This window comes from Anser brachyrhynchus (assembly GCF_964034855.1).
Source record: "Anser brachyrhynchus genome assembly, chromosome: 11".
In the NCBI taxonomy this organism is placed as follows: domain Eukaryota; kingdom Metazoa; phylum Chordata; class Aves; order Anseriformes; family Anatidae; genus Anser; species Anser brachyrhynchus.
In genome coordinates, this window is record NC_137706.1 from 21,673,008 (window position 1) to 21,897,913 (window position 224,906).

Sequence of the window (224,906 nt, forward strand, 5' to 3'; positions counted from 1 at the left end):
GTCCCATGCTCTACCGACTGAGCTAGCCGGGCGCTCGGTAACGCTTCTGGCTCCGCTCTACTCGGCAGCGCCGCCCTCGGCCCGCCCGGCCCGGAACGGGGCCCTCAGGGGGCGGCCGCCCCCCGCCACAGCCCCCGGAGCCCGCGGGAGCCGAGCCGCGGGGCAGGCGCCCACCGTCGGGGGCTGCGGCCGGAGCTGCCCGCAGCAGCGTCCCTGGCGCCTCCTGCCCTCATTTCTGCAAGGTTAAAGCTGTGCGTGTGGGCAAACCCCTCGTGTTTGAGCAACTGCGCTCTGTTTGTACATGCAGCCGAAAGTTTATTGTTTTTTTCTGTCAGAATGTTTCCTGTGATTATTCTGCTGTATCTCTGTTTTCATATTTTAACGTTATCACTTCAAAAAAAAAAAAAAAGAAAGAAAAATGCTAGCCAGGCAGGCAGAAGTGGAGCAGCACTAGACATAAATGTCTGGGAAAGCTACGGGATGTTTCAGTGTAGTCTGACAGCGCCAGACAGTCTTCAAACCGTCATTTTTTTTTTTTTGAAGAGATAAGGAAATAAATATTTTGCAATTCCACATACGCTTCCTGTGCAGACTGCACTCGATGCGGTGTGGGGTTAGGAGGGCACCAGAGCCACATTACGCGGTTTGTCTCCTCAGCGTCTCATCGCGCTGTATGCTCGTCTTTCACAAATGTCGTTGTTGCGGTTTTCCACCAGGCGGCCCACGCTCGGGGCAAAGGATGGCACCTTTGGCTGGCAGCAGCGCCCGCGGCAGGACCTTACACCCAGAGCAGCAGGGAGAGCCACCTGAGCGAGCACAAGGCACAGGCCGAGGCGCCAGGAGCCCTCCACGTCCCCAGCCCTGGCTGCAGGGGCCCAGAGGCGAGGCCTGGCTCAGGCCGCGGGAGCAGGAGCACAGCCACACGGCGCGGCCGCCACATGGAGCCCTCACAGCCCCCCGCCTCGGGCGAGGGGCATCGGGCACTGGGCCCAGACGAGCCCTGGGCAGAGGCCGGATCCTTCCCAGCGCAGGAATGTAAGTGCTGCGGGTCAGTGCCCCCTCTCTGGAGATATTTAGCAAGTAGGCCAGAAGTGGCCAGATTCTGTTTCCCTTTGGCAAAACCACCGTGAGTGCGGTAGCACGGCAGTCACTGGGTGAGCGCATTGCCTTGCTGGAAGTTGCCCAGAGCCATTCAAGAGCAATTGGTTTTTAAATGGCAGGATGCTTTCAAAATTGACCTCGTTCTTCTCTGTTGCTTACAGAGGACACAAAATGCCTGATTTTGATGAGTCAGACATGAAAATAATGGCACATCGAGTGCGCTGCACATTATGTGTGCAGACCCAAACTGTCAAACACAGTTTGACACATCCGGCAGACCCAAACTGTTAAACACTCTGACCTGGGCTTCATCCTATATAAAATACATTTTATCATGTCTCATAGCTAAATTACGCTTACAAATGCAGACTTCTGAGCATGAACTGCTCCATTTAAAAAATGTCAGAGAGCTCCCCATAACCGAACCTGGAACACCCTATCCTCATAAACCCATTAAACCTCACCCACAAGTAATCTTTCCAAATGTACGTATCAGAGACTAAACACTCAGTTTGGCTATTTTTTTAAACATTTTAGCCTTCCGGCTTAAATAGGTAGAGCTAGGTAGTGAGATCCTGACATGCAGAGAGAACAAGCAGGGAAAACGATACAAATAATATGCTCAATTAGTAACAGTCATGTATTTCATGAGGAAGGGACTATAATTTCCTGCAGTCTTCATGCCCTGCTAAGGAGTTACTTAAATAGAAAAAAGAAAAAGATGTAAAAAGGGAAAGCCCCTGACCTCATACTGTAGGTATAAGTACTGGGGAAAATGGCAGCCCAAATAAAGCATCAAAGAGGTGCCTTTTTCGTTGACATTTGTGCAGATCCGCAGTGAGATGGAAGAGAGGAGGCAGACTCATGGAGGACCCAAACCCACACACTTGCCAGGTAGGAAGAGATGGTTTTGAGCAAATAAATCTGCGGATCTTCCCCTGAGAGCCAGCGCTCGCCACAGAGCGCATTTTATCGCTTTGCGCCGTGCCCTTATTAAGTAAAGCGCACGCAGCAGGCGGAGACGGCAGCGGTCTGCCCTCAGCTTGTGCTACCCCGGCGTCTGATGAGCCTCGAGGCTCTGCGCGTTCCTTGCAGCCGGGGGCTGCCAGGGCTCCCCGGGCCGGGCGCAGGGCGGCTCCGTGGCGCTTCCAGCCGGGCCCCCGGCCCCGCGGGCTCCCCGCCGCCCCCCTTCCGCGGCGGCACCGGGGCCCCTCGTGCCAGGCACCGGCAGGCTCCCGGCGGTCAGAGCGGGCTGCGGAGGGCCCCCGGGTGCGGCGGGCGCCCCCCGCCAGGCCCCTCTCGGCCGGGCCGCCCCGCACGCAGCGGCCGCCGGGGGGCAGCCCCGGGCCGTGGCGGCCGCCGGGGGGGCAGCGGCGGGGCCGGGACAGCGGCGGGGCGGCCCCGCGGGCCGGGACGCGATCGCTGCCCGGCCCTGCCCGGCCCGGCCCGGCCCGGGGCTGCCCCCGCTTCGGCTCCGAGCTCCGCCCGCCGCGGCCCCGCCGCCGGGCGCCGAGCCGCCGGTGCCGCCGCCCGCACCCATGCCGGGCCCCGGGGGGCTCCTGCTGCTCGCCGCCGCGCTGGCCGCGGGCACCCGGCCGAGAGGCAGCGCCCGGCAGCCAGGTCGGGGTGCGGGGATGTGCAGGGGGTGTGCTGGGGGTGTGCATGGGATGTGCATGGGGACGTGCATGGGGACCTGCTGGGGGTGTGCTGGGGATGCCCGGGGGTGCGGAGCCGCTCGGGGGCTGCGCGGAGGGAGCCGCGGCTGGTCCCGTGCTGCCGGTGCGGGTCCCGCTGGTCCCGGGCTGCCCCCGGACCCTCCCCGGGCTCCGCCGGGGTCCCCGGCCCCGGAGCGCCGCGGCAGGCAGCGGTGGGGGCACTGGGACGGCCCGGCCCCGGGGAGGTGTTCTGCCACCAGGGATCTGCTGCAGGGTCTCCAAGGCTCTGTTTCAAAAGTGGGATCTTTTTCTTTTCCTTTTCCTTTTCCTTTTTCTTTTTCCTTTTCCTTTTCCTTTTCCTTTTCCTTTTCCTTTTCCTTTTCCTTTTTCCTTTTCCTTTTTCCTTTTTCCTTTTTCCTTTTTCCTTTTTCCTTTTTCCTTTTTCCTTTTTCCTTTTTCCTTTTTCCTTTTTCCTTTTTCCTTTTTCCTTTTTCCTTTTCCTTTTCCTTTTCTTTCTTTTCCTTTTCCTTTTTCTTTTTCTTTCTTTTTTCTTTTTTCTTTTTTTATCTTTTTCTTTCTTTCTTTCTCTCTCTCTCTCTCTTTTTTTTTTTTTCCCTGTAGTAGTTAAACAGCAGGACTGTGTGCACTGAAGCCAGGACTGGCCCCAGCTGTGCTGTCGTGGTCTCTGGTCAGAGCAGAGCCCTGCAGCTGCATGCCCCCCTGCCTTACAGACCCCCAGCCCTCCTTGCCCAAACCCCACAGCCGTGGTGTTCCTGCCTTCCTCCCTGCTCCCTGCCCTGCCTTCCTCCCTGCTCCCACACCTGCCCCAGCACACGGACACCCCTCTGTTAGTCGGGGTCCAGTCTTGCTGGGAACCAACCCTGCAACTAACACCACAAAAAACAGGATTCGTTTCTGGTAGGACCAGCTGCGAGCAGCAGTCAGTGGGAAGAGGTGGAGATGCATTGCCGGAGGGCAGAGAATAGAGTGAATGTGCGGACAGTGCTCTTAGCTTCCAGGCACTGGGAACTGGCAGCAGCAGCGGACACAGCTTACAGATCCAACAGATATTCGGGTGCCTGACCCCACTGAGCTGCCTTGGGAGTTAAGCATCCAGCTCAGGGGGTAGGAGGAAAGATGATTAACCCTAAAGCTAACCACAAAAACCCTTTCTTTGCAGACCCTGCTCTGTGGTCACCAAGCAGCGACATCGTTCACCCGATCAAGGTTGACGAGAGTGGGTCCTTCCTGTCCTACGATTTGTCCCACCGAGTACTCCACAGAAGGTCTCTTTCCTCCAAGAGCAAGTTTCTCACCTTCTATGAAATGCATTACAAAGGACAACCCCTGAAATTCAACCTGAGCCTCAACAACAATCTCCTCGCGCCCGGGTTCGTCAGTGAGAGACGGTACGGGGGAATCGCCGACGCCAAGATCCAGTCTCACACTTACAACTCCTGCCACATGATTGGGGAGGTTCAGAGCCGGACCCTGAAGGGAGGCCTGGCCGCGCTCAGCACGTGTGATGGCCTGGTAAGTACTGAGGTTCCTCACCCACAAGGAAACAGCAAAAGCTGTGTGAAATCCTTTTTTTTTATTTTGAAAGTAATGGCAAAAGTCCTCCTGAGAGCAGCAGAGTCAAGATCTCGTTGTGTAGGTCTGATGCTGCTGTGGATGAACTGCCTGTAAATTTCCCATGGATTCCAGCGGTTTGGGAACTCTTGGGACTGTGTTTACTTGTGTTTGTGTCCAAATTCCCAAAGACAGCGATTCTCATATCGCATCTGTCTTCCAGTATATGTAGGATTACGACAAACACATTGGAAACGAGGTTGTTCAGAGCCTGGAGCCTGGTTGTTCTCAGCAGGATAGTGCGGTTCGTGTGTAGTGAAACTTCTTTACGTTCAGCGGATGTCGGCAGTCCTATTCAATACTTTCAAAGGCAGTTGTGGCATGTTAAGAGGGGAAATTTTGCTGAAAGCCACTGTCACTAATAGGAGGTGGCGTGGAGGCGCTCAGCAAGGCACGTTCACGCCGTGTCTGCAGCAGCTCGCACCTGGCTGGCACAGGTATCGGGTCCCCACGGGGTTTAAAATCTCGCAGAGATTTGCAGAAGCGTTGGTGCCAGTGGAGCAGCTGTGGGAGGAAAGGTCAGTGTGTGCGGTGGTCCAGAAGCATTGGCTCTGGCAGGATGGCATGGCAAGGCCCTGCAACATGCTGGGCGCATCCTGCAAGGCGTCGAGGTTGTTCTTTTCCCACCAAATTTAACAGCATCGGAGTGATCAGCACCCCGCACTTCACAGCTCCCTGAGCAGTGGGGTCTGGTTGTTCCCTCTGCACTCTCACCCTCGGTTTGGCAGCTGGGCTTCTGCCAACGAGGGCGTGGGGTCTGGAGGAAGCCTGCCAAAGGGAGGGAGCGGAGCTCAAGAAGGGGCAAGCAGCTCAGCCCGGAGCTGGGAAGCACAGTCTGAGCTCTGTGGCTGTCTTCGCCTTGACTTCCTCCGCGACTTTGGGCAGTTCTGCCTGAGAAGCTGGGCCTGGAGCGACTCCCGTCTTCAGGGGGACAAATGCTGCAGGGAACAGCCAGGCCTTTCATTCTGATACAAAATGGATTCATGCGTCTGGGAGGAACCCACGACCTTTCAATTCATTTTCTGTGAATGTTTGGATGAGAGAAGTCCTGGCGGCTGTAATGTGCACAGGAATAGATGTCGTGAAGCTCCCTGGAGCGTGTTTGCATGTACAGTACATACGTGTGCTCCTAACGTACGATGGCTCTGGAAACGTTTGGCTTTTTGTCAGACAGACGCCAAACCTCGGAAAACCACGCTAACAATATGCTGTGTGTCTCACAGAATTATTTAGCAACGTAAAGCGTGGCCCTGAGCTTCTGCTTCGTTCCCGCGAGTTACCGACATGCCGCTTGCATCGTGCTGGGTGTTCCGGGCTGTAAACAAGGGGCACGCTGCTGCTGCGGGGAGGCGCAGTGCCGTGGGCTGCAGAAGCGTCCTGCCTTGGCCCCCGGTGGGGATGCGTGGTATTTCAAACCATTTTCGGACCCAAAGTATTTCTTGCTTTACTGGAAGCGCTCTGCAGCTCTTAGCCGTGGAGCCCAGGTGGGCTGTCCCAGAATTCCTGCCCGTGGCAGCCTCAGGTGTTGAAATAAATCGCGTTAGCGCCTCAAAGGGCCAAATTCCTCCCCTACCACCGCTGGTGCAGCAGCTGGTCCAGCATTTGTTACGTGCGTAGCACAGGGTAACCGTACCTTTTTTAACACCCGTCCCCACCTTTGAGGTCTGTTTCTCTGAAAGGCTTCACCTTTCTGGGAATGCTGCTTCCAGACTTTAAACTCCTCCTGTCAAGGATTCCAAAATACAATGTAGCGCTGAGCTGGGTTCTGCTCCCTCATGCCTGGCTTTGCCAGAGCATTTTCATCTTCTCCCGGGCTGTCTGCTGCTCTCGTTATGGCCTGTCATGAGCGAGCAGGAGGCAGCGGTGTCAGCGCCGTGTGCTCCGAAGGACCGTGACAAACGAGGTGCAGTAAGGTTAACCGGCGTGTTTTACACAGAGCAAACCAGACGTTCCCCTGGGCAGCAACCCGCTGAGTGCTTCTGCAGAGCCTCCCCAGGGCAAAGCGCAGCCCTTGCAGGGCATCCCCGGCAGGTTTACACGGGGCTGCTCCGGCTGCAGACCCCTGCCCAGGAACTCCTGGTGTCTGGGTGTGAAGCCGCCTGTTCGGAGAGCTTCTCGTGCAGCAAAGGCAAGTGCTTGCAGATAAGTTTGTTCTGGAGAAGCAGTTTGGGGCTCTGGGGTCCCGGGTGAGTCCGTAACAGCATATTTCAGTTGGACCCGGGTCAGGGAACTGTAATTAACCAAAGAAAGTTTTAGGGTGTCGCTTCCTGCCGTAGGAGAGATCCCAGTGACACATCCTTTCCTTATTGCATGGGGACGCGAGGCTCCTCGTCCTGAGACTGAGTTTCCATGACTTGAGTTCCTGCTGTGATCAAGAGCTCCTGCGGGTTCCTCCTCCTCTTCCCCAGAGGTTTGCTGGTGCTCGTCCGCAGGAAGTCTGCAACCTGAGGGTTCAGTTTACAGCGACGGGGCTTAGTGCGAAAGGCCAGAAGCAACTGACTTCATCTCCCGAGGATTTCGTTATGAAAACATCTCCGCTGGTGCAACAGTTGTCAAAACGCTGGTGCTGCACTGTCCTCAAAGCCACGCTTCGGGCTGTGCCCCTGGGCCTGGCAAAGCTTCTCCAGGAAGGTCAGGGAGAGGTGGTGTGAGCATGGAGGAGGAAGCCCAGCATACACACATTCCTGGTGTGCTCTGCTTCTGGTTCTCTGGCGAAGGCATTCCTCTGCCTCAGCAGCCCTGCGGTCCCCGAACTCCTCAGCGCAGCCACCCGTTCAGCTCGCCACCCCCTGCACTTTGTGGCTGGGCTCTCTTTAGCTTTCTGTTTCCTTAATAATCAGTCCCTGCTTGCTTGTTCTCCTTTGGGATTTTAGAGCTCACGATATCCATAGAAGTCTCTTCAGAGGAGACCTGTTTCTTCCCAGAATGTTTTGCAAACCCAGGTTCTTTGGTGTGAGTCTGTGCTCGATGCAGGTGGCTTCACGGTGACGTCTCCTTCTCTCCCCGCTAGAAAGGCGTGTTTCGGCTCATGAACGAGGACTATTTCATCGAACCAGTGGCCGCCAGCTTTCCCGAGGACAGAGTGGCGCAGCCCCACAGGATATACAAACGCCACGCTCCTGAGCGCCGGGGAGAGCAAGGCGAGAGGCAGCCGGCGGCGTGGGCAGCCTGCGGCGTGCAAGGTATTGTCTCCTTTCTCTTGCCTCTCCCCGTGGGCCAGTGGCAGCTGGGTCCTGGGGTTCACGATTTGAGTTCTGCAGTTTGAAGTGCACGGCGACAAGATAAAGGAAGCAGTGCCGACCCCATGTCCCCTAAGGTGCCTCAGCAGACGTGCTTATCTTAAAACCCAGCGTTAAGCTCCTGTGATAAGCTCCCGGTAGCCAGCTTTTACCCGTAAAGGACGCTGATCTGGCTGGGAAGGAAACCCTTCTGTGTCTCAGAGCACTGAGGGGATGGGCCCTGGGTTTTGCGGTGGTTTCTGTGGGCGGGGGGCAGCACGGGGCCGCTCGGTAGGTGTCTGTCCGAGCAGGGGGCTCCTCACTGCAGGACGGCCAAGTTTCCGAAAGCGTAGGCACACAGCAATTTCCAGGAGCTTTTTTATTGTGGGAAGGCTGACCGCTGCTTCAAAACGCGAGTCAGGACAATTTTCTTGCTTAGCAGCAGGCAGAGGTTTTGTGGCATTCATGACTGGAGCCCACAGGTCACAGGAATTATTGCAGGGTTTTTTCCTCCTGCCAGTTTTCCTGTATTTGCTTATGTTTCTCACATACACGACTCCAGTGCATGCTGGACCTCAGGCCTCTCCCTCTCATCTTTTTCTTCCGGCCCTGCTGCAAGCGTCCTGTGATGTGGAGACAGTGTTTGTTTTCGTTCACATGCAAGCATCAGGTTTTGACCTTTCAGAGTCAAACTTGGCTCCCATGATCTGGATTCCAGAATTCCCATGAAGTCCAGCGATCCAGGTTGTCTCCTTGATCCTTCTGCCCTGTAGTGTTACAGCGATGCAGATTAAAACTCGTGTCCGTAGCACCTTGCTTGCAGTAGTGTCTAGGAACTAACTTGATTTCAGCGACCTCCTGCTTCTTGGTGGGGTAGAAAACCAACATTTTTTCCTCAGCGGGCCACCCGCTCCCACCGGACGTTTGTGCGGGCCGCCTGCGGGGCTGGCCCCCACTAAACGACTGTCCTGGGAAAGGCCGGTGGTGGCAGCTCAGGTGGGCAGTGCTGGCACCTGAGAGCAGGTCCGGGAGGGGCTGCAGCCTGTGCTTCTGGCAGGGCTTTGACTTCTGCTGGAGCAGAGCTCAGAGGCTCCATGGCACAAGCCCAGGAGCGCAGGCTGGGGCTCTGGGGCTGGGGGGGAGAGCGTACAACACTTGGAGAAGGGCGTTCAAAGTCCCTTCCACGATGAAGTCCCAGGGCTGGTCATAAATCGGTTGCCGCTGTTCCCAGTGAAGGGGAACAGTCGGTGCTTCGGGCAGCCCAACCGCTGGAGCACAGCCGCACGTCCCCGGGGGCTGGTGCAGCTGCACTGGGGTCTGTGTTGCCCTTGTGATTTCGGAGCTGTTTTAACTCAGCTAAGATGGGTGAGAGTTGGATGTCTGCCTGCAGCAAAATCGTGTAGCAGAGAGGTGTTTGCCTTAGGTGGAAATCCTGGAGGTGAGGGAGGCAGCAGGGGTACGTTTCCAGCCAGCAGTCTAGAGCAGGTTTTAAACGCGAGGGCACTCGCTCGCCTGGGAAGCCGGGCAGCATCCCCGCACCTCAGCGGTGCCTGCCCAGGAGCTGAGAGCTGCCGGCTCTGGCCAAGGGGCCTCTGCAGCTCTCGGTGCAGAGCTGTTGCAGGGCCTGGACGCCTTACTGGTCTGGGGCTTTGAAGCTGCATCTTCCAGACAATGCATCATGATTTGCTTTTTTCCTAGAGCTCTCTGCTTTCAGAAACCTTGTTTTTCTCTATAATCAGGTTGTCTTTAGGCATTCTTCTGTTGATCTAAATGAATACGGGGATAATGGTTAGAATGGCTCCTTCTGGACTTTGAAGCCTCTAAAATCCATTTGTAAATGGATTTCACTGGTCGTAATACGGCCAGTGTGCAGCGCACCCGGACCTCTTCTGGAACACAGACCAGCAACGTGGCCGTGATGCGTGTGCCCTGGAAAGGAAACTGGAAGTCTGCAGGATCTGTATGACTTCAGGTCTTCTATTTTGTACCGATGTATTGCTGACTTTCTTTGCAAAACGCCACGCTGCCAGATGGTGTTAGACCGACCTGGTACTCAGCTTCTGTCAATCCCCTGTGCTGTGCAGCGTGAGCCTCTGTGCACAGCTGGGCAGGCGTGTGAGCGGGTCCCCGGGGGAAATGACGCTCGGAGCCTCCTTGGTAGCCAGGGAGCCGCCAGCAATGAGCTTGCTGAGGTACCTCCATGTCCCGCATGGAAGCTCAGCAGCAAAGGACGCAATGAAAACAAGCTCCAAGGAAGCCGTGGTGATTAAACTGTCACAGCGGTATTGGCAATTCATCAAATTATCCAGATAGTTGGGATTTTTCAGTCTGGGGGATAAAACGCTCTTTCACAGCTCAAGTACAGTATAGTCCATAAAATGTGAAAGTCCATTGTTAACAAAGTGAGGCAGAGCCCTTAGAAACCGGTCATAAAAGCAATTCCCACTGTGTGCAGTGTGGTTTGTAAAGCCTTTACCCAGCTTGGGGCTGACCCTGACCTTGATCTTGGAGCAGCGTCACAGGAAAAGTCTCGGCTTGAGAATTCCCAGTTGCTGGTGCGCGGTAGGAGCAGCAAAGCTCTCCTCTGGCGTCGTGTGTCCTTTCAGCCCAGTGAATGTCCCTGTTGTTTCTCTGGGGACAAGAGGCGCAGGAACCCAAGGTTCTGTCTCCATGTGGCCAAGGAAATCTCTGTGCACCCCGCGGGTATTTCAGTCTTGCCCAGGACAGGGATGATCTCTGGGGTTTGGCTCAAGACATCAGTCCAACTTCAAGGACACAGAGTTTATCCTTTTGGGAAACTCTTTCTCAGCAAAATAGAAATGTGGGATTATACTCACAAATGCCGAGCCACTGGTGTTTCTCAGCGGTGCGTGCTCAAGCATCTCTCCGTGGTTGCCTGTATTCATGTGTCAATACAGACCGTAAGTGCTCCTCTGCTCTGGAGGTTGCACGTTAGTCATGAAATATTCAAACTCTGTTTCAAAGGATTTACTTCAAATGCCTTTTTTTCTCTTCTTTTTTTTCCCTGTCATGCTAATGCTGCTGTGCAACACAGTGCGATCAGAGTCTTCAACGCCTAGTGGTTTTTTGGAGCATACACCACAGCAAAATCGCGAGTAGGTTATGGGTGCTGAGTGTGGGGCTTCCTTGTCGACACCAGAAAGTTCTCTCCTTTATTTCAAAAAAAGGGGCCTTGATGATATTTTACCAATGCTGCTGGCATTTAAAAAAGTAATTAAAAAAATGTCTCTTCTTCCCACTTTAATTCCTCAGAATCTCAGGAAAATCTGGAGAGGTCTGAGAAGCGGAGGGAGAGATGGGAACAGAAACAACACAGGAAGAGAAGAATAAAGCAGCGCTCCATCAGCAAGGAGAAGTGGGTGGAAACGCTGGTGGTGGCAGACACCAAGATGATAGAATACCACGGGAGTGAGAACATCGAGAAGTACGTGCTGACCGTGATGAACATGGTGAGTCCTGGTTTTCTGAACCGCAGAGCTGCCCGGTCCCTGGAGATGCAGCTGTGAGACATAAGGGCCCCTGGGCTTGCCAGGGCTCAGCCCTGGTGGGACCTCAGCAAATCTCTCACCAAACGGTCCGATCCAGCCCGCAGGTTGGCTTTTCTGCGCTGCTTGGTGCTCCATCTGCCTCTGGAGGATAAGGAAACCTCCTCGCAGGAGGAAGGACCCACAGGGACGTGGGAGCTTTGGCTCGGGCTCCCTTGAACTCAGCACTGGCAGTGCCAACGAGAGGCACCCGTGACGGGAGCGCTGCAGGGCAGCTGCCCTCGTGTGTCTCACCTCAACCCCAAATGCTGCAGAGCCGGCGCCAGCCCGCTGGTGGCAGGTGGGAACACGGGCCTGGTTAGCAGGAGAGCTGTGAGCGGCTTTCCTGGTAAAGTGCCCCTGAGGACAGCCAAGGGAAGGAGCTGAGCCCAGAACCAGACCGTAGCTGAGCTGTTTTGCTGGCACCGAACCACGGGAGCATTAAATGTAAAACCTGTAGTCAGGCTTTAAAAGCTAATTGTGATAATTTCATTGAAATTCCTCAACAGCTCATGCTGCTGCTTAAACCCAAGCTTCTCTGGAGACATCCACTCATAACTAGATGGTCTGGTGTGTTAAGGATCTAATCCTGCACATCCGGGGTGCCACTGTTAGCTTTGCCTGGAGTCACAGAATCAGCCTGGCTGAGGTGGGAAGGGACCTCTGGAGGTCACCTCGTCCGACCCCAGGCCACCTTGAGCAGGCTGCCCAGGGCCATGTCCGGAGTCAAAACATGAAGAGAACCTGGTGGTCTTGAAAATCCAGGAGGTTTCGCTAACACCGTAAAACAAGCAGATAATTCAGCGTGAGTTGGTATAGTCTGTCTGCTCTTGTGCTGCTGTGGCAGCAGCCATTTGCATTTCAGAGGAGGGCTTGGTCGTTGGCCAGAAAAGAGGGTGGGAGTGGGTAGAGGACCTCAAAATAACATCCCTGGGTTTCTCCCGGCTGGTGAAGGCACTGCAAGAGCACCGGGATTTGAGATGTTACACATGTCTGTTAGGGGGTGAAAGCAGAGGTTGTCCCCAGGCATTTCTGGTTGAGTTTCAGTGTGCTACACAGACTACAGCAGTTTCCAATGGATGTCGTCACACTATGACTGCTTTAGTCCAGGTCTGCATCTGGTCTTGTCTTTTATTTTTGGGAATTACCCGAGATGTTGTCAACAACCTTCAGTAGCTTCCCTTGGAGCTCATGTTGCCTTGCAGATGTATTTATTTATTTACCAGGAGAACTGTCCCAGGGCAAGGTCTTTCTTCTGAGCTTTGTATATTTGGCCTTTGTGTTTTCCAGGTGGCAGGGCTGTTCCACCATGCCAGCATCGGGAACCCTATCAACATCGCCATAGTGCGACTCATCCTGCTGGAGACCGAAGAGGTAAAAAGAAAACAAAGTGACTCACACTTCCATCCTGGCAGCCAGACTAGGATACACAGAGAGCTGGCCTTGAAAGCCTGTAAGGTCAATCTTGTGCTGTTTGCCTGGATAAATGCAGATTCCCATGCCTTACTTCCTTGTCTTCTGCAAGGGCTGCAGCCCTGGTAAAGTTAGGATGTTTGCATGGTAAGAGGAGCTGTGGAGTCTAATTCTTATAATAATTTCTAACTCAGCCACTTATTCTTCTGCGACAGTATCTTCCCTCCCATCCTGTGATCAGTGGGACATTAGTCGATGCCACTGGTGCTGTTTGCCCATAGCAGCATCCCTCCAAACCTGGAGCAGCGGTGGCCCCCAGACAGCTCTGGGGCCGGGGCCGGGCGGCAGCGGAGCGGCTGGAGCTCGCTGCGTCCCCGAGGAGCGTCCCGCCGGTAGCGCTGGGGGAGGCTGCGAGTCGGCGGTTGTTTGTGCTCCCCAGCTGCAGCGGCTGCTCTCAGGGAGCCTGACGCCGCTCGGGCTGGCTGCCCAGCTGCATCCTTCTCTAAAGCACATCAGCCGGGATGGAATATTTTCCTGCAGTGTTACTTAACCCCCGGTATTGGATGACTTAATGTTTCAGTTGAATCACAGAGGAAAAGAAAGTAGAAAAGGGCTGTATTCCCACCCAAGCTATATCTTATAAAATACGAAGCTATTCCTTCTATATGGCAGTTACTCTTGATCTCGCTCTGATGTGTCAGAGATCAGACCCCTTACCACTGCACCCTGAAAAGCAAATGGGTCTGTCAGCAGTATGACAGCAGACTTTTAATTGTTTTGACAGGAGGATCTGAAAATCTCCCACCATGCGGACAACACCTTGAAAAGCTTTTGCAAGTGGCAGAAGAGCATCAATGTGAAAGGAGATTCCCATCCCTTACATCACGATGTTGCAGTCCTGCTCACAAGGTATTGTGCCTGTGGGCTAATTTTATGCTTTAGGTGCTCCTCTGCCAGCTGGAAATTCCTGCAGTGGCTGCAGGCAGGAGGGACACAGGCAGCCAGGGGCACGTCTCAGTGGCAGCTGAGATACCCTGTGTAAAACCTCACCCTCTGTACCTGAGCCCTGTCTGGAAGCCTGCACATACAGTACAACATATAACAAGAAACCTGAAGGTGACCTGACCCTGATGGCAGGAACTGGTCTCAAACCTCAGGTTTAAACCCGGAGACAGCTCCCAGATGACTAGAAGCTGGGGTTTCCAATCCAGGTTTTCACCATAGCCCTACTGGCAAGCACCAGAGTGGGTGGATCCTTGCAGCAGATGTACACAGGGATTAGCTCTCCTTTTTCCCTTGCAGATGAATGCAGGGATTTGCAAAGGAGCCTCAGAGCAGGCCCCTAACCTCCCATGAAGCTGGGTGGAATTCATGCCTCTGGCCAAGTTTATGTACCTTGCAGTCAAAATGTAGTTTGATGGTTTCAGGCTGCAGCAGCTTGGATGTTGGCAGTATCGTGGTTGTTTGTGCAGTGATTCACAACCCACAACAGAACTGTCTTCTTTAGGAGATTTCCTTTGTAGCAGAAATAAGGCACTTAAGGCCGTGCACTTCGTTGGAGCTGTTCATCCTGGGTGGCTGGAGGTCCCCTGCCCTGGACCACAGCACCCTCGGGATGTACTTCCCCAAGAAATGTAGTAATTGCTTAATTATTCCCAGCATCAGCTTTATTTATACAATGGAATAAACGTAGCCAGCCTGGCTTGCAGTTCACATTAATCAGTCTTTCTAATAAGCTGGGGATACCGAGAGAGTAAAGGGGAAAGGAAAGGTCATAAATCTTTCTGCTGCAGAAAGACGTTTGGATGTCTCCATTCCGGCTTCTGTTTGGCCAGCATCTGCTGGGCTCAGACACATCCCCTTAGACCGGGACGGGGAGGCAGCGGGGGCTTGCTCCGAGGCGGCTGCCTTGGCCTGGCTCTGCGCACGTAGCGACCTGCCCGCGCTCGGTCTCGTGTCGTCCTTTGGTTCCTGCCGTCTTCAACCCCTCTTTGCTGTGTGTGTGTTGTTGTTTCCAATCACCCAAGGAAGGACATCTGCGCAGCGATGAACAGACCCTGCGAGACCCTGGGTCTGTCCCACGTGGCGGGGATGTGCCAGCCCCACAGGAGCTGCAACATCAATGAGGACACGGGGCTGCCCCTGGCCTTCACCGTGGCCCATGAGCTAGGACACAGGTACCCCCGCTTTCCTTCTTCTCCTTTCTGACCCCTGTCCTCTGCATGGTTTAGTCAGGACTTGACAAGGGACAAGTAGAAGTTGGAAGGATGTTGCCGCGCAATTCCCTGAATCCAGGGGAATTTACCCTGGGAACGTCATTCCAGAGTTAAGTTTTTGGTTGCCCCAGGTTCAATGAAAATCATGCCCAAAGAAACATAGATGAATTACACATGTAAGTTATCCTGTGTTGCTGATGCTAAAGGTTGTGGAGAAGAGGGTTGCTCATTACGAAGTTTTAAAATAGAGTCCATGTGTATAGCATCAGTGACAGAATTGGGCTTGTCCTGGTTTCAATTAAACTTGGGAAGGTCATTTGAACATCGTAGTCCATAACAGATATCTTTGTACAGTAAAAGCCTGTAACCAATAAGTTTAATTAAACTGACTTGGTTTAATATTCTCATTACTTTTTTCTTGGCTGAGTTGTCAGTAGGAAAGCTTAAGTAAAAGTCTCCTGTAAAATACGTACATTGGGAAAAGTTCCATGTAATAATTATACATCATATTAAATTTTGGCTTTAATATAGATCTATTCAGCTAAGCGCTTGCTTTGCATGCTCTCTGCGTGAAGCATAGTCTGTTGGCTTTGTCACTTCAAAACAGCAAAAATGTCCCTGGTTTACTCCAGTGCAAGGCGACACAAGCTCCTGGGGCTGTTCCTCTTGCTCGCAGTGTCGCAGGACACAGGGACTGGGCGCAGCCCCGAGCACGGCCAAGTTTCCCCAGCTTACCAAGCAGCCTCCTGTTTGCGCTGCTGGCCACGGCAGCTCATCCAGGGCACGCTCTTGGCATCCTCTTAATTGCAAGGTGAAACAACCCCACTGGAGCCTGTCCCCTACCACATGGGACAGAGCTTGTGGGAGCGTCCCTGGTCCCATTTCCCAGACAGCCAAGTGCTCTACTCCCTGTTCGTTAGCAAGTGCCCACGAAGCTGTGAATGTTTGTAATGTCCGGCGTAGCGTCTCGGAAAGCAGAGAAGCTGCGTGGTTGTAGCGGGCATGCGGCTCACCTCTCCTTTGTGGGACTGTGCTCTTACACAGTTTTGGGATTCAGCATGATGGAAGCAGCAATGACTGTGAGCCAGTTGGGAAAAGACCTTTCATCATGTCTCCACAGCTCCTGTATGACACGTCCCCACTCACCTGGTCCCGCTGCAGCCGGGAGTACATCACACGATTCCTTGAGTAAGTCCTTGCTTCCTCTTCTCTTCCGTTTGCGTCTGTACTTGGGGCCGAGCTGGCTGCCACGAGCTGGGGCTGGGTTGGGCTTTGGGGTCTGCGAAAGACTTTCTGGTCTCAGAAGTCAACCCCGGGGCACTCAGGGGTATTTCTGACTTGCTCGGTTGCCTTGGTCCTTGCTGGGAAGGGTGAGTATTTGAATGCAAAGGCAATAGAGCGTTTGTGCAGCGGCACAGTGATTGTTGCTTGAGCAAATAAAGCCAGAGCACTTTTCTTCGCTGACTTAGCAGTCAGGATTCCCAAAGCATGGTTGCCCCAGCAGCAAAATTCTGGTGCTGGCTCTGCTCCTCTGTGCCCCCGTGTCAGCGACGGGTCGCTTGCACCAGCCTAGCAGAGGGGTGGCCGTCTGGAAGCACGTCTGCACATCCAAGCCGCCGAGCAGAAGGAGCGGTTTCCCATAGCACTTGGGGTTTGTAGCACTCAGTGCACCCCAGAGAGCCTGATCTTGCTTTCTGCTCGTCTCAGGGGCAAGGCTGTGCTTGGGGTGAGTGTGTGATGTTTGCCTATAGGCAGCAGGCACCACGTGAGGAGATGAGACCAGGCCAGATTCTTGCCTGCATTTCTTTATTTTTAGTGCCCCGTGGCTGCTTTTGCAGTCTGTTGTTTTTAAATTCTTAGGGACGTGGCCCAAGTTTTACATTTGTCAGCCAGTGTCTTGCACTGGAGGGACGTTTTTCTTCCTCGTCACGGGAAGGTTGGAAAGCAGCGAGAGCATCTGCCAGAAGCAGCGGCAGAAAGGCTCTGGCTGTGGCTGGTGTGCTCACAAGGGGCTGCGAGCTGCGTGGTAGGAAGGCTGCCTGGTGCTGAGCTCCCATTTCTAAATCCAGCCAAGGGCCCGAGGTAGGGTGAATTATTGTTGAGTTTTGGCTGTCAGTGGAATGGGGCTTTCTTGCATCCACAGAGTTCTTGGCCCTTTGTCTTTAACCTTCGCTTTTGGATGAAGCATTTCCTGCTGGCAATAACCTTGGGTTGCCGTTAGCTGCGGCAGGGAAGAAGCAGACCATCTGTCTGCTTGTCCAGTGGAGTTTTGGTCTCTTTGCTCCCCTCCCAGAAGGGGCAGCTCTTCCTTCAAGAGTGGAGCAGAGTTCAGCAGGCGTCTCTCAGCGTCTGTGACATCCCCGAGGCGAAGGAGAGGCCTGCTGCGAGCACAGACATGAGCTCGTTTTAATACAGTGTTGGCAGGAGAACGGGAAGGAGTGAGCCAAAAAATGAGACCCTGCTGACCTGGGGTTGCTAGATGTGCTTGGAACAGACCTCGCGTTAGGAAAAAAAGCACTCTCAGATGACGGTGATTGTTTTACAGAAGAGGGTGAGCACTGCTGAACAGTTCACACTGGAAACTGGTTCGTGCCTTCGATGGCAGCACGGCCCTGCTGCTGCTGCTGCGAGTTGGGCAGGGGGCTCCGCGACCCTCTGGGAGCACGCAACGGCATGGAGAAGGCTCCCTTTGTCTCACAGCAGCTGCCTGTCACGTCTCCCTTCAGTCTTTCCTCCCCTGGACCAGACAAGCAGTTTTTCAACCTCCTCTTGCCGTGCTGAAGGTCCTCGTCCAGCCTCCTCCCATGGGCTCCTCCTGGCTGACCCACGCCGTCCCCGGGCCTGGCTCGGCTGCAGCACCCGCTGCTGCCCCTGCTCAGCTGCGAGCACCCAGCCCTTCCTGCAGCAGTGCTGCTCTCCAGCCACCCCAGCTCCTCCGTTTGCGCAGCTGATTCTTCCCAAGTTTAAGCCCTTGCCTTTGTTTTTATTGAATTCACTCCTGTCTTCTTGGGCCTTTCTTTGAGTTCTCCAAGAGCTTTTGGAATTTTAATCCCGCTCGCGAGTGTACTTGCGGATCCTCCCAGCCTACTTGCATATGGGGATTTAATCACCCCACCATCCATCCTATCATCTAGCTCATTAAGGAGCAGGCGGAAAGAGGCAGATGCAGTGCAGACCCCTGTGATTTTTTACTGCAGACTGTGGGTTTCAGTATATCCCTTCAAAGCCAGATTAAGCTCATGCCAGTCGTTGCTGGCTCAGTAAAGCTTTTTGGCAAAAGGTGGAGGCCAGTTGAAGGCACCGTAGGATAATTGTAAAATATTTAATGAAGAAATAGATTTTGTTCATACCTCTGGGAAATCAACAACGAATCTAAACCATTCCCCACGCCGGGGCTGCAGAGCTCTCCTGCAAGCCGAGGCAGTGTTGGGCTGTTCCCAGCCAAGCGAGGGGCTCGCAGGTGCCTGGCGGGGACCCCGCAGGTGCAGGAGGGGAGAGGGGCAGCGGGTGCCTGCTGCGCCGGGTGTCGCCCTGCCTGCACCCCACAAAGCGGGTGCTCGCTGTGGCTCCCGACCTCCTGCCAGCCCCGCTCCCTGCTGCTCCCGGGCTGGGCCGTGTTGCCGGCTCGGGTTAGAAAGGAATCCTGTTGCACGTTAATTTAGACCTGTTTCCAATCACAACAAGCTGAAGTAATCTAATCTGCTCAGAAACCCACGCTGGAGAATTTGGGTTGCTGGAAACAAGTTTGTTTAAATCAACACTGTAAGCTAAACTAGTGACAATTCCTTGCGTGTTTGGGAAGTATCATAGCAAAAGCACTCGCAGCAGAGCGAGCCGGCCAGGAGCAGCCACTCAGGCTCCCAGGCAGCCTGGCAGGGGGCCACAAGCCGCCTTGGCAGCGCTCCGGGCTCCGTTTTAATATCTCTTTTCTAAAAACATACTGTCCAGCACAGGCCGAGCACTGTTCGTAGCGGCAGATATGAGGGTGAGTGAGTTTTGCTGCTGACAATCCACTTTATTTTTATTACCAGGGCATTGACACTAGAGCCAGAGCATCCGTAGGGACGTTTCGGGAGCCAGCCTGGTGTATGAACGCAAGGACAGCATCTGCTTCTCTGCAGTGCAATGTTTGCTCAGCGAAACCCTTCACCTTGAGTGGTGAAACTGAGGCCCAGGCCCCCAGCTGAGGACTTTGCTAATGAGCTGGTTGCAAATCTAAGGAGCAGGGAATTACTCCCAGGCAAAGCTGTCCAGTGGGGAGCACCAGGACGTGCTGGGGGGTCAGTGGGTGTCTCAGGACTGGCAAGAGGGAGCAGGGAGGGAGGCTGGCTGGATTTTTAGGTAAGCGCAGTGCCTGGCCCAAGTCTGGTGTATTTTCTTGTGCTGCTGGATCCACAAACAGCATTCAGTGCGGTTGGGACGTTGGTCTTGCAGGTGAAGGGTGGGGAAATCAGGGAGGGGAAGTGTGCAAGGCACCTTCCCAAGAGCTGCCCAGAGAAGCTGGCGCTGCCTTTGCACCTCGGCTTCCTGATAACAATCCTTGGTGCCGTGGGTGCAGACACCGGCGTGCCCAACTCAGAAAGTGCACGTACAGATCCACGTGCTGGAGCAGGCCCGGGATTTACTGGAGAGCCACGGTCGTATCAGCTAGGAAATGAACGTCAGGATGTTAGGAAGAGACTCTAACGAGATGTTTGGTTCCTCTGCTAGCAGCTGCCGGAGCGGTGCCCAGGGCCCGCCTGCAGCGGGCAGGCAGTGACGCTGCCCTGACGTCTCTCTTTCAGCCGGGGCTGGGGGCTGTGCCTGGATGACCCCCCTGCCCGCGAGGTGCTGGACTTCCCCCTGGTGCCCCCGGGCGTCCTCTACGACGTGGGCCATCAGTGTCGCCTGCAGTACGGTGCCTACTCCACCTTCTGTGACGACATGGACGTAAGCTGTGGTCTCTCCCAATGTCGCACGAACTCGTGCAGCTCCGAGGGGGTTTTGGTGGCGGGGGCTTTGCACGGGGCGACCCCGTCCCTGTGAGTTAAATCTGTACCGGCGAGTTAGGCTGTGCAGTAACCGCGTCCTGCGCCAATGTGTTTCCTGCAGAGCGTCTGCAACACGCTGTGGTGCACGGTGGGGACCACGTGCCATTCCAAGCTGGACGCTGCCGTTGATGGCACAGCATGTGGGGAGAACAAGGTAACTGGGAACACTCCTGTCCAGAGCTGGAGAGCCTCCTTGTCCTGCATGCAGGGGAGGCTCTTTGCCAGAGAAGTGTAAAACCTGGAGTTTTGCAGACTGCGGCGCATGGGGAGGGGCTCGCCTCGCTGCCCTCACTCTAGCAAAAATACTGCCAGGGAGGGTGAAGCAGAGGGGTCCTTAACAACGTAACCGTGCAGTTTGCATGGGAGCACAAGCCTTGCCCAGCTCTCGCAGGCACTGCTGGTGCAGGTGCTGCTCTGGGACCTGGCCAAAGCTACCATTGCCCAGTGGAGGGGCTGGCAGCCTGCAGGGACGTGGTGGGTACCCAGAGGCCCTGCTCTGCCATCGCCGGCCACTACAGGGGCTTCTTGACCAAGGTAGCATAGTGCTGTGAAGTTATAAAAATACCTGCACGTGCCTCTGCTCAGCAAGTTAAGGGTCAGCACTGGGGGTCTGTTGCCTCGCTGGACTCTTCAGCCAGCCTGACATCCCTGAATTTCCCATAGCACAGAGGGGAACTTGGCTCTGGCAGATCTTGGCTGACATCCAGGCACCCTGGAGTGAGCGAAGCATGGGTTTGCACAGGGTGCTGGGCTTCAGTGCTCCCCCACGGTAGGGCTCTCTAACTCAAGGACCAACGGCGCATCATTTACCTGGGTTCTCTTCTTCTGGACTGTCCCTTTGCAGTGGTGCTTCAACGGCGAGTGCGTGCCAGTGGGTTACCGTCCCGATGCCATCGACGGCAGCTGGGGGCCCTGGAGCTCGTGGGCTGCCTGCTCACGGAGCTGCGGCGCGGGCGTGCAGAGCGCCGAGAGGCAGTGCAGCAACCCCACGTAAGTGAGCGCGGGCTCCCGGGGTCGCTCGGCTCCTCCAGGCAGGAGAGGAGGCCCAAGAGGCCACGTAAAGCTGGGACCGTCACCTGCCTGGCCTGGTCCTACCCACGTCTGCACTGCACAGCAGAGGAGTGGTGCCAGGATGTGGTTATCCTGCTGAACAAAGTGCTTCTGAAACACCCCAGGCGATTCATTTCATGGGGCTATCTGGCCGTCTGGGCGGGCAGGAGCCTCTGGAGGGGCAGAGCTGGCTCCGTCTGCTCTCACATGCAGCAGCTCCTGCGCTGTGCACGCAGAGCGTGCTGGAATGCGATTCCAACAAAGAGCAAAGACTCGATGCCTGTAGATGTAAAACGTATCCGGTGTCTTTTAATGGCAGAAAAGAAAACCAGGCATTCTCTCATCGTGATTCACCATCATTTTGAAAACTCCCACTGCTGCTTATCAGCCCTGTTCTCCCCGTGAATGATTTCTGAGCGTGCTGCGTGAGCTGCAGCGCTGGGGACGCTCTCTGCTCCCTGGCTGGCAGGGCAGCAGCCGGCTCCAGCCCAAGGGCCGGCCCAGGAGCAGCATTGTCCATGCCGCGACCGCCGCGCTGACCCAGCTGCTCCCCAGATGTCTCCCTCCCGCCCAGCCCCTATTGTATTGAATTTGCACAAAGGCCTCTGGCTCGCCCAGGTGTCAGCGTGCCCTGGAACAGGGAGAGAAAGGGGCTTTGTGAGCAATTTTCCAGTGGCAGTCAGTTTTCAATGGCTTAAGGAGGTTTGAAAACGAAGAATCTCTCTAATGAGCCCAGATGTGCTTTCTGCCTAACTTCTGCCTTGGGTGCATTGTTTTTAGCACATGCTATCGAACTGTTTAAAGAATCACTACGTAATCTCAGTCCTAGGTCAAGAGCTAGGTTTGTGTTTGACATGAGTTTTGTGACAAAAGTGCAATTGTAGTTTATGGAGTGTTTTAAACACAGCTGCAGGCATGTAGGAGAGCAAACACTGTAAAAGCAGCAGAATTTCCCTGGGCAGTTGTTTGCTTTGGCCACTGTAGGTAAATCTTCAGCTTTGCCTTTTGGATGAAGTGAACAAATGTGTGCATTGGGTAGTCCTTCCTGCCGCAGGCATTTCCTTAGGGAAGGGTATGTAAACAACTGTAAAATAATAATTAATTTTACTCCATTCAGCAAAGGGTGCCCAGTCTTAACTGACTGGGGAAAAAGTAATTTTCATAAGGTCATGGGGATGTGGGCCACTGAAATTGCGGTCACCAAACCAAGCTTGTGAAAAGACAAGCACCAAAAACTGGTGGCAGCATTTTGAGAGTCTGTTGGCGTCTAAGAAAAGCCTATTATTGCCTCGTAAGGCCCTCTCACTGTTGGAAAGAATGATATATTTTTTAAACTACTTTCTGAAGTGTCCTTGAAAGTAAGTGAGAATTTATAGCCTCGTGTTTCTGGCTGTTTCTGTCATTTAGGAATCATAAGCATGAAAAATCTAAAGCCTGAAGAAACGTGTTTCCTCTCCATAGATGTATTCTGAGATTTCTCCGTTCTGGCCATGTGTTCATGCTGGACCCGTTTGTCAGCCCTGCGGTTCTTGCCGGGCTGTGTTGCAGTGCAGAAACACTTCTGAGGTCGTCCAGCACGGAAAGCAAAGGGGGTGGGCCAGGGGCGCTTTGTCAGGGGGCCTGGAGCCGTGGCCACGCGCCACTTGGTCGGGAGCTCCCTCCCGCTGGCCATCCGGCCCTGCCAGCCCTGCTTGGATCACCGGCAAAGTCACAAGCAGTCGGGGCTGTGGCGAGCGGAGCGGGTGCAGCACTTGGTCCCCAGGGTGTCACAGTGCCCGGCAGCAGGAGGAGGAGGGATTTGGCCATGAACACTACTGGTTACGCCTGTCTTTACTGTTTTTATAGCTTCATAAACCAGGCCTATAAAATTGGCTATATTTGCAACATGCAGGAAGGATTGTCAGGAGGGACAAGACACAAAAAGTAGCTGTGAACCTCCAGTATCTTCCCAGGGGACTCGCAAAAATGACTGCTTCGCACGTCCCTTTTTCGGTCTGGTTGATCCTTCCGTGAGGCAAATAGGTGTCTGGGTACCAGCAAATCCAACCCCTCTCCTGCAACGCCGCAGCCTGGCCGCTGCAGTGCTGTGCTAACTGCTGACAGCAAGAAAGCCAACCTGCTCAGAAGCAACCCCCAAGCGAATCAGGCACCTTCCCTCGTCCAAGGGAACAGAAACAGAAAACAAAGAGCAGCCGGAGCAAAGTCAGCTGGGCTTGGAATTCTCTGTCACCCTCCAGAGCCCGGGGATCTGCTACCGCCGCATCTCTGTTGTGTGGTGCACCCCAATCTCTGCCGCAGTGACCACGGACTTTGTGCAGAGCATCAGTGTCCTCTGCCCAGAAGGGACCAGGAGAACAAGGGCATGGGCGATGCTTTCTGCGCATTTAAAAATGTCCTCTCTATGTTAGGGATTTCTGTTATTGTAAGGGAGTTGCCCCTCGTGTGCACTGGGTGTTTATTTCTGCTTTTCCCTCCCACGAACAGGCCGAAGTACGGGGGCAGGTACTGCCTGGGAGAACGGAAGAGGTTCCGGATCTGCAACATCAGGCCGTGTCCCCCCGACAAGCCGTCCTTCCGCCAGGTCCAGTGCAGCCAGTTCAACCCCATGCTCTACAAGGGGAAGCTCTACAAATGGACGCCGGTGCCCAACAACAGTGAGTGCGCACAGCCTGCTGCCAGGTTTCTCCCGAAGCCCTAGCGGAGAGCCTTAGACAGATTCTTGCAATGGCTTGATCTTGCTGGAGCTGCCTGTAAAAGATTTGCCTTCCTTTTCCACCGGTCTCGCAGTGTATTTATGCCGTATTTTGAATTATGGCTGGGTTTGCAGGATTAATTTGTGTTGTCGGAGATGGTTACATGGAGAGAAGGTGGCGCCTGTCCGTGTGAGCCCAGGGCAGCGCTGCTGCAGAAAGCAGGCGGACGAAGGCGTGCAGACCCCGGCTCCTCGGGTTCAGTTTCTGTCTGTTCGGCTCCCCAGTTAACCCCTGCGAGCTGCACTGCCGTCCAGAGGACGAATACTTCGCAGAAAAGCTGCGGGACGCTGTCATCGATGGGACTCCGTGCTACGAAATGAACGCCAGCCGGGACATGTGCATCAACGGCATCTGCAAGGTACGTCCCGCACCGCGGTGGGCCGGGGGGCGCCAGCAGCACCCCCGTGCACCAGGAGCTGAGGAAGGGCTGGTGGTCGGGGCTCTGCCCGCTGTCCCCACGCAGACGTTCCCTGACCTGTTTTGTTACCGTTTTTCTGTACAGAAACGAGGGTGAGCTCTCGATATTCACAAGATATTTGGTGCGGTGGTATTTAAGCCTCTTTGCTGCCTTCAGGGAAATAGAGCACAAAAGCAAGGAAATCCACGAAGTACAGTTCACTTGAAAATAAGGGGAGATAGAAAGGGCGGACACTGGCAGACACTGCCCTGACCCACAGCCGGCAGCAATGGAGGTGGCTTCCCCAGCCCTAGCAGCCTCTCCCAGTGCTGGGGTTTCTTCTTCCTCCCGGGCTGTTGTTGTTCTTTCTTGGAAGCTCCGTACGAGCCGCAGCATGTGGCAGAGCTGCCTGGCTGCCGGCTGGGGAGGGCATCCCCTGCTCGGGAGGGACAGGACAAGGCTCAGAGAGAGCTGCAAGGAGAAGGCAAGTCCTCACCTCCTTGTCACTTCCGTGGAATTCTGGGTGCTGTTGAGGGCTGTCATGCAATGGACGGCGCAAAGAGCAGCAGGGAAAATAATCAGTAAGCAAGTTTCAGCCTGTTACATAAAAACCATTCGTGGAAACTTCCTCCTCTTCCTGGCTGCGCTGCCAGTGGCACCAGGCAGAGGCTGATGGCAATTGCTCTGCACAGCAGGAGACTCAGAGAAGGTCACGTTTCCTCCTTTAACAGTCTATAAGTTACTTCAAAGGCTGCAGCGCACAGATGCACAGGCGCGGGCTCGGGGGAGAGCTCAGAGGTCATGGTTTTTACTTGGCACATACGAAAGAGTGGGATCCAGCAGCTCTCCTCAGCTGACGGCACACTCACTCGGAGCTGACTGCACACGTACGGTTGTCACTGACTGCAGGCCTGCTGCTGGCTTCAACACCAGAATTAAACCTGGCTCAGTACAGAGCACTGCAGTAGCTAAAATAGTGTTCCTTCCAGCACGTGTGTGCAACTGGCTCCCTGGACACATCCTCATGGAGCTCAGACTAAAGGCTTCTCGGTGGCACGGGGCCCAGCAGGGCCCTTGGGGAATTGGCTGCAGTTTTTATTGTGCGGAGTCAGACGGAGGCTCCATTTGATCGAGCAATTTGGCAGCTGCCTAGGTCCGAGGTGTGGAGAGCTCCAGCAGAACGTAGGAAAGGTTTTTGGGAAGCGTTTTGAAACAGGATTGGCAAGGCCAAGGATCAGGAGGCTGGCCCAGCTAGGCACAGCTCTTAGCACGTGCCGACGGGCTCTGGGGACTCAGGGCTGCAGAGCAGGGCAGGGGAAGGTGACGAGATGTGCCTCTGGCTTCTCAGAGCTGGATGAACAGGATAGGGGGCTGCAGGCAAACACTAGAGTAAGAAACCCGCATTGCAGCCACCCTGGGTGTGCCACCCATCTTGCAAAAGGATTCCAGCTCGCTCCACTCTGCAATCTGTGTTCCTTTTTTCCTGCCGTCTCTCTGCTGAGGCTGGTCCTCATAACCGCGGGTGTTTCCCCACATTTGGCTGCTGGTGCCAATTCCAGCGAATTCCTGGGTGGGCGCGGGCGCGGGGCCAGCGCTGATGGGGCTGTGTTGCAGAACGTGGGCTGTGACTACGAGATCGACTCCAACGCGGTGGAGGACCGGTGCGGCGTCTGCCACGGGGACGGCTCCACCTGCCACACCGTCAAGAAGATGTTCGAGGACAGCGAGGGGCTGGGTAAGGGTGCTTGGCGCTGTCCCCAGAGCGGGACACCCCTAAGGGATAAAGACAAGCAGCATGCGCCGAGCTTTCGGCAGCCGCAGCCTCCCCAGGGACCAAATGTTTTGGTGGAAAGCGGTGGGGTGAGCAGAGCGGGCTTAGGGCAAACACACAGCTCCCAACCACCGGAGAGCAGAAAAATGCGTTGTTGTTTTAAATGGTTTCCTTAAAACAACCCCCCAGGTCTGCGGAGCTCATTTTTCCCTTGATCAGCAGTGCACGGGGAGGGGGCGGTTTGCAAACAAAACCCCAGCGCTGCAGGGAGGCAGCACCCCGGGAGGAGGGATGGCTCCGCAAGCACCGTCAGTGCCCCAGGCTGCAGGAACCCAAGGGACACGGGACTTCGTTTCTGTGTGTTCAGCTCGAGACCGGCACCAAGAGCCAGGCTCCCTCACGCTGCTCATTTGCAGTGTTTCCTTAACCCAGGCTTGTTGATTTGGATGAGATAAGGTCCAAGCAGTAGCACAGGGAGGAGGGGAGTTGCCTTTCCACTTCTTGCCCCTCAGAAGAAAAATATTTCCTTACTGCTATTTGTATTTAATGACCTCAGAACAAATCTCTGCACCCTAAAGCTCGTTTGGAAAGGCTTAAGATGATTTTGTGGGTTGACAAGGACATGATCAAGGTGTGGTAAAGCCCTTGCCAGCACTCAGGTAGGAGACGTCTTTCTCTGATGTCTCCGAGAGACACCAGCACCCTGTCCCAAGGGGCACTTAGCTACCTACCCCAGGGAGCAGGTCATGTTCTTGATTCCCCCGGGGCAAATGTTTGGTTGCATCCCCAGGTTACGTTGATATTGGGATTATCCCCGTTGGAGCCCGAGAGATCCGCATCGAAGAAGTCGCAGAAGCCGGCAATTTTCTGGCACTGCGCAGTGAGGACCCAGAGAAGTATTTCCTGAACGGCGGCTGGACCATCCAGTGGAACGGGGATTACAGGGTGGCAGGCACCACCTTCACCTATGAGAGGACAGGCAACTGGGAGAACCTCACGTCTCCGGGGCCCACTGTGGAGCCCGTGTGGATCCAGGTACGGGCTGGGCTCTGCCTGCAGTCAGGGCCTGCAGCTGGGGAGGATGCGGGGGCAGAGCCGGGGGCTCTGCAGCCTTCCTGCGCGGGGCTGCGGTGAAGGGGTCTCTCACGGCACTTCGGGGCCACCTCCGGGAAGGGGCCGTGTCCCCTCCCCAGCGCGTTTCCCCAGGAGCCGATGCCACCAGCAGCCGAACACACGCTGCTGGCCCAGGGAGTGCGTTTCTGAGCTCGGGGTGGGTCGGGTCCGCACTGCTTCCAGCTGAGCCTCATCCAGCTTGCAGCATTCCTCAAAATATTTACACAGGAGAGAGAGTATGAAAAGAAATAGCTGGTTTCCGGAGGCTTTTTCCATATCTTATCAAGAGCAAGGGAAGAGCCCGTGGTGTTTCTGGCAGGGCCGGAGCAGCCTGTGGGTCCAAGTGGGCTCCAGCGGTGGTGGAGGCACCAGGGAGCTGGGTCACAGCATCGCCCCTTGGCAGTGCCATGTCCCTGCCGGCATCGGGCCCCCGGCACTGCCCGGGGTCTGGGCGAGGGTTCACGCTCCTCGGGGGTGCTCAGGCAGGTCCAAAGCCCGGGCGGTGCCTTTGTGGTTGTTGCCGGTCAGGCTCTGCTGGCTCGCAACACTGCTGGGGGCAGAAAGTAAAAATCCAAGAGGATCATTTGAAATCCTCCGAAACAACAAGAATTTTCGAGTTTTACTCATTTTTCCACATGGGAATTCCAGCTCCCCTAAAGTAAGCCCTGACACCCCCGCGGCCCTGAGGAGGCGAGCCCGTCGTGGGGCAATGCTGCGTATGGCCAGACAGGAGAGGTTATGGTTACAGACGTAGTCCTAAAAAAAGCAACACATTCAAAACAAATCGTGTTGCACAAGCATGTTTCCAGCATGGTGGAAGTGCCGGGGAGGAGAGCATCTGCTGGTCCCCAGGGGCTGCTCCCCGTGGATCCACGTCCCCAATTCACCTGATGTGTCCTGGGGACGCTTTTAATAAGAGCAACTTCGCCAGGCACCGCACCCCTCCTCGGCTGCAGCAGTGGCAGCTCCGGCTCTTAGCTTAAAATTGCCTGGTTTTGCTAACCGATCCCACTCCGTTAATTTTCACCTTGTCTCCATAGAAAAGCGTTGCCCAAGGGATTGCTTTCCGGCATAGCCTTACATTTAACTGAGCTTTGCCCAGCTGTGTGCAGGTTGTAGCACCCCGCGCCGAGGACGGCTGAAAGGCAGCGCGGGACCTGAGGATCCGGGGCCGTTGCTGCTGGGCAGCTCTCTGGGAAGCTGCTCGCTGCTGACGTGTGTTTGTGCACAGATCCTTGCCCCAGCGAAGTGCTCTGGGCTGGGTCAGTGGTGAGGGGTCCGCCAGGTCATGCAAAGCTTTCAAGAGCTGACGTCCCTGTCCCCAGAGGCCAAGTTTTCCTCTGGAGCAACCAGTGGGAACTGTCCCCCTGACTGTGGTCCAGCTGCTGTCAGGCTGAAGTTTCGGTTGGTGCAAAGCCGGCTCAGTTTTGACCGGCACAGTTAAAATCCGAGCAGTGTCCTGAAGGGTTGTGCACCGCGGAATGTGAAGATGCCTCCTCGAAATCACGCCCCGCAGGATATAGGGATGAGTAATGCGTGCGCCCCAGAGGTGCGCTTCATGGTTGTGGTTTAACCTTGTTTTTTCCCTTTTAACCACCCCCTGAGAAATGAAGAAAGAGAACGTCTCTCCTTGGGTGTGCTGCCTTCATCAGCACAGCAGCAGGAGGAAACGGGGGGGTTCCCGCCGTGTGCTGCAGCCTGGGCTCGCGGAGCTGGGCAGGGAGGAGGATCAGGTCTGCTGGGAGCCTGGGGCTTGGGGCTTTGCGGAGCCCAGGTCTGATTTCTTTTGTGTGTGCATTCCCGGCCTCGGTGCCCTGCTTGGTGCAGAGATGGGGTGGGCAGGGAGCTGCGTCCCTGCAACCCCAGCTCGCCGAGCAGCCCGAGCCAGCCAAAGGCTCGGGTTTGTGTTTTTGCAGAGGTTCAACATGAGAGGGATCCTCGGCTCCTCTGCCTCCAAGCCTTGCTTTCCCCTGCTAATAAGGACACTGGCGTGCTCAGCACCAGCAAATTGCTGGGATGCTTTCTGGGCTTCATAACCTAATTAAAACCTTTTGACAAAAATGTTTCAATATTCATGAAGAGGTTTTGGAAAGACGCCTTTGCTCCTGCAAAAGCTCCAAGAACAACAAAGCTTTGGCAGTAATGGGAGCGCTTAGGCTAAAAAAAACACATTTAAACTCACAGCCTTTTGTGAGCTCTGACTGGTGCTGGGGGCGCTTTGGGCAGGGGTGACGTTAGCCATAGGAGCTGCCGCGCTCGTTTTGAGAGCAGCGAGAGCCACATTTCAAGCGGGGAGAACCTAATGGCATTCCTTCCAGCGCGTGTTGCCAGCCAGCCACTGCGCGGGTGTTTGCTGCCGGGGGGCTCCTTGCTGAGCGTGGTGGCACACACAGAGCGTCCTCACCCGGCGCTGCCTGGGGCAGGGACATCGGGGCCCTTCGCGGGGAAGGACCCAGCCGTGCTGAACCTTGAGGAGCTCCTCGGATTGAGCTGCATTTGGCAGCGGGACCGGGGGGAATTAACAAGGAAATCCTGCCAGGCTCTTTGGCAGAGCAGACGTAAAGCCCAACTCCTGGAAGCTCTCAGTGCTCTTGCTGCTATTTTTTGTTATTACCTGACGTTTCCATGAGCCCAGCGCTCTCAGCAGGGCCAGCTGGGGCACTTCTGCTCTCACACTGCTTTGAGCACTTGTTGAGTGCGTTTTCCGACAGGGTCGGGTGCTGCTGCTGGGGTACAGCAGCCAGACCAGCACCGTCCCTGGCCGACAGGGAGAGAGGGAGGACAAATGCTGCTCTGGTACGGAGCTGGGTAGAGCGTGACATCTGTATGGCTGTGCTGGGCGGGTTGTTATCTCCTGGAAACCTCTGCCATGGCCATCCCGGCTGCCCTGCGCTGACCACATCTCTCACCACCTGCTGTCTCCCCACAGCTGCTGTTCCAGGAGACCAACCCCGGCGTGCGCTACCAGTACACCATCCAGCGGCCGGCTGACAGCGAGAACGAGATCGAGCAGGCCGAGTTCCTCTGGCGCTTCGGCTCCTGGACCACGTGCACCGCCACGTGCGGCACCGGTGAGTCCAGCAGAGCGTCCCTGCACCATGGGGCACGCAACAGGCCGGAGGCAAGGCTCAGCCCATCAAACGTCACTTCTCCTCCATTAGTCCCCGGTCTCTTTCTCACTCTAGGCAACGTAAATGCTGATGGGACTTTGTGGTGCAGGGAGGCAGCAGGACCTCTGTGCTGTCCCTGTGCTGCGCCGTGCGCCACAGCAGGCACCGGAGAGGCAGCTGGTGGCAAGAGCTGCACGTCCTCCGTGCCACGCTCCCCATTGCAGCCGTATCAGAGCACTGCTGGCATTTGGCTTAGAAATTCCTGGGGCTTTGGTTTCTGTAGGTCTTGAGGATGACAAAAAAAGGCAGCGTGTGCTGAGGTCGTAACTCCCTAGCGGCCCCTGCCATGCTCAGCCACGGGGGCCCGCGCTTTATCAGCGCTTTCCTCAGTTTGGTGTCCTGTTACCGCGCCGGGTGTCCCTGGGCCATCAGGCTGATTGGGACAAAAAGCTTTAGAGAAACCAGAGTGTCAAATGGCCGGGCTGCAGCCTGGCCGGGCCGCGGGAGGGGAGATTGTTTCAGGAGCTTGGTGGGGGCAGAACATCATGGTCCTGTGTGGGCACCATGTCCTGTCTTCCCCTCCTCTTCACTGTGTCCCGAGCGCCCTGGGCTCCAAGGGATGGGAAGCTTTCGAGGGATGTGTGTGTGAGCATGTGTGGCCGTTCGGTCTCACAGCACTCCGCGGAGCTGACAGCAGTGAGTGTTTTCACTTTACTCCATAAACAGACGTCAGAAGGATCAGATCTCTCTCTCTTTCTCTCTCTCTCTCCCGGCTTTTTGGCTTTCTCCCCAGCTGAACGTTCCCCAGCAGCAGAGCAGGGCTGAGCATGGCACTGGGCTGCGCTCAGACCACAGCTGCGGGCACCCACGGGCAGGGAGCAGATCCTGCACGTGGCATGGGGTGAGGCTGGGGGCAGAGAGTGCTTCCTTGAGAGCAGCCATGCACTGGCTCCGGGTAAAAGTTAAAGGGAAAAAAGAAGGATCCCTTTGTGTGAAAAGCAAAGGGAGTTCACTGACACCTGTCCCTTTTAGGCAGCACGGAAGGCCAGGAGATGTTTCCTGCCTGCTCCTGGTAGGTGTGGGTTGATTCCTGCCGTGAAGCAGGAGGGATGTGGTGCTGCATGACTTTGCTGAGCTTTTTACCTATTCTTGCTATGAGCTCTCTGCTGTGGATTTGCGTGGGTGCCCATGACACTGCCCTGCGGCACGTGCAGTCAAACAGGACGGGAAGCAAGCTCTCTTGCCTTTATTTAAAACCAACTTTCCATCGCATCGTTGGGTTGACAGCTTCCAGAACAGAAGGGAAATGAAGGAGCACATCAGGCACGAGCTGGCCAGCGAGACTGGTCACCCCGTGGCTGTTCCCAGAGCTGAGATATTTGGGATTTGGGGGAGCTGGGCACAGGGGCCCCATCTCTGCCAGCTTCGTGCTCAGAAACCTCGGAGCTCCAGGGCCGCAGCGCCCGGGCGCTCTCCCCAGCAGAGCTCAGCAGCTCCGGGCCCGTCTGCGCTCAGCTGGCCGGCGTTATTTACAGCTCTCCCGAGTCACGGGTCAAGTATGTGTTGCAAAAAGCAGGACAAAAGCCGACAGCGAGGCAGTGTGTTGGAAGTGAGGTCATCCTGAAAAACGTCACCCCTGAGTGCTGCACAACGGGGGCAGGAGGCTTCGGGGTGATTTATCCACGAGCTGCAGCAGGGCAGGAGGCTGCCAAAAGGAGCTGTGCTGCTGCCAGTGCGCTTCTCATCGGAAAGCCCCCCCTGAGCGGCCGGGTGTGAGCGTGCACACGCAGGCACGTGCACACACGCGCAGCGGCCGTCCCCAGGCACGCTCCTGCACCTGGTTTTGGCAGCCCCCAACGCCCAGCGCCCAAGATGACAGGTTTTACTCAGGAGCTCTTCGCTCAGCCATTGTCCCAGCCTAACTTGCCCAGAGATGCCCCGCTGCGTGTCCGGGGCTGCAAAGGGCTCAGCCACCAGGACCGGGCTGGGATCGCTGTGGAAATTGGGCAGTGGGAAGCGGCAGGAGGGTGCGTGTGTGTGCTTTTAGCCTCTCTTGTCCCTGAGAAGCGCTTGTTGGTAAAGAGACCAGGAGGAGGAGTGGGGAAGACCCGTGGAAATTCTTGGCATTTCTTAGGTATTTCCTGACAGCCCTAAGCCCTGAAAGAGCAGGTAGGATCTGACACCTTTTTTTTTTTTTAAGGGAGTACAAGATTTGCCAAATCTTTCTGCGTTCTGTTTCTAGCTTTCTGCTTGAGCAGCCCTGGCCTCCATCCCGGGGCGGGATCCGTGGTTTACCTCATGCTGGGCACCCCAGGGGGGCGCTTCGGCTGTCACCCGCTACTGGCACCCCGGGGCCACTGCCTGGGCTGCACCAGCGGCAGTTACACCCCAGCCTAGGCTGTCCCCACCTGTGGAGCTGGGTGCGCAGGGTCATTTTCCAGCACAGTTCCATTCCCCAGCTCTAACCACAGAGGGATCGTACCACATTTCGGGTGTCCAGCTCTTCTTTTGCCACCTGGGTACGATGGGAGTGTTGGTGCCATTGGCAGCATGCGAGGGGCACGTGCAGTGGCACCAGAGCTCAGCAGAGGTGGGCTCTCAGATTTCAGTTTCGGTTTCGGTGAAGGTTTCAGGTTCTTTCTTCTGGTTTTGGTACCTGAGGGTTACGGCGAGGCGTCCTGCTGCTTGCTGACAGGACGCGCAGTGATCTGCTTGGGGTCGCGTGTAGAGCCAAGCCTTGTCTGTGTCCCCAGGGGTGCAGAGGCAGATCGTGCACTGCGTGGAAAAGCTGGCCGGCATTGTGGAGGAGCGCTACTGCGACGCGCTGACCCGGCCCGACGACCAGCAAAGGACGTGCAACGAGGAGCCCTGCCCCGCCAGGTCTGCTCTTTTCTCCTCTGCTCCTTCTCAGCACAACTTCGATGCCCGAACCACCCCGGCAGGGGCCTGGGGATGGCACAGGGCAGGTGCTGGCTGCAGCACACACGTTTTCACCGCTCATCTTCCCCCAGGTGGTGGGTCGGCGAGTGGCAAAAGTGCTCGGCCACGTGCGGGACGTTGGGGCTGATGAAGAGGACGGTGCTCTGCATCCAGAGCGTGGGGCTGGACGAGCAGAGGGCCTTGCAGCAAGCTGACTGCCAGCACCTCTCCAAGCCGGAGTCCACCGCTCCCTGCCACCGGGATGTCCTCTGTCCCTCTCAGTGGGCCGTGGGGAACTGGTCAGAGGTGAGACAGAGAGCTGGGGTGGTCGCGGTTCCCTGCAAAGTTGGCCAGAGCGGGGACGAGGTGCCACCAAGATGTCCTCAGCCCGGAGCAGGCAAGAGCTCTCCTGGCTACTGAAGGGAATCTGGGGCTTGCATTATAGTACCTGCTCACACAGAAAGGAATTTCATGGCTCAGAGAGGTCTCGGTAAGGAACAAGCACCGGTATTTTTACCGTTTTCTCTTCCTCTCCGAGTTTTGCTGCTTTCTCAATCAGGCAAGGCCGTGCTCCGTGCTCGATGCAGAGAGGGCAGAAACAGGACGTGTTAAAGCCGTCAATGTGTTTTCCAGCCCCGCAAGTCTTTCCCCTTTGTTCTGGCAGGAACCTTATGACTATTTCCTGCTTGCAGAGGCAAGGTGCTGCGGGCCAGCCAGGGTCTAGCTGTGCTGTGCACGTGCGTGGCGGCGGGTGGGCGTCTGCTCCGCACCCGCACGAGCTGGCACGGGGCTGCGCTGCCTTGCTGCCGCTGCCAGGCGTGGGGCTTGTCCTCAGGGAGTCCTCCCGCAGTGTGCTTAAGGGAGAGAGAGAGATGTACAAAATGCCACGTTCGGTGGAGACCCTGTGTAGCCTTTTTTATTTTTGCATTTTTGTGGCCGAGGTTTTTAACCGAAGAGTCGTAACTCCTAATTTGAGCAGTGGTTTCAGAAAGTGTTCAGCGTGAAGAAAAGTACCAGGAGACAAATCAGAGCCTGGGAGCAGAGCTCGTTGCTAAGAAACAAAGAGAATAAAAATGTGAACAGAAAATTCGAAGGCTAAATGAGAGCTAGTTGGAAATATTTTTCTAGAGGCCCACAAAAGCCACAATTGCACGGTTGAGAAAGAAGGCTGCAATAGTTTAAAGGAAAACCCCTGAATCCCAAGTTGCCCCGGGGTCCGTGCTCCGCATGGAGCCAGCGCGGGCTGTCACAGTGCTCCTCTTCGGCTTTGCCATCTCCACGTCTGCGAAACCATGAAAAGCGCGCCTGAGATTTTAAGATGTCTGTGACTTTTCTGTTCTTCCTTCACTTAAAGTGAGAGTCCTCTTTCTTCTCCATTGCCACCACCACCAATAAGGGGAGAAATTTGAGGGGCTGAGAAGCTTTCCGGAAACGTGGTCCATCGACCCAGCGACAATAGGAGGGGTCCTTTGCTGTTGTGTACTTGCAGACCCTCGGGCAGGGCAGCACGTGTGTCTCACGGGGAGCCCACCGGAGCTGAAGGGGGGATTTGCAAGTCTGCTGAGCCTGGGTGGTTAAGCACCTCGGTGGGTCCGGGAGGTGGTGCCTTCAGAAGGACCCCGCAGCAACGCTCAGCCAGCTTTACGGGCTCCCTGGAGAAGCTGCGATGCTCTTGGACACAGGTTGTTGGCTGCTAACACACGAGGGTCTGCCCGCGGAGCATCTGCCTCCTGCTCACAGAGGCACGTCCCGCTGTGCAGCTTGGCACAGCGATGCCTCCTGCAGCAATGCCTCCTGCAGCGATGCCTCCTGCGGCGATGCCTCCTGCAGTCCCGTGCGTGGTGCTGAGCTCCCCCCACCAGCGCTGCTCCTTCCTCCTGTGAAGCTTTTAACGGCAGCAGTTTCTTATCTGTGCCTTGGGGGCTCTCCTGATAACCGAGGCTTGGCAAATAACCCTCCTCCTCCTCCCGTGAGAGCCGTGCTACCTGGAGCTTATCTCCTGGATGGAGCTGGAGCCATTTGCTAAGAAATTCTGGCTGCGTGGTGGAAGCTGAGCTCTGAGCTTCCCCCTGCTCCGGCAGCACCGTCCCGGTGGGGCGAGGCCGCTTGCCGGCACCTCGCTGCAGAGGCGGATCAATGGAGATGTTGGATTTCAGTGGCGTTGTGTGGTGGGTGGGAATGCCCGGCCGTGATGTTCTGAACCCTGCCTGGTGCCAGACACATTTCTGGGGGGCGCTTCCGCTCCTCGTCATTTCCCAGGAGACTCGGAGCCAGGAGATTGCAGCTGGCACGGGGGCAGCACCTCGCTGGGCAGCCCGGGGACAGCCCCCGCCTGGGGGCACGTGTCCCGCAGCGGGGGGCATGTCCCGCAGAGGGGCAGCTGCAGGTCCCATCCAGGCACTGGGCCCTTGCAAGGACTGAGCAAACCCAAGAAAGGCTCAAAGGACACGAGTCTGGATTATCTGAGGACCACATCTCCAGGCCAGCCCAGCGTAGAGGCGCTGCAGACACCCCGAGGGCTCTGTCTGCCCACCTTGCACTCTTACCTTCCAGCGCTGCTGGCCGTGCACCAAAGCCCTGCCCCAGCCCATCCGTTTTCATCCAGAGAACAGCGATTTTTGCAGAACCCCCCTCTGCTGGGTTTGTTTGACTTGGTGATTATTTATTCTTGCCGGCCGGGCTGTGCGAGCGTGTTGCTGTACGTGACTAATGCTCTGCGCAGCTGCCACGGCAAACTGCAGCAGCCCGTGGCTTCTGCAACCCACGTGTGGTGTTCGTAGCGCCATGGTTTACTTATCTTGCAGAAAACATTGCCGTCCCTCGCTGCAGTTTGTGGGTTTCTTCTGTACGGAGCAACCTCAAAGAGACCGTTATGGTGGAGGAGAGGGTGTCTGCCACAAAGCCACTCATTGATCCTCGCTTTTTTCCTTTGCTTGCTAGGACAACACCCCCGTTATTATCTCCTTCTTTAAAACGTTCTCTTCCAGAAGAAGAGATGCGATTCATGGAGATAGGTCACTTGGAGAAGACCGATTAGATCATCTTATCCAAAGCCCTTTACAATGCTCATCTCCCGGGAAAATCACTTCTGGCTGCAGTGCAGGCCGGGGATCACCCTGAGCAAAACGCCCTGCAGTACGTGCCCCTGCCGAGGCGGTCCTGAAGGGGGAGGCGGCCCCGGAGCTCGGCAGGCACGCCGGCTGCCCCGCGCCACGACGGGGCCTGCACAGCCCGGGGACCCGGGGGGGTGCTGGCAGAGGCAGAGCCACGGGAAGCCCCTCGCCCGCTGCCCAGACCGACGCTTCCGCCTGGCGTCCTACGTCTCCCGTGCTCTCCCCTCTGAAATGTTCGTTTCTCTTCCTTCCCTAGTGCTCAGCAACATGTGGCAATGGGACACAAAGGCGCCCTGTGTACTGCAGCAATAATACCCAAGCGACTTGTGACCCCGAACAAAGACCCAGCTCGGAAACTATTTGCTCCTTGCCACAGTGCCAGATGAAATTAGACAACGACAACGCCGACTGGTCTGGCAGTGGCTCTTCCAGCAGAGAAATGTTTAATGAGATAGATTACATCGGCAATAACCACATCACTGAATTCAACCCCCTAATTCCAAACATCCCAGAGTCCAACGACGTCAATATCATAACTGAGGAGGACTTCTCATCCAGAAAAGGAAACGTCTTCGTTGATGATTTTTACTACGATTATAATTTTATCAACTTCCATGAGGATCTGTCGTATTACCCCTTCGCTGAGAAAGAAACCACAAGCGAGGGCCCTAAGCCCGAGCTGAGCAGCAACGATGTGGAGGAGCCTCCTGAGCTGCCCGCAGATGTCCTGCACGCCGGGGAGCCAGGAGGAGGAGCGAATGGGGACGAGCTGGTGAAGCAAAGCGAAGCAAAGGTTTCTGCTCCTGGGCACAGCGAAGGGGAGGCAGAGTCAGGGGGTTTGGTCGTCAATGACCTCCTTGGCACGGCCCCTGAGCACAGGGGAACCAGCACAACCGCTCCCAGCGCGGCCACAGCTGCTCCCACAAGTGATGGGGAGGGAGAAGTGCTCGTGCCCCGCTCCGAGGAGCTGCTGCCCACCCAGCCTGCGGCAGGTCGTGGCTCTCCCAGCAGCCTGGGTACCCCGCTCCCCGATCAGCCCGCAGGTGCCGTGCTGGCAGGCACCGTTCCCGCGTGGGATGCTGCAGCCCGCGGCCTCGCCCCCTGGGCTCCGGCTGCTCCCTCCGCGCCGCTGCCTGTTGACAGGGGCAGTGCCGGTGCAGACAGCACGTCCCGCAGCCCGCAGCGCGTGGGAGAGCCTGGGAACAGAGGCCGTGCAAGCACGGCGGCTCCTGACAACACTGCCAGCGCTGGGAAGGGCCGGGAAAACTCAGGGGAAATGGGTTTTGTCATCACCAGTGATGATAACGGTGCTGCCTCCAAGACCGAAGAGCAGGAAGAGCCGGCAGAAGTACCGGCACCAGAGGGGACTGTGCACATGCACGCAACAGAAGAGGGGACACGCAGCGTGGCAGAGGGGACAGGTCCGACCTTCCCCACTGCCCGCAGACCGCAGCAGGAGGTGGGCAGGCACGCTGAAGGCGCTGGTCCGGTTGCAAGCCCCCATCCTGCAGGTGCTACGAGGAGCCCCCCGGGGGAGGCAGGGCAGCAGGCGGGGTACCGCACCCCCCCGTCCTTCACCTCGGCCCCCTTCGTGGCCACAACCGCCCTGCCAGCACCCGTGTCCGTGTCCCCCGCCACGCCTGGGTCGCCCACCCGCCTCACCTCCAGCGGCCTCACCCAGAGAGCTGCCCTGGCGCCAGCCCCCCCGGCGTCCCCAGCTCGCAGCCCTCCCGCAGGAACATCGCCCCCTGAGCCCCCACCGGCGGCGTGGACCGAGGGGAGGCTGGGGGAGACGTGGGTGCTGCGCCACCCGGAGCCAGCCCCCCCCAACACCCCCCAGACCTCCAGCGTGGCCCAGATCGGCAGCACCACTCCGGGGCAGCGCTTCCCATCGGCAGCCCCAAGGACATCTGCTTACGGTGACGGGGAGCAGGAGGGATCCCAGCCCGCTCCCACCCCCCCGGGGCTCTGGGGGCAGGACGAGGCTTTGCTGCCACCATCCACCGCTGAAACAGCCACTGCGACGCCCAGCTGGGAGGTCGGCAACTGGAGCGAGGTAGGCGCTGTGCCCCATTATTGTGTCCCACCAGAGGTGTAACGGGGCTGGGCTGGAGGTAGCAGACCTGTCCCTTCCCCAGGAGTGCTCTGTGGGGCACCGCTCCCTGCACGCGGCTAACGCAGGCATTTTTGCGTTTGGGTCAAATGCTGACAGCACCGAGTGCCATGGGGTGAAGGCAGCGTGAGTCGGGTGCCTGTGGCCCTCTCCGCGGCCAGAACTCTGCCGGGCACCGGCCGTGGCAGCTCCGCGCCCTCTGCAGTGGCGCTGCCAGCTCAGGAGGAGCTGAGAGCACCGAGCCCCTGCTCCGTGGCTGGGCACGTGGCGAGAGCAGAGTCTGGCCCAGGAGCAAACTGCCGTCATTTTATAGGCGAGAGTGGTTTAAAATACGCCACAAAATGACAGAAGTTTAAATGTCAAGGCTAAGGCGCATTAAGGCTGCAAATTACCGCGGGGAAGGGGCTGTGCTTAACGTAGTGAATGGGGGATTATCTGTAATTATCGGCTATCGCTTTACTGCATAGCTGTCCCGTGGCTGCACTTGCAGTGACAGACAAATGGCTTCTGCAACCCGTGGTAATGGGCTTTTATCAGAAAGCACAAAAATAAGAAGCCTTCTGTGCCACAAACCACTGGAGGCCGAGCACCGGGGAACTCTTTTAAGAAGGTTGCACAAAGGAGCCAGTTGGAGGGAGGACAATAGTTGGTGTCAGTAAAATACAGTCACACATGTGGGCTTTGTGAAAGGGCACCGAGCATCTCCGAGTGCTCCCCACAGAGCCGGCGGGACGTCCGCAGCATTGGAGGGAGCCCTGCTCTCGGTTTCGGCACCGGGGCAGGGCCTGGCACGGGGTTACGCCGGTCTCACTAAGCCAGTCTGTTCTGAAAGCCCCGCGCAGGCTTTTGAGATGGAAAGGCTGCTACAAAATAATTCAGAGCAGTCTAGAAAGTGAGGGGTGAATCCAAAAGAGGAGATGATGGCACTGCCTGTCAAGAGGGAATGAGCCGGAGAGGAAAATTCACTCGAGCTTGGAGCAGTCAGGAAGCAGAGGACAGGCAGCGCATGGGGAAGGCAGGCAGGCACAAAGGGTGTGAAATGGATCGCTGTAAGAACAGCAAACCACTGGAGCCGTTAGTGCTAGCTAATGGAGATCCAGCAATGAAAAAACCTACAGCCACCACCCCAAGGAAAGGACATCTCAGACTAGAAGCACCTACACAGCTCTGCAGGAGAAGGTTTTCCTCCTTCACCCCCCAGACGGGGCTGCCCGCCTCTCGCAGCGGGGTTTTAGCCCAGGCAGGGCGAGGCGCAGGCTCTGGCGGAGCTCCTTCATCCCCCGGCCGTGCCTCACCGCGGCCCGGTCCCGTTCCTCCGGCACCCTCCTGATCCCCGGGGGGAGGCCGTGAGCCGAGCGCCTGCTGCTGCCCCCAGGTGCGTTAGGGGCTGCCTTTTTTTTTGCAGTGCTCGGCCACCTGCGGCGTGGGCGCGATCTGGCGGAGCGTGCGCTGCAGCACCGGCACCGAGCGGCACTGCGCTGCTGCCAGCAAGCCCGTCCCCGCTCGGAGGTGCTCCCTGAGGCCGTGCTCGTCCTGGCGCGTGGGGAACTGGAGTAAGGTAAGCAGGCGTGCACCCGGGCCCTGCCTCTCCTTCCACAACATTTCCCTTCGTTACACACAGACAGGGAAGCAGCAGGTGCCTGCCATGCGGGCGGTTACTTGCTGTCAGTGCGTGCTCTTGCCCCACGGATTGCAGAGGCGGGGGATCAGGTTTTGCACTCACCACAGAGTTTAAACTGCTTTATCCCACAATAGTGGGGTGGTTTAAAAGCCAGCACTGTGGAAGCTAATTGAAGGAAGGTTTGAAAGTCTCTGAAAAGAGCTGTTGAGAATCCACAGTAGCAGGATGCGTTTGCAGTTAGGTTGGAGGGATCTGCTGGGCTAAACAGCGGTGAATGGCCCTTGTTATTCTGCGTGGCCTCGATCTCCGAGATACGTGGATGGGAGATCAGCAGCTGTCTGATGCAAAAAGGCTTTGTTCTGTTACAGCTGGGAGCTCCACAGGCTTTTAGGTGTAAAGAGGTTGAGCATTATCCCAAGCCAGCCTAAGGCAGAGCGTGTCAGTTCGTTATTTTATTCCACGGGTCGCGTCCCAGAGGGACTGCCCTGCACCAGCCCCTTGCTGCAGCGTGACGTGCCTCTCCTTTGCCCAGTGCTCCAGGAACTGCGGTGGAGGGGTGAAGGTTCGGGACGTGCACTGCATCAACACCAGAGACCAGAGGCTCCTGCGGCCCTTCCACTGCCAGGCTGTCCTCTACAAACCGCCGGCGCAGATGCCCTGCCAGGGCACGCCGTGCCTGGACTGGTACACGTCCTCCTGGAGAGAGGTAGGAGCTGCTGGCCGGGGCTGAGCGGTGCCCGCGCACCCCAGCACCTCGCGGCAGGGCGTCGTGCCTGGCTTGGCCGTGGTGCATGAGGAGGTGTGTCAGCTGGGTTGTTTTCAAAAGTTTTGAGAGCTCTTTGCAGATAAATGCAAGAGGAGGCAGTTGTTTGTTGTCTTTTACCAAAAAGCGAGCTGTAAGGTCATGGTGAGCAGCGAGGTCATCTCAGAAGCAGTGAACAGCATGCGTGCTTGTGATGCGATGTTTCACACATGCAGTTATTTTTTATATCTCCCCCTGGAAGCGTGCGGGGCTGGCACCTCCTGTTTGCCCACGGCACGAGGCGCACGGCAGCTGCTGCAGGGGAGGTGTGCGGGCGGGCGGGGTGAGCATCGCCTGAGCCCGGGCCATTGTCCTGGGCAGGGAGGCAGAGGGCTGAGGCTGACTGTTAAATGTAGGAGCAGATGCTTGCAGCACATCTCCTGTATCTGCCTGCCTCTGGAAAACTTGAAGCTAGTTTAGAGCACCCAGCTCCAAAAGGGAAACCACACGCCGATAGCAGCTGTAGCTGCGAAGTTGGTATTTGACCCTGGAAGCAGTTTGTGTTTGTGTATGTGTCGGTAGGGGCATTTTTCATATTTTTCTCCTTAAGAGTCCAACGCACGGAGTGTGTCTGCTGTTCCGTTACACCGTCGGCTTCCCCTTTTGACGAGTTTTGTCTCTGCAGTGCTCAGAGCCCTGCGGCGGAGGGGAGCAGGAGCGCCTGGTGACGTGCCCGGAGCTGAGCCGCTGCGATGAGGCACTACGGCCCAACAACACCCGGCCCTGCAACACCCACCCCTGCACCAGCTGGGTGGTGGGCTCCTGGGGGCAGGTGAGCAGATGCGAGCGGCGAGGCACGGTTCTCTCGTGAGCTCCGCGCTGGATCAGCATCCTCCTCGCTGTGCTGGTGCAGCTCCTCCACGGAGCTCTGGGTTGAGAGGTGCTGTGTGCCCCTCCCATGGTTTCTTTACAAAAGCAATCGATAAAAACGTCCCTGGTGCTGTCATTGCCATGGCCCCTGAAGTCAACAAGCTTGGTCAGTGCCGTCTGCCCCACGCCCGAGTTGGCCGGGCGCCCTCATCTGCAGCGCGTGGCAGCGGCAGAATGGGAACAGCTCTCTTGCACAAATGCAAGGAGCAGGGGTAAAAAGCCAGCCTTCCAAAGCAAACCGGGGAGCGGTGCAATAACAGCATAAAAACTCCCCAGGGCCTGGTGCTGCCGGCCCAGCTGACAGCTCTGCCTGCTCCCGCAGTGCTCGGCGCCCTGCGGCGGGGGCATCCAGCGGCGCCAGGTGAAGTGCATCAACACGCAGACGGGGCAGGTGGAGGAGGACAGCAGCCTCTGCGACCACGAGCCCTGGCCCGAGAGCACGCAGAAGTGCAACCCGCAGGACTGCGAAGGCACCGATGCGGGTGAGTGAGTGATGCCCCCTGGGCCGTTCTACTCCTGACGACTAAATACTCTCTCTTGAATGTGATCGTGCTCCCCAAGAGCTTGTGTGAGCTGGTTGGCATCACCCCTTCCCAGGCAGCACACACAGCCGGTGCCGCTCTGCCATTCAGGCAGTTGCCAACAGAAAGCCCCGCTTGGTTTCGAGGAGATGGGTGTAAACGTGTGTCTGCGTCGTGCTGCAGTGCCTGGATGTTCAGGGTTGAGGCTGGGGTTGATGTTTTACTTTACATAAGATTGGCAGAAGTCATAATGGAGAAAGGCAAGAGGTACAGGAGATTACGCGCTGTTGCTGGGCGTGAAAGCTTCTAGCTTCACACGAGGGAGCTGCACTTTCAGTGCAAGCACAGAGTGCTCCCGAGCACCCATGCAGGTGTGACCACACGTGCAGCGCTTTGCCCTCCATCATCCTCTGTGGTGGCTGGAGACACTCCACCTCTGTCCAGCACCGTGGATGTGTTTTCTAGCCAGGCTCAGAGCCATTCTTTATTTTTCTCCTCCCCGTCTTTCACTTGTCAGCCCCCCGGGCTGTGCAGTTGTGTGGTTGGGGACTGGGTGCGGGGCCGGAGAGCTGGGCGGCGTACCAAGAGCAGCGCTGATCTCCAGGGCTGGCGCGTGCTGGTGGCGCTGCTGCTGCTGCTGAGCAGGAGGAAAAATCAGAGCGAGGGTCAGCCTGCCGAAAATCAGCGTGGCTGTGAGAGGGTGAGCTGGATGGGGCCACTCGGGGGATGCCGAGACCTGGAGAGCAGGACAGGGGGAGGGAGCTGGGTGTGAACACAGGAGGGTCGGCAGGAGCTGGCGGGCAGGGGGCCGGGAAGGAAGGGAGGTCTGTGCTCGTGCCGGAGTGGGGTGAGCGGAGGGGCAGCACGCCGAAGGGCGGGCTTTGTCCTGGGATCAGCGATGCTGCACGGTTGGAAGAAGCTCAAAAAAAGCACTCGACGTTAATTGCAAGCTGGAGGGAGGGTTTTGTACGTTACTTGTATAAGGCTAGTTTGGCTAACCAGTAATTAAGTGGGAATATTCAAACCGTCTATAAACGTCCAGAGCATTCAGCTGTCAAGGGGCTGGGGGTGTTTGTAGGGCCATGAGTGGGAGCTGGGATTTACGTGCCCGGGGCAGCAGCGCCACCCAGCCGAGGGACCGCCAGCGCTCACCCGAGCGAGCAACTGGGCTGCTGTGGAGGGACCTGGGGCAGAAGTGACGCGTTCCTCGGAAAGAGGAAGGCAGAACTAAAGACCAAGAGGTGAAGCTTTCTGACCATTATAAAACTTTTGAGACCAGCGTGGGCTCACCGTGAGAAAAATCAGGTAACGCCAGGTCTGCAGCATCTCTGGATAGTCCCACCGGGGTGATGCTGACCGTCTGCCACCTTGGTTCGCCTGCTCGGGCTGCAGACAGCGCTCAGCTGTGGGGCAGGCACACGGTTTGCTTCCTCACTTCCCCACTCACCCAGAGAAGCGTGTCCCGTGGCAGCGGGCAGGTCCCTGTTAGCCAGAAATGTGCACGCCGCAGGGGTTGAGAGCTCCTAAGAGAAAAGCAATATAATGGGGGGTTAGATGTCACCGATATTGGCACCCTAATCGTTAATCAGCCTTATCTTCTCAATGTGTCTGGGGAAAAAAGCTTTTTGTCTGCCCAGCAAGAAACATTTCACCCACGGGAGCTGGCCGGGGGGCTGGAGCTGGCCCCGCAGGAGCGGCACCCCGCAGCCCCCTACCCACCCGTGCCGCCGCGTGTCCGTGGCGCAGGCGGCCCTGCTCCTCCCGCAGCCTGCGCTGCTGCCCCGGCTCGGCGTGGAGGTGGCGGCCGGTCGCGCTTCTCTGGGAGGTGCCGTGCGGTTCCGGCCGTTTTTGTCAGGGGAAAATTCCCATCAGCACGGGCCGGTGACGAGAGCCGCGTGGATGCTCGGCACGGCCAAGGCTGTACCAGAATAACCGTTGGGATGTGTAGGAAGCACACAAATAAATGTTACGGTTCTGGATTAGAAATGACATAAATGCTCTGGCCGCGGCCCAGGGCAGGAAACGCCTCTTGGAAATACAAACATTTCCTGCCAAACTATGAGGAGGAACAAAACTTTCACATGGCAGGAAATCACAGATGTGTAAATGCACAGGCAGAGGCTCCCAGAAAAGGCATGAACGTAAACTCTAGCCCTTTCCTGTGTTTTAAAGGATCTTTATTGCACAAGATTAATGAAGGCTGCGGGGATTCAGTGTTTACGTTAGGAGGACAAGGAGTCTCCATCTCCCGTAACACGAAGTGCACTGGTACCAGCCAGCTCGTGTGTTGGTCTCGGGGAGCAATTATGTGCTCGTTGGACACAAAAATGCGAGTAACCTCAGCAGAGCTTAAATGTTAAAACATAATCAGATGGATTTTTAAAGGAGATGGAACAGAGCAAACATAAGCAAACATCTCACCGGCAATTGGCCCTCTCCAATTAAAGGAGGTTGGAATTAATTAAAACCAGAATCCTGTTCTGTCGCTACGTTATAAATTAATTGATGATTACACAGAAGTTATTTTTAAACGCGCCTGTAGTTTTACGGCTGAATCCAGCTGTGAGCGGAGCAGATAAGGTTGGCTGTGTCCTCAGATGGCTCCCAGGCAGCACCCGAGCCCACCAGGCACTCAGATGTGTCCTCGTGGCGTCCCAGCAAGGCCAGGGACAGTTTTCTTACCCCATATGAAGACAAGGGAGTCAAACTACCACGACCCCACGGTGAGAGAATCCGTGTTGGGGCCGGGCGCAGGGCGGCGTGGGCCTGGAGGAGGACCCACAGCCTGTGGCTGGTCGCCCTGTGCCCAGGAGAAGCTCAGAACAAGGCCACCCGTGGAGGAGCCATTGGTGGGTGCGCGGGGACGGACGCTGCCCTGCTCAGCTGCCCCCAGGTGAAGCTCCTGCCCCCAGCGCGGGTCCCAGGGGCTGCGCGGGGTCTCCCGGTGCTGTGCCAGGAAGGCCCTGCTGCCGCTTGCTCCGGAGGGGCGCGAGGGACGCCTGTGCTCTTGGCAGCCCTTGCGAGGTGATAGGAGTGGGAGCGGATTTGCTGGACTGCGGACACGCTGCCAGAGAGATAAGAGCAGCGCTCGTCTCAGGGAGGCTTGTTGTGCTGATCCCAGCCGTGCCTGCGCCCGGAGCCCAAGCAGAGCTTTTACGCCCACATCAGCCACGCCTGTTCCCAGAGCATTCCTCGTAGCTCAGAAAACTGGGGGGGGAAAAAAAAAAAAAAACAAAACGCAAAGGATGTTGATTTGTGCATCTAAATGTTACATTTAGTTTTGTGTCCACCTTGGAGAGGAGCTGAGAGCAGCTTTCCTGTGAGAGCTCACACACAGGCACCTTTCATCTAGCAGGTAGAGGAGTTTGGGGAGCACTGCTGCCCTGCTCGGGAACATGAACGCTGGGGAGCGAGGAGCAGCGCGCACCGCACGCCGATAACGTGCCTGATAACGGGGCGTCGCTGAACCCAAACCCCTGCTCCCCGGCCGGGTGCTGCCAGGGCCGCCCCCTCTCTCCCCCACCAAACGGAGCCGAGGCCGGGGCTGTGCTGCGGGGTGCGTTAGCAGGCGGTCGTTGCCCATCAGGAGCCTTCAGATACCGGAGAGGGAAAGGAATTAAAGGGTACAGCTGGCCCCAGAACAAGCATGCACAAACGGGCCATACATGTGGTTTCTCTAGGAATTAGACAGATGTTCCTAGCCAGCGGGAAGGGGGGGCTCAGCCGCGTGTCCCGGGAGCAGCGCCAAGGTCGGCTGGTTTGGGGCAGCCTGGGCGAGGGGCAGACCCCGGGCTCCTCTCCTCCTCCCGCGCGTGCGTTCGGCTCCCCACCCAGTGTCTGGCTGTGTTTCCAGCCACCTCGAGATTAATTGGCAATTAGACATTGTATTCCTTCTTGCTTTCAGTAGGGAAATGAAATTATTCATGGTTCTGCATACAGCTAAGTTTGTCCACGAGGGATCCCTGCTAGAAATAATTGCAGCGAATTCCAATTTACTCTCCTCTGAGCATGGAAGTCTTCATCCTCGTGGCAAGACAGGGAGACACTGCTGGCCGAGTCATTAAGTGCCCTTTACTTACTGCTAATTAACAGCAGCAGTCAATAGAGAGCGGGAGCTTGGGAAAGGATTTTTCTGGCTTTTATGCAATGTAGGCGCAATGGCTGTTGCGCATTTTGGCCTTACCTACAACCATGCCTTCCACAGCAGGGGCCGTGCGACACCCCTGGCCAGCGCCGCTCTCCTCCAGCCGGGGCAGGACCCGGCGGCCGCCTGCAGGGCCCAGCTCTTGTGCCCCAGCCCCAGCCCCGGGGCCGGGCAGCCCCAGCCCAGCGCAGCTCCCGCTGAAACCTGCGCGCCGCAAGAGAAAACACAGCAATTGTCATATGGCTGGAACAGGAACGGCACGTTTCCTCTCCCGGCTGAGAACGGCGGGGTTTTGCTTAGTGCAATGCCTGCACGCTTTATGTGAATGACCTTGGGTTGAGTAACGGCAGGGAAGACGCTTCTCCCCCCTCCTTGGCGATCTGTAGATTTAGGTTTCTGAAAGCGTAAATTGTGATGGGCTTCAGTGTCCAGTGCGAACAGTTAGGGTGAAAAAATCGGCTCACCTCCCGCGCTGGGTGCTGGGTGCACGGCATGGGGCACCCTGTGTGGGCACGGGGCAGCCGGCTCAGGCTGTAAGTGCTAAAAACAAGGAAAGCAAGGGCAAAACTGACAAAGGAGAGCTTTCCCCACGGCCCGCAGGGTCAGCGCCCTCAGCCGCGTGTTAACGCTCGCTTGCAGTCGCTCCCCGCGCTCGCCCCCAGGCTCTGGAAGCAGAGGGCTCGGGGCTGCTGCCCAGCACCGTTCCCCTGCCCGATCTCGTACAAAAACAGAAGTGAAGGAATCAGGGAGCCCATCGACACGAAACGGCTGCGTGCTGCGACCTCCGTGCCCGCCGCAGGGTGCCCGCGGGTGCTGCGGGACGCTCTGGGCACGGCGCGTTAGAAGTGGTTTCCAGTTCTGGAGAGGAAGCTCGGGGTCGTGTTCAGAGGCTTGTTTCAGCGGAGTTGGCTTTTTCTACTCCTCCCTTTGTTCGTAAGAATGAAGTGAAAGACAGCACAGTTGTTTATCATGAGTGCAGGGAAGATCCTCCAGTTCTGGCTCTGCATCAGCTCTTCGGAAATGAGAATTTCTCTGTTGGATCCAGACTCCAACTCCTCGCCCCTGAGAGCGCTGCCGTTGGCCCCTTCTGTCTGCGATCCCCTGGGGGGGTGCTGGTCGCCCTTCCTCAGTGACGCGTGGAGCCCCAGGGCTCAGACTGAGCAGCAGAGCCTGAAAAAGGGGCGCTTTCTGCTTTTCCCTCTCGTTTTCCAAGCTTTCAGAATTTTACAGGCTTTGGCGTGCGCAGCACGAGCCGGATGGGAGTGCTGGGTGCTCGGTGCCAGCAGCACAGCTTTGCTTTGCAGTGCCCGGGGGAGCCGAGGCCGGGCGCATCGCGCAGCACCGGGGATGTTCACGCCGCGTGTGGTGCACCAAGAAATGACTCGCTGGCCAGGAGCACGGTGCTGCCAGCGGGGCTCGGAGGGCAGGGACTGCGCCGTGCCAGCGCCGCGGCCGGGGAAATGAGCTGGAAATGGGCTGCGGGGGTGAGACGGACAAACGGCATCCGAGCACACGTCGCTCGCATGCTCGCCAGTGGCCGGTCTCTAGTGCTGCCTACGACGAAGCTGCTCAGTGCGGTGCCTCCTCCAGCGCTCGGTCCCAGCGCAGGGCACCGCAGGCCCAGCAGCAGCAGCCGGGGCCAACGCTGGTTAAACTGAGAGCTGGCTCCGAGGGCGCCCCGCAGGTCAGAGGTCAGTGGCTCAGTGCTCTCGTCTTGCTGGCTCAGCTCTCAGCCCAACCTTCCCTTGTTTTTACAAAACCTGTACCAGGAAGTTTATTTTTCCCCAGTATGAAAGTAAATGCTTAGGTCTGTAAGGCAGAAGCTTAAATGAAATTTAAAACGACTTCCACACCAACTTAAAAAAAACAACCACAGAAGCGTGGGTTTTCGGTTTCTGATGTGCTGACTTAGCCTGGATTTGGGAAGCCCTGCTTTAAGCCGTTTCTGCAGAGTGAAATTTGGCACCAACTCGAAGATTGGAGCGTGTGCTCAGATGAAGTGTTAGGATTATAAAAAAAAATTGTTAATAGAAAAAAATAACAATAAAAGGATTACATGAAAATTGGGTCAAACCTATGGGGACCTTCTGTGAAGAGCTGAAAAATGAAGTGCTTCTTACAGCTTCCTCTGCCCAAGCCCGAGTTCCAGGGAGGAACCGTGGGCGCAGCCAAGATTTTCCGCGCTGAGTCTGACCCCGCGTGCATCCACCCCAAGGCTCTGCGCTGGGCCTGGGTCCGGCCGCCCTGGGAAGCCCCCGGCGCTCAGCAGCTCCCGGTGACTTCATTTTATAAAAATGCTTTTGAGAAGCGGAGCCCTGCCCCGGGCTGCGACGTGGGGCCAGTGAAGGAGCGGCGGCCACCTCCGGCGCGGGGGCGGGCGGCTCTTCCCCACCCTCCCAGCCCATCCCGGCTTTTATCCCGCAGCAGGGGCACCTGGGCTGTCAGCGTGGCGTGCAGAGGGAGCTCTCGCTGGCGGGGCAGACGGGCTTCTGCCTGCGTGCGGGGCCTGCCGATGCAGCTATGGGGATTTCCATTGCAGCGCCAGGGCGCTGACCCGCTGGAAAGGGATCGGACGAGAGCCCAACCGTCCGCGCCAGCCCAGGGAGGTTGCCCTGCAGTGAGAGGCTCCAGCCGCAAACCCCCCCAGCTCTTGCAAGGGAGGGCGGGAGGCAGCCTGGGCGCGATCCACGAATAACTTTCTAGGAAGGCCGCTTGGGTGAGCGTGAGCTTTTTGCTTGTGCGCAGCACCAAGCACAGCAAGGTGCGCGGCTGCCTGCTAAAAAAATCTCAGCGTGCTCTGCGGGGCCATCCCAGCACGGCGCCGCTCCCGCAGCAGTGCTGAGCCTCCGAAATGCCGCCGGCGTTCCCAGCGCCCCGGGTGGCGGTGCTGAGTTCTTCTGAGCCCCCGAGTGTTTACGTGCGGTGCGGGGCTGGCTCCGGTGCTCGCTCCCGGTCGGCTGCGGCCACAGCAGAGTTGGCGTGAGGTGATTTCTTCAGGGCACAGAGACACCAGGGCTTTGCAGAAGTAGCTGTTGTTAGCGAGGAAGAGAGGAAATACCTCGACCGAAATAGAAAATTAATTTTAGAACAGGATAGTGACCTCCGTGCTGACGGGGTGGGGGCGCAGAGGGCTGCGACTGAACTCCAGAGAGGGAGGAAAGGTCTCTCTTCTGCATCTGCTGCTCCCTTGCGCTCACCACAGAGGACCAGATTGTCCTTCATGGGAACGGGGGCATCAGCCTTTCCCTAAACAAAGCCCTTTGTTCACCGAAAGGAGCCGGCGTGGGGCAGTGCTCGGAGAGAGCTCCCTGGTTCCCTCCCCACCGCCGGTGTTTCCCCAGCCCAAAAGCGCCCTGAGAAGGGGAAAAGCCTTTTGTGGAGCCGTCCCGTGGGGGCTGTTTCGTGGGGGGCCACAGGGATGCCAGCTGCAGGAGCAGCCGCTTTGCCCTTTTCCACAGAGAAGCTGTCATGTTGGTTAATCACTTCTACAGGAGGTGAAATTGGACAGCAGTGACGTAATTTAAATGTTTTGCACAGCTGTGTGGGACTCGGTGAGGCACATGCCTGTTTTTGTGTAAACCGAAAACGGAGGAAATGAAGAATCCAAGCAAACCAACAACGCGTGCCTGCAAACAAGGCGTGCTTGGCGTGGGGGCTGTGCCGCGCTGCAGCCCCTTCGAGCCCGGCCAGGCTCTGGTGGAGCGAGCAGCTGGGCAGATCGGGGCAGGGGGAGCGGGGCCGATTCCTGCAGCCTCTGCTGGTGGTGGGGGCGAGGCTGCTCCCTCCTCACCCACGTCCCACGGGATGCTCAGCACCAGGGTTTGTACCTGGCGACGAGGGAGGGCGTTCTGTGGGGGGCAAGGTCTCTTCGGGCAGCACCCAAGGAGGTGGACGAAGTGCCTGAGTGGCACTGCCAGTCCCGGAGAGGGCTCCTGCAGCTGCCGGGCACTTGTGGAGAAAGCGGCAGCTGCGGGCGCTTTGCTCAGATGAAGGTGGGCTCTGCATTTTCTGAGGTCTCTGCCAGCTGCGCTGTCAAATGCCTGGTAACTGTACCGGTGCCGCGGCAGTAACACTGTCCTTGTGCTCTCGCATCTCCTCCAGGCTTCGTCTGCGAGCGCGACCGCTTGACGTTCGGCTTCTGCCAGACCCTGCGGGTGCTGGGAAGGTGCCACCTCCCGACGGTCCACGTCCAGTGCTGCCAGAGCTGCCGCCAGCACGGGCACCACGCGCCCGGCCGGGACCGCGGGGACGAGCGGGCCTCCAGGAGGTGACAGGACCGTCCCCGAGGGCAGAAAGCACCAGGACCCGCGGCGGCTCCGGGAGCAGCCCTGCGGCACGGCGGGGAGCTGGGGACCAGCCGGGTGTGCTGCTCTGTCGCCACACGGTGCTCTTGCAAAACACAGGGAAGGCTTGATTTGTTGTATTTGTGCTCCACGTAACGGTGCTCGAACCTTCAGTCTGAAAAACAGCGTCTGGCTCGGGCTGGGTGCGCGGGTCCCACGGGGAACGTGCCGGGGCGGGCGCAGCTCTCCCTTGGGGTTGCAGCCAGCACTGAGCGATCAAAGAGAAAGCATTTTAGGGAAGGGAAACTTAAAGCAGCAATAATTTGGGGGAGACTTCTCAGAAATGCTTATGGTGCTATCATTTGACATTTTAAGCCTCTTGATGGTGTTGGCAGGCCAGCACGAAACTCTTGACTTTTATTGTTATTTTTATACATGTAAGTGAGTATCTGTCATTCCACCACCACAGCTGACCATTTGGAGTCATTTTTTTTTCCCTTAAGGGACTGGAAGCTGGCAACCCATTTCTGTAATTTTCATTGAATTGTTTACGCACTGAAGCTAAATAACCATAATTTAAGAAATGGAGAGAGATCAGAGGCAGAAAGCTTTCGGCTTCAGTTCCCACCGAAAGTCCCAGGCTCACAGTGCACGCAAGGGCTCTGCCCTCTTCATCCCACTGCTGGCTTCTGCTGCAAAGCCGCTGCCCACGCTCGTGGGCGGTGTGGAGGCACTGGTTAGGGACATCAAGGCATGAATGAAATGAGTCTTGCTCTGGAGTCGGACAGCGTAGGCCCTTGCATGTACTGATGACAGAGATGGGAAGCGGCTCTGGCCCCAGCTGTGAGCCTCTGCCCGGCAAACACCGCGCTCTCACCTCGGCTGCGTGGTTCCTCGCAAAAGCCCGACTGGCAAAGTGAATTGTACTCACACAACTGGATTTCTGTACGCAGTTATGGCATAGAAGTGTAATGGTTGGTTAAGGTGTTTTTCTGTGCTCTTGCCAAGCTAAAACCCTTCTTTCTGCTTATAGTCACTTCTGTTAAGGTTAGTCGATTCTTTTATCTAGAGTATCTGCTATTGTACGAGCGGCACCTCGGCTTGCGCAGCCCTCGCAGCCGGTGCTCGTGTGTTAATCCTCGGTGTCCTGGGGAGGTTTTGCTCTTAGGTTGGTTCCTGGAGGGTGTCAGGTGCGTCTCGGTGGCGCGTCCTTTCTGTGTTACTCTTCAGGCTATAGAAGATGAAACTGGGGAGACCGTGAACACAACCCTGCTTGCGCTAAACTGAACGGAAAAAGGACTGAGCGAAGCACGAGCTGCATTGTGTTGTGCAATGTGGTCACAGAGCCCAGGATGGATTTTTTTCTTAATTTGTACTGTCTGGGACAACGTGCAGTACTGCCGCGTAACAAGGGAAATTCCGGTGTGTAATTTGTATGTAAAACACGAGCCCAGACTTCACTGTTTGTGTTGTACTCCTTTCCAATGTGGTGTAAATTTGTATGTTTAAAGAGCCTGCGTTCACTCCTGTTTTCCTTTGCGTCGGCACCATCCGTCCTCTGCTTCTGTCAGCGCTCCTAGGTTTTGCTGAGGAACAGCCTCTAAATGTGTTGGGTTTTAATGGCTATAGCTCATAAGTGTGTTAAATTAAACAGTTACTGAAGGAAATGGAAGGGTTTCATATTTTCTCTTCCCCTTGGGGAATTTTAAAGGGCTTTTCACTGAAAACTCAGTTAAGTGGAGGCTCTTTAGGTACTGACAACAGCAGGGGTTTGATTACTCTCATCTTAGCTGCAGCAGAATGGAGCAATCAGTTTGCATCTGAAAATCATTTAAGGCAGCCGATTGAAACTGGGATTTGTGTGATTACAATCTGAGCTCTATAGAGTTGGGTAAAGTACTGGCACTCACAAATCTAAAGGCTTCAGCTTCTGGATTGCGGTGCTGCTGACTCCAGGTTTGCAAATTAATTCATTTCAGTGCTAACTGTGACGATGAAGCAGCCCGAGTCAAAACGCTGATGCTCCATGTGTGACACCACAGCCAGTGCAGGCAGCTCACACTGAAATGCAGACGTTCATCAAAAGATTTAAATTCGCCCTGATTTATCTGCACTTTGATACATCAGAGGTGAAACACCTCTGAGAGCGGGACCTGCTCTAAACCAGAGGGTACGCAGGGGGGTGCAGAGCTCATCGCTTCCTCTCACAGCAAATCCAGACCTAGCCCAGGAGCAGACCGGGATATTTCCTTGCTCTGCTTTGTCAATATTGGCTTTTGGACCTGCTGCTTGTAACCAAGGAGCTAAACAGAAATGCCTTTTTTTATAAAAAAAAAAACCTGTTTCATTAATGTGTCAATACTAGAAGGTCATTACCTTAGAAATAACCTCAGCAGTAGTCTGCACATGAATGCAGAAAAGTGATTATAGATCAGATGTTTGGATTAGAAACTGCTTTTCTCTGCAGTATCTAAGGGCGTGGTTTACCAGGAAAGCAAGTTTATCCTTTTTGCTACATTAATTAGAGCAGAGTATGAAAGAGAAAAGCAAGAACACGTCAGGTTCCGGCTTCTGGACATTTAAAAAAAAAAAGAAAACTGAATTTCATTCTGCCAAGCAGATCCTACACGCAGCAGCGGAGCAGGGGGCCGCTGGCTGTCTGTCTCCCCCGGCGCTGCACCAGGCTGGGCACCTGGGGGCTGCAGCTGCACCGGGCGTCATTTCTTCCCAGAACTCACGCCGGCTCTCCATAGTCACGATTCCGTTTTCTCCTTAGCGCGTCTTACAAGGCTTACTCATTTTCCTGGCGCTGTTCGTGCTCCGGTGTCACCAGGAAAGGTGCGGTCTGCTCGCTCTTCAGAGGCCGCGGCCGCGGTCCCCGAGCTTGGTGGCCTCGCACGCTGCCCACTCCCACGCTGCCCACTGCGCGCCAGGACGGTGCCGCACACCCTGGGGCATTCCCCTCCCAGCCCTCGCTGGCAACAGCCCGTGCAGAAGAAAAGCCCAAAGCAATGCTTTTCATCACAGATACAGGATATGTGGCTACCGGGATGCATTCAATTTGTCATTATAAGATACTTTTGGTTCATTACTTCAGAAAGACCCCATTGAAGACCAACTGTGCAAAACACGCATGCTTCATTTGCCACACAGCAAAGGCGGGTTTTCCCACTAATTGTGAACCTTCGCAGCGCCGGAGTCTCTCTGACCTTTGTCCGCTCGGTTTTACTTGGCCTGTTTGAAAAACAGTTGGTTTCCCTGCTAAGCTGCCGGGCTGCCGGAAACGTTGTTCTTGCAGCCAGTTCACCTCCCTGTGCCACCCAGCGGTGCGCTGGGTCAATTTAACGGGCGTTGTGGGCTGGGTTTTAGGGCAGGAATGCACGTTTAAACAAACCTAGGCGAGCTTAACCACAGCAGCCACTGACAGCAGAGCAAGGCAAGGCTGGAAAATGTCTCCCGTTTCGAATGAGTTGGTCGTAAAATGTTGTGTCATCAAGGACTTCTGTGTGTGTGGCACAGACTGCGCCGGCCCCTGCCCGCAGCACGGACACTGGGGGCTGCTGGCGTCTGCGCTTGCCGACCTGCTCACAGCTGTGTACGTTTATCGTCGCATACGAGCACGTATTCAACAGGACCCCTCGCTGTGCCACCGCTGCACTAATCGGGGGAAGCACGTGCGTGGTGCGATGGAACTGATGTTCTGCAAGGTTTTGCAGGGCACTCCTTCTGATGTTTTAAACAAAACCCGAGGCAGCAAAGCTCCCCCTGCGCAGCCTCCAGCCGCTGATGGCTACAACAAGGTGCTGGGGGGCGGCAGTCGGGCACAGCGCAGCAGCAGCGCCCCTTCGAGTGGAAGAACACAAACCCGGATGGGCAGAAATGGAGAGAGCTGTGCCGGTGCTTTTGGCTGAGGCTTTCCTGACACTGGGCATCGGGGGTTCACCAAGAGCTGCGGCAACGCGCAGCATTCGTGCCCCAACACCTCGCCAGGGAGCGGCACTGCCGGCTGGGGGCCGCGCTGCTCCTCAGCCCCCGGCCTCCCCCAGCCCCTGACCTCCGGCCGCCCCAGCGCACCCGACGTGGGCTCAGAGCAGATGCTCACAAGTAGTTTTTTCCTGTATTTTCCACAAAGGAAATAGAGCAAACAATGTTTTTTGAAGAGGCTTTCGGTTAAGTTTCCTGACATCTATTGTAAACTTCAGCTGCTAATTACAGAGCAGGGAAAGATTTGCTCACAGGTTTCACTTGCCGTTTTTCAGCGTAACACGTCACCAACCTGCAGACGGCGGATCTGGCACGAGGGAAAACCATCACGTCATGCAGCTCCGTTCTTGACAAGCTGTTGACGAAACAAATTTGAAAAATGATTTGACCCTGAAGGCGGTCTGCCCCGAAGTGCAGCTTTGAAGTGATTTGCTCAGGTGTGGTGTGGGAGCAGGAGCTGGCTGGGCAGCGCGGGGTGCGCCGGGGCCGCACGGGCAGCTCAGGCCCCGACGGGAGTTAAAGTTCATCCGACGCTCAGTGCCAACACCGGGGGAACTAAGCCCTTAGCCAGGCCACTTCTCCCACTCACTGTTAAACCTTGCCTGCTGTTTTCATTACGATTACAGAAATATTGACTTAAATTACTTCTCCTCCCAGATTTTGCTACTTCCCATCCAGCCTGCAGCTGCAGCCCCTCTTTAAACTGTCCTGACACCCACGACACCAAACGTCCCTAATGCCGAAGGACTTGGCTTGTCTTTTTTCAGGGCCAGTTGTAAATACAAAACCTGTTTCTCCACAGGCTTTCCATTTACGTTTATGAAGACTTTCAAGTATAAACAGATGATTTCACTGCAGTGCCACCACACAGACCACCAAGGCAGGACACCATCGCAGCTGGCATTCCCTCGTGTCGAGGAGGTGGCAGCTCCCAGCAGTGCTGGCGTGGGCACATGGCATGTCCCGAGGTCACTGGGAACCCCCAAAACCTCCACTGCCTCTCCTTCCAGCCTCCTCTTAACATCCTCCTCTCAGCCTCCCTCACACTGCAGACAGGATTAGATCCACTGTCCCCACATGGCCTCTGGCTCTCTGAAGACAGGAGGCAGGCACGATTTAAGAAAAAATGTTGAAAAATGCAAGAACTCTCTTTTAGGGGACAGTGACCGATACGGGAAAGAACAGGGCGAGGATCTGGTGGCAAGTTTGTGAAGAGGGCTCGTGGCTATAGAAGGCGGCCAGAGCTGGTGCTGCCAAACCCCCGGCAGGTAGGGGCAGGGAAAGGAGGCGGCCGGGCTGAAGCCCTGCCCTGCCCCTGCAGGTTACACCTGTACTGGCCCAGTGATCTGAGCTGCTTGGGCAAAGCTCGTCCCCATGTGACGACGGTGGGACAGGGGACAGGAATGACTTAGGAAGGTGGGTGCCAAGCAGAAGTATCAGACGTTACCAAAGTAATGAGTTTTCTAGAAGGAGCCAAGCCCAACGTCTTGGTTTCGTCACAGCTCAGTCAAAGGAAGCAGCTCGTGCGTGTCCATCAGGGGAAATTTGTGCTGAGCTCAGCCAACTCTGCTGGGGAGGTTTCCCCAGCAAGGAAGGACCTGGAAAACGAGCAGAGACATGGACCTGGTGAGACGAAGCTCTGGGGACGAGCAGATAAGCCCAGGGGCTTCTGCCCAGGGGAAGGATGGCGGGGAGAAGCTGCTCAGCTGGTGGCATCAGCTGTGCGGCTCTGGGTCTGCCCTGCTGGGCTCCGTAGCCAGGGGGAAGGGAGGACGGAGCTTTTTACAGAGCCACCTCCATGGGGCGCGGGGACATGGACGGCTGAGGCTGCGCCCCCGCAGCGTGCTGCAGGGTGGAGATGGCCAGCACTTCGAGACTCCTCCTGACGGCAGCTTCACAGGACAACCTCCAAAAGGAAGGCACCGGGGCACAACCCGTAGCCTGTGTTTTGTTGCTGCTTCTATTTATTTGTCGGGATCTCCTGAAGGCTCTCTGAGAAGAACCAGAGGTTTTTGGCTTCGGATTAGACATCAGACCTTGTGTTCCCCCCGGTTGCCTCCAGACATTTCCAGAGCTGGAGACAGGAAGGAACTGAGAGCTCATTAATTGGGAAGCAACAGGAATTTTATGGAGCAGGTTCTTTGTCACTTATTAACAATAACTCTTAAAACACTTCCGTATCTCAAGCCGTCGGATTGCCCTGTCAGAGCACCTGTGTTCTGCAGACTGTCAGATCCCCCCCCCCAAGTGCTTCTGTCCGGACCAGACAAACTCAGACGGAGTATTTTAATCCCCAAAGGGCCAGGGAGGTCACCAGTCCTCCGGCCCAGCACCAGCTGCCCAGACAGCAAGGGATCCCCTCCCGCAGGTGCCTGAGCACGCGAGGAGGCCAAGCGGGAGGCAGCGAAGCACAGAGCAGGAATAGCTCGCAGCCAGCCCCTGGTGGCAGCCCTATCCTCTCCACAGTTTGCTTTTACCCAGGGAACTATTGCATTTTTGGCACCAGCGCTGATGTGGTCCTGCTGCAGGCACTGTGCCTGGAGACCCCCTGGGTGCAGGGGGGCTCATAAATCTGTAATCTGTTGGCCACAGATTTTATTCACGTTTGTGATCCCACCAAATAACCCCTTAGAAGTCGCTAATGGAGGTTCACAAGTTGATTTTTAAGGACTCAAGGAGTGATTTTAGCCCATACAGGATCTCTGTCATTGTAGTATTTTTCCAGTATTTTTACTCGTGGACCTCACCAAGAAGGCTCTCCTTGAAGTTACTTCACTGTGGGAAAATCCCCAAAGCTGCAGGAGCCTCAGCATGGGCCGCTCCTCCTGCAGGGGATGCTCTGCCCTGTTCCAGGCCTGAGGCTGCAGCAGGCAGGGCCACGCGCCTCCTGCAGTGAGGGAGAACATCTGGAGCGCAAGGGATCGACAGGCTGATGTTGTCCCTTCTCAAGGATTTACTGCCTGGCATGACGTGACTTCTGAGACAAGTAAAAATAGCTAGACTTCATTAGACGGTAATGGGGTGGCTTAAAGATACAAGTAATTCTAGACCGACATGCCTGATGGCGTAATTACAGCCTCAGCTGAACATCATTAAAGCAAGGTGCGTTTGCAGAACTCCCAACGAGCCAACCCTGCCGTGCGGTCCCTCAGCCCCAGGATCTGGGGACATGGCTCAGGGGACAGCCAGCATCCATCCCGCAGGAACCAGCCCAGCTTCCTGGATCACAGCAAGCACACGGCCCCTTCTGCATCGAAGTCCTGTCCACGCTTCACAGAGCAAATTTCATCATTTATATTTATTTCTGTCCCCTTGGTGCGGGGTTGATGCAGCTACCAGCAAAGCCACGTTTTGGGAAAAGCTGGAAAAGTGAAGGTAGGACAGGAGGAGAAGGATTTGAAGAACTTCGTTGCTTTATCAGTTTTGGCTGGCGTGTGGCAGCTCCTCAGGGCAGCGAGCTCTGGAAGGGGGGCAGTGACACCCGACAGCCTCAGGTGCCGAATCCAAACCCCGCATCACCATCGAGCCAGCAGGGTCATCCCGGGTGGGAAGCACAGCAGCAGGAGGCGGGAGGAGGAGAGAAGGGGGAGAGAAATCAGCTGCCTTGGCCACACGGCTGGCACCAAGGCACTGCATGCTTTGCTCACCCAGAGCAATTGGTTTTGTCATGAAATGAAAGAAAGCTGCTTCACACGTGTTGAGGGAGGGGAAAAGAGCAGGAGGATCTGTGAAGCCCAGGACAGCGTTAGCAGAGCCACTGCTCTCCTCTCTGGGGCTCTCGGCTTCCGACCAGTGTTTGTGCTTTAAGGAAAGCTCAGCAAGGCTGGATGTAAATATTTAGAAATATCTATATGCTGCAAGTAGTTCTATCTCTATATGCAACTGCTCTGTTGCCGTCTAACAGCTTAAGCATGGCTAAAAAGTTCTTCTACCCCTTCTGTTCCCAGTCCTGTGGCCCCACTAGAGCTTCTGAATTCCCTCATCTCCAGCTTTCTTTTTCCTCGCACTTCTCCAGCTCAGCTCCTACATGTTTCCCCAAGCTGCATTACCGCAGTCCTACACCCCACCATCAAGCTTTTGCAAACAAGCCCTGCGATCCACTTACACAGCCCGGCTGCCATCAAGGCAGGGGTGAGAGCTCACGGGAGAATTAACCGGTGGGAGAGGAAGCAAACAGTCCCTTTACCTAACTTTGCAAGGGCTTGCAGCCCAGGGAACTGGGCTTTCCAACCTGTTATTTTCTGCCTAGAGAAACAGGAGTTGCTAAAAAAGCCCCGCACGTGCACCTAGAGCTCAGCAAAGGGAAGATCCTTCTGGAGGAATGGGAGAAGAGGAACAGCCTACCTCTGTGCTGAGGCTGTGGTGTGATGCTGCGCTGGGAGCCCGGGCAGGGTGCTGGGAGCGGGGCACGGCAGGCAGGGGCTCACGGCTTCGTGTGGCTCCAGCTTCGTGTGGCTCCACGGCTTCTGGTGCCCTCTGCAGTTGTTCCTCCTCACTGTAAATGCAAAAATCTCACTGTAAATGCAAAAATTTGCTTGATCATCTGTCAAGCAAAATATAATTATGAAAAATCCACTTCAGTCATTTTAGTAATTTGACAGAGACCTGCTCTTCTTTAGGTGCCGACCAAGCTGCAGACATCCCGCTTTTCGCTTTACCCGGGTGTCGTTAACACCTACAAACTCCCTTGCATAAGGCTTTGAAAACAGCTGGCTCTTCAGCTCTGAAGAGCTCCTCCGGGCAAGAGTTCTGTCCTACAAAAGTAAAGGTGTTTTTAAAAACTCAGCTCCCAAACTCCATCAATCGCTGTGACTACACACAAGTAAGCAATTGCAACTGAAACACCAGGTGGTTCCCGCTTCCGTGCATAACTCCCTAAAACCAGTACAACTTCCTCGGGGAAGAAGCAGCAGGGCTTTGCTGGGCTCGTCCGGAGGCAATCGCCAGCGGGGCAGGCAGCGCGCTGCATTTTAAAATATTTCAGCCATTGCCGGCCTGTTCCCGTTAGCAGCGTGGAGGCTGCGGGCTGCAGCTGGGTGCCAAGCACCCGTGTGCAGGGAGTAAAGCATCACCTGCTGCCCTCGGCACTTTAATGCCATTTATGTGCAAATCCCACACGCGCTTATCTGATTACAGTCCAGAAGCTTTAATTTAAATTAAAGGCTTTCTGAAACAGGCTGGGACTCTGAGAGCACGACTTGGAGCATTTTTGTGTTGAATCAGGAAATGAAATAAGATAGCTCTTTGGGGATTACATTTCTAGAGGAATAAAGCAAGTCAGTGCCATTTCCCTCCCCAAGAAAAGCCTTTTCCTCTTCCCAGGGTACTTTGGGCCTTTCCCATGGTGTTTTGAAGGATACACTTACATTTAAATCCGCATAGAGCTGGTGTAACTTGAGCAGAATTACTCTCCCAAAGTCTGCTGACCTTTGCAGGAGGCTTTGCTTGCAGCTGGTAGCCCACAACACACGCAGTGATTCTGAGACGCACACTGCGCTGGGTGCAGGCAGAGCTCTCCCTCCTACACACACTTTCACCCCCTGAAAACTTGTTTAGCAGAGGCTTCCTCTGGGTCACATCATTCACATCCAGACTGATCTATCAAACAGCTCTCTCTGGACTGTGGCAAAATTCAGTACGGAACAGGAAAAGCAGGCGGACATCTCAGGGCTGCGATTAATCCCTTCCCAGAAATTAATAACCCAACCGCAGGCTCCGCCATCAGGCAATGTCTTTATGGCTTTCCCTCCGACATTAAGACACCGTTTCCCTTTGCTACATGATTTAGGTTCTCAAGGGACTGGTCAGGGGCCTGCTGATGATTTTGCAGGGAAGCCCTAAGATGGGTCTTTACAAATAGCAGTGAGATGGCCCTGGTACAAAGCTGGGACGGGACAGAGCCCCCGTGCCTGCTGCAGTCGCAGCCCCATGCACGTGCAGGCTGCGTGTGGTGCCACTCTCCCACACAAGCATGAACAAGCACACCAAAATATCAGCATGAAAGACCAAATGCAGGAGATCTGGTATGGCAACAAAGAGGGAAAATGCGTGTAAGTGCTATTTTGGGATGTGTGGTAGCAACAAGCAAGTTTTTTCAAGGGATGGGGGTTTTCCAAGAAAGTTTCTGCTTTAAAGGCAGAAAATGTAAAATGTGGAATTAGAAGATAAAGTGACGGCTCTGAGGGACAACTCCCCGGTCTCTAATGGTGGCTTTAAACCCGTGTAACCTGGAACTCGATAAAGAAAATTATCTTTGCCCCATAGACTTACATCTGGGACCATTACTAAGCAGCCCAGAAAAGCCAGGACAAACAGCAAATAACAGCCCTCGAGCTGTGGTTGGCCCCGCGCTCACCAGCAGCCTGCGTGCTCTCAGCCAGCGCTGGGGCACGAGTTGGACTCCATGATCCTTGTGGGTCCCTTCCAACTCGGGATATCCTGTGATTCTGTGGGACACAGCCCCGGCTTCGGCTGCTGGTGTCTGGGCTGGGCTTCCCTTCGAGGCGAGAAGAACTGCTTTTAAGGAACAGGGGAGGGAAAATAAAAAAGAGGGAACACGAGCACAGGTTTTGAAAAGCTCCCGATCACGGAGGTCTTTTCTCAATGCTCCCCCTGGTGGGGAAAATGCTTCCAGAACATTTTTCTCTGCATGATTCCTACTCTCCAGGAACTATTAAAAGTTTAAAAAATAATCCTTTGCTTTTGTTTTTCTCCTTATGAAAAGGAGCAAAGTGACAGGTTGCTTCTATTAAGTAAAACAAAGTCAGCATTGCTTTAATTTTAAAATGGAAATAGAGACTCTTCTGTATGAAGTATTACTCTCCTTTAAACTGACTTTGTGAAGACTTCCAGATACTGCCTCGAAGCCATTTCGGGTATGATGCATGACAGCAAGTCTTATGGAGCAAGGAACGAAAACAGAAGTAGCAAGAATCAGTACAAGCGCCACAGTACGTCACAGTTTAGCAATTCAGAAATTTCAGGAAGAAGTGTTGCGTAAGTTAATTGTCATCATCAGCCTACATTTCTGAACAGAGTAAGTCCTTTATATTTATTAAAGACTGTTATTTGGCCTCAAAAATATATAGAACACTTTCCATTTGTGTTACACGTTTTATGGATTTACTGTGCCATTGTGCTGCTCATTCTTCTTAGAGCATCCTTAACAGAGTTTTGAAATGACAGATTGCCCCCTACTGTTTTTTTCTTGATAGGTTAGAAAAACAGAGCCCCGGTCTAGCTGGAGCCTTCAGGCTCCATCATACTAAAATAATTAACAAGCTTCCTTTGTTGTCAACTGTTACTGGAAATTCTCAGAGCAAGGTGACTACTTGCCACTGAATTTCACAGCTTTCAGAACAGTCTCAGAAACTCTTAATGAGTTCATTATAGGTTATTGTTCATTCTCTTCTAAGACCGCTATAAGAGTTGAATTGATTAAATCTAAAATTGTGACATCCTGGAAACAAATTCCCAGCAAAGGAATGCATAATTTTCAAAAACTGTTCCAGATGAAATAAAATATATTGTCATGGCATCAAAGTATTTGCAGAACTTAATGCCTTTTCTTTATTGTTATTTGGTGATGATGCATTTCAACATCTAACCACATAAGTTCATCAGAGGAAACCCCAGACCCTCCAAGAGAATCACAGCGAATACTGAAAATGTAATTCTTTCACAGCTAACATTGCCAAACAAGTGGCCAGCTACGAAGTGTAATGTAGTAGTTTTAAGTGACCCCTTGTAAAAAACACCCCAGTACTCCCACGTTAGGGGTGACTGAGGCTGCAAAGAGCAAAGAATTTGCTTCAGAGCCATCAGTAAACAGATTCATTACTGGTAGAAAAAGTTAGCCATACACAATATCAAAACTTACTGTGTTTAAACTACACGTTATTATTTATTGTCCATTGTACAAAGCTGGGGAAGCAAAGGGACTGACCCACTACCTGCATGTACTGAAACTGCAATTTGCAATTGCATCTAACTCATTTTATTAAAGAATAAACCACGGGGAGGAAAAACATTGGTCTGGTTCTATACCTCTCTTCTAACAGTATGGCACAGCAAAACCGAGCACCTTATCACAGGAAAATATCTCCCTCTGCTTTTCATAGAGAAGAAGTTACTTTATAGAAGTAGTTGTCATTTAGCAAGCCTGTTGAAAAAAACAACACCACAAAACCTCACAAAATGCTTCTGTTAGGATACTTTGTGATAAACTATCCCAGCAGGAGTCTAAATACACAGATTGTTGGTTTTGACCAAAATCGGACATTACTAATAAAATGTCCACAGGTTATTCATTTTGGAACCACCACCACAATTTTAGTTTCCCATGTAAATACCAAGCAGTTAGTTCCCTTCACATCCTGATGAATACCTGAAGTAATGGACATAGCACTGCCCCACATTTAAGGTTACACCTAATTACACTTCACAGAAGCATCTGTACAAAGTTCTGCCTGTGGACGTACACACTTCCCTCAAGCTAAACTCAAGGTGAGCATTGAGGATACAAAGGCTTTTGAACTATAGATCAAATTTAACTTTGGGGATTCAGCTTCAATTAAGACAGTAATTTCGCAGATACTTTCTCGTCCGACCCCCTAGCTGGAACTGCCAGCTCTGCAGACATGAAGTAACCCAAAGAAGAAAGGAGACTGTTGTCCACCCTTTCCCCTCTCCTCATTTTTTACTTATTTTTTTTATTACTAACTTGGGCACTGACCGTAAGGAGATTACAAGCTCTTATTGGCACAGCTGTGACATTTGTCAGCACACAACTTCACAAAAGGAAAATTTCCCCTGCCGTTTATTATGTGCAACCTAGCTGGAACCCATTCAATCATTTCTTGCCTTCAGGAAAGCTTTATGGGGCTTACTATTAAAATGGTTACAAATCCCTGAAATCTCAACAGATGTTTGCATGGAACTCCAGGGATTTTTTCAGTGTTTAACCAAATACAAACTCACTAGAGTAATCACTGTTTCAGTGAGGAACGGCTCCCTGCATCTCATACAAACCACTGCAGGGGATAACTGTTATGCATAGACCAGGTAACATCCCCTGAGATACTGGAATAGCTTGTCAGGTGCTATGGGGCACGCGGGGATGGCAGTAGCCTCTCTTACCACAGACATGCCCACCACTGAGGCCCTCCTGTGGCTGTACAGCAGATACTGAAGGTCACTTCCATTGCGAGGACAGCTGAGTGAGAAATACCTGCTTAATTCTTCAGGCAAAGTAAATTGCATGGTCGAATCCACAGCTGCAGTAGGAACCTAGCCCTAGGGAACGTCTTCAGAGAGAAAACATATGACAGCTGGCAACGTTACAGACGCCCCAGATAAGATTAGTGAGGGAGCAGCAGAAAGAAACAGGACAGTGGCAACCACTGGCTGTGGGATTCTCTCACTTTCCATGCTGCCGTTCAGTTGTAAGGAAGAGCAGGATCAAACTGGCAACACATTGCCCATAGGAAAACTTTGCCTTCAAGATAATTGTAAAGCAAAGCTTCCAGAATCAGAAACGTGTATTTACAGGGAAAACGAAATATTTAGCAGGAATAGCATCCTAGTAAAGATCTACCTTGCTGCAGTCCAATCGCTTGTTTCCAAATTCTTTTTCTGAATTCATTTCAATTTTAATGTGTTCATCAGCAACGATGTAGTTGAATGACATGTTTATTTCTCTAACAGAAATCAAACCTAGGCTTAAAGAAAAAAAAGAAAAATGTTTCTGAACTCAGAAAGCAACATTTCAGTATAAGAATCTGTTTTATTTTTATGGTTCAGTGATTGAAACAATATAGAAATTTAACCTGCAAAACTGAATTTATATCACAATGTCTATCAGAAGGCAGGACATACGGTGCTGTTTCATTTTTTAATCAGATAAAATATTTCTCTGGACACCGGGTATTACAAACTCTTAACACTATACACTTCACTTTATTTCACAGACTAATTCGTCATAATTTAAATCTATCTTATAAACAATTTCTTTTAAAAAAACATATGGAAGATAAAAAGAACTCAAGTATTAAACTCAAGGCCTTGATTATTTTCTTTTTTTTTTTTTAAACAAAGATATTTTAAGAAATGTATCAAAATGATAACTCTGTGGGTATTATAGCTACTAGTCAGGCTCTGTAACACACTGCTCCACAATTTCTCGCAAGTTTGGATTCTCCATCGCAGCTGCTACTCTCTCTTTATCGTTGATTTGCTTGTTGACTGCAAAACATCAGACGAAAAGTAAAGTCAGAAACAGTTTTCAGTGGTACTGTATAATGTGTACCGTATCAGTAACATGACAAATGTAAGCCACCATATTGCAGTGAAGTTTCTCCAAACCTAGTTAATGGCCAGCTCAGAGGAGGAGAAAATGCTGTGTACAGTAACAGCACATTGCAGCAACTTTCACTGCAAACTGCTATTTAGGCAGAGGATTGAAATTTGCATAATAACCAAAATTGAAATTTGCACAATAGCTGATAAAGTACTGTACAGGCAGACATTTAAGGTATATAGCCTAGAAAAAAAAGGCAGGCCAGACATAATAGAGGGGTCACAAAACAGGAAAAACATGAGGGTGCTCAAAAGCAAAGAGCAAAAGGAGAGGACATTAACAGGAAATTGGGAACAAAAGCAAATGAAAGCTCAGTCACAAAAAAAAAAAACATCCAACAGAAACCAAGTTTTTTTTTTTTTTTTTTTAACTTTTCTTGTTATAATAAAGAATATAAGGTGTGCTGATTGCAAGCGCGAAGCTTGTGACAAATGAGGAATCCAAGCTCTCCAGGTTCAATTTCTAGCCCATTTAATCAAAAGAACTGATTTTCCCCCGTACAAAGGTTTCCAGTGCTTAACAATAAAAAAAGCCAGGGACATTGCCCTAAGGAAGGCTTTAACAGTCATTTAAGACAGTAATTGACTAAAGCTTTGAAAGAATTTCAGTGTCCTACAAGTTTTATTTTAAACACTGACGGAGAAACATATTTTTGTTATCATGATTTTAAGATAGCAAGATCAATCAGTCAGGAAGTTCATGTTAATAATCCAGCAGCACAGTAGCAACTTATTTTGTTATAAGCACAACTCAACACCTGCAAGAAACTGTTTTTTGTTTGTTTTAAAGCAACAAGAAGCATATATTTGCAATACCAATATAGATTTTGAAATAGCCTCAATTACATGTTTCATTTTAAAGCTTTAAGAAAGCATTTGTTTCTGAAAAGGATAGTAATGTAGGGGAAGAAAAGCACTTCTTGAAGAACAGTCTAAAGCTGCTCTCATTTATAAGCTGTACTTACTGTCTTCTTCAGTGGAATGTGTACCTTCAGATATGTAGATTTCCAGCTAGAAGGGAGATTATTAATGTTAGATTCATACTTTAATAGTGAAATATATTCATTACTGGAAGAAAAAAATTGTACCATACACACACAATGCATGTAATCCGTACCTTTAAAAATATTCACAATGGAAGGGCATCAGTGACAATAACTGATCTTAGGCTTCATTACCATATAATCAGAAGACAATCTCCACCACTTTTCAAAGAGGCACCAATACTACTTCTTCAAAATTGTGGAGGCATTCATTCCTCTCTAATATTAATGGTTCATGTGAAAATGTAATTGCAGTTAGGCTACTGGAAACATAAGAGAGAATTGGCTCTACCTTTCTACCAAGTTCTCTGCTGGTCACAATTCAGGGACAATTTGTCTGAAAGCCACTAGAATTGCAAGTGTCACTTTCACAAGCTAAAAACTCTTGAAAAGACATGAAAATTTTGCTCAGTGAGAATGAACTGTATGACTAAACTATATGACTAAAAACTAAATAGACACAAATCACCTTCATGAATTTAATTTAACAGGCCTAGGAGGAAAAAAAAAACCACGTCAAACCACAACTGATGTACTAAAGGAAAAGCAAGTAAACAAGTCCAATGCCTTTTATCTTATCTCACTGAAGCTAAACTTACTTGTTATCATGTGTCCAGCGTAACAAATCACCATCTACCTAATTATCTAGAAACGCAAGTCTTGCTTTACACCATTTAACTGGAATGATGAAGCTAGCAACTAAAAAAAAATAAATAATAATCAACACCATAAATTCTAAGCTAAAGAATTTATACTTTATATTATTTTGGGCAAGTTTATAAAGGTCTATAAAGATTTCATGTTTGTCACTAAAGGTCTGCTCTTAGATCCTGCTAAAACCTAAATAGCTTTCTCTACGGTTATATTAACCCCCTTTTCCTCCACACACACTTACATTCTGGCAGCACAGCCAGGGCTGGCCTTTCAAGGCGGTATAATGACCAGGGTCAGGCCCATATATCATCTATACAACAGTTCCTACAGCAGGTCATAAAGAAGAGATTTCCTCAGCCCAGCTCCAGTTCTGAATTCTGCAGTCCTTCTGAACCCTAATAAACCTATTCTGAAGTTTTTCCTTCACAGACGATGCCTGGTAGAACTCCCCTGAACTGATTTCTAACTGACAGTAGTTACCTTGCTTTCAGGGCTCGCTCACATAGGGTCCACTGGAGACAGCTATCAGGTATCCCAAACGGTACAGGAGATTTAGCAACTACTAACATTTTATTTTTACGATGCTTCGATATGTAGAAATATCACAGAAGGCTAAATTCATTTTCCCCCAAGGCAAGAGCCTGACTTAGATTCATTGTAATATTGGCTTTGAAAACACCCTCTCCTCCACCTGAATGTCAGCTGGCCAGAAAAGCCCTTGAAATGCGGTGTATTTCAGAAGGTCAGTGACAAACTGTATTTTGTAAAGGAAAGGAACAACCACAGTTATTCAGAGATCCTTTCAGGTACTGCACTGACAGTACCTCGACCTTACAGAGGCAAATGACAAGCTTTTAGGAAAAAAAACATCCTCTATCACAGTTTGCAAATTACTTGATCCAGCAGCATTCCCTTTTTTAAAGAGAAGTTGGCATACATTCATTCAGGTAGTTTAAAGCAAGTTCCAGAACAGATAGCTTACCTTATGTCTAAAAGGCAAACATCTCTGAAGTTTTATTCTTAAGCAAAGGCCTGTTTGAAGAAAACAAGAGAATTTCTTGTCAAATTCAAGGTTTGAGGTGCATTTCTAGAGCACGACCACTAGCCAGCTGCAGTTTGCTCACAAGATCTGACTTCGCGGTGAGCTACACGTGGACAAACGCAGCCAAACTGCAGCCCCAGTTTGTCCTCAGGCTGAGCCAGCCGTAACAGCAGTAGCAAATGCACCCCAAAAGAAACACCAGCTTAGAGCAATCTGTGCAGCTGAGGAAGTTTGGAGAAGGAAATAAAATAAAGAAGCTGTTTACTGCCTACGTTCTTACCCACACTAACCAACTATTTCAAACAGCTGCCATAACCCTTTCCCGTACCAGAACGAGGAACTGTGCTTCAAAGGTCACACAGCGCTGAAGGATTGCACAATCTCTGATGAACAAAGACCTGGCCGACATTAGGTGCCGAGGACATGATTAACGCCGAGTTTAAGATGACACGTACGTAATCGATCCTCAGGTCTCAGCGTTAACCCACTGACACTCCTAACAGGGCCAAACTATAAATTATTAGCGTTCGGCATGCTAACGCTTACTATCTACACTTCAATTTCTACATAAAGCAGCAAGGTCTATCTCAGCACAAATACATAACCGCAGTTAAATCAAAGGTTTATTTTCTTTTAAATTTTAAAACAGACTGTGAAATCTTAGCATTGATATACAATGGTAAGATTTGCTGATCTTGGTACATTTAAAGAAGTTATTTCAGGGAGTAGATGTGATCTCTTCACAAATAAGAAAAAAAGCAAAATAAGCGAGTGTAGATTCTCATTCAGTGTAACTGCTTTCAAATTCCTAACGGTTCGTAACTTTTTTTTTGATTGCACATAATTTATTTTTTTTTACATGCACAGGCACAGGGAACAACCCAAAAGGGAAGGGAGAATATAATTTGGAGAATATAAAGAAAGAAGTCTGTACCACTTCTGAGTAGATTTTTGAGAGCCACTCTTTGAAGAGTCTCCCTAACTTGAAAAAAAAAACAAGACCTTGAATGACTCCACATTCCTTCTATTTCTTGTTTGTTTGTATGGGAATTTCATCTTGAGAACCCTCCTAGCCAAACTCCTGGCAAAGCAATACTGCCTTTAAACCAAGTAATATGTTATTCAGAAAACCTAAAATTAACTCTACATTCATTGTTACAGATTTAATGAAACGAATATCTTACCAATGAGAGTCGCCAAAGAGCAATGAGGTACTGTTGGTGTAAACCTGATGATAACCAGATACTCATCTTCACCGATCTCATTTACTTCAACGCAGCTTTCCGTTACCACTTCCAGTTCTTCTAAAGTATTAGGTTTCTCCGGGTCCCGGATAGTACGGATTATATCTAAAGCAGGAGACAACCCACCAACAATAAAGTTGCTTTTCTAAATTTAATACAAGATACTTTTTATTAGAAGCAGTCTTCCCAGCACTGTTGATATTGATCCCGTTCAGAAAAGGCAGAGCTGTAACTATCGGCGATGTGTTATCTCATGAGTTGCTTCAGGGCACGTTAAGGCATTTCTTGTTCACTGTGCACATACTTTTCACACTCTGGTTCTAAACTTGTTACTGTTTTTACAATCCCATTTTAATAAATAGGAATCAGATCATGCCTATTAAAGGATAAATATTACCTTCAGAACTACAGGTGACTTAAAATTAGCCTACCCAAAAGATAAGCAGAGATGCAATATTTCAGCTAGACTTTGAAAAACCTGTAAGGCAAGCAAACCGAACCTTTTACCAAGACAGGTCAATTTTCCTTCCCATCTTCTCCCCCTCCACTCCCCAGCCAGGGCCTCACAGATAAGATTTTGAAGCCATCTTAAGGAAAGCCAGTACAGAAATAATGCACTAATCCATATTTATCTGTATCAGTGGCCATCTCCTTAGCTTGTAAAATGTGGGGATCAACTAGGTTTAATAAACCTGTACAGAAAATAACCGAGTTGCTTTTCACAGAGGTAATGTGTTCTGGATTAGCTTATGGAAGTTTCACCACACGATGGAACAGAATTAGCCTTAGTCAGCCACAGAAGCCTAGCCAAACAAGGAATTACTTCGTACACACGTAGAACAGAATTATCTTCACATTGACATTTCCTTGTAATTTCTGATACATTCTTCCCTCTATCTTTAAATTGCATTCTCCTTCTGTGTGAAAGTCTGACTTATACAAGAGCATTATCAGTTACTTTGCCAAGCAGCAGGAGGAACACTAGAGCAGATTTTGTTGAACAGTACTTCACGGATGCCTGTCTTTTAAACTGAAATTTTACATTAAGATGTTTTAGTTCTGCAAAGATCGTGCACAAGCATAAGGATATGGATGAACTGAAATCAGCGGGACTACTTACGTGCTTAAGGTTCATAACCTAAGTCACTAGAACTGCTGGTGTTTTCACGTACCTCTATTTAAACATCACTCAAGTTTCAAAGTTGAGTTTGACGTTTCCTCTTTTGTTTTTTTTAAAGTCTTTTCTGTGTACAGCATTGCATAAAATCCTCACGCTGCCTCTAACTGCCTACACAACAGCAGTGCCTTCGAGCACAGCGCTTGGAATACTGCAGGATCCTACGGGGAGCGTTTCCAGAGGTGAAACCTCTCCGTATCTCACGGACTGACCACCAAGAAGCCAGTCGCTCGGGAACCGAAATCCCCGTTTCGCCGGACTCCCCCGCAGCCCTTTCTGGAATTACCGGCCCTTCCAGGTGCGCCCAGTCCCTGCTAACGCCAGGTGATGAAACACGGCGGTAACTCCCGCAGCGCTCGGCCAGGCAGGCCCGCAGCTGCCCCGTTCCCTTCCCACAGCCGGGAGCAGCGGTTCCGTTACCGCCCCGCCGGCCGAGCCCACGCAGGGCCGGGTCCCTCAGCGCACCCCTGGCTCCGGGACCACCCCACGCACCCCACCCAGGTCGCGGCGCCCACCCGTCCCCAGGCAGCCCGGGGACAGCGAGGAGGTGCCCGGGGCAGGCCCCGGCCCCTCACAGGGCTGCGGGCACCCATGGAGCCGCGCCCGGCCTGCCCCACAGCCCTTCTCTCTCCCCCACAGGGGGATCCCCCACGCCTCCTGCACCCTGACAAGGGCCCGGGACCACGGCCCCCCCAGACCCTCACAGGCCCCTCACAGACCACCCCAAGGCCCCTCACAGCCTCCCACAGGACCCCCCAGAACCCTCCTAGGCCCCCCATAGACCTTCACAGGCCCCCCACAGGCCCCTCACGGCCCCCCCCAGACCTCCACAGGCCCCTCACGCCCCCCCCCAGGCCCTCACAGGCCTCTCACGGCCCCTCACAGACCCCCCCACAGACCCCTGACGGCCCCTCACAGATCGCCCCCAGGCCCCTCGCGCCAACCCCCCAGACCCCCCCAGGCCCCCCCCCAGGCATCCCCCAAGCCCTCACAGACCCTCACGGCCCCCCACGACCCCCCCCAGGCCCCTCACAGGCCCCAGCCCCTCCCGGTCCCGTCCCCCCACCCCCCGCCGCTCCCCGGCAGTCACCGTAGACCTCGAGCGCCTTGTCCTGCTCCATGGCCCGGCCCCGGGGCGCATGGCCGGCCCTAGGCGGCGCGGAGTACCGCAGCGCCCTGCCCAGCGCCTGCGCCAGCAGCCCCAGCACCAGCGACATGGTCCCGCGGCGCCATGGGCAGCGCGGAGCGGCCCCGCGCGGCCACCGTCCGCCAGCCCCGGGGGGGAGCTCCGGGGGCGGGGCGTCGCTATCTGGGACACGCCCCCCCGATGGGGGGCGGGGCTTCCGCTCGTGCTCCGCCCACGGGGCGTGGCCACCCGTCCCCTGAAGGAACCGTGAGGGGGATGTTGCGCGCCGTGCCCTTGGTTCCCAGGTTTTGGCAGCTGTGGAGGCTGGGAGCAGCGTTTGGTGGCACGTATTCCGCTGCCCGTGGAAATAGCGAGCTATTTAATAATATATATTTAACATATTTAACAATAATCTCGGTCTCACCCGCCCGCCGCAGCCGGCGCTAACTGACGGAGACTACAGCTCCCAGCGCGCAACGCGGCTCCCCCCACCGCCCCTCAGGCGGCGCCGGGCAGCGGTGCCTGCTGGGAGTTGTAGTCGCGGCGCGGGGCACCGCTCTCAGCTGACCGGAAGGGGGGCAGCCCCGCAAGATGGCGGCGGGCGGCGCCCCCTGAGGAGGGGCCGCGGCCGCGGGAGGATGGCGGCGGGCGGCGGGCGGGAGCTGCGGGTGCTGCTGGCGCCCCGCTCGGGGCAGGCGTGGGGCTCCCCGCGGGACGCGGCCCGGGTGCGGCTGAGCAGGGGCCAGGACGTCCTGGGCGCCCTCCTGGCCCCCGGCGGCATCCACCTGGAGGCCCTGGCGCCGGGCGGGGGCGGCCGGGCCCGGGGCTGCGCCCTCCCGGGAGCCTGGGCTGAGTAAGTGAGGGGCGGGCAGGGGGAGGGCCGGCCCCGGGGGGGGGCCCGAAAGCCGTAGGAGAGCGAGGGGGGGGGGGGGTTCAAAACCCTGCCCTGAAATGCCCTCCGCTCTGTTTCAGTCCCTGTGCCTCGGGGCGCTGAGCGGTATTTCTGAAAGGGCTGCTGGGCATTGGGGTGGGCTGCCCGGGGAAGTGGTTGAGTCACCAGCCCTGGAGGTCTTTAAAGGGCGTTTAGATGTAGAGCTTAGTGATGTGGTTTAGTGGGGGACTTGTTAGTGCGAGGTCAGAGGTTGGACTCGGTGATCTTGGAGGTCTCTTCCAACCTAGGTGATTCCGTGATTACAAAGATTTAAAAAATAAAAGGTGGGGAGGGAGGTTGCCCGGCCTCGTAGATTTGCGGGTGTAGAACCGAGGGCTTGACTTCCTTGCCTGGTGGCCGGGGCGAGCGCTCGCGCGTGACATGGGGCGGTCACAAGACGTCTTCAGGCTGCTGTGGTGGCTTCCAGTGCTGAGGCAACCCCACGGGCACGCGGCGGGGCCCAGCAAGCGCGGCGCTGAGCGATGGCAACGCCTGTGCGGTGCTCTGGCCCACCCTCTGCGCCCACCCTCTGCGGCCCTGTAGCTGTTTCCTCGTTGCCTGCTCCCATGTGAGAGCACGTACGGGTGGAGACAGGCACCTGGAGAGTTTGTCAGCCCAAGCAGCAGGGGGGCAAAACGGGTGTTAGGGTCTCTTCTCCCTAACAATGCTGCTCCTCCTTCTAAAAGAAGTCCTAAAGCAGAGTGTAACGTGGCATGGGTGACTAAAGAAAAGAAACACAAAGACAGAGGAATCTGTTCTCTTTAGAAGAGAAGCAGGGATTCCTCAAGCACTGTCTTGCATTGCAGTCTCCTTTAGGGAACAAACATGTTATGGTGCGGGAAGGGGCAACGGCAGAATCTTTACTTCAGAAGATTAAAATTAAACTGTGCATCATTAGCATGCTTCCAGAACTGTTCAGTGTATGAAATGTGGAAAGTAAGGTCAATAAACACACTGAATATTGTATCTTCAGCTTCATGTGGGAGAATACAGAAGATTATGATCTACAAACAGACAAGACAAAAATACTGGCTCTTAGTAAAAATCACGAACTGTTTGTCTATGAATTCACTGTAGAAGATGGAAAATATAACCCGATTTCCCTGCACAGTTGTAAGGAAGATACGCTTAAAAAGCTCCTCGAAGTTAAAAATATTAGTGAGTAAATCTCAACGTGTATTCCATATTTGTAATTGTTACAGGTCCAATTCTGCTTCATTAGGTGAAACAAATAGAACACAAGGGAAGTGTGAAATATTTTTGCACTGATTTAGCGTGATCAGAAGCAGTATTCATGAACTTGAAAAATAACTGACATTTCTATAATTAAAGGTGATATTGTTAAAAGGAATTAACCTGTTGAGGGTAAGACATTTGGATGACACAAAGTCAAAAATGAGTATGTTCATGCAGCTGTGCTATCTCAAATTTTCACTGTCATATTAGAACAGATGGGGCTCTTCGCTGATCTTGCAAAGACTAATTATGTGTTGAACCTTGTGCTCCGTGATTGGCAAATGTAGTGTACAGTCACAGTGCAGTCTTTGCAGGACCTAGGGCTTTGATGTTTTACATATTATTTAAAAGTTTCCATTGCTAAAATACCTTTATTTCCAAAGATGGTAGCTTTCAGTGCTGACTGAAAAAATGGTTTTCTGATTTTTTTGCATTCTTCAAAGTAGTGTCCATTTAAAAAGCTTGTACTGTTGGACACTGTTCTACAATTAACACTCCTGACAAAATATGAGATTTAAACAAAAACAAGCCCCAAATCACAACTTTTATCAAAGTAGCAGCTGAGGCAATGTATTTGAGGTGTGATTTCGTTGAGATACCTTTACAGTCAAAAGTACCAGATTGCCATAATCCTAAGATATCTTTAAATTTACAGGTCTTTCTTCAATATTGTCCTTGAGGATACTGTCTTTTAAAGACAACAGATGCCTACTTCTGCTCAATAACTTTATTGTTGTGCATCTTACCTTTCCTGGAGAAGATTCATCATTAGAGACATGTGACTGCATTACCCTTGATTTGCCACCACAAGTTTTGGAAAGAATAACAGATATAAACTTCTGCAGGGGAATTCTGTTTTTTTTAGACAGTTCTGGCTGGATTTGTATCCTTTGCAGTAGACGCTAGCTTGCGGTGTAAATGATCTGGAAGAACAAGGTCAGTTTTCTGTCAGGATTACACACAAGTTTCTTTTAACAGTCTTCTTTTTTTGAAGGTGCTTTCAGCAGAGGGGTTGTGTAGCGAAGTGCTGGTCATTTCATAAAAAATGTCTGAGTCATGGGTCAAGTCTAGGTTCTCAGCATAATAGTGGAAATTTGTTCCACACTGGAGTGTTGGTTTTCAGCACTTTTGGTATGTAGATCTGTGTAAAACGTGCTTAAGTTTACTGTCCCTAAGCTTTCTTTTCTTAATTAGATGCTTTAGAAATAGTCTAGCTGGGTTTAAAATGCTGTTGTAAAACAAGCAGTTCTGAGTGTTTTGCTGTGCCAAGATTGACTTGGGCTAGAAAATTAACAGCAATTCACTGTCTTCCTCTTCTGTGTAATTTCTTGTTTGTTGGACTATCTGAATCCTGGCATTTTCTTTGACACCTTTTAAAGACATATTTGATTCTTTTGATGGTGCAAATCTAGCAAACATTGACGTAGCACTCTGCCAGGGAGGTGTGCAGGATGAGAACAGGAGTTCAGCCATCACATCGCCACTCACTGCAGTGAAAGTATCATATGATCTCAGTGTTGCTGTGATCGTCAATTCTTCCAACAGTGCCATTTCTGTGGATCTGAACAAGTACTTCAGGTATGTTTGCAGTAGAATTGCTATATGAAAGTTAAGTGCAACTAACATTAAAAAGTGCCTAATCTTAGTCCTGTAACAGCTGAGATGCTGTCAGCTTTTTATTCCAAGTACTGGCTATAGGGTAGAGCAGAAATTTCACATTTGTTTAAAGATTGCCCATTAATATTTGCTCTACTTTATGCCCCGTCACTTAAAGAAGTAGAAATGTTTTATACTGGATTTTGTTTTTTTCTAGGAAGACAGGGATATGTGCTCTCAGTTACTGCCAGTGGAGGTTGACAACACCTTTTAGAAGTACTGCGGAGCATATAGGATTGTTAAACTTTTCTGATACAGCCTTACTGATTTTGCTTGATAAATTAGGACAAGGTTGTAATTTAAAGGCATTGTCTATCTCAGAGGAAATAGCATCAGGTTTTGATGGCTTACCTAGATACATTTATGTAGATACTGTTAATCAGAGAGAAAACTGCTTCTCTGATAGCTCCCATTTTTTCTGATTTTACTCCTGATGGAGTTAAATATGATGGGAAAAAAATAAATAATCTATCATGGAGGTAAAAATTAATTCTAATAATGATTTCTTTTCAGACAGTTCCCTGGGCATTTGATCTGTAAAAGAGATTCTGAAAGTCTTCCAGTGAAGCCACCTGAAGGTCTTGATGAGGATGACCTTTCTAGTTCTGACTACAGTATGGAGCTTATGTCATCGTCTTTCCGTGTGGACAGGTACATAATGAAAATGCTAATGTGTAAACCAAAAAGCATATTGTTTGACTGAGGAAATGTTAAAAGTTGATTTATCTGCATTGTTCCTTCCATAATATGTGGTGTTATGGATAACTTCTTTCTTCATCCCAGGTCCTGGAAGGCACACTTATCCTCACTACGCAATACAATCAGGAAAAGAAGACCACGTTCTCCAAATTTGGCGTATGACACGAATTTACCGTGGTATCAGTATTTTACCCATCTTGAAGATCATGATCCCTTAATCTATGAAACTCCTGAGAAGGTGCTGGCTGTTGTTCCAAAGGCTGTTTGGTGCATCCCTTCCAAACCCTTACAAAGCAGTGGTACAAATCTCAGTGATTCAAGGCAGCACTGGAAACAAATCTGTGTAGAAGTACCACAAGAAGTGGTGAAACTGGAGTGTAAATCTGTAACTGGAGCTAAAGCACTGTTTGTAATATTAACAAATGATGAAAGATTGACTCTTGCTCTCTGGGATTTCGAGTCACAAGATGTGACTTATTACCACTTCAGCAAAGATACTGTTTATGTGGATTGTAACGAAGACGTGCCGTTATGTCTACTTCTGACAGGTGAAGGGCTTTTTTTATGTAATTGTTCTGCTACAGGCTTTGGATAAAGAGGCTTATTGTTTGTAGTCTTCTTCTTTCCTGCCTGTCTGGCTGCTGTTGGCTAATTATTAATGTGTTCTTGCTGAGGTGAAATCCAAATGGAGCCACTACAACTTTGTGTTTTTATTTGCTATGTAGCAACTTGCTTATGTGTTTCTAATTACGATTTGATTCTTTTATTTAGAGCATGGTCTTTCCTTAATTCTGTTTGGTTTAACTCAAGAAGAGTTTTTGAATAGATTGATGATCTATGGCAGTGCTGGAGTCGTAGATTCTGTTTGTCATCTCAATGGATGGGGACGATGTTCAATTCCAATACATGCGCTAGAGGTAAGTCCGATTCATGTCCTACAGCTATAATTTCTTCTTTTGAGAGAAACCATCTTTAAAAAACACTAGCAATCCAGAAGTCTGGGACTCTGCAACAATCTGTCCACACTGTAATTCTGTACATTGTCAGTGTATGTTCAATCGTGTTTGGAGGGAGGGAGCTTAGATGGAGATGTTTGGTAGGGTTCTTTTAATTTGTTTGAAGGGTGTGATAGAAAGTGAACTGATGGAGAAGGGGGGAAGGTTCACAGCAGTTTTCAGTTGCTGTAAGCTTATTCAAAGTCCTGATTCTCACGCTTTTTTGTATCCCCCATCAAACTCTAATAAATTGCTTAACTAACGTTTTATCTCCAAAGATACTGGGGCAGAGTTTCTGTAAAACTAATTAAAAGAGCATGGCAGGTACTCAGCAGGTCATCTTGTTACTCCGGGTTACAGGTGTTGCACATGTAGTTTAAATTTCTTCTTTTCTTCTGCATGCATACTTTGTTACTGCATATGAAGTAAAAGTGCTAGCAATAAGTGTACCGTATATTTTTAGAATACATGCATAACGGTGCTACTGTGTGTCTGCCTAGGCTGGTTTGGAAAATCGTCAACTAGACACAGTAGACTTGTTTTTAAAAAGCAAAGAAAGTCTTTTTAATCTTTCTGCACCCTGCTCTGGACCTGAACAGTCTACTGATAGTGCGTCTCAGTCTTTTCTGAAAAGTGAGTAACATACTTTAATACTTCAATACACTGAGGTTGAGATTGAATTGCCTTTCAGTTTATGGTTTTGCATTTGTAAAACTACATCAAATTGCCTATTCTTTTGTATGTTGGGATGTTGCTATATCGCAGCAGCTTTACTTCTGGAAAACGAGAGAGAATTGGTGTATAAAATGTGGCTTTTTGATTGAGTTCTAGCAATGACTTGTTCTAAGCATTTTGATGTGAAAGCAAAGCATGTTACAGAAGTTGTTTGACACGCTTTAGAAGATTTTAGTAGCATACCTTTATTCTAATTTATATTTTATGTGATCACTCATGATAGAATGCAGATGTAACTTTTTATGTAAATGTTGCAGATTTGGAAGAGCTGAAGCCAGCTTTAAACTTACTTGGCTCAGCAATCAGAGAAAATGATATGGAGCCTCAGAGTAAACACTTTTCTGAGCAGCTGCTAAACCTCACGTTGACTTTCCTTAGCAAGCAGCTTGAAGAAATTTTTGTCCACACAGAGGGTAAGATTACTCATTTTGAATCTTGCATAGTAATGTAATATGTGATTGTTTAGATAAATAAGAACTCAAATTTTGAATTAGAAGCCTAAATTTACTTAGAATTAACAAAAAAAGGCTTGCACTAGAGTTAAGTGAAAAGTATTATTTAAGGGAAAGCCTGAGAAATTAGTATGAATACAGTATAAGCGTGAACAACTATGATCAGGCTGTCACATCAGGCAGGGTACAGTCAGCTGGATCATATTGGGACGTCAGGATGTGTAAGAATGGCAAAATCAGACTAAGATGATGCTGGATACTTGATGGCAGTGCGGTTAAATGGCTTGACTGTAGCCTTCCGCTGCTCATCCTTTTCTCAGAGCCACCACCTGAAATACGCTGGCACAAATATTTCTTTGGATGTGGAATGGAGCAGACTAGTTTAAGAAACGAGTTCAGCTGAAAAATAGCCTACCAGGGTATTTCTTGTCAGGAGCACCTCCAGCTTGATTTACTGTGTGGCAACAGTCATACATCCCAGTATAACCCGAGGGCTGGTACAGGAAAAAGAACGGGTGTCTGATGGGGGTGCAGGCTGTTTGTAGGAGTGCATGGCTGCTTAAGGTGGCACTGTTGCTGAAATGTTGCTCTTTGAACTACAGCCTAAAAGGTGTAAGAATCAAGTAATAGCTGGTATATGCTATGTTAAAATGTCCCTGCATTTTAAATGGGGCTTATCTGACTAATATTTGGTTAAAAATTGTAGTTGTCATTTACTTGTCCCTGAAGGGCAAACACATCCATCAATGAAGTCAGGAGGACCTCTCTGGAGCAGTGGTAGGATTGTGAGTGTAGCTGGATAGTGACAGTCAGTATCAGTACCCGTACAGGTCAAATAGCAATATAGAGATGATGTGCTCTTTTCTCTGAGGTGTGTTTTATTTAGTGAAGTCAGGAGAATGCATTCAACAGTGATAAGCACTAAAAATGTTGTATGGTTAGTTTCATTTAACTGATATCTTGGATGTTCTTGACAGAACCTGATGAATACTTGCAGAAGGCTGCAGATACTTTAACTGATTACGTTATTGAACTTAGGACATTTATGAAAAATTACCCTCGGACAGAAATAAACATTGCAGATGTAGGAAGTGATCTTGATGAAGAGCTGCCTGCAGTAGAAGAAAGCCAAATGTGGGAAAAACTGACACCAGAGGTAAGAATGAATAGTCAGTTTTTGAGTACTCAACACAGGAATCACAGAGGTGATAACATTGAAGTTTAATGGCACTAGTTTGTTCCAGATTTTTTTCTTCCCTTTCAGGAAGTCATTGCTGAGGCCATCTTAAGCAACAAAATGCCAGAGGCCCAGACCTTCTTCCGAAGGCATCAGCATCCTGCTCAAAGTCTTCAGGAATTTATTCAGACGGGTTTGAATCTGGTCTATGACCGTCTTCTGAAGAACAATACCAGAGAGGCCACGGAACTTTTAAGAAATATGGTGAGAGGTGTTCAGTAAGCATACTGATAAACACTTCTTTATGACTAATGAAACAAATTAGTGGTAAGAGTACGGGCAGGGGGCTAAGCTTTCATGTGGATGTAATTATTCTATGACATTAAATCATAGAATAGAATCATAGAATGGTTTTAATTGGAAGGGACCTTAGAGACCATCTAATACCAACTCCCCCCTGCCATGGGCAGGGACACCTACCCCTAGACCAGGTTGCTCAAAGCCCCATCTAACATACCTTTCATGCAATTAAAATTACCGTGTTTTAAAGTACTGCTTTGATCACTAATGTACATTCAGAATGCTGAGGGAGCGTTACTCATGAAAGCGTATTGATTAACGTCATGCTCGGGGAAGTGTAAAGGTGATCCTGAAAGGAGTAGGTGGTAAAGGTACAAATCTTCTGTGCAAACATGCTAGAGAGATCACACAGATCACCGGGTGATTACAACATCTCAGTAGCTGGTGAAGTGAATATCACGAGCATGCTTGTAAAAGGTTGTGTGCTTTGGAAAGAAAGCTGACGCGTTTATTCTGTCAATGTACAGCTGCATCCATACAGTTTGCATACAATGAATATCTTCTTTTTTGTTAGGGCTTTGATGTGAAGCAGCAATTGCATAAGATATGTTTCTACACAGTTGATAAACATGTACGAGATTTGTTGGTAAGTGTAGAAAAGGCTTTTTTTTTGGTCTAGCTGATGTTCTCAGCTCTAAAGACTGATACTTACTTATGCTGAGAGAAAGCATTGTATTGAACACACTTTCAGAATGGGAACTGTTTCTGTTCCTGCATCCTTGCAATGTGGTTGCTGAAACATGTCACATGTCAATGTCTATGTTCTTTTGTATTTGCAGTTAAAGTAAAAATTGGCTAAAATGTAATTTCTTTGTTCTGGGTCTGATCTAGTGCTCATCTTTTTGCACACAGTATGAAGTCATGTCTCTCTTGAAATTTGGGTAAAAGTATATTTACCTCGGTGAAGCTAGCATTTTTTTCCTACAGCTGGCTAACTCTCTACACTTGCAGGATCATTTGCAGCTTAGATATATTATAAGTAGAGAAAATATATAATTGGAGGTAATACTTTAATTTGAATTAAAGGTGAAAGTTTTACAAGAAGAAAATTATTTTTCTGAAAAAGAGAAGAAAATGATAGACTTTGTGCATCAGGTTGAAAGCTTTTACTCGGAGTCCTTCCAAGACAATAAAGAGATTCAGTCTCTTTCCAGGTAATGTGGGTTATCAGTTTTAATTAGTAATTAATAATGTTAATAGTATTTTAAATATACTGGCTTCTACATCACATGTGATTTACTGCACTAACAAATATGATCTTCTGTCATCACCATAAATGAAGTATGTAGTCGTAGAATCATTAAGGTTGGAAAAGCCCTCCAGGATCATCTGGCCCAACCATCCCCCTACCACCAATGTCACCCACTAAACCACGTCCGCAGGCACCACGTCCAACCTTTCCTTAAACACCCCCAGGGACAGTGACTCCTCCACCTCCCTGGGCAACCCATTCCAATGCCTCACCACTCTTTCTGAGAAGAAATGTCTCCTCATTTCCAACCTGAACCTCTCGTGGCACAACTTGAGGCCATTTCTTCTTGTCCTATTGTTAGTTGTCTGCCGGAAGAGGCCAACCCCCAGTTCACCGCAACTACTGTACAAGTTTTTTAATAATGAAGGATATTACTGGAGATATTAATCAAGCAAAACATGTTCAGATGGATTGTTTGTTATATTTTTATATATCTATAATATTACAAACAAAATAACCCAGAAAAATAATTTTAGAATTAAATAGTTGTGAAAATGTTACATATTATTTGCTATATTATTTGCTATGTCAGTTTTGGAAAAATGTGTTAATTCTTTGCCTGTTGGTCTCCTATGCGTTCTCAAACTTTTAGCTAAATAAGTCCTGATATGACTTTTAGCACTGTCATCAAAAATTAAATAGTAAAATTCATTAATTCTCATCTTTCATCTTTTCATTATCTCCTCTTTGTTAGATTGCATACTGTTTTTTTTTTTTTTTTTTTAAGTACTAGAAAATGTACTAATGGAAAACTTCATTGCAGTTTAAAGAATTGGAGGAAGGAGCAAGACTTTTCCAGACATACAGCCGCTCTAGACTTGTTGAATTGTGAAGGACATCGGGTTCACAATAGGGAAGTCAGAGTGATGTTTAACTGGGCTCAGTGGTGGGATGAGCCCATTCAGGAAATGATTCTTCTACCTAAAAAAGCATGCCAAGGCAAGTATCCTGGTATTGAGATTTAGAAGAAATTTTGAATTAAAAATCTGACTGTCTTTGAAGTAGCGTATTGCGATTGTATGAGTAGCATTGATACAACCAAAGCTGCGTGCTACCACAGTAGGTCACTTACTTTTTTGACAATTGAAATTCTGTTGGGATCTGTGTTGTTGTGTTATGACAGGTATCCTGTAGAGAAAAATTTGGAATTATCTGAAAGGGAATTGTCTGATGAATTGCCAGTTGCTGTAAATGTCATACTCTGCTATGGTCTACAAAGCTTATTATACCATAGTATTTTATTTAGCTTTTCCAACATAAAGCTCTAATGAGGTGCAACAGTATATTTATCTCAGTGTTGTGCTTGTAAAAGAAGATATCTGTTCATTAAAAATACATAAATGTATAAAATGTCAGTATTTTGCTAAAATACTTTTTTCCGTTGGTTTCATCATTTTGCTTTTTTTCAATACAGAACTTTCCACCTGTAATCCTGAGGTTCTTTGGATGCACTTGACAGCCCAGCATGACTGGCTTAATATTTGTTCATGGATTGAAGAATCTGAGCCCAACCAGACGTTGTGTGGACAGGCTAACTGGCCCACTCTGACTGCAGACATTGTTGACCGAAATATGTTGTGTAGTGGCTACATGAGAAATGATATATTAAACAAGCTGGCTAGGTATGTGCCTTTAACGTCTTATACTTGCTTTCTATCTTATGTGAAGCCAAAATAAGATAGTTATAGAAGTACACATTAATAAAACCTTTGATACATATTCATTTTATATTGTTTGGTGCCCTTGTTTAAAACGGCACAAATCCATTAGTAAATTTATTTTTAGTCTTGTACTTGCACTTTTCAGTACTCTGAAAACAGGAAGAAACATGGGAGCAACAGAAATCCTCTGCCAGCATTTTGATCTTTCAAAAAGATTATATACCTGCTGTCCATTTTACTGCAAGAGAAAAAAATTCTGAATGTAGTATTTCGCTCCTTATGTCTCATTCTCTGCAATGAATTGTAACTGAGATATTGTTAAAACACTATCAGAGGTATTTTGTCAGGTTATGTTTGCTTCAGTAGTGAAGTAACTTCTTAGAAGGAAAGTTCTGTTTTGTAAGTTTGAAAATAGCCTCCAGAACTTTTTAAAGGGACTAATCAGTGTGTATGTATGTTTTCTTCTCTCTCTCTCTCTCTCTCTCTCTCTCTCTCTTTAAGAAATGGCATTTTTGTCCTTTCTGAGTTGGAAGATTTTGAGCTTCTGCTCCAAAGACTGGTTTACCTAGGGGGCGTACTGCAAAATCCTCACCCTGTTCCGAAATACTGTGCTGCAAGTGGTTTGGACTTCCACGCTCGTTTTGTCCTTCACTGTTTAGAACATAATTTGCAGTATATGTTGTACACTTACCTAGATTACTACAGGTATGAATACTTTTTTTCATCCATTGGATTACATGCAGATTTAAATAATGGAAGACAACTTTCTTTAACTGTTGCCAGTAGGAGTTTTCTTATGCTCTTGCTGTTTGTCCAGTAAGACTTCTTGGGTCACAGCAGTGTCATTTAATGAAAAACTGTGAGGCAGTGTGTTAGGTTTCATTCTGTATTGTGAAGCTTTATCCAGGTTATCTCGTCATGGTTATTTGTGTGTCAGCCAGTGAAGAAAACGGTTATGGTTGTAATTAGTGTAATATTATAAGCAGTGCAATCTTAAATGAGCCAAGGCAACTTGTTCTTCAGAAACTGTCACCTGAGCACAGGTACGAGTTCATTCTGTATACATCGACAAATAAATTGCTGGTTTCCATCAAAATTAGTATTAGATGGGATTTGAAAGAGAAAGAAATATTAATTATTGGAACTATACGAATAATTTCCAGTTGGTGACTACTTTGCTATTAAAATTTCTTAGCTACAACTCCAATCTAACCATGTAGTTAGTAAGAAGGTAAAAGTGGAGTAGAGAAAAGCCAACAAAATGTTTTTTTTCAGTGTGTAATCAATTTTAATTTCATAAAATATTCAGACTATGGAGAATGGTGTTTGCGAATCAAGTCTCCTCTTTGGAAAATGTATGGGGTTGTCAGTTCTGGAAGCTATTACTTTGATTTACAGCAGCAAGCAAGCACAGAAGTGTAAACTTAAACTGCCAGAGACACCTTATCAGCTAAAGATGTACATCTTGTAGTGATGAGTGATATGATTCAACTCTGTCATGATAATGGATGAAATAAGTCACTGTAACACCAAGTCAGATGCTCTTAACTTTTAATGCAGTTTTATGTTGGGGCAGAGGATGCTTATAAATACTGTATTTTCACTGTGCTGCTACTGTTCTCTTTTCCAGTTTGACCCCTTCAAATTGCCCTATTTTGGATAACAAGGAATTGCATGAAGCACATCCCTGGTTTGAATTTCTCGTGCAGTGTCGAGGGGTTGCCAGTAACCCACGAGGTAGGAGTCTGGTCTTGCTCGGCAGGTGGTCTGAGGTTTAAGTTGCTAGCCAAGTATTTGGGACATCTGGGTTTAATTCTCTGCTCTGCTGTAGACTTTTTTTTCATCATGGCAAATCATTTATATGTGCATCGATCGGTTCCATATCTCTAAAATACAGATCATAATTTCTATTTAAAATGTGCATAAAGATCTGGAGATATGTCAGAATTGGTTTGTGTATGATCATCATTGCATCCAATTTGACTTTATTCCTAAAAGGTTGAGCAGAAGGAGAATAGACACAAAAATGCGTGTACGGTTAATATTAAAGCTTCACATAGTTCTTGTGCTGCATTATGACTTCTGTGTGCCTTGAGCTCTGTGTTTGCTTGGACCAAGACATTTTGTTAGTTATTGTCATTGAAAATCCATGGAGTTTGTGTGCTTACTTCGTTTCGCCTTTTTTTTTTTAAACCTTTCATCTTTTTTAGAGGCATACATTAACAAATGATAAAAATGTTCAAGTGATGCATGCTTTTTTTTAGAAAAGTTTTAGCAGTACGTAAGGTAAAGAATTGAACTAATAAAATGGAAAAATGCAGGACTATCTAAACCAATCCGTGCAAGTAAAATTGTGGCATAAAATTAGGGAAGGTTTAGTGAAAATGGGAAGGTCTTACCTGTATTTTGTAAGTTATGAAAAAGTCACTATTAACAAGAAAAAAATAAAAATATATTTTTTTTATATTTGTAGAAGTTATAATGTACAATTTATTAATTTAATGCTGTTTTTTTATAGTAAATTACTTCTCACTTTTTTTCCCTTTCTAGATCCAAAGATGATTTTTCAAGCTAGTCTTGCAAATGCTCAGATCTTGATTCCTAGTAATCAGGCCAGTGTGAGCAGCATGCTACTGGAAGGACGTACACTATTAGCACTTGCTACCACAATGTATGCACCTGGAGGTATTGATCAGGTACCGTGTGGAACAAATTATTGACAGGTTTTTGAAGAAATTCTCGCATGGTGTTGAAAATTCAAAGGAATAAATTGATAGAAATAAAACACACTAACAACAACAAACACTGTCTTCCCATATGAAAATCTGGTTTTGGTATTGCATGTTTCAATTTCTTGACCAAATGTTAACTCTCAAGGGTAGAGCGTTTGATCTTATGTGGCTTAGAAATAGCAAGACACAGTGGCTGTGACTTGGAATCTTTAGCTTCTTCATAAGAGTTACAGCTGAGAGTGTTTATAGACACTTGTGTTCCTAAAATAGTTCAAGTTTGAAAAAAAAAAAAACAATAAATTTTTAAAATGCTGAGCATACATAGAGTAACTTAAAACATTATGTGTCTAATATAGCTTACAAGATTTTTTTGGGGAAAAATGATGCTCTTTGTGTTGTTACTATTTGTCAAATTTCCACAAATGAGAGTTTATAAATCTTAATGCAATTTCTTCTTCCTAATTCAATAATTTTGCTTCCCTTTCAATTTAGGTTCTTCGGAATGAAGATATGGAAAAACCTCTAAAGAAAGTTGATCCACAGCTCTTAAAAATGGCATTGAGTCCTTACCCCAAGCTCAAAGCTGCTCTCTTTCCCCCATGTACTTCTCGTGGAGTTTTGCCACCTGACATCTCTCTTTACCATCTTGTTCAGGTGTGCAAAATGTTTCTCAATAGAGCTGTTTGTTAGAACAAAGAGAAGTTTGTTTTCAGCTAAAGCCTGGAGCGTAGGGACTGTATCTTGTGTTCTCGGAATCCTTAATTTGGACCTAAAGTTTATAGCTTCATTAAAAACATGTTTTAAATGGTAGCTAAATATTGGTCATATTGAATCTGGCTGATTTTTTTTTTAAACATCTGCAGTGTTTAACTTCAGCAGAGGTGGCGTGTGGCAGTTCTAGAATGTCAGAGAAGTAATATTCTTGCTGCATTCAGTAGACAGGTTGTTTAGTATTACAAAAAGTAAAATGTTTTAAATTGTCTAAGGGAAATTGAAGTTTAGAATTAAAGAATAATGTCTCGTGGAGTGTTATGACATCTTTCTGGGCAAATGTCTTTTACTGTATGAAATAAACTGCAAGTTGGAAGAAATGACAGAAATTACTCATTATCAGGAAAGTGGTAGCTTTGCTAAAATGAGAGCTTAGCAGAATGCTTAAACATGTTCTTTCCCTGTTTTGTTAGACTAAAATCTAAGCATTTTCTTGCATTTGTTTGCATTCTGATCCTACAGAGTAGATAAATATGTACCTTTGAGAGAGGCCTGCACCAGATAAATCCCTGATTGATAGCAGCATAGGCAGTTCTTGACAATCTGCTACTATAGGTCCCTAAAATATTCTCTAGACTGGTCAGATGTGAAAAGCTTAAGCTGTCTTAATATGTTTTGTGTCTAATCTTTCAGACATTAGTGCCTTTTGATCCAACTAAATTATTTGGCTGGCAGTCAACAAATACTCTTGCTCTATCAGGTAAGTTAATTTCAAGATTTATGTGCTTTTTTAGACAGATCCTAGGATGAAATAGCTTCCAGTGGAGTGATCTGAAGGATAAATATAAAAGGCCATTCCTTTTACAAAAAAAAAAAGTGTATTTTACTAAAATTTTGTTTTGAAATTAAATTATGGTTAGATAGGTTACCTTTTTTTCCACTAAGCTCTTTACAGATACAATTTTTTTCTAAATGTATTATGAAGTAGAAAAGCAGTATTTTGTTCTTCAACCAAGTTGAGGGCCTATGATTTGCCCATGGCTATTAGAAAAAGTTACTGCTAGAGTTCTGATTTTACAACAAAAATTGGAATTTCAGTGGGATTTGGGAATGCTGAAATTTGAATTAGAACAAGCGTTAGAGGTATTTGATTGTCATCTCATGTTTAGTAGCTGAAAGCCATTTTCTATGTTTAATTCAATTGTTTATCAGCTTATAAAAATGATAATATTCTTTCTAGATACATCAAGTGACTTTCCTCATTTTTCATCCCCTGAACTGGTGAACAAATATGCCATAATGGAACGACTGGATTTTTTGTACTATTTGCAGCACGGACGTCCAGCATTTGCTTTTGGTACATTTTTGGTCCAGCAGTTAGTAAAAAGCAAATCTCCCAAACAGCTGTAAGTTTTCTCTGAAATGTTAGTTGGATGGTTCTGTGGGAGTTACAATCTAGCACATGGAGTAGCTTTAATACTTCCCAGCAGTGTGGAAAAAAGTGGTGTTCACTATATCACTTAAAATTTTAGGTGTCCTGGGAATCCATTCAGTTTAACGTCAGGTAGGATGGAAATAAAATAATCACCTAAAAGGTGGTGAGCTTTATTATTAAATCTTCATTTTAAATCTGAATAAAGTTTGTATAATGAAAGCAAGGAATAAAGAATGTTCCAGTCATATTGAACACAGGTAGCGTTTTCTTCTAGGGAGCTTAGCCTCTAGATCACTTTGTAGAAAAAAGGTGCCCCTTTGCTTTGACAGTTCCTAAAGATGACACTTCTTCAGTTAAACAAGAAAAATAATATATTAGAGATTGAAAGAGTTAACTTTTCTGTCTGAAGCTTCAAAATCATGTGCTCAAAAGAATGCAGTCAGATTATGCATACTTCATAAATACATTAAATTTACAATTCCTATTCAGTAGTGATATCAGGGGAAATCACTAATTGTTTCTAGAAGGTCTTGTTTGTGTATTAGTCACTATTTGTTTCCTTTCATGATTTTGATATACATGATATACAAATCAGTTTCTCGTATCTGAACAGCTAAGATTTGGGCAAAAAGGAAAGCATACCTTAATGAAGGCTGAAGTGCTTAATACTTTGGAAAATCGATTTAATGTAAGACCTGAGCGTGCATGAATTTTTCAGTTACCATTATGGAAAAATTTCAGACATCTGGTGAGCCAACCACTGTTGAAGCCTTTAGGTTGTCTTTTTCACTTAGCACAGTCTGCAAATAAGGTTCTTGATGCTGCAATGCTTGGATTGTAAATTCTACAATGGGACATTTTATAATTAAAAAAAACCAAAACTGCTCTCAGGCATTTTTTGTTAATTTTAATATCGATTGTGTTGCCTTCAGTTTTTTAAAAGTTTATTAAATTGTAAACTCTGCTTGTCTTTTGATCATTTATTATATATGGGACTTTGTTTTTATAACTACATTTTTCTAAATGTGCAACTTGGTTTGTAAATATTTCCCGTGCTAATAAAGTCTTCGTGTTTAGTAAACCATACATAGGGAATATTTGTGTTTGAAAATTGGTTAAAAATCATGCATATTGACTTCTTTTTTGTTTCAGGATTCAGCAAGCAGGAAATGAAGCCTATATTTTAGGCCTTTCTTTCTTCAACATACCTTCAGTAGGAGCAGCCTGTGTTTGTTTTCTGGAACTGCTTGGTCTCAACAGCCTGAAACTGAGAGTCGACATTAAAGTTGCAAACATGATATTCAGTTACAAAACCAGAAATGAAGAATCTCAGCACAACGAAATAAGAGAATCTTTGGGTAAGCACGTCTTTTGTTTACTTTAAAATAGGGTACTATTTATTTATTAGGAAGAGATAAAGAGAGATTGAAAGATGGTGCTTAACTTCTTAGGGATGCAATGAGAGCATTTCTGTCCTTTGAAGAGTTAAGACTTTTGCTGTTCTTATATTCCTGCTTCTTACTAGTTCTGGAGGTGCATTTTGAACCTGGCATGCTAAATAAGGCAGGAAGACTAATGCTCACTTTTAAACAGCTGCCCGAGGCTCAATTTAATTGCTTAGTAAGGTTCCACCTAATGTTGTAATATAACTAGATTAAACAAAGGGACATTACCAAATCTCTTTAGTACTTGAAATCTGTCTTACAGCTACAGTACAATCAGATGTTCAAAGCTGTAAGGAAATTAAATTTATCCTAGGAATAATTTTAGAAAGTTGGATTACTGAGTAGACATCTGCAGGTGTCTTTTTATCCAAACTGCTGGCAGTTATTGAAGCATTTACATTAATAGGATTTGTGCTTCTTGTTAATTCCGGTACTTTTGAAAATATTACCCTTATTCTAATCTCAGAAATAATAATATATTCTTTTAAACAGTTGAAAAGTTAACAAAGTTGGCTGATGGTGAAAAAGCAGCAACAGAGGAAGTTCTTATCTCCTTAGAAGAAGCCTTTTGGGATGAAATGAAACATCAAGGAATAAAGAAGTAAGGAAAATATAACTTAAAGGATTATGCTGACAAATTGAAATTGAGCATTGAATTTTACCATCTGTGTATTTAGACATTATGAAAGAGATCTGAGTCTTATTACAGTAAAATGAACATCAATATTTGAGTTTAGCATACAATCTTGGTATTTCAAATAGCAGGGGTAGTAGATGTATATTGGCAAGAGTAAGGAAGTTCTGTCAGCATGTTTGGCTAACAGCTCCTCAGGGCATGCTTAAGAGAAAAGATTGTTGAATTATTTTGCTGGTAGAAATATCAGTTTATTACAGTTGAGGCTTAAAATTTTGTTCTTATGTATTTTTCACTTTTTTTTTGTTTTTGTTGTTTTGTTTGGTTTGTTTCTGCTTTTAGATAAAGTACACAGAGGCAAAATTAGAAATGCTGATTTAATGTTATCTTTAAATTGGATGCAGGACGTCTAGTGACTCTAGAAGGCAGTGGTCTTTGGTAATGCAGTTCTGCAAACTCCATAACACGAGGCTGAGTACATCGTACCTAAAGGAATGTGCTAAATCTGACGACTGGCTGCAGTTCATCATCCAAACCCAGCTGTACAGCTACAAGCCAGATGAGGTAAGCTATCTGTGTATGGGTTTAAATGAAGATGAGATTTTCAAGAAAGCTCATTGTGAAGCACTAAAAAAAAAAAATACAAAAATTTGGAAAGTAAAAAAGTAGAAGGAAAAAGGGATCCTTTTAACAAGAGAATATTGCATTGTGTAGACAGCAAAAAATTGAAGCCTCATCAGTTTCCAGGGAGTTAGAATTTGTCTCAGGATGCTCAGTAATCCTCTGTTTATGATAGCCCTTCCTTTACAGCTGGATTTCCTGACTTTTTTACTTTTCTCTGCCTCTTGGTATGTGAAAAGCTAACACAAAATAAAGGAAATTGACTCCAGAAGGAACTGAATCTTCAGCAGATATAATAATGTGCTTCCAAGGGCATGAAAGCTAACTATTAAAGGAGAAGATTAGGAAGAAACTTCCCGTTTCAGTAATAGAGAAAACATTTTTCAGAGAGAAGTGATTTGAGTGTCTCTTTTGAAGTGGATTGGGCATAAGAGTATTTGCCAAAAAAGAGACTTCACTTTCTTGTTAAATTTAGTTGAAATTATGACACATTCATACAGCTTAATTTTTTTTAATCATTTATTAATGTTTTTTTTTTTTAATTGGAGAGATGGTTACCATATGTTCAATTTAAGTTTTAATAAAGCTACTCATCTTTCCTTCCAAAAGTTACATTGTTTTCATGTAAATATATTTTAACTTTTGAGACTCCAGCTCTTCCGTTTTTGTTTTTAAGCATAATTTAAGCTAAATAAAATACTACTGGTAGTTAAAAATTGTATGCAATTTAGGAAGGGTAATAGGAAGAAGCTAACTGGAAAATTGCAGCTTAGGTGATACTTAGCAGATCTGTTTTTTTTTTTTTTACTTGGATCTTTTCATTACTTTCACAAAATTACATAATTACACAAAAGCATCTAACTAGACATGAGTTCTTTTTCATCATATGAGATGAGAAAAATGAGTTTTTTCAAAAGGCATTTTAGATTCAAGTAAGAGGAGGAGTTTCAATATTTTATTAGAATAATTCACACCTACAGAACATGCTCTCTTCTCTAGCTCTCCAGAAATGTTCTAAAAATCAAATTTAAAGAATGTTTTGCTTGTCTTTTCTGCATATTTAAAGCTTCAGTCATCCTTCCCTCATTGTCTTTGGATCTTGCTCTGTATAGATGCTCTTGGTTTTGTTTTCCTAGGTCATTTCTATCCTTCACGGATTCACTCCCATTTTACAAGATCACTTGATGTTGGCATTGGAGAAGTTACCGTTTTCATGTGCTGATACAGGGAGTCTTGAAAACAGTGCTGCCAGTATGTTCAAGAGCAAACATGTGGGTAGTCTCTTTCAAATCCTTTTTCGATGTCAAGAGAACTCCAACCCTTCACGTTACCTTTTGACTGAAGGATTGAGAGAGCATGCTCCCATTCTGAGTGTTTTAGCAGCATGTTTCCAAGTAAGTATTGATCAAGTTGCTTATCTTTTAGAGGAATAAATTATAAACAATTAAGACATTTTTATTGTGCATAGCTACTTTAAATAGTAGATATGCAGGTTGCATTCATCAGTTTTTTCTCAGTTGTTGTAGTAATTGTTGTGATTAGTATGACACATTTAGACAACTTATACGCAATGAAGTGACACGTGTCATCTGGCTTTTAAAAAAAGCATAATTTTTATTTGACAGGACGCCAACATTATTCATTGTCTTTGTGTCTGGATAATTACTACTGTGGATAATGTTACCAGATCTGAAGCAACAAACCATATTCAGACATCAGTAGAAAATCACATATGGGATCTCCATGACCTATCACTTATCTGGAAAGTGTTTTTAAGGAATCAAAAAAGTAAAACACTTATAAAGGGCTTCCAGCTATTTTTAAAGGTAAGGTCATGTAATTTTTAGTGATTGTAGATATTTGAGTGTATCTTAAATGTTCTTGGAGAGGAGAACACATATAGATTCCCCTTCCGTCTTGGCATTTGTGGCCTAGGTAGCCTGGGTGTAATGTACTGAAAATCCCGTCCAAGGAAGAATATCGTTGAAAGGAAGTTCTTCCAACAGTTACAAACTTGCAGGTCATATCTCAAGCTTGAAAGCAATTTTAATAAATGTGAACTTTATTGTTCTGGTACTGAGGAACACAAATTGTTCCTTTATTGAGGTACTTATAGGAAAGAGTTATAATTTATTTTTGTGTCTTAAAGGATTCCCCTTTACTGCATATACTGGAGATGTATGAACTGTGTATGAACTGTAAAAAATACAATGAAGCTAAAAGCAAACTGGACAAGTTTCAGGAACAGCTCACAAAAGTAAGATTTAATTTTCTGTAAAACTCTTTGCATGTGGTTTTCTCCCTATTACAATGTGATAGCCATCTAATGTCATATATGAAAATAATGAAAAAGACGCTTAGAATAATCGTAGAATTGTTTGGGATGGAAGAGACCTTAAAGATCATCTAGTTTCAACCCCCCTGCCATGGGCAGGGACAAAGGGGTCTAGGAGCTGACTTGTGAAGTAACAGGTTTCAGCAGATTCTTTTCATTGCTGGTAGTTGATGGAGAATTGTTTTGGATAATTTGTTCAAAACCTGCAGTGCATTTTTGTAAATCATTTTGTTCCAAGTTGATACGGGCAGATTGAAATACAATTGCAACTTCCTTGAATGAACAGTTTGCTGTTTGAGAGTTGGCATTTACTAAGGTAGAATCACTATTGGTAAATTGCATTATTTGTGTTGAGTAAATATACGTTATTCTTTATTGTGCTGATAAACCAGTGACTAGGGAATACCTATTCAAGAAAGAAAGCTATTTTTAAATATGTTACAAGGTTTCTGAAATATCTGTGATAGTGCTTTAGCTCTAGCAGTTGTTGGAAATTGTATGGACTTTTCTTTGAAAATGACACAGTGAACTGAATTACTGTTCTACAGTCCATTTAGACCACTAATTTAGCAGTCAGTTTTAAGAGGACCAAAGTAGTTTTATTCTGTATCCTTGGTTGTCACATACAGATATTTTTGCAAATTATTTCAGTTCTTTCCTTTCTGTCATGATTTTCTAGTTCCACGAATATCTTGGTGACTAACATTGTACGCCATTTTCAAATGGTTGTTTTCCTTCCTGCAATTCAAGCTCGGGCTAGATCAGTTTCCTTTTCCTATGTACTGCTTGCAGAGTGGATATGCTTATGAAGTGTACAGCTGTATGACAGGAGCCATTAAGCTAACAATTTATTTTATCTACCCATGAAACCTTCTCGCACCTTTTATCTCCTCAATGGTTATCAGGAGCAATTGCTGGTCACCCTGTAATAAAATTTACTATCTTCAAATCAAATTCAAGCATATATTGGCAATGGAGCAAGTGCCCACTTGGGGAAGGCAGTTCATCGTTTCCTAAAGAAGGAGTTAGATCTGGCACACCTCTGATAACCAGTGTGATTCCCAACAAAATACAGAATATACTTGCCAAAAAAAAAAACAAAACCAACACTTACAATTCTTTTTGTATACACAGCTTAAAACTTCAGACGAACCAGCAGCTTCAGAATTACCTGTGCAATGGCTGGAATCACAAGCATTGTTTCTTCTTGAATTGATGATGCAGCAATGTAGAACAGAATATGAATTAGGAAAGCTCTTACAGCTGTTTGCTGCAACAGATAATCTACTCGATGGTAAATACAGCTTCTTCTGTCAGGTGATAGTACTGCTTTAACCTAAAGACCACATAGAATGTTTTCTTAGTGACTGAAAATGTTTACCTGAAGTGTATTCATATTTCATTTTTGTATAAGAATTTATGTAACCAGAATTGGTTCTGACGGTGAACTGCAGCAATGAAAATGTCATTCTATGCAAGTCTGTTTGGGAGCATGATTAAGTGCAAGTGTATGTTGATGAGGAGTACACAAATGACCTACAGAAGTATTTTAGTTATGGGTTCAGAATATATTTTTGGCTCCATGAAAACTTTAGAGTGTAAGATCTGTTCTCCTTCTCCAGCAGGGTCACATGCTAGAATAAGCAGCAGAGCTTCCTCACGTTTAAAAACCAACTGCCTTTAATTGTTTATACTCCTTTGAAACAGGCCCTTATGTGAAGAAACTCTGCGCACTCATTGAAACCCTGAAGGATTCCTCCGTATCAATTAATCGCTCCATCCTAACCAGTTACGATACAGAGACATTTCAGAATGAGTGCAGATCAATTTTGGAGCAGCTACAAGAGAAAGGAATGTTCTCACTGGCTCGGGAGGTAGCAGAATTAGCTGAATTGCCTGTGGATCATGTAGTTACCCAAGAGGTATAACGTAGTTAAATAATGATAGTCACCTCTTAATAATTCTGTTATTGGCAGTACTGAGAACGTAGCTTCTCAGCCTTCCTGAAACTGTTTCTTATTGAAATCACTTTCTATTTTAAATGCAAGTACACTGAACAAGTTGGCTACAAGTGCTGTGCTGAAAAGGACAGCACATCTTTTCTTATTCTGTTATTATTTTTACTGCTATATAATCAGTTTCATTGGTTCTTTTTAGATGGATTTTTTTTTTGTATATTGAGACATGTTATCTTAATTCAATTTTTCAGCATTCTAGCTTTGCGGTGTGTCTGTGTTGTTTTTTCTTCTCTTGAAAGACAGCTGTTTAAAACCGTTCTGAATTTTTGCAGGTTCTAAGAGATCTACATCTTTTAAGAGACATTGGAGAGTGGCAACTAAAACAGACAAGAATTAAATTCTGGAAAAAATGTAATGACAACTTCATGAAAAATTCAATCTCCAGCAAAGCTGCATCAGATTTTTTTTTGAATCAGGCAAACACAGTGTTTGAATCATCAGTTCATGAGAAGATAAACAGCATTATGGAGAGACATCTGTTGCTTACCTTAGCTGGCCATTGGCTAGCCAAGAATGACTCAGTGTCACTGGACAAATTGGAAGAAATAGAGAAGCAGATCTGGATTTGTCGCATCACACAACAAACATTATCCGCAGGTGAAGGGTCAGGCAAGTCAAGACTTTCCTTCCATGGCATGGTGAACATGGATCTTACCTTTGATAACTTAGCTAAGGAGTTTTCTTTTTCAAAGCTACCTGCTCTGAACACACCAAACTACTTAAAACCAGAGGGTCTTGAATTCAGAGAGTCTGAACAGACCTTGACTAATGATGAGAAAGAATCACTCAAGTTTTTGATTGGATGCCTTCTTGATGAAGGAAGTGTACATGAAGCCAGCCGTGTTTGTCGATATTTCCATTTCTATGACAGAGATGTTTCACTGGTATTGCATTGCAGAGCTCTGGCCTCAGGGGAGACTGGTCTAGACAAATTACACGCAGATATTCAGACGCTCCTTGTAGCAATAGAGAAGATGTATGAAAACAGTGCATCGCAGCAAACCAGAATCCCAAGCAGTAAGTAACACTAACCAATTCGGCCACTTGACAAGTAATACCATTGTTGGAGTTCTACTGGACGTGTCTTCTTTTGTTTCTGTGTTTCCCAAGAATTTCTGCAGGAAATAAGGTCTTTGTGACAGTGTCTTATTTATTTGGTTCCTAAATTCTCTGTTGAAAGGAATTTGAAGTCTTGAAATAGACATTGATTGTATGTGCTTCAAGCAGAGTCGCTTAACCATTCACTTTTTATAGTTCGCAATTCAGTTCAGGTAAAGTAGCACTGAACATTATCTATGTTCCTGCTTTTGGAACACACACTCCAGTAAATTTTGAGTGTGTTTCTGGAGCTGAAACAAGGAAACACTTTCATCATGTCTCTCTCTGAATACTTTGTACACTATAATGGGTTTAGTGTCTTAGTAGTAGTAAGGCTAAGGATAATAGTGTTTATATATAAAGTATTGTGTGCATGTTTAAGATATATGAAAGAAAAAGCTGTCAGCTGGAAAATTACTTTCTAATGCTAACATGTATAAAGCTTAATAGGAATACAATAGGACAGAATAGAAGAGAACAAGTGAGGACTAAGCCATCAGGAAGATTGCTGAACCTGTTTCTGTGCTCTCTTATGCTTACAGATTTTACATCTGAGATAGTGTGAATGTTTTGGATCATTTGTGTCCTGCTGTATTGTTTGTATACTGATTAAAAAAAAAATTGCTGGTATCAAGAATTCAGTTTTCAAAGCCTGAGGAAGTATTTCTATATATAAATACAGCAATCTATGAATACAGCAAGTTGTATTTGCTAAAGATTTCTGAAGTCTTGCTCCAAGTGTAAGGCTTGTTGTTGTCTGTCTTCATGAGAAAGGAATTCAGAGGGTTTTTGTTTCCAGCATCAAGCTTAGAAGACTGGACACACATTGTTGCTCCAGATGATCAGGTTGTTGTCAGTCTGAAGGCTCTCATAGATGAATGTGTTCATGGGAGAAACTACTGCAGACAGGTTCTCTGCTTATATGAACTTTCTAAGGTATGTATCTAATAATGTTACTGAAGAAATACATGGTTTGTAGTAAGCTGTGCTATGGAAGTTTATATGGAGAAAAGCATAAGGAGTTTTGAAAGTACTCGTTAGGTGCCTGAAATAAGCTTCAGAGAGGGAAATTACCAGTCCTTTTTGTGGAAAAATGGCCAGATGTTTCTTAGACATGAAGTGTTGAAGTGAACTCAACTCCTAGACTCCCCCTACCTCACTCCAGTAAGCTATATTTCAGCCTGTGTCTCTTTTGATGTGCCTCTTTTGTAATCTTTCAAGCATATGTCGTTCATCTGGCACTTTGCTTTAGGCCTTTGTTGTGGCATGCCTTCGTAATCACCACCGACCCAGAAGCAGACAAACAGATAGCAGCTGCGTTAGAAGTTCTAGCACAGAAGTGCTCTGCGGGCTCCACACAGCGGCAGCTCTTACCCAGAGGCTGCTCAAAGGAGTGGCTAGTAAGTTCCAAGTGATTTGACCTAGGCAGTGATAGGAGAAGTAGCAGACTGTGTTGTTAGCTGCCTCTCTGCTCCTCAGCCTTCGTGACTGCCAGCAGCCAACCTCTGCTTTTTGCCAGAGCCTGCTGCTGAACACTTCTTTCAGAGTACCTCTAGAGGGTACAGACCCCTTTGCATAGTACTTGGTCTGTAGTTTTGGAATGTAGCATTAATTTACTCTGAATAGAACCAGCAGTATGTGTGCCAAAAATATTAGTGTCATCTTTGTCGTAGAGGTTCTTAGTTTTTTTCTACAGAATTTTTCATGTCTCGAACATTTGGGGTGAATCCTTTAGGTTTGAGCTAGGGAGGAAGTAGTCATATGACTGGCTTCTTCCCTTTTCTACCATCCATGTTGCCTGAAGCTGGCTGTCCATACTTTTGAATAGGTCACTGAGATGATCATTGTCAATGAGTTACATATTTAGATTAATTTCTGAAGTTGTAACATGTTACAGCTGACTCTAAAGAGCCTCATGGGCTCCTCTTTCAAATGTAGCAAGTGCAAAAACTGGGGTATCTTTTGCACTGAGGGTCTGTGGTGTATAGAGATGAGGAAAAGTAACCCCATAAGTAAAACTGTTACGCATTGAAAAAAAAAAAAAATCATGGTCTGTGAGGATACGTAGATTCCTCTCTTTCTTTTAGCAATTTTCAGTGTTAAGATTTGTATTTGCTTCAGGAATGCATCTCTGTCCATTGGCACCAGCTCTGTGAGTGTAAAACTTCAAACACAAGGTACGTACGTGCTCTCCTGATCTGGAGAAACATTAATACTGAAGATACACAGATGAAGACACTGTTAACTGATAAAAGGACAGGTTATGTTTGTGTTTTGAAGCTAGGTTTTATCTTCTCCTTCAGCACTTCCCTCTTGCATCAGCTAATTAGGATGATGTACTGCAGGTCAATATATGTTCTGTGACTGGATTTTTTGCTGTGTACCTTTTTCTAAGTGTATGTGTATTTCTTAGGAATTGAACTGCTCCTACAGTGAAATGTCAGCCCATGACCCTGAAGAAGTGCTTCGAGCAATTCTGTCATCCCACCAGCCGGACAGATGCAGGAAAGCTCAGGCATTCATCACCACGCAGGGTCTCCAGCCTGAAATTGTGGCGGAGTTAGTGGCTGAAGAAATCACAAAAGAATTACTGGCAACTTCAGAAGGCAAAGGTAGTAAAGGGGCTCAGTCTTGGTTTTCAGCTTAGCATTTTTGGTTTGTAAATATTGTATCTTTGCATCTGAAAAACAATCCTTGGTCTCAAGATACTTGAGTGCTAATAACAGTCAGAAATGTTTAGGCAGCTCTGAAAGGTTTTATACAGATATTAAATTTAGTTGCCTGTTTTGTGTCCAGTGTGGTGTTGCAATACTTAAAGTTTTTTTGATATATTTTTTATGGATGTAAATTTCATGGTTAAAAAAAAAAAGGCATAAAGTTTTTTAATCATAATCTTTGAAGCCCCACATCATCTGACTTGGAAAGACTTATGTTAATTTTTATGTGAAAAGCATGGCCAGATTCTCCTTTTTTTCTTTTTTTTCTTTTTTTTTTTTCTACCCCTTTGAGAAATGAGAGATGTTCCTTGAAACAGAATTTATCTGGAGGGCTTTTGTATTTGAGGAACTTTTACTTTGCCACAGCATTAACAACAAAGTTACGTAAGAAACAGTGATGGAGATTTGAGAGTCCAGGTGTGCTTTCCTCTGTCCCTACTTTCTTCCACTCTGCTGCCCCTCCGTTGCAGACTTGCACCCTAACTGCTCCCCTTGTGTCAGTTCACTTGGATTAGATGATTTGTTTCACATCCATCGGAAGAGTCAACTTACTAGCCCAGCAGAAAACAAAAATAAAGAAGAGTTTTCTGTTGAGTTTGTGAGTTGAACTGGTTTGTGGAAGAGTATGAGTCGGGGTCACTGCCAGTCACTTGTTGGATTTGTGAAATTCTAGGTTTCATTACAGTAGCAGTATGGGTGTTCTGTAGGATTTCAGTGGATCAAACTGGCAAAGTAGAACTATCAGATATTCAGCAGTAAGGTCAAAACCATCTTTAGAATTGTAGTTCCAAGTCATAGGTCAGTGTGGATGAGGTTATTTTATTCTTATTGTTTTTCTACTAATGCAGCCAATCTCTCCTGAACAGGTAGCACTTTTGGCATAACTCACTCTCTCTCTGCGTACAGGGCAGAAACAAGTTTTGAACCCCGCAGCTGAGAGTCAGGCATTCCTACAGCTTGCTAAGCTCTGCCAGGATCACACGCTGGTTGGCATGAAGTTACTGGATAAAATTTCCTCTGTACCTCGTGGGGAACTGTCATGCAGTAAGTAGATGGCAAAAAATACTTGATGGTAACTAGTGCATCACTAAGCATTGCATTGTTTAGTTTAAAGTCACATCACAAAGAATAAAAACAATGCTGATGGAAGCATCTATTACTGATCTCAAATTTGATGTTAATAGATATGAATATATGCACAACAAATAAACATATTGCTTAAGTATCACCTGAATTTATTTTCCAAACAAAACCCATTTTTTTTTATGCTGATAGCTGGGAAATACAGTCAGTGAATTACCTGAACTTCTGTAGTTACATTTTACAGAAGATGGTTATGGTGGCTTTCTTCCTATTAGTCACAATTAGAAATAGCTTTTTCTTTTTTTTTTAGTCTATTTATTAAAGTGACTTTTTGATCTTTTGTTACTGGAATTGGTTTTAAACATTGCAGCTTTATGGAGATCTTGTCATTGAGTTTGTAACAAAAGGTGCTTTGGCAGCTAACCAGCAGAGGCAAATTGAGATCTCCTACTTACATACTTTGACTGTTTTTGTTTAATTTGTTATGGGCAGTTCATCTCTGAGGAAAACGAGAGAGGATATGGTTGTAGTGTGAGTTGTCTCATGAGTATTAGCACTGGCAGAACTGGAGAACTTCCAACAATATTTTGTCCAGAGTGGTGAGGAGAGAGTGTCTTCTAGAACACTTCTGCAGAAAGCGAAGCAGGGTTGAAGTTGGTGCTGATTCTGTTCCATTAGAATCCATCTGTAATACCGGAAATTTGGAATACCTTTGTGAGAAAACAGATAGTTAAAAGTACCACGTTCCATGTAGCCTTTATGTCCGTAACACCTTAGTCCTGTTGTCAGATCTTAACTTATTCCTTGATTTGTCTGGTTAAGTAGCATAGGGGTGAATATTAGTGTTTTTATGTATGACTGACTAAAAGTAAGGAAAAGACTAAGAGGTAACAATGTTGGGAATCACCGAATTGTGCTGGAGCACTATACCTCTTAGAATGAAGCCTCTGCTAGAGTACAACATTTTTACAGATGGAGCTGTAATTAGTTTCAAAATACGTTGTATAGGTTTATGACATTAGCTATATTCTTTTCAAAAATCTGCATTTTTATGGAATTGATGAATGACTTTTTTCAAACCCAGATGCGAAAGTTGTGGCTTTCTTCTTTCAAATGGAGAGCTGATTGCCAAAAGTGGGATGCTGATACATTCATTGTATGTTTGTCAATCAGCTTTTGTTGGAGGAGGTTGGAAATTTTGTATTTGGAGAAAATAGCATTTCAGAAAATGATCTAAAGCCCCAGACTTCAGCACAGGCTGGGAAGCCAAACTGAGTGCATATTGCTGCAGGAGCTATAACTTAAAGTTGCATAGGCCAGAGCCATAATAGCTCAACTTTCTATCCAATTCTGCTGTTTATAACAGGAAAGGTTGTGTATCCTCTGCAGAGATGGTATCAGTTTTGTAGACACACATTGTTATCCCCAGGTTAAGACTACAACATAGGAATTAATTTCCTCAGTTTATGAACCAAAGTACCAGAGTTTTTGTATTCTTCAGTTACAGAATTGCTGATTTTGGCCCATAATTGCTTTAGTTTGACTTGCCACATGGAAGGAATCACTAGAGTCCTCCAAGCAGCACGGCTTCTCACAGATGAACATTTAGCCCCTAATGATGAGTATGGACTTGTGGTATGTATCTTTGATGCCATATGTGTATCTAGAGGCTGTATGAACATCTTCTTGCGTATGTCAGCAAATAACTTTGCTCTGAGCAGTGCGTGGGGAGCAGGTGGGTAGCAGAATGTAATACAGTCTTTCACTTCTGGTTGACTGGTCTTGTCCTGCCTGTCTCTGGAAGCTAGAGGTGAAAGCTAAAGCTGGGTTTTTGGTCTGATGTGTGCATGTCCTAATGGACAGATTTTTTTGTCACAGAATCTATTAGAAGACTTCACTGGAAAAATAGAAGTGGAAGAGTGAGATGGCAACAGTGTAGTAAATCAAACAGAATTTCGAAGTGATTCAACAACTAGTGAAATGTGACCGTTTTTATTACCATGCTGTCACACATCTTTTAAACCTGTCTTGAAAAGAATCCTGGATTCTGAGCCATGCTCAATACAGTGGTGTTACTGCAAGAGGGAATGTACTGAGGAGCCTAGAAAGTCCACTGCATATTTATATTTGGTAAAATGATACCCTTTCACCTTACAGTAAAAAAGGTGCAGTGGGTTAGATTAAAAATAAAACCTCTTGGCTCTAAGGGGTTGTCTGCCTGCCTAATGCAATACAATTAGCTTTACCATGTAGCTGTATCGGCTGGTACAGCACTCTTGCCTCGTGCGGCCTTTTTCCTGCCACAGCACTAACAGCTTTGTGAGAAAGGACTTTTCTGCTTTACTTTGAGCTGCATACTTACACTGTTATTTCCACAGGTTCGTCTTCTTACTGGAATTGGCAGATACAATGAAATGACCTACATATTTGAACTGCTGCATGAGAAACATTACTTTGAAGTGCTCATGAGAAAGAAATTAGACCCAGTAGGTGGAGGGGAATAAAGCTGGGAAAAGAGAACTGTGTGTCTGTGTCATAAACTGATACTTATACAGCAAGGTGGAATTATTACTGGAGTCTAGGAAGTGTTATTCTAGTTCCACAGTGGTAAATTAATTCTGGGTTTTATCTGGTTTTTAGTTGAACAAGTTTGTTCTAATTAGTTCAGTGCTGCAACGAGAACAGCATTGAAGCTGTTTTTTTCTTCTAGTTTGCTGTTTCATGAGTTCTTAGAAATCATAAAATAGTAAATATTTATAGCTTTATTGTAATATAAATAATTCAGTTTTAACATTTATTTATAAATAGGTGCATAGCTACTGGATTTTAATGCCTGACATAACCCAAGTGTAATATTCCCATTATGTCTTAAAATATTGTGGAGAACCCTCAAAGACTGTTCTGATACAATTTTACAAAAAGTGATCATTATAGATTTGCTTGTGAGTACTAAAATGTGAATGAAAAAATAAGCTCTTCAAATCTTAATCTGTTATTCCTTCATTTGACCAGAGTGGGACACTGAAGACAGCTCTGCTGGATTACATCAAGCGTTGCCGCCCAGGGGACAGTGAAAAGCACAACATGATCGCCCTTTGCTTCAGTATGTGTCGAGAAATTGGAGAGAATCATGAGGCTGCTGCTGGCATACAGCTTAAACTCATTGAATCACAGCCATGGGGTGAGTGGAAGCTGCAAAAACAAGAAATATGAGTTTGCATATCGTTCGGTACGTCAGGTTGCTGCTGTCTGCACCACACAACTGACTGAAGGTGGAATACTTCTGAAGAGTTAAAATGTACCTTAATGTTGCATATGCTATTACTGTTTTAGAAGGAAGACATCGTGGGCAATTGTAGTTTGGATTGCCTGTGTTGTTCTGGTAACATCCATTAAAATTCCACTGGCTGGAAGGAAGGCACTATTCTTGCACTCAGTGCTTTATCTGGCCACTCTGTTACTTTTCAAAGAGTTGAGATTTTGGGCTCTTACTGTAAGGTAATCTTCCAGTACTGCTGTGCATGGGAGGAGGAGGTAAGGACACATGCATGTTTTCTTCACTTTACTAGATGTGATACAATGTAGGTTTTAACAAAAAGTGTATATATGAAGTGTTGACTTTTTGTGCAAAGTAACTCGTTTACATCTGACCTTAGTGAGTTCCGTACAGCTGGGAGAGTGCTGTGGAGCATACAGAGATCTCGGTGCGGAGCAGTTAGTCAGTACTGTAACAGCAACTAAAATAGAAGCTATGTCAAATGCTTTTCTGAATTTATCTGATAATAGTTAGAGGTTGTATCTACCACAAATGTATGATTTGGATTTCTTTTTGGTCGTCAATCACATGACTAGGTTCCTGCAATGCCTTTGGCTCATAGTCAAACAGATACCACTACTCCTTTGCAATTTTTCAACTTTTTTTTTTTTAATATAAGAAATCTTTTTTGCTGCTTTCTGAAACTATAGGAGACACAGACTTGGTACCAGGAAGTATTTTATAGCTTATTTTGTCACCTGTGTAAATAATAAGTTTTTGCATTTTTTTCCCCATTTCAGAGGAATCTCTTCAAGATGTTGCAAATTTAAAGAAACTGCTGATGAAAGCTCTGACTCTCTTTATTGATGCAGCAGAAAGTTACTCTAAGGTAAAACAACATGAAATTGTATGACTTCTATACAGCACATAAGGAGTGAGCTGAACTGAGAGAACAAAGACAGCTGCTCTAGGGAAGATGTGCAGAATCCCACCCCAGCAAAAATTAAGCAAAAAAAATCTCTTGCTGTATCATTTCAGCAGTATCCCAGCAGTCTCAGTAACATTCTTGTATCAGAGTTGTATAGTGTTTCCTTTTAAGACTTCTAACAGCTGGGATTACGATTAGATTCCCAGTTTTAGAGGAGTGACCATGAGCTTAACTGCTTTACTCTAAGGACAGGTGAGAATAGAACAATATAAAGAGTGTTTAAGAACTGGTGTGGTTAGGATGATGAAAGAAATATTTTCAGTGAGTGAAGCTTTATTTAAAACTAATGGAATATGATAAAACTGCAGTCTTCTACAAGAGAAAATACTAGACAACTCTGAACACATTGTTTCTGTCAGCATTGTTTGTGGTTTTCCTCCAAACATACTTCAGCAGCTTGTGTTTGTTTTTACTACATAGGACTCCTGTGTCCGACAGTCCTTGCGCTGCAGTCGGCTAACAAAGCTGATAACCCTCCAGCTGCATTTTCTGAACACCGGTCAGAGCACTATGCTGATTAACCTGAACAGGCAGAACCTGATGGAATGCATCATGTCCTTGCCTAGATTCTATCAAGTAAGCTTTCTCATCTGTTTTTGTTTTTTTTTGAAAATGATTGCTTTAAACAGCAGGTGCCTAAGCACTCTGCTCCTGTGAGCGTAATGCTCAGAGGTAGGTCAAACTGAAGATGTAGAATATTTAAAGTATAGGAATGTTTCTGTACAAAAGTAAACTCTTCCGGCTTAGTAATTCCAGCATCTGTTCTCCCTGAAGGCAGCTATTGTGGCTGAGGCTTACGAGTTTGTTCCAGACTGGGCTGAAGTTCTGTATCAACAAGTGATCACCAAGGGAGACTTCAATTACTTAGAAGAATTTAAACAGCAAAAACTACTGAAGCCTAGCATATTTGAGGAGATTGCTAAGAAGTAAGTAGTTCTGTGGTCAAACTGGGAACTTTCTTTTCCACAGACTAGAAGAACAAGTTGCATGTTTAATGGAATGCAAGTCATAGTATTGTTAAAAACTTTTCTGTGACAAAGTATGGCATATAGGGGAGCTGAGATCTATGTTCAGTTTCTTAAACGTATTGTGGAAATAGCACTGGATCTATCATCACTGGCAGCCTTTTCAGTAGTTAAAGGGGGCTTATAAAATGATGGAGTGTGACTTTTTGTTCGGGCAGATAATGACAGGAAAAGACGGGAGGGTTTTAAACTGAAAGGGGAGATTTAGATTAGATGTTAGGAGGAAATTCTTCACTCAGAGGGTGGTGAGGCACTGGAACAGGTTGCCCAGAGACGTTGTGGATGTCCCATCCCTGGAGGTGTTCAAGGCCAGGCTAGATGAGGCCCTGGGCAATGTGATCTAGCAGGTGGTGTCCCTGCCCATGGCAGGGGGTTGGAACTGGGTGAACTTTAAAGTCCTTTCCAACCCCAGCCATTCTATGATAATTTTTATTCAGCAGGATAAGTGCGGTACCTCAAGGCTGGTCATACTGGATCTTTATAAAATAAATCAGAGCAAAATAAACAGCCAAGAGAATCTAATATATGTGTTGAGCCTCTTAAGAAATACAGTTCTTGTAGCAATGGCTATAAGGCTTTCTCTTATTTCAATTTTATGTAAAATTATTTTCAGGGTTAAACAACACCCACCTGCTGATGCTGCTCTGAAAAATCTGAAGAAATTGCTTGCTTACTGTGAAGACATCTACATGCAGTACAGACTGGCTTATGATAACAAGTTCTATGATGTGGTAAACATGCTCCTGAAAGATGCACAGACTGGATGTTGTCTTAACGACATGCTATCAAACTAGAATCCATCCATCCTCCATGAAGTAGAGACTGACTGACAGTACCAGTGCCACAACTTGCATGGTTAGTACCGATTCTTTAACAGCTATTTTATCAATTACCTGCTTGTAATGATATGCTGCTATGTGAAAGTAACTCCAGAAAACTGGTGGTGGTTGTAAATATTTAAAATGCTGATACTGTATTAACCTAAAAGCGTTTTGTATAATAAATCCTACTGTTTACAAAATACTCGACTAATGGCAAATACAGGCTGGAACAGTCGATGATGAACCTCAGAGATCCAGCAGCCCTTTAGTTTAGGGGCGTGGATGATGGATCGCCATAGGAAATAAGTAGAATTAGCAGGCTCCTTTGAAAGTTTTAGGTGCATGCTAAATAACCTATTGTTTTATGTATTCTCTGATTCCACGCTCATTAGCCTGTTTTTGTTTTCTAGCTTAAGTGATAAGCTGAAAATGTCATACAATAGCATGTACTTAACGTAGTTGCTACTGTATTGGCATGCTTAGACAGGCCTACTGGGCAGACAGTTGGTATTGAGGCCTTAACAAGAGCTAGCAACCCAGGTATTCTGCCACTTAGATCTTTGGGGTAAGTTTAGAAGACCAGGGACATGTAGCAGGATAATACCTGAACAGTGCTTCACACAGCCGTCAGAGTCTATCTAATCCAAAGACTTTATCTCCTGCGCAAAAGGGGTGGGAGGGACTGTAGTATAAAAACAGCTTCGAAGTAACATTAGTCACATTAAGCAATGATACTGTACTATCTCTAAATATTAAACATTATCCTAGCAACAAGGTTGCTATGGCAATTGTATTTTTAATTAGCAAAGGCATGCTAAGTTGGATTTCTAAGTCGGATTTGTATCTTAACAAGCTCCCTTTGGTTGCTGAACAGTCACGCTAGCAACCTTTGCATATGACATATTACTTGCATACGGGTATATAAAGTACAAGTCATAGCGCCTTTGATACACCTTTAATAAAAGATTAAGTAGCAAAGATTATGCCTGAACAGAACACTGTATTTAAAATTCCAGTTCTAGTCAGTCTCATAAGACTAAATTAGAATAATCACAGCCAGCTCAGTCTAAGTTAAATGATGACTAGCAGCCTTTAAAGTTCAATTTAAAAGTTCCTAGCATGAAAGGAGAACCTCCTTCTGCAAATCCCTAGCCCTGATTAAAAATTTGGGACCGCTAATACTGGGAAGCAGAACTCCTGCCTTGTAGAAGCACACGTATCCTATCCATATTAGGAACAAACACGTGAGTAAGCCGTAAGTAAGTTGTAAATGCAAGACTGACTTCTTATAAGTGTCAACTGCCAGCTGGAATAGAGCTGCGCTGTTAAGGAGGCTGCCCTGAGACATTTCTAAGGTGAGTACAAGCTACTGACCTCAGCACTTCCAGCAACACGGATGTTTAAGTTCACTGTGGAAATGCAAAAGTATTTTGTTTATCAGCAGCAGCTGTACATCTTAATTTAAGGAAAGCTGTTTTACAGGAATGAAATCTTGCACCTCTAACACCAGAGAAGCTGCAAGACAGAGCAAAGTCTAGACTTAGTAACAAGCAGCCAGCAGTATTCACCTCATTTTTGCAACTCTCTTCAAGTACTTACATTGTAGTACGCTGAAAGAACAGGTCCAAAGACAGCTATAGTGAAGTCCTCACAATAGTGATTTTTATTAAATTAGTTGCTTTATAAAACATTGCAGATGTCATAATTGTTAACGTAACAATTTGCCCAACTGTAGTAACTGTTGCAGTTTGCTAAGCAAGTTTTTTTTTTAAATGAAAGAAAATGGCTGAGTCGTGAAAGATTTACCACAGCCCATGAGAGACCAAAAGGAAGTCTTGTTTTTTACACTTAAACCAGGCAATTAACTGTTAAAGAATACCCAACCCATACAGCTGCATTAGTAGAAATTTAGATAAATGGAAACTAAACTTCATACTCATCTTTTTTTATTTTTTCAAATAAGGAACTCTTTCCTTGTTCTGACCCAAACAAGTGTTCTGTTTAAATGTCAAGCTTTGAAGTAGTGGGTATCTCAAGTGATGCATTCCATGTGCAGTATCCTTACGCTGAAGTTAGCAGTTCCCCCTCACAATATACTGAAAACCTCAAGCTCTAACTTAAGACAAAGCAATTGTAATACTAAGTGCACACCATGCCCTTGCTGCAAACTGCTTTTGTTCATCAAACAATTCATTCAAGGAGCTACAGTTAAGGCCATGTCATTGAACTGTGCTGGTAATAATACTTTGCCTTTTTGAAATTCATTTCCAATTTAGTGGCTGTTACTATAAAAATCAAATAGCAACAATACCGTTATCAGAATGCTGTGTAGTAGTTTTTTAAAAATTTTATTTTACTGTAATTTATACAGTTTTTAAATTTCTTCATTCTAACCCCTTGAGCACAAACCAGGAATCCCAGTGCCTTCGCACTGGCCTGACAAGAGTTAAACCACCAGCACAGAGATACTGCAATTTTGATTGTAGCATTTGGCAGAATTTAAAGAAAGAGAAGTTGTGCTACATGTTTAAGGGATTACGGGCAACAGAAAGACAATAGAAGGGGAGATAAATGTCACATGAAGTCTTCAAAGTCTTGTACGTATTCTCCATCATATCCTCCATAATCAGCCAGGTCATCTTTCATAGTAGCCTTTAAACCACCTCCAGGCACAACACCTTTTTTCTTCTTTTTGGCTTTACTTTGCTTAAAGAGGAAGAAGAGCATGTTTACTTAAAAATCCACAGTAATTTGTCATTATTTAAATTTGAGTAACGCCTCTCGTTTTTGAGGTATGAACACTTGCACCATGTACTCATGGTGAATGCACTGTTGCAATGATTTCTGCAGCAGCATTTCATCCACAACACAATCTAGTCATAGTAAAGCTATATTCCCGAGTGTTCCACAGCTCCCTACATCACATATTTAACTGTTTTGTCATTCATCCTATTTCACCTAGACTCTAACCAAGTAGACTAACTATGCGTCCTGTTAATTTTACAAAACTAAACAAGTATAAAGCCCTGCCTTACTGGACTGGTATAGTTGCAGGTTTCAGTGGTTAGCCAAACTAATTTAGAGGAAAAGGAGAGAGCGTAAGAATAGAAAATATACATACTTTTAAACTTTTTTGGTTCAGTAAGTCACAGGCTTCTCTCCAAAGTGCAGTACATATTAAAGAAAGAGTTCATTATGTTTACCAAACTCTAGACTTAATGCAGTAACACTACATAAAATTTGTTTGTATTCTAGTGCTTCAGTCATTCCTGCAGAGGTCCTATAGAACTGGCATAATAGAATAACATCTGCCACTGAAACACGTTGTATTTAAGAGTCCCATTTTTCATTTACAAGCTACTACTTACAATAATAATGCACTGCCATTTGTTTTATATCAATCCTCCAGTTTGATTTAAAACATATTGAGAAAATTGTATTGACAATGATGTTTTCTGTTTAATTTTATTGCTTTCTGATGATTCAACTAATACTTCAATTCCAACTGACCTGGGATTTTAAATTTATAGTATAAAACATGATGTTATAATTTGCATCAGTTAAACTGTCACATCACCTCTAAAAACTTATTTTTCCTTGCCTATGCAATTACTGTTCCTTCAGTTTGCATGCCACTGAGAAAATCCCAGCTATCTGCTATTCAAAATGACAAACTTTGCCAAAGAGTTAAAGTTACTTCCCTATATTGGTATTATATTGACATTTAACTGTAACTGAGGCTGGCTTCCATTCTCAGGGTATTGGCATAAGTCATTTTAACTCCAAGGGAGCACAGTGTAAAATGGAACAAGGTTATCATGCAGGTAAGATGCATGTAAATTAAGGGACGTTTTGCCTGTGGTCTCTAGATTCAGTAAACTGATTATCTCACACATCTAAGAGTATTTATTTAGTTCTAAAACAGTATCCAAGACTATCATTTCATCTACTACTACATGTAACAAAATCAGCAGTTCAATTCAGCATTAGACCTATTTCCATCTTCCAGGAGATCATCGTCTTTAGCAGATAATGTTACGGTTACAGAAAAGCGTAGAAGCCTTACCTTTTCTTGTTTTTGTTTTTCACTGCATAGTACTGTCAAAGAATTTGTGATCTTTTTCAAATCATCAATTTCCACTGCATTAGGGAAAAAAAAGAAAAGATTCCTTATCACTATTGATTTTAGAAGGCAGTTAAATAATTTTATGATAAAAATTCTATCAAAAAACTACGGAGGTGAGCATCAATAAGAAGTAAATACTGGCAATTACTTGATATAAAACAACAAAATACATACTGGGTAATTCTGAGCCTTTTGATGACAACTGCTACTCACATGGTCCCTAATAAGCAGCTTGAACGTTCGGGAAGGTAAGATTTTGCAAATTCAGAGTTAGCGAACATGTGAGCCTTAGTAAGGAGACATTTGAAAAAAATCTAGTACTATGATGTAATACAGTAAAATAGGGACTGTTTTAGACACACACATGAAAAGAAGCAGCGGAATATTAATAATAAATTATCCACGAGATGGCAAGTCCTTCACTTTAGAAGACCTGGAATCCATTCGAAATGTATGTTACTAGCTTCAGGCAGCCAACGATCCCTGTATTTATGCAGCACTAAATAGTATCAAGTTACCACTTTGCTGAAGGACAACATGTGTACGGTACAGGAAAAGATCTCAAACAATGAATTCACCAAATACTTCAGCCTACCAGAACAGTGGAAACAAATTAGTTCAGTTTATCTGTGTATAGTTACATGCTGAATTCCAGAACAATTTATTTTGCAGTCCCTGAATTACATTATCTCAATTTTATAATAGTTTCCTTCCAAATTGCTACTCGAGTTTTCCGGCTCAGAGAACCATTTATTTTCCAGAAGCTGCTTCAGGGGAAACATGCGACATTTGTATCAGCAAAACAATTTACACTTTTAAAGTGACTGTACTTAACTGACTTGCAGAATGGCTCTAACAGTACAAGCACGTGATCCATAATAAAGTTTGTTGGGATGGAAATTGGATACTAGGTCAGTGAAACAGACTAGACTAGACTTTATTTAGTATAAACGGCATAGATTAATCTTGATTTAAATTTTACTCACAGCATGTTTTCAAATTCAACCCCATTACAATTTTGGCAGTACAGTCTAGAAGTCTTTCACTTAACTTACATGAAATACATACGTCTCGAACTAATGCTTCCAAAAAACTGGCATAATGTAATGATTTTTCATATTGTGTAATTTTTTCTTTTAGTAGTTTGCCAAATTCCGTAAAGTCATCTTTTGAAGAGGGATTCATGGCATCTATTCCACAAGTGTTATTTACACCTGCAAGGAAAAACACAGGTTTTAAAGAAAACATCAGCTGTAGGCCCCTAAAAGATGACACCAACAGAAAACAAGTAACCCCATTCACATTCAGTTCTTCACTTCTGCTGAACCTTTGCAAAACTAAATCTGAGGTTTTCTCGCTCCCCACTGGCTTCTGCCAAACAAAAGCTACCAGCCTGAGTCACTAACCTGGACCTGAAGAGACTTTGCTCTAAAGCTTAGTCATTTGAACCAGCTATTTCTGAAGCACTTTGCTACATGTAGCACTTCTCCCCTTCCAGCGGGTCAGTGCAAAATGTAATGGGTTCTTTGCAACTGTTCTAAAGCAACCCCTCCTCCCCAAGGCACTGCACTCTTTCAGAAGATACGCAGCAGAATTTTCACTGAGTAATAAGCTGAATAACCCACTTTAAGCAAGGAAGCAAGCTTTCGTGTTTGAAGAATGCTGCTATAAATCAGCGCCTTTGCCAGCTGTGTCACAGCACAGAGCCAGAACAAGCTGCAGTAAGTCTATTTCCAACTACCCAAGGAAACAAGCTCACTCCAGTAACCTAGCCGGCCTTCTCGACATCTAGCTTACTACACAGATTGCCCGAAGTAAAGCATGCGTGCGTTACGCTGCGCCACACTCGCCCAAAGCCTCATCAGCCTGAAGCCCGCATTGTAAAGCAGCTGAGAACATCAGACAGCACTCTCTTTCTTCACATGCTCGTCTTTTTATCAGAAGCATAACTTAGTTGGGAAATTCAGTCAGCCATCTTTTTCCTATACCGTTCTACCAAGACTGGTAAGGAAAAGCACCTCACAGCCCAACGGTGTTTCTGCAGTTCTTGCAGCGAGTGCTCAGTACCAGGATATGCTTCCAGTAGCTTGGCTTTAAAACCCACGTTTGTTCTCAGTAACACAACCTGCACGTGCTCTAACAGTCAGATCCTGATCAACTCTCTCTGCAGGATCCCCGCACAGAACTGAAAGCTTCATTTAGGGTGCGGTACTTCTGTCATGTTACAATTACACTGAGCGGGGTACAACACACTTACCGAATGTTTCTTTTGCTAACTCAAGGTCTGACTCCTCTTGCAATTTCTTTAGCCGTAGTTTGTCTGCTAACTGTTCTTCTGGTGTAAGTTCTCTATGTTCCTCTGGTGCCTCTAACTGAATTTAAAAAAATGTATATAGGGGAACATTATATTGAGCAGAGTTATTACAGGAAATCATTTTTTTCCAGCGCCACTCAAATAGCTTCTGCCTGAAGTCAATACACCTCATGTACAAACCTGAAAGCCATCCCAATTAATCATAGCAATGCCTATTATTTAATTTAATAAATTGTTCATTTTAACTAAGTTGTGCCTTCCCCCTTCTCATATAAGTTTTACAACTGCATGTTTTACCATGAGGTGCATGCAAAAGAAATGGAGATAAGCATTATTTCCATAACCCAATTAAATTTCAGAGAAATTAAAGCTGACATCCCCCAGATGTTAAGCACAAGACTCAAGTTTGTTTTTTCAGACTACTCAAGGCCTTCATAGGCCTTGTGGAACCTCAAAAAAAAGAAAAGAAAAAACAGAACAAACCCACCCTTTAAATTTATGAGACCAAGAAGAAAAAGTAATTACCCTTTTTTTAAGCTCCTCTTGCTTTTTCTTTTGTTGTTTTTCTTTTTCTTTTATTTTTTCTGCTATTTTCTTTTTTTCTGAAACTTTGGGTTCTGTAAAACATTGAACAATATGACACTCGAGGTTTACTTTTTTTTTTCCCCAACAACCAGAAAACCACTAATCAAAGAGAAAGTGACAGAGCTCAGTTGGCACAATCTGTTCACAGAGAGGGTTAAAAGACACGCTTTCTCAAAGCCAAAATTCATCCTATTTGGAAAGTGGTTTTGATACTTCAGATACACTCGGGACAAAACCAGCGTCTTTTCTGATGCTGCACACAGTGAAATGTATTCCTTTTAAGTCTCACCTTGTTTTATCTCTGTCTCCTTTACTTCCTCCTCTTCCTCCTCATCATCCCAGTTATCCTACAAAGTAAGTTTTAATTAAGGTGAATCTTCACAGGATTCTTCTACAGATGATTTCTACTTTTTTAGATAAACACAAAGAACGGTAGTTTACATATAGCCTCTCTGAATGCTCACGCATCCATTAATCTGATGTATTTGAATTAAGAAGCAGGGGTAAGCCATTAGAGCTGTAAAATAAGGACGCTACTTTTGGGAGCGGACCACAATGTTTCAGGAGCTACGAAGATGGCGGCTTTTATTCAAAGAACAGCAAAGTTCCTGTCAACAGAGTTAGAAAAGCAAGTCACAAACTGTCAGATCAACATCGCACGGTAAAACATGACTTTACTGTAGCTCCTGTTACTAAACGTTGCACGATTCCGGGACGCCACCGGAGGCGTTCACGCAGCACAGCCACCACTGGAACCGGACACGCGGCTGCAGCCACCTGCAGCAGGACGCTGCGCCACCACCACGGGGCCTCCCCCCCAAGGTGCCCGCTGCCCGCGGCCACCGGTGCCCCTTCCACCGTGATGGAAGCGTCCGTGCGGCTGCTGCACGAGGGTGAAAACCACCCGGGAACCCGCTGGCCACGGGGCTGTGCTGTGAGCAGGAGAGTGGCCGTAGGCAGACGGGTGATGCGCGGGGGCATCCTGGTGCGGGAGCACCAACGCGCAGCAGCCCTCAGACCACGAGCCCGCGGCTTTTTCCTGAAGAGAAGGAGCTGTCAGAACACTCTTCCCACAAACACATCACTGGAACGTTCTCGATCACTTCCTCGAGTGCGTTTTCGGACCGCCTCAGCTGTGGTGTCTGCAGAGGTTCTCTGCTTTCAGTTTCCACCTTGGGCACGCTCCTCGCGGCCGCGCTCCTGTGCCCGGACAGGCGACCCCAGCTCAAAGCACGACACGGCTCAGGTGAATAGCGAGGAAGCACTTCTCTAGAAGCAACCTGTTTCTGTCACCTGCAGACTTAGCAGCAGTAATCCCACAGTTCCTCTTGACAGCCATCGGGGTAGGGTTTATGGGAAGACATTTTTTCCTAACGCCACTCCAGATTCTGCTGGATGGCCTGACCTCCACATGGGAATCAGTGCTCTAAAACTGAAGTTACATGCCGAGCACCACAAGGCACGCACACCAAAAGTTAGAGCCAAGAAACCTCACAGGCGTCTAATTTTAGTTCCCTGTTTCAACTGAACTTGCAAGCTTAAAAGATTACGTTTGACAAGGCGCAGCTCACGCGAAGATCGCGCAGCCCGTCAGGACATCGCTGTAAGCAAACTCACAGACCGAGTCCTGGACTTGGTCATTTCCACCTCACAACAGTGATGCAAGCGGTCATCCAGACTACTCATTTCAGGGGCTGGCATCGGCGTGACAAAGAAAAAGACGGAGACGGAAGAACGCAGCATGCGCTGCAATGTGCTGATCCAAGCAAGGAAGACACCCAGCCACCAGCTCACTCGAGTTAATTGGCACTTGTAAGAGCTCCAGCTTCCCTTCCACATTCCAAGAACCTGACTTGAATTTGCAGCGGCATTAGTTTAGCTCATATCTAATTAAGAGTTTGTTACACCCATGTCCATTACTGCCGTACAAAGCCTTATCCCCTGCCCTCTCCTTCACAGACGGGGGTTTTAACATCAAGTGCTCCCTAGTGCAAAACCCTGCGAGGCTGAAGGCAGCCTGCCCGCTACGCAAAGGGAGCGGTGGGCCCGAAAGAAACGACGGCATTTCATTCCTGCACGTGGGTGACTTCTCCAGGGCCTCTCGCACCACGACAGGCGCGCTCACAGCGGGCTGGCCGGGCTCTGGGCCGGCACGCGGTGCTGGGTTCGGCTCGCGAAGCTCTGCTGATGAAGCAACACAGAAACGGCAAAAACCAGAGGGCGGCGTGACCACCCCTCCGCCGGCATGACCTCCCCCTCGGCTCGTAGGTGGGATTTTCAGGCGTCGACTTTTCAGGTCTCAACTTGAGCTGAAGAAACCTCCAACTGTCGGGAGCCGACCCGCAGCGGAGGGATCGCGCCCCACCGCCGCCAGCAGGCTCCTGGCCGGGCAGCGTCCAGACATCGGCCACCCGAGGACTCACTTCTCAGCCTGGTGCGCCAACACCAGCGGCCTTCCAGCCGGGCTAACGCCATCTCGCTTCTTCAAGCTGTTTTTATTTAAGCAACAGAACACGATTAATATATTGGAGGTGATTTTGCTTTCTTTGCTTTTTCTGTTTTTGTTTTTAACTGGCAGCGGGGTGGAGTCCCAGTTACACCTATTCCTGCGTTTTATAAATTTCTGTGAACACTTGGAGGAAAAGAAAATTAGTACTGAATCTTTGCGCTGAATACTAAGTGATTCAAAAGAGGACACTTTCATTGCACAATATATCCACTAATGTAGCATAAAACTTTGAAGTATTTCAACAATGCTCATTTACACGTACGTAACTGAACTAAGGGCACTGAAATCATCTTCCTTTTCAGGTAAATAAACCTGCGATGAGAGCAGCTCTCACACTTTCATATGCACTTTGAACACATGAAAATGCACATTCTCCCCCCCCAAAACCAGAAGACATGATTTGAGAATGACAGGGACTCCACTATTGCGATTCCCAGTTGTACCTGGGCACCCTCCTTCACCAAGGCTGTTGCCTGTGTAACAAGCAAATTTCCCAGTTTTGGCTTTGTTGAGCAAAGAATTGCCCAAGAGTAAATAGATGAACGCTCCCTGGCAGGAGGCCCGTCTTCTGGGAAACTTGTGTTCTGGTAACATTTGAGAGTAGTTTTATTACTTATGAAGATGCTAATTTTAAACCTGGGGAAGTCAAGATTTCCTGAACTTTAAGTTACTTTAGGTTCATTACCAAAACAACTTCAGAATAAACTCCAGAATCTGAATATATAAAAACCATTCCAAAACACAGCATGCCCGTGTTAAGACAAACTACGTGGAAAACACCTTGTGCTCATATTTTAGACCACGTAATTTTTCTTCTGCAGGAACTTCTCCAGAGCTGACCCTGGCAAACGAGGTACCCAAACAAACCTGAGCTACCTCCCTAGCTCAGCTCTGAGATCTTGAGCATTTGTAAGAGCCAACTGAAACCAAACAGGACAGCTTCATCTGCTGGATGGGTCCTTCTCTCCAGACGCAGCTCCAGTACTAAAACTGTAATCCTTCCGAAAGGGGGAAGTAGTTGCATTCTTGGTACATGGGGGAAAACCTTGTTCTTTTATTAGAACGGCCATAGGAAGCACAGGTGTCGCTAGGGGAATGACAGCTCGCAGTCCAGTTCGCTTGGACCCATTCCATCACAGCAGGAAAGTTTCCCACTTTCAAAGAAAGGAGGAAAAGCAAACTTCACAAACACAGTAGGTCTGATATATTCGTACATGTGCACAAACATATAAAGATTAAATACAAATTTCTATACAGACACACAGTCCCACTCTAACCACACTTTTACAAATGACTGCAGCCACTGCATACAGAGATACCTCCACTTACTTTGCCTGCTGTAATGTGACATCTGTGATAACTACAGGGTGTGGGCATCACTAAATTCACAAAGTAAAATGGACAGCCTGTAACTTACAAAAAATACATTTTTTTTTTTAACAGATGAACTACTCTTTTCACACTACCTATAAAAACAAATACCCACCCTGAACTCCAAGGACAACTGAGTCAGTGTTTTTCAGAGATTCTGCTAACGCAAGCGCAGGCTAAATAACAAAACGAGCAAGTCCTCACCTAGTAAGCAGCAATTCTCTAGTTAGAAAGCTTCATACCTGTGACCGTAACGGAGCAAGCAGGTCGCCTGGTGAACCACCAGGAGATTGCCTAGTATCTCAGAAGCTTGATTTGAAACAAAAAGGTGTTTTGCAGTTTACCTATTTCCATTCCTCCCACTCTTCAAGCACCTTCCTCGTACATTTCCTGACATTATTTTGCTCCCTGTCTGCACGTACGCTAGGCACACTGAGGTTTCTGTGTCATCCACCACCCAGAAACCTGGCTCGCTAGGGGACAGCTGGAATTACATGGAAGAAAACAAACTTTTAAGGAAAGTCAGCTTTCGTAGGTATGAGAAATGAACACCCACACGCTTTGACACCAATTCCACGCTGACATTGCTCCTCAAACGCACCAAAATTCAGTTCCAAACAGCGCCTTAAGCAAACATATGTTAAGCGACCTACTGAACGTGACACGGCGCAGTAACACCGCCGCACTTCCCAGCTGCGGCCGGGGCCTGGGAGTGGGAAAAGGGGTGGCAGAGACACGCTGCCACAGCCCAAGCTTCCAGCCAGCAGAAGCAGCAGGGTTACGGTGCTGCTCTCACGGAACCCAGCCCACCGGGACGCCACGCTCAGGGCTACGATGACCGAAAGCGAGCAGCCACCAGCAGCCAGCGGCCCAAGGAGCAGCGCCCAGAGCCCGGCAGCAGCGGGGGGGGTTCCCGGGCCCCCCCTCACGGCCGGGCCCCCCCTCACGGCCTTGCTGCGGCCCGGGGACCGACCCGACCCGCCCCGCGGGAGGGCCGCGGGCAGCGCGGCCTCGACTTCCCCCGGCCCCCGCCCGCCCAGCGCCGCCTCCCGGCCCGAGGGGCCGCGGGGAGCCCCCCCGGAGCCCCCGATCCCGGCCCCGGCCCCCCCCCATGGGCCCCTCACCGCCGCCTGCCCCGAGCCGGGCCGCGCCGCCTGGGCCCGCGGCCCCCTGAGGAGCGGCACCGGATGGCAGCGGCACGGCCCCGGCCCGCGGCCCCCAGCCCTCAGCCCCAGCCCCGGCACCTTCACGTCGTCCTCCTCATCCTCTCCGGCCCAGCGGTCGCCGGCCGCCACCCCCGGCACCAGCCGCTTCGCCACCGGCTCCACCACCTCGAAGCTGTCGGCGTCTGTGGGGGAGAGGAGAGCGGGTGAGCGGCGGCGGCGGCGGGGGGGAGCCCGGCGGGGCCCGGCGGGGCGCGGGGCCGCCACCTACCCCACGAGTCCGCCTCCGCCGCCATCTTCCTGCCGCGGGCCGCGGCCGCTCCGCAGGCGCCGTGAGTCAGCCGCACCAGAGCGGCCCCAGCCAGCGCCGCGCGGGGCACGCCGGGACGGCGGCGGGATGCCCGCCCTGCGCCCCGCCCGCCGCCGGGGAGCGCGACCCGCCGGGCCCCGCCCGGCGCGGCGGAGGGACGCCATGATGGGAGGGTAAGGGAGAGGGGGCGGAGCCCTCCGGCCGCCATGATGGGAGGGTAAGGGAGAGGGGGCGGAGCCCTCCGGCCGCCATGATGGGAGGGTAAGGGAGAGGGGGCGGAGCCCTCCGGCCGCCATGATGGGAGGGTAAGGGAGAGGGGGCGGAGCCCACCGGCCGCCATGATGGGAGGGTAAGGGAGAGGGGGCGGAGCCCTCCGGCCGCCATGATGGGAGGGACGGGGCTGTGAGGAGGGACCCGGCCGCCATGATGAGGGGAGGGGAGGGCGCGGCCCGTGTCTTCCTCACGGTCGGGGCCCGGCCGCCGAGCAGCCCCCGGGGCCCCGAGCGAGCTCCGAGCCCCGCTCCGGGGGCTTCCACCGCGGCCCGGCCTCGCTGTGCTCGGGCGGGCTCCGGCCGCGACGTCCCGCGCCCGGCGCGCACCGCGTGAGGCGCCCCCGGCTCTCGCAGTCCCCTCACAACCCTTCTGTAAGGGGTTACAAAAAAGGCAAAAACCAAGATTTTTACAAAGGAGAGAAAGCTGTTGTATGTAGCAAGGAATTAATCTAGGAGTTGCCCTCACATCTGGGCTGAATTTATTCCCTTGGCCCTGCTGCAGTGGAAAAGCCCACGCCTTTTGAAGATACTTCACGTGTTAAAAATATTAATGGCACAACTCAGTCAGAGCAAGAGGCAAAGAATGAGAAAACACTAGACCGACGACTGCTAAGGTTCGTCACAGCTCTGCAGGCTGTCAGGATGCCTAAGCCCTAAGCGTGGCTGAACTGGTTCCTGCTGGGCTGAAAGGCGCTCCTCGTCCCCTTCAGCGGCGTGGGGGCCGCCGGGGTGGCACCGCCTGCGGCCCTGCCTCCTGCAGCCCCGCCTCGGTCCTGCCTGAGCAGGATCTGTGCCCTCTGAGCGCGTTTAGCAGTAAGGACACGACGACTGGTGCCGCACGGAGGTACCTCGGCAGCATCCCTCCTACCCTGCTGAGAGAGCCCAGCACCAGCCGGGGAGCACCGCTGTGCTAGCTTTGATGCGGTCTTCCTACAAGAACCCGGCTTCTGGTGCAACATAGAAATAATGTTTAATTTACAGGTGGATTGGAGATTAGAAGAGGATCAAGAGCCACAAAAACTAGAAGTTCAAACCTAGCGATGAGCCCTTGGTTTAATGTGGTGACACACAATTTTTCCACTTTTCTTCTTTAGAGAGGCCAGAATTCCACCACCCCTACCCCCAAAAAAAGTAATAAAACCCAATCTTCTTACGGTTATCAATACAATTGGTTAAAGACTCATCAGTGCCAGAATTAGGATGCTATGGTAAACCAAATTCAGTTTCAGTTCAGTCAACTCGTGCCAGGGGATTATACAATTTGGTTTATCGTAGGCTTGCAAACAACAGTTTGATAATTTTAAATAGCTGCAGGTAATTAATGAATTATTCACAGAGTTTTCATAACATTTTCTTCAGCAATGGGACCACTTTGTTTTCTAATAGGCTTTCTCAGTACTAAAATTTCTGTGCTTCAAACATTATGCTCCCCAGCTGGGAATAAATGCACACGATGCTGTGACCCCAGGAACGAGGAGGGGCCTTCGCAGGCCTCTCAACAATTATAATTGAATGCAACGATTATAATTGAAAGCTCACTGGATGTGAACAAATTGCTATGGCTAATAACTGCTTCCTACCCTCAAAAGAGCAGAGAGAAAGTATTCACAGGAATTGACTGACTTTCTGCTCCTGCCACTCCACCTCATGGAGACAACAGAGACCCAACTGTCAGGACAAGGACAGCTTAGCTTAAGTCACAGCCTGAATGGGCAGCCTAATTCTGAAAGAAATAGGTCTTACTAATGAGGTGTGGTCCAGATTCATCTGGATTCATCTGGAACACAGATGAATGTTCCTCTAGCAAGAAGAAGATCCTCTTGTGTTTGCTAGAAAAAAATATGACTTCCAAATTTATCATCCGTTTTTTGTTGTTACCCATTTACCAGGCACTAGAAATAACATTAGAGACGTAATTATAGATCAAGTAGTGTAGTAAGTTATATCCTCACCGAATCTAAACAGTTTCATAAGCTCAAGTGTGCTGTGAGGATAATTATGAAACTACTAGGAACCGTGAGATGACTGGGAACATATTAATTGTAAAAATATATATTTACCCAGCACGTTTAAATTTAAGCGTTTGGATTAAAACAAATAAGCATTACTCCCATTGTATAGACAAGGAAATTAAGGCACAGCTCTCTGAGTCAAAGGAAGTACTACCTCCTAGGAAACCAGGCAGTTCTCATTTTGAAAAAGTCTAAAGGTTTCTGCTTAGGAGGAGAAACAAACGCAAAGGAGACGGATCAGGCCTTGTGGTAATTTTACAAGATATTCACTGCATTACATATTGAAAATCGGGTTCAAAGCAAGACCGTCTTAACCAGCTGTAACAATTTCAGTCCATAACCCACTTCTATTCTATTCTTGGTCTCCAGTACCCTTAGCTTTTAAAAAAGCATAAACACCACTTGTTTCCCTTCGGTTTTAAAGGCTGAAAACTGACATGAGAAATGTCTTGCTTTACAGAAAACTGAGTCTTCAATGAAGTCTGATATCAGCTAAAAATCATAAAAACAGTAACTAGAGCATAAATATTTAATATAAATCTTTATGGTTGTATATACTAGAAATGATGGCAAAAGAAACACAAATTTGTAGAACATTGGTTCTCTTCCAATTGTATTTTACAAGATTCAGCCTATCAGTACAATGACATTTTTGCAAGTATCAAAAAAATAAAGCAAAACAGTATTACATTACACGGTCAAGACAACCAAAATAGTGATGTGCTTAACAGAATCTATACAAGTTAATCTTTAGTAGGTCATCCTTGCTTGCTTCCAAACAAAAAGTTGCTGTCATTTTTTTTTTTTTACATTTTTATTTTTTTTACAAAATTATGACCACTAACTAAGAAAATGATGCATCTATGCTACTTCTCACCAGCCATTTATCAGCTTGTTTAGGATTTTATTTAAGCATCAACAATCTATGACGCAAAGCTGAAATTACATGGTTTTGGTGTAATTGAATCTTTGAGAGTAGTTCTTTAACGTCTTAAGAACTTTGTTCTTCAGCTGAATGACTTTATTGTGACAATTATATTTCCAGAAAAAGCGTCTTCCCATGAACCTTCCTTTAGCTTCCACTCCACAGCAGCTTTAACTGATCTTCATTACTCTCGCATGCTGTTTGCAGCAGGATCAGCTCCCTGCACAGCTGCGTGCCCCAGCGCAGGCAGAAGGAAGCGGCTAACACGTTACCTGGGGAGAGGAGAGGGAAGAGGGAAAAGCCTCCCAGAGCCAGCTCAGCCTGAGCTGTTGCGGAACTACACCCTGCTGCTGTAATTCTAGGCTTTCCTTTCAGTCTTCACATTTCAAATTCATGCTATTCACAGAGCGGATTTTAAAGTCCCTTTTTAGGGACTCAGAAACGAAACACCTTCGATGGATCAGTTCTCCCAGAAACAGGAATTTGTCCTCTAGAATCGGAAGACGTTTACCTCGTCTCAGGAGGTGAAGGCCATGAACAATGAGCCGTGCGCTGCTGTCTGACACTCACGGTATTGCCCAGGTGCCACGCGCCTATGATTTCTTTATTTCATCTTTGTATCAGTCTTTGATAATGAGTTTAGAGAAGCTTAATGGAGCTGACTGATTGAATCAGCATGACTGCAGATCAGATCAGAGGTACCACCTGCCTGCTTTGCCACATAGATCCATACAAGTCCTTTCACCAGAAAAATACTGAATATTTAACTTGAAATTCTACTTACAGTGGAAGACTTAATACAATAGCGATTAGTTTCTCTTTGTACCTGTCAGAACAAACTTGTCAAACTGTGCTGATACCATTCTAGTAAGTAGAGTTGTGTGGCGTTTTTTTTTTTTTTTAAATTGGCAATATGTTGTGAATGTTTACTTTCCGGCCTTGACTTTCTGAAATGCATTACATTATAATTTAGCTATCTGTACTAGATTAATCTCAACTATGTAAATATTAATTTTACACGGAAATGTTAGCTTTGTAAAGGTGCGCTCTCCAAGTCCTTCAGATGGAACATAATGGGAGCACAGTGTGGGGAGGGGATGAAGAAGGCACAGATAACTTTTCTAATTCCCCAAATCTAGGTGTACTCAGTGCTGATCCAGTCCTCGGCCAGAAGAGAGAGGAATGACAGCATGGGACACCCACTGAGTTCAGCAGCCACAATTCACTGTGATATAAGCATCCCACCACAGACGGGCCTTCCTTAGTTTTAGTATCAATTGTGAAGTTACCAACCCCATCCTCTACTTTAGTATACTAACAGGATGCAGTTGCTTTTGGCAAAGAATTAAAGGTATGATTTGCAATGCAATGCTATATGGAAGTCAGAACCAGAAGGAAAAAATAAAGGAATGCGGGTATTCCCTCGGGATACTAACAGTATTTTTGTGCTTCTGGACAGCTTTCCTCACCAAATGACCAAGCTCTGCTATTAACGGCTGCTCCAGACCGCAAGCCTGCGTTACTACACTGCTGGTGGAAGATGGGTTAAGGAGATTTCCACCCACTCCACCTGTTTCCTCAGCCACTCATTCCTGGTCCCTCTCCTTATCAGGGCTCGATGCTTTTTCAGTTGTGCCAATCCAACCAGCACCTAAATCAGATGTCTGAGAGGCTGGGGAGGGGAGATGTGGCATGAGGACACTTGCTTCTAACAGTGAGTGAGAGCAAACAGTCCTGCTGCCCATGGCTCGCTGCCTCCGCAAGGCATTTCAGCCAGCACTTCCTTCTATTCTCATTCAGCACAGCACTTGCATATCTGATTATTTTTAATAACACATTTAAGTGCTTTGTTTAAAGAAGACATGCCTCCTTAGCATGCATTCGGTTGCTATAACTCTTGCTTTGGGAGATGTTTGATCAGGTCTTGAAACATTCAGGCTTTCAGATACATTTCAATAATAATGAAAAAATATTTTCCTACAGAGACGGAACGTGCAATGAATCAAAGGTGGAAAAGAAGCCAATAATACCATGGTGAATGCTATTCTATCTATATAACAATTTAAGGAAATATATATAAAAAAAAGAGATTGAACATATATTGTCAGTATAAGTATGAAATATTGTTTTGCTGTCAGAACTAAGAATGCTCAAACCTAGAACAGAATACATATGGACGTGTAAAATTAACACACAATTGCCACGATCAATCCAAAGACCACAAATTAAATCATTAAAAACTTTGGAAATAGAATGTTGTGTTTTTTAAACATACATAAAATTTGAATAAATGATACAGCTACAAGATTAACTGCTGAAGTAGCACAGTTCTACATTCAAGACTCGAGTAATACACACAGCTGAGACTCCCCCGGTTATCAGTGTCAATTTTGGTATGCACAATTTGATCCAGACTAATGTCGGAGAAACAGTTAAGCCTTACCCTCGAGACTAACGAGATGAGAATAAAGCCTGATGGAATATAACTTTGCCTCATGCAAAGACTGTTTATGCCAGAAGTGTTTGACATTTTTAGGAACTTAGATTTTGAAGAAGGTAGACTCATTCTGCAAAGAAAGTTCAGAATGATAAATACCAGACTTGCAGCACATTAAAATATTAATATTTAATGTTTACTAAGCAGTCTCTGTTATTGTTGTTGTGCATCTATGTAGAACTAAATCCTCCAATTTACATTTTGATTTCCCTCACTGATCTGATAATCACAACACAGATACAGCTGTAAAGTGCAATGTATGCTTTGGTTTCCTTAACTAAAGAAAGCACTTTCATAATGGTTTTAGCCAAAGATAGGACGCACATGTTTAAGGACATTATTTGAACAGATGATAATCTCTTTTTACAGTCAGAGAAAAGCTATGAACTACTTAACAAAAATGGTTTCATTCTGGTAGACTAGTGAATTTTAAAGCAGTCCTATTATGTAAATTACTCTAAGAAATTTGGAAGAATTCCACATTAAACAAGGATTCACTGTTAAACTAATTAAAAATCTCAGATTTAGATTTACATTTTAACGAACAACTAAAAAATTGTTGGCAAACCATGTAGCAATTCAAATACAAGCTGACCATTTTCAAAATCTATAAATATTTCCAGAACCATCTTATCAACATAAAAACAGGAAGGAACGGGGATGGTTACAGGGTTCACACGTCTGCGCAAAAGCATATATAAAGGTAATGTTATGTACATTTTATTTCAATAAAGACATAAGACAAACAGCGTAAAGATGCCCAGATGCCCTAAAGATAAATACATTTAAAAGATTCTCATTAAAATGAATCTGTAGTATTTCTTTCCTGCAAGCAAAATACCTTTCTTTAAATACAAAAAAAATCAGTATTCTGAATTGCAAATGTTTTCACTTTTTTGCAGAAAATCTGCCATGATGTTTTTGTTTTTTTTTTTTAATGAATAAGGATTTTCCACAAAACAGGCTTGCTCTACATGCTAATTTTTTAAACAGTTCAGTGACACAATGTGCTAGCTACATACACAACAGATAATATAGTAAGAAAACACTCAACCTGATGAAAAGTTAAAATCTTCATTAATACACTGGAAAAAGTTGACATAACTCATGCCTTTTAAAATCAAAAATACAAAAATTAAATGTTTTCCTAAAAAGATTTTCCTTATTTTAAGGACTCATTTGAAAATGAAGCTGCATGTAATTTGTACAATAAAATTGTACAAGTAAACAGGTAATATACATAAAAAATTAATTGACATACTTCTCAATTATCAGTTGTCCACCTTTAATTTCCAATACTGTACTTTCTTAACAAGCATACAAAATATCAAACTTCTCTTTAGAAAAAGTGCCGTTCTGTGACATCTTTTACACAAAAACAGTCTGAGCCTATGGCATGTTAATGCAGTCGAGAGGCAAAGCATCCTAACTTTTACAAATTATACCTTCCATAAAAAGCCTCCTGAAAAGGAGATTACACACCATTATAAAAATATCAACCTCTTGTAGTAGCTGCATTAGAGAACCAAGGCTTGAAGACTATTTCCATATAGCATAGAAAACCACTATGATAGCAGACTGACTGCATTGGTGGCATGGGAGTGTACTGTACCACAGGATTATGCATAGTCACTGGTAGGTACCCTCGCTGTCACACAGTTTAAAACTGATTGTAACGAAGAGCAGTGTAACAGAGGTACCATCAGCCCATGCAAAACATCTTAAAATACTGAGCCACTGTGCAGAATACTTCATTCCTGGAGGAAACAGAAGGCAGCAGTAATTGAATTGCATCAAACCTAACAGGTGACCAAACTAATTCTCCTTTAAGGATTTGCATGCACAGTATAGTCTGAGGTATTCCTTGTCCATCAGTTGTTTGTGCCACTGCAAGATATCGTCTGTCCAGAGTACATGCCATCACAATGGTTTAAAATATTCTGAATATTAGTAATTCTTATATTCTTCTTATCTAGCCAGTCTCTTGATTTTTGAAAAGATTTCAACTACAGTAGAATATTACAGAAACAAAATATAAATGCAGGGTTTTTCTTTCTAAATGAAACTTACATGGGCTAAAACTAGAGAATATTTTTAAACAAATATACAGTATGCAGGCAGACGAAGCAGGAAAACGGCCATTCAACTGTATAATAAAAAACTAAGAAAATTTGGCTATTTCCAGAAAAACTATGAAGCGCCTCAACTAAAAGGAATGCATAATGAAATTCTAATCTAATACAGGTCAAAAGTGTAAAAAGGTTATAAACCTTAACAGGAAAAATAAAACAACTTTTACTGGCCATTCCTGTTGAAATGAGAATCTTAAAGTAACAGAAAAGTGGCTACAAACCCACTTAGAGCACCGAACAGAGAGAAAATAAGAGTCCATTTTCAATCTCTGTTATATCATAAAATCCTGTGTTTCTACAGGTCAAACTGCTGGTGGCAGAAACAGAATTCTTTATAAACTGCAGATGTCCTGTACATAAAAAAAATTCATCGGAGTTGCACTAGTTCTAAAGACTTTTCTGTTCTAGCCTACCTACTGTGTTGTACTGTATTGTACTGTATGTATTCAATCTCAGATATATAAAGTCTCTTTCTGTAACCCTTGATTATTGTTGGGCACCAAAGATAAGAAAAGCAAGACGGGGTACAAAAATGCAAAATTTCAACAGTAATGGCAATGTTTTGTTTTAGTCCAAAAGGGTCCTGCATTTTCTCCCCCTTCAGTAAGTAGACAAAAGGCTTTAATCTGGGGGTAGCAAGTCATGCAAGCGAAATCTGTCTCTGATGTGAGGTCGGACATCTTCATTCTGTAGGCAAAAAAAAAGCACAGGTTTTAGAAGAATAAACACATCTATAAATCAGATTTCAATACGGGCAAATTTCTAACACCAGTATATTAATGTGACAAAATAGAAGCCATGAATATTTGTAATCACAATGTTCTTAAAAAAATTATATAACATTCACAACAGTTTTTGAATAAGATTATTTCCATTTTAAGAATAAAGGCACACAACACAGCCAACAGAAGGCTGTACTTAACCTAAATTTCTAAAGATTCTCAATTTCATTATAATTGATGTCACAATTCTCCAGGTTTTCATTAAAAGCACAGCTATAAATGATGGCATTCTGTCCTTTGCTATATAAATAAGTCCTTGTACAAACTTTGAATTACTGCCCAGAGAACGCTTTCCAAGAGACATATATGACTTTTAGCAGTCAAAATCTCAGTGACTCAGAATCTGAAAGTGTGTGATGCTGCTTAGAAAAGCTAACTGATGTTCTGGGGGGAGAGGGCGGAAGCCAAATGAAGGAAAGACTTACCAGCTCTACAAGTTTCTCCAGAAATGGAATCAATTTTAGGAGTTCATTGTCATTTTTATCCATGAACCAGCTTTCTATAGGAATTCCATTTGAAAGCTAAAGTAAAAAAATCATCAACAAATGACATATACTTAATTTATCTAATGATACGATTTGTGAAATAGCATTTTGGGGAAAAACGTTTCCAAGATGCAGTGTATTAATATGTATTTTTCCTCTAAAGTTTGTATTAAAATTCACTTCTGAAATAACTCCTTCCTTTGCATAAATCATTGCAAAAATTTCCACATCAAAGCTGAAATAAACCTAGCTGTAGAAGATCTGCTGAACTGAAAAGCATTCGTATTTTGAGAAAATTTTATGTTAAAACAACACATGGATACTAACCGTGTCCTGGCTGTAGTTTGTGCAAATGAGGCTAAGTCAAACAGGTGGGGTTTTTTGGTTCTTTAATGTAGATGAGACATTAGAGATCACTCTCTGAACTCCTTTATCTATATAATAGGACCAACTGGAATAGTTACATACCATACTTCTGGAAAAATCTAAATCACAGAGTATAACTTTATAACATTTAAGTATAAATAAGTTTCACAGCTGTGTGTGTCAGTTCAACCAGTGATCTGTTCTTAATGATTTCACTAGCATTAAAAAACGAGGTCTGCAACAAAGTCCAGGGGACAGTCTTAGCAGACCTGGAGGCTTCTTTAGAAAAAACGAACAAGAAATAAAACTGACTGGTTATAGTTTGTTCATAAAATAAGTCACTCACTTTACACATGACTGGCTCTTCACAAGAGAAAAGCAAGCAAACCAGAGCAATTTGTTAAAGTATGTTTTATAAATTTAAATACAAAGTTAACTGCAAACAATGTAGTCTTAAACTGAAATACCGTCGTCTTTTTCACTGTATTCCTTTGGGAAGTTTTTTGCCATGTCTAAGAAGTTTACTGATGGCAGCATACTTACCTGATAGGCAAAGGCTTGCGGTGAATTGTCAATTATGATCGTTTTTGAAAGATCTCTACCAAGAATGTTTAAATCCTTTATGTAATTTCCTTGTACACAAACACAATGCTCACGGAAAAGTCGATGCCTGTGATTAAATTAAAATACTAATTAATGAGAAAAATGCAACATCACATGGCATAAAGAAAAAGTTAACAATACCAAATGTTCTTTTTTTTCTCCTCTTCTGCTCTACTTAGCTCGTTTTTAAGAACCTGTTCCATATTTTCCATTCTACTTTGACCTTTTTACTGGTAAAATTGCTAGCTAAGGTGATTTTATGTTTATCTAGTTCTGCAGGCAATTGTTTGCATTTACACAGAAAAAGCTCAGCTCAGATGTAACGAATATTTGTCAACAGGGTCTTGCTTTCTAACCATTTTTCCAGATGGACTGACAGAGGGACCCAAGATACTGAAATTATTTTGCAAGGCCCCAAAATCAGAGATCATGTCTGCACTGGAATCAATTTATTGAGTTTGTTCTTTTTATTTTGCTCCAACCGCTACAGTACACAGCCTCCACATGCCACTGTTAGAAGAAATATTTTCCTTCTTATGCTCCCTCTGTTCACAATTAACCTATTTCAGTTTTTAGAGCCTGAAAAAAGCCTTGAGGTCAAAACATTCCATCAACTTCTTCCTACCCAATTCTCTTTTAATTTATTATAAAAGAAATACTTAGTAAATGGATGGATGCGTAGAATAAGAGGATTCAAGTAAAAAAAAAAAAACACAACAGGAGTAAAACTGAAATTTCATAAAATATCAGCATGACTGTAATTCAAAAGTAAGTTATAAACTAGACAGATTTCAAGTTTTACATGGCTGTATTACAATGCAGTTTCTTTAAAGCTGTTATATTTTTAAGTGAGGTTTTTAGAAGCTGTACAAAGCGTGCTTAATTTCATAAAGGGGTTGAGTTCCTAATGTTGCTATGGAAGAAAATAAGCTGATGCCTCAGCAGCGAATGAATTTATATATAGATTCTGAGTCACACGTGTGGAGTGCCTGACAAATCTACCTTTAGGCTAATGTCAAAACTCATCATGCCTTGATGTCAGGTTTTCAGTGGCACATGAATCACATCTAAATTCATGTATCATATGAATTTCACAGAAATTCTGTAAATTTTTAGAACACAGCCAAGCAAGTATATTTTTTACACTTTTCCTGTTAACATCAAAATTAAAACTGTGGTCCTCAATCATAAATATTAGATACTTGGAGAAAAAGAATCAACACCATGGACACACACAGACACATTTTCTGTATGTGCAAATATCTTACTTGTTCATACATCCTGCTTGGCTGTGTGCGCAGGGAGGCTCAGATATTCCAGTGATTGTGCATTTCTAACTTCAAAAGTCCAGTTTTGGTTGCTCATTCAAAATGCAGTAGCGAGTAAATTTACCAAGATAACATGATGCAGAGAAATGCTTTGCCAAAGACATTCTCGGGACAGAATTTACACAGTCCTGACTACAATCAAGTATAGTTGCTACTTCCCTTACTTGGGATACCCTATTTAGGGTGAATCCCTGAGAAACCCCCTCTTCAGTTTCAACTCTCCCACATTAACAGTCCACCTTCCAGATGAGAATAACAGAAAGAATCTCATCTGATAGAATTTGTCTTAAGGCACTGTTCTTGAGAAATGCTAGTCTCTTCCAAAAAATCTATATATTAACAGAAGAAATAAAAAAACTTAACAACTTTACTACAAAACCCACAAATTAGTTTGTGACTGAATAAGAAACAACGTTTGTAAAGATAACTATGTAAATCATTATTTATAAATAATAAATCAAACACAAATAGCTTAAAAGTAGTCTAATGCTCGGAGTTTCCAGTAATCTGTTCATTTTCTTTATTCATTATATATATTCAAGAGCAGCTAAAACACATTTTTGAGACCTAGGAGGTCATTTTCAGCAAGGAATTCTATTATGCTACAGAGAACGAATGGCTAAGTTTTTTGGCCACAAGAGTGCAAAGTAAAGATGTCTGGGTTTATCTCATCACCAAGGCAGTAATTCAACCACTTCATTTTTCTCTCACCCTTAGACAAGCTGAGCATAAGCACAAAGAATCGGTTTAGTAAGACACAGTGCAATAAAGAAAACGTCAGAATCACTTTCTTCATCACATCTGTTAGAAAATAAGTTTGTTTGCCTACTAGAGGTATAACCACAATTATTTTTTTTTTTACCTGACCAGTTGCTTTTTAGGGTCTAGTATGTTCAGTAACTTGTCTGCGTACACCTTCTTAGAAGCAGTAAAAAGAATGATCTATGGATTAAATGGAAAAAAAATATATTTTAGATATAAATATGCAAATATAATTTAAAAATAAAATTCAAAAGATAACATCTAATTATTTTTACCTCATAAATCTGAGACATACGTTCCAGGAATTCTCGGAAGAATGGCCTTAACCGGACATAAACCTGAAGCAGAGATGCACTTTATTAAAAGATTCAAAATACTGCAGATATTGCCTGCATGGCTAAGTATCAGTTTGTAAAGATTAGGTCAACATGAGCATTATGAATACAGTAATCATTAAATACTAACTTCCAACAGAATAATAACTTGATTAAAACAAAATTAAGTTAGCTTGAAGCCTAAGCAGCTATAAATTAAAGCGTAATATGGTAAAATTAGGCTTAACAATTTTACTGGAGAACTTGATGCAATTAGAAATTATTTAAATTATATTATTTAAAAATAAATACAATTATTTAAAATATAAAAGGTAGACAATCTCTCAAGTAAAATGCAACCAGTTGCTTTGACTAAACATTCAGAATCAGCTTTCACCAGCTGGGCAGCATCAGTTCGGTTACTAGATAATTTATGCCAGCATATAAATAATCTTCCTAATAACTTTATTCCACTAAGAATTACACATTGAATACGGGGGTGTCAGAAGTGATAAAAAAAAAAAAACAAAAAGCCTTCATCTATTTCCGAAGCTCCATTAACTCACACACCGCCAGCACAGAACCGCACACATGTATCAATCATTTCCGGTAAAAAAAAAGCAGACTCCAGAGAAGAGCTACCAAGCTAGGAGGCTTCTGCATCTCTCTCGCCGATTTCACTCAAAGTACAAGACCTAGGCTCCCACGAAGCACCTATATAAATCTATACCTCCCTTCCAAAGGCCCAACGCCACCGCAGATGTGAGGGCACGTTGCGCACCGTTCTGTCCCTGCGGTACTTGTATTTGGAAGATGGCCCAGTGTGGTTTTTGGCACACATTGGACTTGACCTTAACCAACAGTGAGGACACATTCTGAGGGGTGAAACGGTGGCCTTCTTCTCTGCTTTTTTTTTTTTTTTGATTCAGAGATTGCCCACATACAGAATAACACGGTTTTAAGAAAAGTTTTGATAAAACAGAAAAGGGAGCATACTGAACTTCTATCTAAACCAAGGTATTTTCAACTTTATTGATTTTTTAAGAGCCAGTTGGGAATAGGCTTAAACTTACTTTCGAATCAAAGTAAATTTCCACAAAGGATCTGTATTACTTTAACTGAATTGTATCAAATTTATATGTAGACACAACCAAATGACCAAAAGGAAAGAAAAAAGGAATGGGTTAAGTAAATTTCACATCATTAGCACATGCTGTGATAGATTTTAGTCCTTTAAAGGAAGTACATATTTCTAAAGCAATGAAAATATAATTATTTAGCTTAAAATCGAGTAAGGCTTTTATTGCATTTTTGGAGTGACTTTTATCGAGTGACCAGGTACTACAGTAACACCTAATTTTTCATTTTTTTCTATACTAGGAGCAGTAATCAAAATCCTGCAATCTCATCACGTCTGGGAAGAGCACCCCTGCTGCTAGCACACAAAGATACATCCACCGGCTGTGCAACCGAGGTCTGCTTCCCTTCTCGTTCTGGGTAACTCACCTTGTGAGGCAGTACGTAACCTGGCTATCGGGAACGGTTTGGAGAGACCACAGCCTGCGCTTGATGGGTTTTTGGACTCCATTTAGCCAAGATGGCACGGAGAAGCCAACTTTCTAAATACAGAGTTGACAGGCGCGACTTCACGCCATATGTCTCCTGACGGCACTAAAATCTCTGCGAAAATGACTTATCACTTAGCCATAATAAAGTAGTGAGGTTTTGCTCAAAGGCTAGATAAGGTATTTATCTTACCACAAAGACAAATGTAATGAATTAACTTGGAGCCTCGCGGTGACCCAATGCTAAATAACATCCAACTTGTCTGTGATTGTAAATTCAGTGCAAATTGTTCTTTCTATATACAGCAAGCATATAGCAGTGCCAGCATCCTCTTTAGTTGTAACCTTGAGTTTAAGGGAAACTAAGTTTTTCTTTGCAAATGCAAAGGGATTATTCTGCTCACGTGAAGCCTGTTCTCTGTTACAGAAGAAACAGAGATGTCATTTCAGAAAGTCTCTTAAACATCTCTTCTACAAACTCTCTTGGCAACCAAAGTACTAAACTAAGGTATCTGTTGGTATTCCAACTGCTAGTATAAAAACATTTGGTATACAATTTATTGTGTGGTGTTTTTTTGTTGTTGTTGTTGCTGTTTTTAAGGCTGGATTGAATTAAATTGGTCACAACAGCCAGCTACACGATTTTAAAAATAACTCAATTGTATCAGAGAAAAGTTATGGTTGCTTGGGTTCCTCACTTGTGCATGCTTTTCCAGTTTGTTTAGTCTGTGGATAATTGCAGCATCTTTGTAATGTGTTCTATTTTAGATTACTGACATGTACTTACACGTGCGTATCTATCTTAACATAATATGTCTTAATATCTAAGAAGTTTATATATAAATGCGAACAAAAAGTCCAGGGAAAATTATTTCTTTTTAGATTATGTATTTCTAATTAGAACTTATACACACACACACACAGGTAATGACATTGATGGCAGATTCACTGGACTTTTTTTAGTGTTTTGTGGCACTCTGGCACAGCATAAGGCAATGGCACCACTACACCCAGCTAGGATGAGCTGATGCAGAACTCTAGGTAGCCAGAGCAGAACAATTAAGTGACCAGAGCAGAACAAAACACATCCAACATTTTCCATTTTCTCCCTCTCCCTCAGCTTCCCTCTCCCTTTGCATCTTCCCCCTTTTCTTCACTGTTATGCCAATGCTGCACATCCCCTTCCTTCTCCAGTCCAAAATTCACCATAATTCTGGCAAATAAACACCTTGTCTCTTTCCATCTTCAGCCTTATTTAATTCTTCCCACTTTTTTACTGCCTGATTTCCCTGTGCACACATCTAACTTCCCTCCATTTCTGATTCCTGCTCTCTGATGAGTAGACCTACCATGAAATCTAAGTTCTGAAAATACATATAGAAGCCTAGTAATATTTGTCACCATTTTTAATGACTGAACATTTGTGTGTCCACTGAGATGCACGATATCACCTACTTGAATGTGACTCACAGGCATAAATGCATAACATATATGAAAAGCCTCCTCAAAGGTTTTTTTCTTTTTTCCCAAAATGATCATCACATCCCATTATTTCAATGGCAACAAAAGTGACTCCAGGTGAGGACCGTCCCAAAACCAGACAGATCTGCCTGAACTGTGGCTGGCTACGGCTCTTCAAGGGGCGAAGTACGACTCCAGAGGTTCTCCTGAGCTACAGAAGTCTTCCTGACCTCAGACCGGATTTCTTTGTGGGTGCTGCCCAAGACACACTGAAGGCTTTCAGACCCAAAGCTTGATGGCTCTGCTGTTATTTCAGAGAAACAGACAGAGTGGAGTTCATTAGAAAGGAGAGCCAGAACCCAAAAGCATTGTTTGCCTCATTCCACTGCAGTAACAAAGTAAAGCACCTAGGTAGTCTTTGGCGACAGTAAGATGGAATATATGTAACACTATGTTCAATAACCTGCATATGACCTATGTAGTTCCGGAACATCTTTCAAGGATCAAAGATCAAAGTGAATTATTCTCTGAAAGATCAGTAAGGATATATTTCAGCTGAAGAACTGAGTGAAAACATCTGCCTTTTGTCGAAGGCCTGCTAGTGCGTGGAAGGTACCCTTTGAGCGAACAGAGCGTGAGGGGATCTCACCCACCCAAAACAAAATACAGTGAAAACCGCTTTACCAAAGGAAAAAAAAAATCTTAAGATAAGCCACTTAATGTAAAGTGCTACAATAATACAAACAGTATAAAATCTAAGCCTACAGTTGAAAAGCCAAACATTTATTTTTATAGTCAGATGTAAGACAGTGCTTAACAGACACAGCATTTAAGAAAACTTCAGCTTTGCAAACACTGTATTTTTACTGAGTCCAAAACTTAAACACTGGTATAACTTAAGAGATTTTTCATCAAAGGAAACATAAACAAACAAATTCATCATCTCAAAAGCCTGAAGCAAGCACAACTATATCCATTTTAGAGATTAATTTTTTCTTTTTAAGCAGAAATCAGTGACTTCAAGTGACTCACCCAAAGGTTTATAAAACCCTTTATGCCAGTGCTGGAATTGCATAATTTTTTTTTTTACTCATATATTACGTTTTCTGCACACCTCAAGGTAAGTTGTAAGACATAACTTAAAAACAACCAAGCCCTTATTTTTAGAAACGTTTCTTAAAAACAGTCCACCGCTTAAAATCACTGAAGCAAACAGCAAAAGAGCTGAGTTCCTGGACCTGAAACTTGTTGCTTGACACGCAGACCAATGGAGTTTAGATATATGTTCTAACAGGCCTTCCAAAACCCAAGACAATCCGATTTTTACTGTTGAACTCGTAAACTTGTACTGTTTTACTCTTTTTTACACCCTACAATTGCAAGTTCTGGAGCTTATTTTTGAGAAAGTACCTGGTTTATCATCACACTGTTAATGCAAGAGCACTGGCTTGATGCCTTTGGATGAGCAAGAAAACTGAAATGCTATGAACTCAGGTTCATGTTTGCAGTATTAGTCAATCTTACTGAGAGAAAAATAAGACATTCAGTCGGAAAATGAGCACAGAGCTAAGTTATACTCTTACAAACCAGTTAATAGATAAATAATTGTCTTTCTGGAAAACCCACATGAAAGTGGTAGATGTTTTGATACTAATGGAAAGTATCTTCAGAAATGTATCTTTCACATCAAGTATTGTTTTCATCTGGTTTATATATAGTAACTTGCTGACTTCTACTTGCTCAGACAGCTTAGTGTCTGCTTCTCTGTTACCAGCTGGAATGACTTCCAAAATGAAATATGGAGATACGAAATTAATACAGTACTATACCCAAGATGATCGTAAGCAAAAGAAACACATTGTAAAAGCTGATAAATAGCTACTTGTTGACTAAAAACCCTAAATAGAGTATGTAACATCAACTAATTTCTACTTTTATTTCAGGATATTATTTGTCTTTTTGTGTACTATACCCTATTTAAGCATGAATTTAATTGTATCTTTAAAACGTCTGTCTTGCTTATTACCTGTTACCTAGTAAGAGGCGAATGTTTTGTGAGTTGTCTAGTGTGATGTAAAACCAGATGAACAGAATGTAACGATCAGGAGAGTGCGCTCACAGGCAGTGGCCAACTTTCTCAAACCTGCAAAAAACTAATGCTCCTTGGCAATTGCAGGCTAGACTCTACAGAGAGCTAAGACAAAACTTATCTAGGACCCGCTTGGTAATTTTACTGTATCAAAGGCTATATAGGCATGTGTACAATGCTGTTAAATAAGGATTTAGAAATACTGTAACTCACTCTTTCCATTGACTTCAATTTCCTAAAGGCAAAATTCTGGTTAAAGCTCAGCTACTCTCATTTAGACATACAATCACTAAAAGGACGACAGTTTAGACAGAAAATACTCAAAATCATATTGAGATCCCTTAAGAGAAGGAAGGAAAAAAAAAGAAGCTTTAGTCTTCCTAATGCTGTTAGAAATGTCAAGAACCTCCAAAGAATTAATTCTAAGGCTCTTTCCAAGTTCAGCCTGGAGGAAACTGAGCATGGCCGTCACCAAATAAGAGATAAGAAACCCACGTTTAAAAATTATTTCAGCTTTTCAGATTCCAAGGGCTTTTATATGCAACAGTGAAGAAAAACATTTTTAAAATCAGGAAAAATACCTGGACAAGTGTCCTTTTAAGGTGCCTGATGACTGGCTCATTCTCCAAAGATACTAGAGTGGGATCCAATATCGTGCGAACTACATGGTGGGGAAGCTGTTGCTACTCCCAGGTACATCACACAAAAGGACCTGAGAACAACAGCCTGGGTCAGTGCAGCATCTTTTGGTAGTTGCTGGAAGAGAGTTCCTCTTTCCCATGCTTGTTCTTCAATGGTACGCCAATGTAAAACACACATAACTAACAGTACCTCCTAAAGCAGAACAAAAAACTAAATCTAGCAGTCTCCACAAGACAATCAAAATCACTCCAAGCACCAAGCAGACTCTCCCTGGGAGTAAAGAGGTAGAACTGGCACTGGTGGAGGGTACAGCAAGACTAATGATCTAGACAGAAGCTAGTTAACAGCAGGCTCAGAAGATGTCTTCTGTACAGAAAGAAATGATCAACCAACGTGAATTGGTTTTCCGTATGAAGGGAAGGAAGTTAACAGTCCATGAGAAGCTGCACTCGGAAATAATACTGACTAAACTTTCAGTGTTCCTGCCTCCACCTGCTGGCGAGGAGAAATGCTGCTGCTGAAGATTGCTGCTACGAAGATCATTTACACTTTCTTAGCAATGAATGTTTACAGTTTGAATCAGTGTCCGACATTACCACATTGTGGCAATAAACAGTGCTCCACAGTACTTCTAATGCAGGATAATCCACCTTGCAGTTTATAACCCAGACAGTTGTTAAATGCCAGGCAGTTATTTATCTCTTTAGACAAGATCATAACAAATATAAATGGGAAGAATTCATATGTTAAACAAAATAAAAAGGTACATATTCTTCTATGCATGCTAATTACCTGGTAAATGACATCTTGAAAAAGAACTGGAAAAGTGAGTGCAGCATCTTCTAATTCATTTAGACTACAGTGCACTAACGTTTCATCCTATTAAAAATTAAAAGATGGTATAAAAGTAAGAAAAAATGTGAAAAGAATGCTGAAAAGAGAAGTAGTTGTCTAGATTTTTATGTTCCTTTTAAGGTGGGTTTATTTAGTCTGGAAAATTTAGTTTTGTGCAAGCACTGTCAAAATTGCATAAGAGTTTTTGGAAGTAATTATACATTTCTTTATTCTTGCAGTTTTTGAAAAATTTCAATTAGAATTGTGTTCTAGGGGCATAATTGTAAGAAGACATTTTAATTTTGTAGGCTATACTGTCATTCAGTTCAAATCTGCATCTATCAATTTGAATCATCTATCCATTTTATATGACCACCAGAGGACCCGCCAACTGATATCGCTCATGGTAAAACAATGTTCCTGACATCATTAGCAGTGTCTGAAACCACTTTCAGAACAGAGTGACTTGATGAAATTATTCTAAACACAAATATATTTTCTATGAATATTTAAGAAAGTGGATTTGTGGCCTCTCTGAAGAAGAATGCTACAAGAATTAAAAGATTCATTCCTGGTCAATTTTGATGCAAGACATATGAAGCTAAATTTTCCTACTTAGTACATCTTGTTTTTCTCCGTTGGTTCTGGAAAACTTTATGGGGACAGATAACTCTTTGTTCAAGATGATAAAAAATTTAATGCTTTTTTTTGGGAAACAATGTTAAGAATTCAAAAAATACAGCAAGTATTCTATTCTTGCCACTATTAAATTTACTTCTATGCAGACCATCTTCAAATAAAAGTATTACGAAAATTGTGTAACCTTCAGCAAGGTATTTTTATTTAGAGCATGCATTACTAATTTCAGCAACAGACAAAACAAATCAAATGCTACATAGCTCTCCCCCTGATTTTGCTATGTATTTATAAAAGTACTTACCAAGTCTAGAACTAACGAGAATTCTGGTGTGCTTCTTGTTTTCAGTGGAAGAGCTGGCTTCCTGTTAAGTTGTTCTTCTGTTAATGGCGGAACATGTTTGATGAAATAGTATCTGAAAAAAAAAATCAGATTTTGTTTTAGAAATGTGTTTGAATTATGCAACTGGCAATGTTGTAGCCCAACTAAATATTTTAAAATACATATTGTGTGTAAAGCCACACAAGAAATAAATAATTTAAACTGAAAAACAAACACTTCAACATATACTTATTTTTTAATTTAAGAGATTTTGGAATTCATTACTGTAATATAAAAAACATAGCAACTCAAATAACAATTCCTTAATCCAATACCCAACATGATCAATTAATATTTTAAGTACAAATATTACCACTTACGGATCAAAGACTTCCCAGTCTTCTTCATAGGTGGCTTCTGCATGAGCTGATGAGTAGCCACTGTCCGGAGATACTGGTGCTAAAATTCAATGAAAATAACCAAAACAAAAATGAAACAAACAAAACAAAAACAACAACAATAAATAAATAAATAAAAACAACACAAAAGCTAGTCTTATTAGTGCAGTTTTTAAAAGTGAAAATTTGCATTTTATACACAAGTGCCTCAAACAACCGTGAAAAACAGCAGGACTCTGCTAGTCCTCGTATTTCACCTGAAATACCCCGCATGGCTTCCCACAAATTTTCCTGAGGGCTCAATGTCACATCATCCTACAGAACTTCTTGATCTGGCCAAATGAAAGTGCCCGTGTCACAGAGCAAGGCACCCATACAACATTTGGTGATATGAACTACCTGGATGCACGTTCCAGACACACGACCAGCTCCTACCCATCATTTGCTACGGTATTTGTGTCAAAGGAGAAACACCTATGTATATATGAGGATTGAGGTAACTAAAAAATTTGATGCAGGCCCTCCGCAGAGAGTTGATCGTGAATTTTATAGATATGGAATATCCATATATATGGAATTTTTGTCCAAAACTGTGTATGTTGAGTTTTTCCAAAGAAAACATGGAAAATTAATATAGGATGTTTATGTTCTTATTCATCTCAACATGTTATTTTAGTACACGATAATAAAATGCCGCAAATTTCTCTATTGTGATCAGCAAGTCTAGGGGATGCATTTTTAATGTATGTGTGTGTGTGGGGGGGGTTAAACAGTAATAAAAATGCCTTTCTTCTTCGATGTCTGTTTTCATTTGAAGAAATGTCATGAAGTCAACTAAGTTACAATGGAAATAAATGAGACTTGCAAAAGCTGTGTCTCTGGTGCATAAAAAAGTTTTGCTCGTTGAAATAAAAATCAGTATAAATGCTGTTTGCATGTTTCAAGCAAACATGAAACATTGATTTATACAAAATGGGGGTGCTAGAATTTCCCTAGGAGTAGTAACTATCTACAGCTTCAGGACTTGAGTAAAAGGCAAGCACACATTTCTTACCTGTAAGTGGTGGCAGGTCACGATCGTTTGTTTCCTCTACTTCTTCTAAACCATTGTTAACAGCAGATCTGACCTGCACTGCTTGGCTAGTATAAGCTGCTCCATTGGTTGATGTTGCAGTGCTTGTAGTAATCTCATCTACCTGTTCCATATCAAGCTGTTTGACTATTTCTTCAGCTTCAACAGCTTGTCCTGGAGAATCTGATCCTGACGTTCCTGAATCAAGATTTCAGTACACTAGTAGTCATTATCTTTAGACTGAGGTACCTAACAGAATACTGACTGTCATCATTAAACTCCAAAAAATATGTTACAGAATAACCAAAGGAGGCTGTATCTGAATCATGTTACAAAAATAAGAACCGAAAGAATAATAATGCTTACCATTTTTATTTGCTGGTGAAAAAAAGTTGAAGACAGGAGAAAATATGGTCCCCAGTAACGTAGTTCGTGGGGGACTGCCAGTGGTAGGATTATCTTCTAATTTCCCATTTTGCTTTACATGTTGGTTTGTCATTTCGTAACTTCCAGCTTCTGTAAAAGAAAAGTTATGACGTATAATACCATGCTTCTGTTTTTCACAGTAGACCCTCTCTTTTATTGTTATTATTTTCACTGTAGGAAAGATCCCTCCTGCTCCCTGACTTTCCTTAGTTGGCAAAAGCAATTAGCCTAAATAGTTCCTTAAAAAATAAAAACAGGTAGCAATTTAGCAACAACATAAAAACGAAATGCCAACTTTCAACACCATCTTAAGCTGCAGAATTTCAAATTAGGAAGCAATAATTGCTTATAAGAAATATGCTATAGATTAACAGATAATAGAAGTTTTAGTCCTTTAAATGTGCTTGATGACAGAAGACAAAGATGCTGCGCACCCTTCACAACAAATAAGATGTCAGTGTCAGAGGGACTCCACTAGATGGAAACAAGAGAAAGTGTCAGTGGAACTCCAGTGGCTGAATCTCTGAACTTCACAAGATCAAGTCCATGCTTCACTATACTCCCCGTATACGTGTATGTATACACACAAACACACACTCATAAATACAATTAGGAAGTAAAATAATTCTTAGTTGTTATCACAGATAACAAAGAACACAATTAAGTAACTCTTAGTATTACAACAACATACCACATAACAATTAAAGGTTTTCTATAAATGTGCATCTAAAGCATATCCTAAAACTAAAAACTGCTGTCTCATGGGTGAGATCCAAGACATAATTCTGAGACTGAAATGAAAGAAGTTATTTACTCTACAGTAACAAGTCTTTGAGCTGTCTGTCCATATGGAAGTAAGCAAATGCATTTTGTGCACATGAGCTGAGAACCTTTTTGTCAGCTGAGCCTGATGGAGCTGCACAAGCACTTCACACTTCCTGTCGCTTTTACATAAAACGTAGGGTGTGCCAGCTGCAGCTTAGTGCTTTCACTAATACCGAGTGTCTTCACTAAGAACTTGATATTGCTGTAACAGTCAAATGCGTTCAGTATGCTATGTGCAAACCTCAGACAACTTTATTCAGGTAAATGGTTCCCTTTCATCTTTAAGCATTGTCTGCATGCACCACACTCAGTCAGTGCATACCTATTATCTCTCCAGGACACAAAAAAAACTAACCAACAGTAGCAAATACTCCTAAAATCATCTTACGCAGACATCTGACAACAACCAAACAGGTAATTCTCTCACATTGTAAACCTTCCACCGTTGAAGTCCCTCATTTGGAGCTCCACCCTGTACTTAGCTACTGATTTTAAAAACCTTGTCGGAATATGAAATCTTTCAGACCTCTGCCTTGCTGACAAACTTGGCAGAAATCAGACAACGGATTCAATAGTTATTGGGAGAAAGAAGGAACACTGACAGGCAGCACAAACACACGAAGTCTCGTTTCCTTAGGAAAAGGAGTCTAAAAACGTGTTTTTTTAAGTCAGATCTGGAACCACAGCTGACACTAAGTTTCGTTGAATATTTTATCTAACAGGATGTATCTCAGTGTGTCACTATTACAGATACCAAAAAAAAACAATTTTCACAATGAGGTGGTCAAACATTGGAACAGGGGCCCACAGAGGTTGTAGAATCTCCATCCTTTGAGATATTTGGAACTTGACTGGACGAGCCTCTGAGCAGCCTGATCCAACCTCAAAAAGTCAGCTTCCTCTTCAAGCTGGATTCACCTTGCTGGGAGAGGAACAGGAGGACTGCCCAGATGGCTTACAGAGGTCCCTGCCGACCTAATTTTTTCCATGATTCTATGTCAGAACCCTGTCTGTATGTTTGACAAGTGCTTTCGATATCTAAGGAACCCAGGTTAGCTCCACAAATGTCATGAATTGGGAAGCCATATTTCACTTCTTGTGAGAAAATGGGAGAAGAACTAAATCAAATTCTCATTACTGGCTCTTCTTTTCTTTTAGAAAAAAATACTTAAATTAGTTCCAAAATAGCTGGTCATTATCACATAATGAAATTGTTCTTACTGAGATAAAACATTCTCTCTCAGACACATCCATTGTAACTTGTGCTTACAGTCCTGGAAATATTTTATCAGTACTATTAGTTCAGCCTTGCTAACACTGAAGTCAATCACAAAACTCTTAATAACCTCCACCTGGAGAAATGTCCTTTATTAGTTAACAGCTGGAAGACTACTGAATCACCGTTCAACTGTAATAGCGTATGATTAGAATATTTACAAACCTCCATTCACTTGACTTTTCCGTCTTACTCGAGAGATCTGTTTATTAGGCTTTTCTCCTGTTTGAGGTGTGGATGTAATCAAGTTGTTATCTATATCACGTTCAATTCTACTTCTTTTTGCAGGATTTTCTCTTTCTTCCTTAAAACAGAAAAGGGGGAAAAAAAGAAACATACTGAGTAGTGCCTCTTTTCTCTGCTGAATGCCACCAGAAAATGTTAGCTGCTAGGGAAAGTTCCCCAAAAGGTCCATTTATTGTTCCACTTCCAGATGCAGAATATACACCATGTATCTGGCCAGCCGGAATTTTAAACTCATCCAAACTGACACAACCCAAGGTAAACAGCTGAGTACTGGGAAAGAAAGCTGTGCTTGGAATTTCTGTTGTAGAAAAACTGTCTTTAAATACTATTTTACCAGATAGTCAATTTATAATTAAGTGCTGTGGCATTAAGGAAATGTAGAAACAAGACAACTAAAATGATGAGAAACTTCATTTCTCTGCTTGTTAAAATATACAGAAACTGCATAATAATATCCAATATAAAATTCTCCACCATGATCCTTACGTAAAGTGGCTCGCTAAATTGTTTGTAAGTATGTACTGTGGTAGTACTCAATTCATATCAGATAGTACATGGCAAAACTTAGCTGTTAAAAATATTATATGCAAGGGTTGTAACCCAGTGATTCTTCTTACCTTTAAGAAAATTACTCTTCTCCTCTGTGGCAGTTACGTGAATGGGAAAGAACCAAGCATTTTTGCATATTTTTTCTGAGCATGTGTGTATGTGTAGCACAGATATTTAAGACAGGTTTCTTCCCCTTTTGTCCCAAAGCACCTATTACATCTTAACAAAATGGCAATCTAAAATACAGCCATATAGAGTACACTGAAATGTAAGATGTGAGACAAAGCAAAATAAATGGAATTAAATATTTAAAAAAGGCCACAAAGCATATTAAAGTAAATTAAAATTTCTACTTTAGTCTTACAATATTACCCTTCTGGAAGCAGCAGTTTCACATCTTTAAAAAGAAAAAAGTTTGCATGCTCCAAAAAAAGGTAAATTGATCCTTTAGAAAAATTAATTTAAGGCCCATGCTAAGAGTACAGTACCTAAAAGAAATACTGGCAAACACGGAAATGCATGGACAGCCATATCAGAAGACAAAGTATGTGACCACCACTGATCCCCAAAGCTTCCTACTGGCAGTTTCTTCTTGACCAACAACCTTGGTGAGAACAATCAAATTACTACCACGAGCAATTAATGATAATGTATATACCATAAAATCATATATGAGAGAAAACAGATGGCTCACTGATAAAAAGAACAGCAAGGCACCTTATCTTTTAGGTCAGTCGTTCAAATTCAACATGGGAAAAAACAAGAGGAATTAATTAACTTCTAAAAGCTATGCATAAAATTGGCCTTCAAAAATGACTCGTGCTTTATGGAGAACAAGTGCAGGAACATTACAGAAAACTCGATGAAAACAGGAAATCTGTCTCATAGTATCAGCAGAGGCACAAAGGATTCAGTAAATCTAGAAACCGCTTTCCCTCTCCCGAACAGGAGCTATCACGATGTTGTGGGAAAGCTCACAGTGCTCTGCCCGTGTTGCATTGGTCCTGTGAAAAAAGGACTTTGGGTTCCAGGATGGCCAGCCTTGTACCTCTGGGTGTTTTGCATTCATGTAAAAAGCCACAAACCAAACTGCAGAAATAATTTATTTTCCTGAAACAAAAAATAAAATTCTACCACTTCTAAAAATTCTTTGGCAAAAAAGGGGGGAAAAGAGTGCAATGGACCAGACTGAAAGGAAAAAAAAAAACAACAGCCAACAATAAACAAGCCCTGAAGCAATAATAAACACGGATGTAAAATGAACATAAATCAGTAGTGTGACAATATCACAAACAACAAGATCAGAGTTCAAGCAGTTCGTTAATAGAATTTAAAGATGAAATTATGCACAAGGTTGCAATTCGCCTTGATTTATACTGTGGAAATCTTATTGCACAGACATATAAATATACCTATTATATATATTTATAATATTATACATATATGAAACATATGATCATATGATTCATTCAACTCAAAATAGCCAATTATGATCAATAACTGTGCCATAAGGAAGACGGCAATGCCACGCTGTCATAAGCAATTTGTTTACTCTTGGTATGTTTTCAGAACCCTCGTACGGACTAATGAATGGCCCGAACTGGGACCAAGAGTAATGACAACACACTCAAAGCCAATGCGATGTATGACAGTACTGGAACCCCACCCAAACACGTTTAGTGTAACCTAATGTGGCAAATTCTACAATATTTGATTCTAAAATTTTAAAATGTTAGTAGTAGTTCCTGTATGCATACACACATAAGTTTTTCTGGCAGATCAGACTTGTCGCTTTGTAAATAATAAATACTCTTTTGTATTCCATAACTATCCATGACTCGCACAGGGGCTCTGAGTTGGAAAAGACCTCGAGATCAGACCCATCACCATCCACATTCCTACAGCCACGTGTTAGGCTCTAGTTTCTCTAACTAAATAGCTATAATGTTTTTTTAGGTTCTGATTGTTTAAAGAATATTTCCAACAAGCCACCTTTACAATACCAGATGAGTTATGACTACCATCAAAATTGTCAAGATACACTAGCTATGAAGACATTTATTGCCATAAACCCATATAATCGCTGTGGTGACTTAGATTTCAACGTACCCATAAATGAACTACTATGCGAGTTGTACACATACACTATCTCACAGAGTTATAACGTTTCCATGGCAGCCACAAGACCACTTTGTTAAGTCATTAGCGCTTTGGAAGATAGCCCGGCAGTATCAATATCATGCCATGCTAATGCCACTGGAGCCACTCCAAGTCCTGCTACAGACACAGGAGAGGACATGAAAGGGAACAGAAGAAAAACGTGGACATTTTACATTTTATATTTTTAAAAAAATTGTCAAGAAAAAAAAAAAAGAATGAAATGTAATTCAAAGATTTGGGAGAGAGAAGAGGAGAAGAGAGAAAATTAACAAAACCTTAAAGAGACAGCAAAAAAAAAGAAAAAACAGATATCTTTCTCTTATCTTAAAATTCCTACGTAAAATGTTTTGCTTAGATTTCAGCTTTTCGTTGCAGAGTTTTTGCAGACAAAATGTTGCACTGTCGTGCCACATAGATGCTGAATGTAAAATGGCTTAATTGTCCTACTTCAATGAAAATGTAAGTGGTTTTAACCATTTTCTTTTTACTGAAGTATTTCTTTGTCAGTACCTCAATGCTTTTATGATAAGCAGTCAACATATTAAAGATTAAATTTCATTATATTTTTGACAATTTAAGACTATATTGTTACCTTAATAAAAATTATTTCAACTTCACCTTGTTACAAAGTTATCTTTTCAACACTTAGTTCAGAAAACAGAAAATTATTCTGAATTTGAATCACTTTTTTTTAAACCGTATAGTTCATAACCAGTGTTATGACTTCCTGGGTACTCTTTAAAATTTACAGCTAAGTAATATCAATATTTGCATTGCTGGGACTGAACGAAGACTTTTTTTTTTGACTGGCCTTTCTCTTTGCAGAAAAAAATGAGGCTTTGGAAGCAATTGCAAGGTCGCATTCAGCCTATCAAAGCCATACATATCATTCTCCCTCAAAACATACATTCAACATGTTTTAACACGTGAAAATTAGTAAATTCATGTTTCTGCTTGTATCAAGATAGATGAGTTTTAGTGGTTTAGCCCCAACTTTCCATTTACATTTTATTTATTCTTAATAGTAGTATTTTAAAATTAAAATTAATTGAATATGACCCAATTAAAAAACAAAAGAAGAAACCCACTGACACTGTACCTTCGGTGTGCTTCCTTTAATAAACTTTTTGATTGAAGACAATAAGCCAGTTTCATTTTTCTGTGGTTTTCCTCCGCCAACAGGTAAGCTCTCTTCCACCTCCGAATGTTTCCTCTTTGCCCTCAAAGCACGTTGCGTGTGAATTTGATTCGATTGCTGAGAAGCCTTCCGCGTTCTCAGCCTCATTTTCATGTGTACCACATGTAAAGCTATAAAGGGAAAAAACAAGTATACTTAGTCATTGAAGAAATGTATTAAGCTTCAGATCAGGAACTGAAAAAATTATATAACACTGACAGTGTTCTGATGCACTGAGCTTTTATATCCATATATACACACACACGCATATATATATGGCTAAACTTAAGTGAAAGAGAAGAGCTATTTAAGCTAAAGCATAACACTGGCAGAAGAACAAATGAATATCATCTGGCCACGAATACATCTAACCATTAGATCAATGAGGTTTTTGCATAACCCTCCAGCCCAAGTAGCGGGAACAAAAAATCTAAGTGTTTTTAAGATGGAAAGGATTTTATGGTGCCTGGTGTCTTCAGCATCCGATGACTAGACTCAATGACCTAGGCAGCGCTTTCCAGCCCTGTGTTCCTTACAATACATCATTTTAAGACTCTACATTAAATTTGAGATGAAGCATAAATCTAAATTCATGTCAAGTGCTCACAGAAGAAGAAATCATAAATGAGACTATGCATTAAATATGGGTGAGGATATAGCAGTTCAACAAAGGAACCTAAGATTGATCTCCAGTACAACTGTGTTTGGGAATACGATTAGACCACAGGAAGACTCATGCAAAGGCAATATTTATTAGAGCAGAGTAAAAGGCCATTTCAGAAAATGTGTCACATCTATCTCCAGCCTTCAATTGGACCGCTGGTGTAGTTAAATTTGTGCATATATATAACTGCTTTTCTGGATTGTGGCATATGCCTTCTCCAGTTGACTGAAGCTCATACTTGGGTTGATTTGAATGGGACTATTCAAGTGCTTAAAATTATGCATGTGCTGGATCAGGAGCAGAGAAAAGTAGCAAGAAATCCATCTGAGTCGTAACGCCCAGAAATACAGGTAGGAGCAATACGCACGTCCTAGCTGAAGACGCGACAAAAGGCAATTTATTTATTGATTGATTTTTCAAGAAAAGGGTATTCTTTTCACAGTAGGAATCAGAATCTGGTTTTCTGAAATTCGTTTAACACATACCGTATTGCTGAACAGAGGTACCTTAAAATATGGGTAAGGTAGCAACAGCTGCTTTCTTGTTAGGAAAAGGCAACGGCAGCATGATTTGCAGACAGAAATACCGTGATACTGTTCAGAAACTGTCTGGTTAGCAGTTAGGTACATCTCAGTCCTAAATGAAAGGTGTTCCAGCTAACGAAGAATAACATTGCTACCAACATCTTCTCGGGAAGGCGAAGCAAAAGTAGTATGGAATTGGTATGGTCAGGAGTTACACACTTTAGTGACAAACGACGACTGCTTTAACTGCTGGCAAACGCGGGATTTCATTTTGCGTCCATAATGTCCAGCATTTTCCACCATCACTTAACACAACGGCTGTTACAGAAAGGGGAAGTCAGGACAGTTAAATGACTAAAGTAACTATGGCAAAAGTGGACTGATATTTGGGGTTTAAAGAAAGAAAACAGAAACCATTTGTCTAAATTTATAAAAATTGGTTACTTACAATTTTGAGCCCTCTAGTAACAGAAGCATTAAAACTCAGACCCCATATGAGCATACTTTCACCATTAATATTTGCAATAAAACTCGCATTTAGTTTGATAGAATCTACTGGATGCAGAAAAAAAGTAATATTGGGGAATACTGAAAAACATCCCCAAGGATTTAAATCCAGTTTGCTGTTCCTGCTCTGTGCCACTAGAAAAATAAAAAGTTAAAAATAACGTTCTTATGCAAGGATGTAAAATAAATGTGTTATCAAAACCTGCATCTTGACCTTTTTTCTTACAAGTTCCTGCTAGATTAATTTTTTTGTGTATGATTTACAGTGGGAAGAATCCAGCTCAATAGACGTGTGGTCCTGTTATACTTCTGCACAAATCAGGAGGACCTAATTATGAAATTGAAGAAACCATCAAACGTCAATAGACAGAATGATCCAAAGATACCTTAAAACATATAATGTATTTTTACTTTGGAAATATTCAGGAAAATGTTATTTTCAGTCAACTTCTTGTTAATTAAGCGATTAGGTTCTGTTAATAAAATCATTTTATCATGGGTGGCTGAAAAAAGAACACCTGCGTTAAGGTTTCTCAGTGTTCCTGTATGTGGGAGGAGGAGGAATTCACAGCTCTATAGGAAATAAAGCCCAAGACAGAAAATGGCCATTAAACTTTTAAACCAAATAGTTTAAACATATCAGTATTTCAAGCTAAATAGTTAGCAATTTGTTGGAATGAAGTTAGAGAAAAACACCGCCGTTTTGCCGCGTTGGAAATGCTCTCAGAACTCCCCGAGGAGCCCGAGTCCTTCCATGCGTTGAGAAGGGAATTTCACTTGCTGCATTACCAGCCTGCTTAGGGATTTATTTATGTTTTGCTCTTTCCTCTAATTTGCCTAAGTTATAACCCTCTGAAATTCTTCAGCCTGTACGGTCCAAGGAGAGAGACCAGATCTCAGACAGCCGCCCCTAGGACAGAGAAGCGAGCGGAGGAGCGCAGCCAGCAGGGTTGAACACCAACCACCCCAGCTCCGAGAGGTTTCAGACGGGTCCAAAGCCCCAGCGTGCCGGACTCCTTCACATCTCCTACAGGCCAGACAGCCCTGCGCCACCAAGAAGGATTAACCATGCTTTTTTTGCATCCCTCGGGGTTTTTGTGTGCAGGAAGCCCTGGGAGCCTGGCGCAGGACAGCTTACAGCACCACGGTCCCTTGGGAACGGGAACCGTGCTCACGCTGAGACGCGGTGGCAAAGGGCTCAAAGGGGAAGAAAACCAGAAGGATGGTGGAAGAAAGGTGCAAGAATATGTAAGGAGCAGAGCAAGCTTCCCAAAGGTGCTTTAAAGTCGGGTATGGTAGGATGACAGGAGGGAACCTAGGGGCTTGCCCCTGCTCCCTCCTCATTTCTTCCCCACGCTGCTTCCAGAGTTGGCTGTCCCCTCGGAGACCAGAGCAGCTCACCAAGCTAACAGCAAAATAAATAGATATCCGACTTCATTTTTACACAGTTTAATCGGTTTATAAAGGGAACCAATGGGCATCAGAGCAGTGCTACGGAGCAGACCAGCACATCCCTGGAGCGACGCAGCCAGACGCCACGCAGCCTCCCGAGCGCGGGTATTTTGGAAAGCAGAACAGAGCTGCAGACCCACGACGGGTGGCACGAGGCCGGGAGGCTGGCGGCTCCGTCCCCAGAGCACGCAGAGCGACACAGCGCAGGCAGGCAGCACGCGCCAGCCGGGCAGGCTGCATGCACCGCTCCAGGAGCTCGCCTCGGCCACTGCCAGCCTCCGGCACAACGAGAGGGCACCCTAACTTCTGCCCACCTACGTACCTGCGTTTGGGCCTGAGGGCAGCCGTTCTCAAGGCTCTTCTGCACTGCTCAGAGACAAATTTTTGACCACTAGCGCTGTGAGCTCTCTGGAGAGGGCGCACTGCACAGACTTCAAACAGCCAGGACTCCCTGAAATATCCGCTTGTGTATATTTACACTCATGGACATAACATAAGCTTACACACAATGTATACACTTACACACAGCGTAAGCACTGCCTACAATTGAGAAGTGAGATTCCTAAGTCTCATTTACAGAGTTTAAAAAACTCTGGACGGTAAGAAGAGAGCAACACTGAACTAATTCAAGTGGTTGATCCACCACGGATAACCACTCACAGTGGTGAATTGGGAATTAAGTAAATGAACACTAAAACATAATGAAATGTAGTACATTCAAACATGTAAACCACGTTTATTAAAATGTTACTTACACATTTTGAAGAACTGGCAAACATCCTGCCATGTGCCTCTGTACAACAGCAGCCTTAAAGTATTTTGGTGAGGAATCTAAGATGCCTGCCATTTCACGGGTAGGAATTACACAAGGCTATACTAAAAGCAAATGTGTAAAAAGAATTAGACAAATAATTGTGAAGCACCGAAGGAAGACTGACATTAGTCAATCTCCAATTTGGAAATGAAAATACTGCTTAAACTGTGCTATTCTGTACGTTGCCTGATTTTTCTAGAGCTGAAACAAATACTAGGCAGACAAAGCCCAAACCAATTTAACGTTTGTCAGTCTGGGTATGCATTTATCCAGCAAGAAACCATTCAACTCATCTGCACGCTATTGCCAGAGAGTTCTTTGGCTCACTTCACATCCTGGGTATCAAGCCTCAGGTTATAAATATCTCTAATGGACTTAGCAACAGTTACCTACAATCCCCGCAGCGCCAGAAGTTTGCTCTCCCAACGCGCGATGCGTTTGGCAGCGTGCAGTTTCTACTTTAATTATCTTTGTGTTTCTTTTCTGAAACGAGCATAAACCGAACTACGCCACTCAGCAGGCTCTCTCAGTCAAAACAACCCAAGCCCAAACATGCCCGTGAATTTCCTTCCTCAGCCACGTACGACTTTTGCCCGTCACCCCGGCGTGCCGGGCAGCCAGGGCCGGGCTGAGCGACGGCGGGTGCGAACGCCTCGTGTCACCGCTGGCGCCCGTGCCGCGGAGCCAGAAGCTCGCTGCCGGGGGGATCGCGCTCGGCAGCCCTGGCTAACCACTGCCCTTCGATTCTCTTTCCAGCACACTGCCTGTCGGGAGCCTGCAGCTCAGGATTCTCCCCGTACAACAGCGCGGCTCCTTCACACCGGGAGCAGCCGGCACCGCGGTATTATCGTAACGTGGACCTGAAGCCAGAAGGCCCGTCCGCAGCAAGCACGCTGAACATTTAACGGCTCAAGATGTTTTTCTGCGTTACACACGTGTCTTGGTTTAAATCCTTCCCGAACCCTTTCCCCCTTTCCTGCTGGAATTCCTTCCCCATCTATTAAAACAAACAATCAAAACACAAAAGAAAGTGGGGGGGGGGTGGGGGTGGTAAAAAGAAATAAATACATATTCTTCAAACGAGAAATGCGTGGCAAAGAGGGGCTGAACGGAACTCTCACTGAACAATTTGTGAGACAGGGAGGTAAGTAACGAAGGAGCTATCGGGAGCAGCAGCCGGAGGTGCCGCAGCCACGCACGCTCCGTGTCCTGCAGCTGCCGGGCTCAGCGGGGCACGCACGGCGTTGCTCCAGGCGCAGGCACCGTGCACCTACGGGACAGAAATTCCTGCGAATGACCCAGAGACCCAGGTAACAGCGCACCTCCATGATTCCTGCAGGTGGGGATGGCTGACTTTCCCCCCGCACGCGGTACTCCAGTCTTATCTATTGAAAAACTACTTTTCCCCAAAACTATTGAAAGAAAATTAGGTACAGCACATGTAATTACAGGGTTTAAGGTTTTTTGATACAGGAAAGGGTTTAAGATGGTAAAAGAACAATAGCAATCAACAATAGGAAGATACGACTGACAGGAAAATTCAGAATTATAGCGTTGAACGATTCCTACGTTTAATTTGGCACTCGGCAAGCCCGCTGAGCTGCCCCCACCGAAAGCTGCATATTCCCAGCCTGGCTGCCGGAAGGGCTCTGGGGGATTAGGACAGCCAGGCACGCGTCGGGAACGCAGCTCGGTGAGTGACAGGCACACGTTAGGCGAAGGGCTTCTCTACGAGTTACTCCACTTACCCTACCCCATGGGCTCCCGCGGTGCCGGGAGGTGAGGCCTGGCCCCAGCCGCTGCCCGCTGCACCCCGCAGCCCAGCAGCAGCAAGGGATGAGGCAGGGACGAAGCTCCTGCCATTGGGATCCGAAACAATTTTTACACAACAGAGCGTCTGCTGCTACAGATTGGATTAGCTCCTGGTGTGGACGCAGCGTATGGTGGCAGAGTCGAGCACAACCACAATCCAAGAGACAAAAGGAAGCCAAGAAAAAAAAAGTTCCCTTCTCTCCACGTAACTGCCCGTACATTTGTTTTTGCCAGCATGGAGATGATGACCACAGAGCATGAAAAATTCGCGCAGCAAAACGAAGCACACTGAAAAATGTTGGGGGATGCGTTTGATCGCAACAACCACAGCACTCGTCCTGCATTACTTCCACCCATCCCTTGAAAGAGTTCACCCAAAGCCAAGAAGGCAGCACCACCCCTTCACACTTCCAGGTTTTAAGCAAGAATCCAGCCCATGCCGCATATGTCACAGGTAGACGCACACGAAGCTGCGACCCGTCCCCAAATTTAACAGCTTTCTGCGACGCCCGACGCCTGGGCTGGCGGTTGCGACCTGCCCGCGGACGGTTCAGTGCCAGCAGCTCAGCTAACCCAGACCTCTCTGCTGAGCAAACGTCTCGGTTTCATTCACATGCTTCTGGACGCACAGGCTGGATCACGGCAGGCAGGTGCACAGAAAGGAACCAAGAACAACCGTTTTCTCCAGTTTCCTTTTAAACATCCGATACCAGTCGCGTTTCATCAGCACACTGCATCGCTGCGATGTGACCCGGGTTTCAAGAAGAACGATCCCAAGGAGAAGATGCGTTCACTGCGCTGGCCGAGGTCCATTCGCGTGGGACTAGCGATGCTCTCCAGAAACGCGAGATCCTACGGCACCCTGCAAAGACGCCTGAGCCACGAGGGTAGGGAAGCAGGGAAACAGGGACGGCACGCAGCCTGCGAGCGAGAAACGGGACAAATGGCAACCCGCGTGTCACAAACACCTGTCTGGACTCGCAGCAAAGTCGAGCAGAAGGACTTACAGAGTCCTTCACCCAGACAGGCCCCAGAGCGCTTCACAAACCCGAAGGAAATGCTCTGTGTTAGCTCAAAGGTGTTGAGACTTTTCCCCCCTCAACAACTCCCGGCCTTTCTTTGACCAACTTATCCTCCTTCCCTAGGAAATCACAGCGATTTCATCGTGTTCCAGCTGATGTACTTTGTATTTTACAACGTCCTGTGTTGTATCGTCACTCTTCACAAATCTTCAAGGGTTTTTCCACCACCGCCTCCCGGAGAGACAGCCACCAACTAGGAAGCCGCGGCTGAAGAAGGCTGGATGGTGCTAGGACAGTGCGGGCAGGAGCAAAGCAAGACAAATGGCCTATAAAACCAGCAACACACACAATACATACTACCCAAATGTCGGAGCGTGGCTATGAAGTCTGGATAAATGTGCACAGAAACCACCAGTTCCGCCAAGATCTCAGTTAGCAATTACAACTACCAAAGGCACAATGCAGGTGGTGCCCCTCAGTTCTCCCAGTTCTCTGAACCCCCCTTTACTTCTCCCCTGTATCTCAGAACAAAACGCCTCCATAACCTGAACAAAACCACAGCTGAAATCCCCGGGTTTCAGTCCCCTTGCTTTAACCGTGATCCCCCAGTACGTCCGCCTGGGGCTCACCTACGGAGCTCTGCTCTCCCAAGGCTTAAGCGCCTCCCCTAGAAGAAACATTTTCTTATAAAGATGTTGCCAAACAAGATGAGGAAGGCTTTTTGTAATTGGCCCTAACAGAAAATAAATTTTCTGTTACTTTATTTTTCTGCTGTAGCAATCATACTTCCAGGCACCATTGTTTTGCCATTGCTCTGCTAGCGAGGCTTTGTTTTGATTATGCTACGTGCATTTGGAACTGAAAGTTTATTCCCTCCTGGCCAAGATATTTTTCTCTCTGTGACTGAGGGTACACGCTTGTAATTAATTCAGCCTTTTCAGTTTGGGTCAGACCCCTAACCAACAAAGAAAAATGGAGAGCTGGGTCAACCGTAGAACAGCTGAGCTCAGAACAGAGCCCGAGCTCTGTTGCAGCAGCAAGATATTACTCAGGATCTCTGGTGCTGCCAAGACAAGGATTTTACATCAGTCGCCTTTAGGTACCGCGGAGCTCACCAACAGCTGAGAAGTTTTGAAAGAGAAGCGTGCAGTACTTGAGCGTTACACAAGCGGCAAACAGATCCCGCTAGAACCAGCACTGTTCCTGCTGAGGTTCGGGGACGGGCCAGCTGTCTTGGGACAAATCAGGCTCCCTAGACATTTAATCCACGCTGCCAGGCTCACGGGGAGACTATTTTTGGAAGCCGTCTCCCTCTTGTTCCAACCCCCGGTACGGACAGGTTGCTGAACGCTTCCTGAGCAGACCTGCCAGGATGGTGTGATAAGCTCTGACCACAAAAACATCTTCATGGGTTGCTTTTTCTTTTTTTTTAAATCATTCATCTTGTATTAGTTGGCTTTCTTAATTAAAAAAAAAAAGGAAGAAACAACAAACGAGCAAACAACACCAACTCCAGAAGATTAATAAGCCTAAGCAAGTCTGTGTCGGGCTGTGGAAGCCACGGAGTAACTCCTGCACTTGTTACGAGAAGCTGACAGTTTCTGCAAGGTGTGCAGAGATGAATTTTGTTAACTGCACCTGAAAACCTAAACTTGCTCTGCTTCCCCTTAATCTTTCTGTGGGATCAGCACCGCAATCACGTATTCCACAGGGCTTTGTCAGGTTGCTATCTTTTAAAAGGCTAGATAAAGTTTTTGGCTGCTCCTTTGGCCTTAAAAACAGCAGGCTATTTCAGACTCTTTGTATTGGAGGATAAAAACTCTTTAAATGATAATATGATTCTTATTTCCCTGGAAAACATCTTCCTTGGTGCACTATAAATTCAAAACCTTTCCAAATAGTTTAAATTCTGCTCTCTACCTTGCAGGAGCTGCTATTATGCTCTTTTTGCACTTGGCTTTCCTGATGAAAAAATAAAAAAAATCCACCAACGTTGTTACAAATGGGGAAAATGCCAACACAATCGAGTTTTTTTGACCAGATACTGCCCGTGCAGATCTAAAACTAAACACTCTCCATGACATAAACATGCTGATTTAAATCTTATTTTTTCATAGCCCACTGCCCTATTCCTAAATGGAAAACTTTATTCTTACACATTTCAATCAGTGAGATTCATTTGCTCATTTATACATGTACCTAGATTAAAATTAATAGGAAAATAAGAGCTTTACCAATTCTAGAGTGACATTATGTTTAACTTTAAAAACGTGCAACAGAGACATTACGAGCTTGAATCTCGTTCACTTCCACAAACTTTCTTGAGATCAGTTTCAGGGACCTGCCTGACCCCATGGCAGTGAGGCTAATTTACATTTACTGTTTTCTTTCATTTAAACGTGTTTTGTTTTGTTTTTTTTCCTGTTTTGTTCTGGGTGAAAAATCCACAAGAGAAAAATCACTGGCTGTTCAGTGGAAAGTTAAATGAGGTTTCTGAACAACGTGCCGATACTGCAAAGCATAATAACCACAATTTAGCACAACAACACAAGTTTTGTAAGCAAAGACTGATCTTCGAGCACACTATAACGTTTCCGTTCTTCCTTGGTTCCACCCCAAATTTCACTTATTTACTTCACAATCTAATTACCTCCGCTTTGGTCTAAGGTATCTCTGCCACTTTGAAATGCGTGAGACGGAATGAAATAATAACTTTATGGCTGCAAAGTAGCAGGTACGGCTCTGCAAACAAACAGAGAATCGCTCCGCTGAGAGAAGATCCTGTTTGCCTAGCGCCTCACTTTGCAAAGTTTGTGTCTGCAAACACGAGGCAGGAGCTGCGGAACTACCAGGGCTGCTGCTGTGGCTCTGTACAGTGCAGGCTTGCCCTCGGAAGAACAAGCACGCACAATTGGCTAACATTTCAGGACGCCTGGCAGCTTGAAAGTCAGAGAAAAGGGAAGCTGCACATCTTTAACGCGGGGCGCAGATTCACGCGCTGCGCTAGGAAATGTGAACGAGTAGAGGCAGCTGAAGCCCGCTAATCTCGCCCCTTCTTCCAGAAATCCGCATCTATGTGTTTTAAAATAGAGAAATCTGCGAAAAGCGCCGGTATCAGCTCTGAGCTTAAATGGCTGTTGGATCTTTTTCCAATCGTCCCGCGGCACTGGGAGTAAATCCAGCCCCTCGTCGGAAGCCAGCAGAGTGAGAGATGTCCCCGTCCCCTCCCCGAGCAATGCCGCTCTCCTGGGCACGGGTTGGTTCACGGTATTACAGAGCAGTTACGTTACAGCAGAATTTGGGAGAACTTCCAGATACTGAGGAGAGCTAATTTAATACCATATTTAATGTAAATTAACGTGTGCCTTCTGTACTTATAACAAAGCGCACGTTACTTCTCACCTGAAGAAACAACTTAGCGAAATCACGGACGAATATTCTTGCTATTTATAAACGTTTGAATGAAAATGAAAGGCATACTTCCTCGTTTCCACACCTCCTCCCTCCACATCCCTTCCAGCCCGGCAGGTACTTTTTCACTGCGCATTGCGACCAAAGGGGGGTGAGGAGAACAGGCAGGCCGTTTCCTCCAGCAGCAAGGCCAGGCGAAGGCAGGGGCGATGTTGCCCGCGCTGTTCATCCCCCCGCTGCCCGTTGCCCTCCAGCGGGCAGTCTCCAGCCCCAAGTTTTTGCGGAGCAGCCAGCACAGGGAGCTGCAGCCTCCCTTCTGCCGGCGCAGCTCGCTCCCACCCGCGTGCCACACTTTGCCGCAGACGACCTCCTCGCCGTCACGCTCCTGCGCCCTTCCCGGGGCAGCGCTGGCACGCGGCGAACCCTCCCTTTAGCCGAATTTTGAGGCCGGCTTGCTAAACCGAAAGGCTTCGACACGGAATCACACCAACAGGGGCTGGAATACAAACATACGGCTCCTGGCAGGGGAAAGGACAGCCACGGCAGTAAACCAGCAAGCGCCGGGGTTAAAGCAGCGCTCCACGATCACCCACCTACAACCATCAAACACCCGGCCGCGTAGCTGTCGGCGTGCCCTGGCACAGCCACCGAGGGTGCCAACGCACGGCTCTGCCCCGGTGGTGCTCGGAGCAGGGCACAGGCGAGGCTGTCCCCAGCACGGAGGCCACCCTGTCTCGGAGGAAGGGAGCTGAGCTGGGAGGATGCGACCGGTGCCACTCCGCTTGCTCACCAGACCACAGGACCCGTCCCGGCCCACTTCTCTCACTGGCGTGGCCCCGGTCAGCAGCACCGGAGGGACCGCTGTATGTTGTAGGCTGCTGGGGAACCGCAGCCCCGGCCGCTCCAGCACCGACTGCGGGGCTGCTTCCTTGATGCAATTCCTTCAGTGATTCAGGTTTAAAATTGTCCTTTTATTTTACGGCAAGTTACTGGAACAGACACCATTCGGCTGCAAATTTTTAAAGCACCAGTGCTTTATGTCAGGGTTTCATTTGCTTATTGTACTCTCTGAAGGGCTGCATTCTGTAGCACAAACGCCGGGAAGCTTGTTTCTAATATGCTTGTAGATTTTTTTACAGCCTGGTTCCCAGGGAAAATAAAGCTTATCCAACTGCGTGTCCATCAGTCCTCCCCTGGTAACCCGCTCACCACCCTCAGCCTGATTTGACGGGGGGAGGGAAATTTCAGACGGACCAAGTTCCTACAAGTCTCCTGAACACCTGAAGCCCTGTGGGTAAGCCAGACCCTCCTAGCGGTGAGCGAAAGCGAGCCGCAGCCCAGCCCTTACCCCCGTCCATCCTGGCCGCGCACACACAGCCTTGCCTGCTTCCCCAGCCCGCCTCTGACCAAAAGGATTCAGCAGGGACACCGCAAGCCCCGCCGCGGAGGCAGCGCTGGGGACACTCGGAGCGCTGCGGGTGCAGGGTCTGGAAGAGGGACGGGAGCTGCGAGGCTTGAAAGGATGCACGGCTGCGGGAAAGCAGACCTCACGCATCCTGCTGTTCAAGTAACAGCCAGCCAGATGGATTACTTTAGCTCGTGCTTGTGATTACCCTTTTCAGGAAGGATCCTCATTTGTTGCACTTACAGTACGGCAGCAAAACTCAGAAATAATTTAAAGACTATATATATAAAAAAAGCAGGCACTCTATTCATGCAAATGGTCAGCATCTTTTGTCCCTGAACACTGCAGTGGACCAAAAACTCTCATAGAGTAGTATTTTAAAAACTGGGCTATAAGTAGAAAAAAATATATAGTCTTCTCCTCATCTGTACCACTCATATATTTCATAAAACAGAATTTAGCTTCTTGAACTCCCCTTGGACACAGAGGAGAAGCAAGACCGGCCAGATGAGTTTAAACAACCACCTGTCGCGAGCCGAGTTCACTCGGCAGCCTTTGCACAGCAGCAGCTGAGCGGTGTCGGTGTAGCCACGGGGAGAAGCGCAGAGCCAGGCTACGGAACCCAGGCACGGGGGGAAAAGGCAAAAAGGCACCTGCCAGCCGCTCAGGAAATTTCGTTCAGATTTTACTCCATCTGCTCCTATTCCGTGACGGCTCACTGAAGGCTCGCGCCCTCGTCCCTTTACGGACTGTTTGCTTCAGATCTGTCCCTTCTTCCACGGACACCTGCACGCCAAGGGCTCAGCATCAACAAGTTCACCCTACAGGTCCGCTGCTGCTGCTCCACGCTGCCTGACTGCCCGAACGAAGGCTGACAACGCTGAGTAAGCTGAAACAACGGCAGCGGGTTTATCAGCACGGTCACTCCATTTTAAAAATAAAACTAAGCCCCCAAAGAAAGAGCCCCGTACCCCAGAAATTCTGACAAAACATCATCTGCCTGCAAACGCGGGCACAGAGCTTCTCGAGCTGCCAGCGACAAAGTGAAGAGCGTGGGGAGAGCTGCGCACACCTCTCTGACCTCACAGCACCCAAAATGCAGAAAAAGGGGAACAGAAAATACATAGAGAGGAGACAGAGCAGAGAGCAATCTTCGCGAAATAACTTTTTAACTTTGAAAGCACGGATCACTGATGACAAATGTTTATCTTCTGCTCTTGAACTACTTTATGGGTTGGAACCCTACTATGTTAATTGCCTCCGGACGTTTTTATATTAACTATTAATCTTTGAGAGCGAACATTATCAAACATTTTCCAGATATATAATAAACCAATCTACTATCACCAGAAAATTATCTTCAAATAAATCCAACAGGATAATTAAGCACACCAATTAAGCATGGCACCTCTTCACCTGAGCCATACCCACGCAGCTCCCTTCTCCAGCTGAGCTCTCCAAGACCTTAAGAGCGCTCCCGAGCTTTCTGGCCCCCGGGCACCACAAAAGTAAGGAGCTCCAAATACAGCGATTACAGTTGTTTAAGAATATCACTTCAGCTACACTCGAGTCTCCAAAATCTGTATTTTTAAGAACATATAAATTAAAAAGTATCGCGATTCCACTAACTTGCTTGTTTTCTTCTGTAATGTTCATAGATTCTGCCTTGACAAGCGAAATAAACAAGCTCTTCCAACCGTCCTTAAATTGATTTAATTACAACTGCTTGCTCTTGACAAGAGTTTAAGAAGGTGTCAAACAGACTGGGCTAGGTAACTCAATCAAATACACCGTATTTAAACCCAGCACACACAAAGCCTGCAAGTTCCTGTTCTCAGCTCTCTCTGCTATTTATAAGTTACCTCCTTCTTGTGCACTTTTGGTCCTCAGAAGACAAACCTGAACACTTCAGGCATGCTATACTTTGGCAAAGACGGAAGCAGCGCTAACTGCTGCCCGTGTAACTACCACCAGCACTTGGCCTTCTCTCACCCCCTCTATCTCCAAACCCAGCAGATCCTCATGAACGCCGGACAGGCAGCAGCCCCCCAGGCCCTGGGCTCTGGAGCTGCCGTACCTGGACGAGCTCCCCCGGGAAACGAGAGGGTCCTGGAAAGCGGGGACAGACGCTGGGTTAGCTTGTGTGAAAAGGGCCTGGAAAACGCAGAGAAGGCAAAAGAAAACACAGAACGCAGCTCTGCCACCTCAAGTCAGCCCACTCCTTCCTGAAATAGCAAATACTTCAAAAACACGCGCCCTGAGAGGAACGCTGCAGAAGGGGAAGCCCAGAGGCAGCGGTGGTGGACAAGGCAGGGTCCCACGGGGCAGCACCGCGGCCGCCCGCCGGGCAGGAGGCACCGCGCGCCCCTCGAGCCAGGGAAATCCGCGCTGGTGGTGCCTAACCAACACTGGCTGGTGTCCGCCAGGGCGGCGAGGCTGTCGGAGATGTGAGAGCTTACCTTGACGTTACACTGATGCAGCATTTTGGGGGGGAAATGCTCATCTTGTGTCATCAAACCCAGCCAAAGCACGGCGAGCGCAGCGCGACTCGTGCTGGCACAGGGAACCCCTTTGTGCAGGGGTTTTACCACTAACAAGGCCGCTGTCACCGCGCCAGGGAAGTCCTTGTGGTATAGGCTAATCCTGAGATTGAATTACCTACCTGCCTCTAATTAGCACCTCCTAAAATACAGGATGAATCAAAGCAATCATCATTTAGAATGGCCTGAAGTAAACCGAGTTACGATTTAGACTGAATCAGTACAGCGGACGCTGAACTGCTGAGGACAACCGCTCTGATTTGATGCGGGTTCCCGTTCATTTACTAACTTAAATCACCTCTTCTTAAACGTACCCTAAATAAGGGCAGGTCCCTTTTCTCTCACGTGAGGCTTCCAGAACGCTCACGTGCCCTGCGGTCTCACTCTCTTAGCCTTTCTCTGCTGATAACGACACGCCTGCTGCGCTGTCACCGCACGTGTTTGCACACACAGGTAAATCCCAGTCCAAATGGTTTAGCTGTGTATTTTTCTGCTGCTCCTCACACTTTGTATGCCAGCAACAAACAGCAGGATACGTACTTCAGCGCTGTGCTACTTTAAGCAAGTATACAGAGCTTAGTTTCCAGATGCTCTGGAGTTAGCAGCTCCTTTTAGTTAAAGCTATTTCACCATAATGCTTACCTTGAAGTTACACCAATGCAGTATTTTTATACTCGAAACTATGAAGTGTTTTATGCCTTCTAACTCGATTCCTCACCCAACAAACAGAAATTCCGGATTCAGAAGGGTGTCTGGACTGCTAGGGGTAACTTCAGCTCCTGTCGTCTCTGACAAGCACCTTCAGCATCACGCCACTCAGCGGACAGAGGACCCTCCTTAGACCTAAGGTAACAGACGGGCGGCTTCCCAGCGCTGCCTTTAGGGTTCTGCCAGCTCGATGCATACAAACGCAACGGAAGGGGCTCAACTCTCATAAAGCTTTCCCCGTGGGGAGCTGCGTCTTTTTGTCACCCTACAGCAGAGATCGATGTGGCTGCCGCCTTAGTTCTGCCCACCAGCAGCTGCGTATCTGCTTCCCATCGGGCTGTCCGCAGGGCCCAGCACCATAAATACTAAAGCATCAGGTAGGGAAACTGAGGCAACAAAGGACATGTGTCGGAGCACGTGCCCGGCAGAGGTGCAAATACACTTCAGCTTTCCCGACACTCAACCCAGTGTTTTCCTACACCAGACTGTCCTGACAAGCATTTCCCAGGAACATGAGGTAAGATGAAAATAATCTTATTTTCCATAGCTAAGAGGACTTCAATCAAAGTAATTATTGGAACTGATCTGATTAGGAAGTAATCTATTTCGAAAAAGTTAAGACTGCCAACTGGGAAACTACTACCCAGCCTCTGATTGCTTTAGGTGTGGATGATTTCATAGTTGATTTTTCAAGTATTATTGAATATGTCTTCATCTGTGAATGTAAAATATTTTTCTAAAATAATAAATAATCGCTATCTAGGCAACTCACCATGTAAACAGCACGTTAGGCTGGCGCACTGACAAGTAGCTGTGTGCGAAGTTCTCCTCCGAGCAGTCAGAGGCGATGCACTGCACTGCAACTGACACCGCACTTGAGCAACTTAACCTGTGGTTAAAGCACTCCGTAGGGCTGACACTGTCAGAACCGACGTGAATTAGATGGCTACTCCTCTTAAACCAGCTTGTAAAGAGCTTACTGCTCCTTTGCAGGATCAGAGCAGCATGATTCAATTCACTCTGCCCCTAAAAACTGTAAGTCGTCATGAATTTGATTAATCAACTCTGCGCTTATGGTGCACGTTTGCTTTTTCTGAAGACCTCACTGGGATGGATAAACATCAGATGAGCTCTTCACATGCAATAGATGAAAACAATCTTCCACCAAAAATTTACAAGAGATTGGTGCCAACGCTGTAGTGGTAATGCAGGCTGCTAGCAAAAGGGAAGAATTTTGTTCAGACTTGGTCCTTTACTTCCTGGACTAATAAGAGTAAGAAGCATCGTATCTGACCCACTCAGGGCGATGAATCAGAAGGGAAAGGAGGATTGCTGAGAGGAATGCTCCTGAGAAAGTGGGGAATAAGGAGGGAGCTGGGGGGGAGCATGGGGGGGACAGCCTGTGGCTGTGGGGTACTCCTGGGCTGACGCTAGCACGGTCCAAAAGCTGCAGTCCCTAGGAATTGGCTCCCCTAGGGAGACCAGGCTGAAAACGCACGGATGGGTAAGAGCTTGTACAGGGTTTGAAGAGGGAAGAGCCGGGACCCCAGATACTGGAAAAGACAGCTTCAGAGTTAAACAGCTACACTGACTCCAGCTCTTCGGTTGTGAACTTGAATCCATCCTGAAGACGTTCTGGAACTTCCAGTTATCCCTTCTAAAGGACGAGAAGTCTCGAGCTTCTGTCAGAGAATACAGATGTCTAGAAACGCACATTAATTTTAAATTTCTGCCAAATTCCAATCCTACTCGATGCATGCTGTTTTGCCTTCTCTTGAGAGCTCTTGCCAAAATAGTTTGACTTCCAGTATTAGTTCCTAACAAAAATGCGCAGGAACTCCAAGCTATTACTCCGCTTACACCTATGAAAAAGTTTCCTCCACAGGAATGAGATATTTGCATAGAAAACTGTCAGAAAAGGAAAAAGTGATTGTTAGTCTTCTGGAAATAGTATTTTTGTTGGTGTCAACCTCACCAGCATTACAAGTGATCAAAGACAACAAATGCCAATACAGTATGGAAAAACTCTGTAAGATGGAGACTAACTTTCCTTTTGGATTCGGTGGCAGTTTTAATCACTCGATGCTATTCAGCCTGCAGCAGTGTCATGTCAGTCTGCTGGGGAATCAGCACCGGGGAAGGAAGCTACCAACGCTCGCTGTGGAAGTCTGGAGATGGAAAATTACCTTTAAATTATGAAAATGCATGTGCAGTTCCAGCATATGTGGAATGTTTATATCGCTAGAAGAAAATGATCTAACTCTAACGTGAAATCTGCGGGACAGAATGACAGCAGAATTTTTTCTTTAACGAAGGAACTTTCTCAGATGAAACAGGAATGTCAGCTTCAGCGCATACTCCGCTGACTGGAACAGGATCAAGTCTTAACTAAGTTCCACACAATGTTTTCAGGGGAAAAGTGGAGAATGTTTTATGGAATTCAAGCCTGGATTTGGCTTGCATCCTAGAACATATATCTTGTTATGAAAACTGCTGAAACACTTTTAAGTGGGCAAGCCACAAGTGTCCTTGGAGCTATCCACTCAACTGGAAGTCACACAGGCGAAACTGAGGTAGAAAAGCTCGGGTTTGGGGCGGTGGTGGGGGAACGGAGGGAGGGGAAATCATCTTGGAAGCGTATCTGTTACACAGAACTGTTCACTCGTGCCTACAGCGCGAAGCAGTTACAACTTGTTTTCTGTTATTGTCACAGATCCAATACGTTACTCCAGCTAAATCATAATCTCTTCCTGCCTCGGTTCATCCATGTGTAAACCTGATTCACTAACTCTTACCTTAATGTGTCATGGGGCTTAATTAATAACACTTAGGTCTTTTAAGCCCTCTACAAACATTAACTACTTCTTGTAACAACTCTCCGAGGTATTATTATCCCCACTTTACCGATGGAGAAATGGCAAAAGAGGCTGCGGCTCGCCCAAGGCGCCGGAGCACTAGCTACGCGCAGAGCTCCTCGCGGACCATCGCGTTGTAACGGCGGAAACTTATCGCGAGCGGCCGGGTCAGCCCACAGCACCTCGGAACCACTTTCCGAAGCGCCCCCCGCGCAGGAGGAGCACCGGGAGCAGCGCTGCCGGGAAACAACGGGCTCGGGGCGAGCGCCACGACCGCGGCGGCGCCGGGCAGCCCCGGGACGGGACGCGACGGGGGGACGCCGCCACCGGCCCCCAGCGCCGCGGCCCGAGCTCCGCACCCCGGGCGCGGGGCGGCACGGGGCGCGCTGCCCCCCGGGGCTCCGAGTTACCGCCGGGAGCCCGGCACCCGCCCCCGGCCCGGCCCGGGACGAGCCCCGCGGCGGCCGGGCGGGGCGGGCACCCCGCAGGCCTCGGCCTGGAAGGGGCGGGGGGGGCGCGGCGCGGGGCTGACAGCCGCCCCCCGACCGCCCCCCGAGCGCGGCGGCCGGGCCGGGCCGGCTGAGCCCCGGCTGCGGGGCTGGCCTCGGCCGCCGGGCAGGGACGGGCGGAGGGGAAGGGGCGCGGGGGGACGCGGCCGGGCGGGGAGCGGGGGGCGCGGGGGGAGCGAGGGGCGCGGGGGGCTCCCCCCCGGCGGCCGCACCCCGCTTCCCCCCTCCCCCTTATCCCGGGCTGGGACCCCGCGCTGCCGGAGCCGCCGCCTCGCTTACCTGCGGGCGCGGGGTGCCGGGGAGGCGGGCCCCCGGTGGCCGGGCCCCCGGCGGCCGGACGGGCCGTGCCGGGCCGGGCCGCGGCGTGCCGAGCCGGGCCGGGCCGTGCGGGCGCCGCTGTGTTTACACCGCCGCCGGGGCTCGGCGCTCCGCAGCCGCTCAGCAGCCAGTCGCCATTTCCCGCCTACCGACCTGCTGCACCGCACCGAGGGACCCGGATGGCAGCGGGGCCGCCGCGCACGCGCAGCCCGGCCGGGGGAGGGGGCCGGGGGCCGGCGGCGCCGGGCAGGCCGGGAAGGAGGGGAGCGGGCGGCGGCGGCGGCGGCGGCGGCGGCGGCGGCGGCGGCGGTGGGGCCGGGCCGGGCCCGGCTGCCTGATCCTGGGGGCTGCTGCCACCGAGGGCCGGGCAGGTTGCGGCGAGGGCCGGGGGCGCCTCACGGGGCGGCTCTGGGCCGGGCCGGGTCTGCGGGACCGGCGGCCGCCGCGCCCTGAGGTGAGGTGAGGTGAGGGGGGGGGGGGGGGCTCTGAGGGAGCCGTGAGGGGAGCGGGGCGGGGGGGGGCTCTGAGGGATCGGGGGGCCGTGAGGGGAGCGGCCCCGCCCGCAGCCGCCGCTTCCTGAGGCGCGGGGCCCGGGGAGGGGGCAGCGGCCGCGGGGTGCCCGAGGGGGCTGAGGGGAACGGCCCCGGCTCGGCCCGGCCCGGCCCGGTCTCTGGGCGGCGGGGTGCGGAGCTGGCGGCCTCGCTCCCCCCCGGAGCCTGTCCCGCAGCTGTCTGGCAGCCGCCGGCCTTTCCGGGAGGCCGCTGGAGACCGGCCCGGCGGGGGGCGAAGCGCCCGGCCCCTCCGACGCTCCGGCCGGCCCTCCCCTCGGGACGGCCCGGGTTGTGCGCTGCTGCCTTCCACAGCAGCGGGCAGGGCTGCGTTGGGTGCTTTAAGACGCCTGTGGAGCCTAGCGTGGGGCTTTATTCCCACTTTCTTTATTATTTTCAACTTTTCGGCAGCCTCTCGTGAGGTGCTGGGGGTGCTGCCTGCTGGAGCATTTGCGTGCCTTAGAGAAGCAGCCCGAGCACCCTGTGCAGGACAGCAGGGAGGTGGCAGGGCTGGGTTGGTGATTTACAACCTACTAAACTCGTATATCTGATTTTTCTTTCTGTCGGAGATGGCTTTTATCCACCGAGCCTTGTAAACAGAAGTCTTCGGTTCTCAGATTAATATGGTTTATGACCTTAGGACAGCTTCTGAAGTTAGTGCTGAAAGTAGCATGTTTCCACAAAAGCAGCTTTTGTGTGCGCTCTCTCACATAGCAGTCGGCAGAAACCCACAGGTATCGTGCGTTTTCTTTTTCTAATACCTGTTGACTCCCATTTTAGCTTTTAGACCCCCATCATATTATAAAAGTCCCAGCTCTCTAGTCACTTATATTATTTATTGGCTTGTTAAATTGAACCACATCTGCTGCTGTGAAGCCAAAATTTGTTTTAAAATTTTATCACAGCACTCGCTCTTTAGCAGAAGACACTATAAAAATAATTTTACCTTAGTTTCTGAAGAAAAGAAGTGATAAAAAGGCAGCGGAAACAGTGTAGTCCTTATTCAGAACAGGCCTTATTCCTTTAGAGCATTCAAGTATTCCTAAGCACAATCATTACGCATTGTACTTGAATATTTTTTGTATGATCAGCTGTGAAAAAGGTTAGCTTGGACATGTTAAAACTTAATTAAACTGTTTGTCAGTCCATTAAGAGGAACTAGTATGGCAAGATAACTTTGTGATGTCTCATCGTACAAGCCCAAAAGGACATCAGTGATACTCAGAAAGTGGGAGTTTTGAAAAATGGTAGGTGGAAATACTTTTTCAAGCTATGTAATTAAAGTGGAACTAGCTGCCAGAGGAAATCATTCGGCAGGATTCGAAGCAAGCAGATATTTGTACGAATACCAAAACCATCTAGTGCGTTTATAACAAAAGCCGAAAAAACAACATTTAGAAGAGATACTAAAGGGTATGTCTCAGGGTTCAAACTAATCTTTATGGGAACGAGAGGTGTACTTCTCAGTACTATGGAATATTTAAATATGTCTTCCGCAGTGCTTTGTGCCATCCTCAAATTATCAGGGAGCGGGTGCTGGAGGGTATTGGTGTTGGAGGGCTTGGTCCCGTGTCAGGTGGGACTATAACAAGTCGTGTTGTTAATTGGCATTGCTGTGAAGGCGAAAGTTCAAAGGTCCTCCTGCTGAAACTTGTTCCCCGTGTTAATAACGTATAACGTGCAAGGAGTATTAGCTCTGCCTGTGTGTAAAGTGGAAAAACACTACATAGTGCTGTGGCTGCGTGTATGCACGTGAAGCGTTACAAGCTTGGAACGTGTGCTTGCTTCAGAGAAGGCTCGTGTATTGGCAGCGGCAGGTTTTTCCCTTGACAGTAGATTTCAAGGACTGTCAGACTGAGATATTCTAGGTGCGTGTTTTCTTCACTTTACAGAGAAACCGAAGGGAAAAAAATGCATAGTTGCCAGCAGCATTGCACATTCTTGAAACGTTACACTCTGTGAATGCTCATTTGAAAGGCCGTTCTTCATGTTTTATGATTTCCTCCTGAATTCACCTTCCTGCAGCCCCGAAGTCTTGCTGATCTATTAGGTTTTTGTTTACACACTGGTCATGCTCATTGAAAATGACTTGCTTTGGAGTGACTTTCCTATTCGTTACGGAGATTCAGCATGGGTGAGCCCACCAGTTTCTCCTGGGAAGCTGTTTCATGTGTCTGCTTTTAGGGATTGTATTTTGTTTCAGGTTTGAATGTAACTTCCAGCTATTGCGTCCAGCACTTCTCAGCAAGACTCAGAAGTCATACGCTGCTGGAGTTGTTCTTCCCTGCGTCAGGACCCACACGCAAGGATCAGGTCACGCCTGGAATTCTGTTTCATAAGCTGAAGACGGTGCATTCCTAAATCTTGCCTGAGGGGCTTTTTTTTTTTTTCTGGGGAAAAGGGTTTTATTCCCTGGATAATGTGGGGGCCCTTTCAGTTCTCCAGCATTTCAACATCTTTCTTTATTTGTAGGTACCAGTCGCTACTCTGAGCACAGTCGTTCAATGCAGTTTATTCTGCCAAAGTGAAAATAACTGTGACGTGACTATGAGAGGTAGTTGTGTAAACAAAACAATTCTCGTTTGGGTTTAAATTTTTAAAATCACCTATTTCCAGTATTTGTTGTTTCTCTTGCTTATCTGAAGGGAATAAATTTTGTTTAGTAGGGAAACAGAACCATGCACTTGACTTAAATGAGAAGCAGCTACCAGGCTCTGCTTGCTCCTTTGTGCCTAGGCGTCTGTGATCCAATCTGGCTGTCCAGGAACAGCCCCAGACGTGGTGTTCTGACTGCTTACACTTCAGCTGACGGGAATCAGGATTCAGATGGTACTCTGCGCCTGTTCAGAAACAAAGGCAAGCACAAATTTAAACCAACTTAAATGTATGTTTGATCTAGCACAGAACGTCTTTGAAGTGTTTACGGTCAAGAAACAATCCTCTGGGGATGAAAATACACATCTGCAAGTGGTCAAGCCCAGTTTGGAGAAGTTAAACTGTAGTGTCCATACTAGCAACCCCATCGGTGCTACGTGGGAAGAGATTGATACAGGTCGAGGGATTGAGCGTGCTGGTTTCTGTATCGGCATGAAGTTCTTGCATCAGTATCGTAACCCTTTCTGTCTGTCTTGAAAATTCCAGTGTAATCTACTAAATAGGTATATATGCCCCGCTTTTTTTTTTTCTATTTTCTTTAAACCAGTGCTGTACTAGAGAAACACAGTATCCTTGGTGCTGGAGTCTTTAAAAAGTTCTAGCTATTGCAGAACTCTGCACTATTTCTCCACAGCACTGCAGACTATTGGAAGCACCCAATCTCACTTTTTCTAATTTCTTCCAGAAAAGATCCTATTAAAAATTCTGGTCCTTCTCTTCAAAGAAAGGTCTGAGGTTACTTAAAGTTTAACTTGAAAGTTGAAATACTTGGGTCAGAGGCTATTTAAGGTTCTGTATGTATCCTGAAGCAAGGACTGCAGTTATGATTTCTGGTGAAGGTCTCCGTAATATGGACGAAGCTGAAAGTTGTCGGTTACTGAATTTCTTCAAGGGCTGCTGCTGAAAAGTGAAATAGATTCTGCTAACAATTAGGGACCTCAGAAACCTCGCTTCAAGTGAAATAGCATTTTCCCAGAGCCGCCACGTGGCTGAGGCTGGAGGCACCTCTGGGTCCCTCTGGCCCAAGGCCCCCCAGCTGGGCCACCCCCAGCTGGTGCCCAGCCCACGTCCAGGAGGTGCTGGAGCTCTCCGGGAGGGCCCCCAGCACCTCTCGGCACAGCCTGAGCCGGGGCCGCAGCACTGCGGGCACAGAACTGCTCCTGGGACCCAGGGGGAGCCTCCAGGGCCCCTTGTCCTGGCCCTGGGCACCGCTGACAAGAGCCTGACCTCACTGCGTCCACCCCTCGGGTATTTACACGCGTGAGATCCCCGTGAGCCTTCTCTAGGCTTTTTTTTTTTTCCGATCCAGCTTTTTTCCAGTATCCAAACAAACTCGTGGTATTTGACGTTTACCTAAAGCAAACGTATGATAGGAAGACACTCCGTTGCATATATTTCTTTGCCGTGGGAGAGTGTAAGAACGCTTTGACAGGTGTTAATCACTTTTGTTAATTCACTGTTTGGAGGAAACGCAAAGCTGATAATTCACAGCATGTTCTGAGCAAGCTTAATAATAGGCTGCTGGTACTGTTTTACTGTTGCTACTACCCGAGAAACAGGGTTTTAGGGAAATGCGATGTCATGAATTCAAATAAAATTTCATCTTTTCCTGTGTCGTGGAAGTTGAAGCAATCGCTGTTCTGTGGCGTGTTTGGCTGTGTGCAAGTGTGGAAACGCTTCAGTTGCTGTAAGACACGTGGGAAGCAGTGAGCTTGTGGCGGTGAATTCTCCACGTACCACAAGGGCACACGCGTTTGTTCAGGCCAATTGCCGAGAGTCCGAGGGGAGCAGTACGTGGTTGTGTGCGCAGGGAGCTCGGGGCAGTGCCGCATCGCCGTAGCTGTGCCGTGAAGGTAAGGACCCGGCTCCTCTTCCTCCTCCACTCCTGGCTTGGCCTCTGGCGGCTCGAACAGTGCAGCGCGTGTGTGGGGGCAGGGGGGTTCACGATGCCTCTTATAAAACCGGTTGTTTCTGCAGAGGGTCTGTGGCACGTATTAATGCTCCACTGAAGCAGAAGTGCGTGACAGCCTCGGGTCCAGTCACCCTGGTGTATTTCCCAGGCAAATCATGCTGTGAATCCCTGAAAACGTGTAATTTTGTACTGCAAAATGCTTACAAGGGTCCTTTTGCTCTGCAGACTTTGTTTTTCACTGGTTATGATTTTGTCTATATGAAAATGTAAAATAATATTTAATAAAATACATATACCATGAGTTATTTAGTGTCTGTTTTCATCTTGTCAATTGTCACTTTAGTCTTAAAGAAATGGAAGCAGAATCCTCTTTGCAGCTGTTAAATTTCGGGAAAAAATGGTTATTTTTCATCTGCTTAATACAGAGCTAATTTTTCCCTTTTGGTGAGATACTACCCATCAGCTTGGTTTTCCTAATTTTAAACTAAATTAGGTTCACCAACGAGTTTTAGCTCTTGTGGGATCTGTGTAACTTTGAGAAAGCTTTGGGAAAACCTGTCTACTGAAAACCCACAAAATTGGATAGTGGGACGAACTAGAACAAATTTCTTCAACTGTTTGTTGTAGGTGCTTGGGTTTCTAATACGCGGCATTGAAATCATCCTTCACTCTTGGTAGCAAAGTCTTCAGCTTGCTATTAATTGTTTTCCATCTGTTCATTACAGAGGTACCTGGAATTCGTGTGGTCGTTGCTGTGCTGAGGCTTTTCCCGCTAAGCAGGATAAACATCCCTCTAATTTGAAGACTGAATTAAATCATCCTGAGAGGAAAATGTAGTCTCCTCTCCAACCCTTTCTGTGGGGGGGGGGAAAGGAGGAGAGGAAAATGGAAGTAAGGAGGAGGGGAGGGCGGAAAATAGCGGCAGGGAGAGCATTGACTGAACTCTGGTTGTTTTTTCCCCTGTTCTTAACACGCTAAACTTCTACCAGCTTCAAATTCCATTTATGTCTCTGAGGTATAAGAGCGTACTCATATTTTAAACTGAAACAAAGATTTTTTCCTCTGATTTTTAACAATGTAATTGATTTGAGCGTCTGTAATGGAGTAGCAGTTGCATAAGCTTTGAAAGTTCATATCCCATTTGTATGCTAATGTCTCCTCAAGTCAGATTTCTCTTCAGGGCTGGGCATAAAAACAAAGTACTGCAATCACTCGCTGATCAAAAATGACTTGGGAATATGTATTTTCTCAGTTTGACCTTGAGCAAAATATTTTTGGCATCCGAACATTAATTTACATGGACTTATGAGTGCTTTTAAAGTATAGCCTTTTATAATTGGGGTTTTTAAAGTTTGATTATTTATGCAAAGCGTATAGGTGTTCTGTTCTTTTGTAATTTTGCATTTGAAATCTTTAGGAAATGGGGCAATTGCAAGAATTTTCTTGGCCTTTGATATGGTATCAGCTCAAAGTGTTTGAGGAATTTAGTATTTTCCTAAACTTCCTCACGCAGTTGTTATATGTTAATTAGTTTACATCTGTACTGTGCTTTGAAGCTGTAAGGTGGTGTTATTCTTTAATTAAGAAGTCGGTAGAGATCACCATGTTTAAGTGGGTGCAGATAGTTCACAATACATTGAAAGCAATTCTTTCAGTAACCCTGCTGCCACAGCCTGCATTATATTTTTAATTACCCCATTATTCTACTGGATGCCAAAATCTGGGGTTTGCATCCTGTCCCTAAAGAACGAAGGCATCCAAACGTCTGCTGTTTGGCCAGCTGCCATTATTCCTTTACACCAAGGACTACGTGTAACAGTTGTTTATTTAGCCTGTGCAGCTTTTAGAGTTCAAGTAAGTTTTGGAGACTGAGATAGGAGAAGTATTGCAGGCATTTCTGAACACTGGCTTCACCCACCCTAAGACTTCTTGGCTGACATCAGAACAACTTCAGACAGCACGGCAATGCGGTAATTTTTTACTCCGTTTACTCTTTCTGTGACCTGGCAGTCGTGGTAGTTACTACACTTGGCTTTTGAAATGGCAAGAGGAAAGTAGAAAAGGGTTGAATTATGTGGAAAGCTTCCAAAGAAGTGCACACGTTCAGAACATACTTATTTCTTGTTCCTTTTTTTTTTTTTTTGTAGGATGGATAGATTTCTTTGATGGGGATTAGTAGGATGCCTTTGCTCAGGATATGTTGAATTGGTCCCATGAAAATGATCTTATAAGGCAAGATCCGAATGTGTTGGATCAGTCCCTTCACCGGATTGATCCCTCCTGGCGTCAGGCACTCTGCCTGTCTGTCTCGGTCAGCAGCGAGGGGCTCCAGTACTCCATGGAAGACGGGAGAGAGCCGAATCTCCATTGGGAGGAGCCTGTTCCTTGCCATGAACTAAAAGGAAGCCCAGAACAATTATACACTTCTCAAATTATCTTTGAGTGCCTGAAGTTGAGCAGCGTGAATCAAAGCCTTGTGCCAGGAATGAGCTTAGTGCTGCTACCAGAGTTACTGCGGGTGTGTGCCCGTCCTCTGCTCTGCGAACAACGGGGTTTCCATTTCATTGCCGCCCCAGGATGAGTTTTATTAGTAGATTGAAAAATTAAGTGTAGGGAATGAAAGTGGAAATAAAGTCTCCAGGCTGCCCCTTAACAAACTTTTGGAATGTTATGATCTATTGCAAAATGGTTTGGAGAATTCAGACGGTGTGTGTAGTCACTGCTAGCCCCGACAGCGATTCAGATCGCTTGCAGTTACTTGCAAAAGTAGTTCCTTATGTTTTATTATTTTTTCTTTTTTATTTTTTGATGAAGAATTGGAGGCAGAGGGATAAATCAAGTTTTATCAGCTAAGGCATTTTTTTCTCTAAATGTGGTACCATGGGAAAATTAAATGTTTTTCACTTTTTTTAAATAAGGGATGAAAGAATGAAGCTGTTGGTCAGCAGTGTCTCACAAGTTAATACAGGTTGTTCAGATATACACTAGGGCAAAATAAGAGAAAATAGATTTTTTCTTATTGCATATGGATTTGCTTTTTCTTTTTCCCTTAGATCTCGAATCGGTAGGAAGCCATTTTTTTCAATAAATACTCTTAACTCAGTCTGGTGTGTTTGCAGCGGTATGCAGGGGTAGAGCCATTACTCTTTGGGTGCCTAAGTGAGGGTAGGGAAAAGAACGAACTAATAAGAAATCATTGTAGAAAAAAACTGAAAAGCAAATTATTTTTGTTTTCTAGTAAAGTCAAAATAACGTAAGCTCCATGCCTTTTATTAGCCGATGTGTTTATCTATTTATCAGTTTAAAGGACTGCATTTAAAATTTAGTGTAAATATATTTTCAGCTAACGTGACCCCTAGAAGGGCAGTGTGCCTGGCTGGCTGAAGAGATTGCTGATAAAGAAATGCAGTCAGGATTCTGCTTCAAATACCGGCCTCTTCACACCACCGCGGCTACAAGCCAGGCTCTGATGAAGGGTAGGTGCTCGTCCTCACCACACTGCCTCACTTCAAAAATTTTCCTAACAGTGACGGTGCTGAGTGCTTAGCGATGCGAAGTTGTAAGGTGAAGCGAAACACTTGGAATTGTGTATGAAAATGTATGTATGAAAACTGGGTGTGAGTTTATGAAAAGATAGGAGAAGATCTGTCGGTCCTGTTAGCTGCTTTTTTCAAGAGATTACTCCTTAGATGCATTGCCATATAGATGAAAAGTTATTTACGCATGAGCCTTAAAAGAAGAATTCAGCGCACTGCGTGCTGCTGTCGCTGTCTGGACATATTGTTTAAACAAAAGGATCTGGGCTAGGCCATCGTTTAAAGATGCTGTTTGATTTTTATTGTAAACCAGCTCCACCAAATGTGAGAGCCAGTTTTATTTTAAAGTCTAGCTGGTGGTATCGGGGAAGCAGATGTTTAAGTAGCGCTCGCTCGCTCTCAAATATGTCAACGTTTTGGATGCTGCCATTTCCATGGAAACAGGTACTGGCTCAGCCAAAATGGCACAGGGATTTCAAAATTAGGTTTTAAAAAATAAAATCAGGATAGGTTAGTCATTCATGTTTTTACTCATACATGCTGATAGTGGTGGTGCTGACAGAATATCTCTTTCGAATATATTAGGTACAGTCATGCGAACGGCAGGTCAGTGATTCATATTTTTAATTAATGTGTTTAAAAAGTGGGCTTGTGTTTGATGGAACTTTATTAGAAAAGGATGCATTTATTGCATTTTGTTCAGCATCTTCTCTTCCATGTGTTTGAGAGCAATCACATTTTCATCACTTCTTTAGGCCTTCACCTTCCTGAAAAAAAGCTAAAATATGTTTTGGATGAGAACTGCGGATTCAGACTAGTTGGCAAACTTTGCACTTTGTTGGTTTTTTTGTTTGTTTTTAAATATAAGGTGTCTCAGGAAACAACAAAATGATCGTTTGTGAATTTGGAATCTTTAGAAGCCTGTAAAAATGAGGCAGGCCCCACTTCTTCGGGCTATTTGCCTTTGGGGACGTTTGCTTTAGGAACAGCCTACTTACAGCCAAGGCAGTTATCCCCATTCAGCATTGCTGCTGCATTAAAAAATTGGAGTAAAGCAGTGGGACCCGCCGCTTCCCAGGCTGGTGTGCAAAGAGCAAATCTCATAGGAAGCTGAGGACAAGCTCCAGGAATTTGTGAAAAATGGAGACACCTCTAGTTGTCGTCTTGTGCCTTCAGCTTGATTGTTCAGACATCTGAATGTATTTTCTAGCTCAAGCCATGGCTCAGTGTCTTTCTGCAGTATGAACCGAGCGTCCCACGTCCCCGGAGCAGTGGTTCCCGGCTGTCAGGAGAGAAGGGAGCGGGAGGTCGGCGCTGCAGGTGTGAAGCAATTGGAAAGGCCTGGTGCAAGGAAGGGGGAGGGAAAGGCAGCGCCAAGAGAACGCTGGGGCACTTCGCTACGAGCCTGGAGCCTGCATTGGCGTAGCCCAGAGACGGCAGGCGCTGTGGGGAGGGCAGGAAGGCAGAGCTGGCCTGAAGGAGCACAGGGAACAAAGGCGCTGCAGGGCTCAGCTAGTGGGGTGGAGGAAGCAGCAGCAGCCACATGGCTGTGCGAGGAGATGGCGTAGGAAACAGCTGTAATGGAGCCACCAAAAAAAAGAAAAAAAAAATAAGGAACATTGCTCTAAAAACATTGGCAGTTTCCCAAAAGAACACAGACTTTTTTTTTCTTCTTCACCAAAGTGGAATTTGTTTGACAGAACAATTCCCCTTAGAAATAAAATTCTTTAAACATTGGATCACTAAATAATGAAGGGTAAAGTGCTTAGCGACCTAAATTAGATTCCTTAAAAGGATACCCACTAGGATCAAACTGTGTTTCGGTATGGGCTCCGCTGAAGTGAAATATTTTCCCAAAACATAGGGGCAAAACAAACCTACAATTCATGCGTACAGCTTGCTGTCCAAGTCTGCTGGCACTTTCCAAATAGCAAAAGGGAATTGGTAGCGTTTGCCTCATGTCAAAACTTTGCTGAGCGCTATCGGTGCATCAGCAGCGGTGCTCCTGCTCCTGCCAAGGAGCCACCAACCAAGCCAGGAATGAAACTTTCATCCAGGACAGGCTCTCACGGCTCCCTTTCATAACTTTGTTGCGTTTTTCCCTTCTGTGTTAAGGATTCCCTGGGCGATTATGAAAGAAGCCATGAAACTGAATACCAGTTTCTCAAGGAATAGGATAGAAAAATGCAAGAAATAAGTGTACTGGATGAGGCCAAATGGCCATCTGGGCTGGCATCTTACCAGCTTACTAAAATAGAATGAAGAATTTTTCTTCCTCTTGCCTGATCAATTTCAACCTGTAAGTAATGTGGTTGCAGACACAGGCTGTTTCTGGGACGGGGAAAAGCAGAGCGGAGTTCTTTGTTATGCTTCACTCACTGGAGTAGTCATATGACAAATAATTTGTTGCAGACGTACGCTTAGTGCTGCCCTACAAACTAAGCCTTGCTCAAACACGCCTGCAACGCTGGTGTGGGTTGTCAGGTAGCGTGGTCTGCTCCAGACCAATTCATGGCAGAAGTGAGGTGTGGTAATAAAAGGGCAATGGCGCAGCAAGGCATCGAAAGCTGGCGTGAGTAGTGGTTTTATTTTGCTATCAGAAGATCTAAAGAATCTTAACATGAGACCTGTGGCATACAAGAAAACAAAAAAGTTAATATGCAGTAATGAATTGATTATGCATATAATAGTTTTAGCAGGGCTATAATTATCAAATTAATCTATTTTTAAACATCAGTTATTTAACAATTTTGCTTAAAAGTACTGGATAATGTAATTCTGTACTATATATAAGTAGTCAGGTTTCATGGAAAATCAGAATGAACAGGAAAAAAAAACACATTAAAGAATCCTGCATGTCACTGTGGAGGTCAGTCACAGCAGTGAACACCCTAAGATGATCCCTGAGCATTAGCAGAGCATTCCCCTTTTTGATAGAGAAGGGGTTTTTGGTCAGTGTTTTCAAAAGCACCACGCCCATGCAGACTCAGAGAAATAAACTGGAAGGTTCAACATTCTAGAAGATGGCTAAAAAATAAAATTCTGATAATGTAGCTCCCCATCATGTTACAGGGAGAGAAAGCTCTTTATTGTCCTAAGAGAGGCAGGGTATGACCACAGAATCTACCCGAAAACGGTCCAGGTGGCCACGTAAGCACCTGCCTCTCAGCATACGTTCCTCATGGGAAATCAGATTAATTCATAACACCAGAAGGCTGCTGACTTTGGTGTGCATGTGGCCAGTTATCAAAGGGCAGCGCGACTGTTGTACGCTTACCCACGTACACCCGCACAGTAACCTGTTTGCTTGACCAACAGTCCCATGGTTCAGGGGGTGCAAACATGCGGCACCGGAGTGACTTGCGTAGGACTGGCCAAAGAAGTTTTTATTCAGCGCCAGGGGGTCTGCAATTGTAGTCACTGCGCGTGAAGCTCATTCTTGGGTTAAAACGTTCCAGGGAACGTATGCTTGTACTGCCTTCCAAGCTTAGTTTTTTGTCACATTCAGGGCACGTAGTGACTTCTCTATCTCATGCCCCGTCCCAGAAGTTGGCCTTTATCAAACAGCTGTAACCACTGCTGATGTGCCAGAATACCTCAGCTTCGGTGAAGGCCTCAATTAATCCAACTCTCAAAAGTCAAAAATCACCTTGACTTACACTTTTGCTGCAAAAGAAAAAAGCCAGAAAGCCTCACAAACTTTGAACAACTTAATTTATTAGAACCCATATACGTTGCTTTCATTAGAAGAATCAAGTTAACACCTAATTCAGGGCGAAATTACATTAAGACAAACAAAAAGTTGCAGTGCTTAAATACAGTATTTACTGAAGACTGCTATTCTTAGGATCCTGGTACAGGTTTATACTTACTGTGTGGTATTAGTACGGTGTCTAATTTGGAGGAGGTTCAGCATTTTATTTTTAACTGAAAGGATATCACACCATGCAAAGGGCTATTCCCCCCATCTGCCTCCCACGAGTAGGATGTAATGAAGAGCTCAAGCCTTAAACAACACAACAAAACCCTTGAGATGCATCACCAGAATTTGAATTTTTTATTTCTTGTATACTGAAGATTCATTAGAAGAATATCCCTACAGCTAAAAAAAAAAAAAAAGGTACAACTTTTGAAATTTAATAGGTCCACTGAAATGACATCGAGCAAACCTTAACTGTTATTTGAAATTGGAACCTGAGTGCAGAGATAAAGTACAATCACCCAAGTCAAAGGTCCTATAATTTCTTTTCACAGTAGCCCTTTTGGAGAAGCAGGTTGGGTTAATAACCTTAATTTCCTCTACTGTACATCAATTGAATCATTTCCGTAAAATTCAGAAAGTGCTTAAACACATAATACAAAAAGTATCTAACTTACAAACTCGTCTGAGATAGAAACGCAAAACATGGAACGTGGCAGATGTCGAGAGAGATCTGTATCAAAGTATTAAATTGTAAATTAACTCGAGTGAGTGTGACGCAGGACGGAGGCTCTTGAAACAGTAAAACGGTGGATGCAACATATTTACTGAGGGGAGGGGTTGTTCCTTCCAACAAGGTTCCTACAAAGCTGATGTAAACTTGTCTTTGCTTCTCACTATAACACTTGCTCTTTTTTAACACGTACACAAAAATTTCCTACGAGCTGTGTTGAATTATCTATATTACCTTCTAAAATAAGATATTAACTTTTTTCAGGATGTATCAAATTACTGAAATTCTACTATCACTGATTTCCAGCTGTAGCTATGAGTTTTGGTCACTGGACATTAGACTTAAAACGGTACTTGCTTCTGAGGACTACTTCACTGTTGTATCTTTCCTCAGTTACATTAAGGAAGGAGCAACTTTTTTAAACATTCAGTTTTCATTCTCAACTGGTAGCTCACCTGCAAAATACAAAAACACAGCACTCATGAAAAAAGCGGAGTATTTTTGCTCATACAGGTATTACTGTAGAAAAGGAGTCCTTTGGCTGTACATTGTTTCCACAGTGTATTTGTTACATGAGATACAAACTGTACAAGTTCTCCAGTTTACAAAGTTTTCTAATTTGCAGAAACAGCTCAGCCCATATTTATAATATTGGTTTCAGATGAAAAGATTCTTACAGATAAGGTACAGGCTAAGTAATTGGCTCAATGTAACAACAAAAATGTAGTTTTAATACAATTTGCAATAGTACAACTATGTACATATGTACACAACTGCTTCCTTCTGTTACTTCACTAACTTTGAGTATACTTATCGGGTTTATTATCAGTTTCTTTTAAAGTATGAAACACTGAAGTAAAAATGGTTCAGTTTGCAGCACTTCAAGTTCTTCAGTTGAGATCTCTTCTCATCTACATTTCCTGTTTCATTCAAGCTTTAAAGAACACCGTCACCGAAGCGTTGCTTGCCGTAATCGACGAGGTCATTCTGTAGATCTCTTTCTTCATCATCTGCAATTGAAATATTCAGACCAAATCTGATGTGATACTACTGAAACAGATATTAAACGTGCTTTCTACATCCACATTGAATTGGCTCTGTCTGGTTATGGGAATGAAGTCATCGGGAAATATGGAGGAGGCATATGGGCTTGCAATTACAAGTCCAGCTGTCAGCACTTTGGGAGTTGTCCCCTCTGAAAAACTGTGACTTCACACTATTTAATATCCTTGGCTTTATTACAAGTGTGTTTCACAGATTTATTGACTTAAGAGATTGTAGAACTTGTTAGACTTACTACTGTAATTTGAGAATGTTCCTTTAAATGTTTCAAACTCTCCCACTAAAACCCAACCACAAAGTCAACTACTTTGAAAAGTTGTATCACCAACTTTTAACCCATTCTAGAGTTGTAAGACTTTACATTGTAACATTGTAAGACTTTACAAAACGTTGGGTACCTCATGCAACTTGCATAGAGAAGTCATTGTCTCTCCTCCAGGTCTCTGAATAGATTGCAAAGGGGTAAGGTAAGGCTTTTCCCACCTGCTTGCCAGGTTTGAAAAATGGTATCCTCCAATTTCTATCACATGGCACCTTTCCCAGGGAAAGCTTTTTTTTCTTTAACCAATGCTCAAATTGACTTTGCCGTCAACATTTTTACATACTGCTATCTTGCATCTCAGGCTTGAGTGTAAAATTTGAAGACGGACTTTAAAACGTAAAAAGCAACCCTCTACCTTTTCAAACCTCTTATCAATGGAAATCTGTGACATCTCAGCCTTGCTGAGGAATCAGTGATACATTCCTCACCACCACTCTTCCCAACTGAAAGAAATCCATCTTGTCAGGCTACCACAGGATGAATAAACAGCCCACCAGCCAAGACATATACTCTTGAATGTGTAGTTCAGCCAGGAAATACACAGCAGCAGAGATGAGAGCACAGCAGGGGCAATGCATGGTAAGCAGTCCTGCAACTGATGCAAAATGGCCAATTTGGGAGTTCCACGTCTTTTCCAGCTGCGTTTGGTTCACATTTACAGCAGCGTTTTTACTTTGTCCTTGGCTGGAAGAATGAAGATGTTCCATCTCATCCTTCCGATCCTGAATGACTGTCTCTCTCTACCACTCTGTTCTGTGCTACTTCTTGACTTCTCTTCCTGGGGTTTTAAGCCTCCGGGAAAATCATAAAATTAAAAACAAAACCCCAAACTTGTGCACCCTCAGTATAACCATTTACTGTAGCACATGCACAGACACACGCACACAAACACAATCAGTCAAGGAAATACACTTCAATACAATTCAATGTAAAAACAAAAATGTTTTTAAATATGTTATTCTAGCTGCCATAATTGAGGTATCTCTGTTGGTCCTCAGCCTTCTTCACTCAATAAATCATAAAGTCCTGAAAGCTCAGTTGGTTTTAATTAATCTTTTGCTGCATTTCAAAGCTCACGATGTCTCTCTATATTCAGGAAATATGCTAGTTCACAGGAATGGAAAGCAAAGCTCAAGTCATTGGCATCAGTTGCATCTCTCAACAAGTTCAGCAAGTCTTTTACTTGAGGACAAGCTGTCTGAAGCTCTAAAACACTTTCACAACAGTTGCAAGTGAGGTAGGTGCCCAATAGTAACCTACTCCCACCAGCAGAAGTCTTGTTAATCTACACGACATGCTTTTGTTTGGTAAGAAACTACTAATAAAGCACATGGCTATCACTTGATTTGTATCATCTTTCACCATCCAGCCACCACCAAAAAAAAAAAAAAATCCACTTTTACTATAGTAGAAGCCAACAACTTACGTATCACTTTGCATTTCAAACAGGTGAACTGAAATAAGTGATGCCAGACTGGATACTGACATGAGCACACCTCCCAGATTTGTGTATTTTTCTCTGATAATTTCAATGTAAGGCCCACACATTTCTAGTGGCAACAGAAAAACATGTTTAACCAAACTGCCTTGTTTGCACATGCCAGATGCTTTGTTCTAGCCTAATGCAAAACCATGTGATGTTTTCCTAATAGTTTTTACGGCAGAAATTCATTTTTTTCCCTCCCTGACCAATTACAACAACCCTTCCTCCAAAACCCCACAATTCCACCTTCTCCTCCTCTACAAACAAATTAAGTGTACAGACTGATGCAGACTTTTTCTAAAACTCTGCTCCTGGCAGTACCACTTGCCATGCTGCTCGACTTGCACAGGAACCAGTCATTAGGAAACAAGACAAGAAAGTTTTGGAGGATTAAGTCTGAGGTTGTAACGTGTGCTGCTCAGACTATTCTTCAGGAAAAGGCTTCCTGAGGCCACTCTTCAATCTTTACTACAAGATACAAGATCTATTACATCTACACGGATATAAAGAGGGGTTGGTCAGAAGAAGTCCAAATTTGAAGCCGCCAGAGCAGTGAGCTGAGAGGCATCAACATCAAAACGTGAAAGTTTTCAATTCACTTTCAACTGGAGCTCTTTTTTTAAACTTCCCTTGCATAGCAAGCTACATAACCACAACCTCTGTGGTTTCGAACAATTTTCTACCCTTTAATACTCTATCAGACCCACCCATTTGTAAGAGGCACGCAGGGTGCCCTTCAGGGTCCTGCTGACACTTTACCACACGCACGATATTCGCTCCCGCTACCTACAGCCCCCGGTTCCCCTGCGAAGGCCGCGGCGGCAGCGTGCGCGTGCTGATAAGCAAAGCGGCGCTGGGCTGGGAGGCAGCAGGAGAGGAACAGCAGCGCCACGAGGGCAGCGGCTGCCCGGAGGCTGGAGGGGGCAGGCGGCACGGGACAGCGCTGAGACGCAGTCGGGTTGCGTGGCCTGGGTTAAAACTTCGAGAGTTGTGTTTTGAAGTCCGGGTTGGGACTCAGGTGGCGAGCAGCCGGGCATCTCCTGCTGCGTGCTAGGGGGAGCTGAACTAACAAACGGTAACAAAAAAACAAGTGTCTGCAGGACTGCTTGGATTCGCAGAGCACAGCGTAGACACACAGACATGCACAACATACCCCGCTTTCCTTTCCAGTACAAAATTGTAATCGTTAGCAGCAAGTCTCCTACTTCCATGGCACATCATCAACAAGAGGCCATGTGTACTTCTGTACGTTCATTTGGAAGCTAGCTTTAACAAGCAATTTAAAACCTCATAATAACCCATCCAGAGGAACAGACATGAGTAATCAAGAGTGACTAAAATCCCCTGCTACAGCTTTGAGAAAAAAGTGTAACAAAACAGACCACATCATCTGGAGCACAGTTTTCATTTTCATCAGTAAGTTAATTAATTGCCCAGGGTTCTGATCCATACTTTTCTTTTGCTTGTTCATGAGTTTCAAACAACCAGCCTAGCCAAAAAATGCTTACACCGCATAGCTAGATGCGTGCCCACAGAAGTTAGTTGCTTTTTATCAGCTTTTTCCATTAATTATGCCTAAGAGGGTAATGAAAAAAATGTCTGAGAAACTACCAGTTAAAAAGCTTGCATTACAAGGATCAAAATCAGAGGACACGTAGAACTTTAAGAGTTACCTCCCCCCCCTTTATTTTGCATTATTTCCTTAACCAGAAATACTATAAATGTTTGCTTAAACATTTCCACCCTGCAGACATGCAAGCCTTTCGCGAGGCATTACCAAACAGCTACACGGAGAATGACAGACAACGTGGCACATACACGGCAGACAAGCAATGGAGGTGATACGCTGAAGTGCATGCAGAACGAGGCGGTGAACATGCATATACAGGTGTTAGGCTAGCACCAGATGAGTTCTGAGGTTTGGTTAACGAGGAAAACCAGAAGTCTGTTGAATCTGTGTACAATGCATAAAAAATTACACTTCGAATTGATAACTGAGGCTCCGTCGTGTGCCACCTCAAGGCAGGTGTGACAAAATAAGCAATAGTCCAAAAGCCACGCTTCTCTACTCGAAAATTGCTTTAGTAATGTCAAAGACTGCGTTCCAACCAGCTATACACCAGATTCTGGTGTTTAGAAAATCAAGATATTTCAAATTTCAGAAATGATTTTCCTAGCAGGAACTGTACACAATTCAAGTAAGCGATTGAAGTACTCTGAGAACTGCTGTAACGTTGCTTTCAAATGGAAAGCAAGACCAAATTTTAACAATTGCCTAAAGCTTACTTATTCCATATTAGAAATTGTTGATCAGCAAGTAGTGAGGCTTTACACAAATTCAACAAGAAAACTCAGCGTGGATTTTATTACAATGGGATGGAGACAAGGCCCAAGCTCACCTTGGACGTCTTCTTCTCCACCATCACCATCCTCTTCCTCATTGTAAGCCAGCTCAGCCTGTTTGTCTGCCTCATACTCACCCACGTTCCCATCATCCCCATTATAATCTGCCAGTTTAGAACCCTGCTGCGGATCAACAGGGGATTCATTCTCATCAAAGAATCGGCCTGCGAAGTAGGCAAAGGATTAAGTCAGAAGCAGAGAGGAAAGAAATAGAAAGTTTCCAAATGAAAGCAGACTGCAGGTTAGGATTATCGGCTGTCTGTAGTAGTTCTGATTGGAGGAAAAGGGGTAGAAGGGAGAGTGTGCGGGCAGGAGGGAAAACAACGCTGTTTATGGAACACCTCTGAGGAAAAAGGATGTACTCGACCACTTGGAATTGGGTCTTGTGAAATCTTCATTGCTATAAGCTTCGGTCTTTTAAATGCTGAAGGGCACACAGCGAAAGTTTTGTACTTAGACTTTTTCCTGAGGAGGACTGGAATTTTTCTGTACAAAAACAGAGCAATATGTTGAGCAATATATTTCTGACTTTGTATACGGAAAATAATTTTACTGAGTGTGTATCATACTATCAAGGGTAAAAATCTAACAAAGATCTGCCTTGCATCTCTGATTTTATTTTTTTTTAACCACCTAACGAACAAGTTTCCTGTTGAGCTTTAGAAGTTTTTGAAGTGCCCAGAATCCCGTATTTCTGTCTCACACCAAAGAATTGAGAACTGGTCCAGACAACGGTGCAATAAACTAGAAAAATGCTGGAACTCTAATTAGCTGGAACTATGAAATGCCCAGATAGCCACCCAAGTAACAATGACAGACTGATGGTATAACATCAAGTTCAATGTTTAATGGGATACTAAGGAGATATGCTCAAGTCCACAGCAATTCAGTCTGCTTGTCCATCGCTTAAAGAAAGCGACACTAAACCAAGACCACAGAGGATTCAAGTCTGGAGGATTACGTGTAAATGAAAAAAATAGGATTACAGTGAGATACAATCTGGACAGACTGGAAACGAACTGAGGAAAGAGTCTGCCAAGGCAGATGTTAAGTGACTCGTGCTGGAAACAAACACAGAAGTTGAAGAACACGATTTCAGCATTAGGATTGAAACACAGGTTGAGGTTACAATGAACAGATGTGAAAATGAACTTATGTCTTAGAACAGTGATAACTGTTGGTTGTGGCAGTGTATAAAATTCAGGGCAGAAACAATGACATACTGCTGCTGTGGTTTAACCCGGCAGACAGCTCAGCACCGCACGGCTGTTCGCTCACTGCCCTCTTCCCCATGTGGTATGGGAAGAGAATCAGAAGAGAAGGTAAAACTCACGGGTTGAGATAAAGACAGTTCAGTAAGACAGAAAAGGAAGGGATAATAATTCTAAAATACACGAAGCAAGTGACGCACAGTGCAGTTGCTCACCACCCACCGATCGATGCCCAGCCCAAGCAGCAGCAGCGCCACCCCCAGCCAACCCCCCCAGCTTTACTGTTTTTTACCCCAGCTTTACAGCTTTTTATGGTACGGGACATCCCTTCGGCCAGCTGGGGTCAGCTGTCCTGGCTCTGTCCCCTCCCAGCTCCTGGTGCGCCCCCAGCCTCCCTCCTCGCTGGCAGGGCAGCACGAGAAGCTGAAAAGTCCTCGACTCTGTGTGCGCACTGCTCTGCAGCAACTAACCCATAGGTGTGTTATCAGCACTACTCTCATCCTAAATCCAGCACACGGCACCGTACCAGCAACTAGGAAGAAAACCAACGCTATCCCAGATGAAGCCAGGCCAAGTGCTTATCCGGATGAGGAAGAAAGACAGAAGAATCACATCTAATGCACCTCAAACGTAGAGAAACAGAAGTTTTGGTCATTTTCACAAAAAAAGCAAGAAGAGATTTGATCTGTTCATAAGTGAGAAGTGGTACACTATTCATTCTCTCTTCATCTCTGGGACTAACCAACCCTTGCTAATATTGCTTGTAATTTTGGACACTGCCTTATACAAACAGGCAGAATTGTACAATTCACCCGTTAAATATAAAATGAGCTATGGGAAAAGAGCTGAACGTGCTTATAGAAAAAACAAGCCTGTAGATATACAGGAATACTATGACAAGAAAGTACTGATTAAGTTTAAGCTGATAGAAGGAAAGGCTAAAATACTGGAAGGATCCCAGGAAATGCAGCAAACCAACACAGGCCTGCTGTGCTGGAGCCCGCGCGAGCACCTCGGCGCACAGGACAGCCCTGGCAAGCTCGGGTTCCTGCACAGCTTCAGGACGTGGCTGCTCCTTCACTACAGCACCTGCCTCCTGCTTTAAGGGTTTGGCATTTTTGCCAAACCCCAGCCACGCAACTGTCCACAACGACATGTGTGTGCTGGAGCTGGTCTCCTCTGTACCAGAGGGATGAGTTTAGCACCAGTGGACTTCTCCAAATGGCCACTGTTGATCAATCAGGAAATAAATCTTCTAGAAACCAGGACTAGTTAATTTCTCTCTGTGACAGAGCGAAATCCTGTCCTTCACTGTATCATTACCATGCAAGTTATTGCAAGTAAGAGTTATTGCAAAGAGAAAGGGAAAATACTGATCAGTGATAATTACTGACTCTCGGGTATCCACAGCCTTCAACAGAGACATTTCATTCACTGTTCCTGCCTCAAAGCTAGCCCCCCCTTCCCCCCGTGTCATTTAATCCATTACTAAGGATGACAGAAATCCATGTAAAAATGTCAACAACTGAAGTACGAAGGTCCATCCTTTCAGCTGTGGTCACTCACACAAGTGCAGGATCTTCTCGAGAAGCTCATTCAATAAACTAAACAGCCTTGCAAATCTCAGGACACACATAGTGGAAGAAAAACTGAGCAAATTGCACTTTAACTTTGTACATTATTTACTGAATCACATTAATTTACTGAATTATTCGAATACCCCCACTTTACCAGAAAGATCCGTGAGTGATATTAAAATAACTCAAGTCTGCCCTAATGAACTTTTTCCAGGAACAGCAGATTGATATCCAGCCCCCACCTATTCCACCCTGGCCTTTTAGATGTTCCCCTCCACCTCCATATAAATTATAGGAGTATAGTATTTCTGCTGAAATCATAAGAAAACAGTTTGAAAATAATTTTCCTATTACAGGAACAACAACAGAAAGATGCTACATTAAATGCTCTAGGGAATAACAGTATCCCAGACTTATGGTGTTAGCTGCAAGGCAGAGATGCATCTCAGAAACAACAGCACAAAGACAACCACAGACCCGTGCAGATTCTTACCTGCTGTCCGCCCTATTAAGCCCCAGCAGTATTGCTACCAGAATACACAATAAGCAAACACATGATTTGCTCCTGCCTGAAGAATTCTTCCTTGGGCAGACATCATGGAAGAGAAGAGTGTTGGAAGGTTTCCTCATGCAGAACAAACTTCTGGCCAATACACATATACTACAAAGTCAAAGTCCCCCTGCGTAAGGGCTGAATTCTTACGATACTGTCCAAAACATCGTAGGTAAGTCAAATAACCACGTGAATGTAAGTCACTCTATCACGCACGTACCAAAATTCTTAAATTAACAATCTATTTGAAGTGGAGTAGTTTCCTAAAACGTTTTAAATTCCTATAAGCAAACATGGGTTTTGTACTGATTGGATACATATGGAAGATGACACATTATGGCATGCCATCCCTTGTTTGTTTTAAAAACACCCTAATGTTACATTTCTTTTCAGGCTTACTCTCCAGAAGGCCACCTGCTCTTATGGTTCCTATTTTCCAAACAGGCTGTAATAGAACAGATAGAAAATAAAACAAAGTATATGACATGGACCAACTTACTTTGCTTCATCTTTTGCAAGTCGCCAACTTTGCTCTTTGGAAGTTTTATATGGTCAGCTTCAATTTTGTGTTCTTTCTGACCTCCCATATTTTCTCCAAAACTTAAATGCTGAAGAGAATTTGGAGGTATCTCTTTCACAGTATCAACATTTCCATCATTGCCATCATGCAAACCTACAAAATAAGGAAATGTGTTTAGTGTTTATGTGGTTCCAAAAGATGGTTATAACGCTACTGCAAAAGATAATTCATCACAATTTAATAAATAATCAATATTCAGTTGTTAGCTTCTGATCTGATTTTCAGTAAATATTTAAGTGTTTGATGAAGCCTTGAATAATGCACTTATATATTGTTTTTTCCTCCTGCTGATTCTGCTTTCATATCCAAAAATCTAGCAAGCAACATAAAGTGTTTCAAGAGCTATGATCTGAGCAGAAGGTTGTGGCAGTAGGTCACAAAAGTTATGTTAAAATAAAAAGCAGAATTACAGGACTACACAGCCAAGGAATACAGAAAACCCTGGTCTCCTTGACATTCATGGTAACTTTCTCTTGATAAACTTCCTAAATTCAACAAAACCAGCATTTCACTTGCCATATTCACATTTTCTCATTAATAAAACTCAAAATGAGAGCTTCCTCAAAACAACAAAAAGAAATATTTAAAAGCCTTGGCATTTAGAATATTAAACATTAAATGCATATACAAACCTTGAGCTCACTGATGTCGGTATTCTAATCTGCTTATCTATCCACTACAGAAAGCAAGAAATTAAGAAATACTTCTGCTGGCTTCTTTTCAAAAGAACCAGTAATGGGCATAACTTATAAAAAAACTTCCAATTGTTTAGTCATGTCACAAACACACAACACATATGTTGTAGTTCTGTTTTTTAGCAGGACAGCATTTGAACATGCCACCTGAAGCACAGAGCAGACATAACTTAATGTTCTCTTTGACATTAAAACAAAGTCACTTGATCCACAAGCAGTAATTTTAAACATATTTTCTATGGATTTGTGTCCTTTCTAACTGCAATTCTTCCAAACCCTTTCTCTGCAGTACTTCTAGTTCTCTCACATCCTAGACCTCCCACACATCACCCTAAAGTTAGCTGTTAACAGAAACAGGAGGCCACTGAGCAAGTGGTAGTACCACTGTTTAATCTCCAAGCAGACCTTCAATCAACTCCTAATGGTATGCTGCAACTCTAACTAGCACCCTAAGCGGGCGTACTAATTTCTATTACTCTCTTCTGTCCAGTGGAGGAATCTTGAAGCACTTACCTTTGAAATTTCTAGCTGTCAAATTTGGCTGAAGGTGGTCAAAATGCTCCAAAATTGTCATGTGTGTGTAGAGAAAGAAGAGATCATGTAACCAGCCACCTCAGGAGGCCAAGACTAAGACTAGTCTGTAGTAACCTTGTATACAATGGGCATCAATAGCTGTTTTTCCTTTTCGTAACAATATCAAACAAGAATAAAAGGCTGGCCATGTGCACCTAGTGTTCATGATATGACAGCAGATATTAATCGAAAATTTTGCCACAAAATGTTGACACATCTGCTAATAAGAATTTTACCTGGTGCCAGATTTGGAGCGTGGGGCTGTTCAGTTGGAAGATTTATAACAGGTTGATGACCATCACTTCTAGGAGCTGAAATAAGTGGCTTCTTTAAAGCTAGAACAAAACACATTGACAAAAGCCTTAACATGAAACATGAATATAATATCAGCTCTTCCTCTGACAATCTTGTAAATATATTGTTTTTTTTGTTTTCAAATCACAGATGAAAATATGAAATACAAGGTTTCCTGGAAAAATTATTAGAAGCTCTGAGGCACTCAGTTTTGAGAATTCAAATCTGTAACAAGCAGTTAAAAAAAAAAAAAAAAAAAAAGCAGATTTTACACCCCACTTGAACTTTACTATCATAGGCAAATTTTAAAACTTTGCATTCACTATGAAACATACAGTATTTATGCAGAATATATAACATCAAAAACCCAAATGTGAAAGCATTAGAATATTTCTCCTAACCTGTGGGAGTATCTTCAGCCTTAGCAGGGTCATTATCTTCTATTTCAGGCATGCCTGCATCTCCTCCTGTTTTGATTTTCTCTGTAAGACAAGAATAGGATGTTCTGCCTTATTAACCTTTAAGTTTTAAGGCTGAATTTCCCTCTTGTGGAAGGCTCCTAGACCAGAAGAAAAATCTTTCATGCGCAGAAAACATCCCACATTGCTAATGCAACTACAAGACTTCTTACGCTGTTTTGCAGACTCCCTTAAGACTGCTTTGGAGCACTGATCCCAATGTCAGTGCAATCTTCAGAAAAGGATGGGAAACAGATGCACTGCTCTAGTTTGCTTCAAGAAGCTTGCTGGAACAGGCACTGAACTGATACAAAAAGGTGTGGATTCAGTGGTACAAGAAGTAGAAGCAAGGAGAACCCATATACTTCTTGGAATGGACTAGCAGCAGGAAACCATTATAGTAATTACTTGCTGGGTCTCCTGCACAGCTCATAACCAAAGGTTTCCCGCTGCTCCTGGTCAGTTACCCAGCTGGAGAGTTCTCACAGTTCAATGCTCCTCACCTTGAACCACCTTTTCTGTGCATATTCCTGTTCTGCAGCAAGCCCCTTCCCTAGCAGCTCACCCCAAGACAAATTTCAGTGAGTGGAGTGGCAATCCCCAGTTCACAACTGGCCACATGAGGAAGGGAGATGCCAAACAAACTATGAAAATGAACACAAAACTGTGCAAGAAACTACTTTCACAAAAGGACCCAGAAAAAGGACATGACAATCCCTGGATACCTGTAAACTCTAACTTAGTACGGTGACACGGAGCTAAAATCAAGTTACCTGAGTCAAGTAACACATTGCTCTACTTCACATAAACACATGATTCTGTACGGCAGCAAAGGACGCAACACATTTGGCTCATTATCTATCAGAACTGACAAAAAAAGGAAATACCTTTGCCGTTTACAACATGATCTGAAGGCTGCTCATTCTTTTCTGCATTTTTATCTTCTGTCTCCGTAACAGTCTTAGATATTGCCTGGTCATCACTATTGGGATTTACTTCAGTATCTTTACTGGCTTGAATTTTCTGTGCGGCCTGTTAGAACAAATTAATAAGAAAACAGCATGAAGCATATCCCTGAAAATTCAAAAACAAACTCTCAAATTTAAGATTACTTTGGGCAAGCAAAATCACATTTATAAATTAGATGATCATCTAAACAAACAACAGAATTCCTCTACCTATGAACTTCAGTCTGGAGGGTAGGAGGTGAGATTCTGGACACATAAAATGTAAAATATTGCATGGTTGTATAACATTTACACTGGCATATGTACAACAGCTGAACCATTCATAATTTGTGAGTAACAGAGTTATCCCAGAAGAATGGAAAGAAAACCTTTACCGTTCCGCAACACATTAGTTTTAATTGCAATAGAACAGACACAGAACCTTGGAAAGTTATTTTCATAGGTGCTACATTTGCTAGCGTTCTGCCTCTAGCAGGCAGCTACCGCTTGTAATCTATAAATAAACAAAACTATATGGGCACACAGAGAAAATAACTATGGTAAAAGGAGTGAAGGCCAACTCAGCTCTTAAACACATCACAGACTGGTAAAGACATCATCGGTCTTAAACCTAAGGTCACATACTTAAAGACAATTCTAGCTTTAAGGGAAGATCTGACTGAAATCTACTTGAAGTCTGCCTTATTATTTGAAATGCTTGTAAACAGAGACTAAACAAGGAACAGAAGTCTTCAGAAAAATAGATCATTTCATCTGTTTGTAGGAAAGAGACTAATATTCTACTGACAGCTTGCACCATATAATTACACACTTGACACCATTTAAACACTATTGATATTTGCACCACATTAGCACTAGACGCCTCAGAGCTCAAGCTCCCCTTTGCAATAACCTGTACAAGAACACAGATCCTACCCTGCAGAGCTAAAGTAATATCCATTTTACAGAGAAGAAACTAAAATCCTGAGTGATGGTGTCATGCAAGAAGGCTGTAGCAAGCCTCGTCTTCAAGGCTCAGTTCAATGACAGCAAAACATGCAGATGGCCTTACACTGATATCCACCTAGGGCTGCTCAGTACAGTGTTTAACCAAAAGAGGAGAAAGGCGCAAGCCCTCCAACATATCTGAACTACTGAGTTAGTAACCAGCAGACTTTGGGCTCTTCTAATTCAAAGAAACGTAATCGTGCATTACCTTTTGTTCCCGTACAATTTGGTCCATTAATTTCTTTATGTTTTCTTCATGTTGCAGTCTCATTTCCTTGATCTGCTGCCCACACTGGAGACTTAATTAGAAACACGTTATCAGTCATATTTCATTTGTTTCATATTATATTTGTTATATTTGCTCTCCCATATATAAAATAGGGGGAAAAATGAAGTGGAACAAAAACCTAAACCTGAGATATAACTAGAATAGTCTGTCCAAAAACCTTCGCTGTGGAATGGAAATGGACTGAATACAGGAAAAAAAAAAAAAAAAAAAAACAGAACTGGAAAAAAATAGGGACAAAGCAGAAAAACAGCAAGATAACAAACATGCCTTGAAGACATTTCCTCCGAAACCTGGAAAGCAACCGAAAATTCAAGCTTCACATTTAATCTGTCATCAGGACATATTTATTCCACTTGGAAAGCAATACATCTTCCATGGCTGTCAACACAGAAGATGCACAACTACTACTATCGCTTACTGCTACCAACTCAAATAACAAGATCTGAATGACACAGCTAGATGTCCCAACTTCTCTAACAAGCCACAGAGAGATCCACACAATTCACAAAATTCTCATCTCCCACAAACCTGCAAATACTCTGCATAGCACACACAGAAACAGGTACGTACTTTTTTTTGGCGAAAGTTTCAAACATTTTCCGTGTTAATCTTCTGCATTCCCTAGGGCTTCAGGAGTAATTTTTCTCCTTGCTTCTTTAACATACTTGAAATTCCAATTATACGCAATGCTTTCAACTTCAGTTCAATAAATTACACTTTTCGGAAGACAGCAATTAACAACCCTAGTGGCTTCCAGAACACCGTCGATTAAACTCTTCCACGTATTTGTTAACTAAGATCTCAACATTAACAACAGAACTTCGAAATCAAACAACTAGCTGAGTCAGTCGCATCACTGAATGGGTACACTCAAGTCTGAGGATTAACAGAAATACGATTAACTTGTGCTTTTTAATGGACCTGTATCACATAGACACAAATCTACCATTACTAAAATTCTTGAAGACTTACCTATCGTATTCCAGTCTCCTTGTAAGGTAAGTATTGTTCTTCTTGTACTCATGAAGCTGATCTTCCTGACGAATGAATTCCTGGCGTAACTCCGCAAGTTGTTCTAGACCAAAAAACAAAAACCAACATGAATGTACAGCTATAATAAAAAAATGCCCCATGGCAGATACAACTTTTAATATTGCTATGTAAGTTAAAAACTTGCTCGAGTTTTGTCTTTCCTTCTACATAAAGATCCTTAAACTAATTTGAAAAAAATGCCAACTTGCTTATGCCAGATGTCACTACAGATTACAGAACAACTCTTCTGATACTATGACTTAAACTAAAAAAAAAATGAATTGTTCTTTACCTTTTCATTCAGAAAACTTACACAACGCTATTTCACCTATCTGTTGAAAATCTCCCCAATTTTCTGAAAAAAATCTGTTATTCTGAATAACACAAAATTTCCATTATGTTATCGTTTTTCTGCAATAAATATAAAAAAGAGGTACTTTCACACCATCCATGGAAATTGTACATTTCCTGCCTTCACAAGGAACTGTTCTAAAGGTTCTTCCCCCTGCTTTTAAGGATACAAATAATTGTTTAAACTCCCTACTATTTTAAGCTGCAACTCTAAAGCTACAGGCAGAAGCGTCAACTATGTTGTCTGCAGGCACGTACAAAGTTTGGCAGTAGCTGTTCTACGTTTCTCCAAAACCAACACAGTAAGATACACAGACGTGATTACGATGTCCGTAATAACAGCCTAAAAAGATGCCTTCTGGCCCTCTTCTAACCCAGCATCAGTATCACAGCATTGCTGATCCAACTATACTGCACCGTGCAGCTGGTCACGAAAGCGACTGTAGCGTCTTGGGAGCAAGCAGCGCCAGGACACCCCATCTTTCTGCAGGCAGTGGAGCAAAGCCTACGAGGGCCAACCCTACGCTTATATCCAAGACTAGAAAACCAATGAGCATCATGAAATTTCAGATTATGCAATCTTCCAAGCATCATTCAATCTTCCATTTAAGCTGCATTCTGCAGTACCTCAACAATTACAAAACGTGCAGCTTCACAGTCCGCAAAGACAGTTTGGCCTTAAATTCCTTACCCTTTAAACGATGTATGTCTGCCATTTGATATGATATATTGTTCTGCAGCTTCATCTGAAAGGAAGAAACAGTTATATAAATACAGGCAATCTTTGGCAAGGTAGAGAGGGTTTAGACTGTAAAGACTGAGGTACAATTGAACTCATTCTTTTTTCATTGTGAAGATGTGTAAAGAATCATTGGAATGACATATAAAAAGTTCTTGCAAACATAAATAATGTATATTTAGTTATCTGTAAGTGATAACATCAACTTAAACGATATATTTAGGCTTTGCTAGAAAGGATTTGGATCAATTTATTTCCAAACATATTTCTATTTAAAAAAGCAGATTTTGCCAGGGCTAAAATTAACACACTGAATTCTGATACTGCAAAGGGGCCAGCGAATTTCCAACGTCAAAGCCTAAGTATAGAAAAAGTATATAAAAATAGACAAGCAGCATCATAAGCAAAAACAATGTTTCACCTAATGTATACTTAAAGTAAATATTTAATGTGATGCTAGATAAAATTTGTAACACAAATTATTCTTTTAAGAGAGAATCTGACACCAGTGGACTTCCACAACAGCTTTTAATTTGGTATTCTTAGTAAGGAAAAAAATAGCAGTTCAGTAAGTAAGAAATGCACGTACACAAAGTCATCAAGATGTTTCCTCTTGCTCTTACACAAAGACAAAAATAACAGAGATTAAGAGGAAAAACGCAGATACAGAGAGCGTACTGAGAAAGGGTGAAAAAATAAAATCTATGACCACCATCAGGCAACACTGACTCTGTCATCATTTCTCTTGTAGTTTCATGATTGAGGTAAAGGGTAACTCTAAAAGGGTGCTGAAACAGGGCTGTCGTTCCTGGGTTACAAGGCCAGGATTACCTCTTGGAGTAGCAAAGACTGCATGCAGTTAACTAAAAAAAGGCAAAGCAAACAAGCAAAAAAATACAACAGAAAGCTTGGCCATTAGTATTTTCACACACAGCTTTGGTGCCATCTCAAATCCAGTTGTCTTTGCTCTTGAGAAGCTCCCTTTCCTACTCCAAAGCAGGGTGTAAGCACGCAGCCCTGGAGGGGATGCGCACACAGGCTGCTCCCGCACGGGCTCTGAAGCTCGGTGCCGTGTCGGTTACCTGCCTTTCCTGCCGGTTACCTGCCTTTCCTGTGTCGGTTACCTGCCTTTCCTGCCGGTTACCTGCCTTTCCTGTGTCGGTTACCTGCCTTTCCTGTTGGTTACCTGCCTTTCCTGTCAAAGCAAACAAAGACGAATGCCCTTCCTTTCTTAGGGCTTCCTCCACCCACCTCCGGCTTCCCTTTTTTCAAACCTTTTGTTTCTTTAACACCGTGTCAGTGACTGTTTGCCTTTTTTTTTTTTGTTCTCTACATACGAGAGGCACTCCAGCTCTGATTGCCCCACTCCTTCTCTCCAGCTCTGATTGCCCCGTTCCTTCCCTCCCGTCCGGTTCAGGCAGGCGGTTACAACTTCAGGAGCTACAGCCATGCGGAACCTGCTGAAATGGGGTTTTTCTGCAGGACATCCTGCACGAAGGCACGGAGCGATGGGTGGGGAACGTGTGGCATAACGGGGCTGCTCCCCCGAAACTGAACAGGGGGCAGCGACATCTGACCTGTAAAGGGGGAACTGTCTCTGTTAACAGGAGTTTGATTTGTAGATAGATAGCATCAGTTCTATCACACAATCCTTCATTTTGATGATTTTGAGTTTCAGAGAAAAGTGACAGGATTTACAGCCAAAACAGCTCAGCTGACAGCAAATGTCCCTAATCAGAGGGACAGAAACAGAAGCAGCTTTTTATGATTCATGGGATCTGTCCCACCTACACATGCAGAAAACCCACTCCACAACCGTGGCACAAGTCCAGTTCTTTCAGATCTGTGTCCTCCCGGAATCCAGACCCACTGGTACCACCCATATTTCTCTGTGGCTTCTCAGATCCTTTCCAAAGCAGTTGGGAAGTGTACAAGAAATTGCTGGAGCTAATTATACGCAAAGGCAACCCTTCCAGTGCTGTGCAAATTGTAACAGTCTCTTCATATAAAGAAAGACAACGAAAGAAAAGAAAGTTATAGACACACCGGAGCTTACGTCTACGCATTTATTGCAGGACTGAACACAGGTGGCAACTGCTTCCCAATGAAATAAGCACGCATCCACCCATATTTCCCTATGAGTCATTCCTTTCTCTAGGGCAAAAGCCCTCCGAACCGCCTGCCGAAGCAGCACAGGAGGTGTCCATACCCCTCTGCCTCGCTTCAGGCCCCTGGGCATTCCCGCTGCATGGCTGCAGCACACGCTGGAGCAGCACACCACAGCTCTTTGAAAGACTGACAGCACAAGGGGCTGCGTTCCACAGCTCCGTGATCTTCCTACTGGTAACTGCCCAGTGCCTTTTTCAGAACAGCCAGTGCCACCATCAGGCAATTACCACGGCCTTGGAGGTGCGGTATTTGTCACGCTAATGATCAACAACACGTAAGGTAGAAAGACGTGCTCAGCATCACCGCTGCGAAGCTACACCTTTGCGAACCGAGGAGCTACCAAGGGGCTTTGGCAAAAAGGAACACAGCCGGCTGCTTCCAAGGACGTTTCACTCACCAGTTTCATCCCACGAAGCAGGACTTCTAGGCATCGGCTACAGGGCAAGGATGTGTTACCCACCCAGCACAGCCAGCGAAAGCTTTGGGACGAACAAGGCGTGCTCCTAGGAGCTGCAATAGCAAATACAGAGATACGAACCCCTACACGCTGGATGGCTGCCATCTGGAAGCTCTCCACCACAAATTCCTGCCATTCAATCATTTTATTGAGCTGACGGCAAAGGGCTGTGTAAAGCTATGAAAAATGCATCCTCACGGTGTGCTGCAAACAAGCATGAAAGGCTCAGGACTCCCAAACGCTGTGAGCCACTGCAGCCGCCTGCCTCCCCAAGAGGAGTTCTCTCCGCTTTGTGCCAGGGCCCAGCGACCACCACGAGCTCACCAAGACGAGCACAGCGTGACAGGAAAAGAGAATTCCCAAGAAGCCAGGTCTCGTTAGTAGAAAGAGGGTGATTTATAGTTGCCGCTTCCACCGTGGATGTTACCAACCGCTGTACAAAATCCGAGCTTCTGATCACTGCCACGTTCTGTCGCAGCTCCTTTTCTTTACCATCTCTTCTTTGGCGAGGAGGAAAGCTTACATTTTCATGTACGTAGTTCCCATTCCCAGAAAGGCTCTTTTCCAAATTCTAGTTAAAGATACCCCATTTATTGTTTCTTCCTTCAGAAGACCTCTCTTTGCAAGAGGCACCTCTCCAGGTGTTCTACAATACCTTTGTGAGATTTGCAAGGCAGTAGCTCTGGAAGGCCTAAATACACTGGGTAAAGAACGGCTCAAGCTAGATTTACAGTCATTTGCTCTCCAGCTTCCAGTGCGACGAAATAAAACGTTCAGCTGCATTTCTAGGGGTCATCTTCATGGCAGCCTCAAGAGACATTTAGTAGTTTCCTCCTTTGCCTCTCAGCTTCCACACCGTGCGAGCAGCAGGTGCTGCCTTACCACGGTTCAAACTCTGAGTGTGAGCCGGGTTTGTGGGGGTGTGGTTTTATTTTATTTTTTAAAAAACAAGACACGAGGCCACTTTATCTTTGCTTTTTGTTCTTATGACAGATCTACATTCTGGTGCAGTGTGGCTGGCTTGTTATGTGTGCAGAGGGAGGGAGGAGAGAGGCAAGGGTTTGGGCTTGGCTGTAGATATCACTGACCTAGGAGGAAGCTGACGGAAGAAATTCAGGTTGCCTCAGCACTGGAAAATGCACGGTTGATTTGCGTGACCACCAAAGAACCTCTTACAAAGATGAAGGAGCACAAAGCAGAACTGACGCTGTGACAGGCACAAGATCGGCATCTTTCAAATGAGTTTGCTATGAAACAAACGTAGATCTGTTGTGATCTCCTGACAGCCCAGGAGTTACCAGTGTTGGTGCTTTATTATAGCGCCCATATTCCACAAATGGGCTGGGATCACTGGAATAGCTTGTTCAAAGAACATCTTTGCCAAATTCTATTCCAAGAAAAAAAAAGTTCTCAGTCAAGTCTTTTGGGCAGGTGCTTTATACATACTCTGCACTTTTTTTCGGTAACAGATCTCTTGACTGTTTCACTCTCTGAACTAGAGTCACTTAAAGGTTTTTCATCGTTTTGGTTAGTTGATTGGCTTTAAATTAGGATATAAGCCACTGAGAACATGATAGTAGTTCAAAGAGGAGGAAAAGAGAAATGGTCAGTGACTGGTTACCAAAAAAAAAAAAAAAAACCACCATACTGCTATTCTCACCTATTAAGGCACATTGACCATTTTGAGCACAAGCAAAGAAATTATGATATTCAAAGGCTACTAGCTCGTATGATCTAAAATAGCAGCTTCTGGAACAAAGAAAGAAGATACAGGTCATGTATCGCAATATACATGATATTAACAATAAAAAATAACTGTGAGGTTCATTAGTCTCATCTCTTTTGCTGCCCTCCTGCTCTGCCCTGCAAGACGCCAGCCCGAAAGCATTCACAGGGCAGCCAGGTTCACAGAGAACAACAAAGCGGTCAGCGCACACACAGCTCAGCAGCACCTCCAGTTGCACGCCGCATCAGAGGGCTTCCAGTGATTCTCATGAGGCACCCTGACCTTCACTGGCATTTTGCCTCCTGGTGTCCTGCAGCGAAGTGCTAGCCATGGATTCTTACCATTTTAGTATCCACGAGAGCCCAAGGAAGGGAGTTCCAGCACGTAATTAGGTGCTGTGATGGACGCCCCCGGTGTTTTCAACCCACTACCACTTGTGGATGCTTGCTTTTATTGAAGAGGACAATGAACAAGTAAACCTACCTGCCCTCGCTATTTGTATATTAATGCTCAATCAAAAACAAACACAGAACACATCAGTTTAGAAGAATATAACCAGCTCTCTGTCTTTTACAAGGGTAATCATCTTTGTTACCAACCTAACCGCTTTAATTCCAGCACAACAGTTCAGCTTCTTTTACTTGTCACAGACTAATACTTTCATGCCTGTGTAAAATAGTTATTCATAGATTAAAGTAGATTTTATGGCGTCACAATGCATTTAATTTGTATTTATTTCCGATGGAGAGCACTGCTATCTACCATTACATACCTCATCAGGGTTTTTATCCCAATCTCTCAGGAATCCAATCAGAAAAAAATAAATTAAAAAGAAATCACGTTTGTTGAACACACAATGGCTTAGTGTGAACGGCTAGTAGGAAAAAAAACATAACTTTGATACAAACTAAAACAATTTGAAAGAGTTGGTAGTTCTCCCAACTTACTTCCCGATAATTAGATTAAGACGTGTAAGTATTTACTTTCTGTGACAAAGAAATGTATTTTCTTACCCTGCTCATTAAAAGTACGATATTAAATGGCCAGAAAAACAAACTCAGCCAGCGATAAGCCTGACAGGGTGGTATTTCCATAAATCCGAATGTGATAAAGCATTCAATCAGACAGTAGAATTATGAACCGTATGCAAATGAAGCACACGCTGCCATGCACACGGCTGAGTAAAAGAGAACTTGTCTGCTGTCTACCGCAGGCTTAACTCCTCTTAACTCACGGCATTTGTTATGAGAGCAGGCCAGGGAAAGTTGATGCACTCACTCATTCTCCTTTCCGTAAGGAAAGGAATTCCCAGGCCACGTCCACATAAAAGGGCAAGCTGAATTTCCTGTTGGCGTGGCGTGGCTAAGAGAAGTGACACGTTATGACAGCAGCACGATTTTTTTCCCCAAGTACACGCTGGCTGCATCAGACCCAGCGCCTGGCAGGCGAGATGTTCTGAGGTGCAGCGACAAGCTGCAGGTGCTGCACCCGGACAGACACCCGGACAGACAGACACCCGGACAGACAGACACCCGGACAGACAGACACCCGGTCCACAGCACACCCGGTCCAGCACCCTCGCAGACGAGCGAGCTGTGGCTCTGGCTTTAAGGCTGTGCACAGCTCCCTGACCGATCACCAAAGACTGAAGAAACTGAGGAGGAAATTAACACAGAAATTAACGAGAGACGTCTGGAAAAGGGAGCTTGGGGAGCTCTCAGCGCCAACGCGCCCGCGGCCCCCGCTAATTCCGGCTCCGCTCCTGGAACAGACCCGGGCCGGCAGCAGCCCCGCCTGGCCCCCGGCCCCCGGCCCGCCCCCGGCCGTACCTTGCTGTCCTCGCACTGCTTCACCTGCCCGTCGCGGGCCTGCAGCTGGCTGCTGAGGTGGCTGTAGTCGGCCTCCTTCTGCTCCAGCTGCTTCCTGTGCGAGTCCACCTTGCCCAGCAGGTCCGAGTTCCGCCTCTCCAGCCGCCCGCGGGCCACCTCGGTGCGCTGGGCCTGGCTCTGCAGCTCGGCCAGCTCCTCCTGCAGCAGCGCCTGGCGGGACGAGGCGCTCCAGCAGTTGAAGGCGAGGACGGCGATGACGGCCAGCAGCGCCACGAAGACGAAGGAGGGCAGCCGGCCGCCCCTGCGGTTGGCCCCGAAGCCCACCATGGGGGAGGCCGCGGGGCGGGGGCGTCACCGCTCGCCGCCTCCGCCTGAGGGGAACCGGGGCCGGGGCCGGGGCCGCTCTGCCCCCGCTGCCGGGGCTCCCAGGCGCGGGCCGGGGCCGGGACGCTGACGGGGACGGGGCCGGGCCAGGCCGCGGAGCCGCGCTGGCGGCGTGCCGCCCACCCCTCCCCTCCGCCCCCCCCCGCCGGCCGCCCGCGGCCCCGCCGCTTCCGCCGCCCGCCCCTCTCGCGAGACGCCAGAGCTGTCGCGACAGCGCCGCCGCCTGCTCGGGCGGGAAGGGGGCGGCGCGCGTGCGCTTGGCGGCTGACGGGGGGGGGGGGGGGGAGCGAGGGGTGCCCGCTGAGGGGCCGCGAGGCGCCGTGTGAGGGCTGCGCCCGCCGTTCTGTAACAACAGCTGGAACAAAGCGCCCGGCCCCGGCCCCGGCCCCCGTTGCCCTCTTGCGCCGCCGTGGCTGAGGGAGGGGGAACGCGGCCCAGGCTCGGAGCCCGTCCTGCCCCCGGGGCCGCGGCCTCAGCGTGGGGACGGGCGGGTCCCAGGGAAGCCACGCGCGGCTTCGAGCCCCGGAGCGTCCCTTTGTGTACCGGCATTAAAGCAGTGGTTGTGCTGCGCCCCTCCAGCAGCCGGGCGCCTCAGGCAGGAGGCCTGGCCCTGAGCAAACTCCTGCGGCCACGCTTTACGATTGGTACCGCAGCGATGTTAGAAGTGCCAAGAAAACGGAGGAAAACAGGATGGGGTCCCTGGGTCAACTAGGAGGAGGAAAAAGAAAGAACGAGGCTGAAGAAATAAAGTACAAAACCAAATATTTCCCGTAGATACAGCATACATGGCACAGGATCTGTCAGCTGCGATAACAGTGTTTGGGCACACATACCGCTTGGTCTTTCCATCAGGTTCCGTACCCAGCTCCTATCTCACACACCACTATTTGCATCTTGGCACTCTTAATTGCTGCTGCGTGGGGAGCCAATTAATCTCAATTTGCCAAGCTGCTCTCTGCAGATGGCGGTGTAGATTCACGTTCTGTATCTGCTGTTGCAAATTTCACGTCGTCATGAAGCTAGTCACCGGTTTCTGAGTCTGTTCTGTTGAGCTTGTTCTTTCTGGTACACTAATTCTATGCAAACCTGGACGCTGCAAGAAGGGAAGTGCTCGTCTAAATGACGCAAATACAATGTTAAACACCAGTTTGAGCCCGGAACTATGTCTGGGTTTCACACCCATTGATTCCCACCGACCTGTAGAAGTCTGCTCAGAAATGTTACCTCCTCGCGTACCACTCAGCACTATTTCCCCTCTCTGGTGTGAGCCCCGCTGCGGAGCTGGCAGCGAGCGATCTCCCTGGCAACAGGGAGCTTTGTGAGCCTGGGGGGAGCTGCCCGTGCACGTTTTTTGTGGTTGCCTTTGCATATCTGAGAGGTGAGGCAATAGCAAGCGGTTTTCCGATTAATTTGCATTTCATTTCAGGCCCCGTGATCCAGTCCTAGTCTGTTCTGCTCCTTGCTGGAATGGCTGTGTTCTTGCCCAGCCTTCCTGAGCTTTGCTCTAGCGTTTGACCATGATCTTACACCGAGTGTTGGAATAATCTCTTGGCATCTCCAGCTCAAGCTCTGCCCAGGAGCTTGGCTAGTCCTTCAGAAAGGTTTATCTTGGCTTCTTTGACCTCACCATAATACAGTGGTAATGGAAAGATCCATTGCCTGTTACACACTTCATAGCAGTCATTGTGAGACACAACGCAAGCACAACTAAGCTTTAATCACCATACCTGCCTTGGAGGAACTGAAGGATGCAGGAAAGAAAAATTGTTCATGATTGATTTAAAACCTTACATGCTCCTATATCTTTCTATTTAAGAACTGCTCCGTAAGAGTAGTCATAAGGTATTCAGATTTAGCATCCCTGTAGAAACAAAAAAAATCAAAATACACAGTAGTAATGCTTAACTTTGGAAAGGGGAGATATGCAAATTGAGGTTTGTCAAAAGAAGAGTGTTTGGGGGGATATGGCATTCCTATGTAATGCAGAGTTTCTCTCAAGACAGAGTATTAGAAGCCCAGCCCAGGGGTAGGTCACTTAGCAAAAACTCTGGAAGGATCTCAGAAATGTGTACTTTAAAAGAGTTGGAGAGGCTATTTTAAGTTTTAAGCTATCTTCCTAAGAAACAGAAGTTGTGTCCAAACAAAGAAAATAGAAAAAGCAATCTGTCGAGTTAAATGTAGAAATACCGTGTGGCAGACCAAAATGATCTTGAAGAGAAACTTTCCAAAGGCACGGAAAACATTCACGTGTATTAGAAAGTGTCAAAAGAAGCAGCCGAGTTGAAATATGGCTGTAACAGAAAAGATTCTGTATTTCTGTTCACTACAGAAGATTCTCCTCAGAGACTTTAGCTGGGGTGCAGGTGTATGTCGGGGGAACGGGACACATCAGTGGAGCTAGAGCACTGAGGTGACTGGCAGCAGATATTCAGGACCAGACCACAGGATTTTAGAGGAACTCAGATGTGACCCCGCTTAGCAATGCGTTGGCCAGGACACCAGCGTAACTGCTGCTCTCCACGAGTGAGCTGAAGAACTCGAGAGAAGCCTTGCCAGACAAGCTGGCTGAAGCTACGTGTACTAGGAGTGGATCTGTAGATAAACGTGATATATTTGGAAGGAGTAAGCACGCCTCTTTCAGAGGAAGGTCAGTTTTCTAGACCTTCTTGGAGATTTCTGAAGGAGTCAAAAAGCAAATGCTTATGGTTGATTCAAGCATCACAATGCACTTGAATTTAAGAAAGTTTTCTTGAGGTTCCTTGTGAAGTTTTCCTAAATTAAACTATTAAGCTATGAAGAGGACAAGTTTGCTCCTGGATTAGTAATTAGTGAAAAGATAGGAAGAATGGAGTTCGGAGTTTATTTACTAGTGACACAACAGTTTGTGACCTTTTTCCACCTATTCATAAGGGATCTGAGGGGGAAAAAGCAATGAATAACGGGCAATATAATTTGTGGAAGTTAAGCAGTGTTTTTCAGGGTAATCAAAAATGAAGCCGACTAGAAAGGGTTACTGCATTTCATGACACTGAGTAACTGAATAAATAGAACAGCAGAGGAATTCAATTTTGATAAATGTCAAGTAATGCGTGCAGGAGAAAGAAAACAATTGCAACACCGCATACACAGCGGGCTCTTAGCAATCTCTGTTAACGTCTCCTTTATCCTCGTGGGTATTAAAAAAAGGTGGGGAAAGTGGAATAAAGGGTATTGTTAGGACAGAAATTAAGAATAAGATGGAAGGTATTGTCAGTGTATGAATTTGCACTAATAAAATGGAAGCTATTGTCGATATATGAATTTTCTCTGTGCTTCTGCTTCCTGAACACTGCGGTTCTCATCAGAGGCTTATGAGAAGGTTATGAAATGAGGGGTGATCAAAGGTGTGTGGAGTGGCTTTGGTACAGGGAGACGGCAAGGGAGTTCGGAAAAGATGACAGGGAGAAGGACCATGATAAAGGTATTTAAAGCGATGAATGATATGGAGAAGATGAATAAGAAAGATTATTAAGTGCTTCTTCTGCCCGTACAACTAGCAAACACCGGGTGAAATTACTGGGCAGTAGGATTAAATAGAAGGGCGTACTTCCTCCACACAGTGCACGGTTTGGTCATGCACCACCACTGCTGTGTTGTGGAGGTCAGAAATACAACGACATCCAGAAAGGCGTTACGGAAATCGGTAGAGGAGCAGGTCCTCAAAGATTGCTGAGCACACTTGAGATTCAAACTGCGTGCCTAGCCTGGACTAGTGGGAGGGTACCCGAGGCAAAGGGGCTCTGTACACTTCTGCCCCAGGCACTTCTTCCTCACTGCTCGGAGAACGGAGGGACCTCCTGTGTGACACCGTGTGGCCTTTGTCGCAGGAACATGCTTCTGGAGAATGAGGGCCAAAGCATAAAGCTATGGAAACCTCCCCAGGACTTGGTCCTCTTGGGGATAAATGCCGTTCTAGGGAGCGCAGAGTCCGGGAGAGACAACGAGGCATGAAGAGCGCTGGCAGTGACCGGCAGAGCTCGCAGCAAGGCACTGCAGCACTGCCCTTGGCCGTGTCCCTGCAGCGGCAGGTGTGGCTCCCGGGGAAGGCTGCAGCAGCCACAGCATCCCTGTTCGGATCGGCCTTTCCTTGCCAAGCTGCGTGACTGGAGCGGAGAGGGGAACTGCACAGGGAAGTTGCGTTTGCTTGTAATTCACAACGTACCCTGGAGCTTGTCTTCAGACAAGGCTTGATATTTGCTGAGCTTACGCAGACCAATTGTCTGCTGCTGATAATATTAGTATATACAAGTGTTATTTAACAGAAGAATAGTAATAAAATAGCAAACTCCTACAGCAAATTCATTAAGATAATCAAAAAATCCTAATTCAGCTCTATTTGTGGATTTTTTTATTTTTATTTTCTAATTACAGAGAAGAAGAATGATTTAATTGAATTAATTTTCTATTAACATGAGTAGGATGCCATAAAAATAGGGAGAAATTTAATAATATAAAATCATAGTTTTTCTGGAGGGTGCTGACATTTTCCAAGACAGAATGATTAGAACCGAGTGGCAACTGCAGAGAAGTTTAAACTGTAGTGTGTGAGATGCTGAACATGAAGAAATCATTTAAAGTAACCTAATAGGCTACAGAACTGCTCTTTCGATCCATGTGCTGTTACTACCTTGAATAATGTATTCTTTGTGCCCTTCATTTCATAATCAAGACCTCACCCCTAGTAACCTGAAAATGCATCCTCTCTCCTGAGCTATTGATCAGTACTGTGGTGAGCAGAAAACATATTTAGAGATATTTCAGAGGTAAAGTCACTCTCAGCTGAGGGCCTGCAGTGCTAGAAATGATCATGCACTGGAAAAATGCTTACAGGGGTACTAGGGGCAAGTGAGAAATCAAATGCCTTTGGAAGCTCTGGCTACAAGACTAGACAGGTCAAGGGGGAAAAGACATTTTATCATTTCTTTGTGTGGATCTAGGGCGTATAGAGTGATGAACAGATAGGCAGTGAAGTTCCTAAAAGGCTTATTGTCTTTCAAGAATATGCATACTGACTTACAAGTACCTGAAATTCCCCAGGCAGTTGCCTGGCACAGCCCTCTGTGTCGCATGCAAAGAGCTTTTCCCAAGCTTCCCAGGCATCATTTTCTTCCAGAGCATTTGCAGGCAGGTCACAGACATTCTCCTCGGTTGGTTTCACTGAGTAGGGTGGTTTTGCTGATGAAATGCATATTACGCTTGACTTTTGTTTTACTTTCCTTCAGATATTCTACTTTATAAAGGGTATTCTGGTTATTATTTACTTCCCTTCATTTTCTGTTGTAAAGTCTAGGAGCCCCACGTAATGGTGTTTTTATAACTATAGTATTCCAGGGTATATTATTGACAAGACGTTTTGTCACTTAAACCAACAAATTAGAAAAAGTCTGAATTGTTCTACTAGTCAAGTATTTTGATCCCTTCAGAATCTGAAACAGGTTTTTAAATGAAAAATGGGTTTTGGTGTATTTAAATGGCTTAAATGGAGCTCCCGGCCCATGAGGAGGATGTGGGAAGGGTCCCAGGTGAGGCTGCGCAGGGCAGTTAAGGGCAATTTAAAGCCCCGGGGACAGGACGGATAGCTGGTTTGCTAGGAAGGTCAGGTGGGTTTTGATGAAAGTAGTTTTAGTGAAGCATGCAGCAGAATGGGCTTTGGCATCCTGAGCCTGGGAAGAGGGGGGTCCCCAGCCAACCTGAGTGGGGGGCTGCAGAAGGGGGGCGGCAGGGGAAGGATGCAGAAGACCCCCAGGAGAGCCTCTGCTCGCAGCCCCCTGCTGACTTCGGCGGCTGTTTCTGCCAGCTCTGGGACCGACCAGGTATGGCTATGGCCAAAGGTGGGAGCTGCGCTTGTTTATGGGAGTTATTCGTCTGCCAGTAAGGTGGGCCTTAAGGAAACACGTCTGGGCTGAGCACCCCTCTGGGACTTTGTTTTGTGCTTCTTGCCTGGGGTGTTGCTCTGGCTCACACCAAGATTTTCTTCCTCTTCTTAACTGGTGGAAATGCAGCTGTGGAGGTGAAAATTTTGTATATAATCAGGTGTAAAATTGTGAATACTGCATATGAGAGCATACTGATTTTATAAGCTATTCAGCATTACGGAAAGCTAGTGATTTTAAAAGTAAATACTTAAATATTCTAAGATGCTGTTTTCCAGCTTCAGCAGAATGAAGCTTTTTTTTTTTTTTTTCCCACGTATCAGGAATTTGTATTTTTTGCAAGCATTCTGCATAGAGAACTCAAATTAGCCTAGGCTTCTAGCTTATACTTTAAAAACTGATTAACATACTCCATCTGTTGGTAAGCTGCGTAACTGTCAAAATGAGCAGCATAGCCTACTAACATTTCTATGTAGATTTGTAAGGCTACAGTCAGAGTACGAGTTATTAATACCAAAATAGCACTGTAGCAGGGAATATTTTTTTCAATATAATTGTTTCAGCTGGTGGATGAGATAAATGCATAAAGTATAGTTGTCTTGCAAAGTGGCTTCAGAAATACCGTCTGCTTATCTTAGAGCTGTATCTATTAATAGTTTTGTTTGCCCATTTGCAATAATAGCAGTTAATAAAAATAATTACTTCCAATATCAGCACATGTTGTGAGTACTTCTGAGGGGTCATTCTGGAGCGTGCTTTGTAATCTTTTCAAGGCTGGGTTGTCGTACTATGCGCTCGTAGGCTGGATTTCTGTTGGCTTGAGAAGGACACCTATCACTGAAATGGGATTCTTTGAAACCGCTTAATTACTGCTTCTGGGTTGAGCAGCGACTGGTATTCAAATTACCTCCCTCTGGCTGGTTTGGGTTTGTAAGCACCATCTCCTATAGCTTGTTCAGGGAGCTTTAAGGTGGGGCACGGGTCAGCTATGTGCTGCAAGTAAACTCAGCAGCAGGCTATCCCCAAACTAACGCTGTAAATATAGACTGAAGTGAGCACATCCAGCACTGTGCACTTACACTGCAAAAAGACATTTCCTCCTCCTGAAGCAAAAGGACAAAGCATAAAGATGAAGAAGTAGTGGCATAGTGGTTTATCGCAGGCATACTTGTGTCGACAACAGTTTGCTCGTGCTCTTTACCTTTTGATGCTGTGTTAGAATAGTTGTATGCTACCCTGACAACTCTTCCTTCATCTGAGATTTTTATCAAAGCTCATTACAAGAACAAGGCAGATTAAACAATGTGTTGAGCTTTATTAACAACATCTGTCTTGGGAGAGGTTTTGTGCCTTTTAAGGGTGAGATGACCTGTCATCACAAGTGGCTCCCGTTCTTCCACGGCTTCCAGAAGGCGCCTTGCCTTGTGCTCATCCAGAGGCAGCTTGGACGAGCGGGCTGAGGCTGTTAGAAAGAATGTACAAAGAGGCAAGTGAAAAAAGCTGCCGATACTCAGATCTTCAAAGCTGTGCACGTGGGCGTGCCTGCACATGTACGTGCACCTTACAATGTACTTTTTAAGAAAGCAACGCATATTAGCTAGTCATATTCTATGCTGCTGCTTTTCCCCCTTATTTCTAGCTATTTTTTGCTATATTTACACATCTGCCTAAGTATTACTCTCATGCATCAAAAGCATCTTTCATCCTTAGAGTAGCTGACAAGAGGGGGAACTACTGAGTGTGAGGTCAGACAGGCCACCCATCTGTTCAGGCTTCTCTTTTTAGCACATCCTTGGGCAGATCTACTCAGCAAGGTACCATTTTGTAGGGATGGAGAGCAATAGTAAGATTAAAGCTATGCAGAATCAGTAATAATAATAATAAAAAGAATAGTGGAAAGAGAACTGAAGCAGGGAAAAAGAAAGAGTAAATGGCTGTGATACCTAGGTAAGGGTAAGGAATATTGTGGAAGGGGGCCAGGAGGCACAGACCCACTTTTCTCATTCTGATTCATAAACATCTCAGCAACAGGTTTCCCATCTCCGAAGGAAAATGTGACTTTGGATGAAAAAGACAATTAAGGCATGTTGATTACAAAGGAAAATGCTTGCTTTTGTTTCTTAAGGTTAAAGACTGCACTTGGAACAGTTTGAAAAGAATTGGTACTCTTTGTGTGTTTGTATGTTTTGTTTTTTTTGTTGTTCTTATTTTGTTTAACTGAAATGCTAATAAGTTTATTTATGGGCATCTGAAATTTGGAAATATTTCTGAGAGTAAGTTATTTGGAGCGTGTATCAGAAACAATCTCTTAGAACTTATTGTGTAATGAAAACAGCTGAGTAACGTCTGGGATTGACTCGTGGCAGCACTTCTGAATTAAAACTGATTAACAGAGTACAGCTGTGTCCGGGAGAGGTGCTGGGATGGGAGTCCTGTCCCCCCAGGCCCAGGAACCCATCTCTTTGGGAGCTTCAGTGCAGACTTTGGCATTTTGGGTGGGCTGGAGGTGGGGGGGGAGGCTTTCTCTAAATAATATTTGCAAATGGGTAAGGTTTTTTTCTTTTTAATAGAAGCAGTCACAGCTATGGATGCAGCTCTAAGGTGCTCATGAAATCCCTTTGATGACAAATTAAAACAAATTTGTTTGGGGGGGGGAAACAAAACCCCAAACCTATATATCCCTATAGAGGTTCAGCTGTGGCCTCTGACCACGTGCAGAGAGCTTTAGGGGATCTCCTGCTTCCAGAGGGAAAAGGTCGGGTGCACCGCAGGGAAGCTGTGGCTCCGCAAAGCGAGGACAAGCGTTTTAATGTGGTGGTGGTGGTGAGTTTTGTTTGCCTCAGTGTGGTTGTGGCTTCTCAAGGCATTCATATTCAATTACTGTTTTAGTTTGTTGCTGGAGAACACACACAAAGAAGGAAAATAATAATTTAAACTTTGCTAAATATAAATGAGATTCCATGGGACAAAAAAAGACTTCTGTGGCTTGAGGGGGTTTTGCTAGGCCAGATTTCAAAGGCCCTTTTGCAGCCAATAAAATTACTGGAGCATCTTTATGGGGTGGGGGGAAAAAAAAGACAGTGTAGGTGCAATCATTACCTCCAGGAGAGTTTGCGATTGTGCTTGAAATCACATGCCAGTACGTGCACGTGTTGCTATGCACACTCTGTTTTATGACCTAATATATGATATGTCTTTCTGGTGGACAACGGAGTATGTATTAGAATTAATTTCTCATGAATTATCTAACACCAAATAATGTGAACGTAAATAAAGCGGGATCTGAGAATGCAGAGATCGCTGTGATCTCAGAAAGCCTCTTCCCTGCCCTTTATCAGGTGGGCTGGGGGAGAACCAGAGAGGTAAAGGGCGAGAACTCAGGGCTGGAGGCCAGGACAGCGTACTAGGTGAGGCAATGCAAACCAGAATTTGCTTGCTACTTCCCTGCAGCAGGCAGGTGGTCAGCCCCTTCCAGGAACGCAGGGCTCGTCATGCATAACAGCTGCTTGGGAAGACGAATGCCACCACTCCAGGCATTCCCCCCCTTCCTCCCCAGCTTTTATTGCCAAGTGTGATGCCATATAGTATGGGATGTCCCTTTGGTCACTCGGGGTCAGCTCCCCTGGTGTGTCCCCAGCTCCGCTGGGCAGCCGTAGAGCTGCCACAAGCAGTGTTCAGCGGTTACGGCACAAGTCCCAGGCTGAGATAAAATCAGCAATTAAGGCCAAATGCTTATTAAGTGTTAAGAGTTTCAATGGGAGCCTGCTGGGCCATGAGGGACAGTACTGGAGCCTGGCTAATTCTTTCACTCTTCCCAACTTGCACACAAGCGGCTGCTGTTTAGCATGCATGCTCTGGAGGACGATTGGAAATGACAATCCCAGGGAAGAGCTCTAAAATTTGGAGTAATTTGTTGCCAGCAGGTGATCGGGATTTGTGCGTCTGAGTGCAGGAGTGCTGCTATCTCAGTAGACCAATTCCGTGCGCTGTTTGTGCACCTCATTTTAGCTTGCAGTCTATTCCTAAGATAGGGTGGTGGTTTTTTGTTTTCCTCCCATTATAGACTAAGAAAGCCACAAATTGAGCATCATAGATTGTTGCTCCATGTGTCAAACCGTGACCTGAATTTGAAACATGCTGTTTACCTCTCTTTGTCCTAAGGAAAAAGGAAAATGATTTCTTCCAACATATGGATTGGAAAGCACTCTTTATCATAGTTGAGAATTTTGTGTATGTATTTCTTCCTTCACAGTAGAAAATTCAGGATTTTAAAGATAAACTACTAATTAGGGTTTTGGCAGATTTTCTTTATTGCTCTAAGCGGAATTGGCATTTCAGTATAGGAAAAGCAACAGTTTATTGATCTGAGGACTAGAAGAGCTGTCCATATGCATTAACATGTTTTCAATTATATGAAATGTGTGCATCTCTAATTTAATTTGTGTGCCAATAAAGTAGCAGCCACCGCAACAGTTGATACTTACTGCCTCTCCCGCACAGAGCTGTAGTCAGCCCTAGTCCTGTTACAGTCGTCACACAATGCAGGGGTCGTCTTCCCTATGACTGCTGGTCTGCGAAGCTTCCAGTGAATGGTGAGCAATGCAGACGGCCTGTGTAGGGAAGGGAAAGAAGGAGAAAGGAAATTACCGGCATCAATCTTCTGGCTCATTTTGGGGGCGTCCTCAGACGCTGTTGTAAGGACACGCATAGCATCAGGCTCTGTGGTGGGAGAGGAAAAGGGAGGACAGGTGGGCATGGGGAAACATCTCGAATGCCAAATGTGCTTTCCTTGCCTGGGAGGGTGTGTGAGGTTTCCCTGTGCCCTCCTGCCTCTGCGGAGCCCCAGGAGCGGCGCAGCACCCACTGAGCAGGAGAGGCAGGGGGGTCTCGCCAGGGCTCAGCCCCTCATTCCCCAGGGGGGAGCAGGGGCTGCCCTGGGGGCGGAGTGGGACCCGTGTTGGCTTGGAGGGACGAGTGATGGAGCTTTTCACAGCAGTCGCTTTACTTTCCTGCCTTCTAACTCTGTTTTCCAAGGGACCGCAGTTGGGGTCACAAGTACTCCTTGGGAACAGAGAGATCAGGATGAAAAATGGCTTCAGGGCTGCTTCAGGAAGGGCCTAATTTAATGGCAGGGCTGTGACCCAGGTTGGAGGTTGAGTTGTAAAGTGATGCAAATGAGAGAGGAGAAGACAGGTCCTGTAAATAACATCATCCAGTGTTTACTGTGAGCAAGCAGAATGTGAGCAGGGGAGAAATCTGTCTTTGTCAGGGGCTCCTGCTGATCCATTTCTCCATGGATCAGCCGCAAGTAAAGTTAATCTGCTTATGCAGCAGCTGAGAAACTAAGATGCCCTCAATGCCCTCTTCTCATCTCTGCAAATAGCTCGAGTCTCAGAGTGCCAGGGGAGCACAACTTCCATCAGCTTCTGGGGTGGGACCGTCCCGCGTGCCCTTGGTGGGGCAGGCTGGGGGGGTGGCTCTGGTAGCCTCAGGGCTGGCGGAGCTGTGCCACCAGGGCTCTGGGGCCTGTCCCCAGCCTAACGGGGGTGCACGTTGCCTGGGCTGTCCTTTGCTGAGCGGTTCAGAACACGGTGTCTGGGGCAACCCGGTTCGGCCAGCACTGGTGCGTGCCCCAGTACGTAACCTCAGGAGCTCTCATGCCAGGATGAGAAGAAGAAAACCTCTATTTTTGTCCTAAGTTTTAAATCGGCTAAAGTGTGTAGGTTGTTAATTTCGGTATCGTGTTTGTAAGCATTAGTAAGGAATGTGTAATCTGCTTCCTTTTTCCTTTCTTTCACTTAGGGTATCATTTAGAACATTTCATCCTTAATAATAAGATTGATAATAACATTGCAAGGGGCAATCAGAACTAATCCCCGATGCTTCCCTCCAATTCACTGTTGATTTCTAGGCAGAGACTCTGGGACATGATTTGGGCTAAATAAAGGTATTTAGTTAGCAGGGAGTTGGCCAAGATGACCTCCAGAGGTTCCTCCAACCCGAACCATTCTGTGCCTCTGCATTATTTACCCTGCACCAGATGCTGACCTATGCTCCTTACCACCTCGCCTGGGAGGCAGGTGCAGCTGCCTTCCGTTTGTAACCTGGTGCTGCCTTCAGGTCCACATGAGGTGATACGACGGCTGTCTGAGTCACAGTGAGCTACCCAAGGCCTGTATTCTTGCAAGGGCTTGCAAGGTCGTCGCTATGTGAATGATTCCCATTAAGCTCCCGGGGACTCTGCTACCTGTTCTGGCAGAGCTCTGCAGCGTCAGGCTCTGTGTTGGGCCAGTTCCAGTTTCAGTCTGACGCGTCTGCGCTAAGCAGCTGATGGTCGGGACACTGCATGCTGCATCACAGCAAAGCAGGGAAACCTCTGAAGGGTCCCTGCAACAGACAGAGAATGCTGCTCCTGTGGCAAAGCCTTTGCTGTTGGGAAATGTGGGTGGCAGTCTGCACACGTGTGCACATCCTGGGCTTCCCCGCTGCGGCCAGTTTTCTGTGCTCTCGGTCCTACACACCCCTTCTGTGCAGCTTTGCTGGCTGCAGGAGGACCTTAGCTGGTGCCTTCTGAAAATGCTTCTTCCTGGCTGCTTCGTCCTTCCAGCCCCACTTTAACAGAGCAGCACGTCAGCCAGCAGGACCCCCCTGACATTGACTGCTGTCTCCTAAGAAGGAGATTGTTTTCCTAAGCCCCCCTCACAACCCTAGAGATTTTCTCCTTGGTTAGCGCTATGTACATCAATCACCAGTTCTCATCACCTGAACTCCTTCAGCAGATTCTCAGTCTCAAAAAGTTAATTAGATTAAAGTGTTTAAAAATCATTTTCACAGGGAGACATGAGCAGAAAGCAAGATGCTCCTCTTCATTTGGGAAAGCAAGAGCCATGTATTATATCAGTTAATTGGTTCAACTAAAACTTGGATAATTCACTTCAGAGTGACTGGGATTTAATAATAAAACTCTTCAGTTTAATAGCATCAGAGTGCTCAGGATGCACAAAGATGTGCAGAGGGCTGCTCTGAGCAGCAGTGACTGGTGCTGAAGGTGTCCAGCAGAAGAGCACCAAGGGCATGATCCTGCTCTGGGTAAGGGGAGGAGCGAGCAGCAGGCGGCCAGAGAGGAGTAACTGTTCCTGGGGACCTCTGCCAGAAAGATGGTCTTAGGACAGCTTCTTCAGCCTGTTCCTTGAGACTGTTTCTGTTACAGTGATCTACTCTTGTAGCCCAGTTTCTCCAGGAGGTGAAGCTTTACGGCCTCACCATCCATCCGTCGGCAAGGCTCCTCCGGGCACATTTGTGCCCCTTGCCCAGGGCAGGAGCACGGAGCTCTGCAGCATCTTGTGCTCCTCGGTGCTGAGGACATCGATAGCTGCTGCCAGGAGGGCACGGAGAGGTTCTCCCCTCGAGGGTTAAATTGCAGAGCGCCCTCGGGCACCGACTGCAGTGGCTCTAATCTCACTGCGCTTGCTGAAAATGAGCTTCCAGCGCCCCAGCAGCCGGTGCTGCAGGGAGCCTGCTCATCGGCTGGTTGAAGCACTGCTGGCTCTTTTGCTTTCCTCGCCCTGCAACGTTTTTATTCTGAGCATGCCGTGGTGTTGATATGCAATGTCTTAGTGCTGAATTTGATCTTGGAGGCCCCTCTTTAATTTGGGCCAGACATTCAAATTGTTGGTAGTTCTGAGATGGCACCCACTAACCTATCTGTGTGCTTTGGATTTGTGTGATTTCAAAGTAAAGGTCAATTGCTCCACAGTGCTTGGTAGGACTGTGTATTCAGATATTAGTAAAAAAAAAAGATAAAAATAATTTCTAGCATTACACAAGAAATGTCTTTTTCACCAGCCTTCTATGGAGAAGAAATGTCCCTCCCCCCCCAAGTCCTCTTCTGTTGCATTAACCCAATATCCAGCATCTGTAAGATTGCAGAATGCTTTGAAATAGTGTCTTTTTTTATAAGTCTACTTGCTTTTGTTGTACTTTGATATTTTTCAAAAGCTAACACTATTGAAGTCTACTTTAAAAAACATTTACCACGAAGGCAGTGGGGGAGTAGGACAGAACAGGAATGGGATACCCACGCCTGTGGTATCAAGTGTATGAGGTTATACTGGGAAGCGTCGTGATTTCTCACGGGGCCCTTTTGTGTACTTTTTGTTATAGTCACAATGTAGTTGTATTCTTCTAAAAACCTAATCACCGCTGTCAGCTTCCACCTGTGGAGTAGCTATAGCGTTGTAATTCCTGGGCACAGACATCGGCAAGGCTACCCGAGCTGTGGTCTGCAGGGGTCAGTTTTGCCCTCTCGCCCGCTTTGTCCTGGTTCTGGCCAGGCTGAGGAAGGTGCTCCGAGGGCTCTGTGATACTGAGGGTCCATAGCAGCAGACCCTTGCACTGGCTGAGCAGCTGGCAAGACAAAGACACGTTCAGGTTTCTCACGCTCAAACAACTTTACGTCCTTCTCATCTCATACATAACTTATGGCTGTATTCTGAAAGCAGTTTTATAGCCAGCCACTCGTGAATCCATGGGAAATGTGTCCACTCGGTTTCTTTCTGCATCTCGTTGAACAGAAGGGTTAAGTTCTTTGTCTGGTAGAGGACATGCTAGAAACTGCTGGTTCAAAAAGATTAGCCATAGTCATTAAAGCATAATTGCTATTAATAGTTGTCTTCCTAATCAGACTTATCTCTATTGCTTCTTACCTCAGAGGAATTTTTATCTTTGTATTTTTCTGGGAATGTAGTTGTTATGGATGAAACTGAAGCAAAACCATGCTCATAAAGTAAATATTTGTAATTAAATGTGCCCAGCCCACGCGGTGACTTGGGTCCCTCAGCAGAGCTCTCTGTGGACACATCTGCTTTCAGCTTCTGGTGACAGTGCCGTCAGGAAGGAGCGCTGGAAGCACAGAGCTGCCCCAGAGCCGTAGCTCTTTGCCCTGCCTGAGCGTGGCCGCGTGCTCCTGCCCACGGGCACCGTCCCTTCCCACTGCCCTGCTCGGCCCCAGCACCGGCCTCCTGGGCAGTGGTTAATAAATGTGTCTGGAAGGCCGGAGGGGAAAAAAAAAAATCCTATTTTAATTCCTTCACAACCTTGCTTTTAATTAGTGCACGTGCTCGTGTAATTTTTGTCTTGGTAGCTGTGTCACTTACCGAAATGTTAGCGGGGAGCTGGCTGCTCAGAGGCACTTTGTGCTCTTCGGGGTTTGGGCAGGGGCCCCCCACGGCAGGGCCGTGCAGCTGCCACCTACTTCTGCAGGCAGCAGGCTGAGGAAGGCTGCCTGCCCCCCGCCAATTCCAGCACTCAGCGCAGCGTTTGTGGGGACTGGCTTTAAACTCTCAGTGCGGTACAACCCAACTGCACTTCTCTCTGAACGCCTGTGCTAGCTGAGCTGGCACCGCCGCCTGTGTTCTGCTCCTTCCTGACTTTCTCTGTCGCTTTGTGCAAAGGGAACAGTTCTTTCTTCAAGTCTTGTTTTTATTCTCTCCTGCACAGTCCGTCGTGCTCCCTGCTCTTCCTCATTTTCAGTTGCCCCGCAGTTTCTACTCCCTTTTCCTTTTTTTTCCCCAATATTCATATTCCCCTCTAGTACAGCTGTGCACCGACAGGAGAAATCCCTGAACGATCTGCCAGCCCTTTGAAGAACGGTTGTGTTCTTCCACGTCAGCTTAATGACTGCGGCCCGCGGGGGACGTGGCAGCCCGCGGGGCGGGGGGAGAGGAGGTGTCTCTGGGTGCACCGGGGGCTGCCCTGGGGGACCGCCGTCCCCGGGGGGCTGCCTGCTGTCCTGCACCTTGCTGCGGTGCGCTCGGTGGGGCTGGGCCCCCGTGGGCCTGTCCTGCAGGGGCTGAGCCCTCCGGCTGCGGTCAGGAGGAGCACCTCCCTGCTGTGTCACCGCACGGTTATGGGGTCTGGCCGTGCTGCACGGTGCGTGGGTTTGGTGCGCGTGGCAGTGAGCCCATGCAGCAGGCTCTGCCCCAACCTGCACGCCTGCTTTTTCCCAGCCTCCCGGGCTTTGTGTGCTTTCTTATCTTTGGTACCACGATAAACAACGCTGGGTGGTGCCGAGACAAAGCCAGGGCTTAAGCTGGGCCTTAGTTTTCCTCTGATGGCATAGACATGGAAACCAAGTCACGGCGTTTGACGGCTCCCGAACACGAAGGAGGGCGTTTAGCAGTCAGCACCTCCTCAGATGGCTGCTTGAAAGTCTGCAGGAATACAAAACCCCTGCTGGGTTTCAGCAAATCCATCACAAAATCACCACCAGAGCCTGGGTTTCACCATCCCCGTGCCCAGGGAGGCTCAGGTCAGGTCAGCAAGACCCTCGTCCCCCCCCGAGCCCCCCAGCGGGCAGGGACCTGCACCCCCACCGGAGCTGCGTGCCCGCGCACAGCTGCAGCAGAAGCACGTTGCTGTCAGCCTCCCCAGTGGGAAGCCAGCTGGGTTTTCCAGTCTCCAGTGAGAAAGGAGAACAAAAATACTTCCCAATTTGCAGCTCTCTTACGTTTTTTTTCATGGCCTTTTAATGCTGGCAAAAGGTGTTAGGAAAATCAGAGCGTGAATTAAATCAGCTCTGGTAAATGCTTTCTTTTATTTTCTGAGGAGAAAATGACCAGAGCAGACATCACCCACTGACTGTTCCTGTTAGTATTTTTGCTACTGCTCCGAGGCACAAGTTCTTCCTGAACCCTCTGTAAGGCTACGTCTGGAGTTATGGGGTGTACATCGGTGTGTCCCATGCATCCTCCCCTGGCAACAGCCCCTTGGGCAGGATGAGACTCACTGGCACAAGCCACCTTCGTTGAGGGCAAGTTAGTCCATGAGAAGACACCAAGGGTGCTCTATTGCTTTGTGGCATGTCAGACCTGTTAGCCCTCTTAAAAATGGGGAAAAGTGATCACAACCCTTTACAAAGAGCTCTCCCATGGAAAAAAAGAAATACACAACAGAAAGAGGGCATCCAAGGCTTTCCACTGCTCATGCGTGCTTCCAGCCATCAAAGCATATGGTGAGTGATGAGAAATGACATGTTGGAGCCTGGTTACGTCTCATGTCATAGGAGGCAGTCTTTAAGGGTTTTTTTACTCATAAAACTGAATTAACAAAAGCTTTTCTCGTTGTGGAAGTTAAACCAGCATGCAGAGCCTTGGGAAAAGGTTTCCAGTGGTGATCCCTTGAGCCCTCTCCTAGGCCATCAGATGGATTTCCACCTCATCAGATCTCATCGCAGCAAGCACGGTGTGAGCTAATGGCTCGAGCTGGCAGTGACAATGCGCTGTGACCAGTGCTGTGGGTCTGCTGCCAACAGAGGGTTACCTTTTGGTGGGCAGGGCAGGAGCAGAACATCTCACCGGACTTCACAGTTCATTCTTTGGCTTGAGAAGGCATTGACGTGGTGGACAGAGATGGATTAAGTGAGGACAGGGAGCAACACGCTGAGCCTGGCAGGCTGCAGGAGCGAGGGCTGGTCTAACTCTACCTGTGAGCCACTGCAGCACGGCCCATTCCTGCACGGGGCAGAAGATGGTCTCGTTCAGGTTTTTGGTGAACTCACAGGCTGCGTGGTTTGGGTCTGCTCCAGAGCATGGAGGGAGCTCTTCACCGGGTTAGGGCGCAGGGCTGTACAGAGAGGCTGACAGAGGCAGGAGCTGGGTTTGTGGGCGGCTGGCTGTCAGCGTTTGGATGCGCTTGGGTCGATGCCATTTGGATGGAGAGCTGCTCTCTCTGTTGTACACCACAAAGATCTTCACGCTTAGCAGGTCCTTTGGCTGGCTATTCACCGTGACTGTCTTCTCTGATGTTTCACTTTGTGAGTCTAAAATAATGGCGGAGAATGCAAAGCGGTTCAACTCTGAAGACAGAAAGTAGTAAAAATAGGCAAAAATCTAACCTTGTGCTTTGTGATGGGTTGCTCAGCTGAAGACGGTCTTGAAAATGCACAAGAAGTGTGAGGCCCAGCTGACACCCTGTGCCGACAGCCTCCTGGCCCCTCACAGGCCGGGGAGGCCGGGTGCCCCCGTTCCTGCGCCCAGGCTGCGCTGAGCAGCGGTCCGGGGGCCCCGAGGCGCTGCCCCCCACATCCCGCTGCCTTTTGGAGTGACAGATGTAACCTACTTGTTGGGTGCCTGGAGGGCACTGGGAAAAGGTCAGTGGTTAGAATACAGATGACATACTTTAAAAATGGATTAAAATAGCACAATTCGTCAGATTTAAACTATGAGGAAGCAGAATGCTTGGTGTTAAGGTGGGGTTGCTTTTATAACCCCCTTTGAGTTTTGTGGCCCATTTTTGTGGAGCTATTTGGAATGCAGGTAGTTCTGCATGCTTTTTTATTTTTTTTCTTTTTCTCCTTGTTACAAAATATTCCCGCTGTAGTTCCAGGGAACTGAAGTCAGGATTTCTGAGCCCTCTCCTGTGACCAGCACGCCGTGCACTGCCTGCGCAGCACCAGACCCCGCCTGTGCTGCCGACCCGAGCAGCCCCCCTGCGCCGTGCCACCAGCGAGAAGAGAAACCTCGCGCTGCTGCGGGGCCTGGGAGCAGCTGGCACCGCGTCTGCGTGCGGCTCCACAGCTCCCTGCGGGCCGGCTCACGGGGGGGATGCCGGCGGTGCTGCCCGTGGGTGCTTCTGTGGGGCTGCGACAGACCCTGGGGGTTTGTCCACAGCTGGAGCTAAGTGCTGGGGCTGGCAGCAAAGGCAAGCAAATGGCTAATTTTACCCATTAAAGTGTAACAGTAGGGTCAGGACAGATATCGTGTATTGTGTCAGTACTTCGCTCCACTATTTTAAAATAATGATACTTCCCCAATAGTCCCTGTGCTATGTGTTGGCTGCCTTCAGTGTGTTCTCTGGCTGGAAAAGTGCCTGCCCCCTGCGTGCAGAGGTGAAACTTGAAGGGCTGCCCAAAGGCCTCATCTTTGGGGTTAGAAAATGTAAGTGGAAAACTGCCTGACCTGATAAGTCAAGAGCAGGTTGTACGGAGATTTCTGTAACTCTGAATTTTCCACTAGAATATTCTGGAGTTACAGAAATCTCCATACAACAGCTGCTGTTTCACAAACGCTTATTCCCTTTTGACAAGGTTTCTGTCACTTCTACCCTGTGCAGAGACAATGCGACGTCTTCGAATCTTTTTGAGCAGCTACTGGGGCGGAAACAGATGGGTTGAGACAGATACCTTGAGACAGAAGGTAGCTCCCAAGGAGAGGCATCAGCCTAATGGGGACTCGAGTCTGGTAAGAGGAGAGATGGAGACCTCCACTGAGGCAAACTTGTTCTCTGCATTGTGTGCTCCAGAGTGCTACTGAACCAGCTGGCGTTGCTTTGTTCCGTACCTAATTCCCATGCAGGAAACTACCGTGCTACTTGGTCTGGGTCCTCACTTTCTTGGTCCCATTCAATTGAATCCGCTGCAGCAAACCGATGGATGTCTCAGCTGGGAGGACCGCTCTCGTTTTCCCCGTTTTGTTATGCAGCAGCAGATTAGGGCTGTGAGATCACCTTGCTTTTCTGAGGGCCGTCACTGCCCTTTTAGGCTGATGATGATGCTGTGGCCTCATGAACTGCCTCTGGTTCTTCCCGAAGGCAGCGACAAGCTGCCTGGCTGCGGGTGGGGTGGGCAGCGATCGCTGTGGGGCCGCTCAGTGCCTCTGCCTGGACAACCCCCGGTGGCTCTGCACAGAGCCTCGTAGTCACGGCAAGCAGCACAAATGTTGTCTCAAAACACTCACAGCAGCTCAGCAGCTCCTTGCTCTGGGTTTTCTCAGCATCCTACCAGCAATGGATGGGCAGCAGTGGAGCTGGAAGGGGCAGGAGAGGCTTTACCTGTACTCTCCTTTATTACAAGGGAAGAGGCCGAGAGTGCTTTTTGGGGTGGCCGTGAGGCTCTTGGCATGCAGGTGCCCCTGGAGCCCCGTGCCGTGGGGGGGCAGGGGGTGCCCGTGCCCGTCCCCGGTGCTTATTTTAGGCGCAGCTTCCCGAGGCATCGATAAACCCGCTGCCGTCGCTCGGCAGTCACCACGCGGCACAGTCTCAGGAAAGCAGGCTGGGGAGGAGGGTGGCAGCGAGGCACAGCTGATGTAGAAAATAGGCTCTGCGGCATTTCGGAGTGTGCCCGCACGGAGCTGCCTGCCTCTGATTTGGGCTCGGCCATGTGTGGCTGCTGCAGGCGGCCCTGCTATGGCTCGAAGGGCGCTGACTGGGGCACAGGGTGGGTGTCTGCAGCCCTGCTGCCCCCCCCCCGCCTGCTCCTGGTTGCTGATGCCTGGGCAGCCCATCCTGCAGCACCCCCAGCCCTGCACGGCGCTTCTGCCTTCCCCAGGGGCAATCTCATCACAGGGCATCTGTGGGGGGAAATAGAAAACGCACAGGAGCAAGAAAAAGCACGGAAGAGAGTTGGAAATACTCCTAAACGCTCTGAGAGAACAAGTACCTAAAAATATTTGCGTTTTCACGCATAACGTGAGAGAAAGCAGCTGTGTGGAATGCCCTGTCGTTCACGGCCCTGGCAGGGCAGGAGGAGCTGGGATCACAGCGGTGTGCACGGGACTGAACCTGGGGGCCACGCGTTGGTGAATGGCCCCGAACGTACGGGGCTGGGGCTGGGGCACCAGCAGCACTTGGTGCTGGGGCAGTACCACCACGTCCAGCTTCACGTGGTTCACAGAATCATAGGGTCATGGAGTGGTTTGGGCTGGAAGGGACCTTAAAGCCCACCCAGTTCCAGCCCCCTGCCATGGCAGGGACACCTCCCACCTGCCCTGGCTGCCCCCAGCCCCATCCAGCCTGGCCTTGGGCACTGCCAGGGATGGGGCAGCCCCAGCTCTGGGCAGCCTGTGTCTGAGCTTGAGGGTGCTGTTTGCTTTCAGCCTGCCTCCAGGGAGGAGGCAGTGTCTGCCTGACTGTGCTGTGAGTCCTAAAGAAGAAATTTAGTCACTCGGTTTTCCTTTGCCCTTCGTGGGGAGCTCTTCTCTGCTCACCGGGGAATCCGATGCAGCTTTTTCTGGTGTCTGGATTTTCACTGTGGGAGCCTGTGGGTCCTGCACACAGCCCTTCCTGCGGGCAGCACCACAGCCTGCCCCCCGAATCGCCCCCAATCACAGAACTGGCACTTCTTGTATTCCTAACTGGGGAGGTTAATAATTCCTTATTTTTATGTGTACTGTCAGAAACATTTGGCAATTTCTTTTTCTCTTCCTTCCTTTTAGATGCTTTCTGGGTGTTTGCAAACCCTCTTCCGCTCCCTTAACCTCCTTTCCTCAGCTATGGATTAGAGTGAGCAGAAACTACCTGCCTGCTTCTCCCTCACCGACTTCTCGTCTTCGCTGTGCAAAAACCATTATTGGTTTTTAAATGGTGAGGCTGTAAGTGCTGTGCAGCCGGGATTGCAGCTCCTCTTCAGGTCCGTGAAGGAGCAGCCGTGTCCGGGGCATTGCTGTGCCGTTTGCCGCAGGAGTGAGTGTCCAGCGTCAGCATCTCCATTGAGTCACCATCCACTTCCACGGCTTTTTGATCTGACAGGAAGATAAACATCTCTCTGAGCTAAAAATCTTCCCATCTGAAACTCTAGGACACTTAATTACCATGCGGCAAATATATTTTATATAGCCATTTCAAATAATTTAGCCACCGCAATATGGCAGTTTAATTTCTGTTATTTATCTCAATCATTTTGCATGAGAGAGAGAAGTGCCTCGGCGTGATCTCAAGGGGACGCTTCATCTCCTCCTGTGTGGCTACAGGTGAAGCCTGCACAATGCTTTTCTGTGTCAGAATGAGTTTTGCAGGCAGCTGGCCTGAATTAAAGCACCAAAGCAGATACACGGAAACTTTGCTTGCATTTTGTGTATGAACCTAATGTGTCCTAATGCGAACTACCTTTAAAGTATCTTACCTTCACGCACAGAGGAGGGGAAAAGGAAATAAACCCACCCACCCATGTCCGTGCAGTCCTGCTGAGCTCATACTTTGCTGCTTCTTTCCTTTTTTAGTTTAGAAATGTCAGCACTTTCCGTTCCCATGGGAACCTTGTCTTTTCCCTTGCCATTTGCTGCGTTGGAGATGCTGGGACCAGGGGCTGGGGCTGCTCTGTGCTGCCCGGCGCTGGCTGCTGCCTCAGCTGTCACCGCCTGCCCCCATGTCCCCAGCTCTGCCCACCCTGGGCCCAGTGAGAGCATGGCACAGGGGATGACCTTGGGAAGGGGCTGAGGAGCTGGTCTCAAACCAGTATGGGACCCATCAGCTCTCCTTAAAGTTCCCAATGACCTTGTAGGAGAGTTCAGGATCCCCCCAGAATGGAGGGAAATGTGGCGGATATGTGAGCACTACGGTGAAATGTCTTTCTGGTGATGGGACTCCGTCTCTTGGATTAAAAACCTTTTTGCTGCTGTTACAAACCTCCTGAATGTGCCTGAAACCATCTTAGGAGGAACTATTTGCTATTGAAGTAGTCTGTAGCATGACCAAATACCAGCAGTAGACTTTGTGAGTGGAGCTGGTCGGTACTTCTCGGGGTTCAGGTCCTGTAATACGTTGAGTTAGCATCAGGCACCGAACAAGCGCTGAGTTTGCTGGGTGTACTTGTGTCAAGAGGGGCTAAAAGACACACCGAGCCAGCGGTGACACCGGGCTCGGCCCTGCCACCGCACTGAGATGTGCCCGGAGCAGGGTTCCCAGCCGACCTCACCCCACAGCCTGCGGCCGGAGCCCTGCAGGGGACACAGGCAGCTCCCCCTGCCCGCAGCACGTGTCGGGAAACCCTCACCTTGTGGGCTCGGCTCACGTGCTGCCTCCGTTCCCTTTGCTTCTCGAGAGACCCTGCTGGTGGTGACTGGGCAGCTTGCTCCCGTTTCAGAGGCGCTGCTCTCAGGGAGGGTGCCACCAGCTGCACCTGCCCCTGTGTCTGCTCTCTGGTGAATTCTTGCTGCCTGCTTGGCAGGTGCCAAAACGCAATTGCAGCTTGTCAGAGCTGCCTCTGCGTCAGCACCGGGAATGGCAGAGCCTGGGTCAGTGTCCTTGGTGCCAAAGGGAACAGCTCCGAGCTGCGTCATGCCCCAATCCCCACGGCCATCCTTGCCTTTGCACGGCTGTGCCAGCCTCCAGCCCCACCAGTGCTGCTCCTGCTGCATCTCCTCCCTGCGCCCTGGCTCCTCCCGACCTTCTGGGCGCAGGTCCTGGCTCTCAGACCCTGCCTGCGTTTGCTGTGGCAGCAGCCCTGGTCGATTTCTGCTCTGCCACGATGCTGAAATTCTCTCGATGCTCGGTACTGTGCAGGTTTCTTCAGAGGCACAGAAACAGTTTTATTGTGCAAGGCTACGATACAGGTGCGTGCAGAGATGTCATCCCCAGGAGGGGTTCACCCACACTTCGGGGCAGGAGAAGGCTCCCCGGGTGTGCTCTGTCCCTGCTGGCCCCGCATGGCCGGGCAGCAGCGGGGCTGGGGCTGAGCAGCGTGGGCACGAAACCTCCCCCTGCATCGCCCCACGGTCGTGGTGCCGGGCTGCAGACCGCTGCGCCTGTAATTTGTTCCCAGTGCCACCTCAGAGCATCGTGGACATTGCAGTGACATTTCCCCCTCCTTCCAATATGCCCCCGCGGTGCCAGCGGCCGCAGCAGAGCCGGCAGTGCGGCGACCAAGCTGTCACGGCCGGGCTGTCCCTGCTGCTGCACGGGGCTGGGCGGGTGCGGGATGCACGGTGCCCTGCGAAGGGATTTGGCTGCGCTCTGGGAATCCGGAGTTTCAAAGCAGGGAGGTTAAGTGCTACCTGCTTTCAAGGCCTTCACCTCATTTTTAACTCCTCATTCTTTCGTGTTCCCTTCCTGCTTTTTGAAGAAGAGCGTTTGCAAATCTCTGCAAAGGCCCAAAGCAGCCTCAGGGCAGGGCTGGGGACAAGCAGGGGAGCCCCGTCCTGAGCTGCCGTGGCCCCGCCTGGGGAAGCTGGTGTCCCAGCAAGACGGTCTGGTGGAAATGGGGCTGGGGGCACTGAGAGGCAGCGAGGCCCTGCTGGGGCCGCACACCCCAAGGGAACAGCACGGCCGGGCACACCGCGGGCCTCGACTCCTGCACTGTTCTGGTTTGGCTCCTGGCCACTGGCACATTCCCTGTCTTTTTTCCATGTCTTTCTGTGTTAGAGGACAGAACCTCTAGCCCCCAGGTGTTTTCCTTACCATAACCATATCTATACACCTTAATAAAGCCAGCTTGCAGTATCCTTCATGAGCTAAGCAGATGGAGCTCTTTGGGTATTTTCGCCAGCCTTTCAGCGATTTCTCTCATTCTCACCTGCGCTGGCTGCACGTTTCTGTTCAGAATTCAAATGCCAGAACTGAATGCAGATTTCCAGCATCGGCCTAAACCCCGGGTAATTGAATTTTCCATGGGCAGAGCCCCCTCCTGCTCTTTGTGTGCCCGAGGGGCCGCGTGCCTGGTGCGCCCCGTGCTCAGAGCAGCCCCGCTGTGCCGGGCCCGAGCGTGCCTCAGCTGCTCCTCCCTGAGAGTGACTGTCCTGCCGGGCTGTTCATCATCCGCGTGTTTTATCAGCAGTGATCTCGCGTTTGCCAACACTTTGCAGATCAGAAAACACAGCTCCTGGTCCCGCGGAGCCCCCCTGTGTGCCCGGCAGAGAGGCCGCACGGTGCCGGCACCCCTCGTGCCAGAGCAAGCGCGTGGCACGTCCCGCACCACCACACGTCCGCACTGTTCACGTCGTTGAAGTCTTACCGAGGGACGCGATCGCGTTTATGTGACAGAATCTGTTGTCTGTAAAACTGTGTTGGCAATAATTACATTTGTATCCCTTGATTATGTCTCGTTTTTTCCGTTAGTTTTCCTCTGTAGAAATCTGCCAGTCTGCTTGAATGTCAGGAAGGCATCAGCACTTTCCTATCTGCTGGATTTTTCACAGTATTCAAAGGTGTATTCAAAATCAACATCATTGGGTCAACAGACTCTTTCCAGATTCGGGTGTTCCCGATTGCTGCTGTTTAACATCTTCCATGGCCGCGGATTTGTTCTTTGTTCTCCTGGGCTGGTCGCTGCCCTCCGCCCCTCATACCTTGGATGACTTTTAATTGACCGGCTAACGCCTGCTCCCCCATTTCTCATTTTCCAGGTACTGGTTTTTCATTTCTGACTACAGGCTCAGAACAAGAAGACATTTTAACTCAAAAATACTTCACTATTGATTGCAGAGTGGCAGTTATTGACTGCCTGCTGAGCTCCTCACAGAGCAGCGTTAGCTTTCAGTCATATTTTCCTATCTGTGTTTTCTTCTCAATCTCTTTGTTCGTAACTCAATTGATTAGAAGCATCGAGTATATATAAAAATATTCCTGCAGTTAATGACTTTAATAAACTTATTTAATAGGTGTATTTAATACCATACTATATACAACTGTGTAAATGTAATGCACTTTCATTTTTGTAGAGGTTTGGCTTGGTGCAGAATGACATTCTGATTGCAGGGAGACGTTGGCTGTGTCTGGACACTGGGCACACCTGCCTGTCCATCCATACACACGTCCTGGGCTGGACCACCCTCTTCTGCTCACACTAAATGCAATCAGGCCGTGATTGCTGATCCCTAGGCAACCACGCACAGCCT

At 46.6% G+C, this 224,906-nt stretch overlaps 6 protein-coding genes and 3 long non-coding RNA genes across 14 annotated transcripts; 4 read left to right on the forward strand and 5 right to left on the reverse strand.

The window, feature by feature from the left end:
* The first annotated feature begins 2,562 nt into the window (after positions 1–2,562).
* ADAMTS7 (ADAM metallopeptidase with thrombospondin type 1 motif 7) lies at positions 2,563–52,049 on the forward strand. The gene is made up of 24 exons (XM_080551565.1): positions 2,563–2,721; positions 3,937–4,289; positions 7,399–7,570; positions 10,880–11,076; positions 12,442–12,525; positions 13,349–13,473; positions 14,592–14,741; positions 15,825–15,968; positions 19,565–19,709; positions 19,872–19,964; positions 20,655–20,800; positions 23,345–23,514; positions 23,838–23,971; positions 25,625–25,745; positions 26,572–26,816; positions 29,824–29,965; positions 32,758–32,884; positions 33,016–33,229; positions 36,293–38,092; positions 39,555–39,707; positions 40,303–40,476; positions 41,198–41,344; positions 41,765–41,924; positions 50,209–52,049. The coding sequence occupies exons 1-24, from the start codon at positions 2,640–2,642 to the stop codon at positions 50,376–50,378; spliced, it is 5,448 nt and encodes a 1,815-aa protein (XP_080407691.1). The 5' UTR covers positions 2,563–2,639; the 3' UTR covers positions 50,379–52,049.
* On the reverse strand, positions 44,124–50,202 carry LOC308176209. Its single transcript, XR_013938144.1, has 2 exons — positions 46,147–50,202; positions 44,124–45,170 (listed from the first exon to the last, which is right to left on the reverse strand). It is a non-coding gene; the product is annotated as an uncharacterized lncRNA (long non-coding RNA).
* Positions 52,050–64,138: 12,089 nt separating the features above from the next.
* CIAO2A (cytosolic iron-sulfur assembly component 2A) lies at positions 64,139–71,189 on the reverse strand. Its single transcript, XM_080551617.1, has 5 exons — positions 70,981–71,189; positions 68,654–68,818; positions 67,410–67,459; positions 65,696–65,741; positions 64,139–64,616 (listed from the first exon to the last, which is right to left on the reverse strand). Exons 1-5 carry the CDS (start codon positions 71,105–71,107, stop codon positions 64,519–64,521), a joined length of 486 nt encoding a protein of 161 aa, XP_080407743.1. The 5' UTR covers positions 71,108–71,189; the 3' UTR covers positions 64,139–64,518.
* Positions 71,190–71,405: 216 nt separating this feature from the next.
* On the forward strand, positions 71,406–107,012 carry SPG11 (SPG11 vesicle trafficking associated, spatacsin). Its single transcript, XM_080551564.1, has 40 exons — positions 71,406–71,869; positions 72,921–73,105; positions 73,839–74,066; positions 74,563–74,761; positions 75,353–75,490; positions 75,623–76,086; positions 76,310–76,455; positions 77,034–77,166; positions 77,526–77,681; positions 78,698–78,876; positions 78,985–79,161; positions 79,772–79,843; positions 80,284–80,411; positions 81,273–81,448; positions 81,924–82,131; positions 82,672–82,875; positions 83,801–83,907; positions 84,721–84,866; positions 85,395–85,556; positions 86,307–86,373; positions 86,854–87,019; positions 88,201–88,406; positions 88,986–89,094; positions 89,532–89,691; positions 90,885–91,142; positions 91,374–91,574; positions 91,898–92,005; positions 93,218–93,377; positions 93,791–94,005; positions 94,374–95,118; positions 95,999–96,135; positions 97,613–97,811; positions 98,823–98,960; positions 100,501–100,634; positions 101,378–101,485; positions 102,012–102,180; positions 103,056–103,144; positions 103,664–103,819; positions 104,018–104,169; positions 104,882–107,012. Exons 1-40 carry the CDS (start codon positions 71,655–71,657, stop codon positions 105,060–105,062), a joined length of 7,281 nt encoding a protein of 2,426 aa, XP_080407690.1. The 5' UTR covers positions 71,406–71,654; the 3' UTR covers positions 105,063–107,012.
* Positions 106,730–117,588, reverse strand: EIF3J (eukaryotic translation initiation factor 3 subunit J). 2 transcript variants are annotated; one of them, XM_080551604.1, is made up of 8 exons: positions 117,429–117,588; positions 117,239–117,342; positions 112,404–112,461; positions 112,055–112,146; positions 111,473–111,587; positions 110,271–110,429; positions 109,156–109,229; positions 106,730–107,795 (listed from the first exon to the last, which is right to left on the reverse strand). In XM_080551604.1, exons 1-8 carry the CDS (start codon positions 117,451–117,453, stop codon positions 107,664–107,666), a joined length of 759 nt encoding a protein of 252 aa, XP_080407730.1. In that variant the 5' UTR covers positions 117,454–117,588; the 3' UTR covers positions 106,730–107,663. The 2 variants fall into 2 exon arrangements, with proteins under 2 accessions (XP_080407730.1, XP_080407731.1); XM_080551605.1 differs by lacking the exon at positions 106,730–107,795 and adding an exon at positions 108,213–108,242.
* Positions 117,589–120,273: 2,685 nt separating this feature from the next.
* Positions 120,274–164,352, reverse strand: CTDSPL2 (CTD small phosphatase like 2). The gene is made up of 13 exons (XM_080551598.1): positions 164,126–164,352; positions 145,546–145,754; positions 141,657–141,795; positions 139,331–139,480; positions 138,947–139,162; positions 137,875–137,953; positions 137,477–137,588; positions 136,495–136,581; positions 129,907–129,969; positions 129,732–129,811; positions 127,482–127,608; positions 126,513–126,608; positions 120,274–125,992 (listed from the first exon to the last, which is right to left on the reverse strand). Exons 2-13 carry the CDS (start codon positions 145,735–145,737, stop codon positions 125,927–125,929), a joined length of 1,407 nt encoding a protein of 468 aa, XP_080407724.1. The 5' UTR covers positions 145,738–145,754; positions 164,126–164,352; the 3' UTR covers positions 120,274–125,926.
* Positions 164,353–164,703: 351 nt separating this feature from the next.
* LOC308176207 lies at positions 164,704–178,659 on the forward strand. 4 transcript variants are annotated; one of them, XR_013938139.1, is made up of 3 exons: positions 164,704–172,755; positions 174,026–174,135; positions 174,931–178,659. It is a non-coding gene; the product is annotated as an uncharacterized lncRNA (long non-coding RNA). The 4 variants fall into 4 exon arrangements; XR_013938140.1 differs by having other exon boundaries at positions 164,704–171,797; positions 172,623–172,755; positions 174,026–178,659; XR_013938141.1 differs by having other exon boundaries at positions 164,704–171,249; positions 171,427–172,755; positions 174,026–178,659.
* Positions 176,513–199,550, reverse strand: GOLM2 (golgi membrane protein 2). 2 transcript variants are annotated; one of them, XM_080551600.1, is made up of 10 exons: positions 199,007–199,529; positions 192,778–192,832; positions 191,676–191,778; positions 190,623–190,713; positions 189,347–189,491; positions 188,403–188,483; positions 187,944–188,042; positions 186,359–186,532; positions 182,515–182,682; positions 176,513–178,258 (listed from the first exon to the last, which is right to left on the reverse strand). In XM_080551600.1, the coding sequence occupies exons 1-10, from the start codon at positions 199,331–199,333 to the stop codon at positions 178,185–178,187; spliced, it is 1,317 nt and encodes a 438-aa protein (XP_080407726.1). In that variant the 5' UTR covers positions 199,334–199,529; the 3' UTR covers positions 176,513–178,184. The 2 variants fall into 2 exon arrangements, with proteins under 2 accessions (XP_080407726.1, XP_080407727.1); XM_080551601.1 differs by lacking the exon at positions 182,515–182,682 and having other exon boundaries at positions 199,007–199,550.
* A 108-nt stretch (positions 199,551–199,658) lies between these two features.
* LOC308176206 lies at positions 199,659–221,927 on the forward strand. Its single transcript, XR_013938137.1, has 2 exons — positions 199,659–205,242; positions 220,512–221,927. It is a non-coding gene; the product is annotated as an uncharacterized lncRNA (long non-coding RNA).
* Positions 221,928–224,906: the final 2,979 nt, after the last annotated feature.

Bases quoted from the DNA above. Each gene is read 5' to 3' on its own strand.
- CTDSPL2 (XM_080551598.1), bottom strand. From the start codon at position 145,737: ATGAAAATGAGGCTGAGAACGCGGAAGGCTTCTCAGCAATCGAATCAA. The intron at 126,609-127,481 runs GTAAGTATGCTG...TTTTTACTTTAG, and splicing joins CGCAAGCCTTTGCCTATCAG to CTTTCAAATGGAATTCCTAT. The intron at 125,993-126,512 runs GTAAGTCTTTCC...TTTTGCCTACAG, and splicing joins TGGAGAAACTTGTAGAGCTG to AATGAAGATGTCCGACCTCA.
- EIF3J (XM_080551604.1), bottom strand. From the start codon at position 117,453: ATGGCGGCGGAGGCGGACTCGTGGG. The intron at 111,588-112,054 runs GTAATTACTTTT...TTTTAAATTCAG, and splicing joins AAGAGGAGCTTAAAAAAAGG to TTAGAGGCACCAGAGGAACA. The intron at 110,430-111,472 runs GTAAGTGTGTTG...TTTTCCTTGCAG, and splicing joins GTTAGCAAAAGAAACATTCG to GTGTAAATAACACTTGTGGA.
- ADAMTS7 (XM_080551565.1), top strand. From the start codon at position 2,640: ATGCCGGGCCCCGGGGGGCTCCTGCTGCTCGCCGCCGCGCTGGCCGCG. The intron at 19,710-19,871 runs GTAAGCTGTGGT...TGTTTCCTGCAG, and splicing joins CCTTCTGTGACGACATGGAC to AGCGTCTGCAACACGCTGTG. The intron at 41,925-50,208 runs GTGAGTGAGTGA...CATCTCCTCCAG, and splicing joins CTGCGAAGGCACCGATGCGG to GCTTCGTCTGCGAGCGCGAC.
- CIAO2A (XM_080551617.1), bottom strand. From the start codon at position 71,107: ATGTCGCTGGTGCTGGGGCTGCTGGCGCAGGCGCTGGGCAGGGCGCTG. The intron at 67,460-68,653 runs GTAAGATATTCG...TTCTTCAAACAG, and splicing joins CTCTTTGGCGACTCTCATTG to GCCTTTGCTTAAGAATAAAA. The intron at 64,617-65,695 runs GTAAGTACAGCT...GATGTTTTGCAG, and splicing joins ACATTCCACTGAAGAAGACA to TCAACAAGCAAATCAACGAT.
- GOLM2 (XM_080551600.1), bottom strand. From the start codon at position 199,333: ATGGTGGGCTTCGGGGCCAACCGCAGGGGCGGCCGGCTGCCCTCCTTC. The intron at 191,779-192,777 runs GTAAGGAATTTA...TTTTTGGTCTAG, and splicing joins AGACATACATCGTTTAAAGG to AACAACTTGCGGAGTTACGC. The intron at 186,533-187,943 runs GTAAAATTCTTA...CTTATTTTGTAG, and splicing joins CGCTCCAAATCTGGCACCAG to GTTTGCATGATGGCAATGAT.
- SPG11 (XM_080551564.1), top strand. From the start codon at position 71,655: ATGGCGGCGGGCGGCGGGCGGGAGCTGCGGGTGCTGCTGGCGCCCCGC. The intron at 74,067-74,562 runs GTATCCTTTGCA...CACCTTTTAAAG, and splicing joins AGACAGTTCTGGCTGGATTT to ACATATTTGATTCTTTTGAT. The intron at 78,877-78,984 runs GTAAGAATGAAT...CTTCCCTTTCAG, and splicing joins GGGAAAAACTGACACCAGAG to GAAGTCATTGCTGAGGCCAT.